General features: G+C 43.7%; 1 long non-coding RNA gene across 1 annotated transcript; it reads right to left on the bottom strand.

The window, feature by feature from the left end:
• Positions 1-249,830: 249,830 nt before the first annotated feature.
• Positions 249,831-259,004, bottom strand: LOC141144768 (uncharacterized). Its single transcript, XR_012244462.1, has 3 exons — positions 258,898-259,004; positions 250,619-250,727; positions 249,831-250,469 (listed from the first exon to the last, which is right to left on the bottom strand). It is a non-coding gene; the product is annotated as an uncharacterized lncRNA (long non-coding RNA).
• Positions 259,005-288,358: the final 29,354 nt, after the last annotated feature.

Genomic DNA, 288,358 nt, shown 5'->3' with positions numbered 1-288,358 from the left:
AGCTGCCTGCGGTAGTGATAGGATCAGGAAAACACCACCATATTTCTACAGGTAGCTTTAGCTGAACACTGCAGAGGTCGCACTAGGGTAACGTGTAAATAATGTAGCTGCCTGCGGTAGTGATAGGATCAGGAAAACACCACCAACCTTCTACAGGTATCTTTAGCTGAACACTGTGCAGAGGTCGCACAACACTAACTTGTAGCTTTAGCTGAACACTGTTCAGGTGATGCACTACACTAAAATGTAGCTTTAGCTGAACACTGTGAGGAGGACGCACTACACTAACTTTTAGCTTTAGCTGAACACTGTGCACTACACTAACTTATAGCTTTAGCTGAACACTGTTCAGAGGACGCACTACTCTAACTTGTAGCTTTAGCTGAACACTGTTCAGCGGATGCACTACACTAACTTGTAGCTTTAGCTGAACACTGTTCAGAGGACGCACTACACTAACTTGTAGCTTTAGCTTAACACTGTGAGGAGGATGCACTACACAAACTTGTAGCTTTAGCTGAACACTGTGCACTACACTAACTTGTAGCTTTAGCTGAACACTGTTCAGAGGACGCACTACTCTAACTTGTAGATTTAGCTGAACACTGTTCAGAGGCTATACTACACTAACTTGTAGCTTTAGCTGAACACTGTGAGGAGGACACAGTACACTAACTTTTAGCTTTAGCTGAACACTGTGCACTACTCTAACTTGTAGCTTTAGCTGAACATTGTTCAGAGGACGCACTACACTAAGTTGTAGCTTTAGCTGAACACTGTTCAGAGGATGCACTACAATAACTTGTAGCTTTAGCTGAACACTGTGCAGAGGTCGCACTACACTAACCTGTAAATAATGTAGCTGCCTGCTGTAGTGATAGGATCAGGAAAACACCACCAACCTTCTACAGGTAGCTTTAGCTGAACACTGTGCAGAGGTCGCATTAGACTAACGTTAAAATAATGTAGCTGCCGGCGGTAGTGATAGGATCAGAAAACACCACCAACCTTTTACTGGTAGCTTTAGCTGAACACTGTGCAGAGGTCACACTAGACTAACGTGTAAAATAATGTAGCTGCCTGCGGTAGTGATAGGATCAGGAAAACACCACCAACCTTCTATAGATAGCTTTAGCTGAACACTGTGAAGAGGACACATTACACTAACGTTAAAATAATGTAGATGCCTGCGGTAGTGATAGGATCAGGAAAACACCACCAACATTCTACAGGTAGCTTTAACTGAACACTGTGCAGAGGTTGCACTAGACTAACGTGTTAATAATGTAGCTGCCTGCGGTAGTGATAGGATCAGGAAAACACCACCAACCTTCTACAGATAGCTTTAGCTGAACACTTAGAAGAGGACGCACTACACTAACGTTAAAAAAATGTAGCTGCCTGCAGTAGTGATAGGATAAGGAAAACACCACCAACCTTCTACAGGTAGCTTTATCTGAACACTGTGCAGAGGTCGCACTACACTAACGTGTAAATAATGCAGCTGCCTGCGGTAGTGATAGGATCAGGAAAACACCACCATATTTCTACAGGTAGCTTTAGCTGAACACTGCAGAGGTCGCACTAGGGTAACGTGTAAATAATGTAGCTGCCTGCGGTAGTGATAGGATCAGGAAAACACCACCAACCTTCTACAGGTATCTTTAGCTGAACACTGTGCAGAGGTCGCACAACACTAACTTGTAGCTTTAGCTGAACACTGTTCAGGTGATGCACTACACTAAAATGTAGCTTTAGCTGAACACTGTGAGGAGGACGCACTACACTAACTTTTAGCTTTAGCTGAACACTGTGCACTACACTAACTTATAGCTTTAGCTCAACACTGTTCAGAGGACGCACTACTCTAACTTGTAGCTTTAGCTGAACACTGTTCAGCGGATGCACTACACTAACTTGTAGCTTTAGCTGAACACTGTTCAGAGGATGCACTACACTAACTTGTAGCTTTAGCTTAACACTGTGAGGAGGACGCACTACACAAACTTGTAGCTTTAGCTGAACACTGTGCACTACACTAACTTGTAGCTTTAGCTGAACACTGTTCAGAGGACGCACTACTCTAACTTGTAGCTTTAGCTGAACACTGTTCAGAGGCTGTACTACACTAACTTGTAGCTTTAGCTGAACACTGTGAGGAGGACGCAGTACACTAACTTTTAGCTTTAGCTGAACACTGTGCACTACTCTAACTTGTAGCTTTAGCTGAACACTGTTCAGAGGACGCACTACACTAAGTTGTAGCTTTAGCTGAACACTGTTCAGAGGATGCACTACAATAACTTGTAGTTTTAGCTGAACACTGTGCAGAGGTCGCACTACACTAACCTGTAAATAATGTAGCTGCCTGCTGTAGTGATAGGATCAGGAAAACACCACCAACCTTCTACAGGTAGCTTTAGCTGAACACTGTGCAGAGGTCGCATTAGACTAACGTTAAAATAATGTAGCTGCCGGCGGTAGTGATAGGATCAGAAAACACCACCAACCTTTTACTGGTAGCTTTAGCTGAACACTGTGCAGAGGTCACACTAGACTAACGTGTAAAATAATGTAGCTGCCTGCGGTAGTGATAGGATCAGGAAAACACCACCAACCTTCTATAGATAGCTTTAGCTGAACACTGTGAAGAGGACACATTACACTAACGTTAAAATAATGTAGATGCCTGCGGTAGTGATAGGATCAGGAAAACACCACCAACATTCTACAGGTAGCTTTAACTGAACACTGTGCAGAGGTTGCACTAGACTAACGTGTTAATAATGTAGCTGCCTGCGGTACTGATAGGATCAGGAAAACACCACCAACCTTCTACAGATAGCTTTAGCTGACACTGTGAAGAGGACGCACTACACTAACGTTAAAAAAATGTAGCTGCCTGCAGTAGTGATAGGATAAGGAAAACACCACCAACCTTCTACAGGTAGCTTTATCTGAACACTGTGCAGAGGTCGCACTACACTAACGTGTAAATAATGCAGCTGCCTGCGGTAGTGATAGGATCAGGAAAACACCACCATATTTCTACAGGTAGCTTTAGCTGAACACTGCAGAGGTCGCACTAGGGTAACGTGTAAATAATGTAGCTGCCTGCGGTAGTGATAGGATCAGGAAAACACCACCAACCTTCTACAGGTATCTTTAGCTGAACACTGTGCAGAGGTCGCACAACACTAACTTGTAGCTTTAGCTGAACACTGTTCAGGTGATGCACTACACTAAAATGTAGCTTTAGCTGAACACTGTGAGGAGGACGCACTACACTAACTTTTAGCTTTAGCTGAACACTGTGCACTACACTAACTTATAGCTTTAGCTGAACACTGTTCAGAGGACGCACTACTCTAACTTGTAGCTTTAGCTGAACACTGTTCAGCGGATGCACTACACTAACTTGTAGCTTTAGCTGAACACTGTTCAGAGGACGCACTACACTAACTTGTAGCTTTAGCTTAACACTGTGAGGAGGATGCACTACACAAACTTGTAGCTTTAGCTGAACACTGTGCACTACACTAACTTGTAGCTTTAGCTGAACACTGTTCAGAGGACGCACTACTCTAACTTGTAGATTTAGCTGAATACTGTTCAGAGGCTATACTACACTAACTTGTAGCTTTAGCTGAACACTGTGAGGAGGACACAGTACACTAACTTTTAGCTTTAGCTGAACACTGTGCACTACTCTAACTTGTAGCTTTAGCTGAACACTGTTCAGAGGAAGCACTACACTAAGTTGTAGCTTTAGCTGAACACTGTTCAGAGGATGCACTACAATAACTTGTAGCTTTAGCTGAACACTGTGCAGAGGTCGCACTACACTAACCTGTAAATAATGTAGCTGCCTGCTGTAGTGATAGGATCAGGAAAACACCACCAACCTTCTACAGGTAGCTTTAGCTGAACACTGTGCAGAGGTCGCATTAGACTAACGTTAAAATAATGTAGCTGCCGGCGGTAGTGATAGGATCAGAAAACACCACCAACCTTTTACTGGTAGCTTTAGCTGAACACTGTGCAGAGGTCACACTAGACTAACGTGTAAAATAATGTAGCTGCCTGCGGTAGTGATAGGATCAGGAAAACACCACCAACCTTCTATAGATAGCTTTAGCTGAACACTGTGAAGAGGACACATTACACTAACGTTAAAATAATGTAGATGCCTGCGGAAGTGATAGGATCAGGAAAACACCACCAACATTCTACAGGTAGCTTTAACTGAACACTGTGCAGAGGTTGCACTAGACTAACGTGTTAATAATGTAGCTGCCTGCGGTAGTGATAGGATCAGGAAAACACCACCAACCTTCTACAGATAGCTTTAGCTGAACACTGTGAAGAGGACGCACTACACTAACGTTAAAAAAATGTAGCTGCCTGCAGTAGTGATAGGATAAGGAAAACACCACCAACCTTCTACAGGTAGCTTTATCTGAACACTGTGCAGAGGTCGCACTACACTAACGTGTAAATAATGCAGCTGCCTGCGGTAGTGATAGGATCAGGAAAACACCACCATATTTCTACAGGTAGCTTTAGCTGAACACTGCAGAGGTCGCACTAGGGTAACGTGTAAATAATGTAGCTGCCTACGGTAGTGATAGGATCAGGAAAACACCACCAACCTTCTACAGGTATCTTTAGCTGAACACTGTGCAGAGGTCGCACAACACTAACTTGTAGCTTTAGCTGAACACTGTTCAGGTGATGCACTACACTAAAATGTAGCTTTAGCTGAACACTGTGAGGAGGACGCACTACACTAACTTTTAGCTTTAGCTGAACACTGTGCACTACACTAACTTATAGCTTTAGCTGAACACTGTTCAGAGGACGCACTACTCTAACTTGTAGCTTTAGCTGAACACTGTTCAGCGGATGCACTACACTAACTTGTAGCTTTAGCTGAACACTGTTCAGAGGACGCACTACACTAACTTGTAGCTTTAGCTTAACACTGTGAGGAGGATGCACTACACAAACTTGTAGCTTTAGCTGAACACTGTGCACCACACTAACTTGTAGCTTTAGCTGAACACTGTTTAGAGGACGCACTACTCTAACTTGTAGATTTAGCTGAACACTGTTCAGAGGCTGTACTACACTAACTTGTAGCTTTAGCTGAGCACTGTGAGGAGGACACAGTACACTAACTTTTAGCTTTAGCTGAACACTGTGCACTACTCTAACTTGTAGCTTTAGCTGAACACTGTTGAGAGGACGCACTACACTAAGTTGTAGCTTTAGCTGAACACTGTTCAGAGGATGCACTACAATAACTTGTAGCTTTAGCTGAACACTGTGCAGAGGTCGCACTACACTAACCTGTAAATAATGTAGCTGCCTGCTGTAGTGATAGGATCAGGAAAACACCACCAACCTTCTACAGGTAGCTTTAGCTGAACACTGTGCAGAGGTCGCATTAGACTAACGTTAAAATAATGTAGCTGCCGGCGGTAGTGATAGGATCAGAAAACACCACCAACCTTTTACTGGTAGCTTTAGCTGAACACTGTGCAGAGGTCACACTAGACTAACGTGTAAAATAATGTAGCTGCCTGCGGTAGTGATAGGATCAGGAAAACACCACCAACCTTCTATAGATAGCTTTAGCTGAACACTGTGAAGAGGACACATTACACTAACGTTAAAATAATGTAGATGCCTGCGGTAGTGATAGGATCAGGAAAACACCACCAACATTCTACAGGTAGCTTTAACTGAACACTGTGCAGAGGTTGCACTAGACTAACGTGTTAAAAATGTAGCTGCCTGCGGTAGTGATAGGATCAGGAAAACACCACCAACCTTCTACAGATAGCTTTAGCTTAACACTGTGAAGAGGACGCACTACACTAACGTTAAAAAAATGTACCTGCCTGCAGTAGTGATAGGATAAGGAAAACACCACCAACCTTCTACAGGTAGCTTTATCTGAACACTGTGCAGAGGTCGCACTACACTAACGTGTAAATAATGCAGCTGCCTGCGGTAGTGATAAGATCAGGAAAACACCACCATATTTCTACAGGTAGCTTTAGCTGAACACTGCAGAGGTCGCACTAGGCTAACGTGTAAATAATGTAGCTGCCTGCGGTAGTGATAGGATCAGGAAAACATCACCAACCTTCTACAGGTAGCTTTATCTGAACACTGTGCAGAGGTCGCACTACACTAACTTGTAGCTTTAGCTGAACACTGTTCAGAGGATGTACTACACTAACTTGTAGCTTTAGCTGAACACTGTGAGGAGGATGCACTACACTAACTTTTAGCGTTAGCTGAACACTGTGCACTACACTAACTTGTAGCTTTAGCTGAACACAGTTCAGAGGACGCACTACACTAACTTGTAGCTTTAGCTGAACACTGTTCAGAGGATGCACTACAATAACTTGTAGCTTTAGCTGAACACTATGCAGAGGTCACACTACACTAACCTTTAAATAATGTAGCTGCCTGCGGTAGTGATAGGATCAGGAAAACACCATAAACCTTCTACAGGTAGCTTTAGCTGGTCACTATGCAGAGGTCGCACTAGACTAACGTGTAAATAATGTAGCTGCTTGCGGTAGTGATAGGATCAGGAAAACACCACCAACCTTCTACAGGTAGCTTTAGATGAAAACTGTGTAGAGGTCGCACTAGACTAACATGTAAATAATGTAGCTGCCTGCAATAGTGATAGGATCAGAAATACACCACCAACCTTTTACAGGTAGATTTAGCTGAACACTGTGCAGAGGTCGCACTAGACTAACGTTAAAATAATGTAGCTGCCTGCGGTAGTGATAAGATCAGGAAAACACCATCAACCTTCTACAGGTAGCTTTAGCTGAACACTGTGCTGAGGTCGCACTACACTAACTTGTAGCTTTAGCTGAACACTGTTCAGAGGATGTACTACACTAACTTGTAGCTTTAGCTGAACACTGTGAGGAGGACGCACTACACTAACTTTTAGCTTTAGCTGAACACTGTTCAGAGGATGCACTACAATAACTTGTAGCTTTAGCTGAACACTGTGCAGAGGTCGCACTACACTAACCTGTAAATAATGTAGCTGCCTGCTGTAGTGATAGTATCAGGAAAACACTATAAACCTTCTACAGGTAGCTTTAGCTGAACACTGTGCAGAGGTCGCACTAGACTAACGTGTAAATAATGTAGCTGCCTGCGGTAGTGATAGGATCAGGAAAACACCATCAACCTTCTACAGGTAGCTTTAGCTGAACAATGTGCCGAGGTCGCACTACACTAACTTGTAGCTTTAGCTGAACACTGTTCAGAGGACGTACTACACTAACTTGTAGCTTTAGCTGAACACTGTGCAGAGGTCGCACTACATTAACGTGTAAATAATGTAGCTGCCTGCGGTAGTGATAGGATCAGGAAAACACCACCAACCTTCTACAGGTAGCTTTAGCTGAACACTGTGCAGAGGTCTCACTACACTAACTTGTAGCTTTAGCTGAACACTGTTCAGAGGACGTACTACACTAACTTGTAGCTTTAGCTGAACACTGTGCAGAGGTCGCACTACATTAACGTGTAAATAATGTAGCTGCCTGCGGTAGTGATAGGATCAGGAAAACACCACCAACCTTCTACAGGTAGCTTTAGCTGAACACTGTGCAGAGGTCTCACTACACTAACTTGTAGCTTTAGCTGAACACTGTTCAGAGGATGTACTACACTAACTTGCAGCTTTAGCTGAACACTGTTCAGAGGACGCACTACACTAACCTTTAGCTTTAGCTGAACACTGTGCACTACACTAACTTGTAGCTTTAGCTGAACACTGTTCAGAGGATGCACTACACTAACTTGTAGCTTTAGCTGAATACTGTTCAGAGGACGCACTACACTAACTTGTAGCTTTAGCTGAACACTGTGAGGAGAACGCACTACACTAACTTGTAGCTTTAGCTGAACACTGTGCACTAAACTAACTTGTAGCTTTAGCTGAACACTGTTCAGAGGACGTACTACACTAACTTGTAGCTTTAGCTGAACACTGTGAGGAGGACGCACTACACTAACTTGTAGCTTTAACTGAACACTGTGCACTACACTAAATTGTTGCTTTCGCTGAACACTGTGCAGAGGTCGCACTACACTAACGTGTAAATAATGTAGCTGCCTGCGGTAGTGATAGGATCAGGAAAACACCACCAACCTTCTACAGGTATCTTTAGCTGAACACTATGCAGAGGTCGCACTACACTAACTTGTAGCTTTAGCTGAACACTGTTCAGGGGATGCACTACACTAACTTGTAGCTTTAGCTGAACACTGTGAGGAGGACGCACTACATTAACTTTTAGCTTTAGCTGAACACTGTGCACTACACTAACTTGTAGCTTTAGCTGAACACTGTTAGGAGGACGCACTACTCTAACTTGTAGCTTTAGCTGAACACTGTTCAGCGGATGCACTACACTAACTTGTAGCTTTAGCTGAACACTGTTCAGAGGATGCACTACACTAACTTGTAGCTTTAGCTGAATACTGTTCAGAGGACACACTACAATAACTTGTAGCTTTAGCTGAACACTCTGCAGAGGTCGCACTTCACTAACGTGTAAATAATGTAGCTGCCTGCGGTAGTGATAGGATCAGGAAAACATCATAAACCTTCTACAGGTAGCTTTAGCTGAACACTGTGTAGCGGTCGCACTACACTAACTTGTAGCTTTAGCTGAACACTATTCAGCGGATGCACTACACTAACTTGTAGCTTTAGCTTAACACTGTTCAGAGGACGCACTACACTAACTTGTAGCTTTAGCTGAACACTGTGAGGAGAACGCACTACACTAACTTGTAGCTTTAGCTGAACACTGTGCACTAAACTAACTTGTAGCTTTAGCTGATCACTGTTCAGAGGACGCACTACACTAACTTGTTGCTTTAGCTGACCACTGTTCAGAGGACGTACTACACTAACTTGTAGCTTTAGCTGAACACTGTGAGGAGGACGCACTACACTAACTTGTAGCTTTAACTGAACACTGTGCACTACACTAAATTGTTGCTTTAGCTGAACACTGTGCAGAGGTCGCACTACACTAACGTGTAAATAATGTAGCTGCCTGCGGTAGTGATAGGATCAGGAAAACACCACCAACCTTCTACAGGTATCTTTAGCTGAACACTGTGCAGAGGTCGCACTACACTAACTTGTAGCTTTAGCTAGACACTGTTCAGGTGATGCACTACACTAACTTGTAGCTTTAGCTGAACACTGAGAGGAGGACGCACTACACTAACTTTTAGCTTTAGCTGAACACTGTGCACTACACTAACTTGTAGCTTTAGTTGAACACTGTTCAGAGGACGCACTACTCTAACTTGTAGCTTTAGCTGAACACTGTTCAGCGGATGCACTACACTAACTTGTAGCTTTAGCTGAACATTGTTCAGAGGACGCACTACACTAACTTGTAGCTTTAGCTGAACACTGTGAGGAGAACGCACTACACTAACTTGTAGCTTTAGCTGAACACTGTGCACTACACTAACTTGTAGCTTTAGCTGAACACTGTTCAGAGGACGCACTACTCTAACTTGTAGCTTTAGCTGAACACTGTTCAGCGGATGCACTACACTAACTTGTAGCTTTAGCTGAACATTGTTCAGAGGACGCACTACACTAACTTGTAGCTTTAGCTGAACACTGTGAGGAGGACGCACTACACTAACTTGTAGCTTTAGCTGAACACTGTGCACTACACTAACTTGTAGCTTTAGCTGAACACTGTTCAGAGGATGCACTACTCTAACTTGTAGCTTTAGCTGAACACTGTACAGCGGATGCACTACACTAACTTGTAGCTTTAGCTGAACACTGTTCAGAGGATGCACTACACTAACTTGTAGCTTTAGCTGAATACTGTTCAGAGGACACACTACAATAACTTGTAGCTTTAGCTGAACACTCTGCAGAGGTCGCACTTCACTAACGTGTAAATAATGTAGCTGCCTGCGGTAGTGATAGGATCAGGAAAACACCATAAACCTTCTACAGTTAGCTTTAGCTGAACATTGTGTAGCGGTCGCACTACACTAACTTGTAGCTTTAGCTGAACATTATTCAGCGGATGCACTACACTAACTTGTAGCTTTAGCTTAACACTGTTCAGAGGATGCACTACACTAACTTGTAGCTTTAGCTGAACACTGTGAGGAGAACGCACTACACTAACTTGTAGCTTTAGCTGAACACTGTGCACTAAACTAACTTGTAGCTTTAGCTGATCACTGTTCAGAGGACGCACTACACTAACTTGTTGCTTTAGCTGACCACTGTTCAGAGGACGTACTACACTAACTTGTAGCTTTAGCTGAACACTGTGAGGAGGATGCACTACACTAACTTGTAGCTTTAACTGAACACTGTGCACTACACTAAATTGTTGCTTTAGCTGAACACTGTGCAGAGGTCGCACTACACTAACGTGTAAATAATGTAGCTGCCTGCGGTAGTAAGAGGATCAGGAAAACACCACCAACCTTCTACAGGTATCTTTAGCTGAACACTGTGCACAGGTCGCACTACACTAACTTGTAGCTTTAGCTGAACACTGTTCAGGTGATGCACTACACTAACTTGTAGCTTTAGCTGAACACTGTGAGGAGGACGCACTACACTAACTTTTAGCTTTACCTGAACACTGTGCACTACACTAACTTGTAGCTTTAGCTGAACACTGTTCAGAGGACGCACTACTCTAACTTGTAGCTTTAGCTGAACACTGTTTAGCGGATGCACTACACTAACTTGTAGCTTTAGCTGAACACTGTTCAGAGGACGCACTACACTAACTTGTAGCTTTAGCTGAACACTGTGAGGAGAACGCACTACACTAACTTGTAGCTTTAGCTGAACACTGTGCACCAAACTAACTTGTAGCTTTAGCTGATCACTGTTTAGAGGACGCACTACACTAACTTGTAGCTTTAGCTGACCACTGTTCAGAGGACGTACTACACTCACTTGTAGCTTTAGCTGAACAGTGTGAGGAGGACGCACTACACTAACTTGTAGCTTTAACTGAACACTGTGCACTACACTAAATTGTTGCTTTAGCTGAACACTGTGCAGAGGTCGCACTACACTAACGTGTAAATAATGTAGCTGCCTGCGGTAGTGATAGGATCAGGAAAACACCACCAACCTTCTACAGGTATCTTTAGCTGAACACTATGCAGAGGTCGCACTACACTATCTTGTAGCTTTAGCTGAACACTGTTCAGGGGATGCACTACACTAACTTGTAGCTTTAGCTGAACACTGTGAGGAGGAGGCACTACATTAACTTTTAGCTTTAGCTGAACACTGTGCACTACACTAACTTGTAGCTTTAGCTGAACACTGTTCAGAGGACGCACTACTCTAACTTGTAGCTTTAGCTGAACACTGTACAGCGGATGCACTACACTAACTTGTAGCTTTAGCTGAACACTGTTCAGAGAATGCACTACATTAACTTGTAGCTTTAGCTGAATACTGTTCAGAGGACACACTACAATAACTTGTAGCTTTAGCTGAACACTCTGCAGAGGTCGCACTTCACTAACGTGTAAATAATGTAGCTGCCTGCGGTAGTGATAGGATTAGGAAAACACCATAAACCTTCTACAGGTAGCTTTAGCTGAACACTGTGTAGAGGTCGCACTACACTAACTTGTAGCTTTAGCTGAACACTATTCAGCGGATGCACTACACTAACTTGTAGCTTTAGCTTAACACTGTTCAGAGGACGCACTACACTAACTTGTAGCTTTAGCTGAACACTGTGCACTACACTAACTTGTAGCTTTAGCTGAACACTGTTCAGAGGACGCACTACTCTAACTTGTAGCTTTAGCTGAACACTGTTCAGTGGATGCACTACACTAACTTGTAGCTTTAGCTGAACACTGTTCAGAGGATGTACTACACTAACTTGTAGCTTTAGCTGAACACTGTGAGGAGGACGCACTACACTAACTTTTAGCTTTAGCTGAACACTGTGCACTACTCTAACTTGTAGCTTTAGCTGAACACTGTTCAGAGGACGCACTACACTAACTTGTAGCTTTAGCTGAACACTGTTCAGAGGATTCACTACAATAACTTGTAGCTTTAGCTGAACATTGTGCAGCGGTCGCACTACACTAACCTGTAAATAATGTAGCTGCCTGCTGTAGTGATAGGATCAGGAAAACACTATAAACCTTCTACAGGTAGCTTTAGCTGAACACTGTGCAGAGGTCGCACTAGACTAACGTGTAAATAATGTAGCTGCTTGCGGTAGTGATAGGATCAGGAAAACACCACCAACCTTCTACAGGTAGCTTTAGCTGAACACTGTGCAGTGGTCGCACTAGATTAACGTGTTAATAATGTAGCTGACTGCAATAGTGATAGGATCAGAAATACACCACCAACCTTTTACAGGTAGCTTTAGCTGAACACTGTGCAGAGGTCGCACTAGACTAACGTGTTAATAATGTAGCTGCCTGCAGTAGTGATAGGATCAGGAAAACACCATCAACCTTCTACAGGTAGCTTTAGCTGAACACTGTGCAGAGGTCGCACTACACTAATTTGTAGCTTTAGCTGAACACTGTTCAGATAACGTACTACACTAACTTGTAGCTTTAGCTGAACACTGTGCAGAGGTCGCACTACATTAACGTGTAAATAATGTAGCTGCCTGCGATAGTGATAGGATCAGGAAAACACCACCAACCTTCTACAGGTAGCTTTAGCTGAACACTGTGCAGAGTTCGCACTACACTATCTTGTAGCTTTAGCTGAACACTGTTCAGAGGATGTACTACACTAACTTGTAGCTTTAGCTGAACACTGTTCAGAGGACGCACTACACTAACTTTTAGCTTTAGCTGAACACTGTGAACTACACTAACTTGTAGCTTTAGCTGAACACTGTTCAGAGGATGCACTACACTAACTTGTAGCTTTAGCTGAATACTGTTCAGAGGACGCACTACAATAACTTGTAGCTTTAGCTGAACACTCTGCAGAGGTCGCACTTCACTAACGTGTAAATAATGTAGCTGCCTGCGGTAGTGATAGGATCAGGAAAACACCATAAACCTTCTACAGGTAGCTTTAGCTGAACACTGTGTAGAGGTCGCACTACACTAACTTGTAGCTTTAGCTGAACACTATTCAGCGGATGCACTACACTAACTTGTAGCTTTAGCTGATCACTGTTCAGAGGACGCACTACACTAACTTGTAGCTTTAGCTGAACACTGTGAGGAGAACGCACTACACTAACTTGTAGCTTTAGCTGAACACTGTGCACTAAACTAACTTGTAGCTTTAGCTGATCACTGTTCATAGGACCACTACACTAACTTGTAGCTTTAGCTGACCACTGTTCAGAGGACGTACTACACTAACTTGTAGCTTTAGCTGAACACTGTGAGGAGGATGCACTACACTAACTTGTAGCTTTAACTGAACACTGTGCACTACACTAAATTGTTGCTTTAGCTGAACACTGTGCAGAGGTCGCACTACACTAACGTGTAAATAATGTAACTGCCTGCGGTAGTGATAGGATCAGGAAAACACCACCAACCTTCTACAGGTATCTTTAGCTGAACACTGTGCAGAGGTCGCACTACACTAACTTGTAGCTTTAGCTGAACACTGTTCAGGGGATGCACTACACTAACTTGTAGCTTTAGCTGAACACTGTGAGGAGGACGCACTACACTAACTTTTAGCTTTAGCTGAACACTGTGCACTACACTAACTTGTAGCTTTAGCTGAACACTGTTCAGAGGACGCACTACTCTAACTTGTAGCTTTAGCTGAACACTGTTCAGCGGATGCACTACACTAACTTGTAGCTTTAGCTGAACACTGTTCAGAGGACGCACTACACTAACTTGTAGCTTTAGCTGAACACTGTGAGGAGGACGCACTACACTAACTTGTAGCTTTAGCTGAACACTGTGCACTACACTAACTTGTAGCTTTAGCTGATCACTGTTCAGAGGACACACTACACTAACTTGTAGATTTAGCTGAACATTGTGCAGAGGTCGCACTACACTAACTTGTAGCTTTAGCTGAACACTGTGAGGAGGACACACTACACTAACTTGTAGTTTTAGCTGAACACTGTGAGGAGGATGCACTACACTAACTTGTAGCTTTAGCTGAACACTGTTCAGCGGATGCACTACACTAACTTGTAGCTTTAGCTGAACACTGTTCAGAGGACACAATACACTAACTTGTAGCTTTAGCTGAACACTGTGAGGAGGACGCACTACACTAACTTGAAGCTTTAGCTGAACACTGTGCACTACACTAACTTGTAGCTTTAGCTGATCACTGTTCAGAGGACGCACTACACTAACTTGTAGCTTTAGCTGAACACTGTGCAGAGGTCGCACTACACTAACTTGTAGCTTTAGCTGAACACTGTGAGGAGGACACACTACACTAACTTGTAGTTTTAGCTAAACACTGTGAGGAGGATGCACTACACTAACTTGTAGCTTTAGCTGAACTCTGTGCACTACACTAACTTGTAGCTTCAGCTGAACACTGTTCAGAGGACGCACTACACTAACTTGTAGCTTTAGCTGAACACTGTGCAGAGGTCACACTACACTAGCTTGTAGCTTTAGCTGAACACTGTGAGGAGGACGCACTACACTAACTTATAGCTTTAGCTGAACACTGTGAGGAGGAAGCACTACACTAACTTGTAGCTTTAGCTGAACAGTGTGCAGAGGTCACACTCCACTAACTTGTAGCTTTAGCTGAACACTGTACAGAGGTCACACTAAACGAACTTGTAGCTTTAGCTGAACACCGTGAGGAGGACGCACTACACTAACTGTAAATAGTCTAGCTGCCTGACTGTGGTACTAATAGGATCAGAAGAACACCAGCAATTTTTTACAGGTAGCTGTAAATACTGTAACAACACAAGCCTGTCTGTCAATAGGAAGATAATAACAGGAACGGATCTAGCGAAACTGAATACAGTGTATATATATATATATATATATATATATATATATACACAACACCTGGGATGCATATATATACACAATACACTGTAAGTGCAGCTAACTGACTGACTGTCCTGCCTAATCTATCTAACATAAATCAAATGACACTGTCTCTCAACGCCGGAACACACTACACAGGGCCGCCGTGCAGGTGGTCTTATATAGTGTGGGGCATGTACTAAACCCCCTGAGCCATAATTGGCCAAAGCCACCTTGGCTTTGGCCAATTACAGCTCTCTCTACAGACTGCGCTGTGATTGGCCAAGCATGCGGGTCATAGTGCATGCTTTGCCAATCATCAGCCAGCAATGCACTGCGATGCCGCAGTGAATTATGGGCCGTGATGCGCCACACAAATTTGGTGCGAGCGGCCCATATCTTTCGCAATTCGGCGAACGGGCGAACAGACGATGTTCGAGTTGAACATGGGTTCGACACGAACACGAAGCTCATCCCTAGTCAGAAGGTTTGTGGCAGCTCTCTTAGTGCAACTATGGCTTAAATGTTTTTTCAGGGGTGGGCTCTCAGCCCTTCCTTCCCTGTGCTCAGGTTGCTCAGTTATTTAAACTGCCTGATTCATTTGTTTAATGCCTTCACCTTGGTCAACATATCTAGAGATTCTCTGCTGTGTTCCTGTTGAAGACTTATCTAGCTGACGTCCCTTCTGGTTCCTGATCCAGTCAGCTGCCTCTGACTATGCTGATCTCTGGCTTCCTGATTTCCTGGCTTGTTCTGACTACCTGATTTGGCTACTGAACCCTGGCTATGTTTTGACCACATTTACCAGTTGTACCATTTTTACCATTTTATTAAAAGGTGTGATTTTTACAGCATTTTCTGTCTTCGTCTGTTTCATGGTTCCTGACAGTAGGCGAAGGTCATGAATTCAGAAAATTCAGGCAATCTACCTAGTGGTAATATTTTTTCCAGGTTGAATGAGCAGGATCACTGCATGGATCAGTTTGCCATAGCATTATTGATTCGCACTGCTCACCTGGATCCTCCCACTGTGGCTGTTCTGGTACAACCTATGTTGCAGGCCTTCCCTGCTGCTGCTCCAGTCTCTGTGCAGGCACCCGCCTCGAATATTACCACTGTAAAAAGTATGTCTGGTTCCACTCCCCTTTCCCAGTGATTTGTGGGGGATCCAGTTCAATGCAGAAGGTTTCTCAACCAGGTTGGGATATATTTTGAGATACTGCACCAGGCGTTCCACAAAGGCAGAAGCAAAGTAGGCTTCATTATTTCTTTGCTTTCTGATAAACACTCTATGGGAGACCCAAAAACCCATTGTCCTGAGTTACCCAGAGTTTGTGGCTTCCTTTAAATGTGTATTTGACGTTCCTGCATGCTCCACTTCTGCTGCCAAGAGTCTCATATCCATCAGAGTACGAGAACTGTTGCCGATTACGCTATTGAATTCCATACTCTGGCAGCAGAGGTTCCTTGGAACAATGAGGTCCTCATGGCTGCTTTTTATCATGGTTTCTCAGATAACATCAAAGATGAGATAGCAGCCGGAGACATACCTACAGATCTGGAGAAGTTGATCATGTTTGCCATTCTCATTGACTCCAGACTCTGAGAGAGACCTTTCTTTAAGGAGCGCTTGCAGAAGCCTCCTGTACAATTGGCTCTGAGCTTTGCAGTCCCACCCTTGACTCCCTCACCTCCCATGCCTCCTGGTACTGAGTCTGCCAGTGAAGTAGAACACATGTATTTGGGCTTCACACGTCTCTATGCGGATGAGAGGGCCTTTAGGTGGAGGAAGAGATTATGCCTTTATTGTGTTCAGGCAGGTCACTTCTTGAAGTCTTGCCCTACCCATCCGGGAAACGCTTGTACCTGAGGTCCTGTAGGGGACAGACCTTAGGTGGCATTGTTATGTCCCCAGTTATCTTGAAGGATAAGCCTCTAGTTTTGGTTACCCTTTTGTGGTCTGAGTCGTCCATCGATACACAGGCTCTAATCGAATCTGTGGCTGCAGACCAGTTCATAGACAGTGCCTTTGTGTCTAAGCACTCGATCTGCTGCAGCTTTGTGCCACTCCACTTGCCAGTGAGGCTATTGCCTGCCCATGTAACTTATGAGACTGCTCTGTTGACCATGACCGTAGGGGTTCTTCACCATGAGATAATCCAATTTCAAGTAATTTGCGTGGTGCTGCACTAATCCAGCAACAAAATATTAAAATCAAAAATGAAAATAAAGTGACGGTGCTAATGGTATATGCGCTAATCAAGCAATAAAAAATAATTAGAGTAAACAATGAAAATAAAGTGACAGTGCTAATGATATACACACTACATAGTAAATAACAGCTAATGTCTATAGCAAAAGGGTAAGTAGAAACACATGTGACCAAAACATGTGAAAAACAATTAAAGGTGTATAAAAGTGCAACGTACAAGCACAATAAGTGAAAATAGCACCAATGGAAAAGCTTAATCTGGAAATATACCTGTTAAATGCAAACAGTGCAAATTGCTAAAAGAAATAACTTAGATAAAGTGCAAATGTACAATGTGGATAATATAATACTGTGCGTGACATGCACACAGCAAACATACACTAAACAAAGTGACTTGTGCAAAAAATAATCGTCGTGACTGCTAGTTCATAATATCCAAATAAAATAATCAATGAACATGTGAAAAGTCACCCTCCTTTAACAGCTGGAACAAATCTACAGTGGTGTTTCCTCTTCGTGCAACAAACCACACACTTATAAGTAATGGTCCCTTACCTTCAGGTAATGGGGTAACAGCATAAGACCAGTATTGGAAGTAACAGCCCTTTATCCTATTGCAGGAACTTAATCCTTCCAGGTAACGGGGTAACAGCGTAAGACTAGTATTGGGAGTAGCAACGTTTTATCCTGTGTTCGACATCCTAATGCAGGAGCTCAGTCCCTCCACGGGTATAGGGGGGTAAAGATGGAAAAAAGGAAGGTCCCAAATAGTGTAGTATTGTAGGCTAAAAGCTTGTTTTTTTTTTAACACAATAAAAGTACTCACATAACATCAATGAGAAAGGTGCCTTATCTCTGACGAGCGGCGAGCTCGTAATCTCCAGTCAGCATAGAGTGCCTGTCCCGTCCCTACGCGTGACGTCACACACCACGTGACTTCATCAGGGGATACAGGGAGGCACAGTAAATGTCTTTAAATAGCTAACCCATAGACAATAATGGGCAGCCATTTTCTTGTAGTCTATAGGGGATAGCATAGCGGCCATTTTCCCGGAGGTTGACGGGCGCTGTCATTTTGTTGGTTATCAACTCTATGGCCAAGCAGTCGTCAATGGGGCTATGGGTGGTATTTCGTCTAGTCAACTGAATGTTAAACAGCCTATGGGTAAGCTCAGCAATTGTGATGACACCGACTGTCAGCAGAAGAGAAGGAAAATGATAAAAACCGTAATACTAGCAGCATACTCTGCTGAATAAAAAATATTGTTCAAGGAAAGTATTCCCAGAGTAGGTTCTTTATTTATTAAAAACGTCTCCAAAAATAAAAAATTACCGAAGTTAGAAAATATATATAAAAAAAAATTAAAAAAAATTATGAATTAAAAACTCTAGACCTGATCGGAAGAGATAGGTATCGGTGCTGACAGGAACAGATAATAACCATACAGCGGTGGGAGGACCTCCATTTACACATGGCCATCCTACAATAGTGGCACTAAGCAGGAGGCCATCCCACAGCTCAACTATAGGAATGGAATAAAATAAAAATAATGGTCTCATAGGGGAAAGGGAACATACAGACAGTAGACAAATGGCAATAAAATCAATGGGCAATACAAGCAAAGCAACACTACAGATAGACATAGGAGCCATGACAGATAGATTGTAATATGCAAGAGTTCCTGTGAGCTTAAACTCAATTGAGGTAGGATTGCGGGTAAATCCAGATGCTGGGAGAAAGTTACCATACTAGACCAGAATAATAATAAAAATATAAATATATAAAATATCTATAACCATGCAAAATTATTAGAAGTCACTAAGAAAACAATTGAGGTCGAATTCAATGTTCAGGCCCCTCGGCGAGAATGTGTCTAAAGTAAAAATCCATTTGGATTCCAGCTGACTGAGGGTCCTAACCTTGTGTCCCCCCCGCCAGTGTCTAACGTATGGTTCAATACCCCAAAACTTAAGGTGAGAGGGGTCCCTATTGTGACATAGCAAAAAGTGTTTGGATACACTATGTTTATTGTATTCATTTATAATATTTTGAACGTGCTCTTTAATTCGCACTTTGAGGGGTCTTTTTGTGCGGTCAATATATTGGAGGCTGCAGCTGCACTCCAGGGCATACACTGCCCCCTCAGTGTTGCAGCAGATGAAATTTTGGACCTCATGGATGTCTCCCATACTTGTAGATGAAAACTGAAAAACCTTCTCATTTGGACTAAGCTAAGCAGGGCAATAACTTCTCCGCAGGATGTGGAAACCTTGCAAAAAGACCTGAACAAATTAATGGGATGGGCGACTACATGGCAAATGAGGTTCAATGTAGAAAAATGTAAAATAATGCATTTGGGTGGCAAAAATATGAATGCAATCTATACACTGGGGGGAGAACCTCTGGGGAAATCTAGGATGGAAAAGGACCTGGGGGTCCTAGTAGATGATAGGCTCAGCAATGGCATGCAATGCCAAGCTGCTGCTAACAAAGCAAACAGAATATTGGCATGCATTAAAAGGGGATCAACTCCAGAGATAAAACGATAATTCTCCCACTCTACAAGGCTCTGGTCCGGCCGCACCTGGAGTATGCTGTCCAGTTCTGGGCACCAGTCCTCAGGAAGGATGTACTGGAAATGGAGCGAGTACAAAGAAGGGAAACAAAGCTAATAAAGGGTCTGGAGGATCTTAATTAGGAGGAAAGGTTGCAAGCGCTGAACTTATTCTCTCTGGAGAAGAGACGCTTGAGAGGGGATATGATTTCAATTTACAAATACCGTACTGGTGACCCCACAATAGGGATAAAACTTTTTCGCAGAAGAGAGTTTAACAAGACTCGTGGCCACTCTTTAAAATTAGAAGAAAAGAGGTTTAACCTTAAACTACGTAGAGGGTTCTTTACTGTAAGAGCGGCAAGGATGTGGAATTCCCTTCCACAGGCGGTGGTCTCAGCGGGGAGTATTGATAGCTTCAAGAAACTATTAGATAAGCACCTGAATGACCTCAACATACAGGGATATACAATGTAATACTGACACATAATCACACACATAGGTTGGACTTGATGGACTGTGTCTTTTTTCAACCTCACCTACTATGTATGTGACGTTTAATTCTTAAACATGCGAACCATCTCTTACATGGGAAAAAACCTTTTCCAGTAAAAAAGGTATAGGTCTTCTTCGGTGGGTCTATAACATTTTTCACCACTTTATCCCGGATCGTTGGTACCCTTTTGTATATAAACTTAGGGTTTTCAGATAGAATATCCTGTAGCTGTATATCCGCCAGCAAGATGTACCAGTGACGTCTGATAATCCTTTCTATTCTTTTGTCTTGTACACTATAGTCAAGGATTAGCGGTACTCCTTCCATTGAACGTTTCTGTATGAATTTATCTTCAATTAGTACTTTCCGATTAATCTCTGACACTTCTACTATCTTGTTATCGATAAATCGACGGTCGTAGCCTTTTGAGGTAAACCTGACTCCAATTTTCTCTGCCTGTTCCAGAAAAACATTTAGGCTGGTGCAGTTTCTTCTAAGTCGCATAAGCTGACCCTTTGGGACATTGAAGAGCCAACTTTTGTGGTGACAACTCTCCATTGGAAGATAACTATTCCTGTCAACGTTTTTAAAGTGCGTTTGGGTGCTAAATATAGAATTTTCTTGTATAATTTCTAGGTCCAGAAAAGTTACTTTGTTCTCACTAATGTCCCACGACCCTCTTTTGATTAGCTTCATGCTGAGGTTTTTTCTTGGTCGCCACTAGGGATGGGCCGAACACCCCCCGGTTCGGTTCGCAGCAGAACATGCGAACAGGCGAAAAATTTGTTCGAACATGCGAACACCGTTAAAGTCTATGGGACACGAACATGAATAATCAAAAGTGCTAATTTTAAGAGTTAATATGTAAGTTATTGTCATAAAAAGTGTTTGGGGACCCGGGTCCTGCCCCAGGGGACATGTATCAATGAAAAAAAAAGTTTTAAAAATGGCTGTTTTTTTAGGAGCAGTGATTTTAATAATGCTTAAAGTGAAACAATAAAAGTGAAATATTCCTTTAAATTTCGTACCTGGGGGGGGGGGGGTCTATAGTATTCCTGTAAAGTGGCACATATTTCCTGTGTTTACAACAGTCCGAGAGCAAAATTAAATTTCTAAAGGAAAAAAAAGTCATTTAAAAGTACTAGCGGTAGCGCCGGCTGCTATAATGAATTGTCGGGTCTCTGCAATACTCACAAAAAGGCCTGGGATTCCCCCGCAGTGCATTACCAGGTCCTTTGGTAAATGCATGGGGGTCTCCCCAAATTGCATACCAGGCCCTTCAGGTCTGGTATGGATATTAAGGGGAACCCCGCGCCAAAATTGAAAAAAAAAATGGCGTGGGGGTCCCCCTCTAAATCCATACCAGACCCTTATCTGAGCACGCAACCTGGCAGGCCGCAGGAGAAGAGGGGGGACAAGAGAGCGGTCCCCCCTCCTGAACCATACCAGGCCACATGCCCTCAACATGGTGAGGATGTCCCCATGTTGATGAAGACAAGTGCCTCATCCCCACAACCGATGCCCAGTGGTTGTGGGGGTATGTGGGCAGGGGGCTTATCAGAATCTGGAATGTTCCGAATGTTATCGGAATCCGGAATCTATGTTGGTGCCCCTTGTTAATTTTACATTGTATTTTTTATATGTACACTCCCAAATTGTTGTTTTAAGTAAAACACATAGCCAAGTATTTTTCATTTTTTTTTTTTTTTAATTTAATAGGGATCACAAGAAGGTCCTATAAAAATCAAGAGGAAGGCAGCTATGGAGAAACTGTTGGAATTGGTGAAGCCTTTGTACCCCAGGGCAGACCTCAGTTCTGTGGAAAAAAAAGGAAAGAAGGACGGCGCCCTCTAAGTGCAGCATGTATGTTAAAAATATTTATTACAATAAATAAAAACACTCACATTTGAGTTGCTAAAAACCAGCATGTAAAGTAGTTTCATCCGCGTGCTCTCGGGGGATGAGGGTGTCACAGGCCAGTGGGGGGGTTCCTGGGATGTGAGTCCTGTGACCTGGGTCCTGGTAGCTGTTCCGGTGGTGCCGAGGGTCCTCAGAGCATCCGGGTGGCCAGGATGTCGGTCATGGACCCTCTGTGGAGTGCCGTGCTGACTTGCGTCTTCACTTCCGGGAGCGGGGTGAGGCGGGCAGTGCTTCGCGTTCGGAGCATGCGTGCTCCTTCATCAGGCTATGCTGGTGGCCATATTCAGTGTGTGAATTTATACCATAGACACTGGGAGGGGCGGAGAGGTGATTGAGAGGAGAAATGGAAATATTTGCCAGCACACCATGGTGTGCTGGCAAATATTTCCATTTTGACTTGAACCAGTATCCAGCTGGTTGTTGCTGCAGCACCCATATTTCATGAGCTTATCCAGGAAAGTGTGCGATGGGAATATGAAGTACTACTAGTGATTGAGAGGAGGGCGGGACTATGTATAATGATTGGGCGCGTAGGTAACCATGGAGATGGGGTGTACACAATGAGGAAGGGGAGTGAAGGGAGACGGGGAGTGGGCGGGGCGGGGAGTGAGGAGGGGGGAGGGGATATGCAAATGAGTATGTTGTGGTAAGAACATATATGTGTGTATATGGATCATGGGGTAAGGAGAAGGCGGTCTATATGAAGAGGAATGTTGTATTGATCCTAGTGGAAAATATATATATATATATATATATATATATATATATATATATATATATATATATATGATGGGTGGTATATATGAGAAGAAATGACGCAATGATGGAAAAGGAATAAAACATGTACAATGTATATACATGTGTAATTGTAATTGTACATGTTTTATTCCTTTTCCATCATTGCGTCATTTCTTCTTATATATATATATTTTGTTCCCGTCCATTAGGATCAATACAACATTCCTCTTCATATAGACCGACTTCTCCTTACCTTCTCCTATTTTTAACATACATGCTGCACCTAGAGGGCGCCGCCCTTCTTTCTTCTTTTTTATTGTTCCAGAGCTTCTTCTAGCTTTTATAGACTGGCTGCCTTCCATTTATTCAGCATCATTTTATCCGTACATGGACTAATACCTGAACTTGTTGTGAAACAGTAACTACCACCACCAAGTTCCCCCTCTCAGGAAAATTTATTTTTTTAACTGTTATCTGTATTTTTAAGGCCAGCAGCATGTAGATATTCACATATTTGTATGAGGGTAAAAATGAAGTTAGTAGTTGTGAATAGATGTAAATATCAGTATGTCAAAGACTGAGTAATAAATGGGTAGTGGTAAATATGTTGTATTGTGGGATTGGAATGGAAAGAATAACATGATAAAATGGAACAAGAATAAGGCTGCGTACACACGGGCGGACTTTTCGCCAGGACTGGTCCGACAGACTTTCCAGCGGACTTTTGACGGACTTTTGACGGACTTCCGACAGACTTTTTAATGAATGGACTTGCCTACACATGATCACACCAAAGTCTGACGGATTCGTACATGATGATGTACACCGGACTAAAATAAGGAAGTCGATAGCCAGTAGCCAATAGTTGCCCTAGCATTGGTTTTTGTCCATCGGACTAGCATACAGACGAGCGAATTTCTGGGTCCGGCGGAGTTACGGTGTAAAGATTTGAAGCATGTTTCAAATCTAAAGTCCATCAGATTTGCAACTGGAAAAGTCCGCTGAAGGTCCAGTAAAGCCACACACGATCGGATTGTTTGCCGGATTTGGTCCGTCGGTGTCCGTCGGACAAGTCCGGTCGAAAAGTCCAACCGTGTGTACGCTGCATGAGTATAGAATCAGAAATAAAGAAATGGGGGGAATAGAATGGGAAAGGAAAGCAGGGACCCGACACGTGTGTGGGGGACGGAAAGGAGGGGGAGGAGGAAAAAGGGATGGGTGGAGGGAGGGAAGGAAGAATGGGGAAGAACCCCAAAGAAGGATGTTGAAAAACTGAGGGAATGATGAAAGGTGAAAAAACAGTGATGTGTGAAAGGGTGCAAGTGAGGGAATGGAAGTGTAAGTGAGAAGGGAGCCCAAGAATAGGGAAAGGTGTGAAAAGTGTGTGAATACAGTGAGCAGGGCCAAAACAAAGCCAAAAAATGCAACAAAAAACGGGAAAAACAAACAAAAACGTGAGAAAGTGAATGAATGGAAAAAGGTGTGAGAGGCATCAGTGATGGTGTGCTAGCTCCAACAAGCATGAAAAGTGAGTGGTAAATTTGTGTATAGTAGGCCAGCAAAAAGAAAGAAATCCCAATGTTGGAGTTCCACAGTAATAGGATAGATGTTGAGAGCAGATGGAATCAAATCTGAAACATCCAAAATAATATGATTACCAAGGATGTGTAATAAAATGACATGGAGGGGACCTACGGTGCAGGATGTGCCGCGTTGGGTCCGACTCATCAAGGTATAAGGGTACTTGTAATTACCTGTCTCCAGACTGTTAGTCAGTTTAGCCATCCTGATGGAACAGTAGGGATCAACCAAGGAACCCCCAATGTTTCATCATTCAATGTGGAAGGCTGGCCGCTGGTTGATTACCTAATCGAGCTGCAGTTACATGCGAGCCGCCCCCACCTCCCCTCCTCCAGCAGGGACTGTGCTGCAATGGCAACACTCCACGTGTGGCTCCCCCGGCGTTCAGGAAGACAACTGTCCTGGCACGGCCGTCACTTCCGCCGCAATAGCGTAACACCGTGACGTCACATGCACGGCGCCATGTGCGGGTAGTGTCACAGCGTTTGGATGTGATCCGGAACGCCGCTGGCAGGAAGTAATACTTCCCAGGTGGACCCGCCACCTGGTGGGTGTGTTTGGGAAGCATATGGCCCTATGCTTCCCCCCCCTGCCAGGAAGAGACGCAATGACAGAGCCTCCACTCCCCAATGGACCAGTGGGCCGGGGAGTCCGCGCCCGGGCCCAGCAGGGGGAGGAGGAGGAGAAAAGGCACAAAGAAAACAGTGTGTCAAAAACATATGAGATAATATACTTCGGGCTCAATTCAAATGGTGCCCCATGCCCGTAGTTATCAACAAATTACAATAACTTATAAATCACATTATATATACAAAAAAATTTGAAAGCTGCGGGCTGTTGAGGTGCAATTAAGGTATCCACAAACTACCTCCACTAGATTTCATGCATGTAAATAGTCCAGATCATCTGAGTTGTCTATTTAACAGAATGAGAGTAATCGCCAATATACATTGTCAAACGTTTAAATGCGCCAAAAAGTGGGCAGGTTTCTTATCCAGTACTATAGTGAGTATTGTGGAACAGGGAGGAAACAGATAATTCTATTTAAACCCCCTAATCAGAAGTAATGTCATATTAGTGCATTGGGATAACCCAATCATCACCTATAAACTGGCTCATCAGGTAAACAATGTAACAAAATAATTATACAATAAAAACAATGAGGACAATGTATGGACTACAAAATTCAACCAAAAGCACCCCACAGACTAGACTCAAGTGTCAAAATGGGGGAAGGGGTGTTTAACCATCCAATATATAGTGTAGAACGGGAAAGACACATAATGAGAGAAGATCTGGATGCTGCACACCCTGAGTAATATAAAAAAAAGGGAAATGTCCCCCATGTGGGGTTTTCTAGGCAGCAGAAGAGTAAAAAGATGATAACATGTGGTTTAAAAATTGATGGACTTTATTAATAGCATAATCTCAAAGAGTGACAATGGTAGTATAAATATGAACTGTGGCACAGGAGATAACACAAGTGAAACTAGGCACAATAATATACAATGTTCAAGCGCTAAAATAGGATGTTAATACTGATGCGTTTCGAGCCCACAGGTTCTTCTTCAGAGGATTCGGGAGCTGTAGAGAAATTTGCATTTATTGAGATTCATGGATATGACCATAAAAAAATAAAATATAATAGGTATACATTTATCAGTATAGTTAGCATTTTTCATTCTTGTCCCAATCATTTTTGGCTACTACTGTCTATTGATATGGAAACCACTTTGTTAAGGCAGAAATTTTTGAACAATAACGTCTAGTTATCATCATTCTATTTTTGGATACAAATATGTTCAACAATGTTATACCTGGGTCAAGCTGGGCTCCTCCACATCTTCATCCTGTGTCGAAGGACCAGGGTGGACCTCAGGAGCTGTGGCCTCATCCGATGTGGAAAGGAGTGTTGAGAGTGATGGCCTGGGTTGAGTTTGGTCTGACAAAAAACGCAGGCTGTGGTAGTACCACAGCCTGGGGACATATATGTCATCTGCTGATGCTCCCGATCTCTGTGATTCCTGGACCATCTTGTGCTCCCTATTAAACGTACTCCTCAGGTTACCAATTTTTCTCTTCACAAAACTGATGTCTGCCCTGCGGTACAGAGGCTTCACCAATACCAGAAGTTTCCCATTGCTGCCTTCCTGTCAGGAAAAGCCCTCTTGCAGTTATCCCAGCAGATTGAGGTTTAAACGAATGTCTGTGCATAGAAGCGCCATTCGGCACTCGCGTGCGCAATAGCGCCAATAGCGCTAACGGGCGTACGCGCATGCGTAATAGCGCCACTTGGCGCCAAAGATAGGCTATTTAAAGAAGACTGTTCCAATGCTGCCTTGGTGTCCGGTCTACAGCGTTTCCTGAGACCCCTGCTACCTTGTTACCAGTTTTCCTGTATCCAGTACTTACTTGGCTTGTTCCTGACTTACCTGCTTGCTGCCCACCCCGATCTTGGCTTGGACTCTGACTATTCTCTTGGTTTGCCCTTCTGTACCTGATCTGCCCGCCAGTACCTTGATCTGGCTTGTCTGCACCTCCCTGCTGTCTGCAACCTGCTACAGGACTACAGTGCACCTCCCTGCTATCTGTATCCTGCTACAGTACTACAGTGCACCTCCCTGCTGTCTGCAACCTGCTACAGGACTACAGTGCACCTCCCTGCTATCTGCATCCTGCTACAGCACTACAGTGCACCTCCCTGCTGTCTGCAACCTGCTACAGGACTACAGTGCACCTCCCTGCTGTCTGCAACCTGCTACAGGACTACGGTGCACCTCCCTGCTGACTACAGGATCCTGCCTTCTACTTCAGTGTTCCAGTCAGGCACTTGTGCCCCTCTGTACTTTCGAGTCCCTGTTCACACCTTCAGGGGTTCTTAAGTCGGAGGCATACGAGAGGCCGTTCTCTGCATTCCGGGCTCCACCTACCAGGTACGTGACTCTTCCTCTTGATTTTATTAGAGTAATCCCTACTTTTCACCTTCCACAGACAGAGCAGCTCCCAGTATTGGTCGATAAATTGAGACAAAAAGTCGGACGCAGTGAATTTATCCACCATGATCAATTATTTATCTGATGCCTGCAAGACAGAACACAAGACAAGCCATAATATCAGGCTTAACTCATAATCTGGTCCCAATATAAGCCTCAATCTAAGCAGTATAGGCCACTAATGACCGATGCCCCAATTTACAATTGTACCTTCATTTTATGGCTCCTTTAGCGTGTTGGCGATGGCGATCATTCGTCCTCCACTCCCAGCTCATTCCTACGGCATTTATTGTGCTTTATGGCTTTATATACATGTGCATGCGTGAAACTCTGCCCCAGTCCTTCTTTCTAGTGTATTCTCGCCTCTTCTCTTTCGAGGCAGTGGGAGAGCAAATGGCGGTGAGACAGCAGGTGTGTGGTGAGAGCAGCAATGATGAAAACCTGGAGAAAGCGACTTCCAGATCCAGGAGGAGCTATAAGGCCACAAATATGTCATTTGAAGAAATGGTGAAGATGGTGGACATCTTAGTGAGGACAGACTATGATGGGAAGCATAGACCTTACAGAATCCCAAATGCCAGAAAGGCCAAGATCATGGCTAAAGATGTGAGAAGTCTGCACAGGAATTTTGGGGTACGACGAAACATGGATCAGTTGAGAAAACGCTGGCAAGAGGAAGATCAGTATAGAAAGATCGGAAAAGTGCTGCTAAAAAGTAAATATTTGTCCTGTGTTCCTATTATTACTTTCATGCTGGTCCACGTTCTTTTCTTTACTGTTCTACGGTTTAAAATGCCAAGTTTTAGTTTCCTGGACACAGGAATCTTTTGCAGCACATGAAACATCATTTTGATCGACCACTAATACTTTGTTATTTGGAGATGCACGTTAAATGCATTTGTTATGGCCTATTTTGATGTAACATAAGTTCATTAGATTGTTGTCTAGATGTGTTTGTAACTAATGAAATGTCAACTTTATTCAGTGTCAGTAGAGGACACTCAGCAGCTGTTATGCAGCAGCTGTTATGCAGCTGGATGCAAGTGTCCCACGCGGGTGCTCCAGTGGATACTAGGGGTATCTTCATGTGTGAAACTTGCACAAAACAGATACGTCTTCCTGCTTTGGAAAGGGAAAAAAAATCACGTATTCAGCTTGGATCTCTGTCAAAACAGATAATTGAAAGACACTTCCAAACAATGTTTCATATTACTATTTCTAGCCTAACATATCTGTCTGCTAAGTATACCTTTTTTGGATTCACATAGGGGAGAAAAGAAGAGGAACATCTGAGCTGTGTGTGGACACCAGTAACCCAGCACCTCCTGAAGATCCAGAAAGTCAACTCACCATACACCCTGAAGAAGATGATGCTGATGTGCAGGAAGTACTGTGTGAAGTTCTTGAAACTGCATCGACCACAGGTCAGTGTCTGAGACCACAGCTTCAAGTAATAGATGGATGCCTGCATATTTCTAATACATGGTGTGTTTTATATTTTTTAGGTGATGTGGATGTTGTGGAAGACAAAACTCACTTCAGCAGTGCAAGTGCACAAATACTTAGCAGTGAGTTCTTGGTTTGCAATAGGGAATTGGAGAAAATGAAAGAAAACATGCATGAACAGAGTTATCAACATCATCAATATTTTAGCTAAAATTTAAAAAGCAAACAAGTTTTTTTGTTTTTTTTGTTCTGTTGTACATGCGTTTGTATAGTTTGAAACTGACTAACCTTTTCACATTTTTGTAATAGTTGCAACTGTTATATTTGAATGTACAATTTCACTTTAGCAAAAGATTGACACATGAACCTGCAACTCCATGACTTTATTATCTTCTTTGTTGCCTACATCATGTTAAACAGCATCAAACGGATGCTTTCAGCACTTACAGCCTTCCTCAGATGAGTAATTATGCTTTAGATGAAACACATCAGATTTTTGGTGAGAAAAAGAGGAATCATCGTGTTGCCAGCTCCTATTTTAACTTTGCCCATTTCTCAGGGTGGATAGCTCCCCCAGCTACAGTACCAAATTGGACACAGCACATTGTTGAATATGGTGGAGTAGCTAAGCTCGTTCAAAAGTATTGTCATGTACAAAAAGCTTGAAGGTGTGCTTTCACACATTGTACAAATATCCGTGTTTTGTATATGACTATTTTACCCAAAAACTTGAATGCCTTCACCATTTCTTTTAGTTACGCGTTTACCTGTAATTTTTGTAGTTTTATAAGAAACTTGTATAAGAAATGTGACTGTTAGCCAATTTACATAAAGAAGGAACCAACTTTGTGTCTGTCCTTCTTTCTTTAGGAATGTTGTATTTTGTTTGCAGGAAAGTACAAATACGTACTTTGTTAATTTAGGATGCAAATCAGTTTGGGCAACAAAGCCTTGTGTGGCGAGTGCAAAAAATCAAGTAAGCCCTGGTTCACATTGATGCTACTTTGAAATCGCGCTACTTCACTTGAAGTTGCACGATTTCTAAGTAGCAAGATCAGCGCAATTTCAAGTGCTACTTTATAGACATTTGTGTGGCTTCATCCCCAGATGTCTATTGAAGTCACACCTGAAATTGGCAAAAGTAGTGCAGGAACTACTTTTGCAAATTGGTGCAGTGCCGCTAATTCTGTGTCGCACTGATTGGAACAGTGCCATTGCCTCCAATAGGCTGCGACTTGTCATGCAATTTTATCTCTTAAATCGCATGACAAATCACTCCAATGTGAACCCAGGCTTTATTTTTCGAGGTCAGTGTTTCTCCACTCCACTACTCTAGGTGCACCACCAGGTCCTGTTTTCTGTATTTTCCTCAGTATAAAACGACTGTGTGAATTACTAACCTTGACAATCACATCATCACCTGTGACAAAAGCAAAAAATATAGAAAACATGACCTGGGAATGCATCTAGAGAAGGGGAGTTGGGAAACATTGCTCTAAGTAATGTTAATTGTAATCTTTATGTGTATTTAAGAATTGCAAAGCCAAAATTTGGAGATGCCCACAAATGGTGCCAAAAGATTCCTATTTCCCTCATGATCTCATGCCTAAAATGTGTGTCTTTCCCTACATCTAGTTTGCTAAAGTCACAAAACACACAGTTGGTCAACATGTGCTAGCTCCCTAGCTAGCTAGTTATGAGGAAGGAGTTGCACCCCCAAAACACGTCCATTGATACCCTGTGATAGGGGAGATAGCACATGTTGACACACTGTGTGTTTTGGGGCTTTAGAAACTAACCTGTTTGTACCTACACACATTTTAGGGAGGGGATCATAAGGGATATTTAACAGTTATGCCTCTATGTGGACGTGGCTTAAAATTTTGGCTTTTAGAGGGTGAGATCACCCCATCTGAGGAAGGCAACATCAACACAGTCTTGGAATACTAATGTCTCATATGGCCTTGAACTTTGTAAGTTCCTGAGTTGGGGATGTGTATCTTATGTTTTCAAACATGCCTGTTTAGCCCCAAAAAGGCAAAATAATGGCAAACATACATGTTTATACACCAAGATGTTGCTTTGTTATAAAACCTTAAAACGCACATCTGAATGTGCTTTGAGTAAAATGTTTTTTTCCTAAACAATGTGTGGCTCATTATTTCAGTGATCAATACCAGTGTATGTGTTAAGTTGGTGTAGTTACAGTGACAATGTGCTCTAAAATGTGCCCAACTCAGGCAATTTTATGGCCTCAAAGAAATTAAAGGAGTTGAAAAAGCATAATGTTTTTGAACTTAATGCATTAGATACATTAAGAACAAAAACATTGTGTGTGTGTAGCAGACCCACAGCACAACATAATAGTTAGCTGAAGAAGAGATTGTCACCTCATGTAGCAAATAAGGTACATTTGTACTGTTGTATGAAATGAACAAGAAAAATGCCATTTGACAACAACCTATTATACAGATAAGAAACACAGACAACAGTAGTTCAAATGAAATAGTCGTTTAGGATAAAATAAAATTATGATTCTGGATCAGCTACAGTTTGCTGCCAAGCCACTGCCCCTCTACCCACAAAGTATTCCATGTATTTTTGCCGGATATCTTGGGCATTTTGGGAGGGCAACTCAGCACGGCCAGGTTTGAGAGCCATCATCATGGACACCAAGGGACAAGCTGCAGCCTCTTCAGCTGGGCCTGATACTGTGGGGTCCACATCAGTTGGCACTGAGGAAAGGTGCAGTTAGGTCCATAGATATTTGGACACAGGCACAATTTTTGTTTTTTTATAGGTATTTACCAAAACATATTCAAGCTTTAATTATATAATGGATAGGGATTGAAAGTGCACACTCTCAGGTTTAATTTGAGGGTATGCACATACAAATCGGCAGAAGGGTTTAGGAATTATAGTTCTTAAGAAAAGCCACCCCCCCTTTTTCAAGTGACCAAAAGTTATTGGACAATTGAATCAAAAGCTGTTTCATGGCCAGGTGTGGGCTACTCCTTTGTTATTTCTTCATCAATTAAGCAGGTAAAAGGTCTGGATTTGATTCTAAGTGTGGTATTTGCACTTAGAATCTATGCTGTGAACCTACATCATGCATTCAAAGGAGCTGTCCATGCAAGTGAAACAGGCCATTGTAAGGTTTCAAAAATGAAACAAACCCATCAGAGAGATAGCAGCAACATTAGGAGTGGCCAAATCAACAGTTTGGTACATTCTGAGGATAGAAGTACGCACTGGTGAGCTCAGCAACATAAAAAGGCCTGGACTTTAGTGGTGGATGGTCGTAGGGTCCTCTCTATGGTAAAGAAAAACCCATTCACAACATCCAGACAAGTTAAGGACACTCTCCAAGATGTGGGCGTATCATTGTCAAAGTCTACAATCAAGAGAAGACTTCATGACAGCAAATACAGAGAGTTCACCACAAGGTGCAAAGCATTCATAAGCCTGAATAATAGAAAAGCCAGTTTAGACTTTGCCAAAAAACATCTAAAAAAGCCAGACCAGTTCTGGAAAAGCATTCTTTGGATGGATGAAACTAAGATTAATCTGTACCAGAATGATGGGAAGAAAAAGGTGTGGCGAAGGCTTAGAACAGCTCATGATCCAAAGCACACAACCTCATCTGCAAACATTGTGGAGGCAGTGTAATGGCATGGGCATGCATGGCTTCCAGTGGCACTAGGTCATTGGTGTTTATTGACCATGTGACAAAAGACAAAAGCAGCTGGATGAATTCTGCAGTGTTTAGAGATTTACTGTCAGCCCAGATTCAGCCAAATGCAGCATTGGATGGTGTTTCACAGTACAAATGGACAATGATCCAAAACACACTGCAAAAGCAACCCAGGAAATTTTAAAGGAAAAGTGGAATATTCTGCAATGGCTGAGTCAATCACCTGATCTCAACCCAATTGAGCATGCATTTCACTTGCTAAAGGCAAATCTAAAGGCAGAAAGACCCACAAACAAAGAATAACTAAAGACCGCTGCAGTTAGGGCCTGGCAAAGCATCAGAAAGGAGGAAACACAGTCTTTTGTAATGTCCATGGGTTCCAGGTTTCAGGCAGTCATTGCCAGTAAAGGATTCTCAACAAATTATTAAAAATTAACATTTTATTTATGATTATATTAATTTGTCCAATTACATTTGAGCCCCTGAAAATTGGGGGACTGTGTATAAAAATGGTTGCAATTCCTAAAATGTGTACTTGATATATGTTCAACCCCTTGAATTAAAGCTGAAGGTCTGCACTTCAAATTTATTTGGATTGTTTTAATTTTATTCTGGTGGCATACAGAGCCAAAAGTATGAAAATTGTGCCTGTGTCCAAATATATATGGACCTGATTGTAGCTGCTAGCATTCCTCCATAAAAAATTGTGGAGGATGCAACAGAACAAAACAACATGGTTTATTTTATACCGTGAAAAAGAACTAATCGCTGTACCCTGTGGTGGCAATCAAACACCCCGAGTATACACGTGCCACATCCTAATAAATTGAGAAAATTGAATGATAGGAAAAATGGACTTTAACTGCACGTATAGAAAAATATAGCAAATTTTAATAGTTCACTACAGTATACATTTAATAAAACACATAATTTACACATAGAAAAGAACCCATTGATTAGCCCAAATTTAAAAAATTAAAAAATAAATTTTAGACTGTGCCAGGTTGATAGGTGTTAAAAACAGCCTGAAACGACTGGAGAGGATGCCAAAGGCATTTTCAACCACCCTTCTGGCACGAGAGAGACTATAATTAAAAATTCTCTGCTCTGGGGTGAGGTTTCTCATAGTAAAGGGCTTCATAAGATGTTCCCCCAGAGCAAAGGCCTCATCTACCACAAAACCAAAATTGAGGCCCTCAACATTGTCCTGAGCAGGTAGCAAATTTAAGGTGCCATTCTGGAGCCGATGGTAGAACTGAGTTTGCATTATGACACCTCCATCCGAGTTGCGCCTGCTCTTCCCAACATCCAAAAAAAGGAACTAATATGTTGCAGACACTACAGCTAGAAGGACTGTGCTTTAAAAGCCCTTGTAATTAAAGTAATATGAGCCCGAGTTGGGTGGTGGGACAATCCTGACATGTTTTCCATCAATAGCAGCAGCACAGTTGGGAAAACCCCACTGATGCTGGAACTGGCCTGCAACATCCTGTCATTGCTGTGGGTTGGAAGGAAACTGTGGTGTCAAAAAAAGAAAGTAGAAATTACTACTTCTGCACATAACATTGCAAGCAGATTTGACAGAAACATTCTTGGCCAACATAAGTAGAACATTTAAATGAGTATTTAAAGACATAACTGTAAGGTCAACTTATCAGATTCCTCACCCCCTCTGGTTGCCCATTATAAAATGTTATGGTGGGGGGGAGGTAATGGGTAGATGTTTTGGACAGGTAACCCTCTCCACTTACATGAGAGCTGAATGCATACATAATGTGTGATACTTTGGCCAGCCCCTCCTTACTTACACTATTGGCAGAACCAGTGGACAGGTAAGAAGCGTCCTAATCTAAAAATATGGATACACACTGTCCAAATTGAAGCACATTTTGCCATTCATAAATTACCTATCAAGATAATAGAATACAAAAACTTTCTAAGTTACAATTTGAAGGTAATTAGGCAGGCTGTTGCAATATATGCTTTGGTTAATTCATCCAGAAATATGACCACCAAAGAGGTATAGTGTGTATGAGTTTTGCAAACTCAGCAGTTAGAGTATTTGTATTGGTTGACTTAGCATTTTGGGGGGTTTCCAAATGAGTTTGTGCCCCAAAAAATGGCCTCTTGCACTCTGCCTGAATTTGAAGACAACATTAACATTTGGAGACATTTTAGGGGGTGTTTAGGGCAAGCACAAAAATGTAGCTGATAACATACATTGTTAAGTTACTAGGCTAGGTGTGTATGGGCCCAGGATAGCATTCTGGGAAGTTTAGTGAAGGAAAATATGCATGAAGGACAAAAAAAGAGCATAAAAAGCTTGCCTGAGGACAAAGAGGACATTCACAGCATATTACAATAATGGTATGAAGGAATTAATACAATTCATTAGCAAATATTAAATACATAGAATGTGATGTTAAAGGCTAAAACATACCTTCTGCAGGACTTGCATAATGGAAGAACAGGGCTCTGGAATAATGATTCCCAGAGCCTGGGGGGAGATCCCAGTCATAAACTTGAGGTCCTGCAGACTTCTACCCATTGCAAGGTAATGCAAGGGGACTATAAGCCTTTGCACGGGAGTAATGGCAAGCCGCATGCATGTGTCCTGCTTCTTAATATAGGGGGTCAACAATGCCAAGAGACGGTAAAAGCAGGGGTCCGTCATCCAGAAATAATTCCTAAAATCATCAGGATTACTCTCCTGGAGCTCCCGCAGCAAAGGCATAAGACAGAATTGGTCACGATTAAGCAACCAATTCTTGGTCCAAGAACTCCTCCTCTTCCTGTTCCTGGACTGGACTTGGGTCAAAGCAATAACTCCAAGCCAAATGATAGCATGATCTCTCCTCCGATAATGCAACATGGCTGGTTGACCAACGGCCATTCAGAAACGAACTGACAAGCACGAACTGAAAAGCGTGAATTGACACTCACCAAACTTCTACTAACACAAAATTAGCAGAAGGAGTCCAAAGGGTGGTGCATGACAATTGAACTTCCTCTTTATCGGCTCGTAGTACATCTAGTACGTCACTACATTTGGGTTTGTTGGCCGACAACTGTGTACCGTTTGTATGCAAGACAAGCTTGGGGCCAACGCCTTTCGGACAAAAGTCGGTGGTTTTGACGGCGGAAAATCCGATCGTGTGTACAAGGCTTTACATTTACCGACTGCTGGAGTCGGCCTAACTCCACTAGGCTAGGTTTCTTTTTCTGCTTTACTTTCTTCTTTATCATTGTTGAATTTAAAATGGATACTTTATGATTAGTAGTGCCTTGTACTTGTACTTATGCACATTTTTTCTGTATACTGTTTGAACTCCCAATAAAATTATTTTGAATAAAAAAAAAGAAGCTGCTAATGTAGAGAGATGAAAGGGGACATAGGCAGGATATTTAGGAAGAGTTGTGATGCTGTGATGGAGTTGTTTCTGAGAACAGTGCATAGATTTTATTGTTGTCCTTCAGGAAAATTTACTTTCTATTTGTATTGGTGACCACTTTCTCCGGGACTGAAGGTGAGGGAAAATCTAAAACTGTGTCAACAAATGAAAAATAGATTTGAAATCTTTCTTACATTTCTTATGTTGTAGAGATTTTCTCTAACTTCCTGGTATGTTTACAGGGCAGGAAGAGAAGGGAAATCTCCCCAACAGTATAAATTATCAAGAAAAAAACTGGCAAGGGTTTCAACCAAAACCAAATGCCCAAAAATCTAAAAAAAAAAAAAAAACTGGAGAGTTACACAGATTACCCTATCACTGCTTCTGGAGTTCCCATACTTGAAATTCCAAGAATGGAAAGCAACAGCCGTACCACAGGTGCCAAAGATTTTCATTAGACTCTAAAGTTGTTATTTATTACAATTGTTCAAATTTTTGCTATCTAGCATAGCATTGCAAAGTTTAAAAACAATCAACCAATTTTTGTTTCATGTTTCTTATTACAAAAGGCAAGCAATGCCTGTTGTGTCTGTCACTCTAATCAAGTAAATGTCAACTAGAAAAAAAGAACACATTTTGATAAATATATATTCATTTATTTTTATTTTTGTAATCAATAAAAAAATTTTGTCATATAACTGAATTATTCAATAATATTTTGCAATTAACTATCCCATTAGAGCAAAAAATAAAATGCTACATGTGAAGAAATAAATGATGTCTGAAAAAGCTATATCTATTTTCTCTCTCTGAGTTGCATAGTCTGCTATGTGCTGAAGAAAATGGGAATAAGCATCTTTTGACCACAAACAGATCTGCTTGATAAAGAAAATGTCAGCAAAAATACTAAACCTATGTGTCACAGCAGCTTTCTGACAGATAGATGGAAAAGGTAAAATATGTTCTATCATGTCCGACAAGGTGTTCTTTTTGAGATTTAAAGATCACTGTGCAACTTTAAACATGTTTGTCACTTTGCCTCTGACTGGAACTATCTGGAGCTTCACAAGAACTTTATCAGCTAAGTGTAAAGGGAAAAAAGAAGCCCATTCCTATTTATCTCAGCCAGGTTCCCTTCAAAGCCAACAAATAAATTACAGTGTACATTTGATACAAATTGATTTCTTAACTCAAATAACAATGTTGTCCTCCCAGTCAGACCATGTGTCACTCATTGGCTGGTCTGAGTGAAAGGCTCAATCTGCCTGTGTGACAGAAATAGGCCAGATGCATCTCACCAAGGAATGCTAATAAGCCAGGGCTGGCCTAGGCCTTTGTGGACAGGCCGTGATAAGAAAAATCAGTCCACCCTGTCAAACACTATGAAGCCCTGATCAGTGTTTGTTGCAACAAGCTATATGGGTCTTGGAGTTGCCATGCTATTTTTCTCAGCAAATGAGAGGAAAATAAGATCCAACCACTGCAGTTAAGATGCCAGCAACTATGATGAACCTGAAGTGAAACCCATTGAATATCTTGAAATGATCTTATCAGCTAGTGAAGAAATGAGATATTGGCAGGGGTTGTTCTGTTTCTCACAGCTGAGCAGGTTAATAGGGTTGGGAGACAGGCCACAGACTAATTTGATTTACTTTGTCTTGATAAACACTGACAGTCATCTTACCAAATAAATACACATATACAGTGCGGCTTTTATTTCTTCTAGCCAGCAAGGAAAATATATGGCCCTCAAATTAGAAAGTATGCTCCCAGTTTCCTGCCAAAACACTAAAAAAATAAATACATCAAAAATAAATAAAAAAACTGTTGTTAGAATTGTTTTTTCAAAGTTTAGATAGTGAAAATGCCTATGCTCCATCAAAACCTCATATGTTAAAGCATGACATTTTAGTAACACCCACTTTACATTTACAATACTTTTTTTGTTAGCTCTTTAATTATATGTAATTCCTAACTGAATGACATTTATTTTGCTAAATGAAACACATGCCACCTTTTTGGTAAAATATTTTTTTTTCACATTTCTTTCTCCTTTTCTTTATGCATTTCAATGCTGCTGCTCTCCTGTCAGCTCTTTGCATCCATTTCATGACACTGTAGCAATAGCTGCATGGCCTGCATAATGTTTGTTGAAATGGTTACCCATGGTCTCCACTGGAAGCGCATCATGTTACGGGTGACAATGCAGGAGTATAAGAGGGAGACAAGTGCAGAGCATTGTTAAATAAATAAGTTCCTTAACCTATATACAAAGTAAAAAAAAGTTTTGGATAGAGTAAAAAGTGTTAAAACCCCTGTTAAAACATTATCTAAATGTATCCTAATGACCAATATCTTCCTTCTTTGGCAAATACAAAATGTAGAAATGTTAAATGAATAGGAAGTATGGGAAAATCATCCATTGCAGACATCTATTCCACTGACAAGTATAGTATCTAAATGGAGATTTCCTCCTGTTTGGAGAGATTTCCTCCTACTAGTAAAATGAGAAAAATAAGCTAATGAGCACCCAAATCACAAAATATGTGCATAAAGGGTTAATTACATAAATAAGGGTGCTGAAACCATAGATTGATTTTCCTCTAGAAAGACACAGGAATAATAATACACTCTAAATAAACAATAGGCAGCACTCCAGAAAGTTACCTTTTCAAGTTTAACATTTCTATGAAGGGAAGCATCATATAAAGACATACAGTAACAACAAATTGTAGTACATGCACAGAATCTCCCCACAGTTCCTCTAACTAGACAAAGGAAACCTCTCAGCTACAAGCATCATACTGTATACATTATCATTAGAACAGGAAGAGTTTAACTGGATTTCACTTGAGAAAAGGGTTTTTACTCCAAAACGTTGTGATTTCCTGTACCTGAGTGTCTGCATGATACCTGAAGGTTTTTCTGGTATCTATTCAGGGCATTGATGCTTGTTTATTGCTGTACGTTTAGCTTGGATCTCCTTCCTATTCTGCTGAAAATATATTTGATGCTTGTAGCTGAGAGTTTGCCCTTGTCCAGACAGAGAAACTGTTGGGAAATCGTGTGCATGTAATACATTTTACTGTTATGGTTTTTTATGAAAAGTTAGCTGTCTAGAGTGCCTACCTGACAGTACCCCCTGAAAATATCAAAACAATATTTTCACTAAAAATACACAAAAATTATTATTAGCGGACACCAACATAACTTACAAAATTCCTGCTAAATCTGAAAGCTAAAAACGTACTGAGTTAAAACATACAGTTATGTGTGTATATGAGGTCTTGGGGTTCATTGACATAGGTGCTGTGATCTGTACAGTGTGAAACTGTTTTTTTGTTTTTTTTTATGTGGCTATTGCTATCTACAGGAAGGCTATGTTATGCAATGGGGACACAGCAGCTGTATGAACACAGCCGCAGGTCCTAATTTGACAGGCATTTGGATGCAGGTGTAGGGCCCAAACACAGACAGTGTTTATTTGGGGCCACTCACCCACACCTGCACAATTATCAGATTAGGAACTGGGGCTGTGTTTATACAACCACTGCATTCTCATAGAGTAATAGACTCCTCCAAACCACACAAACTGTCAATTCACACTGTATAGGTCAGAGAAACCATGTGAATGAGACCTTCGTTTTTTATTTTTTTTACAATTTTTTTTAAAGAATTTTTTATAATTTGTTTTTATGATTTTTTTTTATAATGAGATACTGGTAGGGGTTGTTCGGTTTCTTACAGCTTAGCAGGTTAGTAGGGTTGGGAAACAGGCCACAGACCAATTTGATTTACTTTGTCTTGATAAACACTGACAGTAATCTTACCAAATAAATACACATATACAGTGCAGCTTTTATTTCTTCTAGCCAGCAAGAAAAATGTATGGCCCTCAAATTAGAAAGTATGCTCCCAGTTTCCTGCTGAAACACTAAAAAAAATAAATACATCAAAATTAAAAAAAACTGTTGTTAGACTTGTTCTTTCAAAGTTTAGATATTAACCCTGCATGCAGGCAGTGAAGGTCTGGGGAAGGTCCGGCGTATCGTGCTGGACCTTGCGGGAACTGAGGACTTCCGCATGCGCAGGAGTGACGTTGTCGCAGCTCTGGCCACTCACAGTGCCAGAGCCGTGAACCCAGAAGAAACGCAGAGGGGAAAATGTTAGCTCCCTCAGCGTTGACCAGGATGCGATGTGGGGACCTCATTCTAAAGTATTTCATAATGAGCTAGTATGCAGTGCATACTAGCTCATTATGCCTTTGCCTTACAGGTTTTTTTTTGGGGTTTGTGGATATACAACCACTTTAATAAGGATATTGAAGTATTACATATACAAAAAACCCCTCTCAAAAGTCATACTTAATATAATGTTGAGGATAAAAAATGAAAAGAACATCTTGAAAAATATAAGAAATATTGGTGGGATAAAATGGCTTTCAGTGGAGGAAGAGCATATAAATGATCTGGTGCTCAGAAATTTAGACAACAAAAGTGAACTATTATCAACAATGTTGAGAATAATTATATGTTTGACTCATCTATTTCTTCTTCGTCTATTTCCTCTAAAGCAGATAAACCATTCGGAAAATGGAAGGTTCCCCCGCACAGCAATTATCAAATGGAGAAAACTATTGAACAAACAAATAAAAAATGCACGATTGATCACCCAAATATGGAGGTCTCACACAATGTAAAAGGTGGTGGGTATGATAATCACAACCCTACAGGTGGTGCTATGATGCGTTTGTTACAATATGATTTTTTTTTTATTAATCAGACTTACGATACATGGAACATAACATTACGCAATAGTGGTTGGTCATAGAGATATTGATAGTTTTTGGCTTGAGTAGATTTCTCAAACAAATGCTGTTTTATACAATGGGGGTAGATATCATTGTTGTATTCAATTGACAGTTCAATTAACAGGCTATTGTCTCTATAGCTAGAGTAAACAAGTAAGACATTACTTGTTTGAGATTCTTTCAGCTTTCAAACTGAAAGAATTACTGTTAGATTACCGTCGGGTGTTGGCTTGATTAGACAATGGTACGTAGATATCATTTTTGTATTCAATTAACAGTTTGCAACAGTCCATTGTTTCTACAGCTACAGTAAACAGGTATGTTTTCTGTTGTTTGGTAACTATGGTAAACAGCCTGACACATAAAAGGGGGTGAGTAGGGACACACACACACACCATCATGCTTTGAAGATCAGAAGCTGCCACTCATGATACAAGAATACTGTCTGGTGTCCAAGAAGCATCGTTGCCAATGGAGATCAAGAACATAAAGTAACAGAAGATAAGTAACTTTTAAGTGTATTTGTACTGATATAGACCATAGGCTGTTCATTTGATAGGCATTTTGCTTGTTATAGATATCTGTCAGTCTTGTATTGTATTCCTAATATTGTAATAGTTTTTGTATGTACAGCATCTTTGTATAGTAAAGCACATTTACACACTGCAGAAATCTCAGCTTCCTTGCTTATACCACAGAGGAACCTTGCTAGATAGACAAAAGCAAAACATTTGGGGGCTCGTGCCGTGATCTGTGCTATAATTCAACTGAAGCAGACCTGTTTTTCTGTAGTGTGTTGTGTGGCTTGTGCTAGGTAAAATGCTGCGTAAGCTGTTTAGGAAAAGCAAGGCTGCAGAGGGTTCTGGTGGCCAGAAGGAAGTGTGCAGCTTACCTTTCTGGGCCAGAGACAATGAGTGGGAGCCTCTTGCTAAAGAATTTGTGAAGTATGCTTCTCCCTTGAAGCTGACTTGGGGTGATAAAGTCTCAGATCATTTTGTAGATTTTAGCCTTAAGGGGTTGGATTTAAGTAAAAAAGAGAAGAGGACAGTGTCCACAGTGGGCTGGTATTTCCTTAATGCTATTTACACTGAATCACAGAGAAGGGAGAAGGCAGAGGCAGAAGTTAAGGTATTAAAAGACCAGCTAGCAGTTGTTTCAGAGTGTGTGCGTTCAACTGCTAGTCGGGCTGGTGATTTGCAAGGCCTCATGACCAAATCAATTAATGCCTTAAGGAAAAGGAAGGGCCGTAAACCTGTTAGTAAAGCCAGGGTATGTGCCATTGTCACATCCCAAAATTGGGATTGTGAGGATGTGCTCTCCTCAAATGATAGTGAGGATGAGGAGAAAGAGTTTGATAGTGTGAGCTAGTGTGAAAGAAAAAGTATGCCAGACCTCTCATTACTAAGCATAGGAAATGGCAACATGATAGAGAGGATATGGCAGATGGGGAGGTGCATTATCGCAACCCCAGAGATGTTGAATTTGAAGAAGTACGGGAGTTTACACAAACTAAACTCCATGAGCTGGCAAAACAATACAAACAAAGGTCTGGGGAGCCCCTATTGACCTGGCTCCTACGCTTATGGGATGAAGGGGCGGACAGTGTTGTTTTGTCAGGTAAGGAAGCAGTGACTATGGGAGTGTTAACCCATGATCCACAATTGCGTCAGGCAATGCAAAAAGCCCGAGAGTTTAGCGTGAATTTTTCACTGTTAGACCTCGTGAGAGATGGTATAGTCCGAGTATACGCTAGTCCTACTGACCTGGAAAATACCTACTCATGGAGAGCAATAGGAGAGGGTATTTCTAGGTTACGTGAGATGGGTTGTATAACCGGATTAAAAACGTTTCCAAAATGGATGGGTCCAGATATGGAACCCTTTACGTCTGCTCTGCGCTCTAAGCTGATGAAGTCTGCACCATTTAATCTCAGGGCTTCATTATTGTCCTTGTTGGGAGGCCTGGGATTAAGCAGCAAGATTCATGAAGCCGCAACCCTTTTAAGCCAGTTGGGGGAGCTAGAGGAGACTAAAACAAAACCTGTCAGGGCAGTGGATAAGGTCAAGGCCAGACAGGAAGTATACAAGCAGAAAAGAACAGAGAAGAAAGGGAATGGGGTAAAGAAGACAGGAGGTGAAGAGAAAACCAGGCTAGTTATTTCTAGGAAAGAAATGTGGGTGGACCTATTAAAGGCAGGAGTACCTAAAGATGAGATAGATGGGGTTTCTACTGCAGAAATGCTGAAGAGGTGGAAATATTTAGTAGGGAAAACTGTCAGGGTTAGAAACACTACTCCTAGTGAAGATAACACCAGCCTGGACTTAGAGAAAACAGAACAGACCCCTCCTGTTAGCCCCAAACCAATTCCCAAAACTGAACATGAACCCAAATCCCTTTATCCTGGAGAGGAGTTAGAGAGAATCAGGAAAGGGGATTGGGAGGTTCCTTATCCTTTATGAAGGGAAGGTGAGTCTCCTGTAATAGCCGTGAGGGCAGTGACAGCAGGAGACCGATGCCCATATGCACCTGTCACTGTATGGTGGGGGAAGTCATCTTCTCCTACACATGTAATGGCTTTAGTTGATAGTGGAGCTGAAGTTACACTTATGCAAGGTAATCCTTCCCATCACAAAGGAGAATTGATTTATGTAGAAGGTTTGGGAGGGCAAACCACACCAGCAGTTAGGATATGGGTGAAATTGGCTATTGGCAAGGGATCAGGATTTATGACAAATGTTTTGGTATCAGAGTTACCCAAAAATATTCTTGGGATGGATATACTTCAAGGTCAGTCAATTTAGACTGAAAGAGGTACATTCACATTCGGGTATCCTGATAAAGTGTATCTGGTTAGGGCAGTGAAGGCTGTGGTCAGAGGTCATGAGAAATGGACCCCTGTTTACATTCCTCCACCAGAGAAGTCAGTCTGTCTCAAGCAGTACAGACTTCCTGGAGGCCACAAAGAAATTGGGGAGACCATTCAAGAATATTTGAGAGTAGGGATCCTTAGACCTGCTGTAAGTCCTTTCTCCTCTCCGGTGTTTCCAGTAAAGAAATCTGATGGGACATGTAGAATGACTGTGGATTACAAAGGTCTAAACAAAGTGGCACCTCCATTGAAGTCAGCTGTACTAGATATGAACTCAATTGTTGAGAAAATTGCTAAAGATGCAGGAGAATATCATGCTGTGATAGACTTGGCTAATGCTTTCTTTTCAATTTTGATAGACCCAGAATGTCAAGACCAGTTTGCTATGGTGGGGGACGGCCGCCAGTACACTTTCACCGTGCTTCCTGAAGACTATGTTCATTCTCCGACGATTTGTCATGGACTGATTGCCCGAGATTTAAGTACCCTGAATTTGAAAGTCGCTGTGTTTCACTACATTGATGACGTCATGATCTCTGGGACAAAAGAAGATGTAACTGAAGCACTGCACCTGCTGATAGAGCACTTGGAGAACAGAGGGTGGTCTATCAACAGAGACAAAGTCCAAGTATCTGCCACAGAAGTGAAATTCCTGGGAATGATGTGGACTGGGCCACAGAGGAAAATTCCAGAGACAGTTGTGCAAACTATCCAGGCGCTGTCGTCCCCTACCACCAAAGAGGAGATACAGAAGTTCATTGGAGTTGTGGGGTTCTGGAGATCATTCATCCCACATCTTGGACTGATTCTGAGGCCTATATATAATGTCACCATAAAAAAGACAGAGTTCTCATGGGGTTCAGAGCAGCGGACTGCATTCCTGGCTGCTAAAGTAGCTATTTTGCAGCATCAGGGATTAGGACCCGTGAGACAAGGAGTACCATTTCAGCTGGATGTAGTGGAGCAGAATGGTACCATATCTTGGAGTCTGTGGCAGCCAAATGAAAAGAAAGGACTGAGAGCAATACCCATTGGATTTTGGTCCAAACAACTGACAGGGGCACAGAAGAAATACACACCCCTAGAGAAGTACCTGTTTGGGGCCTACACAGCACTTCAACATGTAGAGACCATTACAGGAAAGGACACAGTCACCATCCATACTGCATTGGGAACAGCAGGATGGGTGAGAGATAATGGACTGACCACTAGGGCAGCTGTAGCCCAGAACCAGACACTGATGAAATGGAAGTGGTACCTTCAAGAAAGAGGGGGTATTGTAGCTGGGGATGTTAGAGACATTTCAAAACAGTTGGCTGGGCTGTCACTTTTACCAGCACCCGGCCAGAAGAAGAAATTCCTGTGCTGCAGTCATCCCCCTTTCAAGAGGCTCCACCCTTTAAGTCTCTGTCAGAAGACATGAAGGAGTCAGCGTGGTTCACTGATGGTTCAGCCATAGTCACCTCGTCTGGACGTAAATGGACAGCAGCAGCCTACAACCCAAGTACAGACACAGTCCTGCAGGAGACGGGAGTTGAAAGCTGTTGTGATGACTCGTCAGGAGGATCCTTCTTCCCATGTCACTATCTACACTGACAGCTGTTGATGCACATGTGCCCCTAGTCCCAGACTTTGAGAACTATAACAGAGTTGCAGATGAAATCGCCAAAGTGAAGGCAGTTGTGCCAATTGATCCTGTCTTGATGAACTTGGCCAAATGGGCCCACAAGCAATCTGGACATTTGGGGCAGAAAGCAACATATGAATGGGCACAGCAGAGAGGATTGCCTATATCCATGGACATGATAAAAACTGTAATAGGAAACTGTACAGAGTGTGGAGAAGTGCGACAATAGCCATTGCAAAAGTACTCTACCGGGTTGATTAAGAGGAGTGAGAGGCCTGCAGAGATCTGGCAGATCGATTTCATTGGTCCTCTGCCCCAGGGAAATAATGGACTGAGATATTGTTGCACTGCAGTGGACACCTATTCAGGACTTATGCTTGTTCATCCCTGCAAACGTGCAGATCAAGCCGCAACGCTTCAACTGCTCCAGAAACTTGTTTTTGCTTATGGTTGTCCCAAACAAGTCCAAAGTAATAATGGCTCACACTTCACTGGATCAACAGTACAGCAGTGGGCCAAAGATTCTGGAGTGTACTGGTTGTGCCACATCCCATACCATCTAAAGGCAGCTGGTTTGATTGAAAGATACAACGGGCTATTGAAGGACCAGATACGCAAACTTACACTCACACATACACTAAGGGGGTGGGATCGGGTCCTCACACAGGCAGTCATGTTGATAAATTCTAGGCCAATAGCCAAAAGCTCAACCATATGAGAGGATGGTAGGGGCTGGGGCACAGATTCCACAGCTGGAGTGCAGAGTTCAGTATTTATGTAAGGTTCCTGAAAGAACAGGGCTTAACAGATACCATGTTACTGCTTCCCATGACATAGAAACCAAGAGTGACGTATCTGAAGCTGAAGCCTATCTAGGAATGAGAGGGAATCTGGCAGGAAGGTTTGAAGTTACATTTGTATTGACAGATGAGCTTCAAAACAGTGGCTGGGACTCTGACTGGTTAGTGGATACTTCTCAGCAAGAGTGGAAAGTGAGGCTCCATAACAGCAAACCTTCCAAAATAAACAGCAGTGATCTTCTGGGAAATATCAGTATATTTCCTCTCCTTCCTATTGATGTTCTTTGGGAGGGTCAGAAGTGGGTACAGGCAGGGGGCAAAGTGTTAGTCAGATATCCAGGCAAGAAGCCATTTAGAGGAGAGATTTTAGCTGAAGGGCCTGGATCTACTGTTTATGTATTATAAGAAGGAACAGATAATCCACTTTGTTTTCCACTCCACAGGCTGTCTCCGATTTGATCCATAGGAAGACCAGAGAAAAGTGGTTACATGATAGAAAGAATGACGGAAGATTGCAAGAGCTGTGGAGAGCAAGGCCTTTGATGTATTACAAACCTGGACTTGTTTCTAAAGAACTTTAGAATGGACTTTCTAATGAACTTTTTAGTTAAAGACTGAAGCAGCTTCTCAGTGACAGAGATGGGAGGTGTTGCATTCAATTAAAATTAATGTTTAGAATGAGTTTAGTAATGAAGAGATTTTGTGTGTAGTCTGAGAAAAAAAAAATCTAGGGCAGAATGTGTCGCGTTTTGATGATTTTTTTTATTAATCAGACTTACGATACATGGGAAATAACATTACACAATAGTGGTTGGTCATAGAGATATTGTCAGTTTTTGGCTTGAGTAGATTTCTCAAACAAATGCTGTTTTATACAATGGGTGTAGATATCATTGTTGTATTCAATTGACAGTTCAATTAACAGGCTATTGTCTCTATAGCTAGAGTAAACAAGTAAGACATTACTTGTTTGAGATTCTTTCAGCTTTAAAACTGAAAGAATGACTGTTAGATTACTGTCAGGTGTTGGCTTGATTAGACAATGGTACGTAGATATCATTTTTGTATTCAATTGACAATTTGCAACAGTCCATTGTTTCTACAGCTACAGTAAACAGGTATGTTTTCTGTTGTTTGGTGACTATGGTAAACAGCCTGACACATAAAAGGGGGTGAGTAGGGACACACACACACACACACCATCATGCTTTGAAGATCAGAAGCTGCCACTCATGATACAAGAACACTGCCTGGTGTCCAAGAAGCATCGTTGCCAATGGAGATCACGAACATACAGTAACAGAAGATAAGTAACTTTTAAGTGTATTTGTACGGATATAGACCATAGGCTGTTCATTTGATAGGCATTTTGCTTGTTATAGATATCTGTCAGTCTTGTATTGTATTCCTAATATTGTAATAGTTTTTGTATGTACAACATCTTTGTATAGTAAAGCACATTTACACACTGCAGAAATCTCAGCTTCCTTGCTTATACCACAGGGAAACCTTGCTAGATAGATGAAAGCAAAACAGGTGCACAAGGTGATAATAAATAATCCGGGAGAATTAGCAACAAATCTCACAATACAACAGACAGAATGGACTTAGGAGCAATCCCAAAAACACAGAAAGATTTTTTTTCACAGATACATGTCCCCCAGAGCAGTATCCGAACCCCCATAACCATTGTATGCCCAAATAAGAAATGTTGACACGCACCTACACTCACTCAGGTTGAACTGGATGGACTAGTGTCTTTATTCAACCTTACTAACTATGTAATTACTTGCATATAAGCCTTCAAAATGGGCACTTTTGATTTTTCACATTCGGGTCCCGTAGACTTTAATGGGGTTCGTTATTCGGTTCCGAACTTGAATGTTCGAAAGTTCTGGTGCGAACTGAACAGGGGGTCATTTGGCCCATCCATATTAGTGAGTAACAAGACTCTGGGCTATGTCACAGAATGGGTGCAAAAAATCTTGTTAACCATGGCTAGTTTGCCATTGAGGTGAGAGTCTCCCAGGGGGAAAAGGGGGTCTATCAGAGATATCCTCATCAACATTTAGTAGGAGGCCCCAATCCCATGAAACTTGTGAACCGTATATCTTGCATTCAAGGGTACTTAGGGAACTCAGTAATTGCCAGACCATTGTTCCTAATTTTTACTGACAGTCTACTGACTGGAATGGTACCAGCTGATTGGAGAAAAGCCAATGTAGCACCGATGTTTAAAAAGGGCCCAAAATATATACCTGGGAATTACAGACCAGTTAGCCTAACATCAATAGTATGCAAGCTCTTGGAGGGGATGATAAGGGATTATATACAAGATTTTAGTAATGAGAATGGTATCATTAGCAGTAATCAGCATGGATTCATGAAGAATCATTCTTGCCAAACCAATCTATTATCCTTCTGAGGAGGTGAAATTCCATCTAGATAAAGGAAGCCCCGTAGACGTGGTGTATCTGGATTTTGCAAAAGCATTTGACACATAAACCTTTACTGTAATAAATAAGGTCTGTTGGCATGGACCATAGGGTGAGTACATGGATTGAAAACTGGCTACAAGGGCGAGTTCAGAGTGTGGTGATAAATGGGGAGTACTCGGAATGGTCAAGGGTGGGTAGTGGGGTCCCCAGGGTTCTGTGCCGGGACCAAGCCTATTTATTTTGTTCATAAACAACCTGGAGGATGGGGTAAACAGTTCAATCTCTGTTACTATGTAATGCAGTGCTATATGGACAAAAATTATAATTACACACATAGGTTAGACTTGATGGACTTGTGTCTTTTTTCAACCTCTCCTACTATCTAACTATGTAACATTGGTGATGACGTGAGATTATCTTTGTTTCCTATCAAAGATAATGTTTGTAGGAAATCCCAACTTGAAGAGAATCTTGTGGTTTTGATAGAGGAATTCAATTTTTTTCAGGCCAGAATTGTTGCCTGAGAGAGGTCAGCAAATAATGTAACTCTGGAATAGGGTTCAGGCAAAGAGGGACGTTGATGTACAAAGTGCATCAGTTGATCTTTCACAGCAATTTCATTTTTCTTGGTTAGAATGTCCCTGGGTATCCAGGATATGTGCTGGTTTCTGCAATCTTTGAGCTCTATCGATCACAATTTCTTATGTGCATTTTTAGGTTCTGATCATCCCAAAAAGGACACATAAGAAGCGAATAGAAAGATGAACAGCACAGGGGTATAAAAGAGGAAAGAAAAAGTAAAAAAAAGGAGTGGGGAAGGGGTAGGTAGTCCACTTACCCACCCCTCCTCCCCATCACAGGAGAGTGAGCCCATCTCAAGCTTTTCTGGGACAGGGTGCCAGCACACAGAGATAGCCATCCCCATACAATGAATAGATATGAGGCTGATAATTACTGTAAGCTGGGGTTGTTTTTAAAATAGATCCAGCAGTACAATGTGGTTGTAAATTTACTAGGTCTATCTTGGGAAATGTGACTAAGTGCTTCAATCTCCTCTATGCGATTAGGTCTATCAAACCATTCATTTAGTTTCGGAATCTGTTTTGAGTGCCAGTGGCACGGTATACACTGTATGGCAGCATTCACCATGAACATAGTGAGCGATTTCGAGTAGACTTTCTTTGGCAAAGATGTATGATGGAGGAGATATTGTGCCAGAGAATAGTCCAAGGCATCAGTTGTGACAGCTGCAATAACCTCATGAACTTTCTGCCAGAAGGGTTGGATTTTGGGGCACATCCACCAAACATGCAGCATATTGCCAACCTCCGCATTACACCTCCAACACAGATTAGAAAGTGAGGGGTAAAACTTGTGTGTCCTATACCACCGTGTCAGAATTTTATATCCATTCTCCTGGGTAACTGTACTAAGAGTACCTTTATGAATATAAGTGCAGATAGATTCCTATTCCTCAGTTGAGAATTGTACTTCTAGGTCTCTCTCCCACACCAAGCAATAGGAGCCAGTAAATGTGGATTTTTCTGCGAATCATGACAGAACATGTGACGCTGTGGGTTTTTCCTATTGCAAAGCAAATCTAGCAGTGAGGGGTTTTACTTCTTGGCAAATTTGCAGATAAGTCCAGAACGCAAATTTGTGCAGGGCAGTAAGGGCTCAAAAAAATCCCCCATCGTATACTCTATATGGTTAACTCTGTCTCCAATGGCATCTATCTCAAGCTTAGTTTGGTGCATAAAGGATACCAGATCATGCTGTAGAGCTCCCCTCAGGTACACAAGCATCTCTTTAGGGTGTTGTCTAGGGATGAGCCGAACACCCCCCCTGTTCGGTTCACACCAGAACATGCAAACAGGCAAAAAATTTCTTTGAACACACGAACACCGTTAAAGTCTATAGGACACGAACATGAATAATCAAAAGTACTAATTTTAAAGGCTTATATGCAAGTTATTGTCATAAAAAGTGTTTGGGGACCTGGGTCCTGCCCCAGGGGACATGGATCAATGCAAAAAAAAGTTTTTAAAAGGCCATTATTTCAGGAGCAATGATTTTAATAATGCTTAAAGTGAAACAATAAAAGTGTAATATTCCTTTAAATTTCGTACCTGGGGGGTGTCTATAGTATGCCTGTAAAGGGGCGCATGTTTCCTGTGTTTAGAACAGTCTGACAGCAAAATAATATTTCAAAGGAAAAAAGTCATTTAAAACTACTCGCGGCTATTAATGAATTGCCGATCTGACAATACACATAAATGTTCATTGATAAAAACAGCATGGGAATTTCCCACAGGGGAACCCCAAACCAAAATTTTAAAAAAATGACGTGGGGGTCCCCCTAATTTCCATACCAGGCCCTTCAGGTCTGGTATGGTTATTAAGAGGAATCCCGGCCAAATTTTTTTTTTAAAAACGGCATGGGTCCCCCTCAAAATCTATACCAGACCCTTCAGGTCTGGTATGGATTTTAAGGGGAACACCACGCCAAAATTTTTAAAAAAATGGCGTGGGGTCTCCCCAAAAATCCATACCAGATCCTTATCTGAGCACGCAACCTGGCAGGCTGCAGGAAAAGAGAGGGGGACGAGAGAGCGCCCCCCCTCCTGAACCGTACCAGGCCACATGCCCTCAACATTGGGAGGGTGCTTTGGGGTTGCCCCCCAAAACACCTTGTCCCCATGTTGATGGGGACAAGGGCCTCATCCCCACAACCCTTGCCCGGTAGTTGTGGGGGTCTGCGGGTGGGGGCTTATCGGAATCTGGAAGCCCCCTTTAACAAGGGGACCCCCAAATCCCGGCCCTCCCCCCTGTGTGAAATGGTAAGGGGTACAAAAGTATCCCTACCATTTCACAAAAAAGTGTCAAAAATGTTAAAAATGACAAGAGACAGTTTTTGACAATTCCTTTATTTAAATGTTTTTTCTTTCTTCTATCTTCTATCTTCCTTCAGTTTCTTCCTCCATCTTCTTCTTCTTCTGGTTCTTCTGGTTCTTCCTCCGGTGTTCTCTTCTGGCATCTTCCTCCACGGCGCCGGCGTCTTCTTCCCTTCATCTTCTCGGGCTGCTCCGCATCCAGCATGATGGGAGGCTACCGCTGTGTGACGCTTCTCGTCTTCTGATGGTTCTTAAATAACGGTGGGTGGGGCCACCCGGTGACCCCGCCCCCCTCTGACGCACGGTGACTTCCCTGTCCGCCCCCTCTGACGTCACGGGGAATGCCGCAGGGAAATCCCCGTCAAGTCCCCGTGGGTCAGAGGGGGGCGGGGTCACCGGGTGGCCCCGCCCTCCATTATTTAAGAACCTTCAGAAGACGAGAAGCGTCACACAGTGGGAGCCTCCCATCATGCTGGATGCGGAGTGGCCCAAGAAGACGAAGGGAAGAAGATGCCGGCCCTTCAGAAGAAGATGCCGGACGAGAACACTGGAGGAAGAACCAGAAGAACCAGAAGAAAAAAATGGAGGAAGAAACCGAAGGAAGATAGAAGATAGAAGAAAGAAGAAGCATTTAAATAAAGGAATTGTCAAAAACTGTCTCTTGTCATTTTTAAAAATTTTTGACACTTTTTTTGTGAAATGGTAGGGGTACTTTTGTACCCCCTTACTATTTCACACAGGGGGGAGGGCCGGGATCTGGGGGCCCCCTTGTTAAAAGTGGCTTCCAGATTCCGATAAGCCCCCGCCCGCAGACCCCCACAATCACAAGGCAAGGGTTGTGGGGATGAGGCCCTTGTCCCCATCAACATGGGGACGAGGTGTTTTGAAGGGCTACCCCAAAGCACTCTCCCAATGTTGAGGGCATGTGACCTGGTACGGTTCAGGAGGGGGGGCGCTCTCTCATCCCCCCTCTTTTCCTGCGGCCTGCCAGGTTGCGTGCTCGGATAAGGGTCTGGTATGGATTTTTGGGGAGACCCCACGCCATTTTTTTTTCATTTTGGCGCGGGGTTCCCCTTAAAATCCATACCAGACCTGAAGGGTCTGGTATAGATTTTGAGGGGGACCCCACGCTATTTTTAAAAAAAAATTTGGCTGGGGTTTCCCTTAATATCCATACCAGACCTGAAGGGCCTGGTATGGAATTTAGGGGGACCCCCACGTCATTTTTTTTGTTAATTTTGGTTCGGGGTTCCCCTGTGGGGAATTCCCATGCCGTTTTTATCAATGAACTTTTATGTGTATTGTCGGCAATTCTTTAATAGCCGCAAGTAGTTTTAAATGACTTTTTATTCCTTTGAAATGTCATTTTGCTGTCAGACTCTTCTAAATACGGGAAACATGCGCCCCTTTACAGGCATACTATAGACACCCCCCAGGTATGAAATTTAAAGGAATATTACACTTTTATTGTTTCACTTTAAGCATTATTAAAATCACTGCTCCCGAAAAAACAGCCGTTTTTGACATTTTTTTTTGCATTGATCCATGTCCCCTGGGGCAGGACCCAGGTCCCCAAACACTTTTTATGACAATAACTTGCATATAAGCCTTTAAAATTAGCACTTTTGATTTCTCCCATAGACTTTTAAAGGGTGTTCCGCAGCTTTCAAATTTGCCGCAAACACCCCAAATTGTTCGCTATTCAGCGAACTGGCGAACAGCCGATGTTCGAGTCGAACATGAGTTCAACTCGAACTAGAAGCTCATCCCTAGTGTTGTCTATAACTAGTTGCCCTGAGGTTGGGAAAGCATCTAGTTGCTCAACCTAGCCATTAGAATGAATATGTATTCTGTACTTTCTGCAATTATATTGTATATATTTTACAAGGAGTTAAATAAATAAAAATAAACTATTTCACTTAGTGTTTAGTACGAAAATCCTCATGTATGTTACATTTATCTAAGTGAGATAACTGGGACTCCATTACCATTCACAGATTGCTTTTCCAAATTTGCTATCACACTGTTTTCTATGGAGCCAAAAGTAAAACAAAAAAAATTCACAAAATTTCAGGAAATGATGTAAATTTTGAAGATATTTGTGTGGAACATTCCAGTACTTTTGCATCATTTCCGTTCTTAACCATGTACTTTCTATTGTCACCAAAAAGGAGAGAATATATAGCAAAAATATTTTACACTACAGAGCTGACTGGGCCATACAAACAAAAATAAGTATATCCAGTAGTTTTTTTTTTGTGTCAAACAAATAAATAAAATTGCGCTAGGAAAAATAATTGTGGAAAAAAACATAAAATGTACATATACATAAATAATTAAATGTACTATGTAAACTGTGAAGCATAACGTGAAAAGCAATTGCAAAGTGCGGTGAATAAAACATATAATAATGTCCACAATGTATAACGTGAAGGGATAAGTACACACAACTGATGTGTAATAAGTTCCAAAGTGGGAAATAATACGGTGAGTTATTAAGAAACTCCCAGGGGCTTGTATGGTGGACGAATAAATCACAATAGCAGAGTGGCAATCTGTATGTGCAGACCCTTACCAGAAAAGGTGGACCCCCTCCAGCGCAGGGTCATATGAGCAGACAGATTACCCTCTGTAAGGAGCTGTAGATATGCTGATATCTGGTGTCTCGGATGTCCGGTTCTCTCGGGTTGATAGAGATGTCAGATGGGGGCTGAGAAAAACCCGATAAGGCAGCTTCTCTGGCTCTAAAAAGAGACCCACTCGAGTTCTGAGCCCCGAGCGGATAAGCAAGAGAATAGGGGATGCTAATCGTGTAGTAGAAAGCGTGTTTATTAAATAGACATGCGGATGCCCGGAAATAACAGTACAAAACAAACAGTAAAAAGCCGGCTAGACAAACTAAAAACAAAAAATCCACGTGCCGGGGTCACATGTGGCCTAATGGCGTCAGCACAATGCACCGCCCTACATGTTTCGCAATACCTTGCGTCTTCCTGGGGCACGGGCGATGTGCTGAGCCATCACTTAAATAACATACAGTCGCAGCCACGCCTCGTTTTGATTAAGGCGCCATATTGGACATAGAGAGTAGGTGGAATGCAGAGGAGAGCCTGACCTCGACCAAGCCTCGTTCTGACTTGGGTGCCATATTGGACATAAAAAGTAGGTAAATGGAACGCAGTGTAGTATACCTCCTGACCTGCCCATGCGGTCTTCACTATGTGGGCCGTACGGTACGTCCCTTGCAGGTCAGGTTAAATGAGCATCTGGGTAATATTAGGAGAGGGTTTAAGGGTCACCCACTCTCCAAACACTACCTAGAGGTCCACCAACAAAACCCTCAGGGTACATCTATGGTTGGCATAGATAGATTAAAATTATCTTGGAGAGGGAGTTCCAAAAGAAGGGCCATTTCTAAACTAGACATGAATTGGATTTATAAAATCAAATGTCTTAGACCCTCAGGATTAAACGTCGATATAGAAATCAACACTTTTATTGATAATTCTTGATCCTGCCCAGACTCCGGTTATATATGTGATGTTTAATTTGAATTCTATGCTGTATGTTTTTTGCATATAGAGGGGATCTTTACCTCCATTTTATCCTGGTTTCAAATAATTTTTAATTTTTTTCAAATTTATTTGGTCCTTTTTATTGCATATATTTTCTCATTTTCTCAATTTTTTATATGTATTTTTATATTTAATTTTACAATAAATTAAGCACTCCATATAATCCATGAAGTTGGATATATATATATTTTCCAATCGTAAGTTTATAGATTCTTATGGGGGAAATATTTCAGACTGACCTCTATTTCCCCCTTTGTATTTTATTTAGATCACTTTTTAATTTTTCTATTTCAAATTAATTCCTTCCGGGATGGCGTCCGTGGCAACATAGATGCACCCTATGAGAAGAGTGTCAGCATTAGATTGAGGTCTGGTTCTCTTCTGCGTTCCATTTACCTACTTTTTATGTCCAATATGGCACCCAAGTCAGAACGAGGCTTGGTCAAGGTCAGGCTCTCCTCTGCGTTCCACCTACTCTCTATGTCCGATATGGCGCCTGAGTCAAAACGAGGCATGGTTGCGACTGTATGTTATTTAAGTGATGGCTCAGCACATCGCCCATGCCCTAGGAAGACGCAAGGTATTGCGAAACATGTAGGGTGGTGTGTTGTGCTGACGCCATTAGGCCACATGTGACCCCGGCACACGGGTTTTTTGTTTTTAGTTTGTCTAGCCGGCTTTTTACTGTTTGTTTTGTACTGTTATTTGTGGGCATCCGCACATCTATTTAATAAACACGATTTCTACTACACGATTAGCGTCCCCTATTCTCTTGCTTATTGACTCGGGGCTCGGAGCCCGAGTGGGTCTCTTTTCAGAGCCAGAGAAGCTGCCTTATCAGGTTTTTCTCCGCCCCCCGTCTGACATCTCTATCAACCTGAGAGGACCGGACATCCGAGACACCAGATATCAACATATCTACAGCTCTTTACAGAGGGTAATCTGTCTGCTCATATGACTTTTCTGGTAAGGGTCTGCACATACAGATTGCCACTCTGCTATTGTGATTTATTCGTCCACCATACAAGCCCCTGGGAGTTTCTTAATATCGCACCGTATTATTTCCCACTTTGGAACTTATTACACATCAGTTGTGTGTACTTATCCCTTCACGTTATACATTGTGGACATTATTATATGTTTTATTCACCGCACTTTGCAATTGCTTTTCACGTTATGCTTCACAGTTTACGTAGTACATTCAATTATTTATGTATATATACATTTTATGTTTTTTTCCACAATTATTTTTCCTAGCGCAACTTTATTTATTTGTTTGACTTTTTACCATGGAGATATTATATGGTTTTTAGTTGCTGCTCCAAACACATTATCTAGCGTGGTATTTTTTCTTTGAGTTTTTTTTGTGTTCAATGGGGTTTTATTGGTTTAACTAGAAAGAACAGTACAAACATTGCATAAGTTCCAGTACAGTACAGAATCATCGAATACAGTATATCACAAAAATGCTAATGTATTAATCATTGTTTAGCCATGTATTAAACCGTTACAGAATTCCCTTTCCAAACATTCCATGACTTGGGGAAGATGGCATATTTTAAAGTATTAATTGCCAATAGGCGCTCAAATGTGCATTTTTGATCAAGCATTCTCACCACGTCAGAGAGATTAGGAGCCAATTTTGATTTCCAGTTTTGTAGCACCACTAAACAAGCTGTGAGTAGTATATGGGTAACAGGTTGGTACACAGATGGGTACAAATCTATCCCAATGTTCAGCAAGGCCAGGGCAGGGTTGGCGTTTGCAAAAATCCCAGTGCATTTGGCTAGCAGCTGAAATATTTGTCTCCAGAAGCTGGTGAGATTAGGGCATCCCTAGAGAACATGTATTAAATTCCCTATGTGTCCGCAGTCACGCCAGCACAAGGGGGATAGAGAGGAGAAGAAGCCTGTCAGTCTCTTTGGGGTATAGTACCATCTATTGGTGATTTTCAATGTTAATTCAATGTGGTTAGTACAATGGGTTGCTTTAAGAATCGATCTCAGAGCAGTTTGCCATTGAGAAGGTGAGAGAGGGGTATGGAGATCATTCTCCCATAATGACATGGTCCTAGATTTACTGAAGATAAGTTTTTTTGGGAGAATAGAATAAAAGAGGGAAATACCTCTTATATTGGGCTTGGGCTCGTTATAGAAGCTTTGGAATGGACATTAAGCTTAGAAGTGGGGTATTTAGATAATGGGTGGAGCATTCTAAAACATGTGAACCTTTGCTGCTCAGGTATATAGGAGTATTTTTGTTCTAATTTCACAAGTGTATAGGGGGATTCTCCATGAAGGAGATCTGATACTTTGGAAATACCATAGCGATGCAAGGAGGTAGTGGAGAGTGTGGGGATCAAAGTCTCAAAGATAATCATTGGGAGTGATGGTTATATAGGTTCACTGTGTTCTGGTTTTGGGGAGTTGAGGTACCTCCAAGCTAGCATCTATGCTTGTATTTGTTGGAGATACAACAGATTTCAGCTTAGCCTATTAACTGCAGTTCTCAAACAGGACACTAGATGTCGCTAATGCTCAGTGGTATGCTGTGCTGTGCAGTTTTCTATGATATGTTGTATTTCCTGTGTATAGTGTTGTACTTGTTGGTTTCTTTTTCCTGTCTGTGTTCTTCTTACCATGTGAGGTGATATCTGTGTACTTCTTGCCAGTTATGTTCCAATAAAGAAGTCAGTTCCTGTTACTCCACAATGTCTGATCTGAATTGACTACGCTGCACCTAACAATCGCACTCTGCAACAGGTTATGGGCCCAGTGTCTGGATAAAGTCATACAACCAGGTGCGGCCCAGGCAGAACAAAGCCTTGAACAGAAGACAGTGTGGCTGATGCAGAGATCGATATAAGGAAGGTTTCCAGTGACATCTCCTACAGACAAGTAAGACTGTTTGTATATAAAGGAGGGAAAAAATGGCCGGAATCTCAGAGCTTAAACTCTCAGTGGCCAAGCTGAACAATGACAATTATCAGTTATGGAAGTTCAAAGTGGAAATGCTATTATCCAGAGATGACTTGTGGGAGGTTACCACCACAGAGAGGCCACAGGATAATAATCAGGACTGGGACAAGAAAAACAGACAGGCACGGGCCACCATAAGTTTACTAGTGGAGGATGATCAGCTCATTCATATACGTCATGAGGACACAGCGAAAGGCATGTGGGACTTACTGAAAAGACTGCATGAAAGATCCAGTTTAAACAGCAAGCTGTTTTTGCTGCAGAAACTTTACAAAATGAGACTTGGCAGAGAACAGGACATGCAGGAGCATATAAATGCAATGCTGGAAGTGATTGCACGACTCAGATCAATCGGGGAGAATATAACAGACAGTCACACTGCAGCCATGTTGTTATGCAGTTTGCCTGATACATATACTGCACTAATCAATGCACTGAAGACACGACCTGAGACAGATCTGATGCTAGCATTTGTAAAAACCAGGCTCATAGATGAGTATCAGAGAAGAAAGGAATTAGTGCATGACTCCACAGAAACCAACACCAGAACCGCTCTTAAAGTTACAGATGCAAAGTTACACAGGAAAGAGACCAGAGAGAGTGTTTCAGATGCCACAAACAGGGACACATAAAGAAAGACTGTACTATATGGAAAGCAGAGCAAATGAGACAGCGTCCCTCTTATGCTAAACAAAATGTCAAAACCATAACCAATGATCCATGGGAAGGAAACTGGAATGCCACATTTAAAATGACAGGCAACAACAAATGCCAAGGCTGGTGCATCGATTCCGGGGCAACCAGTCACATGACGAGTGATAAAAGTTTCTTCACAGAACTTGATCTGAACAACAAAGAAACTATTTATCTCGCAGATGGAAGCAAAATACATGCAGAAGGACATGGGCATGGAACCCTTGTATGTCCGGATGATGCGGGACACAATTTAGCCATACCAGTGAAAGATGTGCTTTATGTTCCTAATCTAGAAGGAGGACACTTATCTGTGAAGCGTCTAACAGCCACAGGACTCACTGTAAAATTCCAAGGTGACAAGTGTTCTATTCTAAACGGCAAACAGACAATAGCAAGTGCCAAGCTGGATGATCATCTAGATCACCTCGACTCAGTGCAGGAAAAGGTGAGACTATGTACACACAAGCACAATGACTGTATACATATATGGCACAGACGTCTAGGTCACAGACACCCAGAATGCATACAGGAACTACAAAGGAGGAATCTGACAAGGGATCTAACAGTATCCCCTTGTCCAGTTACTGTTAAGTGTGAATGTTGCATTAAATCCAAAGCAACAAGAGCAACACTTCCCAAAGTCAGTCAGAAGATAGCTTCAAGACCACTTGACTTAGTTCACAGTGACGTGTGTGGTCCTCTAAACCCACCCACACCTGGAGGCAACAGGTACATAGTGACTTTCATAGACGACTATTCAAGATACACAGTCACCTACCTAATACAACACAAGAGTGAAGTTTTCGACAAATTAAAAGACTATATAACAAAGACCAGTAACAAGTTTCAGAGGAAGCCTCTCATACTTCGGAGCGATAATGGAGGTGAATTCACAGGAAGTAAGATACAAGAGTACTTAAAACAGAATGGAATAGAACATCAAAAGACAGTCCCGTATACACCAGAACAAAATGGAGTAGCTGAAAGAAAGAATAGAACTCTGACTGAAATGATCAGATGTATGCTGACAGACTCTGGACTACCACAAAAATACTGGGGTGAGGCAGCCATGACAGCTACATATTTGCAGAACAGACTTCTTTCCAGAACAGTGGAGAAAACCTCATATGAACTATGGCACAATGAGAAGCCAAGTGTAAAACACCTAAGAGTTTTTGGATGCAAAGCATTCATCTACATACCTGAAGAAAAACGCACCAAACTTCAGAACAGAGCGTTTGAAGGTATCTTCGTTGGATACAGTGACAATGTTAAGGGTTACAGAATCCTAAATCCCAAAAACAACAAGGTTACCATTAGCAACAGCATAACTTTTGTTGAAGATTTAAGAGACAATGTAATGACAACAGTAGAAACGAGAATAGAAGAGCAAACTGACATTGACCAACCCATCTCTGTAACTTCCGAACAAACAGTTGAAGTAAGTGCAGACTCAGCCAGCACTGAAGAGCAGAAACAAGAAGACTCCGACACAAAAACGAGACGTTCAACAAGAGAAAAAAAGGGTAAACCACCTATACGTCTCTCATACAAAGCAAGTACTGCCAGTATCAACAAACCTGCGAGCTGGGAAGACATATCTCAACTTCCAGAACAAGAAGCAAGTAAATGGATAAAGGCTGCTGAGGAAGAGATAAAATCCATGCATGACAGCAAAACATGGACACTTACAGAACTACCACCCGGAAGGAAAGCCATAGGCTGTAAATGGACTTTTAAAGTGAAATACAATGCAGATGGCACAATTGAACGGTACAAAGTAAGACTAGTAGCCAAAGGCTATTCTCAAAAATACGGAGAGGACTATGATGAGACGTTTGCATCAGTAGTCAAGCACACTACAATACGGACTTTACTGACAATATCCACCATAAGGAAAATGCAAGTGAAACATTTTGATGTGAAAACCTCGTTTCTACATGGCGATTTAACAGAAGAAATTTACATGGAACAGCCGCCAGGATTCAAAGACGAACAAAGGTCAGACCTAGTATGCAAACTTCGCAGGAGTATATATGGTCTAAAGCAAGCAGCCAGGGCTTGGAATATAAAAATAAATGAAGTGCTTACACATCAAAACTTTCTAAGGAGTAAAGCAGACTCCTGCTTATACACAAAGAAATTGGTAAATCGATGGGTCTATATGCTCATTTATGTGGCTGATATCCTGATTTGTTTTGAGCAAGAAAGGGATGAAGCAGAAATACTGAAAAAACTAAATCAGCACTTTGACACCAAAGATCTTGGCAACATAAAGAATTACCTCGGTATCCAAATCGAGAGAGAGGAAGATGGCAGCTTACTTCTGAACCAAAGACACAAAATACAAGAAATAATTGAAATATTTGGAATGGAAGACGCCAAACCGGTAAAGTCTCCCATGGAAACCAACTACCTAAAAGGAGATGAAATGTCAAGATAACCCATTACCTACTAATACTCAATACAGAAAAGCAATAGGGAAATTGCTGTACCTTACTACTGCTACAAGGCCGGACATTGCAGCAACTGTTGGAATCCTATGCAGAAAGGTTTCGATACCAAGTAAAAAGGACTGGAATGCTGTAAAGCGAATCATTCGCTATCTGAAAGTGACTTCGCACTACAAGTTAAAGTTACCTTCAAGTGATGAACTCACCCTAACAGGATATGTGGATGCTGACTGGGCAGGAGACACCAGTGACAGAAAATCTACCAGTGGCTACTTATTCTTTCTGTCAGGTGGTGCCATCAGTTGGACTAGTAGAAAGCAACTCTCTGTTACACTGTCGTCTACTGAAGCAGAATATGTCGCTGCAGCGCAGGCAAGCCAAGAAGTTATATGGCTAAGACAGTTATTAACAGACTTGGGTCAACCAGAGTTGGGACCAACAGAAATCTATGAGGACAATCAAGGATGCCTTGTACTTGTGCATATGGAAGGAGTTAATTCAAGAACCAAGCACATTGATGTGAAGTTTCACTTTCTTAGGGATCTTCAAGAGCAAGGTCTTCTTGAGTTACTTTATTGCCCAACCGAGGATATGACAGCAGATATCCTTATAAAGCCACTGACTGCTGAAAGACATTCAAGGCTTACAAAGAAGATAGGTTTAACAGACTAAGCCTTAACTGTTGAGAAAGGGTGTTGGAGATACAACAGATTTCAGCTTAGCCTATTAACTGCAGTTCTCAAACAGGACACTAGATGTCACTAATGCTCAGTGGTATGCTGTGCTGTGCAGTTTTCTATGATATGTTGTATTTCCTGTGTATAGTGTTGTACTTGTTGGTTTCTTTTTCCTGTCTGTGTTCTTCTTACCATGTGAGGTGATATCTGTGTACTTCTTGCCAGTTATGTTCCAATAAAGAAGTCAGTTCCTGTTACTCCACAATGTCTGATCTGAATTGACTCCGCTGCACCTAGCAATCGCACTCTGCAACAGTATTGGCAAGGATAAGGCTGTAAGATCTTGTTCCCACCAGCTGTCGCTCAAAAGGAGCTAGTAAAGGGGGCGCGGCCAGCAGCCGAGGAGAATGGCCGCAGTGTGAGAGAGCTCCGTCATCCACGGACATACCGGAGCACATAGAGCGACTCCTGAGCCTCAGAGAGCGGCGATTCTTACCCACATCAGGTCGGGCACATCCTAGGAACATGTCCAGGAAAAGAAAGGAGACCGGGAAGCTCAGCAGAATGACGGACTTCTACACACTTCCCCGCAGCACACAGGCCCAAGATGGCGCCGGTAAGCATAACGGCGAGAGCTTGGCAGGCTCTCTGGTCACAGCAGCAACACACAGCGCTCCATGTCTCACCCACACAAGGGTCACAAAGGAAACTATACGCATTCCCAGTCATCTTCCTCCTCATCCAGCCCTGTCAAGGTGAAACAACAACACATACAAGGAGGAATTATTACAGAGGAGGAAACAGACACTTCTCTTAATGACACCAGGGAGCTCCAGGACTCCATCTTGGAATTCCCTACTAAAAATCAACCAGTAATTGACACAACATTGAAGGACATGTTGGTGTCCCTCCGTAGCACTTTACACGCGGATATATTAACCCTTACAAGTCACTTCAAAAAAGAAATTAAAGCTGTCAATAACAGGGTTACCCATATAGAACATAAGATGGGAGAATTTGCGGGTGCCATCAATGAAGTGATTGACGCACATAATGAAAAGGAAGATGAACTACATCAATTTAAGACCAAAATGGCCGATCTCGAAGATCGTTCGAGAAGAAATAACATTAAAATCCGGGGGATACCTGAGTCGGTGAAACCACCAGAATTAAACGCTTACTTCCAAAAAATCCTTCAAGAAATACTTCCTGAAGCTTCGTTGATAGACCAATCTATTGATAGGATTCATAGATTGCCAAAACCTAAACATTTACCTGAACATTTGCCAAGAGATACGATTGCACAGATTCATTTCTACCAAACTAAAGAGAAATTTCTTCAGTGCATGAGAAATCCTGACAATGCATTGCCCTGCATCCAAGGCCTTTCCTTCTATCCTGTCTGTCGGCATACACAATGCAAAGAAGGAAGAATATGGCCACCATCACCAAGCCACTGAGGAACCACCACATTGCCTACAGATGGGCCTATCCAGCAAAACTGCTAATAACAAAGGATGGTAAAACGTTCCCTATCCAGTCAGTGGAAGATGGTATATGGCTACTGAAAGAATGGGACATTCTAGACAAAACAGAGGATCCACCCTCCATTGCTTCCTCACCCCATCCACATTCTCCCACCTGGCCACAAGACACAACTGATTGAGGTTCAGGCTGTATAGAGCTACTAATACACAACGTTGTGCTCCGATGCACCCGTGGAACTTTATTCAGTTCTCTTTTCGTCCCCTGGGAAGTTACGGGATTATATTCCCACAGATTCAGTTGAATCGTTTTTTTTTTATTATTAGTTTTCTTTTTTCTTTGCTTTCCATTGGAGATTTCTAATTTTTTTTGTATTAATCTCTGATAAAATATTTTGACTGCTTCACAACATCTGGACTCTGGCTCACTATTAGAATAATATCTCTACACAACGTCTTACTTCAGTATATATACCAACAAGGACTAAAAGTCCAAGGATCACTGTAATACTCACCCTTTGCAAAAGTCAACATGGGGTTTAAAATCTCTTCATTCAATGTTCGCAGACTGAACAGCCCACAGAAAAGATCAATGCTATGGAAAGAAACTCGTCTCCTACAAAGTGACATCCTTTGTCTACAAGAGACTCATTTTTCTGCATCAAAACCTCCAAAATTTTCTCATCAAAACTTTCCAACAATTATTTGCTCCAATGCCCCAAAAAAGAAGAGGGGGGTGGCTATTCTCATCAAAGACACTATTTCCTTTCAACATATCTACACGGAAGCAGATGAACTGGGTAGATATATTATACTGGTTGGTGAGGTAAACAACACAGTATATACTATAGTGAATGTCTATTTACCTAATGTAAAACGAATTTCTTTCCTAAACAAAGTTTGGAAACGAGTATGTGCAGTACGAAAGGGGTACACCATAATTTGTGGAGATTTCAATGCTATACCAAACAAATCTTTAGATGTCTCGGCCGAGACCCCGAGATGTCGGGAAAGAGTGACCCTTTCGCGCTTCATGGCCTCAGAAAGTTTACACGACGTGTGGCGCTGTCAACACTCGACCGATCGGGATTATTCCTACTTCTCGAGTGTGCATTGCACATACTCAAGAATTGATTTCTTTTTGGTTGATAAATTTCTGTTACAGAATATTAGTTCATCCACTGTACACAACATTATGTGGTCTGACCACGCCCCGGTCTCCATAGTGGTGGAGGGATCCCGCACTGATACGAGGGCAAACAGATGGAAAAACGATACCTTACTTTTCACACATCCAGATTATAAACATAAAATTACTAAAGAACTCCGCGAGTTCTTCACTACTAACGCCCTGTCTGTGTCAGATCCCTTCACGGTCTGGAACTGTCACAAAGCTTACATAAGAGGAATTCTCATGAAAATGAGCAGTGTGGCCAAGAAGCGACGAAACAAGTGGTTAAACGATCTACTCCTTCAAATAGAAAAGTTAGAATCGGTAAATAAGAAATCTCCTGATCCTACCATTAGTTCCCAACTAGATAAATTCAGACATAATCTTAGACTGCTACTTATTTCCCAACACAATAAATTATAAAGAAAGTCTGAGGACTGACCCCTAACATAAAGCACCTCCATCCCTAATATCAGAGAAAAAACAAATGAACGTCGCCCACGGGACTTTAAATGAGGTGTAAATGGTGATCAAAGGGTAAACAAGTATAAAAGTACAAATATTTTATTGAAAGTAACAGCATAGTACATAATAGAGCATGAGCATGGGTGAACAGGTTCGTAGAACAGCGACATTGCCATGTAATCTTAAACCATAGCCATCATATAATAGTGAAACATATAATACAGGTATGCATAGTACATCTCTAACCCGACGCGTTTCGCGAGCTTTCCTCGCTTCATCAGGGGCTGATGCGCATAACTGCTGTCTGTAAATACAGATAAAGTAATTAGAGTATTGATTATGATAGGGTAAAAGCAAGAAACCAGACCTGGTCATCCCGTACTTACTTGTAGGACCAAAGCTACAGACACATAACCCAGGCACGGGCAGGCGGAGGGCATCTCCCCCGGGAGCTGAAGGGGCCGAGGACCCAACCAGAGGACCGAGGCCAGGCGTGGGGGGCAGCATGGCAGAATGAGAGAGAGAGAAGGGAGCGTGAACCCAAGTTGATCCCAAAATGCAATGCAGGGCGACTCACTGTATAAGGATATAAGTAAGATAGAAGAGTTTGGAAGTATGAGATATATATCGTGGCATAAATGCAAGGTATGTAGGTAAACAAGGTCTAAATTAATGTAAATAATATTGTCGTAGAAATACAAAGTAAGTACTACTTGCATGATATGCACAAAGTGTCCCGCGGAGCAGAGAGAAAAAGGAGGGTACAAGGTGGAAAGGTGAACGAGAAAGGAGGGAGAGGGGAGGGAAGGAGGGGAAAACAAGGGAAAGTGAAGTGAATAGTATCAGAAAAAGAACAATTAAAGAAAAAGGAAATGAAAACAAGGGGGGGGGGGAGGGGAAAATAGGGCCAGGGGGAAGGAAAGAAAAATTGAGTGAAGTGAAGGGAGGAGAGGCATGGTGAAATAAGGGGCAAAATAATTATTGGTGTGATGAACTAGAAAGGTATTTATATATGAAAGAACAGAATGTGATTAAAGGAGTCAGTCAGAGAACAGCAAGTGGGGATAGGTACGCTTTGAGGTGATTAGAGAAGTCAGTCAGAGAACAGCAAGTGGGGATAGGTGCACTTTGAGGTGATTAAAGGAGTCAGTCAGAGAACAGCAAGTGGGGATAGGTACGCTTTGAGGTGCAGGTATTTGTATTAGTTTACATAGATAGAGTGCCTACCAGTATAATGCAGCGTCCTGACTGGGTGTTGGAGAGGTAGTGGAGGAAGAATTGCCATACTGTCACCCCCCGCCTTATACCCGGACATCCGCCGAGTTCTCCGCCCCTAACGTCATGCGTCAGGCGGAGCTAAAGGAGATCGCAACGCACCCGCCGTATAGGGCAGGCACTCGCGATCCACAGCCGCCGCCTGGATGACACATCCCGCCCATCAGGAGGGGGATACCGCTGTATTGCAGGCCTCCCCCGGTGGGCGTGGAAAAGCATGACGCCGATGCCCTGGTGGCCCCGCCCCTCCAGAGAGGCTAGAGAAGCGGGGACAGCTGGGGAAATAAATCCCCATTTGTGCATCGCAGCTCCCAGAGGGTGAACAGACCGCTCAGCCCAAACATGGGCGCAGTGAGAGAGCTAGGTCTGCAAGTAGAAGGGAAATTAAAACATGATCATGTTAGACTATATGCTAATAAAGTCATTAAGGTTCAGTAGTAGCCGAACCAATATGGCCCCTAAGATCTAGGGTCAGCCTCAGACCAGGGCATAATGGTGTTTTCCACCTGGGTACAAATAAATTATAAAGAAAGTCTGAGGACTGACCCCTAACATAAAGCACCTCCATCCCTAATATCAGAGAAAAAACAAATGAACGTCGCCCACGGGACTTTAAATGAGGTGTAAATGGTGATCAAAGGGTAAACAAGTATAAAAGTACAAATATTTTATTGAAAGTAACAGCATAGTACATAATAGAGCATGAGCATGGGTGAACAGGTTCGTAGAACAGCGGGGCGGGGCGGGGCCACCAGGGCATCGGCGTCATGCTTTTCCACGCCCACCGGGGGAGGCCTGCAATACAGCGGTATCCCCCTCCCGATGGGCGGGATGTGTCATCCAGGCGGCGGCTGTGGATCGCGAGTGCCTGCCCTATACGGCGGGTGCGTTGCGATCTCCTTTAGCTCCGCCTGACGCATGACGTTAGGGGCGGAGAACTCGGCGGATGTCCGGGTATAAGGCGGGGGGTGACAGTATGGCAATTCTTCCTCCACTACCTCTCCAACACCCAGTCAGGACGCTGCATTATACTGGTAGGCACTCTATCTATGTACTCTAATACAAATACCTGCACCTCAAAGCGTACCTATCCCCACTTGCTGTTCTCTGACTGACTCCTTTAATCACCTCAAAGTGCACCTATCCCCACTTGCTGTTCTCTGACTGACTTCTCTAATCACCTCAAAGCGTACCTATCCCCACTTGCTGTTCTCTGACTGACTCCTTTAATCACATTCTGTTCTTTCATATATAAATACCTTTCTAGTTCATCACACCAATAATTATTTTGCCCCTTATTTCACCATGCCTCTCCTCCCTTCACTTCACTCAATTTTTCTTTCCTTCCCCCTGGCCCTATTTTCCCCTCCCCCCCCCCCTTGTTTTCATTTCCTTTTTCTTTAATTGTTCTTTTTCTGATACTATTCACTTCACTTTCCCTTGTTTTCCCCTCCTTCCCTCCCCTCTCCCTCCTTTCTCGTTCACCTTTCCACCTTGTACCCTCCTTTTTCTCTCTGCTCCGCGGGACACTTTGTGCATATCATGCAAGTAGTACTTACTTTGTATTTCTACGACAATATTATTTACATTAATTTAGACCTTGTTTACCTACATACCTTGCATTTATGCCACGATATATATCTCATACTTCCAAACTCTTCTATCTTACTTATATCCTTATACAGTGAGTCGCCCTGCATTGCATTTTGGGATCAACTTGGGTTCACGCTCCCTTCTCTCTCTCTCATTCTGCCATGCTGCCCCCCACGCCTGGCCTCGGTCCTCTGGTTGGGTCCTCGGCCCCTCCAGCTCCCGGGGGAGATGCCCTCCGCCTGCCCGTGCCTGGGTTATGTGTCTGTAGCTTTGGTCCTACAAGTAAGTACGGGATGACCAGGTCTGGTTTCTTGCTTTTACCCTATCATAATCAATACTCTAATTACTTTATCTGTATTTACAGACAGCAGTTATGCGCATCAGCCCCTGATGAAGCGAGGAAAGCTCGCGAAACGCGTCGGGTTAGAGATGTACTATGCATACCTGTATTATATGTTTCACTATTATATGATGGCTATGGTTTAAGATTACATGGCAATGTCGCTGTTCTACGAACCTGTTCACCCATGCTCATGCTCTATTATGTACTATGCTGTTACTTTCAATAAAATATTTGTACTTTTATACTTGTTTACCCTTTGATCACCATTTACACCTCATTTAAAGTCCCGTGGGCGACGTTCATTTGTTTTTTCTCTGATATTAGGGATGGAGGTGCTTTATGTTAGGGGTCAGTCCTCAGACTTTCTTTATAATTTATTTGTACCCAGGTGGAAAACACCATTATGCCCTGGTCTGAGGCTGACCCTAGATCTTAGGGGCCATATTGGTTCGGCTACTACTGAACCTTAATGACTTTATTAGCATATAGTCTAACATGATCATGTTTTAATTTCCCTTCTACTTGCAGACCTAGCTCTCTCACTGCGCCCATGTTTGGGCTGAGCAGTCTGTTCACCCTCTGGGAGCTGCGATGCACAAATGGGGATTTATTTCCCCAGCTGTCCCCGCTTCTCTAGCCTCTCTGGAGGGGCGGGGCCACCAGGGCATCGGCGTCATGCTTTTCCACGCCCACCGGGGGAGGCCTGCAATACAGCGGTATCCCCCTCCCGATGGGCGGGATGTGTCATCCAGGCGGCGGCTGTGGATCGCGAGTGCCTGCCCTATACGGCGGGTGCGTTGCGATCTCCTTTAGCTCCGCCTGACGCATGACGTTAGGGGCGGAGAACTCGGCGGATGTCCGGGTATAAGGCGGGGGGTGACAGTATGGCAATTCTTCCTCCACTACCTCTCCAACACCCAGTCAGGACGCTGCATTATACTGGTAGGCACTCTATCTATGTACTCTAATACAAATACCTGCACCTCAAAGCGTACCTATCCCCACTTGCTGTTCTCTGACTGACTCCTTTAATCACCTCAAAGTGCACCTATCCCCACTTGCTGTTCTCTGACTGACTTCTCTAATCACCTCAAAGCGTACCTATCCCCACTTGCTGTTCTCTGACTGACTCCTTTAATCACATTCTGTTCTTTCATATATAAATACCTTTCTAGTTCATCACACCAATAATTATTTTGCCCCTTATTTCACCATGCCTCTCCTCCCTTCACTTCACTCAATTTTTCTTTCCTTCCCCCTGGCCCTATTTTCCCCTCCCCCCCCCCTTGTTTTCATTTCCTTTTTCTTTAATTGTTCTTTTTCTGATACTATTCACTTCACTTTCCCTTGTTTTCCCCTCCTTCCCTCCCCTCTCCCTCCTTTCTCGTTCACCTTTCCACCTTGTACCCTCCTTTTTCTCTCTGCTCCGCGGGACACTTTGTGCATATCATGCAAGTAGTACTTACTTTGTATTTCTACGACAATATTATTTACATTAATTTAGACCTTGTTTACCTACATACCTTGCATTTATGCCACGATATATATCTCATACTTCCAAACTCTTCTATCTTACTTATATCCTTATACAGTGAGTCGCCCTGCATTGCATTTTGGGATCAACTTGGGTTCACGCTCCCTTCTCTCTCTCTCATTCTGCCATGCTGCCCCCCACGCCTGGCCTCGGTCCTCTGGTTGGGTCCTCGGCCCCTTCAGCTCCCGGGGGAGATGCCCTCCGCCTGCCCGTGCCTGGGTTATGTGTCTGTAGCTTTGGTCCTACAAGTAAGTACGGGATGACCAGGTCTGGTTTCTTGCTTTTACCCTATCATAATCAATACTCTAATTACTTTATCTGTATTTACAGACAGCAGTTATGCGCATCAGCCCCTGATGAAGCGAGGAAAGCTCGCGAAACGCGTCGGGTTAGAGATGTACTATGCATACCTGTATTATATGTTTCACTATTATATGATGGCTATGGTTTAAGATTACATGGCAATGTCGCTGTTCTACGAACCTGTTCACCCATGCTCATGCTCTATTATGTACTATGCTGTTACTTTCAATAAAATATTTGTACTTTTATACTTGTTTACCCTTTGATCACCATTTACACCTCATTTAAAGTCCCGTGGGCGACGTTCATTTGTTTTTTCTCTGATATTAGGGATGGAGGTGCTTTATGTTAGGGGTCAGTCCTCAGACTTTCTTTATAATTTATTTGTACCCAGGTGGAAAACACCATTATGCCCTGGTCTGAGGCTGACCCTAGATCTTAGGGGCCATATTGGTTCGGCTACTACTGAACCTTAATGACTTTATTAGCATATAGTCTAACATGATCATGTTTTAATTTCCCTTCTACTTGCAGACCTAGCTCTCTCACTGCGCCCATGTTTGGGCTGAGCGGTCTGTTCACCCTCTGGGAGCTGCGATGCACAAATGGGGATTTATTTCCCCAGCTGTCCCCGCTTCTCTAGCCTCTCTGGAGGGGCGGGGCCACCAGGGCATCGGCGTCATGCTTTTCCATGCCCACCGGGGGAGGCCTGCAATACAGCGGTATCCCCCTCCCGATGGGCGGGATGTGTCATCCAGGCGGCGGCTGTGGATCGCGAGTGCCTGCCCTATACGGCGGGTGCGTTGCGATCTCCTTTAGCTCCGCCTGACGCATGACGTTAGGGGCGGAGAACTCGGCGGATGTCCGGGTATAAGGCGGGGGGTGACAGTATGGCAATTCTTCCTCCACTACCTCTCCAACACCCAGTCAGGATGCTGCATTATACTGGTAGGCACTCTATCTATGTACTCTAATACAAATACCTGCACCTCAAAGCGTACCTATCCCCACTTGCTGTTCTCTGACTGACTCCTTTAATCACCTCAAAGTGCACCTATCCCCACTTGCTGTTCTCTGACTGACTTCTCTAATCACCTCAAAGCGTACCTATCCCCACTTGCTGTTCTCTGACTGACTCCTTTAATCACATTCTGTTCTTTCATATATAAATACCTTTCTAGTTCATCACACCAATAATTATTTTGCCCCTTATTTCACCATGCCTCTCCTCCCTTCACTTCACTCAATTTTTCTTTCCTTCCCCCTGGCCCTATTTCCCCCCCCCCTTGTTTTCATTTCCTTTTTCTTTAATTGTTCTTTTTCTGATACTATTCACTTCACTTTCCCTTGTTTTCCCCTCCTTCCCTCCCCTCTCCCTCCTTTCTCGTTCACCTTTCCACCTTGTACCCTCCTTTTTCTCTCTGCTCCGCGGGACACTTTGTGCATATCATGCAAGTAGTACTTACTTTGTATTTCTACGACAATATTATTTACATTAATTTAGACCTTGTTTACCTACATACCTTGCATTTATGCCACGATATATATCTCATACTTCCAAACTCTTCTATCTTACTTATATCCTTATACAGTGAGTCGCCCTGCATTGCATTTTGGGATCAACTTGGGTTCACGCTCCCTTCTCTCTCTCTCATTCTGCCATGCTGCCCCCCACGCCTGGCCTCGGTCCTCTGGTTGGGTCCTCGGCCCCTTCAGCTCCCGGGGGAGATGCCCTCCGCCTGCCCGTGCCTGGGTTATGTGTCTGTAGCTTTGGTCCTACAAGTAAGTACGGGATGACCAGGTCTGGTTTCTTGCTTTTACCCTATCATAATCAATACTCTAATTACTTTATCTGTATTTACAGACAGCAGTTATGCGCATCAGCCCCTGATGAAGCGAGGAAAGCTCGCGAAACGCGTCGGGTTAGAGATGTACTATGCATACCTGTATTATATGTTTCACTATTATATGATGGCTATGGTTTAAGATTACATGGCAATGTCGCTGTTCTACGAACCTGTTCACCCATGCTCATGCTCTATTATGTACTATGCTGTTACTTTCAATAAAATATTTGTACTTTTATACTTGTTTACCCTTTGATCACCATTTACACCTCATTTAAAGTCCCGTGGGCGATGTTATTTCCCAACACAATTACACGGTTCAAAAATGGAAGGCACATTACTATAGTCAAGGTAACAAAGGAGGTAAATTACTAGCGAATCAAGTAAAGGAAAAAACCATCAAACAAAAAATACCATATATCTTACACCCAATTACAGGCACCAGACTATCCAATCCAAAAGATATTGCTAACGCATTTAGGGATTACTATAACAATCTCTATAATCTAAAAGAAGACACATCTACCCATCAACCATCCCCTGAGATGATCCAGACCTTTCTGGATTCAATTTCTATGCCCAAGTTAAATCCGGACCAACTACAAATTTTAAATGAACCAATTTCTATGGCTGAACTTCACAAAACAATATTATCTTTCCCCAATAACAAATCCCCAGGCCCAGACGGATTTTCATCCGAATATTACCGTACATTTTACTCCATATTGGGCCCACATTTGCTAAAAGTATATGCAACGGCTTCATCCACATCCTCATTCCCCTCAGAAATGTTAACAGCCACAATTGTGACACTACCCAAACCTGGAAAATCACTTGATACTCCACAAAACTTCAGGCCTATATCTTTGTTAAATGTAGACCTGAAGATTTATGCTAAGATCTTAGCCAATAGACTGGCCCAATTCCTTCCCACTTTAGTAAAACATGACCAAGTTGGGTTTATCCCAGGTCTACAGGCGCCAGATGCAACACGCAGAATTATTAATCTACTTCACGCTGCAGAGTCTTCAGGGATTCCTTCTCTGCTTCTATCATTAGATGCAGAGAAGGCCTTTGATAGGATCCATTGGGGATATTTGAAACTCGTATTAGATAAATTTGGTATTTCAGGAACAATTAATTCAGCCATCTTAGCACTATATACTAACCCCTCTGCAATGGTGTACACAGAGGGAATGTTCTCTGACAGCTTCAATATCACCAACAGGAGGAGGCAGAGATGCCCCCTGTCTCCTCTAATTTTTGCTCTTTTAATGGAACCCTTGGCCGAAAGAATTAGATCTCATCCAGACATTTCAGGTATCTCAATTTCCAAACAGGCACATACTATCTCCCTTTTCGTAGATGATGTGATTCTATCCCTTTCCGATCCCAATACCTCCCTGCAAGCAGTACACAACACATTAAACCACTTTAACCAAATCTCATACTACAAAGTGAAAGCAACCAAATCTAATTTACTTGCCATAAATATAGATGATAAACTCCGCAAATCCCTATCTTCACGATTTCCATACCCATGGGCTGATAAGGCTATTCAATACCTGGGTATTCAGCTGACAACTCCAAGCCGTAATCTATTCAAAGTGAATCTCGTTCCCTTCATCTCTTCTATCCAACCAGAATTGACCAGGTTAAAATACTTTTGTTTGTCTGGCGGCATACAAAATGCTTATTTTACCAAAAATACTTTATTACTTCAGAGCTCTCCCAATTTTCATACCAGCAAAATTTTTTAAAACAGCTCAATCTCAGCTACACAAGTTTGTATGGGCAGATAAAAAACCAAGATGCTCTCAGTCTTCCCTATCAAAACATAGAAAGGCTGGTGGGATAGGACTCCCAATTTTAAGCGACTACTTCGCTGCTAGTATACTAGATCAAACAAAATATTGGTTCCAAAATCATTCTTTTAAACACTGGGCTACTATAGAGCAAACCTGGTTAAACCCTAATTCCTTGAGATCCACATTACTAGCAAATTCATTCTCAAATACTCACCTCAAATCCAATTATCCCATTATACAACTAGTACTAGACACATGGAAAAAATTTTGCTCCGAAACAAGACAAAATACAGAACTTACAGAAATACCTACCCCTCTGACTTCGATTTGCACACACATTAGCGATCTAAAAACAACACACTGGGAAAACAAAGGAATTACCCTAATCTCAGACCTGTTTGATTGAGGAAAAATCATTCCCTTCAATATACTAGCCCAAAAGTATTCTCTCCCCACTTCTGATTATTACATGTACATAAGAATTACGACATTCTTAAAAATACACCCCCACTTCCGGTTCCGGCGCCGCATGGAGTAGCTGTCTCTCCTCACAGCTCCCGCAAACAGGACAAAAACCAGCATAAAAAACCGGCCCAGAAGCCCGCATCCACCCTCCAGCACCCCGGGCTCCAGCACCCAATACATGGACCGCTTTGTAGAAGTCCGCAGTCCTTGCACCAACACGGCCCAGACGGCGCCGCCGGCCCAGCCGCAAATCGAGGCTTCGGCCTACACGGACCTGCACACAAGCGCCCAGCCAGCAGACATGGAAGTAAGTGGCAGTGCAGCCCCACACACATCTCCCCAGGCCTCCCAAGCTCAACCACAGCCACAATCCACCTCTCCTCAGGCCCCTCTCCCTCAGGCCTTTCAACTACCAGCCCTCCCCCCACAGCTCGCAGGGGACCATGCTACAGAGCGCATAGCACAGGCAGTGGCAGCTCTCCTGTCCCCCATGATTTCAACATCTGTGGAAAACGCTGTAAATGCGGGGATGAAGCAAATTAAGGCCCAGCTAGGAGAACATAACACCAGGCTCCATGAACTAGAACATCGCCTTTCAAGTATGGAAGAAGAGATGTACCAAGCCCAAGCCACAGAACAAGCGCAGGACAAAACAAATCAATACATAATACAAAAACTTGATGATCTGGAAAATAGATCCAGAAGGAGCAACCTGCGATTCGTGGGGATACCCGAATCGCTACAATCATCTGCTTTATCAGACTTTTGCTCCCGACGTATCCCTGAGGCGCTAGGCATAACGGGCCCCTGCACGGTAGAACGCGCCCACAGAATGGGACCATACAATGAAGAGTGCAAAAATCCTCGCCCCATCATTGCTAAATATCTAAACTACTCCGACAAAGCTCTCATACTCCAAAAATTTAGACAAACTCGCACACTCCAAATTGATGGCGTGAGGGTTCTGATCTTCGCTGACTACTCCATCGAGGTCTCCAAAAAACGCAAAGCCTTCCAACAGATATGCACAGAACTCTTCAAGCAACAATTAAAATTCACCCTAGCATTCCCAGCCACCCTACGCCTCAGGACACCCAGTGGTGAACAGCTATCCTTCCAGGACCCAACAGAAGCGGAAGCATACATGCGATTACTACTCTCCAACTCTCAACAGCAAACCCCCTCCAAGGGCACCTCACTCAACCGCTCCCTGGATCAACGGAGTCCACGCAAAGACTCCCCCAAACGCTTCAGATCCTCACACCCGGACCAGCATCGCTTCACTCCTCGCTGAATTGAAAATTGCAACCGTCATCGCGGGCTACCCAATCTAATCTAATCTACGGACAGTATCCCAATCTGTCCCATCCCAGGTCTTCTACCCTCCCCTTTACGGCATCACGTAATGTATGATGTTATTTGTTTTGACGGTTCTCAGTTCTCAAAATTGAAACAACACTTGTTTGAACACAGTTTTTTTTTTTTTCTTTTTCTCTATACGGTTATGTTCCCCTGGTTACACTGTGTATGGCAACATTCACCCCCCCCCCTAACTTCCAGGTATAAGCGCATTCTACAAATGCCTGTCACCCCTCCACGGGCCAATTGGACCCCAAATCATAACTGTCCTGTTATGGGAGTTGACCTACACAGTGATTCCATGCGGAAAAAAGAGAAGTTCTCAGATTTGTTATTTATGTTACTCTCTATGTTGTCTCCCCTTTATGACATACCCCCCCCCTTCTTTTTCCCCCCTTTACAGGGCCCAATACATCTCCCCCACACATCAATTATCCCCCTCGATCACTACAAAAATGGCAAACATCTTACCATAGCTGGTACTACAATTCACCATCCACAAAACGATAAATTGTTATCATCTGCCCATACCCCTCACAAGCCTCCCCCAACATGAAAATAATCTCATGGAACGTGAAGGGCCTCAGATCCCCTCAAAAAAGAATGAAAATCCTTAGGCACCTTAAACGGCTCAAAACCGATATAGCCCTACTCCAGGAGACACACCTTTCAGCTCCAGACTTTCATCGCATGAAGAAACTCTGGGTAGGCACTGTTCTAGGCTCTGAGGCAGCAGGACGCAAGGCTGGCGTCCTCCTACTCATACATAAAAATCTCCCTTGCTCAATCATGTCGACAAAAACCGACAATCAGGGCCGTCTGCTCACCACACATGTCAAAATAGGCTCTAAAGAACTCATAATCACGAACGTATATGCCCCCAACAACCCAAGCAAGCAATTTTATTCAGAGCTCTCCGGTTGGCTCCTAGAAAACACTCACCTCCCACACCTAATCGGAGGGGACTTTAATGACACCCTCCATCAGATAGATGACAGATCCTCACCAAAAAATTCAAATCTACGCGTTAACCCTCCCGCCCCCTCCCTCTTCGCAAACACCATGGACTCTATTCACCTACAGGACCTTTGGCGCCTTTCCCACCCAACAGACAGGGAATTCACATTCTTCTCCAGCCCACACAAACTATTCACTAGAATAGATTACTTCTTTGGCTCTGACAACCTAATCCCTTTTCTCCAGAACACCGCAATACACGACATAATCATCTCCGACCACGCACCCATAGAGGTAACTCTCGATAATCTAAACTTACCCCCACATCCCAACATCTGGCGATTCCCTTCCTTCCTCCACGATAACACTGACTTCCAACAATATATGTCAGATGCATGGACGGAATACTCTCTGAACAATGCCCCCCACATTCAAGACCCCAACCTATTCTGGGACGCCGGCAAAGCTTTCCTAAGAGGCCGTATTATCTCCTATACAACCTCTTTTAAACGCAACACCCTGTCTAAATACAAAGCAGCCAGCTCGCGCCTACACCAGGCACAACGAGCATTATACACCGCTGACTCTCCAGCCAATCGATTGGAATGGCAGGCAGCAAAAAGGGACTTCGATACATGGGTAAACACCCTTGAACACACCAAACAGGCTCACTTAGAAGCCACCTTTCACAAATTTGGAAACAAAGCGGGTAAACTCCTATCCCGACTATGCAAAGGCCCGTTCCGCCCTACCCACATTACATCACTTCGCGATAGTACAGGCACCCTTCACTCCACCCCACAAACGATCAACAAAGTCATGCAACAATTTTACTCTACACTCTACGCCCCAGACCCCATAAACACACAAAAAGCATGCGCTTTCCTAGAAAAAATAAACTTGCCCAAGATTTCCACACTACAACTGGAAACCCTTAACGCTCCTATAACACCTACTGAAATATCAACAACCATTCGCCACCTGACCCTATCCAAGGCCCCAGGCCCAGACGGCTTCACTAGTGAATTTTACAAGACCCTACAACCCCTTCTGGAACCTACCCTCCTCCAAGTATACCGGAATATCTGGTCAGGGGGAACTTACATACAGTCGGGGAACCAGGCTCTTGTAAAATTACTATCCAAAAAGGGCAAAGACCCCCAAGAACCAGGCTCATACAGGCCCATATCACTTCTCAACCTAGATGTGAAAATCCTCTCAAAAATCATTGCCACCAGGCTGGCAGATATTATCCCTTCTTTAATTCACCCCGCTCAATCAGGCTTCGTAAAAGGCAGAACCGCCACCCTCAATATTAGAAAAGTCATGATGGCCCTAGAACATGCACTTCATCACCCAAACACCGACCACGCCATTATCACATTAGACGCAGAAAAGGCCTTCGACAACGTTAGTTTCGAATGGCTATCTATGACAATGTCAGAGATGGGATTTACTGGCCCCTTCCACCACCTCATCTCTGCTATGTACAAAGCCCCAACAGCAAAATTAGTGGTAGCAGGCCTCATGTCAGAAGAATTTCGTCTTCATAAAGGCACTCGCCAAGGATGTCCCCTATCCCCACTCCTTTTTAATATCGCCCTAGAACCCCTATCCAGATATCTAACATTAGCAGCCCCTTTACATGGCATAAAATTAGGCACACATGACATGCGCACATCCCTATTCGCTGACGATGTTCTCATATTTTCGGCTAACCCCCTCTCAGATATGCTAACTATTAAAAGGGTCTTTGATGAATTCTGCTTGTGCTCTGGCCTTCGCATCAATTACAGCAAAAGCGAAATTCTTCCCATTGGCACTCACTCTGTACCACAATGGACACAACAATCTATCTTCCCGATCGCGAAATCCCATATCACCTATCTAGGGATAAAAATAGGCAAGCTTCCTTCATCACTGTACCACCTAAACTACCCTCCTTTACTGTCAAAAATTGCTCAAGAATTAAATGCCTGGATGGACCTGCCCCTTTCGCTCTTGGGAAGATGCCACCTAGTAAAAATGGTCAGTTTCGCAAGACTACTATACCCAATGCAAACTATTCCGCTACTGCTACTTCATAAAGACGTATCTTCGCTCAACACCTCTTTAGCAAAATTCCTTTGGCGAAACAAAAGACCACGTATTGCTCTAAAAAAACTACATCTTCCCAGGCGCGAAGGGGGCATCAGTTTACCTCACATCAGACTGTATAATGTAGCTTGCCTGCTAAGAACCAGCATAGACTGGATAACGCAATCCTCCCGCTATTCAAACTTCTCCCTGGAATCCGAAATGGCTCACCCTTACTCACTAGTAGGCCTCCTTCACTGCAGATGGAAGTCAGTTCCCCCCTCCCACCAACACAATCTATTATTAAGAGACACAGTGGTGGCTTGGAGAGAAGCAAGAAAAATACTTAAAATATCTCCTTTCATGTCATCCCATCTCCCAATCCAAGGTAATCCGGCCTTCCCTCAAGGACTAGACTACGAACCTTTCAAAATTTGGGAACGAAAAGGCCTAACAAAATTCTCTTCCCTTTGCAACACCCAAACGGGTCGACCACTACCATTTACCAACATTGCGGATACCTTCGCTCTTCCTACTACTCATACCTTCTATTATGGGCAATGCATCAGCTTCCTAAAAGACACATGCAAACAAGCAGATAAAAGATTTCCAACAAACATCATAGACCAAATGATATCGAACAACTCATACAAAATCTCGGACATATACAAACCCCTCCTACTTAAATCATCCTCACCTCTTTCAGCATCATCGATAAAAAACTGGAATAAAGATTTCCCGGACTCCAACTTAGTGGAAAAAATCCTGCAAGGCCTCAACTCCGTACAAAAGCTAACACCCAATGAAATATGGAGAGAAACACAATTGAAAATAGCTCACAGAGCTTATATGCCCTTCTTATCGTCAAAATCAGACATAAGCAAAGCCATCTGCCCATTGTGCCACTCCCGGAAACCTTCCCTGGCCCACCGCTTCTGGGACTGCTCCTACATTTCAACCTTTTGGGACCAAGTCCTGGCCTACATATTCGAGGTGACTCTATTAAAATTACCCAAGGACCCGCTCCTCCTAATCTTCGGCTATTGGGACCCAATACTTCTACCCTGGTCAAAATACACCGCCAGCGCCACAACCCCCTCAGGAAATTTAAAAACAAACGCCTCACACAAAGGGTGGTTCCTAACATGTCTTCTAATCGCAAGAAGAATCATCCTGAAAAACTGGATCTCGCCATCGCACCCCAACATCACCCAAGTCAAACGAGAGCTCTTACACCTACTTACCAAAGACCGCATCAACACGGACTTCAAAAAGAAATCCTCCTCAGACCGCTTTCACTCTAAATGGCACACCTTCATGCTCTCAAATCTCTCCCAAGAGGAAATAGCAAATGTGAGCCAATCTACCTTCTCATACCACGATTCCTACCAGCCGATGCAAAACAAGAAAACATCCCCACAAGAGGCTTCCTCCTAAACTATCCTACAATCATACCGGACTCGGCATACGCCTCTGAACTCACCAATCCAAGATTGCCAACAGTTTCTACATATATTCACATACTGCCAATTTTTCCTATTCCCAAATCTTTACTTACATTGGTAAAATGTCTTCGATTGATCAGTTACCATTTCCCCACCAACCGTCCCTCCCTCATACTCTATATGGCCCTCTTCCCCCTTTTATTTTTTTTTCCCCACCAGTTTGAGTTCTCCCCTCACCCACAGGTCCTCCTATTGTTCTAAACCAATCTAGTATTCACAGAGAATGTATAATCGGATCCATCCAGGCATTTACCATATTAGCCAACTATCTACTCTGCTAGGATCTGTCAAATCTTTTCTTTCCTATCCAATCAACCTTCCCTTATAGACATATACTCCTGAAAATTTATGTTCTCCTTTCTTTAGACTTGAGATATCACCGAAATGTTTATCTTACACGTGAATGTACAAACTATCAAAATATCTGTATACATCACTATATGTTATACCGTTTACTGTATGCTTGAAAAACGAAATAAAAACTTTTTGAAAAAAAAAAAAAAAAAAAAATACACCCCCTACAACCTACTAAAATTCCACATAAAGCATGGACCTACTGGAACAACACATCTACCAAAAAAAAGGAATTTCCTTATTCTACACTCTAATACAACAAAAAAACCCATTCAATAAATTACCAGCACACCAAAAATGGGAATCAGAACTCTCTACAACCTTTTCAGAAAAGCAATGGCTAGACGCCATTAAATCTAACAACTGTTTCACAAGATCCACAGCACACTGGCAGACAGCTCAAAAACTTTTACTCAGATGGTATTATACCCACTTTATAACTGCAAAATTTTCTAAAAACAGCTCCAATGAGTGTTGGCGAGGTTGTGGAAAGGTAGGCACACTTCTTCACATGCTATGGGAGTGCCCCAGCCTCTGGAGTTTTTGGAAAGCCGTATTCAGATTAATAGCAAAAATCACAGGCTTTATTAGGAAAGGTGAAGCAGAATTGGCCATATTAAGTATACATATAGACCAATACCCACCTTCTCTTAGACCAACGGTGTTATAAATTTTGATGGCAGCCAGATTAACAATCACTAGCAAATGGAAGTCTACCGGCTCACCAAATATTAATGATGTCGTTAGAAAAGCAGATGAAGCTTATAAATATGAACAGATTATGGCAAATATGCATGGAAATACACCCCGTTTGTATAAACAATGGGATCCTTAGATTAGATATAGACAAATTACATACAAAATTTTTTGTGTACTTTCCCTTTTTTTCTGTTTTTTGTGATAGGAAGCCAGAGTCCCTACTCTTTCTATTAATAATGTTTTCTTTTCTTGTTGATATTTTATTAGTCTTAGATACATATTCTCCAGTTCAAAATATTGCTTGGCAACATATCTATATGTTGAATATAATCAATCAACGCATGTCTAAGCATAAGATGTTGTTATCGCTTTAAGATCTTATGAAGATATGTTAACTGATCTTGCTCAATTGTTATACCATTTCTGCAATACCTTGTGTGGTATAAATTGTGAATTGTTTTTTGAAAAAATCTTTAATAAAAAATATTTGAAAAAACAAAACAAAAAAGGAGCTAGTAAAGATCTCTATTGGGGTAAGGGTCGATTCTATCTCTACCCACAATGGGCCGTCTTTTGACGGGAACCAGTTTATTCTGTTTATTCTTTATTGTTTATTCTGGTCCAAGATAACCACCCAGTAGTAATCCTTAAAGCGGGGTTCCACCCAAATTTTGAACAATATCTGTATGTATTCTCTTCCTTGCCTAGATGCTGACATGCCATTTAAAAAAATTAAAATCGTCGTAATTACCTTTTATTTTTCTATTCTTCTTTGCACTTCCTGGTTCTCCTCCCGTGGGAGTAGGCGTGTTTCTAGTCTCTCCCAGACTCCTGGGAGCTAGTCTCAGGCTTCCCAGGATGCCACTGAGCATGTGCAGGAATGAGCGGTGAATGCTGGGAGCACAGCATTCACCACATCCAGGAAATAAATGCTTGTGGGCTTCAAATGCCCACAATGAAGATGGAAACCGCCTGCAGTGAATAATATAAGTTATTCTTTCCGACGAAATCTGACACAGGTGGACATATTACACACAATATGTGAGTATGTAATGCTGAGAAGAAAAGTTTGTGAATGAACTAAAAAAAAAAAAAACGATAGATAGGTGGACCCCCGCTTTAAGGTCTGGAAGACCTGCTCCACCTAAGGATTTATGTTTAATCAGACATGAGTTAGGACATCTGGCCCTTTTTTCTTTCCACAGAAACACCCTGATGATACCCGACAGGTATGTAAAGTATTTATTTGCAATAGGTATGGGTAAAGACCTAAAGATTTATAAGATTTGGGGGAGGATGTTCATCTTTGGAGCCTCCAACCTGCTGTACAAGGACAGTTCAAATTGTGCCATCCGTTTGGGCTCTTTCTCTGTCCTAGAAATTAGGGGTTTGTAATTAGAGGGGGCCAAGGATTTTGATGTGGCTGTGAGGGTGATGCCCAGATACTGGATTCCCTCAGAGCTCCATGTAAATGGATACTGAGATTGTAGGCTAGTTCTTGTGGCTTCTTTGACACCCAAATCCAGGATCAGAGATTTTGTGGCATTCACCTTGTAGTATGATATGTGACTGAACACTGTTAAGATTTGAAACGCTTGATAAAGGAAGCAGTCAGGGTTAGTCAAGTGGAGAATAATATCATCCTCAAAGAGATTAATTTTGTGAGTGGAGTCTTGAAATTTGAAACCTGTAATAAGTGGGTTTGAGCATATGGCTTTGGCTAGTGGCTCAATCATTGGATTGAAGATCATCGGGGACAGTGGACATCCCTGTAGGGTAAAATTGGTTATACCAAAGGGTTTGGACAATAAACCAGAGGCATTAACTTGTGCAGAGGGATTGGAATATAATGCCAGAATAGCAGACAATATTGGCCCTCTAAAACCAAATCTTTGCAGGACCATAGACATGTATAACCAGTGCACCCTATTGAACGCCTTCTCTGTGTCAATTGATAGAAGCAGAGAGGGCATTTGTGTTTTTTCAGCGTGATATATAACATTCAAGATTCTCCTGGTTGAATCTGATGTCTGTCTTCCTGCGACAAAACCCATTTGGTCCTTCTTGATCAGGGAGGGTAAGACAAGCAACAGATGTTTGGCCAAAAATTTTGCATAAACCATAACATTCATGTTCAACAAAGATATCTGACGAAAATTGGCAGGGGTGGTGGGCTCCTTCCCAGGCTTGGGTAAAGGTACCACCTGAGCCTTCAGCATCTTTGGGAGAAATGAGGAGGTTTGAAGTGCTTTAGTGAATACTGCATTTAAGTATGGAGAGAGGACGGAGCTAAATATTTTGTAGTACTCATTTGGCAGACCATCAGGTCCAGGGGATTTGCCACTAGGTGTAGAGGATATGGTATTTGCAATCTCTGAATCAGAAATCGAGGCATTAAGCACCTGGAGTTGCTTACCTGACAGCGTTGGGAGATATAAGTTGGTTAAGAAGTCTTGTATGTCAGGTGAAGAAGGCTGGGGGGTATTAGGCTACTTTCACACTAAGACACTTTACAGGCGCTATAACGCAAAAAATAGTGCCTGCAAAGCGCCTTGAAAGAGCCTCTCCTCTCACTCCAATGTGAAAGCCAGAGGGCTTTAACACTGGAGCGGTGGGCTGGCAGGACGGTAAAAAAAAGTCCTGCAAGGGGGCATGGCCTGGAGGGGACCTGAGATGGCCACTTGAAGAGACAGCTCCCGCACAGTGAGGACGAAAGAAGCTGACATTGGGGTTCTAGAGGCACGAGCCCACGATGGGAAAGTCCAACAGGACCACCTCCACACCCCGCACACAAAAAGAGCCCGCATCGCAGCTCAGCGGCAGCATTCCGGACATATTCCGGACCCTCCAGTCTGCACTACTAGAGGCATCGCAGGCCACACACGCCACACAGGCCTTATCCCCGGACTTGATTAGGAACATTACGGATCCGCTAATGGACAGCGTCGGTCCCAGCGCTCCGCACCCGAGCCTGCTTGATCTCCAAAGGGACCTCCAAAAGGTTGCCCTGGACATCAAGCACACCATGATGTCCGCGATATCAGACCTAAAGGAGGACATTCATGCAATGACCCATCGGATCAATGATGTGGAGGAGAATGCCAGAATACAAGCATCAGCCATCAGGCAAGTACAAAAAAACGTATGATCTCCACTTGCCACATATGTTTGAGCTACACAGACAAGTGGAGGACTTAGACAACCGAGGCCGCAGACATAATATACGGGTGAGGGGGGTCCCGGAGGGGATTGACCAGGCCGCACTTCCCCACACAGTATGCACCATCTTTAATGACCTGCTTGATCGCCCGGCAGACTCCTCCATAGAGATGGAGCGCTTACACCGAGCTCTGAGGCCTCCTCCCCGAGACTCTGAACCACCCAGAGACATTATTTGTTGCATCGTTAATTTTCCCCTCAAAGAGGAAATCCTCAGAAAGGCGAGAGGCAAATGTTGCATAATGTTTAATGGGACTGAGGTGAAATTGTTCCAAGACTTGTCACAAATCACACTGCAGAATAGACGCACTCTACACCCCCTACTGGAAGCGCTTCGTACTCACAATATCCAATATCGATGGAAATTTCCTTTCTGTTTCTCTGCATCTACCAGAGGTCGTACAGCACTGCTTAGGATCCCGGAGGACCTGCCTAATTTCTGTGAGCAACTAGACATACCCCTGGTGGATCTCCATGAATGGTATTCCTTCTATTTTCCAGTCTACAATAACTCCTCCCCCAAAGCCCAAAGGCAATGCTCGAGACGCCATAGGCTGGATCCCACACCTCCTGGAGATCGCCGGCCACGCCGAGACATGCCTGCACATAGCCCGGGGCCACCTGACACCCCGCATCGGAACCTTCCGATGGCGTAACATATTCCTGGAGCAGTCCATCCTGCATGTAAACGGTTAATACTAACTTTGACTTTCCTTCCAGCTACAGCTCACCCTTCTTTGTTTTGTCCAGCTCTTCTTGAAATAACAGACTCATTCGGATCCTGCATTCTTCAGAACATTTCCCAGATAACTCACATCTCAGACTCTGACCCAGGAACTCTGAGACTCCTGAGACTTTTCACTCCTTGCCTGCTACAGGAAGAGAGAGAGATGTTTCCATGGACTCATGTATGCGTAGCCTAATCATCCTCTAATCAGGTATTGCTTGCTTTCAATTACCCACATGCGGACGGAGATTAATCTCTCGCAATTCGGTTTGGGCACCCTCTCAGAGTATCAATCTCTATGTTTATAGAAGGCTTGGGTAGTCTCTGAGGTTTACCAAGTAAGCTACTTGAGCTCAGATTACTCCTGTCCTACACAAAGGACAGCGAGATCTACCCACACTTAGACATCTATAGAGGACCACCTCATTTCACTCTCAAAATCCGGATGGTCCAGCCTTCAGGGCACACTTTGTACTATACTACTAGCATAACAAATAGATTACGGTATCGTATAGTTTACATTGATTTATGATAATAGTTTTTCACTAGATATACTATTTTTACTAACCTCACCAATTCGCAGTCATAACTGATTCTTGGTTAAAACTTATCGGTACCGTTACCTACTACCCTCTCGTTTACACACTGCCTTACTGTATTGGAAGGATATACCGTGTTGTACTGGTTTGTCTTGTTTTGTTTTATTTTGTTCAGTTGTTATCTGAAATCATAGTAACAAGGTTCTCAGCAAGTCTTTTAGGCTCAATGAACCGGCCACTATATATTGTCTTAAGAGTCTGATCATACTCAAGACCCTTCACATAATGCTCTTACAACTTGCAGAACATATGCTACTGTAGTTCTCTTACACCCTATGCCGCAGATAATCTCTTTACGTCCTCTTCAGTGCTACAGCACTCACTCCCGTTCAGGTTTACTCACCCCGCACAGCTGTCCATATGGACTAGAGCTACCAACCCGGAACCCCCACTAGGTGGATAGGCACGCCTATGACCACCTCTGGTAACAGTGTATTTTGACTACCCAGTTTATTAACTGGTGTATTCTTTCCCCACGTACAAAACTATCCCCACCCAAGTTTTCACCTCCCTCCTTTTTCCTTTTTCCCTACTTCCCCTCTCATATCCTTTCTGCTCTTACCCCCCTTACACAGGGAGGTGCTGCTCCTCTCTCCCACTCCCCATACTCACTTTCAGTGAACCCCTCAACCAGATAAGAAATATTAGAGTGCACTAACAGCACACGTACAAATTCATTCTAAAATCTTACTACTTACATACCATGCAGAAAGAAGCTACTAGCAAACGCCAACTCTCACTTAAATGCCGGTCACTCAATGTGAGAGGCCTAAATCTCCCTGAAAAGATATCTCAAGTTCTCTCAGGGCTAACGAAACATAGAGCCCATTTTCTATTATTGCAGGAAACGCACTTTCGAACCAAAGCCATTCCCAAATTGACAAATCATATTTATAAGCAAGCCCTACATTCTACGAACCCATCTTCTAAAACAAAAGGAGTCTCCATACTCATACATATGTGTCTAAACCCATCACAATAGCAAATATCTACTGCCCAAATGATCACCATGTAACCTTTTTCTGGAAAATCTGTGACCTACTATCCTCCTTCTAAGCGGGCATACTGATACTAGGAGGAGACTTCAATGTCCCACTAAACCCTACCCTTGACTCCTCAACAGGCACTTCCACACTCCCATACCGGGCATTAAGACAGATCAAACTCCAACTTCAAGACCTGACCTTACGCGACACCTGGCGCACCATGTACCCGACGGGCAGAGATTACACGTACTTCTCCCCTCCACACCAGAAATATTCAAGAATTGACTACATATTTTTATCCCAGACAGATCTCTCATCTCTCTCACAAGCCACAATAGAGCCCATGTTCTTGTCCGACCACCGCCCTAACACGATAACTCTTACATTCTCAGATTCACAAAAAACCACCAAAGCATGGAGGTTGAACCCATCCCTCCTAAAAGATCCTGAAACGATCCGACAAATAAACGCCCGAATCCAACTATATTTCCAGGAGAATTCAAACCCGGGTATCACTCCTATCACCCTCTGGGAGGCACACAAGTGCGTTATACAGGTAAAACGTATAGCCTTAGCCACGACGGAAAAAAAGAGACACCAGGAACAGATTATGGCTCTGATCACAACGATCCACAGACTTGAAACATCCCATAAACAATCTATTTCCCAATCTACATTACAGGCCCTCACACACGCAAGATCCTCTTTATTGGACGTATTAGGGAAACGCACTAGGCGAAGATATATTCTTAGACAGAAAGTGTTATATGAACACGGTAACAAAAGTGGGAGACTGCTTGCTCGTACAATTCAGGCAGCTAAAGCATCGTCTACAATCCACCATCTCCGCACTGCACAAGGCACACTTCTTTCTAAAAATAAAGACATAGCCAAGCACTTTGAGGAGTTTTACTCTAAGCTTTATAACTTACCACAAAACACAATAGAGTCGCCCTCTGCGCATGACCGGTCCTCACAAATTTGCGATTTCCTGACCCAATATTTCCCCAAACCAATCACATCAAAACAAGCCGAAGCCTTAGAACACCCACTGACTACTGAAGAACTCAATCTTGCTATTAAGCAAATGAAAGTGGGTAAGAGCCCAGGTCCAGATGGACTACCTTTAATATATTACAAAACCTTTTTAGAGACGCTATCGTCCAGAATGTTGTCAGCATTCAATTCCCTTTCAAACCCACTCGCTCCAACCGGCCACATGTTAGAAGCCCATATAGCAGTTATACCAAAAACAGATAAAGACACAGCGCTTGTATCCAACTACAGACCCATATCACTGCACAATGTGGACATCAAATTATATGCAAAAATCATTGCAAATAGATTACTTCCCCTGTATTTCGGACCTGGTCTTGCCCGAGCAAGTAGGCTTTGTCCCGGGTAGGGAGGCCAGGGACAATACCATACGCACCCTGAATCTTCACCACTGGCTCACTGCATCTGATACTAAGGGCTTTCTGTTATCCCTTGACGCTGAGAAGGCGTTCGACAGGGTGGCCTGGGATTACATGCAAGAAGTATTCAAAAGCATTGGCCTTCTACCACGCATGTTTGCACACATTAATGCTCTATATACCAACCCAACAGCGAGGGTTAGAGCAAATGGTCTCCTGTCGAACGCCTTCCCCATCAGTAACGGAACTCGCCAAAGGTGCCCTTTATCTCCCCTGATATTTGTCTTGACCCTTGAACCCCTTCTCAATAGATTACGGGCCAATCCCGATATCCAGGGTATCTCCATTAATCGTAAGGAATTTAAGGTAGCCGCATTCGCGGATGATATCCTACTATCATTACAAACTCCCCGCACATCTCTTCCTAACCTTTTGAAAGACATTAAACATTTTGGACTATTGTCAAACTTCAAAATCAACTACTCTAAATCCCATGCCCTAAATATCTCTCTTCTTTCACAAGATGTCATTCATTGCCAGTCCTCATTTCCATTTCAGTGGAAAGACGACGCTATTACCTATCTTGGCATATGAATTCCCAGCCATCTAACAGATCTTTATGACCATAACTTCCTTCATACCTTGACTAAAATCCAGACAGATCTTAAAAATTGGGCCACTCTCAATGTTTCCTGGTTTGGGCGATCAGCATTGATAAAGATGATAGTCCTACCCCGTCTTCTGTATCTTATGCAAACTATTCCAATTCAATTGCCCCCATCTTTCTTTATGTCCTACAAAAAAGCCTGTTCAAAATTTATCTGGAAAAATAATTCCCCACGCATTAAATACACGCGGTTGACATGTACTAAAACGAAAGGGGGGATAGCTTTACCAGACCTTCATAAATATTATCGAGCATGCCACCTTACTAGAGTGGTAAATTGGAAAACCCACAAAAAAGGTAAGACCTGGACCGTACTGGAAAACTCCTTCAATAACAGACCTTTACACACCCTGACTTGGCTTCCAGCGAAACACTACCCCCACACCGTTAAGACTTATCCACTCATCTACCCTTCACTGCTAGCTTTTACCACAGCTAAGAACTTATACCAATTATCTTCAATACCAGGACCACTGACCCCTCTTAGAGCAAACCCAGATTTTCCCCCAGGGGAATTGAACACTTTCTTAATGCAAGAGTGGCCACATGATGATGTCCAAACTTGGCACTTCTTCATTGAAGGTCGGATATGTTCATATGAAAATCTGAGGTCCATTTCCCACACAAAAGACTTTCCCTTTTGGTCTTATAGGCAGCTAAGACACTTTTTTACAATGACAAATGGAAATGACATCTGGACAAGACCACTCACTCCATTCGAAACAATGTACTCTCAGACCACTCCATGATTTACTCTCTCCTACAGGACAACCCCCAACCTCCACAGACAGAAACCCCATGAATTTCCTGGGGGAAAGAGTTACAAATTACTTTTACCGATGATGAATGGGAATCCATCCTCACATATGCCCACAAGGGATCATTGAATGTAGCAATACAAGAAATTGGCTACAAAATAATAACAAAATGGTACAGAACCCCGTCACGCTTACACAAATTTTCGCCCTCCATTCCAAACATTTGTTGGAGATGCAATAAGGAGGTAGGAAACATGGTTCATATATGGTGGGAATGCCCAATACTCCAACCATTCTGGAAAGAGATACATTCCATTATTACGCAAGTAACAACCTACTCCCTAGACTTTAACCCGGCCCAGTATCTCCTCCATCATTCAACCCTGACCAAAAAATCCTATCATAAATCGTTAGCTATGCACATGGTCAATGCAGCCAGACTGTGTATTCCCGCACACTGGCGCTCAACCATCCCCCCTACCATTAAGGAATGGCTAACTAGGATTGAAAAGATCGAGGAGATGGAAGAACTGATTTATATCTCTCAAGATCGCATACAAAAATTCACCGTTACATGGGCTTGCTGGACACATTTTAAAACTACTGAGTACTATAGATCCTTCTTCCCGTTTTGACATCCCTTCTCTCCCTAGTTTAAAGCTAACCCTTCTAACTGTTCTCTAATTGCCGCCATGGGATCCGAGATGAGGAGCGGCCCCCCCTCCCCTCTCTCACTTTCCATTCTCTCCCCCCCCAATATTTCCCTCTACTTGGCTCTACTTCTCCCCTTTACCCACCTAACTCCCCCTTATCCCTTAACCCCCCTTACCTGACTACCCACATCATCCGAATCTTGGGTACTACTCTATCAATCAACTGATCTATTATGCTTGAACCTCTCACCAGAGACACTCGAGCCTTACTTTCCATATCCACAAAGGCCAACGTATAAGGCGGTTAACCACTCTCTCCATTACTGATGGTAACTAATCATTCTCACCACAGTATAAGCATAAATTGTGCATTTCCTGATCCCATGGTTACCTCCCTCTTGATTTACCTGTTCATCAAACTTTGTATTTGTATTCTGACAATCCCAGATTGTAACAACACTTTTTGTCCTTTCCTGCTATACAATGAGTGTCATGTTTGCTTTCTTTTGATACCTTTTCAATGCTTTGTACCTGCTACTTTATTCTTTAATAATAAAAAATCTCTTTGTGGGAAAAAAAAAAAAGTCCTGCAAGCTGCACATTTGCAGCTGTGTAGAAGCGGTGTATACACTGCTCCTAAAGCACCCCTGCCCATTGAAATCAATGGGCAGCGCCGCCGAACCACCAGCAAAGCTCCACTGCAGCGGTGCTTTGTGGGCTGTTTTAACCCTTTTCGGCAGCAGAGGTGGAGTGGGAGGGTGCGGATTTATTGCTAATTTCCAGGTTGTGGATTTCTGAAAGGAGTTAGGTTAGAGTGAGGTTGTATTGTTTCTTAGCCCTGGAGTTTTGCTGGATACATATGCCTCATACAAAGGCTTTATGTGCGGACCATAGGACATAAGGACATAAGGGTCTGAAACGGAGTGTTCATTAAAGGAGAAAAACTCCCAGGGATGCTGAAAGATAACCTTAGAGAAGTCGTTATCCTGTAAAAGTTTAACATTACAGAATGTAGAAGACCTGTGGGGGGTTTTCTGCTCTTCTATTGTCACCGTAATTGCAGTCCGACCACGTAATTTCATAGATAGAAGAGGAGGAAATTCTCTGAAGAAGCCATCTATCAGACACAAACAAATCAATGCATGAATAAGTGTGACGTCTGGAGGAGAAAAACACACAAACAATATCTGCTTTGGTCTTCGATGCCTCCTTCCAGAGGGGAAACCTCTTAGTAGGGTGATTGAGACCCTTTACATTAAGGGAAAGGCACGTCAAAGGCATAATAAAAACAGGTGTGATGTGATTTCTTCCGATGACTCGGGTCACAGCTGGAGTAAAGGAAGACAGTGGCAGTAAGCTGTTCATCGTACACAGAACCAATTCGATGAGTAGGAAAACTGGACTTGTACTGGAGAAACAGAAACAAGAGTAGGTTTTGTTATTTTTTAAAGTAAAAAATATACTTGAGTGTTACTTTATTACAAAAAAAATGTTTGTGATCTCACTATTAGCATACCCAGCCCCACCCTCCCCAACCTCCCCAACCTAATGTTCTAAAGTTTCTGTCTCCTGCTAATGCTTCCCCGGATAAATTCTATATTATTGGATCAAATCAGCCAGACTTCTCAGTGACATTATATGAAAATGAGAGATACCACTCTGCTTGCAATGTATCCTTTTAAAGTATGTTGGATTTCAGGGTATTCAATTTAAAATAATAGCAAACATCACGTGTCACACTCCTTTCATATGTTTTACCTCTTTGTATACTTGCTGCAGTCACCTGAAAAGAAAACATGCCATTAAGACCCCTTTCACACTGGAGGCGTTTTCCAGGCGCTAAAAGGCTAAAAATAGCACCTATAAAGCACCTCCCCTGCAGCCCCAGTGTGAGAGCCCGAGTGCTTTCACACTGGATCGGTGTGCTTGCAGAACATTAGAAAAAGTCCTGCAAGCAGTATCTTTTGAGAGGTTTAGGAGCGGTGAATACACCGCTCCTCCATCGCCCCTGCCCATTGAAATGAATGGGCACCACTGTCGAAGCACCTACAAAGCTTTTCTGCGCATTTAACCCATTCTTCGGCTGCTAATGGGGGTTAAATGCACCGCTAAAATGACGGTAAAGTGCTGCTAAAACTAGCGGCGCTTTACAGCTAGCGCGGAACAGTGCCAGTGTGAAAGGGGTCTAATTGAAGATTCAGCTGCACTATGCAATGTATCCTTTTGGAAAGTTCCAATTTTAATTTAGTGTTTTGTGGCTGGTGCAAGAAGCTGGACCTCCATTTCACACATCCAGAGAAGGAATATTAACTGTCAATCCTCCCATGGTAGGCAGAGTAAACTGCAGAGACTTATGAATGTGACTGTATTCACATAGTAACATTATAAGATTTATGAACTCATATTATTATTATTATTATTATTATTATTCACGATTTATATAGCGCCAACAGTTTACGCAGCGCTTTACAATGTATAGGGGGGACAACACAATTACAGTACAGTTCAATACAAAAGGTACAGGAGGGCCCTGCTCGTAGAGCTTACATTCTAAGGGAGGGGACTTAATGTGTGTTTTACTACATTTTAGATTATAAAATACACATTTTTCACACTAAAATGTTTGTGTTTTGCCTTCTGTACTACACTCCAATATGCATACTGACTTGAATGTTATATACCATTGGCTCCCGCTGTTGTCAATCAATCCCAGTGACATGAGAGCGGGGGATGGGGCTGTGTCCTGCTGTCTGTATCAATGGACGCAGCAGCGGGACTCAGGAGCGTGCTCGCACGAGTGCCCCCATGGAAAGTGTCTCTCTGTGGGGGCACCTGATGAAGAGGAGGAGCCAGGCGCCAATGGGGCACCCTAGATCGGGAGGATCAGGGACACTCTGTGCAAGGGTTTTTGCAGGTAAGTATAACATGTTTGTTATTTTTATTTAAAAAAAAATGCAAATCATTACAACCACTTTAAGAGCGGGAAACAACAAAAGTATAGCGTCCCATCACAACTACAAGGTTGGCAGGTTGATAGCCACATCAACAGATATGTGTCAGGGCTGGGCTCAGCCCTTCCTTCTTTGAGCTGGCCGCTTAGCTTTCGGTTAATTGCCAACTCCTATCTCTCCACAGTGACTCACCTGTTGATGATATCCTGCCCGTCAGTCCTGCTTACTTAAGCCGTCCGGCACAGATCTTCTCTGCCTTCGCCTGGTCAACATCACAGAGACTCTCTCCTGCGTACCTGTTTGCCAAGACTTGCTTGGCTGACATCCCTTCTGGTTCCAGATCCTGCTTGCTGTTCCACTATACTGAATCCCTGGTTTCCTAATATCCTGGACTGTTCTGTAGTATGCTGACTCCTTGCTTCCTGACTTCCTGGCTTGTCTGACTATTAGTTCCGGTTACCAAACTTTGGCTATGTTTTGTCTATGTTTGTTCTATTTACTTTAGTTATTATTAAACAAGTGTGATTTAACTGTACTTCTGTCTTGGTCTGATTCATGGTTTCTGACAAAAGGTGAAGGCCATGAATTCAGAACATGCAGTTAATCCACTTGTTGGTAATATTTTTTCCAGACTGGATGATCAGGATGACTGCTTTTTCTCATGGTCTCTCAGATAACATCAAAGATGAGTAAGATAGGAGCTCGAGACATAACCACTGAGCTGGAGAAGTTGATCTCATTTTCCACTCTTATTGACTCCAGACTCCGAGAGAGACCTTCCTTTAAGAAGTGCTTGTGGAAGCCTCCTGTACCTTTGGCTCCAAGCTTTGCAGTCCCACCCTTGCCTCCCTCACCTCCCATGCCTCCTGGTACTGAGTCGGTCAGTGAAGGTGAACCCATGCACTTGGGCTTCACATGTCTCTCTGCAGATGAGAGCCCTTAGGAGAGATTGTGCCTTTATTTTGGCCAGGTAAGTCACTTTTTGAAGTCTTGTCCTACCCGTCCAGGGAATGCCCGAACCTTGAGGTCCTGTCACAGACAGACCTTAGATGGCGTTGTTTCATCCCCGGTTATCCAGAAGGATAAGCCCCTGGTTCCGGTTACCCTTTCTTGGGCTGAGTCGTCCGTCGAGATATGGGCCCTAATTGACTCTGAGGCTGCAGGCCTGTTCATTGATGCTGACTTTATATCGAAGCACTCGATTCCACTGCAGCTGCATGCCACTCCACTTGCCATTGAGGTTCTTGACGGGAGACCTCTACAGCCTGCCCATGTGACTCATGAGCCTGCTCCATTGTCCATGGCCGTAGGGGCTCTTCACCATGAGATAATCCAATTCCAAGTTATTTCCTCACCTAAATTTCTACTGGTTATTGGTTATCCTTGGTTACAGAGGCACAACCCCTCTTTCAATTGGTTTCGTGCTGAGGTTCTCTCCCAGTCGCCACAATGCAGTAAGAAATGCTTTCAGAAGGAGGCTAAGGTCCTGTGCACCTCTTCACTCTCCTCCCTGCTGGAGGAGTACCACAAATTTAGTGATGTCTTTGACAAAGGTCAAGCTGGTAGTTTGCCTCCACACTGGTCGTATGATTGCGCAATTGACCTTCAACCTGGTACCATACCCCCTTGTGGCCAAGTTTACCTTTTGTTGGTCTCGGAGGATAAGGCCATGGAGGACTATGTTGCAGACGCACTTTCTCAAGGTTTCATCCACAAATCCTCGTCTCTTGCTGGTGCTGGTTTCTTCTTTGTGAAGAAGAGGAGTGGTAAACTGAGACCTATATTATTATAGGTATATACATTATAGGAGTCTCAATCGTTTCACAATTAAGAATGCTTATCCAATTCCATTGATTACGGAGTTATTTGACCGCCTCAAGGGGGCAACGGTTTTCACGAAGCTTGATTTGAGAGGGGCATACAATCTCATGAGGATTAAGAAGGGAGATGAATGGAAAACTGCGTTTAATACCAGAATAGGCCATTATGAGTACCTCGTACTGCCATTTGGCCTTTGTAATGTTCTGGCAGTTTTCCAGGAATTTTTTAACGATGTCCTCCAAGATTTGTTGCAGTTATGTGTGGTGGTTTATCTCAACGATATCCTCATATTTTCCAAGTCCCTAGAGAGCCACTACACAGATGTCTGTCGTGTGCTTCAGAAACTAAGAGAGAACAATCTCTATTGTAAATTGGAGAAGTGCGAGTTCCATCGTGACCAGGTTAAATTCCTGGGTTATGTCATTTCCACTGCTGGTTTTTCCATGAGCCCAGAGAAACCTTCTGCAGTCCTACAGTGGCCCCGACCCATGGGGTTACGTCCTCTGCAACGTTTCCTTGGCTTTGCCAACTATTATCAGAAGTTTATTAATAACTTTTCGTCTTTGGTCAAGCCCCTGACTGATATGACCAGAAAGGATGGTAACTCACAGAAGTGGTCCCCGGAGTCTATTAAGGCCTTTGAGAGTCTCAAGGCTGTCTTTGTCACCTGTGGAATGCAATTATAAGATTGGGGACAGAGAGCTGTTAGTGATCATTTTATCTCTGAAAGAATGGAGACATCTCCTCTAAGGTACCACTGTGCCGGTTCTTATTCTTATTGACCATAAGAATCTCACATTCTTGTCTGTGACTAAATGCCTCTCTTCCAGAAGGGCGCAATGGGCTCTTTTCTTGTCAAGTTTCAATTACATTGTTTCATTCTTACCCGGTACTAAGAATGTAGGGGGTGACGCTTTGTCGCAACAATTTTCCTCTACTTCCAAGATGGAGTCGGTTCTGGTTCCTGTGATTCCTCCTGATTGTATTGTGGCTACACACCAGTCTCACTTCTCCTTTGGGTGACAAAAATTCTTGCCGCTCAGGTCCATGCTCTTCCTGAGAAACCTTGTGACCAATGCTTTGTCTCTGACAGTCTCCGTACTGCCGTGCTCCAGACTTACCACTCTCCCAAGGCTGCTGGTCACCCTGAGAAGAATCAAGTCTTTTGGGCCATTTTTTAACAATTCTGGTAGCCTAGTCTACGTGCAGATGTAGCCACCTTCATAGCTGCTTGTTCCGTGTGTGCTCAGAGTAAGACCCCACAACACCTTCCAGTGGGTCTCCTACAACCCATACCCAATGGAGAGGCCTTGGACTCACCTGTCTATGGATTTCATTGTAGAGTTACCCAACTCCCAGGGCAACACAGTTATTTTTATGGTGGTTGACCGGTTCTCGAAAATGTCTCATTGTATTCCTGATTGTCTCAGTTGTCTCAGTTTATGGAGAACTATAGTTTCCAACATTCCATGTTGCCTGACTCATTTGTTCCGCAGAGCATTCCTGCGTTAGAGGAGCATCTCTGTGGTCTTTGTCCACTTGGTCACAAGTCCAGGAGCCTTTGCGACATGCCAATGATATGGTACAAACTCCTTGCTGACCGAAGACGCCTGCCTGTGCCTTCCTACCAGGTTGGGGACAGGGTCTGGCTTTCATCTTGCAATCTCAGACTTCGTGTTCCATCTCTGAAGTTCGCACCTCAGTTTATTGGGCCTTTCCGTATTCTTCGCAGGATTAACCCAGTGGCTTATGCTTTAGACCTTCCTTTTTTTTTGCGTATCTCAAATGTATTCCATGTCTCCTTATTAAAACCTTTGGTCTGCAACCGCTTTACCACCTCGTGCCACGTCCTCACCCTGTACAGGTTGAGAACCATGAGGAGTATGAAGCACAGTCCATTGTTGACTCCCGTAGGTTTCATGGACGCATACAGTACCTGGTGCATTGGAAAGGGTATGGTCGGGAGGAACGCTCTTGGGTCTCATCCTCGGATGTACATGCCCTAGTCCTCCTCCGTGAGGAGGACAGGGGCATGTACTAATACACTAATATGTACTAATACACACAGCATAGATTTTTAAGACTAAAGATATGCAGACATACCAGCAGGTGATTAGTGTAACTTTATATATGATCAGCGGTGGCCCGTCCATTAGGGGCGCCCAGGCTCCACCCCCTCTCTCCATGCCACCCCTATATGAATAATGGATAGATGCATGCATAGCCTGGGTCTATCCACGGCCACTGCTGCCACCCCCTATTCAGGCATCTGGCCCCTTTCAGGACAACCGGGTGCCTGAATTACAGCAGCGAGGGTGTTTTTTTGAAGCACCTGATTAGAGTCATAGGCTCTAATAGGCTTCAAAATATGTGGGATTGTGGCGCAGAGCATTGCGCCATGAGACCACCCAGGTGTGACAAAAGCGAATGGATATTCACTGTTGTACCACTGATCCTTAATCTGGCCAATCAGAAGTGGGTGTGAGACCCATTTTCTGATTGTCCGGAAAGAACAGACTCCCGATTGGCCGCCGAGAAGGAGGGAGGAAATGGAAGCCAGATCCGTCGCCCGTGGAGAGCAGGAGAACGTAAGAGCCACTGAGAGCCTGGGAGTCTCGCCCACTGACAGACCAACTGATGGACCAACGGGGGGGTGGTACTGTTTGCCACCCCCCCAAAGAAAATTACCACCGGCAGCCACTATATATGATAAAGTGATGGTATTGCATACAACCAAAGCAATAACAGGAAGAAAGTACATATGTCTGACAAGAACACTGTATATATGTATCTACTGTATATATCCGAATATATAAATAAAGGCCTTTAACATCAATACCTCCAATTAGGCACTGTGGCACAGTTCGATTGTAGGGGCCCCGATGAGTTGACTTGCAAGGCGTAACACAATCCGATGAACGCTGACGCATCTGTGGAGTGGTGGCTTCCTGGGAACACTTGTACAGATGAACAACCCGATGGCAATGAAGTCTGGAACGCGCCACCTGCAAGGCAAATTAGGCATATCTCTTGGCCCCTATAACCTGACTATAGGCTATCAATGCTACTGAGCCTCTACCTATCTAAATGGCCATTAGAAGCCTATCCTGTCTCTACCATGAGCTGTTTACCATTCCCTAGGCTAATACTAGTACCAAATGAGCTTTCTCTCATATACTTGAGAATTGCAGTATGCAATTAGAAAGTTTCAGTGAATCAGAGAAGCCTCTAACAGATATCTCTGATTCTCACAAAAGAGTGCGCACACAGTAGTGACAGTAATATAACAAACAGTGAGCTACACAGTGCAGTAACACTTGCCTATTGTCCCTTTTCAGCACAAAATCAGCCTGCAGCACCTCTGGCTTGCTCAGCATGCGGCTGGCCACTCTCTCCCTTCACTTCCTGTAAGACATCCACATATATATATAGATATATATATATATATCTATATATATATATCTATATATATAGCCTTGATGTGTTTCCTGTCCCTTAAGCAAGGACAGGAAGCAACCTCTAAACAGGAAGAATCGAAGAATCTGTTTGTAACAAAAACTCTATGGTAGTTACCAGGCATGAATGTAAACAACCTCACAGACAGTGTACAAAAGAACACTTCTCTACACACTCCCCCTGGTGAAACCTTTACGTCCCGTCAAAGACAACATAACATATATATGCAACATCCCAACAAAGAAACAATGTCGATCCTCTCTCCATTACTATGGTTTGCTGAGAGAGAAGGCAAGTTAGTAAATCATTCCAGGTGAAGCAAAAACTGGTAACATATTGACCAAATTAGAAACTGCTCTCACCCAGGCATGATACAAGTGAGGCTGAGTAATGAGTCTGGGATCCCCCAAACTATCATAAGTCAAGATGGGATGGGGATGCCTAGCTCATTCTCCTCTTCGTACTTGTCTCTAAAGCTGTGTTCCCAAGCCCTGAACTAGGACTTTGAGTCATGGGAAGGGATGGTACTGGTTGTGAGTCAGAACTAGGCCCTGACTGAATGTATGCACTGACTGGGGCACAAATTCTGGAGAACCAGGTTCTAGCATCACCCAGGAAGTAGGAGTGTTGGTGCTGGCAACCAGTGCAATCTTAAGAGCAATACAGTGCACTGGGGCCCTGTCTACACAATCACACAATCACGCACAAGAATAAAAAAGCAAATTATCAATAAGGCTATATTTATTGGTACTTCCAACAAAACCAGTGTTTAATCAAGGAGCTGGCAAAGGAAATACAATAAAAGGACCTGTGAAATATAACAAAAAAAGAAAAAACAGTGCCCCAGGACCAGAATAACCATACAAATTATAATCTGAGCACAATCTACTTTAGACCTACTATCAACTATGGATCTATATAGGGCATGTTTGATACAGATTGATTGGTTTGTTTACGTAAGCCCTCATAATTACATAGTTTGTATCAATCTAAAACTGTATAAAAACAGTACAGTTGGATTGCAAAACTGTATGGATCATCCTATCAAAGTAATAAACCAATAGTGGGGATTGGGATGGAGAAGGAGGCTGCTGTGACCAGGAAGTTGTTTGCAAGAGAAAAGCGCACTAATATTCAGGGATCCTGGAGGCTGGATTACTGGACAGATGAACAGAAATGTCAAGTATCAGGGGTTTTTTTTGTAACTTACCCACTTTTGCCACTGCCACACTATTTGCCCAGTAAACAAACTCCTTTATTTCTTGATTCACCTACCTGTGGCAGAGGCAGGCAAAATATCCAACCGAGGGACGGCGGCGATGGGAGTTGTAGCAAGCGGTAGGCTGGCTGTGCTGCTCTCCTAAGCGTGACTGACCCCACCCCCTGGGAGCAGGGAGCTTGAGCACGCAGCCACCGCCATCAACTACAACTCCCATAAACAACAGCGGCAGCCATCTCACACAACGTCACCTGACAAACTGACTGTCAGTCAATAGTGAGTCATGATTCAGTGGGCGGAAACTCGGACAGCCACGGTGCCAGCTGATGGCCATTGTTTTGGTTATACAAACAGACAGTACAGTACTTAACTTGGGGGGCACATGGGGGGCACACAGTAAAATTGGGGGGACATGGCCCCCTCAGGCCCCACCCTGGTGACGCCATTGAGCACTGGCAAAATGTGACAGTGAACTTTGTGACATCTGAATGATCAGGGCTCAAAATTTCAAGTCCTGAGCTACTAGCCAGGCCTCAAGGGTTACTCACCACCAATCCTGGGACGGGTGATCTGTCTATTGAAGTTCCCCAGACAAGGGGGAGGGGCTATACATGACGGTGCATGGCGGAGAACACACAGCTATTGAAATTAAAGCTGTTATGTTCCCCGCGCTCTCATAAACCAGGCAGCGGCGGCTCTCCTCTCCTCTCCCTTTCCCTACGATCACTCAGGATGCAGGCAGTGCTCGCCCCCCCCGCCCCCAGGCAGCCCACACTCTTTTTTGAAGGCTGTGAATGATGCTTGGCTGGGGTCGTTGGGCAGGTGGGGCCCCCCAGGCAAGTGGGGCCCCCGGGCAACTGCCCAGCGTGCCCATGCGAAAAGATGGCCCTGCAGGCAACATCAGGGGTTAAATTCCACTCACTCTCACTGACATCAGGAAGATCAGATGAGGCAGTCACCTGAAAAGGAGGCAGATTATTCACTGGAGTGTCACCTGTGATTTCCTCATCACTGACTTGAGGAATGGGCAGTAAATGATTGTGATGCCAAGCTTTGATTTTGTCCTTCTGGACCCTTTATCTTGTATACAGGGATACCAGGTAACTTATCCACCACTGTGAAGATTTATTTCCCCCATCTGTCAGCTAATTTATGCTTTCCTGTTGCACCAAGGTTTTGTAGTGGTACTCTATATTAGGTCATATAGTACGCCTATATTCAAGTCTCTGTATCTTACCTGAAGATCAAACCTTCTTTTGTTTCCTTCATTCATTTTGGCCACATTTTCTTTGGTTAAGCAGTAAGCAGACTTAAAAGAGAAGTTTTATCTAGGTGGGTGCAGCATCAGACTGATGCTGCAGCTGTCCCCCACTGTCTCTGCATTGAGAACCAAGCCACCAAACATTGCGATGGCTCGGTTTTCACAGATCCCTGAGAGGAGAGCTGCCGACTGTCAGTCAGCAGCTCTCCTCTCTGCTCCTCCACGTTCACTGGAGTGCTGAGCCGTGGAGGGGTGGAGATAGGCCATTAATCAAGGCAGCTGGCGAATCCAGACTTGGGAAGTTGGGATGATGCGTTGCCTCGATTGATGGCAGTGACGTCAGACTGCTCTCCGCTATAAACGGGTCACAGGAGTGCAAAACGAATTGCACTCCTGTGACTCAGAGGAGAAGCCCAGCCTAAAAAGCTCAGGCTGGACTTCTCCTTTAAGGGTATCTTTCATTCTAGCCACACATTGGTAGTGGCTTTTGTGACTGATCCCATCAGTCCATAGGTCAATTGGTATTCTTGGCTCTCTTTCAAACATTAAAAAGTAAGGGGAAAAGCCGGTGCTCTCATGCCTTGTACTGTTATATGCATGAACCATGGCTTCAACCCTACGACTCCAGGTACATTTGTCATAAACCTGTAGGGTTCCTAGTATATCAAGCAAGGTCCTGCTAAATCTTTCAAGAAGAGCATCACCTTCAGGGTGGTAAAGTGTAGTCCGACTCTTGCGAACATTTAGCAGCTGAAGCAATTCCTCGATCAACTTTCTCTCAAAATCCTGACCCTGATCTGAGTGTATTCGGTGGGGGAGGCCATAGTGGATAAAATATTTCTCCCAAAGCACTCAAGCAACCGTTATTGCCATTTGATCTTTAGTAGGGAAAGCTTGGGCATACCTAGTAAAGTGATCATCACCACTAATACATCTGTGATCCCTTGGGAATCTTGGTCAATAAATAGAAAGTCGATACAGACCAGATCAATGGGACCGGAAGTTTGTAAGTGCTTAATGGGGTCAGCACGGACTGGCAAAGCTTTCCTCTGAAGACATTGAAGCCAACGTCTGTAAAGATCAACCACGGCCAATAAAATAGGTCTTGGATGAGGCCATAAGTCTATTCCAGCCCCAGATGGCCATGATGGTCAAGCAGACTCCTGAACACCATCTTGCGGAAGCATTCTGGGAGCACTAATTGACGCCTCCCAGGGTAGTCATGATATAATACCACACGATAGAGTAGTCCTTTGTCTATCTCAAATCTCTAATAATCCCTCAGGATAGGACCACGCTCAGTGAGCAGGGACTTCTTCAACATCTGTAGATCTTTAGCACTCACTGCTCTGTACAAAGGTCCAATAACAGGGTCTGACTTTTGACTTTTAATCATTCACTGGGGGCTATGGAGCATCTTTCAAATGATCCCAGTTCAGCAGGGTAAGCAAACATATCAGGGACAGCTTCTGGACCACTACCCATGCAGTCCACGAGCTGTGTCTCAGAAAAAGCCACTTTATCTTCAACAACTGCAGCTGTAGCACACAGGACCCTGACACCAGGGCCAGGGACCTCTTCCTAGACATTTTCTTTAGATATAGGGGCCAACCCGGGGCGTCTTGATAGAACATCTGCTCCAATGTTTTTTGGGCCCGGTTTGTACTTCAATGTAAACTGGTAATTTGAAAGAGCCACTAACCATTGGTGCCCGGTGGCATCCAGCTTGGTTGTAGTTAGAACATACGTCAAAGGATTGTTATCAGTTCTTACTTCAAATGAAGCTCCATATAGATAATCGTGTAACTTGTCAACAATGGCCCATATGAGTGCCAAGAACTCCAACTTATGAACTGGGTAATTATGCTCACTAGGAGAAAGACTTCGGCTGATGAAGGCTATAGGCCGTAATCCTGGGGGATACTCTTGATGCAATACTCCACCAAGGCCCTCAAAAATCACATCCACATGAAGTACATAGGGTTTCTCAACTCATTTGCAGTGAATTTAGGGGTGAATTTTGGGATGATCCTTGCAAATTCAAGAGTACCTTTATCTGTGGGGCATGCAATTATTGTAAATACATGCTCAACCAGAAGAACACAATTCTCTCCAATGGAAACATTTTTCGATCTAAGTACTTCGCCAACTGCAAAACCCTCGGGGTAATTTACCTCCTGTCTTGCGAATGCGGGTGCTTTTATGTGGGAAAAACCAAGCTACAATTTTAGAAATGTGCATATATAGACACGTTAGAAGTATGCAAGTCGCTAATCCAGACTCAGTCAGCATACAAAGTTAGTACATGGAGGCAAATTTCCAAAAATTCAATTTTTGATTTTGGATCGTATCCATCCTGATCCAAGAGGGGGGGGGGGCTGGAAAAAAGCCCTTCTCCAACTGGAATTAAGATGGATATACAATTTAAAAGCCACGTGCTTAAATGAAGCAATATGCTTCAAACCTTTAATTAATGTCATTGCCTCTCCATTCAGGCATTAGCAATTACTTTATTCTTGTTTTGTTATTTATCAATACATAGCTTACTCTGTTATCCAATATGAAGTTTATATCTTTGCTTTTTTGAGGTCTTGGTCAACTAATTTCTGCTATATTGTATATTGCTATATGTTATTCTGCTATATTGTATTTTGTTTTGCAGTTTCTTAATGTGCCCGCTAAGGGGAAATCAGTTAGTTTGGTTCTTCTAACACTCTGATACTAAAGTGAAAGTATTTGCTTCTATTCTACATATTCTATCACCCCATATTATTTTAGCTGTTGATTTTCCTCCTTTCCCCGCTGCTTCTTGGTTTGCCGTTTGGGGCGGACCCACAGTCACTCGGCACGCAAAGCTGCTTGGGTATATTACCCATAGCGGCTATGTGGAGCACATTGACCTCGGATCAATCGCCCTCCATCTTGCTACTCCGGCGGACATGCGCAGTCCGCTGGTGAATCCTTGTGTGTCGATGGGCGGACACTCAGCTCTCCTCCCCGCTGCACCGACATTGCACATGCTCAGCTGGGGTGTGGAGGTCACTCAGGTGGCCAGACTTGCTGATCAACACGACTGACATTGCTAATTGCTGAATCAACACAGCTGAACAATCAGATATAAGGCACACAGCAATCCCACAATGGCACCCACTCCATTGCAGATGGATGTAAGGATCCTGTGTGCTTTATACTTTTGTTTAAAGGTAAACAATTTATTTATTGTTAAAAACCTTTTATGTCACACTGATAAATTTTTTCAATATCTTGTATACTTTAAATACTTTATTCATCTAGGCAGGGTTAAATCTAATTGATGGTTTTTATAATATAGATACTGAACTTGTGTATGACCCCGATGATGATGTGGCTTAACACTTCAAATATTTCCTTGTCAAAAGAAGTTTATTGAGTATACAATGTTATAAAGATACATAAAGTAAGTTTACAAGGATCTATAAAGTAAGCTCATTGTTTTACAGTAGGGTTTATATAGGTAAATATCATGAAATTTCAAATATTAAACATTGGGTTCACGTAAACCTAAATTAAAGATATATATCATTTCCTTAGTTACTTTTGTAGGTATTTAAATGATTTATACCTACTATACATATTGTTTACAAGTAGAGTGTATATAGGTCAAATAAATTCTGATAATGAGCTTTAATCGTAAGGTGGAGAAAAGGAAAGAGAAAGAAGAAAAAGGGTTGAAAAATAGGAGGTATGGTCCACAAGGTTGTCCCGCTCGTCAGTTTATTATTCTTTTTAGTTCTCTTTGAAGCCTTAGAATGGGTGTCTCTGTAAGTCATTTAATCTGTTACCATGGCAACAGGACAGAGTCATTGAAGTTTGACAGGAACTGTTGTTTTATCCAAGGATGCCAAAGTTTTTCAAATTTTGGAATTTGATTTTGATCGATGGCTACCATCTTAGCATGGGACATTGTATTATTCATTCTGTGAATTGTTTCTGCTAGTACCAATGTAGGAGATTTCCATGCCTTGGCCACTGTTTGTTTTGCAGCCGTTATTAGTTGGATCATAAGTTTGAATTGAGAGAGTGTTAACCATTCCGGTTTTAGATTAAGTAAAGTTAAATATGGATCTGGTTGTATTATTTTTTTAAATATTTTAGATGCAATCACGAAGACTTCCTTCCAGAAGGTTTGGATTACTGGGCACGTCCACCATATGTGTAAATATGTGCCTATTTCTGGGCATCCTCGAAAACAAAGAGCTGAGGTATTAGGTGAATATTTTGCCACTCTAGCGGGTACAAGGTACCAGCGAGTTAGGACTTTATAATTTGTCTCCAGTGCTAAGATGTTGGGTGAAGATGACTTAGATGTGAGCCATATGTTAGACCAGTCCGTGTCTTCTAAAGTTTGTCCCAGGTCCTCCTCCCACCTCTGAACGTAAGAGGGTCTATTAAGATTTGCTACTCCATATAATTGATTATAAAGTGATGAAATTGTACCTTTAGCAAATGGATCTTTTGTACAGATTGATTCAAAAATGGATAATTGGGATAATGGTGTATCCCCCTTTAGGAATGGTGTATAGAAATTTTTGATTTGGAGATATCTAAATATCTCAGAGTTTGGTAGATCATATTTTTCTCTAAGCGATGGGAATGAAAGGAATGATTTAGATGCTATGAAGTCATTTAGTGTCTGAATGCCTGATGTTGTCCAAGCTTTAAAAGAATTTGGGTAGATCCATGCTGGATAAAAGGCCGGATTTCTGATAAAAGAAAGGAGAGGATTGTGTGGAGATTGTAACTGATATTTGGTTTTTAGTTTATCCCTGAGAGATAAGAAGTGTTTAGTTATGGGATTATGAATTTTAAAGCGGTCTTTAGGATCAAGCCATAATAAATTTGATATTAATAGAGGGTCATTTTCTGAAGCCTCTATAAATACCCATAATGGGATTTCCTGTTTTGCATGGTATTTGGACAGACTGGCCAAATGTGCTGCTCTGTAGTAGTTAGTAAAATTAGGGTATCCCAGGCCTCCTTTATTTTTGGGAAGATGTAGTGTGTGTATAAGTATACGTGGTTTAGAATATAAACAAAGTTGCTCTTTTTTGTACTATTCTCAAAAAATAGGAAGGAATTGGAATAGGGAGGACTCTGAATAGATAAAGCAATTTGGGTAGAATAGTCATTTTGATTGCATTAATCTTCCCTATCCAGGATAAAGGAAGTTGTGACCATTGTTTTATTAGATTTTTGATCTGTCTTAATACAGGAGGATAATTGGTTGAGAATAAGTCAGAATGAGATGCTGTTAAATGAATTCCAAGATATGGGATTGATTTTTCTGCCCATGTGAATGGGAGTGCAGCCCTAGCCGGGATCAATTCCATGTTTGTGAGTGAAATATTAAGCACTAGGCATTTCTTAGGATTAATCATAAGGCCGGATAGGGCTGCAAATCCATCAAGAGCTGGTATTAAGTTAGGACCAGAGACCTGTGGTGATGATAGAAAAAGTAATATATCGTCTGCAAATATATATAATTTGTGTGTAATACCTCCTACTTCAATGCCAGTTATAGTTTGGTTTGTTCTGATGTATTGGGCCATGGGTTCGAGTATAAGGGCAAATAATAAGGGAGATAATGGGCAACCCTGTCGGGTACCTCTTTCGATATTAAAGGCTTTTTAGATTTGTATCCAGCATATTTTATATAGGCTTTGGGTTTATTATATAATGCTTTGATCCATGTTAAAAAGTGGGGTCCAAAACCCCATTTTTGTAATGAATATTGCATATATTGCCAGGATACTGTGTCAAATGCCCTCTTAATATCGAGAAATAGAAAACATAAAGGGATTTTCTGTTTTTTAGCAATATGTGCCAATAACACTGCCCTGCGTATATTATCGCCTGCCTGTCTATTTGGCATGAAGCCTACTTGATCTCTATGTATTAATTTTCCTATAATGCTATTGAGGCGTTTTGCTATTATTTTTGCTAATAATTTAATATCGAGGTTTAACAGAGAGATAAGCCGATAATTCACACAGGAAGTATCATCAGAAAGGGGTTTTGGGATCATACAAACAATTGCCATTAGTGTTTCTTGCCGAAAAGAATGTCCATCTAGAAGTTTGTTAAAAGTTTCAGTGAGAATGGGAGAGAGTATTTCTGAGAATGTTTTATAGTATAAAGCCGAGTAGCCGTCTGGGCCTGGTCTTTTGTTAAGTTTTAGGTCTTTTATGGCGTTAGCAAATTCATCTATAGTTATAGGCTCATCCAAACTGCTTTTTTGATTCTGAGATAACTCAGGTAAGGTTATTTTTGAGAAGAAGGATTCAGCCTCTGTAGGATTAAATTCATTGTTTGTCTTGTATAAAGTTGCGAGATGTGAGTGAAATTTATGGACTATTTTAACTGGATTACAAGTGTAAACATTTTTTGATAATTTCAAACGTATTGGTTTGAAAGATTTGTTAGTTTAATTTAATGCCCGAGCCAAATATGTACCTGGTTTGTTTGTATTCATGTAGAAATTGTGTTTGGAGCGTTTGAGGGATTTATCAACTGACTCAGTGAGAAATAGATCGTATTCCAATCTAGATTTCTCCAGATGAGATTTTGTACTCTGAGATGGATTGTCTTGAAATGATATGTAGGCTGCATTAAAATTTAGTTCTAGTTTTTTTGCTAGATTTTTGCGTTCCCGTTTAAATAATGCCATTTGTCTTTGTATTGTACCACGCAAGACAGGCTTATGAGCTTCCCACAGTGTTATTGGGGAGATGTCTGTTGTATTATTAATTGATATGTATTCCTTTAAAGCTTGTTCAATGGCCATCTGATGTAGTGGGTGTTTGAGCATTATGTCCGGTAAGTACCACGTTGGGTCATGCGCTTTTGGTATGGCTGAGGCTATAGTAGTGTATACTGCATTATGGTCAGACCACGGAATCGGAATTATATCTGATGCAATAATTTCTGGTATCATTCCTATTGTTAGAAAAATATGATCTATTCTGGTGAAGGTTTGATGAGGGTGCGAGAAATAAGTGAATTTCTTTTTCATTGGGTTACTTTCTCTCCACGAATCTACCAGATTGTATTTGGAAAGAAGTTGAGAAAAAGGTAATCTAGAGGTTATTTTGGATGGTGTAAAAGGTGATTTATCTAGAAATGGGAGGAGGACCTGGTTCGAATCCCCACACATTATCACTGTTCCTATTTTGTGTGTATTAATCACTTGTAATATATGTGAGAGGAATGGTGTAGGTTGTTTGTTAGGAGCGTAGTAGGAAATCACCGTGATTGCTGTATCCATTATATAACCCATGAGTATCAGGTATCTACCTTCTGGGTCTTTAATTTCTGATGATAAGGTGAATGGTGTGGATCGGTGAAATGCAATTAGAGTTCCCCTTTGCTTGGTACAGGCAGAAGCCATGTAAATTTGTTGATAAAAAGGAGAAATATATTTTGGAGTAGAATCTTTGGTGAAGTGTGTTTCTTGGAGGCATACTATGTGAGCCTTCTTGTTATGGAAAGTACGGAAGGCTTTGGTCCTTTTTTGAGGGACATTTATTCCCTGAACATTCAGGGAAAGTATATTCAGTGGTGCCATGGCAATAGATCAAATAGTTTTGACTTACTTTTTGTTATGCAGAGCTGACTGCGCAGATCAACCTGTGTGGACTGAAGAGATGAATAGATAGAAAAGAAACCAGTGAATTCTGGAGTAAAGAGTAAACAAAAAACATATGAGATTAGATGATACATTGTATAAATTATTTTTTGCAAGTAATCACAATTTACCCGTGAAAGAGAATAAATATCTCTCTCAGGGGAATAAGTGCCTTCGTCACACTCCCACATAATATGGTTGGGAGAATGAGGAGGGCTAATAGGGGTACACGGATCTTCCGCTTACAGTAGAGAAGTGCTATGTCAAAAGACATCAAAATGATGTTTCATTAATTGGAGTGCAGAATATAGTTTTTGTTGAAATTATTTATTCCGGGGTGGTTGTATATGGTTAGTCTTGCCCTAGGCTAAATAATTCAGTTAGAAAGGTACTGTTAATAACTTTGGTATTGATGAAGATAGTTTAATTATTTGGGGATTTTAACCCTTTTAGAGTAAACAATTACATATTTTATTCATATGTAACTGTTTAGATATGTTAACTCATAAAATTGAGGTTGTATTGCTTCAGATTAGAATAAACAAAAACATAATTCTAGGAACTAGTTAGGTAATAATATATTTGTTTTAAGAAAATAAAGAAAAAGCTTCCATTACTTCTGGATTATTCAACATATTTGTCCTAAAAAGTAATAAATCTATTGTTATTACCTGATAATATATAACTGAACAAGAATTTCCTTATTTCACTTATATATTCTAAGGCTATATGAATCAGAAGTAATAAGAAATATAACTGGAATGTAACATGATCCCACACAGTGTGTGGCTATCAGAATGCAGTTACATTCAGTTATAAATATAGGTTTTTTATAGAGAACCATCTCTTAGTATAATAAATGAAGAGATATCAGGAATTAGGATGTCAGTCCATTGAATCTTCTTGGTCCATGGATGATGTGGCATAACGGCCTCTTTTGTGAGAATGATGATTCCCATTTTGTTCTGAAATTTTCTGGGTGCTGCCTGAAGGTGAAGATGATGCCATTCTTCTGCGTGTGGGAGTGTTGCTGCTTGTGGGTTCTGTCAGATTTAATTTTAAAAGGGTTTGTTGTAGTTCATCTGCTGATCTGCTTCTGTAAATTGTACCTTGGTAGTTAAATCTGACTGAAAAGGGAAGCCCCATTGATACATAATGTTGTGGCGTTGCAGTTCCATTAGTTGGGGTTTCATGGATCGTCTTTTAGTAATAGTAAGTTGGGATAGGTCAGCAAAAATTTGATAATTGTGTCCTTGAAAATTAAGTTCCTTTTTTTCTCTTGCAGCAATTAGTATTTGTTCTTTCGTTCTGTAATAATGAAATTTTGTGATTATATCACGTGGGGGTCCATCTTTCTTTTTGGCTGTGAGGGCTCTGTGTACTCTGTCCAGTTCTAAACGTTCAATAGGGACATCTGGCTTTAGTTCTTGTAATAGAGCAGTAATAGTAGATTGCAGGTCTGTCACAGTTTCAGGTATTCCCCTTATGCGCAAGTTTGAACGTCTGGCTCTATTTTCGTAATCTTCGAGCTTAGTTTGAAGTATTAAATTCTCTTTTTTTAATTGTTCCAATTCTGTTATATTTTCTTGGGTTGTAATTTCAATTTCATCCATTTTTATTTCTAAGGCTGCGGTGCGGTTTCCCAGCTCTCTTATTTCTTTGGTTAGGCTTTTTGTTATTTGGTCTGAGGTTTGTTTTAAAGCCTTATGAAGCATCTTTTCAAATTGTAATAATATTACTGGGGATGCTGAGGAGGCTTGTGGAGAAGTTTGTGAGAGGATTTGTTCTGTATCTGACTCAAATGGAGAGTCTTGCTGTGACATTTTCTGTCTGTGAGAGCGCCCTGATGCTGTATCTTGTGAGATGACTGGAGCTGCTTCAGCTGCAGTGAGTGCCTGTGAGCTCTTTGTGAGGTGATTTTTATTTCTGCCACGGTTTCCTCCCAGTACCATATTTCCTGCCCAAACTTTCACAGTTTGTTCCCTGGGGCAAAAAAGTTCAAATGGATACCTTTTGAGCCTGCAGGCTCCGCTTTGTCCTTCTCTTCTCTCCTCAGCGGTGTGGAGCTCTAACAATGCATGTCTGCTCCGCTAGGCTCCGCCTCCTGCCCCCCCACTTCAAATATTTCAGTCAGGTACTTTGATGACATTTGTTTGCTACACAAAAAACATATATATGTCCCAATAAGGGGTTTTAAAAAATGTAAATAACATATTATTATATAAATACTATCTCTTGCTATCCCTTTGTATTTAGGCTGGACCTCCATTTCTTTGGCCTCAGTACTCCTGCCCATCTTATCCTGGCCGACTCTCAATGTATGTGGGGGAGGAGTGATCTGCCTACTTTGACTGCCTGTCACAGGTTCCTTCTAGAGGTATTTACCTCAATGGGGTGATTAGAATCGATGTATAGAAGCATAATCCTTCCTCTTGTTTTTACTTAGGAATGTTCTTTCTGTGACACCATTTCAGCCTATGTAAGTTTATTACATGAAGAAATCTGTATATTTATGGTCTCAAAAGCATTCCATGTATTTATACTGTATATATATATTTTTTTTTTTGAAATACTACATATTCACAACTGTGAGTCCTTGAAGAACACCCCTGAGGAAAGCATGTAACTGAAATGTGTCGGGTGAAAAACTACATATAACTGTGTGCTGTTACTCTGGTGTCTCCATCACAGATTTGTATACATTCCTATTCTTCTTGGTCCTTAGGGTCCATAACTTTTAATGCCGTAATTTGTATAATAAAACATTCATTTTTCAATATTTTGTGTACATTTTTCAATTTTGTTGTATAGATATTTACGCCTCTAAAGTCCACTTAGGGGTTATCATTTATTCTTGTAAATAGGGCTTCTGAGCATCAGGGTAAGCCAAGACCGGTGTTCCTGTCAATTACTTCTTCAATTGATCAAAGGCTCCTTCACATGCCGAAGTCCAGTTGTCCCCAAAGGGGCTTTTGGGAGACTTCTTTTGCTTCTCAGAGCTGTTCATATCTTCAACAAGTCAATAAGGGGTTTAGCCCCTTTTGAACACCCCTCTACAAATCTGCAGTAATATCTGAAGAAGCCAAGGAAGGACTGTAGCACTGTAATATTCTGAGGCTGTGGCCAGTTCACCAAAGCCTCGACTTTTGCAGGGTCAATGGCCACACCTTTAGCAGAAACTATGTGACCCACATATGTGACTGATGATTAGGGATGAGCCGAACACCCCCCGGTCCGGTTCGCATCAGAACCTGTGAACGGACCGAAAATTTGCGTGAACTTTAGAACCCCATTGAAGTCTATGGGACTTGAACGTTCAAAATCAAAAGAACTAATTTTAAAAGCTAATATTCATGGTATTGTCCTAAAAAGGGTTTGGCGACCCAGGTCCTGCCCCACCCAAATTAAAAAAGGAAAGGCGTGGGGTCCCCAGGCCCTATATACTCTGTACAGCAGTATAGAAGCAGTGCAAACAAGACAGGAACTGTAGGTTTGTTGTTAAGTAGAATCTGTTTGTAATTTTAAACTGGTACATATTTAAAGTGTAGCTCCAGCCAAAAAATCTATTTTTAATCTTTTTGGAAAACATAGGGAAGGGTTATCCCCCCTGTAACATTTGTTTTGCTGTCTGTGCACCTCTTCAGAAGATTTCACCTCACTTTCTGTCCCAATGACAAATGTTTTTTGAAAATTTGGGGTTTTTAATGAAACAAGGATTGTTGATAAAGCATCAGTGGAGAGGAGACACATTTTTTCCCATATTAACTCTTACAGAGAGAATTTCCCTTCCTAGGGGTAGATTTAATCTCACTTCCTGTTGTCTCCTTCCGTTTGCAAGTAGGAGTCATTTGTAAGTTGGATGTTTGAAAGTAGGGTCCTGCCCTATATACTCTGCAGAAATTTGGGCCTTAGGTGTTGGTGTTGCCACAACACTGTAAGCCCTCACAAGGCCCTGCTGTGAAATATTAGATCAAGAATTGTAATTACATGCCCCTGTTGAACAGGGGCAGAAAAATTGGGCCTTTGGTGATGGTGGTGGTGCTGGTGCCACAACACTGTAAGTCCTCACAGTTACTCTTGGTGGGTGCAGAAACGGGCCCTGCTGTGAAATATTAGATCAAGAATTGTAATTACATGTCCCTGTTGAACAGGGGCAGAAAAATTTGGCCTTAGGCACTGGTGCTGGTGCCACAACACTGCAGCCCCTCATGGATACTATAGTTGGAGCGCAGGAAAGAGCCCTGCTGCAAAGTATTGCATTAAAAATTGTAATTAAACGCCCCTGTTAAACAGGGGCTGAAAAATTGGGCCTTAGACACTGGTGCCACAACACTGCAGCCCCTCATGGATACTCTAGTTGGAGCGCAGGAATAAACCCTCCTGCAAAATATAGCATCAAAAATTGTAATTACATGCCTCAGTTAAACAGGGGCTGAAAAATTGGGCCTTAGCCACTGGTGGCAGCGCCCAGAACCAAAAATGTTCTTACAAGCTATCAGCATGATCATTGAGGAGGAAGAGGATAGTCACTCAGCATAACAGGATAGTCACTCAGCATCAGAATAGGCAGTCTTGAAGGGATCTGACATTTCAAAAAAAATTATTTGGTTACATCAGCATCAGGTGCTTGGTAGCTGGTGGTGATCCAAGACTTCATTCATTTTTATGAAGGTCAGTCGATCGACCAAGTCAGTGGACAGGCGCACCCTGTGATCGGTTACAAAGCCTCCAGCAGCACTGAATGTACGTTCCGAAAGAACGCTGGATGCAGGACAGGCCAGTAGCTCAATTGCATACTGTGCAAGCTCTGGCCAGTGATTCATCCTCAAGACCCAGTAACCCAGAGGATTTTTGGTGGGGAAGGTGTCCAAGTCAGATCTTGCCCCTAAGTATTCCTGCACCATGTAAAACAGGTGCTGGCGATGGTTGCTGGAACCGCTCATACCTTGGGGCTGCAGACTAAAAAATTGTCTGAACACATTGGTCAGACGGCCACCTTCTCCACCGTTCCTTCTTTGACTGACCGAAGCCTCAGCAACACGTTGTCCAGGAACAGGAGTTTGTAACCTACCAGTCTCTGGAAACGTGTTGCACAGACCTTTCTGCAAGGCCTCCCGAAGATGTTTCATCCTCTGCTCCCTCTGCAATGGCAAGACACATTAGAGCCACTGCTGAAAATCAAGTAGGAGCTGTGTCTAATGGACAACCTCTGTGGTCATTGATCATTTTTTTATACTGACCTCATAGATCAGTATCTCCACGGAGTTAGTTAGCTGCCCCAGATTGAAGCCACATCTTAGTTATCAGCTTTTGGGCTGCAAACAATACCTCATGCAAAAAGGTGTGTATATAGGTTTACTCACTTCAGCTCCAGAAGGTCCGCAACCTTACCCTTGTAACGTGGATCAAGGAGGGTTGCCAGCCAGTATTGATCCCTCTCCTTGATACCATGAATACGAGGATCCTTCCGCAGGCTTTGCAGGAAAAGGGAGGCCATTCAGCGTAGGTTTGCTGAGGCATTTGGTCTGGAGTCCTCTGGGTCACTAAGGATGACATGATCTGCAGCCACCTCCTCCCAGCCACGTACAAGATCGCTTAAAGACTGCTGCTGATGCTGAGTGCCAAGCTCCACCTCCATGCTGAAACAATCCTCCTCTTCCTCCTCCTCCTCCTTCTCGTCCTCTTCCTGTGTGATCGGCGGGCATGCAGGAACACTGTCTGGATAAAGGGGGCATTGAGAGCTAAGGAAGTCCTCCTCTTCCTGCCTCTGTTCTGCCTCAATTGCCCTGTCCATTATTCCACGCAGCGTATGCTCCAACAGGTGGACAAGGGGGACAGTGTCACTGATGCATGCACTGTCACTGCTCACCATCCTCGTGGCCTCCTCAAATGGTGACAGGACAGTGCATGCATCCCTGATCATGGCCCACTGGCTTGGGGAAAAAAAACAAGCTCCCCTGACCCTGTCCTGGTGCCATAGTCGCACAGGTACTCATTGATGGCCCTCTGCTGCGTGTGCAGCTGCTGCAGCATGGCCAACATTGAGTTCCACCTGGTGGGCATGTCACAGATTAGGCGGTTCTTGGGCAGGTTAAATTCCTTTTGGAGGTCTGCCAGCCGAGCACTGGCATTATATGACCTGCAGAAATGCACACAGACTTTCCTGGCCTGCCTCAGGACATCCTGTAAGCCCAGGTACCTGCCCAAGAACCACTGCACCACCAAGTTAAGAACGTGAGCCAAACAGGGCACATGGGTCATTTGTCCCTGTCGGAGGGCGGAGAGGAGGTTGGTGTCATTGTTGCAAACCACCATTCCTGCCTTAAGTTGGCGTCAACCACCTCTGAACCTGCCCTTGCAGAGCTGATGGAACCTCTGCCCCAGTGTGGCTCCTGTCCCCCAAGCACACCAGCTCAAGCACCGCATGGCATCTTTTGGCCTGCGTAGTTGTGTAGCCCCTTGAACGCCTACGGAGCACCGCTGGTTCTGAGGACAAAGCACAGGAAGAAGCCATGGAGGAAGAAGAAGAGGAGGGGGGTGGAGGAGAGAGGTGTGTCAGAATCACCAGTAGTAGCATTTTGCAGGTGTGGTGGCGGAACAACCTCCAACACTACTGCACTTTGTCCTGCATCCTTCCCAGCTGCCAGCAGAGTCACCCAATGCGCCGTGAAACTTAGGTAACGTCCCTGTCCATGCCTGCTGGACCATGAGTCAGCGGTAATATACACCTTACCGCTGACCGCGCTGTCCAGTGAGGCATGGACATTGCCTTCCACATGCCAGTAGAGAGCCGGAATCGTCTTCCATGAGAAAAAGTGGCATTTGGGTACCTGCCACTGAGGAACCGCACATTCCACAAACTCACAGAAGGGGACAGAGTCTACCAACTGAAAAGGCAGAAGTTGAAGTGCTAGCAATTTTGCCAAGCTAGGATTCAACCGCTGGGCATGTGGATGTCTGGGAGCGAACTTCTTTCGGCAGTGCAGCAGCTGGGGCAGGGAAATTTGCCTGGTACAATCTGACGTCGTTGTACCGATAGCAGTTTGCCCACAAGTACTTGTGTTAGGTACCTGGTAGTTGAGCCCGTCTGGTGGAAGGAGACCTCTCTTAAGCGCTGGTTCAGGAGCCACTGGAGTGGGAACAGTGGTCTCTTGAGCCCAGTGGGTAGGAGTGCCTGATGCGGGTTCTTGCTGTGGTCAACACAGGAGCTGGAGAAGAAGTCCCTCCGGGATGGCTGGGCTGTGGATGCTGACAGGCAGAAGTGGATCCGTAAGCAGACAGGTGGATGATATGGCAGCAGCAGAACCAGGAGCTGGAAGAGCAGGCTGGAAGAAGCGTCACAGGACACAGGCAAAGCAGAGTCAAACAGTCCATATTGGCAGGAGATCAGGCAGGTATATGGCAGAAGGAATGATCACAGAATAGTCAGGCAGGCAGGCAGGTGTTCGGCAACAGGTCACAAGATATAAGCAAGGTCAGGCAGGCCAGATTGGGTTGGAGACAGAAGAATGGTCAGACGTAGCCGGGTCAATAGCAGATAATAACAACAGGCAGGATACAGGAACTCAGGTGCAGAGCTGCAGACGAACAGCACCTGATGGAAGGATCTGACAACCTTTTAAAGGGTCTTTGGCGCCAAACAGCGCTAGCGCGAATGGGCACGCGTGCGCACGCGCAAACGGGTGCGTGCGGGAGTGCGCCGGCGCCTCCCAGTGGGGAATTCAGCTGAACTGCCCTGGAAAAGCCCCTCGTGCACCTGCGCACATGCATGTTAGCCCGACGACCACCGACATGTCCCTGACATTGCCCCCTCCCAACGGGCAGCCTCCAGATGCCCAGATAAGTCTTCTATTCAGGATGAGCAGAGAAATAGGCATGGATCAAACGTTTAGCATGAATATTGCTGTCAGGTTCCCATGAATTATTCTCTGGGCCCTACCCTTTCCATTTAATCAAAAACTGTACCTACCCCAATCTCTTCCTGCAATCGAGGATGGCCTCCACTTCGTATTCCTCGTTTCCGTCCACCAAAACAGGTTCAGGGATCCTGGTGCCCCTATCAGGAAAGGGGTCGGCTAGAGCAGGCTTCAATAGCGACACATGGAATACAGGATGGATTTTAAGTGAGTCAGGTAAACACAGTTCATAAGATACCTCAATAATCTTCCTTTTCACCGGAAAGGGCCCAATAAACTTAGGAGCGAACTTTTTGGAAGGACAAGTCAACTTAATGTTATTGGTAGACAGCCATACCTTATCACCAAGCTGCAGGTTCAGATCTCCTCTTCTTTTTTGATCGAAGATCCTTTTACTGTCTGCTTGTGCCTTGGATACCGCTTCCTGTAACATCTGATTATTGTGACTGAGGAACTGTACTGTGTCCTGGACCGCTGGAACTAAGGAATCTGGAAGAAAATCTGGTAAGAAAGATACATGAAAATCATAATTGGCAAAGAAAGGAGACTGACCGGTGGCAGAGTGGCTAGCATTATTATAAGCAAATTCCGCTAGGGGCAGCAGGGACACCCAATCATCTTGTACAAAAGATGTAAAACACCTAATGTATTGCTCCAGCGTCTGATTTGTCCTGTTTGCCCGTTAGTTTGGGGATGGTATGCTGAGGACAGGGCTAGTTCAATTTTCAAGATCTCACACAGGGCTTTCCAGAAGCATGAAGTAAACTGCATCCCCCTATCAGACACTATATTTGCGGGGACTCCGTGCAGCCTAACGATCTCTTTGATGAACACACAGACGTTTCTACGGCAGAAGGCGTCCCGTTTAAGGGCACAAAATGGGCCATCTTGGACAGACGATCGACGACCACAAAGATCACCGAACATCCTTCAGAACATGGTAGCTCAACTATAAAGTCCATTGCTATCATCCTCCACGGCCTATCTGGTATGGGCAATGGCCTCAACAGTCCCCAGGCTCGGTTCCTGGAAGTCTTATTTTGGATGCAAACAGAACAAGAGTTGACGTACTTCCTGCAAAATTCTTTCAGGTTGGGCCACCAGAACGTGTGTTGCACGAGCTCAAGGGTCTTACGAACCCCAAAATGTCCTGCAAGTGGATGATCATGTAATAAAGTTAGCACCTTGACTCGGACGTTCTCCGGTACAAATATTTGACTTCCTCTCCACAATAACCCATCTCGAGATGTTAAGGAGAATCCCTGGAGACTTGAAGGTTCTGGCAATGCTTCTCTGATCAAGGACAGGAGATCCGTCTGAAGGAGCAAGAAGCTATTAGCCGGCAGAATGGTGTCTGGTACAGAAAGGTCTTTAGGATTGTCAAACATGCGCGATAGCGAGTCTGGTTTTATGTTTTTAGTTCCTGGCCGGTAAGTGATGTGGAAGCAGAAACGAGTAAAGAATAGGACCCACTGGGCTTGTTGGGGTTTCAGTCTCTTAGCAGATCTTAAGTATTCGAGATTCTTGTGATCAGTATATATTAGAACCGGATGAACTGCGCCCTCTAACAGATACCTCCACTCTTCTAATGCTGTCTTGATGGCAAGTAGTTCCCGATCACCCATGTCGTAATTCCGCTCAGCCGGCGAGAGTTTCCTGGAGAAGAATCCCACGGGGTGCATCAGATCCTTGTTGCCCTGCCGTTGAGAGATGATTGCACCCACGGCCACTACGGAAGCATCAACCTCCAGGATAAAGGGTAAAGATGGATCAGGATGACTGAGGATTGGAGCTGAAGTGAAACGCCTTTTTAATTCTTCAAAGGCCTCCTGAGCCTCCGAGCTCCAGTGAAAACAACAGTTCTGCTTGGTTAGCTGCGTGATGGGTGAAATGATGGCAGAAAATCCCTTAATGAATTTCCGATAGAAATTTGCGAATCCAATGAAGCGCTGCACGCCCTTCTTGTCCAGAGGAGCTGGCCAATCTAACACAGCGGACACCTTCTGAGGGTCCATTTTGATGCCGGTTGGGGAGATCACTAGTCCCAAAAACTGAATGTTCTTTTGTTCGAATTCGCACTTCTCCGCTTTAGCGTACAGTCCATGCAAACGAAGACGGCCCAAGACTCTGTGAACATGTTCCCGATGCTGATTAAGAGAACTGGAGAAAATTAAAATGTCGTCCAAGTAGACAATTACAAAGATGTCCAGGAAGTCTCTGAATACATCGTTGACCAGATGCTAGAATGTGGCAGGGGCATTGCAAAGGCTGAAAGGCATGAATAGATATTCATAGTGCCCGAAATGGGTCCGGAAAGCCATCTTCCATTCATCCCCGGCCCGAATGCGGACCAGGTTGTAGGCCCCTCTTAGATCCAACTTGGTGAAGATGATGGCAGACCTCAATTTCTGAAATAATTCAGGTATCAGGGGCAACGGGTAGCGGTTTTTAACCGTGACTTTGTTTAACTCCCGATAGTCCACACATGGACGAAGAGTCTGATCTTTTTTAGAGACAAAAAATATTATGGCCCAGCTGGGGAGGTAGAAGGTCGAATAAAGCCCTTTTCGAGGTTTTAATTAATGTATAGCTTAAGTGCCTCTTGTTCTTTTTCAGATAGTGGAAAGATACGCCAGAAAGGAATCTCGGCCCCAGAGAGCAGCTCAATTGGGCAATCATAAGGATGATGGGGTGGCAGGGAGTCCGCTCCCTTCTTGCTGAATACATCTGCAAATTCCCGGTACACCTCTGGTATAATTTGAAGCAGATCTTGGTCCACATCCATGCAAAGTAAGGTGGCAGCAGGTTTGGAAGGTTCAGGTAAACAATGTCTTTGACAATAGGGTGATAGGAACTTTACTTCACCAGTTGCCCAATTAACGTGGGGGTTATGGGCCTGAAGCCAGGGCATGCCCAAAATGATCGGAAATAGTGGAGAGGAGATGACGTCCAGAGTTAGGATCTCTTTATGCTGAGATAAACAGGTGGCAGACAGAGGAAGGGTTTCTTGAGAGACTTGTCCCGATCTTATATGGGACCCATTGGCCAGAAAAACTGAGAGTTTGTGAGTCTTGTCTTTCAGGGGAAGGCCTTGTTGGGTAGCAAAGGCAGAGTCAATAAAGCAGCTACATGCTCCAGAATCAATAATGGCGTTGACTTGGATTGTTCTTCCCTGGAGCTGTAACGAGAGAGGGAGAGCAAGTTGAGTTGCATTGGCGGTTAAAGCGGATAAACTGGCCAGTGTAGAAGAAACACACTTACGGGTCTTGACCGGAAAGTTGTTCACATAGTGGCCTGCCCCACCACAGTAGAGGCAGAGGTTTAGCTGGCGTCTACGCGCCCGTTCTTCTGGAGGCAGAGTAGAAAACATTAGTCCCAGCTGCATTGGTTCAGGAACATCGGGTGTTGGGGTAGCCGGGTTTGAGCAGGCGGAAGGTAGGTATCGGAAGGCAGGAGCTGGAACTCTTACAGTCATCCACATAGGGCGCGTTTGCTGGGAGGAATGTTCAGACCGGCGTTCACGAAGACATCGGTCAATCTGGATTGTTAAGGCAATAAGTTCTTCAAGGGTATCGGGCATTCCTACCCGGGCAAGCTCATCTTTTAGACTTTCAGATAACCTCATGCGGAATTGATGGCGTAAAGCTGCATTGTTCCATTGTGTGTCCGCGCTCCAGCGTCGGAAGTCCGTGACATAGTCCTCGGCCGGCCTGCGACCTTGCTGGAGCGCGAATAAAGCTGACTCAGCTGTGGCAGTCCGCTGAGGATCCTCGTATAACTGAGCCATGGCTTCGAAGAAAACGGGCAAGGACTGGATCTGTGCAGAGTTAATTTCAAGCAGGCGGTGGGCCCAGGTCTGAGGTTCCCCTTGTAGGAGGGATATAACAAATCCCACTTTGGTAGCCTCTAAAGAAAAAGTCCGTGGCTGTAGGGCGAAATAAAGTTGAAAGGCGCTGCGGAAGGCCAGGAACTTGGTTCGGTCACCAGAAAACCTTTCAGGGATCCTTGGTTCGGGTGGAAGCAAAACCACAGAAGGAGGTGCAGCAGCCTGTACTGGAGCAGCTGCTGAGGCAGGAGACACACCTCCTGGGCCACTGAGGTTCAGGACTTGACCTTCCAGTCTGGTGTAGCTGTCTTGCAAAGTCTTTACGGCCTGGGTGAGTGCCGCTAGATGCGTACAGATCTCCTTAATGGGAGAGGTCTCTCTTGCGGGCTCAGTCATGGCTGTTCGTACTGTTAAGTACCTGGTAGTTGAGCCCGACTGGTGGAAGGAGACCTCTCTTAAGCGCTGGTTCAGGAGCCACTGGAGTGGGAACAGTGGTCTCTTGAGCACAGTGGGTAGGAGTGCCTGATGTGGGTTCTTGCTGTGGTCAACACAGGAGCTGGAGAAAACGTCCCTCCGGGATGGCTGGGCTGCGGATGCTGACAGGCAGAAGCGGATCCGTAAGCAGACAGGTGGATGATATGGCAGCAGCAGAACCAGGAGCTGGAAGAGCAGGCTGGAAGCAGCGTCAAAGGACACAGGCAAAGCAGAGTCAAACAGTCCGTATTGGCAGGAGATCAGGCAGGTATATGGCAGAAGGAATGATCACAGAATAGTCAGGCAGGAAGGTGTTCGGCAACAGGTCACAAGATATAAGCAAGGTCTGGCAGGCCGGGTCGGGTTGGAGACAGAAGAATGGTCAGACGTAGCCAGGTCAATAGCAGATAATAACAACAGTCAGGATACAGGAACTCAGGTGCAGAGCTGCAGACGAACAGCACCTGATGGAAGGATCTGACAACCTTTTAAAGGGTCTTTGGCGCCAAACAGTTTTAGCGCGAACGGGCGCGCACACGGGTGCACGAGCGAACGCGTGAACGGGCACGTGCGGGAGCGCGCCGGCACCCCCCAGTGGGGAATTCAGCTGAACTGCCCTGGAAAAGCCCCTCGTGCACCTGCGCACATGCATGTTAGCCCGACGGCCACCGACATGTCCCTGACAACTTGGCTGTGACACACCTAATTCTACACCTTCATTCCTCTCAGTGCACGTCTCAGAGAGAACTGAAGGTATAATGGGGTTGGAGATCTCAGCTGATGAGGAGCAAGGAGAGGTCCTCTTTGTTCTTTGGTGTGGGTCTTTTAGGTACGCTTGCCAACGAACTGCATGGCAGGTCAACATATGTCTGGTCAAGTATGTGGTGCCCAAACGGGAGATGTTTTGGCCACGCGAGATACGTTTGAGACATATGTTGCAAATAGCAGCGGTGCGATCTGATGCACTCGTCTCAAAAAAGGCCCACACCAAAGAACTTTAAGAATAACGCGCAGAGACAGCAGCGCCCTGCACATGCGGAACTTTGTGGTGTGATACAGTCAGTGTGCTGCCCCTAAGCTGGCCCCTGGAGGGCATCCTGCCTCATTGAAGATGTGCCTCCTCCTCTCTCCTATCAGGCACCCACGTGGAGTCAGTGACCTCATCATCCCCTCCCTCCTCATCACTGGAGCAAACCTGGCAGTATGCTGCAGCAGGGGCAACATGACTGCCAGATTGCTGTCCTTCTTGGGCACCCCCTCTGTCTGGGCTCACGTTACTGCCTTCCTCTAGCTGAGTACCATCATCGGAGCCTTCAAAATGCTGGGCATCCTCCTGGAGCATGTACCCAACACTGTGGTCAAACAATTCGGGGGACTCCTCAGGAGGACATAGTGGGGCTAGGGAAGGAGTGACTGATTCCATTGAGCCGATGGAAGAGGCTGGGTTGGCAACTGCTTTGCCAGACAAAGTACCCTGAGCATGGGTGAGAGAGGATGAGGAGGATGAGGACGGCTTGGTCATCCACTCGACCAAGTCTTCCGCATGTTGCGGCTCAACGCGGCCAGCTGCTGAAAAAAGGCCAAGCATGTCCCATGGCCACGTGCTGATGAGGATGCACCATGTCTACGACCAGCACTGTTGCCTCTAGACACAGAGCCTGCTTTCCCTCTTTTTTTGGCTTGTGACTGTCTGCCTCTCCTGTTTGGCCTTCAAGACAAACTGATGGCCAGCAGTGAGATGTAGCTGCACTAAGCTGATACACTGATACTGCAGCTAGCAAAATCAACTGCCTTCCTGTAGTATTATTAGTATGAGAACACCACCAGTCTTCTAAAGGTAGTTTTAGCTGAACACTGTGCACTACACTAACTTGTAGCTTTAGATGAGAACTGTGCAGAGGTCGCACTACACTTACTTGTAGCTTTAGCTGAGCACTGTGCAGAGGTCGCACTACACTAACTTGTAGCTTTAGCTGAACACTGTGCAGAGGTCGCACTACACTAACGTGTAAATAATGTAGCTGCCTGCGGTAGTGATAGGATCAGAAAAACACCACCAATCTTCTACAGGTAGCTTTAGCTGAAAACTGTGCAGAGGTTGCAAAAAACTAACTCGTAGCTTTAGCTGAACACTGTGCAGAGGTCGCACTACACTAACTTGTAGCTTTAGCTGAACACTGGGCAGAGGTCGCACTACACTAACTTGCAGCTTTAGCTGAGCACTGTGCAGAGGTCGCACTACACTAACTTGTAAATAATGTATCTGCCTGCGGTAGTGATAGGATCAGAAAAACACCACTAATCTTCTACAGGTAGCTTTAGCTGAGCACTGTGCAGAGGTTGCAATAAACTAACTTGTAGCTTTAGCTGAACACTGTGTAGAGGACGCACTACACTAACTTGTAGCTTTAGCTGAACACTGTGCAGAGGTCGCACTACACTAACTTGTAGCTTTAGCTGAACACTGTGCAGAGGTTGCACTACACTAACTTGTAGCTTTAGCTGAACATTGTGCAGAGGACGCACTACACTAACTGTAAATACTGTAGCTGCCTGACTGTTGTACTAATAGGATCAGAAGAACACCAGCAATTTTCTTCAGGTAGCTGTAAATACTGTAACAACACCTGCCTGCCTGTCAGTATATATATATACACACACAACACCTGGGATGCATAACTATACACAATACACTATGAGTGCAGCTGACTGACTGTCCTGCCTAATCTATCTAACTTAAATCAAATGACACTGTCTGTCTCTCTCTCTCTATCTCTCTATCTGAACGCTGGAACACACTACACAGGGCCGCTGTGCAGGCGGCCTTATATAGTGTGGGGCGTGTACTTAACGCCGAGCCATAATCGGCCAAAGCCACCCTGGCTTTGGGCAATTACAGCTCTCTGTACAGACGACGCTTTGATTGGCCAAGCATGCGGGTCATAGTGCATGCTTGGCCAATCATCAGCCAGCAATGCACTGCGATGCCGCAGTGAATTATGGGCCGTGACGCGCCACTCGAATTTGGCGCAAACGGCCCATATCATTCGCAATTCGGCGAACGACCGAACAGACGATGTTTGAGTCGAACATGGGTTCGACTCGAACACGAAGCTCAACCCTACTGATGATCTGCATAACTTGCACTTGTCTGCTGAGAACTTCAGTCCCTCATCTCTCAGACACTGTAACACCCGCATGAGCCTCTCTTCATGTTCTTTTAATGTTGCCCCGAACACACTAATGTCATTGAGATATACAAGACATTCCCTGGGGACTAAGTTACCTAGGACTTTTTCCATCAGTCTCTGGAAAGTTGCAGACGCATCTTTTATGCCCTGTGGCATGCGTGTGAACTGGTAGAAACCCAAGGGACATATGAATGCAGTTTTCTCCTGGTGATTCCACCGGGTCTTGATAGACCCCAGACCACAGGTTTAGTACAGTGAACCACCGATTTCCATTGAGAACTTCCAAAGCTTCCTCTATCCTGGGTAGTGTGTACTGATCGGTATGGTCCTCCGATTAAGGATTTGGTAATCTACACACAGCCAGATGGACACACACTTTTTCCTCACTACTACAATCAGAGAGGCATAAGGGCTTTTACTGTCCACGATAATCCCTTGGCCCTTCATCTGATTTAGGGTATGTCTTAGCTCATCAACATCTTTGGGTGCTATTCTTCGAGGTCTCTCTCGGAAAGGAGTAGCATTGATTAGTCAAAAAGTGTGCTGGGTACTTCTAGCACAGCCCACATCCATGTCACCCATGGAGAACATGTCTGGTAAATCCGACAATTGCTTTGTCAGCTTCTGGCTCCAAGCCTCAGGTAGGGTTGGATCACTCAAATCAAATTTGAGGTTAGGAGCTGCATTCCTGACCTGAACTCTTCACACTTCAGTATAGGGATTTACACCAAGCACTGGGTAACAGTGGGCAACCTCTTGATGAGGATCAATTACAATGGAAAGAGGAGAACAGATTCTCACAGTTACAATCATAGACAGTGCCACTCTAGTTCTCCAATCCTTTCTCTCAGGGATCAGCAGCCACCCTCCTTGATCAATCATTTCTTCGGGAGTTTCCATCAGGACATAACTCCCATCTCCAAGCAGTTCTGGGGCAATACTAGAGGCTACCCTTAGCATTCTCTCTCCCCCTGATGGAATTTCCACTGGGTGTTCGACAGTGTGATATACCACTCCATGTCGGTGGCCAATGGAAAGGGCCTCACAGAACTTTTATATCAGATGGTAGGTTATAGCCCAATTTCCTTCAAGAAATTTCTGGAATTTTCTGGAGATGTACTGCTCTGCAATTAGTGCCTAGTATTATTGGGGCTGCGTGGGCATCACCTGTTTTAGGGCAGACCAGAGCTGTGATCACCATAGGGGGAATACCCTTGTCCTCTAACTCAGGTATAGTCACAATCACTTGTAAACTTCCATCAACAGAATAAGAATCAGAGTTTAGCCCCCATAACTCCATCTGTCCAGTAGATTGAAGAGGTATACTGCTTACATACTTCTGGTAGAATGAACAATAGATAAGAGTAACTTGGGACCCGGTGTCAAAGCTTGAGTGGCATGTCCATTGCCAGTAACTTTAACAAGGGAATATGTCTTCTTGCTTTTGTACAGGGAACGCCACACTTTGCACTGTTCACCCAATGCCCTCCTGACATATTCTAGCTGAATGACCCGTCTGACCACACCTAAAACACTTTTGGGGGTCCTTCTCCCTTGGTGATACAGCTGGTCGTTTACTTGAAAGCTGGGCCTGGTAAGGCTCAGGTTTCTCTCTTTGGGTCCGATCAGAGGAGTAATCCACTTTTGAGACAACTTTTATTATCTTAGGAGTACTAAATTGAATGTCAGCTTTTTGTTTCTTTACTATTTCCATTAACTCATGGATGAGAAGTACTTTGTCAGATAATATCATTTTAAGGAGCTGTGCGAGAGGGTGGTGAGATAACAAACCTCTAACTAATTGACTGGTCCCCATAGAATCTACTTCAAAAGTGAATATAGTGCGGTGATATACTAAACGGGACAAGAGCAACTGTAATTGGCTAATAAAAGTTAAAACACTTTCCCCTTTCTTCTGCCGAGCCATGTGGTAATCAGCAACCATCTGCTCAAGATCAAGGTATGGCTCAAAGTGATCAGACAGTACCTGTATGCAGTCTGTTGCACTTGCTCCTTCGTGTGTGTCTCGGTACAGGCAAATTATTTCAGCAGCTGGGGAGCGTGGGCTTTTGGTGAGACGCTGCTTCTTAGCTTCCTCTAAACAAAAGACCACTCCCCCAGACATTGCAGGGTGTGCTCAATCCATGCCTCAAATCCCTCTTCTCCTTGTGGTACAGGAACATTACCAGCGAATGATTTTAACTTTTTATAGTGTGTGGACTGTAACCCCTGTACCAGCATTTATTTCAGCTTAGTTAAATTATACATTGCATCGTCACTAGAGGTTCACTATCACTAATCAAACTGGGAGGATAACTAGTGGACATTGGTTCTTTCTTTACCTGACCCTGCAAGGGGGTAGCAGGTAAATATCTCCATTTAGGAGCAACTGCAGGGTACCCCTCTGAATTTGGTTTCTCCTCCATATTGTTAGTACCACTTCAATCTCAGCAGTGCCTTCAAAAGTAGCCCTGTTATAGCGGGGGTCATATAAAGTTGCCCTCTCCACACAGGCTATGGCGCTAACCTGCAGGTAACCAAATGAGCCAGAGCCATCCGCTAAAGGAAGAGTTGACTATGAATATATAATTGCCAGTGCCAGGCACATGGGTGGCACGAAGCAGGAAGGAAGTAGCTGCTAAGAGCTCCGTGAGTGACGGAGAATAACGATGCTTTCCTGGGGCTATTTAGGCACCTTTCTTCCCCGATTTTTCTTCACACCCCTGGCGGAACAATCAGCGTATGCCAGGACCTAAAAATCGCCACAATAAACTGGCTCAAAGGTCCCTAACAACCTACCTGCTTTGGGTGAGGGAGCATAGCAAGATGACGCCCGGCCGGAAAAGACACAGACACGCTACCTGGCTTCAGACTCTTCACCAGCACACTCCATGGGAGAATGTGAGTACTCACTGCATCTCACTAAAGCTGATCTCGATGAGAGCCTCACCACAATGTATGAGAAGATTGCTCAGAAATTTCAGTCAGAGCTGCACAAATCCAACAGCACTCTGTCCTTGGAGATTGCAACTCTGGGTAACAGGACTGATTTATTAGTAAACCAAACACTATTAGCTTAACCTGGCTTATTCAGATCTTAGGAAGGATCATGAATCTCTCTCTGAGACTGTGTTGCAACTCCAAGCCCACTTGTAGGACCTGGACAACAGGAGCAGATGCAGTAATCTCAGGGTGCGAGGGATCCCAGAGACTGTAATTGATCTACTTCCAGCTGTACAAAAACTGTTCCAGGCTCTCCTCCATGACTCCCCTCTCTCTGCCTTCACCTGCAATAGGATCCATAGAGATCTATGACCTAAACTTCCTCCTGAAAAACCCCTGAGGGATATTGTACTCTGTCTCAAAGATTTCTTGATCAAGGAGGAAACTCTCAGGGCCTTACAAAATACCCCTAATCATTTGGAGAGCATCTCTATCCAAATACACCCAGATATCTCTCCCACCACCCTGGATAAATGCAGAAAGATGAAGGAAGTCACCTCTGTTCTCCAATCTGCTAATATCCGCTATCGCTGGGGGTTCCCTTTCAAGCTGCAGGTCCTCCAGATAGCTGAACACTCTCGACATTAACACATGGATTCTCTCCGTACTGAGCAGAAGTACTGTCACGTCCATTTGACTGTCCCCCTACTCTAATTTGGTTTGTACCTGTTGGTCTTACATCTGTTCACGAGTTCCTGGTTCGGTGGGCCCCCTCAGGTACTTGGACTACTCTGTTCATTGTTCACTTAACTGACAATTCCACAGTATTAGAGTAATGGACCCCATGGTCCGAGTCAAAAATGTTCTTTTGGTCAGGGTGAGTACTATTCCTCTGACCCCTCCTGACTGTTTTTTGCCATTTTTTTGGCCTGTTTTTCTTGTTCACTGACTTTTCGTTTTTTCTTTTTTTTTTTTTTTCAATCATTTTGGTTTTGCATCACAAATGTATTGCTTATCTAGCTATTATACCAACAGCGTTTACTAGATGGCGCTGTTCTTCTTTTCAAGTCTCTTGCTCCCAATATGATTGTTTTCATTGGTACTGTATTATAAGATGTTCTGTAAGCACACCCCTCGACTTGGATTCTTTCCTGACCCCCTGCTGCCCTATCCAATTCACAATGGACCTCAATCTAATTTCCCATAATCTGAAAGGATTTAACTCTCCTCATAAGCAGAAAAAGGCCTTTAGGTCATACAAATCTTTAGATGCAGATATTCTCCTACTACAGAAGACACATTTCTCCACCCACAACCACCTATCATTTTTGGACAAATTCTTTAAACAGTGTTATTTCACCACCTTAGAATCCAAGTCAAAAACTCTATCATGTTTGATACTCATCGGATCTACAACGATCCAGACGGTCGATTTATCATAGTAAAGGCTCTATTCAAGGTAAAATAATAACCCTGGCCTCAGTATATGCCCCCCATGGGTCCCCAGCCTCCTTTTTCAAAAATTTTTTAAAACCATATTTTGACCGGTAAACCATTCCCGGAGGACACGCTGCTGGCAAATATTTCCCTGATTTCATCATAGTCAAAGGCTCTATTCAAGGTAAAATGATAACCCTGGCCTCAGTTTATGCCCCCAATGGGTCCCAAGCCTCCTTTTTCAAAAAATGTTTCCAAAAGCTAGAGAAACTTCACTCTCCCCACCTCATAATAGGAGGCAACTTCGACTTAGTGGCCCATTCTAGAATGGGCAGAAGCCACATAGGAACCCCCAATAATGCCTTCCCAAAGTCCCTTCAATACTCACTCAGGTCTCACCAATTAATAGATATCTGGAGGACGCACAACATGGGCTCTCGAGGATATACTTTCTACTCCCACCCGAATGACAGTTATTCTCACCTTGATTACATTTTCTGCTCCCCTATTTTAGTTGCAAATTCCACCTCAGTGAACATACACATATGTCCTTGGTCTGACTATCATATAGTATGCTGTAACCTCTCCTATATAGGTCTTCCCAATGCCACTAGGGCCTGGTGCCTTAATGACTCCTTACTCGCTGACCTCGCCATAGTAAGCCAATTACCTGAATGCCTGACTGAATACTTTAGTCATAATGACACTGAAGGGATTTCCCCTACATCTCTATGGGGAGCCCATAAAGCTGTGATGAGAGGGCATCTTATAGAAATTGCCACCAATAGAAAACACCAAAAATTTAAAGAAATGCGCACACTCACTTTAGATCTTGAAAGAATATACCACATACATACCCAAATCCCATCCCAGGATTTACTGCTCCAAATTAACAATAAGAGAAGCGCCCTAGACACCCCGCTCTCAGAACAAACTGAAAAATCCCTCCGCTGGTCTAAGGCCCATTTTCTCCTGCATAGCAATTCGGCCTCAGCTATGTTTGCAAGAAAGTTGAAATACGCTACCCAGCCAACACACTCATATAAATTACGAGATGGTAATGGTAACTTCACTACTCACCCTAAAGAAGTTGTAAAGATATTCTCCTCCTACTACCAAAAACCCCTTTCAAGTCCTTCATCCCCGCCTTGTCCCTCCTCTCAGGCCTGGCTAGATGCCCTCTCACTACCAAAGCTCACGACGAGCAGTTGCAGACTCTTAACACTCCTTGTACAGAAGAGGAAATTGCCTCTATTATCTCCTTCCTAAAATCATTCAAAACCCCCAGCCTGGACAGGTTCACCGCATCTTATTATAAAAAATTTGCCAGAACCTTAATCCCCAAAATGACTAAACTTTAAAACCATATTTTGACCGGTGAACCATTCCCGGAGGACATGCTGCTGGCAAATATTTCCCTGATTCCAAAACCGGTTAAAGATCACACCCTTCCCCAGAACTTTCGTCCCATTTTAGTCATTAATAACGACTTAAAGATTTTTGGTCGTATATTGGCGGACCGTTTAGCATCGGTTATCACAACATTGATCTCCCCTGATCAGACGGGCTTCATACCATCTAGACATCACCGATAATATACGATTAGCAGCCAATGTAATTCAGGATGCGGAAATCTACTCCCGTAATGTACTACTCTTAAGCCTAGGCATTAATAAAGTCTTTGACAGTGTCCTCTGGCCCTATTTGGACACCATTTTGTCCAAGTTTGGCTTCAGTGCTGAATTTATTAAAGGCATTAAGGCCCTTTATCATCGCCCCTAGACCCACATTAAAATCCCAGGGTGCAACTCTGAGTACTTTGCTCTGGGCCGGGGAGCTAGGCAGGTTTGCCCCCTTTCCCCTTTTGTTTGCTTTGGCAATCGAACCACTAGCCCGCTCCATTTCCTCCAACCCTAATATTAAAGAATATGTTAAAAGTAACCAAGAATTCAAACCAAGCTTATACGCGGATGATGTCCTTCTGTTTATATCTGCCCCCCTAATCTCCCTCCCCAACCTTCTTCCTTCCTTACCTTTTATCATTTTACTGGCCTAGGAGTGAATCCATTTAAATGCATAGCCTTACCCATTAATATCCCTCAACACTTACTAATTACCCTTAAAGATAAGTTTAAATTTTCCTGGAGCTCTGATATGCTACAATACTTAGGGATACAACTTGCCCCCTTACTTAAATTGATGTACACACAAAATTATCCACAAGCCTTTTCCTCCATTAGACGCCTACTTACCGAATGGTCCTCATATTATATATCATTTTTAGGCTGAATCCAAGTCAAGTGATAAAAATGTCAATCCTTCCTAAGCTATTATTTTACTTCAGATCGATACTAGACATGTGCATTAGTTTTCGTCTGAATGCATTTTCGTCCGAATTTAAAGAATTTCAGGTATTTTCGTTATCGTTTTAACAAACGATAACAAAAGCGCAGATTCCGAAAAATGAAAGATCCGACATAAACAAATGCTTTGTTTTCGTTTTCATTGCGACAACGGTTCGATATAGATAGGAGATTCGACATGACGCTAACAATAACAATTTGTGTCTATCGAACCTGTGGTCAAATGTGCCTAACCTTAACTTTATAGTCTATCCACCATAGTAGTCCAAGATTATTCGAAAAGATTTGACATCGAGAGAAAAGATTCGACATAGAGAGAGAAGATTCGACATAGAGAGAAAAGATTCGACGTAGAGAGAAAAATTAAGCAAAATAAAAATAATGATGATGATGGTTTTCGGCCAATTGTAACCAAAGAGGAGGGGCAGTAAAATAGCTAGAACCGCATGTACAGCCAACTTAGTTTCACTTACAATTTGCTAGCAGAGAGAGACAGACAAGCTGATTCATTTCAGAAGAGTCAATCTTAGCTGGTCCATTTGAATTCATTGTCACTTTGTCAGAGAACCTGAACTATTTCATTTGAGCATAAGCTAAGCACAGCAGCAGAACAGTAGTGAAGCAAGCTACATCTGTGTTGTGAACTTGATAGATAGACTAGTAATACTAGTGTTGCTGCTAGTGTTGTGATAGCCTCAGAGGCTGCCCGTGTTGTGGTGGGGGGTGATTTATAGATTGAGATTCTATATACCCTATCTCCACTCCAGTCCATTTTCTGACTTGCAGTTGCTGTAAAGTTCAGAAATGTACCGTTCTAATGTAAAAGTGAAGGCTGGTAGAGGTAGTGGTCGTGGTTGCGGTCACGGTGGACGCCTTGCTAAAAAAAGTGGCAAGGTCTCTGCTACTAGTGCCTCTGATACTTCTGCCGCCACCAACATGCCGTCCACAGCAGTGGGTGTCACCGCCAGTGCCACCAGCAAAGCTAGTTCCACCACCCCCAGTTCTTCTAATATTACTTTTCCTGCCAGACTACCAACATCTGCTGCCACTTCTACTGCCAGTGCAGTGCCTCGTTCCACTTCTACAGGTGTCATGGCTGCATATTTTTATGGAATAGGCAAGAAACCTAGTAAAGTGGAGTTGCCTTTACAGTCACCACCAATCACACTACCAGTGCCACTGCCCAGCTCCCCAAAGGAGCAATTGAGGGAGACAGCAGCAGAGACAGAGTATGAGACTTTTTCTTCATTGGCCCAAGAAGATGATTTAGAATGTGATGCTCCTCTTTCCCCAGACACTGCGGATGTTTTATACAATCTTAGCCCATAGGACTTACAGCTTGACCTGGAGAAAGTGCAAGAGGGATATTCTCTGAGGGGTAGGACAGGTAGCAGTCCACTTTTTTCATCTGCTGCTAACTCCCCTTCTCCCTCTGTTATTATGGAAGAATCCTGTGATGATATCACTGACCTCCCAGTCCCCAGCACCTCTGCCATTAGCAGCACTAGTTCTATTTCACCAAGTGTAACTGTAGTGGCAACAGCTTCCACCACTGGCGTGCTACCTGCTGCAGCTATATCAGCCGAAATAGATATCAACAGGGTCAAGGGGCTGCATCCCGCCGCAGCAACGTTTGGAAATACTTTCAAGCATTGGAAGGCAGGTTCTTTGCCAAGTGTAAATTGTGTGGGAAGCAAGTAAGTAGGGGTAAAAAGTTAGGTCATTTAACCAATGCTGGTATGAACCTACACCTTAAAAATTACCACCACTCTACTTTACTGTGGGCAGAGGCAGAAAAAGAAGATGGTAGCGCAGGAAGCAGCATAACAGACTCTGACTGTACTGGTGGTACCTCCTCAAGCACACCACTTACTCAGAGCACAGGAGGCAATAGAGAGGGTTCAATTAATACAACCCGTCCATGTGCAGTAGTTCCACTGCAGAGTCAGACCCAATCAGGCTCCTCATCCTTCCAAGGACATCATCAGCCTACCCTCGATAGTTTTGTTGGCTTTAGTTCCAAGGGCATGTCAAAACAGCAGGCCAACAAGATCACCCGCCTCATTGGCCAATTCATTGCTGTTGGAGGAGCCTCTTTTGAAGGGGAGCCATTTAAACAGCTCATGCATGCCCTTGCTCCACGATACATTGTTCCTGCATGAACAACTTTCAGCAGAAAGATTATTCCAGCACTATACCACTCGTGCGTTGGATTATTGAAGGAAAAAATGGCCAAAGCCGAGGGTCAGACAATTCATTTGACAACTGATTTGTGGACAGCTCCCAGCGGTCAACACGCTTTCCTGTCTTTGACTGCACACTGGTGGCAGGCCACTGTGCATGTTGGTGGTGGCACTGGTGTAAGAATTCAAACTCCATCAGGAAGCAGGTCTGCAGCGCAAGACCAGCAGGGTTTTCAAGCTTTCCTGCTCCACACAGAAGTCCGTGATGACCAACACAGCTCTGCCAACATATTGCGGGCAATTAGATCAATGTTGGCCAATTGGTTTGGAGAGCGGGCAGTCATCAATGTCTCTGTTGGGTTCATTGTGACAGACGGAGGTTCAAACATAGTTAAAGCTCTCCAAGATGGATCTTTTGTCGGTGTGCGCCGTTCTGCACACATACTGCATTTAGTGGTCAAGGGTGCAATCCCAGTGGAGAAAAAAAACAAGATTGCTCAAATCTTGGATCTTTGCAGAAAGATTGCAGGGCATTTCCACCTCAGTGTAGGGGCTAGTCAACTCTTGAGGGAGGAGCAAGAAGAATCAGGGCTCCCCATACATTGCCTGAAACAAGATGTCAGCACCCGGTGGAACTATACCCTGGAAATGCTGGAACGCATTTTGGAGCAAAAGACAGCCATCCACAATCTATCATCCCGCCACAGCATCGGGATTGATTCCACACTGGGACGCGATGACTCGTGTATAATTGGGCAGCTCGTTTATGTCTTAAAACCCTTTCGGAATGTGAAGAGCAATGCCAGCCTAGGACAGGTCATACCCTTGTTTACCTATCTCATAGATAAGATGGGATAGTTCCTAGAAAACAGTGAGCCTGTTTGTGGCAGCCCACTTCATGCCGATGTAGCGTCTTTCATCAGAAAGCTACAAGCTAACTTAAAAGATCGGCTAAATGACCGTGTCCGCAAAAGCCCTGAACTCATGCTGGCTTCCCTGTGTGATCCCAGGATCAAAGGTAAACTGGCACTCAGAGGTAACAGCCTCTCCTACTGGAAAGAAAAATTGATTGAAAGGGTCCGGAATTTGCAGCAACAGAGATGTACGATGGATGAGGCCGGTTTGGAAGATTCACCTGCCATGTCTGCTATTCCAAGGCCTGGCACCATCACTCAAAAACAACACAGTGGAGCATGTGCATGTTGGGTAGAGGCACTTGACAATCTGGTGGATGCAGGTCAAGCAGCAGGTAATCGAGAGGAGAGCAGTGCCTCTGAAATGGTCAGGGCCTACCTATATGAAGCACCTTTGCTTCCTACAGAGGACCCTTTGACCTATTGGGATGGTAAGAAAAGTTTGTGGCCTGGTCTTTGCCTGGTTGCCCAGCAACTTCTATCCTGTCCTCCAACCACTGTGCAAAGTGAGAGAGTTTTCTCTATTACTGGGAATATCCTTAATCCACACCGTTCACAACTAACACCCCATTTGATGGAACAAATAACTTTCCTCAAATTTAACCTCCCCAAGCTGGGTTACCCTACCCCTAACTTGTGAGACCTGAATCATTGTTACCATGTGAAGATAGATGGGAATAGAGTGACTTGAGTGTGCGTGATTGCATGAATGAATGTTATGTGAATGGACAGTGAAGATAGATGGGACTCAGAGGAACCATCCAAATGTTGAGGAAAATCATTGTTTTTATTTTCTTCTTACCACTTGACACCAAAGCAGTTGTCTACTTGACTTTGGTATGACCCCAAGATTTAAATAGAATTATATTGTTTTAAGCAATCCAAATTTTTCCCTTTATTCCTTCCATCACCCTTTTTTGTAATGAACGTTGTGTAGAGTGACTAGAGTGTGCGTGATTGCATGAATGAATGTTGTGTGAATGGACAGTAGCAAGGGTTGAACCCTTGACGTGGTGCTACTGCTTACATGTTGCTGTCTTTGTAAATACAAATAGCAACATGTGCTAATTTATCCATTTTTGTTTGATGGTCTGGAAATAAGAGACAATGATTAAAGATGACCTCAACAGCATGACAGTTCCTCTTGATGGAGAGACTGTCAACTCAAGGATTAGGGATGAGCTTCGAGTTCGAGTCGAACTCATGTTCGACTCGAACATTGGCTGTTCGCAAGTTCGCCGAACAGCGAACAATTTGGGGTGTTCGTGGCAAATTCGAATGCCGCGGAACACCCTTTAAAAGTCTATGGGAGAAATCAAAAGTGCTTCCTTCAGCTCTGGTCTAGTCTGGTATGGATTTTAAGGGGAACCCCGCGCCAAAAAAAAAAAAAAAAAACGGCGTGGGGTCCCCCCAAAAATCCATACCAGACCCTTATTCGAGCACGCAACTTGGCAGGCTGCAGGAAAAGAGGGGGGGACGAGAGTGCGGCCCCCCCCTCCTGAACCATACCAGGCCACATGCCCTCAACATTGGGAGGGTGCTTTGGGGTAGCCCCCCAAAACACCTTGTCCCCATGTTGATGAGGACAAGGGCCTCATCCCCACAACCCTGGCCGGTGGTTGTGGGGGTCTGCGGGCGGGGGGCTTATCGGAATCTGGAAGCACCCTTTAACAAGGGGACCCCCAGATCCCGCCCCCCCCTGTGTGAAATGGTAAGGGGGTACTTACCCCTACCATTTCACTAAAAAACTGTCAAAAATTTTAAAAATGACAAGAGACAGTTTTTGACAATTCCTTTATTTAAATGCTTCTTCTTTCTTCTATCTTCCTTCATCTTCTGGTTCTTCCGGTTCTTCTGGTTCTTCTGGTTCTTCCTCCGGCGTTCTCGTCCAGCATCTCCTCCGCGGCGTCTTCTATCTTCTTCTCCTCGGGCCGCTCCGCACCCATGGCATTGGGGGGAGGCTCCCGCTCTTCTCTTCTTCTTTTCTTCTCTTCTTCTCTTCTTCATTTTCTTCTCCGGGCCGCTCCGCACCCATGCTGGCATGGAGGGAGTCTCCCGCTGTGTGAGGGCGCTCCTCGTCTGACAGTTCTTAAATAACGGGGGGCGGGGCCACCCGGTGACCCCACCCCCCTCTGACGCACGGGACATGACAGGACTTTCCTGTGGCATTCCCCGTGATGTCACAGGGAAGTTCCGTCAAGTCACCGTGCGTCAGAGGGGGCGGGGTCACCGGGTGGCCCTGCCCCCGTTATTTAAGAACTGTCAGACGAGGAGCACCGTCACACAGCGGGAGCCTCCCTCCATGCCAGCATGGGTGCGGAGCGACCCGGAGAAGAAAATGAAGAAGAGAAGAAGAGAAGAAGAGAAGAAAAGAAGAAGAGAAGAGCGGGAGCCTCCCCCCAATGCCATGGGTGCGGAGCGGCCCGAGGAGAAGAAGATAGAAGACACCGTGGAGGAGATGCTGGACGAGAACGCCGGAGGAAGAACCAGAAGAGCCAGAAGAACCAGAAGAACCAGAAGATGAAGGAAGATAGAAGAAAGAAAAAGCATTTAAATAAAGGAATTGTCAAAAACTGTCTCTTGTCATTTTTTAAATTTTTGACAGTTTTTTAGTGAAATGGTAGGGGTAAGTACCCCCTTACCATTTCACACAGGGGGGGGCGGGATCTGGGGGTCCCCTTGTTAAAGGGTGCTTCCAGATTCCGATAAGCCCCCCGCCCGCAGACCCCCACAACCTCCGGCCAGGGTTGTGGGGATGAGGCCCTTGTCCTCATCAACATGGGGACAAGGTGTTTTGGGGGGCTACCCCAAAGCACCCTCCCAATGTTGAGGGCATGTGGCCTGGTACGGTTCAGGAGGGGGGGCGCACTCTCGTCCCCCCCTCTTTTCCTGCGGCCTGCCAGGTTGCGTGCTCGGATAAGGGTCTGGTATGGATTTTTGGGGGGACCCCACGCCGTTTTTTTTTTTTTTTTTTGGCGCGGGGTTCCCCTTAAAATCCATACCAGACCTGAAGGGTCTGGTATGGAATTTAGGGGGAACCCCACGTCATTTTTTTTTTTTTAATTTGGCCGGGGTTCCCCTTAATATCCATACCAGACCTGAAGGGCCTGGTATGGAATTTAGGGGGACTCCCACGTCATTTTTTTTTTAAATTTTGGTTCGGGGTTCCCCTTTGGGGAATTCCCATGCCGTTTTTATCAATGAACTTCTATGTGTATTGTCGGCAATGCAATAGCCGCGGGTAGTTTTAAATGAGTTTTTTCCTTCAAAATGTAATTTTGCTGTCAGACTGTTCTAAACACAGGAAACATGCGCCCCTTTACAGGCATACTATAGACACCCCCCAGGTATGAAATTTAAAGGGATATTACACTTTTATTGTTTGACTTTAAGCATTATTAAAATCACTGCTCCTGAAAAAACGGCCGTTTTTAAAACTTTTTTTTGCATTGATCCATGTCCCCTGGGGCAGGACCCGGGTCCCCAAACACTTTTTATGACAATAACTTGCATATTAGCCTTTAAAATTAGCACTTTTGATTATTCATGTTCGTGTCCCATAGACTTTAACGGTGTTCGCGTGTTCGAACAAACTTTTTTCCTGTTCGCATGTTCTGGTGCGAACCGAACAGGGGGGTGTTCGGCTCATCCCTATCAAGGATCAGAATATGCTACCAACACAACATAGTACAAAGAAACATACAGTTGGAAACGTGATTCTATGCAAGATAGATTAGTTGGTCACTGTTGAGCTGCATCCAGATGCCCAAGACCCCTCCCATTTACCATCTCTGATCCTGGGGACACCAGGGCCCTCTCTGATCCTCCGCCTGTTTCATGACCATCTGCAATTGTCCAAAGTCACCAGTGTGAGTGAGTAATCTACCCTGCTGCCATGTTACTCAAGCCCTGGAAATGATGACTGCCTGTCAGGTCACCTTGAGGCTAGGTGACAGATGCACTCTGTAGGAATCGGAAGTGCACCGCTAGGTAGTGGACCCTAGGACTGACTGCTGTGGGTTGAACCCTGGGAGGTTCAGGAAGCAGGTCTACTGGATCACTAACACAGATCCCACTGGGAGCTAGAGCATAGATTCCCCAGGGTGCGGAGTCTAAGAGCCAGCAGGTGTTCACCAGAGCCTCTAGTGGTGAGGATGGACTGCGCTGCAGTCTGGCTCCAGGTCGTGGCCCCCAGGGTCTCACAGCTCATGCTCACGGTGGACTACAGGAGAAGAGGAAAGAGGCAGCAGGCTGGAACAACAAGCAAGGGATAAGCCAAGGTCAGGGCCACAAGCAGACAAGGACAACAGAGTACACGCCAAGGTTCAGGGTCACAGGCAAACAGGGATGGTCAGGGACACGCCAAAGGTCAGGGTCACGAGCAGACAGGAATAGTAGAGAATAGGCCAAAGTCGGTTAACTGGAATCAGACGTAGGAAACACAGCCAGTACACACGAAAGCTAACACACAATGGTTGATCAGCACTGCTGGCTTGCAGTGCACAGGTTAATATAGGGTTCCCTGATAGGAGCTGGGGTGGAGCCATGCTAGAGGAGAGCTTACAAAAGCAGTCAGGTGAGGGTCAGCTGGTCTCTAGAGATGAACACATGGAGACAGGTATGCTGACAGACAAACTCTATTGCATAACCATGACACTGCCCTTTGAACTGTTACCCCTTGTGAGTGCGTTAGCCTGTGAACCTCTGTCCGGTTAACTGTTGCCCTCATGATTGCAAGCCTGCAACCTATGTCCTGTGAACTGTTGAGGACTGTATAGTAACCCCTGCTGTAACTATCTGCTGTGTATTCTGGTGGAGGGAAAGCTGAACGGCGTGACTGGACACAATACATGGGATTACCCTTTGCACATTGAAATAGTGTAGAGAGAAATCTCATTAATTTTCTAAGTTCAGCCTGATGGTTAAATGTAGAAAAACTACAATTATAAGGCCTCTAGAAGTGCATTCTCCCCCAACCTGGTGACCAGTCGCTATAGGGACATATTAATCCCAGCCAACTGGTCACCAAGGTACTGCGTGGCCTCCAGGTGTCTCCTGAGGCTACGCTGGTACCTCTCCAGAGCCACATAGTGACGGAGCTGCCGGCGATTGTGGAGGGCCAAGGATCGACACAGCCTCCGGGTTACTGCAAATTGTCTCTCTTGGACCTCCACAATGCGCCGTAGATAATCCGTCACATGTGGCTCTGGAGGATGTGTGCTTGTTCTGGAGAGGGTGAAGGATGCACTGGGGAGGAGGCAGCAACAACAATGGGTGTGTCACTGTCCAAGTGGGGGGATGTTGAAGGATAGAGGACTGTAGAAACCACTGGGGACTCGGAAGGACAGTCAGTCCAACCAGATGCGGGCGGGTCCAGGCCTTCGTCCACAAGGTGCAGTTGCAGGATGAAGACTTCACCTGTGAAGAAAAGAAAATACATTAGATAGATAGATAATACAATACACATGGCTTCTTCACCCTAACATTATATAAAGGCAAAGATCTCCCAGCCCTTGTAGACAATCCTGTAACATCTTGAGATGTTTTCACTTCCATACCAGTTTTCCATTTTTGATATTATTTAGTGAGATGCACCTAATCAATTTGTGTGTAGGAGATAGTGGTGTCTGTGTCAATTCGCTGTGTCATACCAAGTTTGCAGAGCTGTGTAGGAAGGTGTAGTACTACTTTACTGTACTCTGAACGGGGCGGAGCTGAGTGTCCTCCCCGGCCAGAGTACAAAGGGATTCCCCTCTACACATCGAGCAGTGTAAAGGGGAATCTCCCAAAGATTTTATCCGCTTGGTCGCACGGGCGGCTGGAGAAAATCTTAAGGTGTAATGGACGCCTAAGTGCTACTGCTAACTAATCTACCTCATCCAGACTGACTGACTTTGGCAAATATGGAAGATCACTTGCACTTGCAGAAAAACATATCAGCTATACCAGCTTTTAACATTACACTCACCAAAGAGAAGCCATTCAAGCCATTGCATTTGGGATGACCTAATAAAAAGTTGTTTAATAAAATATAGCAGGCTACTTTTTAACGTTCATAATTTTGTAAGGCCACTGATTGTTGAATAAGCCCCACTTCTGTTCTAGGCTAGGTAGGTTACTCACTCCTGGTCTAGGCTAGGAGGTATAACAGGTATAACATCATGAGAAAAATGTTAATGCATGCATTAGGGGCATGCCAGAGATTGAACATGTCCAGGGACTGCCAGCCAATAGCTGGAGATTCTTTTCTGACACACCCCCTCCAGCCTGCTGTGTTATTCATAATGATTAACAGTGATTGGCTCAGACTGGGAATCTGAACTGCATTAAGAAGGTGGCGTGAGCAGGGACATTGAGGAAATATTAACAAGCACAGGTCACGCTAACAGGAAGAGTGGAATCAGCTGCAGAGGGGAACTAATATAATTAATAATTCCAGCTATACCGAAGCCTTGCAGAATAAATCACAAGCTATTCTAGACAAGGTATGCCATCAGTATTTCATATTTAACCATTTCAGATCCGGGCCATTGCCAAATGACGGCAACAGCACGGATCTACATTGCCGGGACTACGTCTATTGATGTCGTCCCGTGCACGAGCGGCCTGCGAGCCCCCTGCAGGGTGCGCGCGGCGCGCTCATTGATCAGCGAGTCTATGAGACTCGCCTGATCACAGATCAGAGTAAGGGGTCGGTCCCGACCCCTTACCACATGATCAGCTGTCAGCCAATGACAGCTGATCATGTGACATCAACAGAGCTGGTAATCGGCTATTTTTCCTCCTCGCACTGACAGCTGATACCAGCAAGATTATACTAACTTAATGTGGGCGTTGCTGCCTCAGCCTCCTCCTCAGTCTCCCTCTTTGACTGGATGACACCTATTTATAAAAGAGAAATGATGAACGTTAATAAACGTAAATAAATATACTGTAGTGTAAATAGATAAAATTAATTATCCATTAGTATGGCAATACAGGGCAGGTCACTAACGTTTATCTACAAGGCAGGGATATGCATTCACCATTTAGAAAAAAAATCATAAAAAAAAAAAAACAAATACGAGGCACTTACCTGTCCTGGTTCCAGCAGCGCTAGCGAGTGCTAGGTGCACCGCCACTGATCAGGCGCCTCAGTTCAGAGCGGCAACGTTCTGTGAGATTACGTAATTTACGCAATCGCTTGCGATACCTGACAGAGCATCGCAGAGGCTCTACCTGTCACTGCATGAGCGAGAAGCAATGACACTGGAATCAACAATGGAAGGCTGGACAAATGGAAAAGGAACCACTGTATTAGTGTCACTACTACAGTACTTACTGGACGTTGATGGCATGGAGGACTGCTCCTCCGCCCTCTGCCTTCGGCAGCGCTGGGCCTGGAGACGATCTTTAAATAAAATCAAACACATCATGGTAAATGACTATGTCGCGTCGCATGCTTGACAAAAAAAATGTCCTGCACACAATGCAATGCTGACACCAACCTTGATGAGCCAGCAGCTTTCTTATCTCATCCTCCCCCACAGCTGCTAAGAGCTCCTTCTCATGGGGGAGGAGAGGTACCTGCTTTCCTCTGCGCCCCGACTGCCTGCGCTTACGCGCTATGGAACTGCAAAACAAAAAGAGAAGAGAAACGGGTTCCACAATTAAACTACAATTGTAATCTGAAAATGACATCAACACATGAAACACATGTAGAATGAACCTGTAGAATGAAACAATGCAAATGGAATTTTTGGATTAGGCACATTTTTTCATGTAGCACAAGGTTTGCACATTTATTTATTAACCAAATTTATTGTAAGAAAAACGTATGCTTTTTTGGTGCACAATAAATAATAAAAGACAGGATTGGGATTGTGCCGAGTAAATGTCCATTGTGTCCACTCCAGTCCACCTTTCTATTACACGCTTGTGTGAACTGTGTATAGTGTAAAATTTATTTCTTGTTTCTCTAGCAAAGCATTAACCCACTTGCGGATGTGGACCCCCCATAGTAACTAAACATATGGCGGGTCCACAAGCTGGTTAAGTCCAGCCACCGTAACACTTATATATATATATATATATATATATATAATTTATTTATTTAACTTTTTTATTTTTCAATAACAAAAAATGTAAAACCCAGCGGTGATCTAATGCCGCCAATAAAAGCTCTATATGTGGCGGGAGAAGAGCATAAATTTCATTTGGGTAGTACATCGCTGGAGCGTGCAGTTTAAAGCTGCAACGCGCTAAATAGCAGAATATGGCCTGGTCAGAAAGGGGGCGTAACCTACAGGTGGTCAGGTCAAGTGGAACTTAAAAGCACTTACTGCTCAGTTTAGTGATAACTAACTAGGAACAAATAACGGGCATGGAAATATTCCTCTTAAAATATTCGTGGCGATAATATATAACATGTGCAACTGCAAACTATGTGTAGGCTAGGCACACCTATGCGCAAATTCGGTTTTTCACAGGAGGGAGGATAAATTGAAAATTATTTATTCCTTTTTAAAAAAAAATTTCACTTAACTTTACTGACATCACATGTGATAGCAATAATATATGTTTATGTGTGTGTGTAAAATCAGTGCATTTTTGGAGCTTTTATCATTGTATAAATGACAATGGTCCCGAAATGGCATCAAAAGTGTCCGATGTGTCCGCCATAATGTCGCAGTCACAATAAAAATCGCTGATCGCCGACATTACTAGTAAAAAAAAATTGTTAATAAAAATGCCATAAAACTAGCCCTATTTTGTAGACGCTATAACTTTTGCACAAACCAATCAATAAACGCTTATTGCAATTTTTGTTACCAAAAATATGTAGAAGAATACATATCGGCCTAAACTGAGGAAAAAATTTGTTTTTTATAGATTTGTTGGGGATACTTATATAGCAAAAAGTAAATAAAAACCGCAGAGGTGATCAAATACCACCAAAAGAAAGCTCTATATGTGGGAAAAAAAGGACGTCAATTTTGTTTGGGAGCAACGTCACACCACCGCACAATTGTCAGTTAAAGCGTTGCAGTGCCGAATCGCACAAAGTGGCACGGTCATTTGGCAGCCATACCTCCGAGGCTGAAGTGGTTAAAATGTAAAAAAAATAAATAATCAGACACGTTACTTATTGTTTTATGTCGCTGAATTTTTTTGCGACAGGCAGTCGGGTCACGCCGATGGCGATAGGTCTCCTCGACCTTCCTGGAGATCTCCTCCCACTTCTCCCGCTTCCACTCCGCAGTGGTTTCCCTAGAGCGGGAGCCACACAGCTGCATCCAGCAAGGAAGCGTTTCCCTTACAAGGACCTGGGACTCAATGTGAGTCCACATAAGCTTACGCTTCCTGCTGGTTGCAGCTTGTGTCCCCCTCCTGTGCCCATTTTTGAATGCTGCCTTAGAAGGCCCAGGAACGTCCTCCTCCTCCGTGTTTTCATGGGTTGCTAGTGCTGCCATTGCCATTATCTCTAAGCCAGACACAGCGTCAGATTTTGTGGCCGCACTTCTGCACTTCCAATTGAGAAACGAATGTGAAAGTTTGGTTGGCTGACTGCTGGGGCAGAGTAGACCAATGAGCATGAACGATGAAGATCCGACACAGAAACGAAAACATGCAAACGTAAATCTTTGGCTTATGGTGTCTGTCGAAAGTTAGAAGATTCGACGGAGCAGCTAAACAAACTGTATGATGCTTCTATTGTACATTTCCGGTCAAATGCATCCCGGAAAATTTGACTGGAATGTACGATTGCGACGTCGTACAGTTTAGCTGCTCCGTCGAATCTACTTTGAACATTCGACAGACACCATAAGCCTTTAATGACAGATTCGACCTTAATTCATTTCGATTTTCGGACAAATGCAAGTTTTTAACAAAAAACGAAATAAAGAAAAACGAATTTCGGGAGTAACTAAATAAATTTATTTTTCAGACGAAAACGAAATTCCAAAACGAAATATTTCAGTGTGCACATGTCTAATCGATACCTCTCTGTTCCCCGTCCCACGATAATGACGATACAGACAGAGCTTCTCAAATTTATTTGGCAGAACAAGAAGCCTTGAATTGGCCGCTTGTTGATGTATAAGGCCCAATCTAGAAGTGGCCTGGGATGCCTGGATCTATGGAAATACTACTTGGCATCCCGCCTGGTACAGCTGGCGCAACGGCACACCTCCCCAACTTCTATACTGTGGTTACAATTTGAGAGGATTTCAGTTATTCCATACTGCCTCCCAGGGGTCCTCTGGTCATTTCCCCTAAAGACATTGCTCCTCTTAATGGTATCATGGGTCAGTCCCTTTATCTCTGGTCTCTCTACAAGGTGAAGTTGAAATAACTCTCTAGGCCACTGCACTTGGCTTCTTTTCTAGGTGAACCTCAGTTCCCCCCAGCCTTTAATACAGGCCTAGAATTTTTCTGCTAGACCTCACAGGGACTAGTAACCCCGGACTCTCTATCATAGGGCTCTTTGTTTTGCTCATTTGAGCACCTACAACAGAATTTTGCCTTCCACAGATCTGAATTCTACAAATACTTGCAAATACGGCACTTTTTTTCAAACACCTTAAGCCAAGCTGTGGAATTGGCAAAATCACCATTTGAGAACCTATGCGGAGAGGCCTCTAGAGATAGGGGGACTATCTCAATCTTATACCAGTACCTTAATGACCACAATACTATGACCAAATCAACAGCTATGTTGGGATGAGAGACAGAGATGGCCCAGGAGATCTCTGCAGAAGACTGGCAGGATATTGTCTCCAATATGCATGAATGCACAGGCTCTATCTCTATTAAAGAGACTGTAGAAAAATTACATACCCGCTGGTACTATACCCCTGGCAGTCTGCACAGAATTTACCCACTAGTTCCCGACACACATGCTTCAGAGGATGTCGTGACAAGGGTACTCTCTTTCACACCTTCTGGAGCTGCACTGTCTTGAAATCCCTGTGGCAAAAAACCTCCTCGCTGGTTCTCCAAATAACAGGGGTACCTGTGACCCTGACTTACCGGACTTGCATTTTATTAGCAGAACTCCCAGAGGTCTCCCCCCACAACAAAAGTTAGCACATACGCTTTTTAGTTCTATCCAATGGTCTATCGCCCTAAACTGGTGATGTCCCTCGGTACCATGGTCTCAGGTGCTCCTCCGCATGGAGTCTATTAGAATGATGGAAAGGGTGCATCACACTCTCATGGACTCCATGAACATCTTTGACCGTAAATGGGAAAATTGGTCAACTTACCAAACATAAACCATGTGAGGGGAATTCCTTATCACCATTTCTAATAAATTGATAGATTTGTGATCTTTCATGATAATGCATCCATTACCGTTTGTAATATTGTTTGGATATCCTTGACCTAATCATACCTCACAATTACTCACTTATCTTACCTCACAGATGCAAGCTTATGTATTCAAGTTATATCTCTTACAATTCTTTTTTTTCCAGTCCTTTTTTTCCTTTTTTTTTTCTGATATTGTTTTTTCCTCTATTTTGTTACAGTCATTATGAGAGATGTATACTGCATTATTTCATCTGGTTTCTTGAATGTACTTACCAATCTCTCTCTCTATTCATTTTGTACATGCCTGAAATACTTTAATAAAATGCTTGTAAACAAAATAATTGCCAGTGCCTCCACCTAGAACAGGGCTCCAGCGTATGTAGAGTAGGGATGAGCTGAACACCCCCTGGTTCATTTCGCACCAGAACATGCGAACAAAAAACTTGTGCGAACATGCAAACACCATTAAAGTCTATGGGACACGAACGTGAAAAACCAAATGTTAATTTTAAAGGCTTATATGCAAGTCATTGCCATAAAAAGTGTTTGGGGACCCGGGTACTGCCCCAGGGCACATGTATCAATGCAAAAAAAGTTTCAAAAATGGCAGTTTTTTCAGGAGCAGTGATCTTAATAATGCTTAAAGTGAAACAATAAAAATGAAATATTCCTTTAAATATCATGCCTGGGAGGTCCCCTTAGTCTGCTGGTAAAGTAGCGCATCTTTCCCATGTTTACAACAGTACCGCAGCAAAATGACATTTCTAAAAGAAAAAATGTCATTTAAAATTGCTCACGGCTGTAATGTATTGATGGATCCTGGCAACATGCATAAAAAATAGAAAAATGTAAAAAAAAAATATGCAAAAAAAATGGCATGAGGGTCCCCCCCAAAATCCATACCGGGCCCTTCAGGTCTAGTATGGATTTTAAGGGGAACCCTGTGCCAAAAAAATGACGTGGGGTTCCCCCCAAAATCCCTACCAGATCCTTATCTAAGCATGCAACCTGGCAGGCCACAGGAAAAGGGGGGGGACGAGAGAGCGCCCCCCTAAACCATACCAGTCCACATGCCCTCAACATGGGAAGGGTGCTTTAGGGTCCCCCCAAAGCACTTTGTCCCCATGTTGATGGGGACAAGGGCCTCACCCCTGCAGCCCTTGCCCGGTGGTTGTGGGGGTCTGCGGGCGGGGGGCTTATCAGAATCTGGAAGTCCTCATTAAAATTAAGTTTGGCTTAAAAAAAATAAATAAAAGTCAACAGCTACAAATACTGCAGCTGCTGACTTTTAATAATCAGACACTTACCTGTCCCAGGGTCAGTCCAGCAATGTGGGGGAACGAAGCCCCACTTGTCTCCCCCTCCTCTCTGCAGCGCCAGCATTGTCAATATGGGTGCCAGGCTGTGGCTTTACAGCTGGGCACGCGGAAACAAAACCTCCACCTCTATTGGAGGCATCCCACCAACTGCTGTCTCTTGGCTGTGACAGCTCTTATATAGGCAAGGGCAGGGCCATCCGGTGACGTAACCGAGTGACCCTACCCCTTCTGACGTCATGTGCGGGGTCATCAGCTGTTCTATTGGCAAGGGTGGGGTCATCTGCTGTTATATATGCAAGGGAGGGGTCATCCGGTTATGTCAGCAGGTGGCCCCACCCTTGCCTATGTAAGAGCTGTCACAGCAAAAGGACAGTCAGCGGAACACCTCCCATGGAGGGGGAGTATTTTAGTTTTTTAATATATTCTTTGCGTCCATCGGCGCCGTGATTAAAAATGGATGGACATCGCTGGACACTTTTTTTTTTAAATAAAGGAATTGTCAAAAACTGTCTCCTGTCCTTTTGACTTTTTTTGACACTTTTTTTGGTGAATGGATAGGGGTACAATGTACCCTATACCCATTCACATAGGGGGGGAGGGCGGGATCTGGGGGCCTCCTTGTTAAAGTGGAGTTCCACTCAAAAATGGAACTTCGCTTTAAGGGAAGGTGACCCCCTGACATGCCACATTTGGCATGTCATTTTTTTGGGGGGGGGGATACCCTCTTTTTTGAGGGTTCCAACTCCCACTTCCTCCCAGGGCACCGTGGCACCAGAAGGGAGATCACCTCTCCCCCCTCCCTCTCGGCACTTCGCGGGACACTTTTTTTTTTAAAAAAAGGACTTGTCAAAAACTGTGTATTGTGGTTTTTACTTTTTGACACTTTTTTGGTGAATGGGTAGTGGTACAATGTACCCGATACCCATTCACTAAGGGAGTGGGATCTGGGGACCCCCTTGTTATAGGGGGCTTCCAGATTCCGATAAGCCCCCCGCCCACAGACCCCCACAACCACCGGGCAACCATCAACAGGGGGCCACGCTGAGGGCATGTAGCCTGGTACAGTTCAGGAGGAGGGGCGCTCTCTCATCCCCTCTTTTCCTACGGCCTGCCAAGTTGCATACTCGGATAAGGTAAGGTATTTCAGGTACTTATATAGCGCCGTCAATTTACGCAGCACTTTACATATATATTATACATTCACATCAGTCCCTATACCCTCAAGGAGCTTACAATCTAAGGTATGATATGGATTTTGGGGGGGACTCCACGCCAATTTTTTTAAATTTTGGCATGGAGTATTTTTTGACACTTTTTTGATGAATGGGTAGTGGTACAATCTACCCGATACCCATTCACTAAGGGGGGTGGGATCTGGGGGTCCCCTTGTTATAGAGGGCTTCCAGATTCTGATAAGCCCCCCACCCGCAGACCCCCACAACCACCGGGCAAGGGTTGTGGGGATGAGGCCCTTGTTACCATCAACAGGGGGCCATGTTGAGGGCATGTAGCCTGGTATGGTTCAGGAGGGGCGCTCTCGTCCTACCCCTTTTCCTATGGCCTGCCAGGTTGCATGCTCCGATAAGGGTCTGGTATGGATTTGGGGGGACCCCATGCCAATTTTTTTTTATTTTGGCATGGAGTTCCCCTTAAAATCTATGCCAGATCCAACTGGGGGGGGCTGGGGGGTACCCATGCTGTTTTTTTTTCTCTTAATTCTGTCATAGGGTTCCCCTTATCCACTTCAATATACTATATAATATATTGTACATTGCGCTATATACCCTGCACTGTATTATATATACTACACTGACTGAACTATATACTCTGAACTGCAGTATATATACTATATGGACTGAACTATATACTCTGCAGAAAAATTGGGCCTTGGGTGTTGGTGGTGCCACAACACTGTAACCCCTCATATTTACTCTTGTTGGGTGCAGGAACGGGCCCTGCTGTTAAATATTATTTAAAAAATTGTAATTACATGACAGAAAAAATGGGCCTTGGGTGTTGGTGGTGACCTAAACCACAAATATTGTTGGAAGCTAACATCATCAAGATTCAGGAGGAATAGGATAGGCAGCATAGGCAGTCTTTAAGGGATCCCAGATCCATAGCAAATTCAGTTAGTTACATCAACATCAGGTGCTTGATAGCTGCTGATCCAGGACTGATTACTTTTTATAAATGTGAGCCTTTCAACAGAGTCTGTGGACAGGCGCACTCTTTGATCCATTACAAACCCTCCAGCAGCACTGAATGTGCATTCAGAAAGCACACTGGATTCAGGACAGGCCAGTAGCCCGATTGCATATTGAGCAAGTTCTGGTCAGTGGTCTATTCCTCAAGACTAAGTAACCCAGTGGATGCTCTGTTGGAAAGGTCTCCAAATCTGCTCTTGCCCCTAGATATTCCTGCACCATATAATGCAGACACTGGCGATGGTTGCTTGAACCTATCAGACCTTGGCGCTGAGGACTGAATTATTTTTAACCACTTGCTGACCACCTAATGCAGATATACTGCGGCAGAATGGCACGGGCAGGCAAAATCACGTACCTGGTATGTGATCTGCCTCCCGCAGGCGGGGGGCGCTTTGCGCCCCCCTGGTGCCCGAGGCGGTTGGCATTGTTAGGGGAGCAATCCAGGCTGAGGGGGAGACCACTCATTCGTGGCAACCCCCTCGCGATCGCTCCCAATGAATGAGAATCTTCCTCTGCTGCTGTATAGTAAACAGCGGCAGAGGAAGTGATGTCATCTCTCCTCGGCTCGGTATTTTCCATTCTGGCGCCGAGGAGAGAAGACATCAAGTAAGTGCACCAACACACTAGGCACACTTTACACCACCCATCACCCCCCGATCACCCCCTAATCACCCCCCGTCACAGTGACACCAATCAGTTTTTTTTTCTGATTACTTCATTGGTGTCAGTTTGTGACAGTTAGAAGAGGTAGGGCAGTTAGTGTTAGCCCCCTTTAGGTCTAGGGTACCCCCCTAACCCCCCTAATAAAGTTTTAACCACTTGATCACCCCCCGTCGCCAGTGTCACTAAGCAATCATTTTTCTGATCGCTTTATTAGTGTCAGGGACCCTCATATACTACCTAATAAAGGTTTAAACCCCGTGATTGCCCCCTAGTTAACCCTTTCACCAGTGATCACCGTATCACTGTTATGGTTGACGCTGGTTAGTTAGTTTATTTTTTATAGTGTCAGGGCACCCGCCGTTTATTACCTAATAAAGGTTTAGCCCCCTTATCGCCCAGCAGTGATATAAGTTGGGTTTTAGGGTCAGATAGGGTCTGCATCGCCCCAGGCAGCGTCAGGTTAGTGCCAGTAGTGCTAACACCCACGCACGCACCATACACCTCCCTTAGTGGTATATTATCTGAACGGATCAATATCTGATCCGATCAGATCTATACTAGCGTCCCTAGCAGTTTAGGGTTCCCAAAAATGCAGTGTTAGCAGTATCAGCCCAGATATCTGCTAGCACCTGCGTTTTGCCCCTCCGCCCAGCCCAGCCCAGCCCACCCAAGTAAAGTGCGCTAATTATATGAAAATACACACATAGATGTGAATACATGTGGGTGGTAGTAAAAACCACAATCTACTGAGAGCAAGTAAATGACTCCATGAGTGGTAGAAATATATAAGTGCAAAACATAAAAACTCAAAGAAGAAACAAAAAATGTGTACATGTGAAGTACAATGATATTAATAGCGTGAAAATCTGAAAATCAAACAAACTCAGTCCATGGGTTCAAACATAAAAAGTTCATCAGTGAAAAAAAGGCTTCCATCCACTATACAGCTCAGCAGCAACTAATCCCCCTATGAGTGGATTGACAAAGGAGAGAGATGTGCAGGATGGTGCAAATCCACTGACGGTGACTCCAATAAGTGAGAAAGTGATAAAGGTAGACTCTTACCCTTCGTGTTGGACCCCCTCCTTGGCAGGGTCTATCAGGCATGCAGATTTTTGCCCTCTGCAGGGACCGTCTCATTACACAGTCCCTGCAGAGGGCAAAAATCTGCATGCCTGATAGACCCTGCCAAGGAGGGAGTCCAACACGGAGGGTAAGAGTCCACCTTACCCACCTTATGTTTATTTTTATCTCCGATTCTGTCCAAGGTTTTACTTCTTAAAAAGAAATCAGATTTGTTTGACAACTTCTGTCTTTCATGAACCCATGCTGTCTGTTGCTTAATTTTTTTTTTTCCAGTAAGAACTCATCTATGTGGTCTTTTATTAAACTCTCCAGTATCTTCCCAACTATAGAAGTTAAACTAATAGGTGTATAGTTACTTGGTAAAGACGTTGTTCCTTTTTTAAATATAGGCACCACATTAGCCCTACGCCAATCCAGTGGTACTATTCCCGTCATTAACGAGTCCCTAAAAATTAGAAACAATGGCTTTGAAATGACAGAGCTCAATTCTTTTAGTAACCATGGGTCTTGTCCAGGTGCTTTATCCACCTTTATTCTGTCTAAATATTTCTGGACCATATCACTTTTGAGCCATTGTGGATCATTTGGGGCTTTGCCAATACCACCCCTCTTATGGACTTGAGCTCCCCCATGCTTCTTTTGTATACACAGAGCTGAGGAAAGTTTTTAATAAATTTGCCCTCTCTTTGTCTCTAGTCACCAACTCTAGATTATTTTGTAAAGGGCCTACGTGCTCAGACCTGACCTTTTTACTATAAATATATTTGAATAATTTTTTTGGAATCTGTCGTTCGTTTTGAATTTTTGCATCCTTGATTTCCTTTTTACATATTCTGTTATATTTTTTGTAACATTTAAACGATGATAGTGTTCCTTCATTTTTATATTTTTAAAAAGCTCTTTTCCTATTATTTATAGCTTTTTTAACTTTGGCCGTGAGCCACATAGGTTTTATTTTTAGCCTAAACATATTGCCCATGGGAATATACTTTGAAGTGAGTTCACATACAGTCTTTTTTAAGAATTCTCATTTCTGTTCTGTGTTCATCAATGCCAATATTCCCTCCCAGTCTTGGAGAGCAGCCCTCATCCTTGGAAAATGTGTTCTCTTAAAGTTAAAGTGTTACTAAACCCACAACAGTAAAATCTGTCTGTATATGCAGCATAGCATGCTTATTATACTCACTGTGGAACTTAAGGGGTTAATCCTCTGCATTGTTTAAAAAGTCAGTTTTATCCTGTATGTACAGATCCTTCCCTCCTGCACTGTTTATCTGGGAAAAGCCAGCTAACATAGGCAGGGTAGCCAAACTGCACATGCTCAGTTGTGTCTTTTATGCTGGAGAGAACATTCACTTGTTCTCAGAGATAGCCAGGTAACATGATATTGGCATCACACATGTGGGCACACATGTGGGCGTGTATACAGGCTGCAGCAGAAATCCCCTCCTACCTGAACTCTCAGCACTGGAGAAACTGTGCAGTTTATCACTGACAGTGGTATACATATCAGCCAAAAAGGTATATAGTGGCAATATTTTAATGTAAAAATAAGATTTATTAGCTGTGGGCACTGTGTGTGTGTGTGTGTGTGTGTGTGTGTGTGTGTGTGTGTGTGTGTGGGGGGGGTGGATATACTATTTTCATGTTTATTTTTATCTTTCCCGTATGTGTTTTTTGCTTACAGCTAACATCAAATGAAATCATGTTATGGTCACTGCTACCCAGATGTTCCTTTATATGAACAATAATAATAAGCTCTGCATGGTTTGAGATTACCAGGTCCAACAGAGGATCATTCCTAGTTGGGGCCTCGATAAACTGGACCATAAAATTGTCCTGTAATAGGTTTATACATTTTTAACTGTTCCAGCAGTGCCATTACTCCAGTCAATTTCTGAGTAGTTAAAATCCCCATAATTATTACTGTCCCAGTCCTTGCAGCCCTTTTCCACCTGTGCAAGGAGCTGAGTCTTCAACTCCTCATTAACATTGGGTGGTCTATAACAAACTCCAATGATTAACTTACACTGGGGGAGAACCTCTGGGGGAATATAGGATGGAAAAGGACCTGGGAGTCCTAGCAGATGATAGGCTCAGCAATGGCATGCAATGCCAAGCTGCTGCTAACAAAGCAAACAGAATATTGGCATGCAATAAAAAGGGGATTCATTCCAGAGATAAAATAATAATTCTCCCGATCTATAAGACTGTGGTCCGGCTGCACCTAGAGTATGCTGTCCAGTCCTGGGCACCAGTCCTCAGGAAGGATGCACTGGAAATGGAGCGAGTACAAAGAAGGGCAACAAAGCTAATAAAGGGTCTGGAGGATATTAGTTATGAGGAAAGGTTGCGAGCACTGAACTTATTCTCTCTGGAGAAGAGATGCTTGAGAGGGGATATGATTTCAATTTACAAATACCATACTGGTGACTAGGGATGAGCTTTCTGTTCGACTCAAACATAAGTTAGACTTATGTTGAACATCGGCTGTTCAATTGTTACAACATTATGGGGCGTTCGCTCCAAATTTGAGCGGTGTGTCATGCCCCATAATGCACTGCATCATTGCAGTGCATTGCTGGCTGATGATTGGCCAATCATGCACTATGACCCGCATGCTTTGGCCAATCACAGAGCCGTCAGCAAAGAGAGCCATAACTGGCCAAAGGCAGGGTGCCTTTGGCCAATTATGGCTGAGGGGGTTAAGTCCACGCCCCACAGTATATAAGGTCACCTGCATGTTGGCCTTGTGTAGTGCATTCTTGGTGGAGAGAGAGATAGATAGAGAGAAAGTGTCATTTCATTTACTTTGAGCAGGCGGTTTATTCAGTTAGCTGCAGTGTATTTTGTATATATATATATATATATATATATATATACACATCCCGGCTTTGTATATATATATATATATTTCCTGGACCTCCCCATGTCAGCCTACTATGGGTCAGCTCCGCCCCCTCTGACCCCTCCAGGACCACCTCTTTTCTAGCCCATAAAGGGTGGCTGGCTGCCCACACCAGTGTTTTTTTTTTCGTCCTCGCTCTGGACGCCTTTTAAAGTTTATTTTTATTTTTTTATTTTTCTCCATCCATCCATTCAGGTTCAGCCCCCCCCAATTCAGAAGACCCCCCACATATAGGCTGTAAATCTCCTGAGGAGGTGGGTTCCCATGGTGCTGGGATTGTATGGTACAGTATAAATGACTGTGTATTACTGGCAAAGGTCACTGGCAGTATAAATTACTGTAAATACCTTCGTTAGGCAGGTGCTGGCACTCTCCTTCCATGTTTTTGTGTATTCACGGTTTGGCTCGCTGGGTCTTGTAGTTCACCTCCTCCACATGTACTCCTTTCAGGAAGCTTAGAGTTGTGCAGGTGAGGTCAGAGGTAGCTTCCTCTTTGGGTTGTCTAGCAAACACCAGAATGCTCACTGCTGATTGCTGATTCTGTCCTCTAGGCTAATCTCAGTTTCCAGCTGGTCAATCTGCTTCTCTGTTCTGCTCTGGTAAGCTTCCTTCCAGGTACTTTCTGCTGTATTACTTGTCTGTCAGAGTATTTTTATTATCTTGTACCTTCTAGGACTGGGGAATTATGCCTGCCTGCCTAGCTGCCTTAAGCACCGAAGATTTGGATGGAGAAGTTTATTTTAATTTTATTTATTTTTATTTATTTATTTATTTTTTTAAAAGAGAGCACATTCTCTGTGTTTTACAGAGAGAAGGGCCCAATGCAAGATAAACTCCCGCAAAGAGGTTCCAAATCAGCATTCCAGCCTAAAAAGAGTAAAGAAGGGACTAGACATGACAAATCTCAGAGTCGCATGCAGCTGGATAGATGCCTGTTGTCACAGCATTCCAGATCTCCCTCGCTCTTACCTCAATATAGTCGCTCGGACCTGAGCCAAGAGAGGTCAAGACATCAGACGGCTCAGGACAATGATGCGAAAGCACGCCAGGTTAAATCCTACATTAAGCACGCAGTCAAGGAAGGGTTAACGAGTGTTTTAAGGAATCCTTCTCATCCTGCTGTATCTTCACCATCTGCAGATTCAGATCATGTGTTTTCAGTGCGTTTTAACTCTGAAGTCGATAGCAATTCGGATCCATCTGAGGTTGAGATGGTCTCAGAATTGCATACGTTTTGATTTTTGCACTGGTTCACCCCTTGGTGGAGGCTGTTAAGAAAAGAATTTTCGCTTCCAAATAAACAGCAAATATACTACCCATGTTTAAAGAGATCATTACCCTCCTTCCCATTTAATTTCTGAAATTAAAAAAGTAATTGACGATGAGTGGGGGGGGGGGGCTGAGAAGAAGCTCAATGTGCATAATGGTGCATTGAAGCTGTACCCCTTGGAACACTACGCCTAAGGTGGTTGCTTCATTACGTATATTCGCCAGCCACATTACGCTTCCGCTGGATTATTTGGTCTATTTTAGGAATCCTATGGATCGCAAAGTAAACGCAGACCTAAAAGGTCGTATAGTTTGGACAGCAGCCTGCAGACCAGCAGTAGCACTCACTCCTGTGGCAGCAGCACTTGGGCTGGGTTCGCACCTGTGCGTTTTTTGGTGTTTTTTGCGGATTTGCAGATTTGCACTACTGTCTGTTTATCATGGTCTCCTATGGAACACGTTCTGTGGTGCGGTTCTGCGGAATGCACTGGGAGTGCATTGGTGTGAATCCAGCCTTAGAGTGTGGGTAGCAGAGCTGGTGGATGGATGTTTAGATGAAAGTCTGGGAAGTGGCAGTTCTTCTCCTTGCAGACTGCTGTAGAGTTGTTGCTGTTGACCAGGTCAAGATGACAGCAAAGATAATGGCTCTTTAAGGCACAGCAGCCCTTTCGGTTTAACAAGAGATCCAAAGAAGGATTCAGAGAGGCCAGGGCTTCAGACAGTTTTTCAGACAGTGGAGAGGAGCTGGTTCAACCTACCAAGCTCAGGGCCAACAAAGCTCCTGGGGCTGTTTCCACTGCTGCATCCCCAGAGTCGCGCGATTTACACTGTGACTTTGCTGTGTGATTTGTGATGCAATATCATTCGACCTGTGAAAACCATGTTAGTACAAATCACACAGATGTGGGAACAAAGTAGTGCAAAAAACCTTTTTTGGAGTCGATGCAACTTAGGTCGCACCAATTAGAATGGGGAACATTGAAATACATGGGTTTTGACTTGTCATGCGACTTTGCTTGTGTCAGGTCATACAACAAATCACAGTAGTGGGGACAGAGCCTAAGGCTTCAAATAAGTCCTTCTGAAGCTGTCTCCGCTTAACCCTCTCAAGTAGGAGCAAGACTAGCTCAATTCAGGGGGGGTTTGGGCGGACAAGTGACATGATGCCTGGATTGTAGCCGTCATTCGATCACGTTATCGTCTCAAGTTCAGAACAAGGCCCCCTCAGACCTTGTTCATAGAAACTGGACTTCCTACGGATTTGAAAAGGAGGCACTGTTTGCAAGGATATATAGGGGAGCTGTTGGCAGCAAGGGCCATCCTTCCGGTTCCAAGGCACAAATTGGGTCAAGGAGTATGTTCCCCCTCTGTTTTTGGTCCCAGAGGCTTCAGGGGGTTTCGGACCAGTTTTTGACCTCAAAGTCCTGAATTCTTACATGAAGGTTCCATCAAAATGGATGGTTTCCATTGATCTGGCGGATGCATATCTTCAAATATCTATAGACGCATCTCACCATCGCTTTCTCAGGCCTTCCGTGGAAGGCTTTCATTTTCATTTTTAATCTCTCCCATTCGGTTTCTGCACGACTCCGAGAACGTTTTTTTTAAAGCTACTCTCTGCTGTCATTGCGACTCTCAGGGTCAAGGGAGTGCAAATATTTCATTATGTAGATGACATGCTACTTCTGGGTCTGTCAAATGAGCTCCTTCTAGTTCATATGAATTCACCTGCAAAACATTAACTCGTTTCGGTTGATTGATCAACTTTCGGAAGAGCCAGATGCATCTGACCCAAATGTTGGAGTATTTGGGAGTACAATTCAACACGGATCGGGGTCGTGTTTCTCTTCCTCAGAGGAAGGTCCAGGGGATCCAGGCTCAGACAAAGCAGTGATGGCCAGGCCTTCTATGATGCTGAAGGAATCCATGCAGTATCTGGGGGTTTTATCAGCCACAGGTCCAGTAGTCCCATGGGTCAGGTGGCGCAGAAGGAGGTTTCAATGCAACTTTCTTCTTCAGTGGGATCACCTGCCAATTCCGATAATCTGGTCCCTGGTTGGTGGTCAGTAGTTCGCAATCTTTCCAGCGGAGTTCCGTTGAAGGCCTCAGAACCAATAGTGGTGTCGACCAATGCCAGTCTGGCAGGCTGCAGGGCACACTGCCTGGGACAGCAGGTTCAAGGCCAATGGTACCTTTGTGGGGCAAAAAAGTTCAAATTTCCTGGGATTGGATGCTGTCAGACGCGCTCTTAGTGTTCCAACCTATGTTGTGAGGTCAAGATTCTTTTGGACAACAAAGCGATGGTGGCTTATGTGTCTCATCAAGGGGGCACAAGAAGTCACCCTCTCCTTAAGGTGGCATGTCAATCTTCCTCTGCACAGAAGAATCTCGGCTCTCTTACAGCATCTTAACTCCCAGGGCCTGGCAATGTCTTAGCAGATAGCTTGAGTCGAGGCTTTGGGGATCAAAACAAATGGTGCCTCAACCCCAAGTACCTACACAAGATCTCAGGATCTGAGGGACGCCTTCGATAGATCTTATTGCATTGGAGAATTGTCAACTGCTTTGCTTCTTCACCCGGACCTAGCATCCACAGGCATTGGGTTAGGGTGCTCTGTCCAGGTCTTGGAACTTCCCCTTGGTGTATGTGTTCCCGCTGCTTCCATTGCCTCTCAAAATCCTGCTGAAGATTCAGGGAGAAAGGGTCACAGCAATAGTAGTCCTACCTTACTGGCTCAGGGAGCGATGATTCCCTCTGGCTTGGAGGATAAAGTTGGGCTCACCAATCCCTCTGCCTCCTTGTCAAAATCTCCTTCTGCAGAGTGGGGCCTGACACCCGAACTGCAGGAGGATAAAGTTGATGACATTATTACAGGATCGGAAGAACGAATGTAACCTATCACCGAATCTGGAATACTATGGAAAGGGGTTGGGACCTTTGGATCTCCTTCAGTATCTAACATTTTGGAGTTTCTACAGAGTAGTCTCCAAGGGTTAGCTTATAATTCCCTGAAGGGTCAAATCCCTGCCCTGTCGGCTATGTCGTGTACAAGATATGCTCTACATCCGTTGGTGATCTGATTTTTTTTTTTTTTTGGTGCAGCCATAGAAATCAGACCTCCATTGAAATCGTTTTTTCCAAAAGAGGACTTAACACTAGTCTTCGGAACATTGCTGGTTCCTCCGTTTGATCAAGCTTTCTTTTGTTCATTATTTCTTTTAACAGTTTTTTGTTTTTTTACTAGCCGTGGCCTTGGCCAGAAGAGACTCCGAGTTGTGCGCCTTCTCATCTAAAGAACCATATTGTTTGGTGCTCCCAGACAAAGGAAGTCCTTAGGCCAATACCGAGCTTTCTACCTAAGGTGGCCACATAATTTCGTATGAACTGGGAGGTCTTTCAGGATACAGCTGATGAGTGGAGTAGGTTAGACCTGGTCTCTGCGGTTTCAACCTACCTGAAATGAACTAAAAGCTTTGGCAAACAAGATCAGCTGTAGGTTTTCCCAATGGGGCCTAAAAAGGGTATGCTAGCAACATCCAGAGTTGGGTCTTCCTGGTTTGTCAAGACCATGCATATTGCATACAAAACGCTGGGCCTTCCTTCTCCTTCAGAGATCAAAGCACATTCGACGAGGGGTATGGCAGCATCCTGGGCATACGCGAAGGTCGCCCCTGAGGTAGTTTGCGGAGCAGCAAGCTGGAGCGTGCCCAACACCTTTTTTTTATTATGCATTACAAGGTTAATATGGCTTGTCCGCCTGAAACATTTGGCTCTACAGTATTACGGCGGCTGTTGCCCATTAAAAATTTTGAGTAGCATTGCATTGAGTGTATGTATGTGTAATATGAATATGTGTGTGTAAAATATATATATAATAGTATAGTATATCCACTGTATCCAGTTTAGCTATATTTCACTGCAGTCCATTCCTGGTGTACTCCTTCAAATATACTTCAAGCAAGCAGGTGACTCAGTTAGCTGCAGTGTATTTAGAATATGTGTGTGTGTGTGTGTGTGTGTGTATGTGTGTATGTATATGTATATATATATATATATATATATTGACCTCCCTATGTCAGCCTACTATGGGTCAGCTCCGCCCCCTCTGACCCCTTCAGGACCACCTCTTTCTTAGCCCATAAAGGGCGGCTGTCTGCCCACACCAATCTTCTTTTTTCGTCCTCGCTCTGGTATATTTTACACTGTATCCTGTATCCTGTGTAGCTAGATCTGACTGCAGGCCATTCCTGTTGTACGTATTCAAATACACTTTCAGGCAGGCAGGTGATTCGGTGATCTGCAGTGCAATAACTGTTATTGTCTTCCTACTGACAGGCAGGCGTTTTTACAGTATTTACAGCTACCTGAAGAAAATTGCTGGTGTTCTTCTGATCCTAATAGTCCTATTAGCTGCAGTGTTTACAGTTAGTGTAGTGCGTCCTCTGCACGGTGTGCACCTAAAGCTACCTGAAGAAAATTGGTGGTGTTCTTCTGAACCTATTAGTACCACAGGCAGCTGTAGTATTTACAAGTTAGTGTAGTGCATCCTCTGCACAGTGTGCACCTAAAGCTACCTGAAGACAATTGCTGGTGTTCTTATACTAATAATACTACAGGTAGGCAGTTGATTCTGCTAGCTGCAGATTCAGTGTGTGTGTGTGTGTGTGTGTGTGTGTGTGTGTGTGTGTATAATATAAATATAAATATATATCCCAGCTTTGTGCAGCTACATCTCACTGCAGGCCATTAGTATGTCTGGAAGGCCAACAAGGAGAGGCAGACAGTCACAAGGTAATAAACGAGGGCAAGCAGGCTCTGTGTGCTGGTCGTGGAGACGGTGCATCCTCATCAGCACGTGGCCATGGGACACGCTTGTCCTTTTTTTCGGCAGCTGGCCGTGTTGAGCCGCAACATGCGGAAGACTTGGTAGAGTGGATGACCAAGCCGTCCTCATCCTCTCACCCAGGCTCCGGGTACTTTGTCTGGCAAAGCAGCTGCCAATGCAGCCTCTTCCCTCAGCTCAATGGCATCAGGCACTCCTTCCCTATCCCCACCATGTCCTTGTGAGGAGTCCCCCGAACTGTTTGACCACAGTGTTGTGTACATGCTCCAGGAGGATGCCTAGCGTTTTGAAGGCTCCGATGATGGTACCCAGCTAGAAGAAGGCAGTAACATGAGCCCAGAGAGAGGGGGTGCCCAAGAAGGACAGTAATCTGGCAGTCATGTTCCCCCAGCTGCAGCATACTGCCAGTGATGAGGAGGGAGGTGATGATGTCACCGACTCCACGTGGGTGCCTGATAGGAGAGAGGAGGAGGAGGCACATCACCAACAAGGCAGGATGCCCTCCAGGGGCCAGCTTAAGGGCTGCACACCGACTGCATCACACCGCAGAGCTCCGCATGTGCAGGGCGCTGCTGTCTCTGTGTGTTATTCCAAAAGTTCTTTGGTGTGGGCTTTTTTGAGATGAATGCATCAGATCCCACCACTGCTATTTGCAACATATTTCTCAAGTGTATCTCGCGTGGCCAAAACATCACCCGCTCGGGCACCACTTGCTTGACCAGACATATGTCGACCTGCCATGCAGTTCATTGACAAGCGTACCTAAAAGACCCACACCAAAGAACAAAGAGGACCTCTCCTTGCTCCTCATCAGCTGAGATCTCCAACCCCACTATACCATCAGTCCTCTCTGAGACCTGCACTGAGAGGAATGAAGGTGTAGAATTAGGTGTGTCACAGCCAAGTACTTGTAGGCAATCTGCTATCGGTACACCGACGTCAGATTATACCAGGCAAATTTCCCTGCCCCAGCTGCTGCACCGCCGAAAGAAATTTGCTCCCAGCCATCCACATGCCCAGCGGTTGAATGATAGCTTGGCTAAATTGCTAGCACTTCAACTGCTGCTTTTTCAGTTGGTAGACTCAGCCCCCTTCCGTGAGTTTGTGGAATGTGCGGTTCCTCAGTGGCAGGTTCCCAAACGCCACTTTTTCTCACAGAAGGCGATTCCGGCTCTCTACCGGCATGTGGAAGGCAATGTCTTGGCCTCACTGGACAGGGCGGTCAGCGGTAAGGTACATATTACCGCTGACTCATGGTCCAGCAGGCATGGACAGGGACATTACCTATCTCTCACCACGCACTGGGTGATTCTTCCGGCAGCTGGGACGGATGCAGGACAGGGTGCAGTAGTGTTGGAGGTTATTCCGCCACCACGCCTCAAAAATTCTACTAGTGGTGATTCTGCCAAACCTCTCTCCTCCACCCCCTCCTCTTCTTCTTTCTCCATGGCCTCTTCCTGTGCTGATTTGTCCTCGGAACCAGAGGTGCTCCATAGGCGTTCAAGGGGCTACGCAAGCACGCAGGCAAAAAGATGCCATGCGGTGCTTGAGCTGGTGTGCTTGGGGGACAGGAGCCATACTGGGGCAGAGATTCTGTCAGCTCTGCAGGAGCAGTTTCAGAAGTGGTTGATGCCACGCCAGCTTAAGGCAGGTATGGTGGTTTGCGACAATGGCACCAACCTCCCCTCTGCCCTCCGACAGGGACAACTGACCCATGTGCCCTGTTTGGCTTACATCTTCTTTTTCTCAAGTCATCTTCCAGGACGGCACACCTGAGAGATGAGAGGCTCCTCCCCACAGGAAACACAATCAATCAACAGCTGTTTTAAGTCCACACACTTCCCCTTGATCCTCGGTTTTTGATTGTGTTTCTCCCTACACGGCAAAACTGTTTGTTTTTTTCCAAATGACCGAAGCCTGGGGCTGGTGGTCTCCCCCTGGGAGCCGGACCAAATGCCTGGGAAGCCTCTGGGTCTGGCAGGGTATATTTATCCTTCCCGGGGGGTTCCCCTATCCTTTTTCAGTGGGGTGCAGCAGAAACTGGGAAAGCCCCCCTGAGAGCTGAAGGCCCCTGGGTACAGTGGTGTACCCAGAACTTCAGGGGCCTTTATCCTGTCTCCCCCCTTACCTATCCGGACGTCCGTTCAGACGGGGGTGCTGGCCATCAGTTCTTTCCAGGGGGATCGTATCCCCTGGGTCCCTGGTAGCTCGCGTGGGTTGCTGGGGATGGCACCGCCTGAACGACCCGCGTTCTTACCCAGAAGGGAAGGCTGAGAGTCAGCAGGAGCAGGCGCCCACATCCTCCTTTTGAGGAGGCACCAATTCACTATGGTGAATGTCTGCCTAAACCACCTCAGATGGGAATGAGGAACGTACGGCATTGCCCCCCCCCCCATGTGTATCTACTGACTGGACAGTGCAGGACACAGCCTAACCTTGCAGCTCCCTAAGGGGACAGCAGTTGTGGGGGGGCACTTTGGCAGCTATCCTCCTTGCGTATGGACCATAAGGATGGAAAAGCAAGCCCGGTGGCTGTGGCAAAAGGGGAAGACGACAACGGTGAGTCAAAAATCCCCAATCCCAGCCAGATGGTTTCTGGGCATTTGAGATAATCTCCCCTGGGGTCTGGATTCAAATAGCCCAGGAGCTTTTGCTAAAGACACCAGCCACAGTTCCCTCTTACATCAGAGATGCTGTATGGTAGACAAGTGGTGCAGAGGAGCGAGTGTGCCTAAACCACCTCAGATGGGAAAGAGGTAGGTAAGGCATTTTTTCCCCTTCCACCTGTGTTTACTGAGTGGTGCAGTGCAGGACCTGGGGTCTCCATAACAAAATAGCCCAGAAGCTACTGCTAAAAACCACCAGCCACAGCTTCCTCTTATAGCAGAGACACTGTGGTTATCACAACAGTAGGTTGCCAGCCTCTCCCTACATACCCGGTTGTGGTACATTAGTAGGGGTGAATACAGCAAAGAGGGTGACCTGGTAGAACAAAGAGTTCCTTACTGGCCAGGTATACCACTGAACAAGTTATTAATGGTGCAATGGTTGAAGGATTCAGGAGTAAGCTCCCTTGCTCAGCAGGTGCACTAGGTTATCTGGCCCTATTAGCCCAGCTGCTAGGAATCTGCTTAAAGTTGCTCCAAGATGCTTAAAAGCTGACCTAACTTTCAACAATGTGGCAGGGACCAAGCTTCTGTGTGGCACAGTAGGGGTTCCCTTGTGACAGATCCTCCTTTTGGGGGTTGCTTGCTATGGGTAACTTTTCAAAAGCTCCAACCTCCCACTCCACTCTTACATTGTGGTTATATTTTAATGCAGGGGGTAAGAAAAACCTTTTTGTTGGTTTGGGCTACAGTCCACTCAGTGACAGATCTAAAAGCGATTTACCATAAATCGTTTTCCTATATCCTTTGATTAAGGATTTTCTGTGCAAACATATGCAAGAGCTAGATGGCTATATGATTGCTTCTTTAAAGGGCTGCAGGTGGCTATTTACCTCCAGGCTAAATTGGTAACCACCCTTTTTAGAGGTCTTATATTGGTCTCTAGGGCTGGGCTCATTGAGACTTTAGTTACTGATCAGCCCTGCCCGTGTATGTGCTGGCTAGCGTTTGCTCAATCTACGGAGGTAAGGTAGGACAACAGCTACTATAGTAAGGTGTCCAACCATTTTAGGATTGGTTCCTTCACTGGTGGTGAAGGATTAGTATCTACAGCCCAGGCTATGCCTATGAAATAAATTGCCCCTGTTTGGTTATTTCATAAAGGGATACACCATGACTCCTTCTTGGCTGCTCACCAGTAGACCTCAGTAGTGAAGGTTTGTCCTTGCTGGGGTGTTTGGTGGCACAACTAAAGTACACATTGAAATTTGTGACATCTCTGCTGAAGCTTGTTGGGTATCCTTTATATCCTAAAGGTACTGCTTTGTTTGGCTACAGATCAGAAAATACAACAGGGAAGGTGGTCTGTACTTTCTGGTTTTGTGCCGCACGCCAGAAACGCACATCATTGAGTCTGGTGATGACATTTCTGCTCATAATTGTTATATTGCTGCACATCAGACCTACACAAGATTGAGGTCTGTCTGTGGGATTTTTGTGTCCTGTATTACTGCCTTATTGGTTGCTTATCAGAAAGGCAGCAGGAAAGATTGATGGTCCTGATTTGTCGGGCTCCATAACAGAAGTACAAACTGAACCTGTGCCAGGGGTAGTACATATACTGCCTTTGGTAATCGGTACAGCACCATAAGGTGGCGTTGTGCTGATTCAGACAGTGCTATTAACGGCAATAGCTGCTGATTTTAGACATGCGATTTGACATGTGAGTCGCATGCCAAATCGCTTTAATATGGATGCGCTATTTCTATTCAGAATTGTTAGATTGTTGCACATCAGAGATATACGCGATTGAGGTTTGTCTGTGGGTCCTGTATTACTGCCTTATTGGTTGCTTATCAGAAAGGTAGCAGTGAAGATGGATGGTCCTGATTTTGTTGGAAACTACAAAATTGAACCTGTGCCAGGGGTAGTACACATACTGCCATTGGTAATCAGTACAGCACCACAAAGTGGCCTGTGCTGATTCAGACAGTGCTATTAACGGCAATGGCTGCCGATTTTAAGCATGCGATTTGACATGTTGAGTCACATGCCAAATCACTTGAATATGGATGTGCTATCTCTCTTTAAGATTGTTGTTGCACATCAGACACATACAAGACTGAAGGTTGTCTGTCCTTTTATGTCTTTCATTTACTGCCTTATTGGCTGCATATCAGAAAGGACACAACAGTGAAGGTTGTTTGTCTTTTTCTGATTTTGTTTTTGCTGCTCAGCAGGGAGACACATTGAGGGTGATGACATCTCTGCTCAGTATTGGTATATGCTACACATCAGACATACACAAAGATTGAACATTGTTTGTGTCCTGTATGTCCTTTATTTACTGCCTTATCGTCCGTATATCAGAAAGGCACAGCAGTAAGTGGTGTTTCTCATTGATCTTCCTTGCTGTTTCTTAGGTATACACAGTAGGGGGTTGTTGGCTGCACTCCTCCAGGGAGCCACAGCATGGGGACCCCTTGTATGTTCGACCTGAAAACTGCTTTTCCTGCGACCTGTGGTTCCGTAAGCAGGGACTGCTGGAGACGTTGCGACCTGGAGTCGCACAGTCACGAATTGTACCCTTTGGAAGCCATAGTATATGACTTCTCATGCGTCTTGCAGTCCCAAGTGGCAGGTTGGGTCACACGGGTGTGGGAACCCTAAGCTTATCTGTCCCTTCTGGTTCAGGTTTTGCAACGCAGCAGGAATACTCATTGTGGAGTTATTGCCTTATTTTGCAGTAGACCAGAAAGATCGCAGCTGTAAAGGCTGTCTGTTGTTTCTTTGTTTTTATGTTGCTGCACAGCAGAAGTAGTCAACATTGAAGCTTGTTGGTGCTTTCGGTTTCATATTGCCTTACCTTAGGGCACTTCAGAAAAACACAATGCTGTAGGTTGCTTGTGTTTTTTCTCTGTTGGTTCTATGTAACTGCACTACAAAACTGCATAACAGGAAGGATTGTCTTATAACTGTACTTGGTGGTTCGTCATAAATATGCAACATAGAAGTTTGGGTCTTTCTGTCTTCTCTTTATAACCTTGTTTTGCTGTACATCAGTAAAACACCACTGTAGAAGGGGGTTCCCGTCCTTTCTGTATTTACCAGTTATGACCTAGCTAGCTGCACTTCAGAAATGCGCAGCATTTAAGGTGTGTTTGTGTCTTAATGCTTACATATTGGCCGCACATCAGAAAACCAGACTGTGAGGTTCAGATTTGGGTCTCTTCCCATATTTGATATTTTGGTTTAGCTAGTCACACTCAGATACACAACATTGTCTATGCTTGTGTCCTTTCTGTCTAAATCTATTGTGCTATGTCCACAATCTATGATTTTTTTTTTTTTTTTTTTTTTTTTTATTTGTGATATTAATAATACATGTATCACCTTTTTGTATTTCAGCCTTCTCTTCCGTGGAAGGGCCAGGAGTTCTGGCTGCAGATGTCACATGTCAGAAAGCCTCGACCCCTTACATTTAGGGATGCCAGAGCCATTTCCTAGGGTTGAAGCCCAGTAGAGTTATGGGTCACTGGAGGAAGGCGATAATGAATCGCCCTGTTTAATAAGAACTTAGGAAGTTCGGTTCACAGGAGTTTTATGGCCTGAAGATAAAGTATAAAGATGTATACCCGACCAAATAGTTTACAGCTCGGTACATGGCCTTCATTTTGCCCTTCTAGCAAAACTAGATGTAGCAATATGAGTGTTCTTCTCCTGCTATAGATGTTAATCTCCTGAGTAGGCACTCAGGCGTAAGTAAAACTATAGATTGGGCATGCCTTTAACCCAGAGATTAAGTTTTTGTTAATCTATTTCCCTTAAGTAGGTTTCCCTTCAGTCTTTGCTGACGTAAAGATAAAAATGAACAAAAAGGGGTTGTCTGTCAGGGGCCCCTCTTTTTTGGCAGTTTTATTTCCCTGGACAGGGTTGTGTTAAGACAGGCCCCCTTATGGATCAATGTAGTGTCCTTGTCTTACAACACAGGTCTCCGATTAATCTTTTTAGTGGTTCTAAACAGCACCTATAGGCAGAATAGGCCATTGTTGTTAGATGTGTGACAGGCAACATTGATAACCTACAAGTTTAACATGTTTTCTGATTCCATCTTTAAGAGCCCACTCCACCTAGATCCTGCATCCGAAACAGAGAAGGCATGGACACCGGAGGAGTAGACCGGCAGATCAGCCGCATGATCCAGCTAAGATACCTTCATCAAGCATATGGAGTAAAGGTAAAGCTTACTGCAGAACCGAGGTTTGCCAAGAGGGTCTTGCAGTGGTCCTGAGGTACTTGATTATCCTCTCATGTGTGCCGTCCTGGAAGATGACTTGAGAAAAGTACTAGTTACTTACCGGTAACTGTCTTTCTGGGAAATCTTCCAGGATGGCAGGCCTACTTCCCACCCGTTGGAGGAGGGAAAATTTTAGAACACTAGAAGGTGAGTGCCTATGAGGAATGATTTCCCTTGTGAAACAGGTTCAGGAGTTACTTCTCTACAAACTGAGGATCAAGGGGAAGGGTGTGGACTTAAAACAGCTGTTGATTGATTGTGTTTCCTGTAGGGAGGAGCCTCTCATCTCTCAGGTGTGCCGTCCTGGAAGATTTCCCAGAAAGACAGTTACCGGTAAGTAACTAGTACTTATTTATTTATTTATTTATTTTTTTTAACCACGTCAGAGAATAGTGTCTGGAAACTTATTCAGCTTGGCGTTCATTTACAGACCTCTTAAATTCACATCATAGTGGCAAAATTTTATTATCCCCATCCCCCCCCCCCCTCCCCTCAACATGTTTCCTGAGCCTTGAGCTGAAATTACACAGGAACATAAATTAGAAATTAATTCACTGCCAATTGGTATGGACCTATAGAGTCTCGATGCGGGTACCATGTAGCCAGTCCAAAGCCAATAATAACAGGGACTAAGGCGCTTCCCGCGTCCGCTCCTCTATATATACTTAGTTCCATCACTCTTTCCCCTTACCCTCTCACCCCCCCCCCCCACATCCCACTCCCCTCTACAGAGTATTCAGGGTTAGACTTACAACACCTTTAGTTAACAAACACAGCTTCTATTAACTATTATTTGTCAGATATAGACGAGCACCCAACAGATTATATGCTGATAGACCCAATCCCTGGCTGCCTAGGGCTTCAATTGTTAAAGCGGAGCGCCGCCGAAAATTTTTTTTTTTTAAAAAGTCAGCAGCTACAAATACTGCAGCTGCTGACTTTTAAAACATGGACACTTACCTGTCCAGGGCGCCCGCGATGTCGGCACCCGAGGCCGAACCGTCTCTCCGTCCTCGGGTGCTGCCGCCTCCATCTTCGGTAAGGGAATCAGGAAGTGAAGCCGTGCGGCTTCACTTCCCGGTTCCCTACTGCGCATGCGCAAGTCGCGCAGCACAATACCGATGGTCCCTGCTGCCTCTGGGACCCTTGTGTTTCCCAGCAGGCAGCGGGGAGGGAGCAGGAAGTGGCGTAAATAACCGCAGATTCTGCGGCTATCTATGCCGGAAGTGGGTACAGATACCTGTAATATACAGGTATCTGTACCCCCCTCCCCCCTGAAAGGTGCCAACTGTGTCACCGGAGGGGGGGAGGAATCTGATGAGTGGAAGTTCCACTTTTAGGTGGAACTCCACTTTAAATTCCACACTGTTATATCCTTCACTTCCTATTAAGAGCCTCCTACCTTCTCCAGCCATAGTCTCCACATTTTATTAAATTCCTTAAGATTGACTCTCAATATACTCTGTTCTTTCCCTACAAAGGGTTTCCTTTAATATGACCATCCAATCTCTCACTGTGGGGGGGTTCCTTTGATTGCCATCTTAATGCGATAGTTTTCCTTGCTTGGAATAGACCTCTCTCTCTTTCTCCAGTACGATCCCAAATATATCTCTCAAACTATCAATCACCCCCTCCCAATAGCGAAACAACTTGGGACATCTCCACATCATGTGAATGAGGTCTCCCGTCCCCCGACATCTAGGACATCTATCATCAGATCTTCTTCCAAACTTAAAGAGACGTTTAGGTGTATAATAAGCTCTGTTTAACAACATCAAGTGTGATATCTTCTGTGGGGGGGAGACTGATATCAACGATCCCATCTCTAAGATTCTCTTCCACTGAGCCTGTGTTATAACCCCCACATCCTCTTCCCACCTGGCTTTTACATCATTGAATAAGTCTTCACTGTTTGCTTCTTCACTCAGTTGATTGTATATCTTGGATATTAACCCCTTAGTCGGGGCTACCTGCAATACACTATGGAGTAGGGGCGTTTCATTCCATACTAAACTATAGTTCCTAAATTGAGTTTTAAGAGCGTGTACTAGCCGAAGGTACCTATAGAAGGAGCCTGGGGATAGGTTGAATTCACTTTCCAGCTCTGAGAGTTTCTTCAGCGTATTACCATTATACAGTTGTCTCAACTTTTTAATACCTTGGTCTTCCCACTCTCTTACTTTTCCTATCTTATGGATTTCCTGCAAATTTCGGTTGTTCCAAATGGGAGTATATTCATTACACCCATTATATCTCATCTGGTTCTTGACTGTTTTCCATACTTTAGTTAACATTATAATTGTTGGATAGGTGTCGTGGAACGAGTTTGCTTCTAGAGCTTCTATTAATGTATTATGTGAGGCTCCCATTAATACGATTCTACCATTTGGTGTACCCCCTTCCGGGGCTCCGCACCCCATTAACTGCTGCAGTTGGGAAGATAAAAAGTATCGCTGAGGATGAGGGAGAGCAAAGTACCCATAGACGTATTCTAGCTTGTTTTCCTCTCCATATCAGTTCCCTGAACAGACTCTCGATTTTGTTGAACCACTTCTTGCAAATCCACACTGGAGAATTATGCAAGACATACAGCAATTGTGGCAGCCAAATCATTTTTATCAAACTGCATCTTCCTGCCACTGATAAAGGAAACCATTTCCATATCCCTATCTTTTGTTTGAATTTTGACAAGAGTGGGAGAAGGTTTTTACTAATGTATTGGTTAGGATCCCTAGTCATGACGATTCCCAGATATTTCAATGTGTCCACTACTACCAGCTGGCGCATTTCTTGCACTGTTATCAAATCAATGGGGTCTATGGGTAATAACTCAGACTTTTCCCAATTTATCTCGAGTCCTGAAAAGCTGCCGAACAACTCCATCATTCTCATTGCCTTTAACAGTGATTTGCTCGTATCCCCCAGAAAAAGCAAGATATCGTCCGCGTACATTGCGATTTTATCCTTACCAGTCCCTCTCTGGAAGCCAACTATCTCAGAACTCGCTCTTATAGAAATAGCCAGGGGTTCCATCACCAAGGCAAAGAGCAGGGGGGATAATGGGCACCCCTGTCTGGTTCCCCTCTCTAGTTCAAACCAGTCTGATAGGTCGTTATTAACTTTTAGTCTTGCCTTGGGTCTATCATAAAGCATTTTAATCCATGCAATAAAAACAGGGCCAAAACCAAATTTCTCCAACACTCGCCAGATGTAACCCCATTCCACACTGTCCAATGCTTTAGTCACATCTAACGTCAATATCGCTCTTGAGCCTTCATTATCCGTTGGGGACTGTAAGTTTAAGAAGGTCCTTCTAATATTCAAGCTTGTGGATCTGCTGGCAATAAAACCCGCTTGATCTATATGGACCAGCTTAGAGATAACTTTATTTAGTCTAGATGCCAAAACCTTAGCTAAGATCTTGGCATCAGAACACAAAAGAGAAATTGGCCTATAGGCGGTGCACAGGACGCCGTGGCTGGGTCCTGGAAGGACGCTATGTTTGCCCTCTGTTTGGACTGTGGTCCCTTTTAAGGGAACAAAAAGGTTAACTCGCCTGTCAGAGGAAATGGGTTTAAAACAAGACAGGAAGTTAGAGAGGGTGTGGAGGAGTGTAGAGGAGAATGTGGATGGTGGATGGTGTTTTTGGTGTGCAGCAACAGTGAAAAGCCTGTGTCCTGCGATCTAGCTGGTTCCCCAAACTTTACAAGTGGTGCTCGAATGCGGGCAGGACAGAGTAACAGGCATTTTTCTTGCTGGTTTGTTTTTTTTTTTTTTGTGTGTGTGTATTGGACTTAAAACTGACATTTAAAGGGACAGTACAGTGGATTTATGTCCTGGGTTAAAGCCGCACAAACCCTGAAAGCTGAATCAATGGAGGAGCTAATTAAACAGCTGTCCTTGGCTAATATACAAGCGCAGACTCGCCATGAGGAAGCTAATCAGCGCTTAACAACCCAGCTAGAGGTACAGCAAGAAAACACTCACCTGTTGGTGGCGCAGTTGGCAGCCCAGCAAGCGACCCAGCAAGAGATTATGCAGGCTCAAGTGACTGCCTTAAAAGAAGTAGTGCAGCAGCTTTCTCAGGGCCGTGAGCAAGCGGCTGTTGCCCCTGGCAACAAGGTGACCATGAGGGCAAGCCATTTTTTGCTACATTTGAGAGGACGGCAGAGAGAGAAGGGTGGCCCCAGGACCAGTGGGCCAGCCTAATTGCTCCTTTCCTAACCGGAGATCCTCAAAAAGCCTACTTCAACCTGCCGCCAGATCACGCTAAAGACTTTCAAACATTAAAGGCAGAAATACTGGCTCGTTTGGGGGTAACTACAGCTGTTCGGGCCCAACGAGTGCACCAATGGAAGTATCGTCCAGATCGTCCACCACGGTCTCAAATGCATGACCTGGTGCAACTGGTAAAAAAATGGCTGCAGCCCGAAATGTTGTCTGGCCTACAAATCGTGGAGCAGGTCATGCTGGACCGATACCTAAGGTCACTGCCAGACAACCTTCAACGATGGGTCAGCCATGGAGACCCCAAAACAGTGAACCTCCTTGTTGAGATGGTGGAACGATACACAGTGGTGGAGGATCTGCTTGGCCCTACCAAGCGCCAAGGACCCAATCTGCCACGGCATATTCGTTCGACTGCAGCCCTTCGAAAGGACATTCCCCGTAGCCCTGGAACCAACACCCCGGAAGGTCAAGAGTCACTCCCGATACCTTCTCAGCGATCTGTTCCGGTTCGGAGAGGAGGGGATGTACAATGTTGGCGATGTCATTCCTGGGGCCATACCCGGGCCCACTGCAAGAGGAGCCCATGGAATGCGGGGGTTCTTCGAAGGGGGTCTTTTTATGCCCATAAAGCATGTACAACACATATCGATCTTGGAGAAGAGAAATTTGAGTGTGAAGTCCAAGTGAACCACCTCCCTGCCCGGGCTTTGCTGGACTCCGGAAGCATGGTAACCCTGGTCCATCCTAGAGTAATTGGGAAGATCGGTCCGGTAAGAAAAACTTTACGGGTGGTGTGCATTCATAGGGACACTAGAGAGTACCCTCTCATCTCGGTGACCATCTCCACAGCATGTGGCGCTGGTACTCAAGAGGTGGGGGTGGTAAAGAACTTGGTACATGATGTTATCATAGGACGAGACTGTCCATTATTTGCGAAACTGTGGGGACAAGGAGAACTACCTGAACGGTCCAGAGACTGGGGAGAAACTAGTCCCTCTGTTCCTGTGGTTGAGAGAAATAACCCTGAAATGCCGAATGTTCTTGAAAATGCTAATGATTTGGTTAATGGTGATGAAAGTAGTGAAGTGTCAAAATGTGTGGTTCACAGACCTACCTGAACACTGAAGAGGGGGGGAACCTTCCCCACTTCAGGTAATGCTGGGGGAAGAGGATGAGGAAGTGGCCGTTACCCCTGCCCTGCCGGATTTGGGTGTTCTGCAGGGGGCATTTGGTACTGCCCAGATGCAGGACCCCACTTTGGCCCATGCACGGGAACAGGTGGTAGTAATAAATGGGGTTCCCCAAGAGCCAGGTGCGAATGAGCGGTGGCCACACTTTGCAATATGTAATGAATTGCTTTATCGGGTTACCAAAGTGAGAGAAAATGTGGTAGAGCAATTATTGGTACCCCAACAGTATAGACGCAAGGTCCTGGACCTGGCCCATGATGATGTTTTAGGGGGACACCTGGGAGTTGAAAAGACGGAGGCACGGATCACCGACCGGTTTTACTGGCCAGGTCTGAAAGCAGAGGTAAGGAGATACTGTACCTCTTGTCCCACCTGTCAGTTGACCGCTCCGGTGACCCACTTCCGGAATCCTTTGGTCCCTCTGCCCATAATTGAGGTCCCATTTGAAAGGATAGCCATGGATATAGTGGGTCCCTTGGTGAAGTCGGCTCGAGGTCACTCCTACATACTGGTTATTCTCGACTATGCCATCCAATATCCTGAGGCACTACCCCTGCGGAATACCTCCTCTAAGGCTATTGCCCGGGAATTATTCTAGTTGTTTACACGGACTGGTTTTCCCAAGGAAATACTAACGGACCAGGGCACCCCGTTTATGTCGAGGGTTATGGCTGACGTGTGCAAACTCTTCCGGATTAAACAGCTGCGCACATCGGTCTACCATCCCCAAACGGATGGGTTAGTAGAACGCTTTAATAAGACCCTTAAATCTATGCTTAAGAGAGTTGTACAAAGGGATGGGAAAGACTGGGACTGTCTGTTACCAGCTCTCCTGTTTGCTATCCGGGAAGTGCCCCAGGCCTCCACTGGGTTTTCGCCCTTTTAGTTTGTATATGGGCGGAGACCTCGTGGACTACTGGATTTTGTTAAAGAGGAATGGGAAAGTGAACCTAGTCAGCATAAGAGTGTTCTTGAATATGTTTCCCAAATGCAGGAGAGGATCCGAACTGTGTTGCCACTAGTCAAGGAACATTTACAAAAAGCCCAGGAGGCTCAACGACGAGTCTATAATCGGGCTGCTAAAATAAGGAATTTCCAAGTGGGGGATCGAGTAGCGGTGTTGATTCCCACTGTGGAAAGTAAATTCTTAGCCAGGTGGCAAGGCCCCTTTGAAGTTGTAGAAAAAGTGGGAGAGGTGAATTATAAAGTCCACCAACCGGGTAAGAGGAAACCCTATCAAATATATCATGTAAACTTGTTAAAGCCCTGGACAGAGAGGGAACCAGTGACCTCCCTGGCTAGTGCAAGATTGGAGCCTCGGGTTGGGGTGGAGAGTGTCCAAGTAGCAAATACCCTGTCTAAAACCCAAAGTCAGCAGGCAAAGGAGTTCTTGCAGAGAAATAAAGAAAGAAAAATTTTCAGACTTGCCAGGGCTCACGAGTACCATAGAGCATGATATCATCACCGAACCAGGAGTCAAAGTTTTTGTCCGGCCCTACCACATCCCAGAGGCCCAAAGGAAGGCTGTTTCAGAGGAAGTGAAGAAGATGTTAGACCTGGAGATTATTGAAGAATTGCAGAGTGAGTGGTCGAGCCTGATTGTGTTGGTACCGAAGCCCAACGGGACTCTGCGGTTCTGCAATGATTTCCGGAAACTTAATGAAGTTTCATGCTTTGATGCCTACCCCATGCCCCGGGTAGATGAGCTTATTGAGAGACTAGGTCCAGCCAGGTTTATCACTACGTTAGACCTTACCAAGGGATATTGGCAAATCTCGTTGTCTAAGGCTGCTAGGGAGAAAACTGCTTTTTCTACCCCAGAGGGGAGTTTTCAGTACAAAAGGATGCCTTTTGGATTGCAAACTGCTCCAGCCACATTCCAGCGAGCAATGGATAGGATTTTACGACCTCACCGGAAGTATGCCTCAGTGTACTTGAACGACATAGTCATTTTTAGCAGAGACTGGGAATCACACTTGCCCAAAGTCCAGGCAGTGCTGGACTCTCTTTGGAAGGAGGGGTTTACAATAAACCCTGAAAAATGTGCTTTAGGAATTGAGGAGGTGAAATACCTGGGCTATATCATGGGTAGACGGGCGGTGAAACCTCGGGTCAGCAAGGTAGAGGCTATACAAAGTGGGCCCCGTCCCCTCACAAAAAAGCAGGTACGTGCATTCTTGGGCATGGTGGGATACTATAGGAGGTTTGTACCCAACTTTGCCACGTTGGCGGCTCCATTGACCGATCTGACTAAGAGTCGGAAATCGGTCATGGTGGAGTGGAATGCAGACGCTGAGAAGGCCTTTTTGGAGCTCAAGTCGGCACTGTGCCAACATCCTGTCCTGGTAGCACCCAATTTTTCAAAAGAGTTTGTTGTCCAAACTGATGCTTCCGATGTAGGATTGGGAGCGGTGTTGTCTCAGGTTGTTCATGGAGAGGAGCACCCGGTAGTCTTCCTCAGTAGGAAGTTAACACCAGCGGAGAAAAACTACGCTATAATTGAACGAGAGTGTCTGGCCATTAAGTGGGCTCTGGAGTCCCTCAGATATTACCTTTTGGGGAGGAAGTTTAGGCTGATTTCTGACCATGCCCCTTTTTAACATGGTTGAGACAGGGTAAAGGGAATAATGCCAGGGTTACTCGGTGGTTCCTGGCACTCCAGGAATTTAAATTTGTAGTGGAGCATAGGCCCGGGAGACTGCATCAAAATGCAGATGCCCTCTCCCGAGTCCATTGTTTGAGCTCCACTGTTGCCTCCACCTCCATGGCGTTGGGGCACAGGGGGGGGGGGATATGCACAGGACGCCGTGGCTGGGTCCTGGAAGGACGCTATGTTTCCCCTCTGTTTGGACTGTGGTCCCTTTAAGGGAACAAAAAAGGGTTAACTCACCTGTCAGAGGAAATGGGTTTAAAACAAGATAGGAAGTTAGAGAGGGTGTGGAGGAGTGAAGAGGAGAATGTGGATGGTGGATGGTGTTTTTGGTGTGCAGCAACAGTGAATAGCAGTGTTCTGCCTGGAAGGCCTCCTGCTAGGGGAATCTACCTGCAACAGAAACTAAGGACTGTTTAACTGCAATAGCAGTTCTGGACTTTGCAAGTCGGTGAGACTGAAACCTTTTTCTTTTGTTTTGCTGCTGTAAAGCTATTTAAGTTCAATAAATCTCCTTTTGAGTGAAAAGCCTGTGTCCTGCGATCTAGCTGGTTCCCCAAACTTTACAGCGGACACATCTAGGGGATCCTTCCCCTCTTTCTGAATTACTATGATAGTTGCCTCCAACATTGACGCTGGCAAGTGGGCCCCCCCTAATAGCCCCTCCCCAGGGCTTTTAATAGCTCTGGGATTAATACTTTGCCATACTCTTTATAGGCCTCAATTGGGAGCCCATCAGGGCCAGGGGATTTTTGGTTTGCCATACTGGCTATTGCTTGCTGGAGTTCTACAAGTGTAATTGGCATTTCCAATAAGTCCCTTTCTGCTTGCGAGATGGTCGGTATTACCAGGCCCTCCAAAAAGTTCTCCATCACCCCGTCCATACCTTTTTTCTGAGTGGAATAAAGATTTCTATAATAATCCCTGAATACTTGCAATATCTTTGAAGTCTTTGCTAATATATCTCCACCTAAGGACCTGACAGCAAGAACCGTCGACGGGGCAGAATTGGACTTTACCAACTGTGCCAGCAGCTTTCCCACTCTTTCTCCCTCTACCCAGAAGACCTGTCGTAGGAGGCACCTGGTCTCTGCTTTCTGCATAACAACTACCTTGTACCTTTGCTGTTTGTCTAGCCATGTTTTTTCCCTCTCAGAAGTTGGATCCATTATATACTTGCTTTCTGAATTTTTTCTTCCTCGTTCATAGCCTCTTTATTAAATTTGGCCACCTGCTGAATTAGTACCCCCCTAAGGAAGGCCTTCAGGGCATCCCACAGCACTATAGGTGACACTGTTCCTTCATTGATTTCTATAAAATCTCTCAATTAGGGAGAACCCCGTTCGTTTCTTTGATTAATTCAAACCAGTACGGGTTCGTTTTCCACTCCTTCCGGAGTTTGTTCCCTCCTAATTTCAGTGTCACCACAACCGGAGAGTGATATGATATACCTCTTGGGAGATATGAAATTCTATCAGTAATCTGTAGTTCTCTATTATTTCCCAGAACCAGGTCTATTCTGGATAGCACGGAGTGCGAGGCAGAATAGCATGAATATTGCAAGGCTTCCGGGTTCCTCACCCTCCACAGGTCTACTAGCCCCACTTCATCCAGGAATTGCCGCAGGCAGCTCTTCACATTAAGCTCAATAGGAGACTGAACGGACAATCTATCCAACCTTCTATCCAGTATCTCGTTGAAATCACCCACTACTATAATCGGCACCCCTTCTTTATCTAGCAGGAATTTGTTCAATCTAAACATTACATCCAAATTAAAGGGGGAGGAATATATATATTTGCCACTACGTACATATTACTATCAATTGAACAATGAAGGAAAATATAACGGCCCAGTTCATCAATACAGAGCTGCCTGCAGGAAAAGTTCACCCCCGTTTTCACCATAATGCTTACCCCCCTGCTATAGGAGGAGTGAACCACATGGAACTGACAATGATATTTCTTTGACTTGGTGAAGTGAGTTTTTAGTTAAATGAGTTTCCTGAAGGCAGATCAGTTCCACGCCACAGCTCTCCATTGTGATCAGAACTGCCATCTTTTTGCGCGGAGTGCCTAATCCCCTGACATACCAGGATCCTATTTTTAACATTTTAGCTTGCATCTAAATACCGGAGGAGAACAAGTACTAATCCAAAAAGTATATCCATCAAAAAAAAAAAAAAGACCAAATTCATTAAAAATATAATACCTTAACACCCCTCTACTATGCAATATACTGACCCGTGTATTCCAATCACTTCTCCTACTAAAAATCATAGTGACTTTAAATAATGTGGGCAACTTGATACCCCTCTTCTATATAATATTTTAAATCGGGCATTCCCTGGCCCCTCCATTCCAAAATCAAAAATAATTTTAAAAAGTGTATCCAACATAACCAGTGTGGGTTTCAAATATTTTCCTATGATCCTTAGATTGTGTATACTTCTAGATCCAAAACAAATGATCCTCTTCAGTGTTCTAATATTCCTACTTGTAAGTGCTTTTAAACCAACCTTCCCTATTATCGGTGTCTCAGCAGTGCGTATAGTGTCTCCCTCCTCCCCTCCCCCAACCCAATACCCCTCTCCTAACTGAAAAAACCCTCCCACCCTCTCCCCTCCCCTCCTCCCCTTCCCCTCCTCCCCTCCCCCCGCCTAACCAGGTAAACCCCTGGAGTTTTTAAGGTGACCAGCTCCCATCCTACCTGTTCCACACATTTGCACACATAATTCATTCCCACTCAACCCACCTAATACAACGACTGTGCTTTACTACCCCCTTCCACCTCCCCCCCTCTCAACCTAAATATTTAAAATGTTTCCTTGTTTTCCTCTAGCCACTTCTCCACCCCTGCTGGGGAATCAAAAATCTGAGTCCCCCCCCCAGAGCTGTTACACGTAGCCTTGTAGGGTAGAGGAGGGCATATGTCAACTTATATTTTTGTAGAGTGCGTTTGGACTGTATAAACTCCGCTCTACGTCTCTGCAGCTCTGGTGAAAAGTCAGAATAAAACGATATTTTAACACTGTTGAAAAAGACATTTCCCGCTTCTCTTGTTTTTTGCAGCAACCTCACTTTGTCCTTATAATTAAGAAACTTCATTATTAATGGTCAAGGATATCCTCCTGCTGGCGGGGCTCTAAAAGGGACTCTGTGTGCTCTTACAATTGAAAACATTAACGAAAAAGATTCTCTTCCAAAAAGTTCAACTAGCCACTTTTCCAAGAACTCTGTGGGGCTAAGACCCTCACTTTTTTTCAGGCAAGCCCACCAGGGCAAGTCCTGTCTAACCAATATCAAAGCCTCCTTTACTCCCTTCATCTGTTCACAGAGCTCTTTAAGTGAATTGCTGCACACGTTCACTGCTAGAAATACGTCCGTTATGGTTGGCTCTTTCACTGGGGGCAATATCGGCACAGTTGGATCAGTTATTACGTCTACCGCCACATTTTGATCATTAGGCCCCTGCCCCTTATTACTATGTATTTTAGGTGGCACAGCTGGCTGTGTTGCAGTAGATAGCTGGGCCAGGGCCTGAGTCTGGCCCTGACTTCTTCTGTCCAATGCGCCCCCTTGTTGTGATTTAGTCTGCGACCCTTTCTTTGGTGGGGTCGAGGTGGGGCATGCGCAAATTGCTCCAATTTTGCTGCTGCCGCAAACGTTTGTTGTGTACCTTTGTCCTTGGCTGAACGTAAGTTCTGCATCCTATGTACTTTAACAAGAACCTTTACGATTACAACTTTATAATAGTATTTAAGAGAAATTAATTGAGGGGGTTAAAGTATCTCCCCAGTTGTCCCCTGATGCGGTTCAAAGGCAGCCTTTAAATATTTATACCGATGCAGCTTATACCTTTATGCCCTTAAAAAAAATCACAGCAGCATAGGCAGGATTAAATAAATGGGCAGCTTGAGCAGCTTGAACAATAAGCCTTCAACCTAAGAGCATGTGTTTAAAAAACCCAGTAATAACAGTCTGCAAAAAAAAAAAAAAAAAAAGAGGATCTACTCAGCAGCAGTATGTATCTCTCAGCAGTCCCAGCAATATAAGTCCCAAACTACAAAGCAACCCAATACTTATCCTTCCTGGATAGTCCTGGATTGACTGCAGCTCTCTGCCCAGTAGGAAGTAGATGAGTGGAGGACTCAGTCGGCAGCCTGTACTTGTCTCTCTCCTGTCGCTTCCCAGGTGTCTCTCAGCAGCGTGTGTTGTGTGTCGTCACTCCCAGCTGCCCCTCCGCCCCCCCACGGCTCTCTTCGCTCTCTCAGCTGACCAGGAAGGAGAGAGGGTGTGTGAGGATGCACCGAGCAGAATGGATAGATCCAGAGAAAGAAAAAAAAAAAAAACAGGGAGAGCAAACTCCGTCCGCCGGCTCAACACTCCTCACTCCACCCCCCGCACAAAACAGCACAGTTCAGCTCAATCTCCTCCGCAGCAGGCAGGCTTATATCACCCTTTAGGAATCTCTAGGCATCAGGCTCATGAAGGGAGCAATTGGTAGGTGAGGGAGAGGTGCGCACAGCGTTCGCCTTCTCACATCATACCGCTACTCAGCACACACACCTGGCTTACATCTTTAACTCGGTGGTGCAGCAGTTCCTGGGCAGGTACCCAGGCTTACAGGATGTCCTGAGGCAGGCCAGGGAAGTCTGTGTGCATTTCTGCGGGTCATATAATGCCAGTGCTCGGCTGGCTGACCTCCAAAAGGAATTTAACCTGCCCAAGAACCGTCTAATCTGTGACATGCCCACCAGGTGGAACTCAACGTTGGCCATGCTTCAGCGGCTGCACACACAGCAGAGGGCCATCAATGAGTACCTATGCGACTATGGCACCAGGACAGGGTTAGGAGACCTTGTTTTTTTTTTCCCCATGCCAGTGGCCTATGATCGGGGATGCATGCACTCTGTCACCATTTGAGGAGGCCATGAGGATGGTAAGCAGTGACAGTACATGCATCAGTGACACAGTACCTCTTGTCCACCTGTTGGAGCACACGCTGCGTAGAATAATGGACAGGGCACTTGAGGCAGAACAGAGGGAGAAGGAGGACTTCCTTACCTCTCAAGGCCCCTTTATCCAGACAGTGTACCTGCATGCCTGCCAATCACACAGGAAGAGGACGAGGAGGAGGATTGTGTCAGCATGGAGGTAGAGCCTGGCACTCAGCATCAGCAGCAGTCTTCAAGGGATCATTTACAGTCCCAAGAAACCCATGGACTTGTACGTGGCTGGGAGGAGGTGGCTGTGGGTCATGTCGTCCTTAGTGACCCAGAGGACTCTGGACCGAATGCCTCAGCAAACCTATGCTGCATGGCCTCCCTGATCCTGCAAAGCCTGCGGAAGGATCCTCGTATTCGTGGTATCAAGAAGAGGGATCTATGCTGGCAACCCTCCTTGATCCACATTACAAGGGTAAGGTTGAGGACTTATCTTGCCATCGCAGAGAGAGCATAGGTTGAAACATCTTCGGGAGGCCTTGCAGAAAGGTCTGTGCAATGCTTTCCCAGAGACTGGGAGGTTACAAACTCCTGTTCCTGGACAACGTGTTGCTGAGGCTTCGGTCAGTCAAAGAAGGAGCGGTGGAGAAGGTGGCTGTCTGACCGATGCGTTCAGACAAATTTTTAGTCCGCAGCCCCAAGGTATGATCAGTTCCAGCAACCATCGCCAGCGTCTGTTTTACATGGTGCAGGAATACCTAGGGGCAAGATCTGACTTGGACACCTATCCCACCGAAAATCCTCTGGGTTACTGGGTCTTGAGGATGGATCACTGGCCAGAGCTTGCACAGTATGCAACTGAGCTACTGGCCTGTCCTGTATCCAGCATTGTTTCAGAACGCACGTTCAGTGCTGCTGGAGGCTTTGTAACCGATCACCGGGTGCGCCTGTCCACCGACTCAGTCGATCGACTGACCTTCATAAAAAAATCAGTCTTGGATCACCACCAGCTACCAGGCACCTGATGCTGATGTAACCGAATAATTTTTTTTGGAAATGTCAGATCCCTTCAAGGCTGCCTATGCTGATGCTGAGTGATTATCCTCCTTCCTCCTCAATGATCATGCTGATGGCTTGTAAGAACATTTTTGGTTCTGGGCGCCGCCACCAGTGGCTAAGGCCCAATTTTTCAGCCCCTGTTTAACAGACATGTAATTACAATTCTAGATCTAATATTTCACAGCAGGGCCCATTCCCGTGCCCACCAAGAGTAACTGTGAGGGCTTACAGTGTTGTGGCAACACCACCACCACAGGCCCAATTTTTCTGCCCTTGTTCAACAAGTACATGTAATTACAATTCTTGATCTAATATTTCACAGCAGGGCTCGTTCCAGCACCCACCAAGAGTAACTGTGAGGACTTAGTGTTGTGGCACCAGCACCACCACCAAAGGCCCAATTTTTCTGCCCTTGTTCAACAGGTACATGTAATTACAATTCTTGATCTAATATTTCACAGCAGGGTCTGTTCCTGCGCCCACCAAGAGTAACTGTGAGTGCTTACAGTGTTGTGGCAACACCAACACCTAAGGCCCCAATTTCTGCAGAGTATATAAGGCAGGCCCCTACTTTCAAACATCCAACTTACAAACAACTCCTACTTGCAAACGGAAGGAGATAACAGGAAGTGAGATGAAATCTACCCCTAGGAAGGGAAATTCTCTCCTGTAAGAGTTAATATGGGAAAAACGTGTCTCCTCTCCACTGATGCTTTATCACCAATCCTTGTTTCACTAAAAACCCCAAATTTTCAAAAAACATTTGTCATTGGGACATAAAGTGAGGTGAAATCTTCTGAAGAGGTGCACAGACAGAAAAACAAATGTTACAGGGGTAATAACCCTACCCTATGTTTTCCAAAAAGCTTAAAAATTGATTTTTTGGCTGGAGCTACACTTTAAAAACGTACCAGTTCGAAATTACAAATAGCTTCTACTTAACAACAAACCTACAGTCCCTGTCTTGTTTGCGCCACCTGTATACTGCTGTTCAGAGTATAAAGGGCCCGGGGGGCCCCACACCTTTCCTTTTTTTTAATTTGGGTGCGGGGTTCTCCTTAATATCCATACAAGACCCAAAGGGCCTGGTAATGGACTGGGGGGGTACCCATGCCATTTGTCGAACTGATTTTCATCCATATTGCCAGGACTGTTCTAAACATGGGGAAACACGCGCCACGTTACAGGCATACTATAGACACCCCCCAGGTACGATATTTAAAGGAATATTTCACTTTTATTTTTTCACTTTAAGCATCATTAAAATCATTGCTCCCGAAAAAAACGTCTGTTTTTAAAATTTTCTTTTGCGTGGATATATGTCCCCTGGGGCAGGACCCGGGTCCCCAAACCCTTTTTAGGACAATAACTTGCATATTAGCCTTTAAAATTAGGACTTTTGATTTCTCATGTTCGAGTCCCATAGACAGTGTTTGAAATGTACGCGCAAATCTTCAGGTCTGTTCGCATGTTCTGGATGCGAACCGAACCGGGGGGTGTACGGCTCATCCCTACTGGTGACCCCACAATAGGGATAAAACTTTTTTGCGGAAGGGAGTTTAACAAGACTTGTGGCCACTCATTAAAATTAGAAGAAAAAAGGTTTAACCTTAAACTACGTAGAGGGTTCTTTATTGTAAGAGCGGCAAGGATGTGGAATTCGCTTCCACAGGCGGTGGTCTCAGCGGGGAGCATCGGTAGTTTCAAGAAACTATTAGATAAGCACCTGAATGACCACAACATACAGGGATATACAAGGTAAGACTGACATATAATCACACACATAGGTTGGACTTGTGTCTTTTTTCAGCCTCACCTACTATGTACAGTGACTATGTAACTTTGAATCATCTTTAGAAGAGGCTTCCTTCTAGGATGACAGCCATGTAGATCAATTTTATGCAGTGTGCGGCGTATGGTCTAAGCACTGACAGGCTGACCCCCCCCCCCCTTCAACCTCTGCAGCAATGCTAGCAGCATTCATACATCTATTTCCCAAAGACAACCTCTGGATATGACGCTGAGCAGGAGCACTCAACCTCTTTAGTTGACCATGGCGAAGCCTGTTCTGAGTGAAACCTGTGCGGTTAAACTGCTGTATGGTCTTGGCCACCGTGCTACAGCTCGGTTTCAGGGTCTTGCTAATCTTCTTATAGGCTAGGCCATCTTTATGTAGAGCAACAATTCATTTTTTCAGATCCTCAGAGAGTTCTTTGACATGAGGTGCCATGTTGAACTTCCAGTGGCCAGTGTGAGAGAGTGAGAGCGATAACACCAAATTTAACACACCTGCTCCCCATTCACACCTGAGACCTTGTAACACTAGTGAGTCACATGACAGCGGCGATGGAAAATGGCTAATTGGGCCCAATTTGGACATTTTCACTTAGGTTTGTACCCACTTTTGTTGCCAGCGGTTTAGACATTAATGGCTGTGTGTTGAGTTAATTTCAGGAAACAGCAAATTTACAAGCTGTACACTCACTACTTTACATTGTAGCAAAGTATAATTTCTCCAGTGCTGTAACATGAAAAAATATAAAAAAATATTTACAAAAATGTGAGGGGTGTACTCACTTTTGAGAGATACTGTGTGTGTGTGTATATGTATGGTGTATGTGTGTGTGTGTGTGTGTGTGTGTGTGTGTGTGTGTATATATATGTGTGTGTATGTGTATATATAATATTAAATCAAAGTGATATTTTTTGTTTGGGGGGGGGGATTTTTTCATTATGTATTGTGATCATGATAATAGATGATGTCATAAAAAAAATATGTTTCCACTGGGTGAGCTAGATCCTCAATTTCAAACTTGGCTACCTCACTCAACCACCCTATTTCATCATTTTAGCTCTCAGCGAGGGGTAGTACCCTAATGCTCTCTACTCAAGTCCTCCTGTACCTCATTTGTGGACCATTGGAGATACACTCAACTGACTCAGTTTATTAAATCCCTCCCTAACCCTCTGCATACCCTTGCCCCTCTTACACCAATGGAAAGTATATTGGCGGTCACACAGCCTCCATGGAAAACCATTTCTCTATTTTTATAGAGCTCCAATGGCATTGGAGTCCACTTCCTTCCCTAAGTTTCTACCGATTTGGGAACAAGACCTAAAATACCCTCTGTCAGACGATCAATGTTCTACTGTTCTCCAACTGACATACCTCCTTCATCTCTTCAAGGATTGCAGAGGTTAATTACAAAATACTAACTTTGAGGCATCATACACCTGCACAACTTCATAAAATATTCCCGTATACATCTGAACTTTGTTGGAGAGGCTGTGGGGCTGTTGCTACTCATGCCCACCTCTTTGTGGCACTGCCCGCTTGTTTGCCCTTTCTGGTCCTCTATCCTACACTGGATTGAGGTAATACAAGGGTCTCCCATTCCTAATGACCCCTGGGATGATTTTTTTCATTGTACATTGTTTCATTGTACAGGTGAAGCAGTTGGCTGATATCAGTGCTATATTACCCTCCATCTCTTGAATGCTGCAATGTAAAGTAGTGAGTGTACAGCTTGTACAACAGTGTAAATTTGCTGTCCCCTCAAAATAACTCAACACACAGCCATTAATGTCTAAACCACTGGCAACAAAAGTGAGTACACCCCTAAGTGAAAATGGCCAAATTGGGCCCAAAGTGTCAATATTTTGTGTGGCCACCATCATTTTCCAGCACTGCCTTAACCCTCTTGGATATGGAGTTCACCAGAGCTTCACAGGATGCCACTGGTGTCCTTTTCCACTCCTCTATGGGGACATCATGGAGCTGGTGGATGTTAGAGACCTTGCACTCCTCCACCTTCCATTTGAAGATGACCCACAGATGCTCAATAGGGTTTAGGTCTGGAGACATGCTTGGCCACTCCATCACCTTTATTTGCAGCTTCTTTAGCAAGGCAGTGGTCATCATCATGTTGGAATACTGTCCTGCGGTCCAGTCTCCAAAGAGAGGGGATCATGCTCTGCTTCAGTATGTCACAGTACATGTTGGCATTAATGACTTCTTCCTTAATGAACTGTAGCTCCCCAGTGCCGACAGCACTTATGCAGCCCCAAACCATCACACTCCCACCATCATGCTTGACTGTAGGCAAGACACACTTATCTTTGTACTCCTCACCTGGTTGCCGCCACACACGCTTGATACTATCTGAACCAAATAAGTTTATCTTTATCTCATCAGACCACAGGACATGGTTCCAGTAATCCATGTCCTTAGTCTGCTTGTCTTCAGCAAACAGCTTTCTTGTGCATCATCTTTAGAAGAGTCTTCCTTCTGGGATGACAGCCATGCAGACCAATTCGATGCAGTGTGTGGCGTATGGTCTGAGCACTGACAGGCTGACCCGCCCACCCCTTCAACCTCTGAAGCAATGCTGGCAGCACTCATACTTCTATTTCCCAAAGACAACCTCTGGATATGACGCTGAGCATGTGCACTCAACTTCTTTGGTCGACATTGGCGAGGCCTGTTCTTAGTGGAACCTGTCCTCTTAAACCACTGTATGGTCTTGGCCGCCATGCTGCAGCTCAGTTTCAGGGTCTTGGCAATCTTCTTATAGCCTATGCCATCTTTATGTAGAGCAACAATTCTTTTTTTCAGATCCTCAGAATTCTTTGCCATGAGGTACCATGTTGAACTTCCAGTGACCAGTATGAGAGAGTGAGAGCGCTAGCACCAATTTTAACACACCGACTCCCCATTCACACCTTAGACCTTGTAACACTAAGGAGTCACATGACAATGGCTAATTGGGCCCAATTTGAACATTTTCACTCAGGGGTGTACTCACTTTTGTTGCCAGCGGTTTAGACATTAATGGCTGTGTGTCAAGTTATTTTGAGGGGACAGCAGATTTACACTGTTATACAAGCTGCTTTACACTACTTTACATTGTAGCAAAGTGTCATTTCTTCAGTGTTGTCACATGAAAAGATATAATAAAATATTTACAAAAATGTGAGGGGTGTACTCGCTTTTGTGAGATACTGTATATCATATGGAAGATCTTGGATGTGAACTCCGAGATTTAGCATCTGCATTGCATACAATATGGGCCTGCTGGTTTGCCTTTATCTTTTCTACTAAATATGCTGATCTTCTGACTAAAACTGTATACTCTCACCACACTATATACTTATTGTCCTTAAATGAAGGAGCAGGAGCTTTCTACATCCCCCCCCCCCCCCCACCTACCCTATACTGCTCCCCCTTCCTCCCCCTCTGGCACTTTCTTCTCCTTTTTCTCTCATCTTCTTTTGCCTCGCTTATCCTTTTATTTTCTTCTTTTCCCCCATCTTGACTCTTTTACTACAAATAACTTACTCTATGTATACAGGCTGGATTTTGGTTTGCACTGTTTTGACACCCGAAGTCACTTTATACACTATATATCTTGGAAATATGTATGATATATTTGAAAACTTCTTTTATAAAATATATATATATATATATATATAATTTTTTTTTTTCTCTTTTCAATAAACACTTATTGAACAAAAAAATAAATAAAATAGGTAAAAATTATATCTAAATATTGTTGGCATTTTCCCTGTGTTATTTCACTTATGTATGTTTTTTATTTTGTTGTTATTTGTGGTATTTTAGACAAAAAATAAAAAAAGAGAGAATTAAAACGGCTTCTCAAACAATTTAGTGTATAACTGCACTTTTAGTACAGTTAATGTTAAAATTTAGCTTTTTGTTCCTGTTCTCAAAAAAATCCTTAAATAATAACAAAATATGCCACAAAAGTAAACATAGTGAAGAACATTTTTGGAACAATAGCCACTTAATCACAATTTCTTCATGCATATGTCACATGCCTTTTATTTAGAAAATGAAGGTTATGTAAATCCATTGTTCACATATTAAAAAAAAAAAAATTAACTTTCAATCTGCAAGCATGTGAAAAGGAGGTCAAGCAAGGACATGCTCATCATGTGGCTAGTGTTTACATTTTAAAGGGACTGTAATTCCACATTCTCCATTTGCCAATATTGCAAATTTGTGGAGAAGGAAAAGTTGTACTATTTGCTCATTGTTACATATGAAGGAGACTCATCTAGCCACTTGTACTTTTCTACCCTGATGAGCACAGGACATCTTTACTATAGGTGCTAGAGAACCTTGTCCTGGCACTGACTACTGTTGAAACTGTTAAGAAAAAAAAATTTACTAGTATATCTTTTTTTTTATGTATTTTCTGCTTGACATTTTTAGAGCAATATCCAGATTCTAGACTTGACACACATCCACACAGCAACATTCATCTTTAGATGACATCTGTTCAGAATTTTTCAATACCTTAATAGTTATAAAGCATGTGAGGAGGAGGATAATAGAGGGATTATGACATAAAAATGCTAAAGTCCTTGAGGAAAATCTGCTGCACATAAAGTTATGATTTTGTAATTCATACTAATGCAGTTTGTAGTTCTCCAGAGACAGGGCAATAACAGTGCACAATATGCTCTTAAACACTGATGCATAACTCATTGTGCGAAAGCTAAAATATGTTGCAAAATATTATTGTATTGCATAGAGAAGTAGCACTTTTTAGAAGTGATTCACACAGATTATCCTTCACAGACCACTTCACATGGTTTTTACTATTATTCGTTAATACTTCCTTTTTTTTTTTTTTTTTTCAGATTTTTACATTTATTGGCCTATGCCAGTAACTTTTCTGAATTCATTTTATTTAAAATACAAAATTATTCAATTTTTTTTGTTGCATTGGAATTCGCTCAACTGGAGCATGGTAATTTACTTGCTTAAATTGTATTGTATAGTTGAAATATTGAAAAGGAGCTTTTTGGAAATAGCTGAATAGACAGTCATATGAGCTAGTGACATAGAAAATATCCACAGCATACTTAAAGGCTTCTGTTTGATGTTTCTGAAATGCAGTTGATTTAAATAAATGTTGAATGTCATATTACAGGATGATTACAGGAATTCCAGAAATATCTTCTGTAAATTATTTCTGATTACTTTAAACATTTTCTATAATGAACAAAACCATTTATTTTCAGTGATTAATTATGGTTTAATGTTTTATATTTAAGGAAAGGAAACTGACTGAAAGGATTCTGTATTATTCAAATAATGTAGTAAAGATGATGTGTGACATTTATATATATTTATGTGCATCTCATGAAAATATAATATCAAAAAAGTTAATTTTATTTCATAAATTAATTCAAAAAGTGAAACTCATATATTTTATATACATATGTCTGAGGGCTTCCTTCCACAGTAAATTGTGTTTTAAATAAAGAATTTAAGCCCATAACATTCAGGGAAGTGATATTAATGGCCAATTGGCCATAGCGATTAGAAGAATCACTAAACAGATTTAGCTTGACGCTCATCTGGGACTTTCACATTGCTAACAGGAAAGTATTCAGTTAGATTGTAACAGTGGTAGCTGCATGCATTAACGTGAGAAAGCACAATTGGAGTTACCTTGGCCACGAGTTTGTGAATGACGCAGGTCAGGGTTAGGTGGAGGTGAAAAGATAAAACCCAAGTCAACAGCCTTTTGATGTAAAGATATTTGTTGATTTTGGAAGGTCACCACCAGCTTAGTGGGGAAACCCCACTTGTATGTAATATTTTTATCTCAGAGCACTGCAGTGACTTGGGCAAACTACCTTGGTTTCTGCATGGTAGCAGCAGGTATATCTGTGTGAAGAGCAACAAAAGAGTAGGGATAAGGCAAATCTAGGTGTTGGAGTGGGCTACTTTCTATAATTTTTTCTTTCACTTGGAAAAAATGGATGTGCGACAGGACATCTCACGGGACAGAGGCTGGAAGGGTGGTTAGGTTTAACAATTCTGTGGGCAAGATCTATGGCAATATCAACTTGAGAGAGTTAGGGGAGAAGCTTGTGTAACAGTTGTTGTAGATCGTGAATCAGATGTGGAGGTTTTCACGGTTTCTGGGATACCCCTGAATTTTATATTGTTTGTTCTGGAATGATCCTCAAGATCTGCCACTTTGGCTTGTAGGAAGCTAATTTCCTCAGAGTGTTGATAGGCCTCAGTGACCTCATGATAGATAGTGGCATGATCTGTGGCCTGCCTTTCAAGGATATCAGTGTGTTCCTCCCCTTGATCTATCTTGAAATATAGAGGGGAAATAGAGGAGCAGAGCTTATTGTGGAGGTCTCTCTGCAAGGTAAGAGCATATGTTTCAGTGTTTGTTCTGAAGCAGGATGATCACTGGCTGGGTGTGCAGACAGTCATTCATGGTCACTTTCCTGGTACTGTGCTTATCCAGGAGCATCCCAGTGTTTGTTGTAAAGGGGAGCTTTTGTGGAAGAAAGCACTGGAGACTGTGCTGCCCACATACCTCTGTCTGTGGGAGAGCCATTGTGAGGAGCTGGAGTGGGCTCTGCACTGTCCATATCTTCTGGGCTGGTTGTGGAGTCTTACCTGTTCTCCTGCATATGCATGGAGGGAGGAGGCACCACTCTGGCGCCACCTTGACTGCTCTGCATGCATGCAAGTCTGTGAGACAGCGCCGCGTGTGGGCAGAGTTATTTTTCTTTCTAGACATACTGTCCAGGTGCCGCATGAACCAGCTCTTCCCCAGTGTGAACCAGCTTTCCCCCGGAGGGGGTGAGAGCTGTTGTGAAGAGCGAATTGTTGCAGAGTGTCCCGAGGCTGAGCAAAGCTGGTGGGTTAAATGGCCATCTTGCTCTGCGGCCGGCCATGCCCCTACGTTATTGCAGTTTGCACTATAATGAATTGCCTTTGTGCACTTTTATGGCAGTATTTTGAAGTGCATTGGTGATATACTGCAGTATATTGAATTGCGTCAGTGCAGTTTTATTGCAGTATATTGAAGTGTGTCAGCAGAGTGTGTCTGTGTAGTGACTACTCAAGTTAAAATGCACCAAACACCACTTTCCATTGTTTAAATTGCATCCACGTATACATTTCCCCTTCTCTACTACATTTTGGTAATAAGCCCCCCCCATCATGTCTGGGAGGCCAACAAGAAGAGGCAGATATTCCCATGGCACTGTGAGGGGGCCAGCAGCACCACAAGCAAAGGTGGACATGGTCTGTCCTCAGGCAGGGTACCATTTCCTCTGTTTAGTGATGTTGCCCACAGAGGAGGTGGTGGACTGGCTTACTAAATTATCCTCATCCTCATCCTCCTCATCCTCTGTCACCCAAGCAGAGACTAGTGCACAGTCCACTGCATCTGCCAGAGCATCTTATTCTGCCTCCTTGTCCACAGCTACTCCTGCCATAGCCCCAGCATCATGCATGGAGGAGTCAGCTGAATTATTTGAACACAGCATCAGCCACTTGTGCCTTGACGATGAACAGGCATTACTTGATTCTGATGTTGGTTCTGAGGTTGAGGAAGGTAGGAACATGAGCCTACACAGAGGGGAGAACACCAGTAAACAACAAATTGGCAGTCATGTTCCCCCAGCCACAGCGTATTGCCAAGTTGGCTCCAGTGATGATGATGATGATGATGATGATGATGATGATGATGAGGTCACTGATGCGACTTGGGTTCCGGATAGAGCAGAGAAGGAAAGTGAGGGTGAGGCACAACCCCAACAAGGCAGCCATCATTAAAAAGTAGAGAGCATTCACCCTATTCTATCACATTGTGGAGCTGTTATCTCTCGGCCAACTTCCCACAGCTCAGCTGTCTGGGCCTTTTTTTGAGCACGCGCAGCCAATCGCACATTTGCGATTTGCAAACTTTGCCTCAAGCAGATCAAGCGTGGCAAAAACACCAGCCATTTGGGTACCACGTACTTGACAAGGCATTGAACATCCCACCACTCAGCCGTTGGCAAGAGCACCTGAAAATCACACAAAAGGGACGCAATTCTGCTCCTTCTCACTCCACACCTTTCAGGTCTACATCCACTATTTCTCATGGCCTCTCAGTAGCCTCCACTGACAGGGATGTGTCAGAAACCATTAATCAGAACGAGACAGAAGTAGGAGTCAAATCACACTTGCTTAATAATATTAAAAAAAGCTAAACAGAGTAAACGTGGTCAAAGCATAGCCAGAGTTCTGGAACGGATAGTCAGACAAGCCAAAAGGTCAAGGAGCCAGAGAACAGCATAGTAGAACAGCAAGCAGGATCTGGGGCCAGAGGAATGTCAGCAAAGCAAGTCTTTAACAGGAACACAGGAGAGCGTTTCTAGAGATGTGACCAAGGCAAAGGCAGAGATCATCTGAAGTGGACGGCTTAAGTAGGCAGGACTGACTAGCAGGATATCATCAACCGGTGAGTCACTGTTGAGAGATAGGAGCTGGTAATTGGCCCAACAGTTGAGTGGCCAGCTCAGAGAAGGAAGGGCTGAGCCCAACCCTGACAGCACCCCCTCCTTAATGACCCCTTCCCCTCAGAGGACCACCAGGCTTGAGGGGAAAACGTCCATGGAAATCACGGAGGACAGGGGAGGAGACCCAAGAGCATTCCTCCGGACTTTACCCTTTCCGATGCCCCAGGTACTGTATGCACCCATGGAAACCTACAGGAGTCAACAGTGGACTGTACTTCATACTCCTCACGGTTCTCAACCTGTACAAGGTGAGGACGAGGCACTGAGGTGGTAAATCGGTTGCAGAGCAAAGGTTTTAATAAGGAGACATGAAATACATTTGAGATACGCATATTCGAAGGAAGGTCTAATGCGTAAGCCACTAAGTTAATCCTGCGAAGAATATGCAAAGGCCCAATAAACCGAGGTGCGAACTCCAGAGATGGAACACAAAGTCGGAGGTTGCAAGATGACAGCCAGACCCTGTCCCCAACCCGGTAGGAAGGTACAGGCAGGTGTCTGCGGTCAGCATGAAGTCTGTACCTCGACAGATGACTCAACCCAAGAAAGGGTTACTGAAACCAGGGGCTTATCCTTCAGGAGAACTGGGGATGACAGGACCTCAAGGTTTGGGCGTTCCCTGGACAGGTAGCACAAGACTTCAAAAATTGACCTGCCTGGCCACAATAAAGGTACAATCTCTGCCTCCCCTTAAGGGTTCTCTCATCTGCAGAGAGACGCATGAAGCCCAAGTGCATGGGTTCATCTTCACTGACCGACTCAGTACCAGGAGGCAAACACTAATTTAAAAGAGTCTTTCTCTGAGTCTGGAGTCAATGAGGATGGCAAACGTGATCAACTTCTCCAGCTCAGTGGGTATATCTCGGGCTGCTATCTTATTCTTGATATTATGGGAGAGACCATGAGAAAAAGCACCACAAGGGCCTCATTATTCCACGCAACCTCTGCTGCCAGAGTATGGAATTCAATGCCGTAGTTGGCAACAGTTTTGATACTGTTTGATGGACATGAGGCACTTGGCAGAGGACCTCTCAGCAGCCTCCACTGACAGGGATGTGTCAGAAACCATGAATAAGACTGAGACAGAATTACAGTCAAATCACACTAATAATAATAAAAAAGGTAAACAGAGTAAACTTGGTCAAAACATAGCCAGAGTTCAGGAACCGGAACGGATAGTCAGACAAGCCAAAAGGTCAGGGAGCCGTAGAACAGCAAGCAGGATCTGGAGCCAGAAGGAATGTCAGTCAAGCAAGTCTTTAACAGGAACACAGGAGAGCGTCTCTAGAGATGTGACCAAGGTGAAGGCAGAGATCATCTGAACTGGATGGCTTAAGTAGGCAGGACTGACGAGTGGGATCTCATCAACAGGTGAGTCACTGTGGATAGATACGAGCTGGCAATTAGCCGACAGCTGAGTGGCCAGCTCAGAGAAGGAAGGGTTGAGCCCAGCCCTGACAGGATGATGGTATAGTGAAGGGTGTCACAGGTCCTTGTAGCACATCTGCCAGCAGCAAACCACAAGCTGTAGACTATAGCAGGCAAATTGCTCTGCCCCAGCTGTTGCAGCAAAAAAAATAATCACTGCCATCCACGTGCCCAGCGTCTAATTTCAAGCTTATCAAAGCTGCTGGCTTTACAACTCCTGCCTTTTACATCTGGTGGATTTTTCCCCCTTCTGTGATTTTGAAGAATGTGCTGTACCACAATGGCAGGTTCCCAGTCGCTATTTTTTTGCACATAAGGCCATTCCAGCTCTGTACCATCACATGAAAGGCAATTATGTGGCATTGTTGGGCAAGGCAGTCAGCAGAAAAGTCCACCTTACTGACGCGTGGTCGAGCAAGCATGGTCAGGGATAATATGTTTCGTTCACAGCACACTGGGTAACTGCTTGCAACTCGGAAGGATGCAGGACAGGGCTCAGTGCTGCAGCTTGTTTTGTCGCCATGCCTCCATACAGCCGGTGGTGATGATGCAAAATTTGCCAGCTCCACCCCCTCCTCCTCCATGCCCTCATCTGCTGAATTGCCCTATGAACAACCAGTACTCTCTAAGCATTCAAGGGGCTATTAGGCTAAAATATGCCATGCAGTGCTTCAGCTGGTCTGTCTAGGGGACAGGAGCCCCATCAGAACAAAGCTTCTTTCAGCTCTGCAGGGCAGACCCAGAGGTGGTTCACGTCATGCCAGCTGGAGCCAGGAATGGTGGTGTGCGATAATGGCACTAATCCCCTGTCCATCCTTAGACAGAGAAATGCCTAGCACATGTCCTCAGTTTGGTGGTGTAGCACTTCTTAAGCAGGTACCCAGGGTTGGAAGATCTGCTAAAGCAGGCCAGAAGAGCCTGTAGCGATTTCAGGTGGTCATACACAGCCAGTGCTCAGTTGGCTGAAATTCAGTAGGAAACCTGTCCATAAACCGCCTGATTTGTGGCATGCCTACCAGGTGGAACTCAACTTTGGCAACGCTACGATGGCTGCACATGCAGCAGAGGGCCATCAGAGAGCAGTCATTGAGTACTTGTGTGAGTATGGCACAGCGACAGGCTCAGACCAGCTTTTTTCCCCATGCCAATGGCTGCTGATAAAGGATGAATGCAGTGTACTGTCACCATTTGAGGAGGCAACAAGGATAGTGAGCCGTGACAATGCATGCATCAGTGACACAATCCCTGTTGTGTTCCTGATGGAGCAGAATCTGAATGGCATTATGGACAGGACACTCGCGGCAGAGCATCGGGAGGAAGATAAGGACTTCCTTTCCTCTCAAGGCCTTCTTTTATGCACCATTCTTGAGACACCACAGAACACACAAGAGGAGGATTATAGCAGTTTTAGAGGCATTGAAGCAGAGTAAGACATATGTCAATCCTTAAGAGATGGTTTTCTGTCCCCAGAACCCTTGGGAGTAGTACGTGGCTGGGAGGAGGCAGTTCCAGATACTGTAATCCTCAGTGACCCCGAGGATTCTGCAATCTTGCGGTGTATGGGCTCCCTCATTCTTCAAAGCCTGCGAAAGGATCTGAGAGTTTGTGGCATCAAGGAGAAGGATCACAATTGGTTGGCAATCCTCCTTGACCACTACTACAGGGGGAAAGTCTCAGAACTTATTCCATCCTCACAGAGGGAGCAGAGGAGGAAATAATTTGAGGACACCTTTTAAAGAGGAGTTTACGTAATGCCTTTACAGACTCTTCTAGGTTACAGTCTCATTTAGGAGCTAGTTTTAAGACTTCTGTTGGTCAAAAGAGGAGCGGTGGAGAAGAGGGCCGCCTTACTGATGCATTTCAAATTTTTTGTTCAGTCTTCTGCACCCAGGCCTGTCAGCTTCCACATCCTATCAGCAGCGTCTGCATCATATGATGGGAGATTATCTAGGGGTGGAAACAGACAGACATGGAGAGCTTTCCAGTTGATGATCAACTGGATCATGAAAATAGACCACTGGCCAAAACTTTCCCAGTATGCAATTGAGCTGCTGGGCTGCCCTGTATCCAGTGTGCTTTCCGAGCTGACATTTAGTGCTGCCAGTGGTTTTGTGACAGATAAAAAAGCGCATCTGTCCAGAGACTCCATTGACCGGCTGACATTTATCAAAATGACTCATTCCTTGATTAGCAGCAGCTATCAAGCCCCTGATGCCGATGTTGCTGATTAAGTGTCATTAAAAGAAAAAAAGGGGGTCAACAAGGACACCCTGGGCGGACTTTAGAGGCACAACAAACCTGAGAAAGTATAGTCAGAATAACAATATAATCAATTTTAATAAATATAAATACATACAGTACAAAGACATTGAAAAAAGTAATAAAAATCATCTATATAGAAATATACATGATACAAGCCCAGATGTGACAAATCTGGGCTTGTATCATGTATATTTCTATATAGATGATTTTTATTACTTTTTGTCAATGTCTTTGTACTGTATGTATTTATATTTAATAAAACTGATTATATTGTTATTCTAACTATACTTTCTCAGGTTTGCTGTGCCTCTAAAGTCCACCCAGGGTGTCCTTGTTGACCCCCCCTTTTTTCTTTTTACGACATACAATTTATTCGGATGTAGCTATAGGAGTGTCCCCTTTTTTTTTTGATGTGGAATCTTTGCAAGACTGTCTAGGCTGCCTAGCTTTGTGGGTGTTTGATTTTATTGTGAAGAAACATTATGGTATAGGTTTCATGGGCACAATTAACACCATAGGACCAATTTTTCCGCACCTGTTTGACAGGTGCATATCATTTGAATTTTGTCAATAAGCCAATTCTTGCTTTCATCAAGAGTACCTCTATAGGGTTACGGTGTGGAAGGACCACCAACACCCAAAGCCCAATTTTTTTCATACCTGTTATGTCTATCCAAATTCTGCGAAACAAACACCAGAATCAAGCCAGAAAAATCTCTAATCTTGTTCCGAGTGCCCTAAATTGTGGCCTTATCATACAGACTGGCTCCCCAAGCCATTGTATATAAAATAAAGAAAGCTGGCAGGTAAAATGTCATTTTTTTTGGCCTTTTATATTTCATTTTTGCTGCAGCAGATTCTATACACGGTACAGATGCACCACTTTGCAGGCAGACTAAGAGGACCCCCCAGGCACTATATTTTTAAAGGAATTTTTAATTTTTATTATTTCACTTTAAGCATCAGTAAATCACTGCTCATTTAAAAATTGTTTTTTTGTATTTTTTAAATTATTTTTATTAAGATATTTTTCACGTATACAAAAAACATTCCATATCATTTCAAATTCTTATATATAAACATCCTTTAAAATACATACATACAAAAATAAGACACATAAAAGACCACAAACAGTATAAAACATGGAACGATCTCAAAATACTTTCCAAAAGAATTTAGGGCATTCTGCCGCCTTCCCCCTCTCCCAACCCCCCCTTGATAGAGAAGGAAAAGGAAGAGAAAGAAACATTTTTTTCCAAATTATGTAATGTATTTCATTACCCTTATTTACTTTATTTTAATTATATTTTAAATAACCCCCCCCCCCCTAATTATTCCCAATCATAGTTTTCTTAATCCCCTACTGTGTTTTGTGAATTTCATTATAATGTGACTTTCACCTTATTTATTTTTTATTTTTTTCCCAATAATTTTCTTTTATTGAAAAGTGAAAAGCATTTACAGAAATCTAAAACATTGGTTAAATAATGAAGAGTTATAAAGCTATGTAATACCATTGCATATAAACAGTCACTCCAACATTGGATTATTCGTGGTGGGGGATTAGGACCTGACCTGTATTTCCAAATGGGTTAAGGCATGACAGAGAACAATAACTCAGAGGAGAGTCCAGCATGTGATTGGTTGTAGTTTGGGTTTGTAGGTATTGTGATGTAAAGGAGGGACATGACAGATAAAGGTTGTAGTTAGTATGTTACTCCAACTGAGTTTGGGTATGATCTGTGGATGAAGGAGATAGCTATGTTTTTGTGCCTGGGCTCTGGTGCGGGTGATTTGTGTCTATGCGAAGTGAGAAGGTTATGCGAGTAAGTGGGTATCAAAATGGTATACTTAAAGGGGGGGTTGGAGTTGGAGGGGGAGGATTGAGGGAAGAGGGGGCTGGGCAGGGTTTTCGTGAAGGTCAGCGTAGGGCTCGTAGCCATGCAGGAGCAGGTAATATGAGCCCAAACAGAGTCTACAAAGCAGCAGAGTCCAGAACAGGCTGGGGGCCTAACACCAAGAGAAAGTCCGTGAGCAGGCTGGCAGCCAAGGTACTGTAGACTGGAGGCAAGTTCAAGAACTGGATGAGGGTCTAGGCACAGGAGACTGAAGATAATACGGGTCACAAGCAGAGGGTCAAGGCACAGGAGACTGATGGTAATCTGGGTCACAGGCAGAGGATCAGGGCACAGGAGACTGAGCGTAATCCAGGTCACAGGCTGAGGGTCAAACACCAGAGGAACAAGCAGAGTCCGTAAAACAAGCCAGAGGTCAGGTCCAGGAGAATATCAAGGCAGGTCAGGGTCAATCCGGGTCACAACAGGCAATGAGCAAACAGGAATAAGTACACAGGAAGCTGAAGACAAACCAGTGATTTGTCTGAGAGAGGAGGCAGTTTTTATAGGCAGCAAGGAAGTCACGTTATGCGTGTGCTAGTGCGCATGCGCAGTTCCGTGGGGCCGTGAATGTGTGTGCACCGTTCTGCCGCTAACACGTGTGCGCCAGAGCGCCGTTCCGCCACACATGCGCACAGGGGAACGGCAAGGTTGATTCAGATTTCTTCTCTGACACGGAGTGTCTCGTGTGATGTAAATTAGTTTTTCCATTTCAGCGACTTTGTGAATTCTGGTGAACCATTCTTTTGAGTGTGGGTGTCTGCATTGAGTTCCATTGTAAGGGGATACATTGTTTTTCTTCATTGATCATGTGCATTGTTAGAGATTCATGGTAAGAATTATGTGGTAATGGCAAATGATGAAGAAGGAATTGGGCTGGAGAGAAATCTAGATTGTATGAGGTAACTTGGGCAGTAATGCGTCTGACTAAAGAGATTGCAGGGGGGTGCATGACCACCAAATGTGGAGTAGGGTACCCCTATCCTGGTGGCACCTCCAACAGGTCTTTGGAATATCGGGATTAAATTTATGCAGGAGTACCGGGGTGCGGTACCATCTGGCTTGAATTTTGTATCCATTTTCCTGGGTGGTAACATTGGTTGACCCTTTGTGTATGTTTAGAAATATTTGTTCCCAGTTCTCTTCTGAGCGTGAGATGGAGAGGTCTGTCTCTCATTTTTTTGCAGGCTAAATTTTTATTGGCCTTGAGGTCGGCAAAGATGAGGTTGTGTATATTGGAGATAAAGCGGGAGTGAGGTGTCTTCTGAGTGCATAGTGTTTTGAGGGGGGTGAATTGTCTTGAACGTTGCCTGTCTTTTGTCCAGAGTTTTAAGGTAGTGGGCAATCAATAGGTATGCCCAGGGGGGGATAGGTGCCTTCTCTAGCCGAGTGGAGATTTGAGCTGCGGATAGTAGTTTACCCTGATGGAAGAATTGATGGGCCCTGATTTGGTCTTGTGGCCAGTTGTCGGTGAGGTAGAGGTGGTGCATTCCTGGTGAGAAGTCAGGATTTAATTTTATTTTTGACAGTGGGCCAGGAGTGGAGAAAACAGAGGTATGGTTACACGTCTGGTGGACGTGGACCTATTAATGGATGTAGACAGATTTCTGGAGGGATGTGGCGTGGGAAATCCATGGGAGTGAATTCAGGGGCAGGTTTGTGAAGGAGGCTTCCAGGGAAACCCAATCTTTGTGGGGGGCATGGACATTCCAGTCCACTATCCTGGTGAGGTGGGTAGCGGTATGGTAATTTAGGAGGCTCGGGAGGCCGATACCACCAAGGTAAGTTGATTGTAGCTGATTTTGTGTTTGCGCTCACCCCAGAGGAATCTGGATTTGTATGGGGATCGTCTGCAGTATGTATAGAAGTCTCGATAGGGCATTCATCTTCAGAATGGCCGCTCTGCCGAACCAGGAGAATATTGGTTTGTTCCAATTTTTGAGGTCAGAGGTTAATTTGTTTTGGAAGTGGGAGGTGGTTCTTTACAGCTAGATCTGATAGTTTGGAAGGGATTTGGATCCCTAAGTATGTGATTGAGTCGTGCTTCCACTGAAAAGGAAAATTCTCTTTGCACTGGTCTACTAGGTTTTGGGGTAGCGATATATTAAGGGCAAAGGATTTAGTGAGATTATTTTTGAGGTTGGAAAGGAGTTGGAAGTGTTTAAATTCTGACAGTACTATTGGTAGTGTAGTCAATGGATTTGTTAGGAATAACAGTATGTCATCTGCAAATGCGGCATACTTATACACCTTTTTGGGTGATAGGATTCCTTGTATGTCTGGGTTAAATCTCAGTTTGCGGAGGAATGGTTCTAGGGTAAGTACAAGGAGAATAGGGGACAATGGACAGCCCTGTCTTGTTCCGTTGCGGATGGGGAAGGCATTTGACAGAGCGTTGTTGACCCTAACCTTAGCTGATGGGCTTGCGTATAACGAAAGGATCAGGCTAGACATATGTGAGCCTATGCCTATGGCTTGCAGTACCGCTGACATGTAGTCCCAAGACACTGTCAAATGCCTAGTCAAATTCCTATCTAGTGATAGGAAAAAGCCTTTTTGGTTTGTTTGGGTTAACAGATGAAGAAGATTGATAGCTTTAATGGTGTTGTCCTTGAGTGGCAGGAGTCTGTTTGCTAGTATCTTGGAAAATAACTTAATGTCCAAGTTTAACAGTGAGATTGGCCTGTAATTTCCTGTCTGTGTAGGACCCTTGTCATCTTTGGGAATGACCACTATATGGGCTTCTAACATCTCCGGAGTGAGAGGGTTGGAGGGGGGGGGAGAGTTGAAGGCTTTTAAAAAGGGTGCTTGGTAGCTGATCTACGATCCCTCACTAAGATGCTAGACCATCTATATAACCGTTACAATCATTCCCCCACCCCCGACCTCCTTGAACAAATTAACTCTAAGAAATGCACATTAGATGCCCTGCTATCAGAAGATACGGAAAGAGCCCTGAGGTGGTCCAAGTTAGTTAAATTAGTATCTCACCCCACTGACATTCTCTACATATTTGTCAACTATTACCAGAAACTATTCTCCAAACCACAATCAGCAGCTGACCCTGCCTCACAATCCTGGTTTGCGGATTTACCGCTACCCACTCTTTCTGCTCAGCAACTTGAATCCTTGAATGCCCCATGTACCAGTTTGGAAGTCGCTGACATTACATTTTTTTAAGTCCCTTAAATCATCTATGGCCCCTGGCCCAGATGGATACACTACCACTTACTACAAGAAATTCTCCTCCATGCTGACCCCTAAGCTAGTCACCCTATATAACCACATCTTGAAGGGTAACCAGTTCCCATCAAAGATGCTTTTGGCAAATATGTCACTTATCCCGAAACCACACAAGGATCACTCCACCCCCCAGAACTTTCGACCCATCTCAGGTATTAATAATGACTTGAAAATATTTGGAAGGTTGCAGGCAGACTGGCTTCGGTGATTACTAGGCTTATCTCCCCTAACCAAACTGGCTTCATACCAGGTAGGCAAATAACTGATAACATCAGGCTAGTTACAAACATTATCCAAGACGCCAATTTAAATTCTTCTCAGGTATTACTATTCAGCCTTGACATACACAAGGCATTTGACAGCATTAGCTAGACTTACCTAGAACACCTACTGCTTAGATTTGGTATTACAGGAGCTTTCATGGAGGGTTTCCATGCCCTATATCATGATCCCCAAACATTGATAAAAATTTCCAGGCAATAACTCCCAATACTTCCCGCTCCATAGAGGAACGAAACAGGGCTGCCCCCTGACCCCTCTTCTATTCGCCCTGGTGAAAGAACCTTTGTCTAGAACCATCACGAATAATGTTGACATTAGGGGCTACTGTAAAGGCCCTGAGGAATTTAAACTCAGCCTTTATGCGGACGATGTCCTCCTGTTCCTGACAAACTCCCTAATCGCTCTGCCCAATCTAATGTCCCTTCTAGCCTCGTTCCAACTGTTCTCCAGTCTTGGGGTTATTCTGTCCAAATGCACTGCTATGCCAATTACCATTCCCGGCGATTTAGCTAATTCCCTACAACAGCACTTTGACTTCTCCTGGTGCACACAGGCATTCCGCTATTTGGGAATTCAACTAACCCCTACCTTCTGAGATCTTTTTCATTTTAACTATAGCCGATAGTTACCCATATAAAGAACCCTCTTAAAGACCTGGTCCTCGTACCGCATATCCTTTTTAGGTAGAATCAGGGGCATTAAAATGGCAATTTTGCCCAAGTTACTGTTTTTTTAGAACGCTTCCCATCTATGTCTCTAAATCCTATATAGATTAAATTAAAAGAGATATAAATACATTTGTATGGCATGCCAAACACCCAAGATTTAATAAATCTTTATTATATAGGGCCCAGCCCCTTGGAGGTTTAGGCCTCCCTCACTTGTGACATTATTATCTGGCCGCCAGACTTACCCAGACAGCCCAATGGCACGCCCCAGTGGCAGATATCCCTTGGCTATGCTTTGAAATGCACACAGTATTCCCATACTACCTCCCCGGACTGCTATGGTCCAGCTCCATTAGAGTGTGTAATATAACTCCTCTTAATAATATCACAGGTCAGGCCCCGTATCTTTGGTCCCTCTACCGTGCTAAATTCAAATTAGCCTCCCCTCTGGCACCTCTTTACTCCTTTATAGGAGACCCCGACTTTCCCCAGCCTTCCGACATAGGGACCGCGTGGCCACGTGGAGTTCCAAAGGCCTAACATTTTTTGCAGCCTTCAAAGATGGTACACACTTTAAATCATTTGCCCAACTCCACACCAAATATGATATAGCGCCATCTGAGCACTACCGTTATCTTCAAATACGGCACTTCTACCTGAGTAGAGGTTCATTATCATCCCATGTTCAGCATACCCAGTTTGAACTTATTTGTGAGCACACATCTAGGGAGAAAGGAGTTATCTCACGCATATACAGATATCTGAATGAAGCATTATTAGTACATAAGACTAACCCAATGACTAGATGGGAACTAGACACTAATCTCACGTTCTCCCCGCCTGAGTTGGAGGAGATGTTAAAAAATATGTTTAAGAACTCCAAGCTCTATGTCTACCTGTGAAACTGCTATTAAATTGCATACCAAATGGTACATGACGCCCGCTAAGCTTCACACCATCTAACCGACTGTATCTCCCCTGTGCTTTCATGGCTGCCCTGAACCCGTTTCCTTCCTCCACATCTTTTGGAGTTGCAGACACCTCAAGCTACTTTGGCAACAGGTGGCCACGAGAGCCTCCAAGATAGCGGGTCACCCACTCACTATGACAGTACAGATGTGCATTTTTCTTTACGACAATCCCGGATGTTCCAGTTCCCTGTCAGAGACTAATACACACAATGTCTGTAGCCATCCACTGGACGGCCCTGAACTGGCATTCCTCCTTGGTATCCTGGCCTCAGGTTCTGTCCAGAATGGAAACAATCAAGCTCTCTTAACACATCCACCACACCCTGTGTAACATTATTCACCTCTTTGATGGGAAATGGAAGTGCTGGGATGTCCCCTTCTGATCTCATATTTTGTGTCTATCACACTGTATGCAATATCCACAGAGCTCGGTGTTGAAGTTGATGTTTCTGTATTGAAGATACAATTGCGTTTACCTGTAACATTTACATGCATTGCTTTTTATATGTGTACCGTTCTATAGATGTCAGTGAATCTTCCAATAAAACTTTGTAAACATAAAAAGGGTGCTTGGAGGGTTTTTGAGTGTCTTTAGAGTATACTGCGGAAAGACCACGTGAGCCTGGGCTCTTTCCGGGCTTTAGTTGTTTAATTGCCTGTTCCCATTCTGTAGAGGTGATCGGGGAGTCAAGGGTATCTGCTGTGTCTTTGGAAATTTTTTCTGGAGCAAATTGGTCTATAAACTAGTTATTTTCACTGGTTCATTTGGAGGGTGGGGTCGGATGTGTTGAGGTCGTATAGGGAGGAGTAGTAATTTTCAAATTTCTTTGCTATGTCGTTGTTCATGAGAGTTTCACCTGTAGGAGAGTATAGTCTGTGTATCGTGTAACTGACTTTTTTTTCTTACGCAGTGCTTGTGCAAGGAGATGGCTGCACTTGTTTCCACGCTCGTAAAAGAGTTTCTGGAGCAAAATGTATTTTTTTCTGAGGTTGTGGTTTTGTTCTTCTTGTATGAGTGTACAAGTCTCGATCAGTTCGAGAGTGCATTTGTTGAGATAGGTTACACTTATGTATTGATTCTAATTTTTTACGTTTGGTGAATAAGGTAGCAAGTTTAGCTTTCTTTTCCTTCTTAAGCTGCTAAAGAGATCAGTTTTCCTTGTACAACACATTTGTGTGCCTCCCATTGTGTCAGTTCTGATGTGTCTGGGGTGTCACTTTCAGCGAAGTAGTTAGACCGTTACAAATCTCTTTTAATTTGTCAGTCAGGATACACGGGTCTAGTTCCATATGTACTTATGGTTGAGTTTGTCAGGGAAGGTGAGTGTCATTGAAATAGGGTGGTGGTCAGAGAGCATCATTGGTTCTATGGTTGCCGCTGTCAGGGCTGGGAGGTCCTGTTGCGTGAGAAAGAGGTAGTCAAGTATTTGATGTGGGGGCAGAAAAGAAGGTGAAGTCTTTGTCTTTCGGATGGAGGGTTTGCCAGGTGTCATGGAGTAACAGGTCTTGAAAACAGTGTCTGTTTTGCTTTAGTGCCCTATATAGTAGATGGGACGTAACGGAGGAGGTATCTAGGAGAGGGTCTAATGGGCCATTAAAATCCCCCCCCCCAGGATTAAGATACCTTCCTGGAAGGTGGATAACTGTCTTGTTACTGCTCGAAAAAGGGGATTTGGGATGCATTGGGGCTATATATGTTTGCTAGTGTAATTGGCCTGTTCCTCAAAGTGCCCTTAAGGAAGATAAATCTCCCCTGGTTATCAAGGAGGGTATCTGTAATTTGTAAGGGTACATTTTTGGATAGGAGTATGAACACTCCTTTAGATTTCGAGATAGGGGAAGTGGCATGGTAGCTGTGGGGGAAGAAGTGGTTTTTCAGTTTTGGCACATTTTTAGTACAGAAGTGGGTTTCCTGGAGGAAAACCACATGTGCTTTCGAGCTGCACATGCTGGCTAGTAGTTGTGAGCATTTTTCTGGGGTATTCAGACCCTTGGTATTGAGGGAGAGTATTTTCAAGGAAAGGTTTGTAGTTTGTGTGGTGCCATGTTGGACGTATGACAGGGCTTGCATTCGATTGCATTACTTTAAAGTAGGGAAGTCAGAGATGGCGGAGGATGAAGGGTGATCAGTGACAAGGTGAGAAGAGGATGGAGGAGAGGGAGTGGGACTAGGAAGGGTTTGGGAAGGTGGGGGGTAAGGGTCAAAGGTGTGTGGGAAGTCCTAGTGGGGTGGTCTGGGGGTTATACCGGTTGTGGGGGTTGTCCTGCAATCCCACCTAAAGAGCCGGGGGGAACCAGTTCAGGTCAGTGTTATCTACCAGAGTCCACTGTGTGTGGGGGTAGTAGGTGATGATCAACCAGAGGAGGGAGTTCTGTGTCCCTGTGAGGTCAATCAGGTTGCGTGAGGTACTGAGAGTTCGTTCTGTCAGAGCCCAGGTGGGAAAAATGGTTTTCCTACTGGTCCCTTTTGACAATAGGAAGGAGATATGTTACCATGGTGAGAGAAAAGGTGTTTAGAGTGGTAGAGGTAGTAAAATGTGGGGGGGGGTCTTCGGCTCAGTGTATGAAAGTCTGCAGTCAGTGAGATCATACTATATCTCATATATGGAAGTTTTAGCCAGACTTGGGTCATAAATGTGAATAGAGTTGGTAAAAAGACATTGTGTAGGTCAGAGATGTATAAGGCATTAAACCAATAACAAAAAACTTGAGATCTGAAAATTTTTAACATGAAAGTTTTTTAACTTGAGGATTAAGGTCTACATGACACAAAGTAGGAAAATGAACGATAATCAGAACATTGACTGCAAGAATAACCGGATTATTAATAGTTGTACTTATACCTGTGAGAATTGTGGGTAATCAATTTTGGGTAATCATTTTCATTTTCGGGTCCGAGGGGGATATGTTCAGCCCAGGTCCGAGGGGTCATACTTTGTGTATAGGTCCCTTTAGTTCAAATAGGGAGGTGAGTATAGTGTTCTAGTTAGGAGAATGTCTTTGCTCCTGTAGGTGGTATGTGTCTAAGAGCAGTTAGGGATGTTGTGGACTTCTTACCTTAGCATATCTCCCTTGGACTCCAGACAGCATTTTCATATCTGAGATTCTAGGAATCTAGGTACCAAGTTTATCTGAGGCAGGAAAAAGAGGTAAGTTAAATGCAGATTGATTGTACATGCTGACACAAAATTACTACTTTTGGAAGGAACAGGAGGAAAATGAAGAAGAGAGTTGAATAAGGAAGGAAAGGGGTAGGGATTGACGTGCCAGTGTAGAGAGGGGGTAGATGGGGGTGGGAAAAGAAAAGGAGGGGTAATTAATTGAGAGGAGTCCTTGAAATCCAGAATCACTTCAAGAACGACCTGAGATATGTCCTTCTTCTTTGGGGCTCCCATACAGGGCGACAAACAAAGGCAGTTCCATAAGAATTTGTTAGATTCTACCATGGGGTGTCCTATGGGCCAAATGGAATTTCTACTTGTTTCTGTGGTTGAGATTTTGTGTGGGAGACCATAGAGTCTATCGGAAGTGTGAATCGTCATTCTGCTTGCGTGGTAAAAGTACAAGTTGCCCTGCCTCTTGTTGTAAGTGGTAGAGGTTGGTTGGCTTGAAATGCATGTCTCAGGCCCTAGTAAAGTTAGGCAAGGTGCATTCTTTCAAGTGTAAAGTGCACGGATTTGTAGAGAAGAGGAAGGTAGCAGATAGGTTTAGTGGTGGGGTTTGTTGCTTTACGCGTTGCGGGGTAAGCAGACTTGGGATGGATTGTCTATATCCCTGGCTGACTAGTTAGCAGAAGTAGAAGGAAAAGGATAGATGGATTTCAGCCTGGTGTTTCCAGCAAGTATGAGAGGGTCAGCGTGGTCACCGAGAGTTTGGGGCATTTCAGACAGGTATCAGAATTAAAAGTCATGCAGTACTAACACGGGTGGTGGGGATCAAAACATGGAGTTTAAGACTCTGTGTCATGTATGAAAAGGAAAGGTATTGCGTTTATCTGTCTAGGTGATGCGGGCCCTGCGGTGAGCTGGAGAGGCTGTAGGGCTATCGTTCCGTGGTACTCCCGGGTCTCTTAGTGGGGAGTGAGAAGGTAGAGGATGAGGGCGGCAGCGACCAATACTGAAGTTGTCCACCTCAGCAATGCCTTCCATGGATGTGGCTCTTTTGAGTGAGGATAGACGGAAGTGGCAGATTGACTAGTGGAATATCCAAGGTGGTACAGAAATGCTCCAGGTCTTCAGGTACCCTAAGGTTTGCTGTACGGCCTTGATGTGAAGCTGAAAGGCCAAAGGGGAATTTCCATCGGTATATTATGGACCTGGCTCCCAGGATATCCAGTAAGGGCCGCAATTCCCATCTGCGTTGCAAAGTAATGTTTGACAGATCTTGGTATATCTTTATCACTGCTCCCTGGAAAGACAGTTGGTTGCGATTTCTTGCTTTGCGGAGGATTTCTTCCTTTACAGGAAAATCCATGAGACAACATACCGTGTCTCTGGGAGGGTCTGTGTCTCTCCCCCTCGGGCACATCGCTCTGTGGATATGCTCAAAGGTGATCAGTGTGTCTGGGGATCTTTCTAGTAGGTCATTAAAGATAGTAGTGACCATTTGGGAGAGCTGGCTGGGGTCGATCGATTCTGGTACTCCTCTTACCCGGAGATTGCATCATCTTCCATGGATGTCTAGATCCTCCCTGTGGCTGTTGATTTCTCTAAGATGGACGGCGTGGGACTCTGTCAACTGCTGTACTTGACATAAAGCTGAGTCATGGCACACTTGCGTTATTCCTACCTCTTCCACTCTATGGGACATGGCTTGTATGTCAGACCTCATGTCAGAAATGGCTGCCATGAGTGTGTTCCTGATGTCTGTAGCAATGCTACGGAGGTCATCTAGATTCACAGCAGGGGGATGTCTCTGTCCTGCCTCCACTCCGATCGAGCTCCGAGCTCTGGAGTGGTGGGGGCTGACACTAGGGGAGTGGGACTCACGTGAGGAGGCTGTTTGCGATGCCTGCATTCTGTCCCTGGGCCGCAACCTAAAGATCTCGGGATGTGCCTGCTGAGCTGTGTATCCTGACCCCGTGGAGATCGGGACCTGGTTGCCAAGGCACTGCGGGATGTTCTCCCCATAGTTGTGAGTTCAGTAAGGCAGAATAGCTGAAGTAGCTGGACCTTGTGGACGGGCGCTCCAGACTTACACATCCATCTTGGAACTTCACCAGACTATGCCCCCCCTTCACCTTATTTATGTGATGCAATAACTACCCCATCCCCCCCCCCCCCCAAAAAAAGGAAAGGGTTCATTATTTATGAGGAGGAGGGGGTCGCAACTCTCTACCATCTTTGTATTTCTCCTTAGTGATGTGCAAAATGAAAAAGGAAAAAAATTAAAACCCATTGCTTTGTTTCTGTGTGATATACAACCCCTTTATCTATTTTATTTAAATTCCTAAGTGAATCCTTGTTGTACACGTGAAAGAAAAAAAAAAAAAATAAATTAAAAAAATTAATAAAAGGGTGAGGGAGAGGGAAAGGAGAACAGCGGAGCCCCTGGTTACTCCCCACACAATTTACGCAAGCCTGAGTTTGTCTAAATTCCAGCTAACTCTTCCAAGTATTGGCATATTTTATTTCAGAGTTATTTTGCATGTGTATTACTTCTTCCATACACCTAATTTTATCTATTTCCCTAAACCACTCCTTTATTGTAGAAAAACAAAAAAGAAAGGTCAGGAAAGCCTCCTATTGCATATAAGTGTCTGATAGGCTAATAATATCTGTGCAACCTACACAATTAGGACAATGATTATAAGCCTATAGACAGACACTGAGCCTAATACCTAGATGCTAAATAATGTTGAAGCAAGCTAGGTAGGTTACTCTGAATCATAAAGGAGCATATATAAAAAAGGACCAGAGGGTCTAGGAAAAGGATTCTTCAGAGAGGAACACATAGGCTTTAGAGGATTGCAAAAATGGAAAAATGTATTAATAAAAACATGTAAATATCCACCCACAATGGCAAAAAAACACTATATACCTCCACCAGTGGATAAAGTAATGATGAAATAACAGACACACCACATGAACCCTCCTCATTCATTCAAATCACACACACAGCGTATGGGTAGTATAAATGACAAACTGACAGTAGCAAATTCTAATGTTTAGGACAATGTAAAAATGATGGAGGAACAACAAAGTACAAAAAATAATAATGATATGCCCTAGAAGCATTGAATAAGTGCACCACTTGTATAGTAGTCTATTTGAATAAGTAGATGTCGTTGATCCTGCCATTAACTGCGGATGGAAATAAAAAAAAAAAACACTGTTTGTGCTGACAAGTTATTCAGAGTGGACCTTTTTTTATTTCCATCTGCAGTTAATGGCAGGATCAACGACATCTACTTATTCAAATATAGACTACTATACAAGTGGTGCACTTATTCAATGTTTCTAGGGCATATTATTATTATTTGTACTTTGTTGTTCCACCATCATTTTTACATTGCCCTAAACATTAGAATTTGCTACTGTCAGTTTGTCATTTATACTACCCATACTCTGTGTGGGGGGGTGGGAATTTAAGTGAATGAGGAGGGTTCATGTGGTGTGTCTATTATTTCATCATTACTTTATCCACTGGTGGAGGTATATAGTGGTTATTTGCCATTGTGGGTGGATATTTACATGTTTTTATTAATACATTTTTCAATTTTTGCAATCTTCTAAAGCCTGTGTGTTCCTCTCTGAAGAATCCTTTCCCTAGACCCTCTGGTCCTTTTTTATATAACCACTCCTTTATCGTCGGGATATTTTTTGACTTCCAGTGTTTCGAAATTAACACCTTTGCTGCATTCAGCAGGAATGGTGTAATAGCTTCTCTATATTTTTTCCTTGGTATCCCCGTTACATGAAACAGGCATTGCCAAGAGTTCAGTTATGCCCTGTACACACGGTCGGATTTTCCGACGGAAAATGTGCGATCGGATCTTGTTGTCGGAAATTCCGATCGTGTGTGGGCTCCATCGGACTTTTTCCGTCGGAATTTCCGACACACAAAGTTTGAGAGCAGGCTATAAAATTTTCCGACAACAAAATCCGATCGGTTAAATTCTGATCGTGTGTACACAAATCCAATGCACAAAGTGCCACACATGCTCAGAATAAATTAAGAGACGAAAGCTATTGGCTACTGCCCCATTTATAGTCCCGACGTACGTGTTTTACGTCACCGCGTTCAGAACGATCGGATTTTCCGACAACTTTGTGCGCCCGTGTGTATGCAAGACAAGTTTGAGCCAACATCCGTCAGAAAAAATCCATGGATTTTGTTGTCGGAATGTCCGATCAATGTCCGACCGTGTGTACAGGGCATTACAAACCCACTAATCTTCTTTATCCAATCTACTACTTCCCTCCAATATGGTTGAATTAGGGGACATTGCCACCATATATGTGCATGAATTCCTACCTCCCCACATTCCCTCCAACAGAGAGACGATAGGTTGGGATTGATTTTATGCAATTTTATTGGGACATAATACCACTTCATTAATAGTTTGTAATTCATTTCTTTCATCCTTGTGTCCATTGAGGATGAGTGAACATAGTCAAAAACTTTACTTCTCATTATTTCAGGCAGTAAATGATTTAGTTCCAGTTCCCAACTCTCCAAAAGACACATGGAGTCCACTTCTGGGGTAGTTATCAGTAGGCTATATACATTAGAAATCCCCTGTCTATTTTTTCCACCTTAAAAAAGGAAAAGAAAGGCGCCTCTAAGTGCCGTATGCAAAATTGAATAAAGTGCACAAAGGGTTAAAAGCACTTACAAGATTGTTGAGTATTAAAAGACATGATAAAATCAGGAGTCCTCATCTGTGGCATGTGTCCATCCTTAGCATGGTGGTAGAGAGCAGTGTAGAGCTGTCCAGCAGCTGTAAAGTGTTCTCATACGTGTTGGAAAGAGGAGGCAGCAGGGAAGCCTGTATTCACTGCGGGACACACAAGGCTGATGGTGTCAGTGTGGAGAAGGGGGCGGTAATGCATTTCGGAGCATGTGCGGCTCCTTCGTCAGACCTACGCCCATATTCCACAAGCTGGCTTATGAATGGTGAGGGGGAGGAGTGTGGGCAGATGTTGAATACACAATGATAAGGGAAGTGACAGATGTATTACGAGGATGACCAAGACGACCGTGCACCCGCAAATTGGATCATTAACGTCAATGCTATATACAATGAAGTCCTGAAGGAATTTGACACAGGGGTACAGGGTACAGATGGCAGTGGTTAAATTATCAATAATAAATAAATATACAAACGTAAGGTTGACATTGAATCAATATACAGGTGTGTTACATGGTCGGCCGGGTGTCTATATGCATATGTTACAAAGGCGGCTGGGCGTTTGCACACATGCAAATAGGGTCGTAAGTCTAAAGTTGAGTTGGTAATGAATAAATATACAGCCGTGTTACAAGGGCGGCCAGGCATTTATACACATGTTTTACAGGGGCGGCCAGGCATCAATGTGCACGTGTTACAAAGGCAGTTGGGCGTTTGTACACATGCAAACAAGGTCGTAAGTCTAATGTTGAATTTACAATGAATAAATATGTAGCTGTGTTACAAGGGCGGCCGGGGAGCTATACACCTGTGTTACAGGGGTGGCCAGGCGTCTGTACACATGCAAATGAAGTAATAAATCTGCTGAAAGGGGATTTAAAAAAAAAAAAGGAATAAGCGATAGTATATAGTGGATGTTGTGTGAATTGTACTGATTACGTCTGTAACAATGATAAAACAATGCTGAATATTACTATGAATAAGTGTATAGGTGTGTTACAAGGGCGGCCGGGCGTCTATACACTAAAGACAGGTAGAGGAAAATAGTGGATGCTTATACAAGTTGTACGAATTGTGCAGATTATGCCTGTAGCAATAATCTCACGGTGAGAGGTATTACTCAACTGTGTACTGGTATATAGAAGTGTTACAGAGGCAGCTGGGCGTCTATAAACTACAGAAGGGTAATAGGAGTTGGTGCATGCTTATGCAAATAGTACAGATTATGCCTGTAGCAATACTCTGACAATAATAGATGATAATAATAGACTGTAAATAAGTATGCGAGTGTGTTTCAGGGACGGCCGGGCATTTACACACCCGCAAATAAGGTCACAAATCTACTATAAGGTATTAACTTAGGAATAGGTAATAAGATGTAATGGATGCTCTATAAATAGTACAGATTGTGCCTATAGTTTTTGATAATAGATCATATTCGATTGTGACAGATGGCAGATATGTACATGTATAACAGGCAAACACCATGACGTATGGATATGATAATATGGAGGAATGAATGATAAATGAACAACTAAATGTAGTAGATCATATGACTTACTGTAGTAGATCATATAACGTACACAAGATAAAGTTAGGAGGTTAAAGGTGGATAGTATACTAGTAGTGGATAACAAATAGACACCATAATATCACAGTCTGTATGTTAAATTTAGTATCATCTAGAGTAAGGTGCTAATTTCCAATTCTTCATTAATACCTCTAGGCGAAAGTACGTCAAGAGCATATATCCAATAAGTCTCCCGTTGGCAGAGACGTTTAAATCTCTCTGCCGCGGGGAGAGTGGCTGGTATGGATTCGATGATCTATACTTTTAGGCCTATGGTGGATTTAGGATGATGTTCGGTGAAATGTCGTGGGACGCTATGGTGGTCTTTACCGGCCTTGATGAATCGGCGGTGCTCTCCGAAACGCTAGCATAGGGGGCGTATAGTTCGACCTACATAGTAGAGGCCGCAGGGGCAGGTCAGGCAGTATACTACTTGGTCTGTAGAACAGGTGTAAAATTCCGAAATTTTGTATGTTTTATTTTTAATCGTGAATGTTTTTTGACCATGTTGTATAAAACTGCATGTAAGGCAAAGGGGTTTGCTGAATTGATACATCCCAATCATAAACAAGAGTTGGAGTGAAGATGACGTATTTGTTTTGTTTTTGAGTTTGCTTGGGGCAATCTTTCCCTTAATGTTAGGTGCTTTCCTATATGAAAATTAGTATTTATTTGGTATACTGTCTTTGAGATGGGGATCCTGTAGTAGTATTGGCCGATGTTTATGAACTATGTGTTCCATATTTTTGTATTTGTTATGAAATTGAGTCGTGAACTGAATGTCCCTTGATTAATTCATTTTATAGGTATGAGTATCAGAATTGGCATATGTGGTGTAGGCTTGTTCGATGAGTGATGGAGGGTAGCCTTTTTCAATAAATTTTGTTTGAGGTTTATGCTTTGTGTCAGTCTGACTGCATGGTGCAATTATGTCTGAGATGGCAGAATTTACTTTTTGGGATGTTTTTTTAACCAACGAGGGTGATGGCAACTATTGGGGTGCAGATAGGAGTTCCCAGCATTGGGTTTTCAATAATTTTTTGCATGAATGCGACCAGTATCATGAAATAGATCAAGGTCTAAGAATGCTAGATGTGTTTTATTGTGAACAGATGTAAAGGATATGCCCATGTTATTACAATGGGAAACGAAAGAGTCAATATCATCAGTATTACCATCCCAGGTTAATAATGACGTCATTAATATAACGACCATAAAATATAATTTAAGTCTCTTTCCTCTCTACATCTGGGCAACATCTAAGAGGTTAACAGTGAGGAGACCACTTACATCGCAGACAAAGAGGCACTTGGAGAACACAGGACAGGAAATTTCCTCCCACTCCACAGGCTGCACAGTGGCTCATACTGTGAAGGTGAAATACCTCCTTGTGGAGTGAATAATAGCGGTGAGTGCGTTTTCTTATGGGGCACTGTTTTCCAAGAAGCACAGAAGAAATTGAAGGAGCACATTGTCACTTTATTGGACTTTTTTATACACCAGGGTTTAAGGACGATATATGCATATTTCTGAACCCAGTTTCACAGCAACAATATACACCAGTCATATATGTTGGATTTTTCTGCACAGAAATGTCACTTTGAATTGCAGGTTTTGCACAGGATTGTGTTTTCGTTTGAACATAATAATATGCATTATATATAAGCGGTTAGGTAGTTTACACAGTAGGATTTTTTTGTGGATTTTTGTGAATATACAAATTTATTTTCTGCACTTTTATTTTCACTTTTTGCACTAAATGCACCCGTGTCACATACCCCTCAAGTATTTAGAGGTTGTAGGTCACCTCTTAACAAGAGCAGCGCCATACCTATCCCCTCTTTTTCACATTTCTTCTAAATTCACCTTAGGGTGAATTTATTGATAGAGGCTGCAGCTCCTCATTTTTCATTTTCACCATAAGCGCGGGGGTCTAATAATTTTTTCACTATTTTTTGACAGCAAAATGACATTTCAAAGGAAAAAAAGTCATTTAAAACTACTCGCGGCTATTAATGAATTGTCGGTCCGACAATACACAAAAAAATTCAATGATAAAAACAGCATGGGATTTCCCCACAGGGGAACCCTGAACCCAAATTTTTTTTTAAATGGAGTGGGGGTCCCCCTACATTCCATACCAGGCCCTTCGGGTCTGGTATAGATATTAAGGGGAACCACGCACCAAAATTTAAAAAAAAATGGCGTGGGGGTCCCCCTCAAAATCCATACCAGACCCTTCAGGTCTGGTATGGATTTTAAGGGGAACCCCACGCCAAAATAAAAAAAATGGCTTGGGGTCCCCCCAAAAATCCATACCAGACCCTTATCCAACCTGCAACCCGGCAGGCCGCAGGAAAAGAGGGGGGATGAGTGTCCCCCCCCCTCCTGAAACATGCCAGGCCACATGACCTCAACATTGGGAGGGTGTTTTGGGGTAGCGGCCCCCCAAAGCACCTTGTCCCCATGTTGATGAGGACAAGGGCCTCATCCCCACAACCCTTGGCCGGTGGTTGTGGGGGTCTGCGGGCAGGTGGCTTATCAGAATCTGGAAGTCCCCTTTAACAAGGGGACCCCATGATCCCGCACCCCTGTGTGAAATGGTAATGGGGTACAAAAGTACCTCTACCATTTCACAAAAAAAGTGTCAAGAATGTTAAAAATGACAAGAGACAGTTTTCGACAATTCCTTTTATTTAAAGTCTTCTTCTTTCCATCTTCTTCGGGTCTTCTTCCTTCTATCTTCCTTCGGTTTCTTCCTTCATCTTCTTCTTCCTCTGGTTCTTGCTCCAGTGTTCTCGTCCGACATCTTCCTTCGCGGCATCTTCTTCCCTGCTTCGTTCTTGGGCTGCTCCGCATCCATTGAAGACTCCCACTGTGTGACGCTTCTCTTCTTCTGACACTTCTTAAATAACGCAGGGCGGGGCCACCCGGAGACCCCGCCCCCCTCTGACGCACGGGGACTTCCCTATGGGTTTCCCCATGATGTCAGAGGGGTGGGGTCACCCGGTTATGTTACACTTTTGATTATTCATGTTTGTGTCCCATAGACTTTAACGGTATTCGCGTGTTCGAACAAATTTTTTGCCTATTGGCATGTTCTGGTGTTCGGTTCATCCCTACTCCTTATTATCATATCCATACGTCATGGTGTTTGCCTGTTTTACATGTACATATCTGCCATCTGTCACAATCAAATATATTCTATTATCAAAAACTTTAGGCACAATCTGTACTATATGTAGAGCATCCATTACATCTTATTACCTATTCCTATAAGTTAATTCCTTTATAGTAGATTTGTGACCTTATTTGCAGGTGTGTAAATGCCCGGCCGCCCCTGTAACACACTCACGTACTTATTTACAGTCTATTATTATCTATTATCGTCAGAGTATTGCTACAGGCATAAGCTGTACTATTAGCATAAGCATGCACCAACTCCTATTACCCTTCTGTAGTTTATATACACCCAGCTGCCCCTGTAACGCTTCTATATACTAGTACACAGTTGAGTAATACCTCTCACCATGAGGTTATTGCTACAGGCATAATCTGCACAATTCGTACAACTTGTATAAGCATCCACTATTTTCCTCTACCTGTCTTTAGTGTATAGACGCCCGGCCGCCCTTGTAACACACCTATACACTTATTCATAGTAATATTCAGCATTGTTTTATCATTGTTACAGACATAATCAGTACAATTCACACAACATCCACTATATACTATCGCTTTTTCCTTTTTTTTTTTTTTTTTTTTAAATCCCCTTTCAACAGATTTATTACTTCATTTGCATGTGTACAGATGCCTGGCCACCCCTGTAACACAGGTGTATAGCTCCCCGGCCGCCCTTGTAACACGGCTACATATTTATTCATTGTAAATTTAACATTAGACTTACGACCTTGTTTGCATGTGTACAAACGCCCGACTGCCTTTGTAACACATGCACATAGACGCCTGGCCGCCCCTGTAACACATGTGTATAAATACCAACTCAACTTTAGACTTACGACCCTATTTGCATGTGTGCAAACGCCCAGCCGCCTTTGTAACATATGCATATAGACACCCAGCCGACCATGTAATACACCTGTATATCGATTCAATGTCAACCTTACGTTTGTATATTTATTTATTATTGATAATTTAACCACTGCCATCTGTACCCTGTACCCCTGTGTCAAATTCCTTCAGGACTTCATTGTATATAGCAATGACGTTAATGATCCAATTTGCGGGTGCACAGTCGTCTTGGCCATCCTCGTAATACATCTGTCACTTCCCTTATCATTGTGTATTCAACATCTGCCCACACTCCTCCCCCCTCACCATTCATAAGCCAGCTTGCGGAGTATGGGCGTAGGTCTGACGAAGGAGCCGCACATGCTCCGAAATGCATTACCGCCCCCTTCTCTACACTGACACCATCTGCCTTGTGTGTCCCGCAGTGAATACAGGCTTCCATGCTGCCTCCTCTTTCCAACACTTATGAGAACGCTTTACAGCTGCTGGACAGCTCTACACTGCTCTCTACCACCATGCTGAGGATGGACACAATGCCACAGATGAGGACTCCTGATTTTATCATGTCTTTTAACACTCAACAATCTTGTAAGTCACTATCATCCCTCTGACCAGTTACCCACCTCCACCAGAGCACCCTTATCTCCTCTCTATTTTTTCCACCTTGGTCAACTAGTCTATCCCATGGATCCAACCGCCTATCTGAATGAAGAGGACATTCCCTTTCAGGACGTCTTTTAGCCTCAAATGGTCAAAAGATATCCATGTTAAGTACAGTTTGTTATCCTTACCTGGGGGGAATAATTATTACCTGTGAGGTGCATCAGAGGCAGGGCCGGATTTGCCACAAGGCCACCGAGGCCAGGCCTCGGGCGGCAATGGTGCAGGGGCGGTGCCGCTCCTGCATTGACTTCGCGGCCGCCCCCCCTTTCAGGCTGCCCGTTAAAGTCGATTAAGGGCACCGGTGCCCTTAGAAAAGATGGCCGCGAGCCGCCCACTACTGCGCATGCGCCGTTCCAAAGCCGGCTGGGCTCAGGAAAGCTCGTACGTGCTCGGCTGGGTGGCGCATGCGCAGTAGCGTGATTGCGCTGCTGGGCACCATTTTTGGTGGCAGCCAGGCAGCGTGGCAAGTGACATCAACATCTGGTGGCAGCCAGGCAGCGTGGCAAGTGACATCTCCATCTGGTGGCAGCGTGGCAAGTGACATCTCCATCTGGTGGCAGCGTGGCAAGTGACATCTCCATCTGGTGGCAGCGTGGCAAGTGACATCTCCATCTGGTGGCAGCGTGGCAAGTGACATCTCCATCTGGTGGCAGCGTGGCAAGTGACATCTCCATCTGGTGGCAGTGTGGCAAGTGACATCTCCATCTGGTGGCAGTGTGGCAAGTGACATCTCCATCTGGTGGCAGTGTGGCAAGTGACATCTCCATCTGGTGGCAGACATAGTGGCAAGTGACATCTCCATCTGGTGGCAGGCATAGTGGCAAGTGACATGCTCAGGGCTCCCAATGATTCTGCATTATGGTGAGTTGAACTATTTCATTTTACATTAATGTAATGTAATGATAGAAGTAATTTGTTTCAATCATCCTGACATCATAACAACCATGGTGCCGGGGATGATTGAAGCACTAACACCAGCCATTGCCCTGAAAAATTGCCCGCAAAAAATCCTTACCCCTTGCGCGCTTACCCTGAAGTATTTTTAGTCTGTACAATTAAAGCCAGTTATTTTCAGTGTTCTCGTGTGTGGAGATATGTTTTTAATTGATCTATTGTAGCAGTCATCGATAAAGGACAAGAATGGTGGTGTGTGTGTGTGTGTGTGTGTGTGTGTGTGTGTGTGTGTGTGGGGGGGGGCGGCATTGAAGGACCCGGCCTTGGTCGGCAAAGGGAGTAAATCCGGGCCTGATCAGAGGACTATTATATTGCCAAGATCTATTTTTTGAGTGTGTCCCACATTCTATGTGTCTCTGCGGTAATTGGGACTATATCTCTGGGGAGACCTCTGTGTTGGTTTGGTATCCAGATAATCTAGTTCAGAGCTGAATTACTCAACTCTGACTTAAGTGATACACATTTTTTTATATGGAGAGCCGTGAACCCATTCCATAAATCTCTGCAATACCACTGTCTCATGGTATTTTTCAAAATCTGGAAGAAATACTCCCCCCCTCTGCTTTGATCTGCTCAAAACTCCATATGAAATATGATTCCCTCTATTGTTCCATATAAATTTTTGTAGTATTAGTCTAATGCTGCATACACACGATCGGAATTTCGAATTTCGGCCCGCAAAAGACAGATGACTTTTTCATCGGGAATTCCAGCCAGCAAAAGATTGAGAGCATGTTCTCAATTTTTAGGTTGAGAAAAGTTCCTATCCGAAAATGCGATTGTCTGTGGCAATTCCGACGCGCAAAATTCCTACGCATGCTGCGAAACAATTTGACGCATACTCTTAAGCATTGAACTTCATTTTATCACCTTGTCATAGTGTTGTACGTCACTGCCTTCTTGACGGTCGTAATTTCACCGAAATTTTGTGTGACCGTGTGTATGCAAGGCAAATTTGAGCAAAATCCCGTTGGAAAAGCCATCATATCATATCTTTTTCAGACGAGAAGTCCGATCGTGTGTACGTGGCATAAGAGTTTTAAAATAAGTAGCAGGAATATTTATCGGGAGACACTGGAAGATGTACAAGGCTTTCCAAAGGGTCATCATTTTAATCACGCTTATTCTGCCAAACCATGACATTCTATGGACCAGGTAAATTTTTAAATCTTGTTTGATTCTGTTCAATAGGGGCAGGTAATTATCCTGATATAAATCCATTGTTAATGTTGACAAATGATGTTTTTTACAAACTTTTTTTTCATTTAATACATGTCCCCACAGCAGTACCTGGACCCCCATACCCTTTGTATGCCCAATAATTCGCATCTAAGCCCTCAAAATGGGCACTTTTGATTTTTCCAGTTCAGGTCCCATAGACTTCATTGGGGTTTATTATTCAGCTCCGAATTTTTGCAATGTTCAAGAGTTCTGGCGCAAATCGAACAGGGGGTTGTTCGGCCCATTTCTACTAATTTAGAGCTTTTTAGATTTTCCAGAATTTTGTATGCATTGTTTGCATCTAATTTGTGGAGAATCTCATAGTTTAGTAGTAGAAGAAGTAGTAGAAACTCATCAATTGTTTGTGTATTTGCACACTTAACAAATCTGCATACATATTTTTAAGAGAATCTAAAAATGTATCTTATTGGTCTGCTGATTCCCTTGGTTTCCAAAGCTGATGTGATAATCACTTATAAAGATGTCACTGGAGAGGTGTTGTCAAATAGAAACAAAATATAAACCAATCAACTATACAGCTGTATAATAGTTGTGAAAGCCAGTCAAAGAGGGAAATTAATGCTTGCATCAGTCAGTTCCTTGCAGGAAACAAAAATAAGCTTTGGCAGTGGTTATGTAGGGATCATCAAAAATGTACAAAATACATTGTTGCTACCCAATTCCTGTAAAAGATGCATTTATGAGAGTATAACAATTCTGAAGCACAAGCAGAAATTGGGAAGTTACAACAGTTAATATAAAAGACCCTATGTTCTGTTATCTTTCATTTGGGTTTTCTATACTTTTTTATGATCTGTAGATATGACCTTTTTATTTGATTGATTGTGACTCTAATTTACCTTGCCAGTTTTAATTTCCTGTATTAGAACCAATGTTATTAAATATTTTAGTAATACATGAGTGCTTTATTTAACCACAAATTAAAATTGTTATTTAAATTAAATATAGTATAGGCAGTAGTACATTATTTACCCAAACAGACTGGTGCTCTTGGATAATAGACAATAATTGGCTAGTTAAATGTAGGTTTTATTTTAAAAATTACTACAGGGTCAGCACATATTAAGTCCTTTTTATTGCACCTATCTAATGTACCACACTTATTTTTGCACAGTAAAACCACATTGGTTTGCTTTGAATAGGGTATAGTTGATTCTATTGTGCATTTTATTCAGCTAAGTAGTATGAAACAAGCACGTAATAAATTGTAAAAATGTTTGGCTGGTTTTATATATGCACTTTACTGCACAAAATTTTAATGTGAATATAACAAATGAACTATAGGTTTTTGTTGTTGTATTAAACTAGAACTTGTTTTATTTTATTAGGAATTTCATAGTGACACACTCTCTTTGGCATCAAACTGCACAATGTCTGGCACCTAATCATTTGTACATTTGGCCAATTACACTTTAACTGGTGGCAAGTAAAACATGCAGCATACTGTTAGGTAATGTTAAGCTGTTCTCATAAATGAATCCAGTTTGATTTGAAACAAATGTATTATATATATGTGTATAATGTGATTTCTTACACAGTGGTATGCACTGTGTTAAGAACTGCTTGTAAAGATCAGAAGCTGGATTTAATATATAAACAATAGTGTAAAAATAATATATACAGCAATATATACAAACAAAAATCAAAAACCAAAATTGCTATGTATTGTTTCATCATGTAGCTTAAAAAATTCTAATGTTTTACCAAATAAATTATTTTTTTGGAGCTCATGCACACCTTATCATATGTAAATGATATAAGCTTATTTTAATGGTTTGGGTTCTTTTATTCACCCAGTTTACATGATTATTAATATGAAAATTGCAAAACCACTTGTCCTGAACTAGAGACAGCATTTTAAAATGAGTCTGTCATGGAGGAAGCTACTTGTCTGAGGAGCAGTTCCAATTCTCAGACAACAGTCAAAATCTCCCTGCCTGGCAGGATACTATGTTAATTACCATTTAACTACAATTAATCAGTGTATTGTAGGCGGTAGAAGCAATAATTGGTATGTGGTTTGCATGTCAGAGGTATACCACTAATTTGCATGGAAGGGATCTTCTTCTTAAACAGGTAGCTTAAATCACAACAGGTCATGTTAAAAGTGGTTCTAAACTCTAAAAAAAAAAATCCCCAAAAAAAACCCTGCAAGACAAAGGCATAATGAGCTAGTATGCATAGCATACTAGCTCATTATGAATCACTTACCTGAGATTGAAGCCCCTGCAGTGAACCTTGTTCACCGCTCCGGTGGCCATCATTGCTCCCAGGGGTTAATTCTGGGTATTGCGGCTCTAGCACAGTGATTGGCCGGAGCCGAGATGACATCACTTCCGCGTGTGTGCGCGGGAGCCGTACGTGCCGTTGCTTCAGTTTGCTTAAGTGCGCATGTGCCGATGACGTCGGCACATGCAAATACAGGGATATCTCCTAAACTGTGCAGGTTTTGGAGATATCCAGTGTAGCTACAGGTAAGCCTAATTATAGGCTTGCCTGCAGTAAAAAGTGGTTGTAAAGGGTTTACAACCACTTTAATCTAAACCCCAAACCAAAAATGTGATACGTTGCTGATTAGATTTTAGGCCAACTCCAAAAACACCTGTTGAAATATCATTATCTATCTTTTTTATTTACAAACAATTTTGTCAAATATTTTTCATGCAATGCGATATGGAAACCTGGAAGCATTCTGTACACAGATGGTGTACAGAACGCCCCCCAGGTATGTACAGTGCCTTAAAGTATTCATACCCCTTGAAGTTTTCCACATTTTGCCATGTTAGAACCAAAAGCATAAATGTATTTTAACCAGTTGCTGACCTCTGCACGCCAGTGTACGTTGGCACAATGGCACGTGCAGGCATAAGGTGTCAGAGAGCTCACCTTGCTGGTCATGGGATTGGCCACCAGAGGGCGTGCCTGTGAGCAAGCCAGCCTATTTAAGTTTGTCAGGCACTCTGTTCAGTGCTGCCTGATCATCAGCTTCCTGTGCCATAGTTCCTGTTTCCTGTCTTGTCTTCCTGTTTACCTGATCTCCTGACGACCCGGATTGCCCTTGGATTCTCCTGTTTGCTGCCTGTACCTGACCTTGGCCTGTTTGACTCCGCTTCTGCCTGCTCCTATTGTACCTTGCTGCCAGTCTGTTGCCGAACCCTGCTTGTGTCCCGATCTGCCTGTCTTGCTCCTGCTCAGCACCTGTTACCAGTGTTACGGACAACTGACCTGTTGTCTGAAGATCATCTCTCATCCTGTACCTGGATCTCTTCAGCAGGCTCTCATACCATTCCGCACTCTCGTGCCTCCTGTCTGCTCTACCAGGGGCCGTGAGCCGGATAAGTAAGGGAGTCTACCCTCTGCCCAAGCGGACTCATCAGTCTGGTAAGTAAAAGTCTGACATAAGGGCTTACCTGTACGTCCCTGCCTGCCCGCGGGTGGGCTGTTATTGTCCCTCCTGTCCTGACAATCCTGGTCTTTGCATTGGTGAATGTTTTGAGCGCTACTATACACTCGTTGAGTTTTAGGGTACAGCATTGCACAGACTAGGCACACTTTCACAGGGTCTCCCAAGATGCCATCGCATTATGAGAGACCCAAACCTGGAACCGAAACGTTATGCCCCGTACACACGATCGGACGTTGATCGGACATTCCAACAACAAAATCCATTTTTTCCGCCGGATGTTGGCTCAAACTTGTTTGCGTACACACGGTCGCACAAAGTTTTCTAAATTTCTGCTCGCAAAGAACGCGGTGACGTACACCACATATGACGAGACTAGAAAAGGCCATTTCAGAACCAAAAGTGGCACCCTTTGGACTCCTTTTTGCTAATCTCGTGTTAGTAAAAGTTTGGTGAGGGACGATTCGCGCTTTTTCAGACTCGTGGTTTTCAGATCGTTTTCTGCTGTTCAGTTTGTGCTTGTGGGTTTGTATCTGCTCTTCAGTGCGTGCAGCAAGCTATGCGTGACTCAGTCATTGTGTTCTTGTTCATTCGTTACTGTTTTTCAGGTCACTCTTCACAGGCCTTGCTGTTCTTCAGTGCGTTCAGTTACTGCGTTCTGAGCAGCCGACCGTTTTCTAGCCATGTTGCGTATACGTACTCCTCGTAGAGTTCGTGCTGTGCGGGGGCTTGGTGTTGGGGTCCTTACCTTGACACAAGTCCAATCCATGAACAGGGTGGGGAGGAGTTCATGGACCAAGAATTGGTTGCTTCAGCATGACCAGTTCTGTCATATGCCTTTGCTCCATGAGATCCGTGAGAATAATCCTGATGATTTCAGGAACTTTCTCCGGATGACGGACCCCGTATTTCACCGTTTGTTGGCTTTGCTGACCCCTTATATTAGCAGGCAGGATACCTGCATGAGGCAAGCCATCACTCCGGAGCAGAGGTTAGTCGCCACCCTGCGGTACTTGGCGATGGGGAGAAGCCTGCAGGACTTGAAGTTCTCGACAGGCATCTCCACCCAGGCTCTGGGGATCATTATGCCAGAGACCTGTTCTGCCATCATCCAGGTCCTGCAGAAGGAGTATATTAAGGTAAGATTTTTCTCATTTAATATCACATTTTATTGTATATAATGTTTGCTAATATTTTGTATTTCTTTCCTCATTCCCTAATTACCATGATTGTAATATGCTGTGAATATCCCCTTTGTCCTCTTTCATGCTGGATTTTTATGTCATTATTTTTTTGTCCTTCATACATATTTGCCTTCACTTACCTCCCCAGCATGGTCTCCTGGCCCTATATTCACCTCATGTAGTCACTTAACAATGTATTTTATCAGCTCCATAGTAGTGCTTTACCCCAAACACCCCCTAAAATGTTTTTAAATGTGATTTGTGCTTTAAATTCAGGCAGAGTGCCAGAGGCTTTTTTTTGGGGGTTCCCCAAATCATTTGGAACCCTCCCTCCCCCCAACTGCTAAGTCAGCTGATACCAATTCTCTATCTATCCTCAATCATCTATCTGCTGACTTTGCCAAGCCCATACACACTATACCCATCTCTTTTGTGGTCATATTTATGGATGAATTCCCCAAAGCATGTAGTGCAAGGGCCTGCCTGTATACTTTCAAATGGTACTGTTTAAAGTTTTTGCATCCTATTATTATCTTGATAGGTAATAGCAGAATTTCCAAATGTGCTCAAATGTGTACAGTGTGCATTTATATCTTTGTCTTATGACACTTCTTACCTGTCCAGTGGGCTGTCAATAGTGTAACTAAGGAGGGGCTGGCCAAAGTAATACCCATTATTTAGGCATTCATCTCTCAATGAACTGGAGAGGGTTACCTGTCCAAGAGCTCCCCCCCATAATGTTAGAAATGGCCCATGAGGGGGGTTGAATATGATAGGTGTACCTTATACTTTGGTCTTTAAAAACTCCTTCAAATAAATGTTATCTTGATGTTGGCCAAGAATGTTTGTGTCTAATCTGCTTTCCCTGTTTATGTGCAAAATGACTAATGTTGTTGTTTTTTTGTTTTGACTCCACAGTTTCCTTCCACGCCACAGGAATGTCAGACTGTGGCCTCCCACTTTGCCCAGCGGTGGGACTTTCCTAACTGCAGAGGGGCAATTGATGGGAAACACGTCCACACTAGGGATGAGCTTCGAGTTCGAGTCGAACTCATGTTCGACTCGAACATCGGCTGTTCGCAAGTTCGCCGAACAGCGAACAATTTGGGGTGTTCGCGGCAAATTCGAATGCCGCAGAACACCCTTTAAAAGTCTATGGGAGAAATTAAAAGTGCTAATTCCCATGCCGTTTTTATCAATGAAATTTTATGTGTATTGTCGGACTGGCAATGCAATAGCCGTGAGTAGTTTTAAATTACTTTTTTTCTTTGAAATGTCATTTTGCTGTCAGACTGTTCTAAACATGGGAAACATGCGCCCCTTTACAGGCATACTATAAACACCCACAGCTACAAAATTTAAAGGGATATTTCACTTCTATTGTTTGACTTTAAGCATTATTAAAATCAATGCTCCTGAAAAAACGTCCGTTTTTGAAATTTTTTTTGCATTGATCCATGTCCCCTGGGGCAGGACCCAGGTCCCCAAACACTTTTTATGACAATAACTTGCATATAAGCCTTTAAAATTAACACTTTTGATTATTCATGTTCGTGTCCCATAGACTTTAATGGTGTTCGCGTGTTCGAACAAACTTTTTTCCTGTTCACATGTTCTGGTGTGAACCGAACAGGGGGGTGTTCGGCTCATCCCTAGTCCACATCGTCCCACCACCCAACTCGGGGTCGTACTATTATAATTATAAGGGGTTCAATAGTATTGTGATGTTGGCGGTGGTGTCGGCTACTTATGAGTTCCTGTATGTGGACGTGGGGAAGAATGGCTGGATGTCCGATGGTGGAGTCATCACCCAGACGGAGTTCTACAGGCGTCTCCAGAATGGCAGCTTGGACTTGCCACCTCCAGAAGACAATGTTGAAGGACTCCAATTCGTCTTCGTTGCGGATGAAGCATTTGCGCTGGGGGACCATCTTATGCGGCCATTCCTGATGAGGACCCTCACCCCGGACCAGAGGGTTTTTAATTACCGGCTGGCCAGAGCCAGAAGAGTGGTGGAGAACACGTTTGGAATCATGGCCAGCCGGTTCCGCCTATTTCTTACACCCATACATATGGCAGAGTATAAACTGAATCATATAATCCTGGCGGGCTGTGTTCTACACAACTTTTTGTGCTGGCTCAGTTGGGCCTGAGGCTGCAATTCCAAATGAACCAACCCTGATGGCGCTTGAAGCTGGCCGTCCTGGCTTGCCCCCCCTGAGTGCCCATGATTTCCGGCTAAGATACCTTGAATTCTTTGCGGGTAGGGGGGCTATCAATATGCCAGACAATGTCTAAAACCTTTTTCAAATAAAAAAAAATACTCAAATCTTTGGTGACATTTACTGCTTGTGTTTGTTTTAGCTGACCCTGACAGAAATGTGGGGAGTCCTGAAAATGGAGTGATTGTGTAACCTTACAAAGCACTGGTGGGTGTTATTTACTAAAGGCAAAGACACTTTGCACTACAAGTGCACTTGAAACTGCACTGAAACTGCACTTGTAGTGTAAAGTGGATTTGCCCTCAGGAAATAACGCCCATTGTCACAGAAAACAGCAATTAGAGCACCACAAAAGTGTTGTAGCGTTGAGACAATAATCCACACATTCTTGGTTACCATTCTTTTTATTTTTTTTTTTTTTTTAAATTCAATGCTTTTTATTCATGTTCATACAAAATACATCACATCATACAATATACATATATCATCATGACAAAAGAAAAACAGAAAAGAAAGAAGGAAAAAAAAAACCACCTTCCTTCTTATCCAATGTATGTGTCACTTCTATAAGAGGTATTTTCTCAATTTTTCTCCCATTTTACTCCCTCAGGTCCTAGTCTATAGTCAAGTATCCAGCCCACTCTCACTCATAATTACCCTACTTACATATTACTGCCATTATATAAAAACTACATCTTCCCTTTCCTCTCTAAATCTTCAATACTTAGGGTAGTTCATCTTCATAAGCCAGGGGTTCCACATTTTCTCAAATTCTTTGATGTTCCCTCCCCTTACATAGACTATCCTTTCTTTCCTTATTGTTTCACACACCGTTTTGGACCAGTTCTCTATTGTGGGGGGTTTCTCTGCTTGCCATCTCCTCGCTATTTCCTTTCTTGCCTGGTAGAGGCATCTCCGTACTGCATTTCTTTCCGCCCTTCTGTTACCTAGATCTTCTCCCACCCCCAATATACACATTTTCGGGTTTGCGCTAAGATCTAGGTTAAAGGCCTTATTTATGGACTCCACTACTTCCATCCAGTAGCGAACTAACTTGGGGCATTTCCATAGCATGTGCATCAGATCTCCTGTATAATGACACCTAGGACATTTGTCATCAACCCTTCTCCCATACTTAAACAATTTTTCTGGAGTATAATATGCCCTATGTAAAAGCAATAAATGCGAGAATTTCTGAGCGGGAGAGACCGAGACCTGGTGACTCCCCTCCAATATCTCTTTCCATTGCACATCCGATATTGACCCCAGGTCCGACTCCCACTCTCTTCTGCATTTAAGTTTAATTGGTTCCTCCCTGCTATACCGGCATATATGTTTGTAAAATTCTGCGATTAATCCCTTTGAATCCTCCACACTCTCTAATTTTTGGAAGATGGGAGATTGACTCCATTTCGGGCCTTGCTCCCCAAATTGGGCCTGCAGAGCATGCCTAATCTGTATGTAGTTAAAGTATGAGTGACTCGGGATACCAAATTCCTCCCTTAAGGCGGCAAAGGTCTTTAACATATTGCCATCATATAGTTGTTCCAATTTAACTATCCCCTTTGATTCCCAGGTCATAATTTTACCTATTTGTGACAGTTCTTGATAGTTCTTATTATCCCAAAGAGGACTACACCTCCCTTCTCCCTCCATGTCCTTCATTCCTTTAATAAGATTCCATACTTTTAACATTAATTTGACTGTGGGGGTTCTAAATACAAACGAGTTTGCCTCCAAGACCTCCAAAACCCGCCTATGGGGCGCTCCCTCAATCATTATTGCAGTGTTGTTATTACCCATAGGACCGTGACCCGTTCTCAGATGTTGCAACTGAGCTGCCAAAAAGTAACTACGAGGGTGTGGAATCGCCATACCTCCCTCCGTCACTGCCAGCTGTAATGTTTGTAAACTAATCCTGGAATGCCCTCCCTTCCATATCAACCCCCTAAACAGCATGTCCATTTTTTTAAACCATTTACCATTAATCCATACTGGAGAGTTATACAAAATGTACAATAGCTGGGGCAGCCATAGCATTTTGATTAGGTTACATCTTCCAGCTACCGACAATGGGAGTCTCTTCCATATATCAATCTTTTTCCTAAATTTCACCAATAAGGGGGCTAAGTTATTATGTAAGAAATCCTCCACATCTTTAGTTATATGGATACCAAGATATTTTGTTTTCTCCACTATTTTTAGCGGGGTTTCTTCCAGAATGGGGCCTTGCTTAACTGGGTCTATTGGTAACAAGATCGACTTCTCCCAGTTTATGGAGAGACCCGAGATCTCCCCAAAATCTGAGAATATACCCATCACCTGTCTGAGCGATCCCTCCGTATCCCCCAGAAAGATAAGTACATCGTCCGCGTATAACGCGATCCTCTCTTCCCTCATCCTTCTCCTGAAACCTTCCATATTTCTATTTTGTCTTACCGCAGCGGCCACTGGTTCCATTGCCAAAGCAAAGATCAGAGGTGACAAGGGACACCCTTGTCTTGTACCTCTTTCCAGACAAAACTTACTCGAGAGTACATTATTGGTTCTGATCTTTGCTTGGGGTCCATTGTATAGAATTTTTACCCATTTACTGAAAGTGGGACCAAAGCCATATGCCCTCAATATATACCAAATAAAACCCCATTCAAGACTATCAAATGCCTTTATAACATCCAACGCTACTATAGCTCTGGAACCCAAGTTTTCAGTTGGAATTTGTAAATTTAAAAAAAACCGCCTAATATTTTCGCTTGTTGATCTCTGTGGGATAAACCCAGTTTGATCCGGATGAACTAATTTATGGATTATTTTTTGTAACCTAGAGGCGAGAATCTTAGCCAAGATTTTTGCATCTGAACACAGCAATGAGATAGGTCTATATGATGCGGGTTCCAGGGGGTCTTTCCCTTCTTTAGGTATCATTATTATTGTGGCCTCCGTCATTGATTCAGTTAGTTTCCCCTCCTGGTATGCCCACTCAAACACCCTGAGAAGCACTGGTAATAATATCTCTCCATAGTTCTTATAAATCTCCGCAGGGAGACCATCAGGACCGGGAGATTTTTTATTGGCCAGTTCCTTCACGGCCATTTTAATATCTTCTAATGTTATCGGAGCTTCCAGTGCCTCAGCGTCCAGCCTCGACAAGGAGGGTAATTCTATTTTCCTGAAAAATTCGTCCAGTGCCAGCCCCCCCGCTGTCCCCCGGGACTTATATAATTCCTCATAATATATTTTAAAAGTTTCATTAATTTTATCTGGTTGGGAGGTAATCTCACCAATCTTAGTTCTAATAGCGGGAATCGTCGGGGGGGGAGAGTCTGATTTAACAATGTGGGCCAATATTTTTCCTACTTTCTCTCCTTCTCCAAATATTATTTGTTTTTGAAATAACCTTTTATTTTCAGAGTTCCTAGTCAATACCTCTTTATATACTGACTGTGTATTTTCCCATTTTTGTTGGTTTTCTGGGGAAGGGTTTCTCACGAGTTCCCTCTCTGCTACTTGTAGCTCCTCCCTAATCCTCTCTTCCCCCAACCTTGAAGCTTTTTTTATTCTTGAAACCTGCTGGATCAATAGACCCCTCAGAAACGCCTTCAGGGCGTCCCACATCACCCCTCTTGCTGTAGACTCCTCATTTAGACTAATGAACTCCCGTAACCTAGTTATAATCACAGTTGGGTCCTCAATTAACTCAAGCCAAATTGGATTTAATTTCCAGGGGCTACGTTGTTTATTTTCCCCAGTTGCCATCCTGGCTGTCACCAATGAGTGGTCTGAAATACCCCTAGGTTGGTAAATTATATCACTGACAATATGTGCGGCCATAACATTACCTAGGACAAGGTCTATTCTTGAGAAGGAGGAATGTGCACCTGAGTAGCATGAGTATTGTTGCACCCCCGGATTACCCATCCTCCAAAGGTCACACAACCCGGCCTCCTCAAGAAACTGGCCCATACGGCTCCCATTCGATCCCTGCCACTCCTTACCTGGGGGAAATCTATCTATTTCTTTATTTATTGCAACATTAAAATCCCCGTTGAGTTCCGGGGGGGCGTGGCCGGAAGCGGACGGAGATGTGTGTGGTGGAGTGAGCGCTTGTGTCCACCCTGCTCCAGGTGCCTGAAAACCTTGTGAACAGCCCGGTCTCCCTGTGATAGAATGCTGATGCCTATCCTGTTCTCCCCCTGCCGTGCCGCTTAGCCACACTGCCGTGTACTGCCGTGTACTGCTTCCCTGGAGCTTGGAGCGGTGTCGGAGCGTAGTGGAGGAGGTAGTGGAGGGAGACAGACGAGCGGGGCTCGGCAGCCGGCGGAAGTGTGTGGTGAGGAGGACGCTGTGTTGGAGAAGCCCTCAGTGGCAGGAACACCGCCCGGTGCAGGTTGTACTGGGGAAAGGTGAAGTGCCGGTGCGAAGATTGGAAACTGGCGGTGGTGATGATAGGAGGAGAAAAGTGGTGGCTGCTAATCAGTGCTGTGGAGACCTGTTTCAAATAACCGCGGTGGCTGTAGAAGTGAACTTCTGGGTCTGCCTACTTTAATAGAGGAGATACTCCTGCTGCAGCGTGGTATCGTATGAATTATACTTGACTTTGCTTGCTGTTCGTTATACCCTGTCTCTGATTTTACTGCATAGTCTGCTGTCCATCATACTGAGAACCCCCTGGTAGGATTGTATATTCAGAGGACTGTTTGGAACCCCATGGGCGCAGATCAATTAAAGGTGTAACCTGCTTGGTAACACAAGTATAGCCCCGGGGGTGAAGTGGAGTGTATCACTTAGATATCAGCAGTCATACCAGGAGGTGGCGGGGGTGGCACTGGGCTAATAACCCTTTCCTTTCTCCCTGATAAGGACTGTGTATGCAGTATAAGGCTCAATTTCATAAAGAATAAAACTATCATGTCAGGAAGAAGGAAGGGAGAAGAGCATCCCAATCATGACACTATGGGAACCCAGTCCCTGCGGTCAGCAAAAGAAAAGGAGAAGGAAAAAGGTCTCTACCCTACAGTGGCAGGGGCAACTGCAGCGGCGGTGGCAGCGTCCGCTAAGTTAGAAAAAATGGTCCTGGCTGCGGAGCATACCCCGAATAAAGGGGGACAGCAAACCCTGAATAAGTCAGCAATGGACAGGAAAAGTCAAGGACAGTCGGGTCTCCACACAGGAACAAAAACCTCCTCTGTAAAAGGGCCAGGCACCACTGGTAAAGAAATGGAGGCCTCAGCTACTCCAATGGGTATGACAGAAGAGGAACCCTCTTTAAAAGATATTTTATTGGCAATAAACGCATGCAAGCAGTCCTTAGGGGTTCTAGGAGATCAAATGAAGGATATTAAAGAGGACCTGACCCTAGTACGAAATGATCTTAAGAAAACAGCAGAAAGGGTGGTGGAAGCGGAAAACAGAATTAGTGTGATTGAAGATGAGCTGTTACCACTGAAGCAAGAAGTGAAGATCTGGAGAGGAAAAATTGAGACCCTGGCGGGGAAGTTTGATGAGATGGAAAACAGACTTCGCAGGGACAATGTGAGGGTGGTAGGGGTCCCCGAGGGGAGTGAAGGTCCAGATCCGGTAGTATTCCTGGAAAAATGGTTGGTGGGGGTGTTTGGGAGGGAGACATTTACTCAACAATTTTCAATAGAGAGAGCGCACAGAATCCCCTTCAGACCTCCCCCCCCCGGTAGCCCCCCGAGACCAATTTTAGTAAAGTTCTTAAATTATAGGGACAAAGTAACCCTCTTGCGTAAAGCCCGAGAGATGGGAAAGGTCTTGTATAAGGATGTAAGGATATCAATATTCCCAGATTTCTCCCCAGATCTACAAAAACGCAGAGCTGGGTTCCTGGGGGTTAAACGTAGCCTCCAGAAATTCAATGTCTCGTATGCTCTCCTCTACCCTGCTAAACTATGGATAAATGCACTGGGGGGAAGTCAGATTTTTGAGTCCCCGGACAGTGCACTGGCATGGTTGGAGGAAAAGAAGGATCAATTGCCTAGGAAATAATGGAGGAAAGGTGTTGAATTTACTATATAGAGACAGGGCACAAGGTTTTTTATTATTCTGTCATATTTATTTCACATAAGGAGCAGGGTGGTAATGAAAGAAGGGTAATGGGTGTAACCTTGAGAGGGGATGTTGGTATATTAGGCTTTGTTTTTTGTTTTTGCTTTGAATGTTGGGGGGGTGGGGAGGGTGGGGAGGGTGGGGGGTGGAGGGGGGTGGAGGGGTTGGGGGGGAGGGTGTGGTATGGAAGGGTAGGTGGATATGGGCTGGCCATTAAAAATGCCCCTAGGGGGTACCTAGAATGGTATGGGGGGGATTGGGGGTCGGGGGGGGGTCGGGGAGGGTGGGGGTGGGGGGTCAAGGGGATGAGCTTTGGGAATATTAGAATGCAATACAGGGTATTAAGTCATACACTCACGAAAAAAAGTTGCAATGATACAGTTAATTACACAAATTCACAAAGGATACAGATAAACACGGGGATAAAATTTAAAGGATGTAATGAGACAGTGGATTTAAGGTCTAACACACTGGGATTTGTATGATTTGTATAGAATTTCATTTGTTATTTGGGTTAGCACAGAGATATCATTTTTTGTAGATGGTAAATATTTCGACGCCTGGGTAGATGTGGTAAAGCGAGAACTGAGGGTGAAGAGGCCGGGAATACCAAAACAACAGGAAGCCAATAAATTAGTAGGAACAGGGAAGATTTCCTTCCTTAAAAATATAAGGGGGTACCCTAGACTGGGCTTGGGTGGTTTTTCTTTTTTCCTCTTTCCCTCCCAGTATAGTACCTGGATCTTTGATTAATCAATGGGATCAAGGATAGGGTCATGGAATGTTAGGGGGATGGGCACTCCCTCTAAGAGAGCATTAGTATTTGACATGCTAGACTCTGTTAGAGTAGATATTGTTTGTCTGCAGGAGACGCATTTGACAAAGGACTCTAAAATCCCTCTCAGACAACAGGCCAAAAACATCAGAAAAAATGCCGTGTGTGTACCAGAGGAGGAGTTAGAAGAGACAACACTTATTGTCCCCAATGTCCTTCCCAACCAGGCCTCTGCATAGTTGACTGTTTTCGCCATTACCATACTTCACTAAATTATTAGTGAAGTATGGTAAACATAACCCTTACCTTCACACCCCTTATGCCTCTACTTGCTCTGTAACTGACCCTGGCTTGTTATTCAACCACGCTTCTGCCTACCGATTCCTTACATACCTCTGCCTGATCTGGAACTGACCCTGGACTGTTTGACCATGCTTTTTGCCTGCCTCTTGGACTGATCTTGTACCCTGCCACTGGACTAGTGGGATTCATAGCACAAGGGTCTCACATATGTTAGGGGCTCCAGAATTGTTTTTCTGGATTAATAAAACAATATTTTTTGTTTTCTCATTACTAGATTAGGGTCTGGAGACTCAGAGGCTTCAAAGAGATTTGGGTGGGAGAAGCCTTCCCATTCTGTCCTGAACGAGACCCTACTTCTACCTGTTGCCTGTAGGACCTATGCCATCATGCCTCTGCCTGTCGCATGAACTGACCACACCACATGGACCATGTTCCTGCCTACTACCAGGACCAATATTTTGGCACTGATGACAATCTCTGCCTGCACTGACCCTGGACTGTATATGGACAGTATCCCTGCCTGCTGCCTGTACTGACTATGGACAGTATTCCTACCTGTTGCCTGGACAATTGAGTTCGCTTTTGCTGACAAAGTCCCTGCCTGCTGCCTGGACCAGTGCTATCCTCCTGTGGACAACTGTGCTACTAAAACCACAGGTAATCTTTTGTTTACCCTTTGCTCAGTAGAATGTATTTTGGGGTGTAATTCTTGGTATGTGCATGCAATGTGTCCCTAGAACACCTGCCAGTGTTCCTTGCATGTTGGGCCTCTGTATGTGGCCAGGCTGTGTAAAAGTCTCACACATGTGGTATCGTCATACTCAGGAGGAGTAGAAGAATGTATTTTGGGATGTACGTTTTACTATATATATGCTTTGTGTTGAAAATATGTTATAAATGGACAACTTTGTGTAAAAAAAAATGCGTTTTCATAATTTTTCCATTTTTTTCCAAAAACTTCGGGAAAAAAATGAACCATTCAAAAGACCCATTCTTTTTAATACCAGCACAATCACATGTGCATTTAGAAAAGGTTTTTAAAACAAACCAACATGTTTGTTGTATAACAATTTTTGGGGTCACATTAGAAAAAGTATAAATGTCCATTTAAGATAAAACAGGCATGTTTTAAAACCAACAAGAAAGACACAAATCTTGAACTTAAAGTTCACATTTTGGTAGAACTTGAAGGCAATATCAGACATGAGTATTTACAAACTGTGTTTGATATTGCATTCAGATGGGGTGAAGTCACCCCTAGAAAAGGCAAATTTTGAAGATGCACACAAATTTACGAATGTCAACATAAGCTACCTGCCATCACAGGGGATCAAGGGACGTGTTTTGGAGGTGCAACCCTTTCCTAACAGCTACTTTATTATTGAGGAAGGGGTTGCACCCCCAAAAAGCATCCAATGATCTCCCGTGATGGCAGATAGCACATGTTGACACACTGTGTGCCTCTTCAAAATTTGGCTTTTCTCCAATTTGTCAAAAAATGTCAAAAATTTGTAGCACACAAAAAACAAAGGGTATTTGGAGGGGTTTTAAACTCTCCCTAAAACATTAATGATGTTCTTCATTTTTTGAAGAACATCATTGATGTTTTTCTTGATGTTTTCCAAGTTCCTATTACACCCCATGATCTCCCCGATCAGGATCTGTGCACTTTCCGAGGTGACAGAATCTGGATCCACAACATCACGATCACCTAAAAAAGATAGAAACCAAAAAACACCATGTATTATAAATATGCCGGCATCCATCTCTTACCTGAGCCTGTGGTCGCAGACACTCACCTGTTGTGCCAATTTCCACCACGTCTTCCTCCTCCTGCTCTGTGTTGCTTGGGTGGATTTCCCCTTCTTCCAGAGGTGGGGGTCTGTGGTCTCCTCGGATGAGGGGTGTCCTCCGAGTCTTTACTCCCTTATGTAAAAAAAAATTGATATACTTAGCACACAGATATTTCATGGCAGAACTATAAATATGAAACCTTGTTTGGAAGTGGGGTACAATTTTATATTTTGGCAGAGTTCCAAGATGTAGAATTTTTAGTGTCCTTTTGTCAAGCTCCAATGCCTTACCTGTTTTGTACAAGCTTCACAGATGGAGACACCCCTATAGTATACACTGGAGTGCCTGTGTGGGCCCCCTAATAAAAAGGGTGTTCTTGTGTCCCATACTAGTGCTCCAGCGTCCAGATGTGTAACCAGCTGCTGAGTGTCCTCTCCTTACACAGAATCTAGTTTGCATTTCATTCTAGTAACAAACCCATCTACACAACCAAATTAGTTTCAGACAAGTAGGTACTAAAAAATATGGCAAATGCATATGGGCAAAACAATGGTGTTTTCTAGGCCGAACGAACAATGTTTTATACGAACGAATAATGTGCCCATGAACATGAAAGTTGCCTTTTGAAACTGGATAACAGTTAAGAAAAGCACATGGAGCAGCACAAACGTAATAAACCTAAAAAGAATAGGAACACAGGACAACTATTTACTTTTTTGCAGCACTCTTACTTCTCTTTACTTCTTTCTGTACTGCTCATGCTCTCTTAATTTCAGGTTCGACCACCGCTTCCTGAGCTGATCTTTTGATCGTCGTACCCCGAAATTCCGGTGCAGACTCTTGACCACTTTTGCCATGAACTTGGCCTTTCTGACATTGGGGTTGGGGTAAGGTCCATACTTCTCGTCATAGTCAGCCTTCTTCAGGATGTCGACCATCTCCAACATCTCCCCAAATGACATATTCGATGCCTTAAATCTTCTCCTTTCTGGAGCCAGACGTTTCAGGCTTCGGGCTTTCCTCCCCTCCTCCTCGTTGCTGTAATTAGCACGCACCTACTGTGTCGCCGCCATGTGCTTTTCCCCCACTGAACGAAAGGGGGCAGGGAATAGACTAGAAAGAACGTCAGGGGCGGGTGGAGTTATAAGCATGCGCAGTGTGTATAAAGCGTAACACGCGTGCGTAGTACTACGATCTGTGAGCGGGGGAAGGAGTATCGGAGGTGCCGATCCTGATAATGAAGGTAAGATCTAAACTTGGGCCTATACTGCTTCTAGATTAAGGCCTATATTGTACCAAGATTAGGAGAGTTTTGCCTGACATTAGGGTTTGTCTCGTGTTGTGCCTTGCAGATAAAATGAATGGCTTCAATGACCACAACTTCCTCCCCCTGTTCATAGACAAATACAGGGAGCTGCCCTGTCTGTGGCAGGTGAAACATCCACATTATAATCATAAACCAAAGAGGCAGGCAGCGCTGGAGAAACTGCTGGAGTTGGTGAAGCCGATGGTCCCCACAGCAAACCTCCCCTATTTAAAAGCCAAAATTGGTGGCCTGAGGAGCACTTATCTAAAGGAGTGCAAGAAGGTCATGGATTCCCAGAGATCCGGAGCTGCAGCAGATGACATTTATGTCCCCAGGCTGTGGTACTATGAGAGACTGCGATTTCTGTCAGACCAGACTGGAATCAGGGAATCCCTCTCCACTCTTCCTTCCACCCCAGCTGTGGCTTCCGATGTCCAACCTGGGACTTCCAGCCAGGAAGAAGTGGAGGAGCCCAGATGGAGTCAGGTATAGCATTCTTCTACAGATTTCTGGTCAATAAATAAATGATGTTTACTAGATGTTATTATTGATCACTAATTACTGATTTAATAAAGTGTTTTACATATCAATAGACAGTAGTTTTAAAAAAATAATTGGGACAAGAATAAAAAATGCTGGGCTCAGAATGATAGTATTTTATATTTGTTAAGATTCAATTTGCAACAGTGATGAGGTGAAAATTGTGTGTGATTGATGAATAAAAAAATAAAACTCTGTCCCTTTTTTCATACACAGGAAGACCTCAGCCAGGAGGAGGCTGTGGAATGTGGTAGCCAGGAGGAGGCGGGGGTTAGTGGCAGCCAGGAGGAGGCGGGGCTAAGTGGCAGCCAGTAGGAGCCTGAACGAATCGCAGGTTCCTCCTCTCCACCTTCCAAACAAAAGACCCAGGAAGGGGAGTCATGTTCAGGATTCTGCGCTCAGGCTCATTCATGAGGCTTCTGCATCCCTCAGAGCCTTACCCACTCCTGAAGAGGCCTTTTCCTGCATGGCTGCCACCAAACTGAAGGGCATGCAGGAGGGTCAACGCCTCATGTGTGAGAAACTTCTTTATAAAGCCCTAACTAAGGGGGTGAGTGGTGAAATCACACCCAATACTGACGTGATTGAGTTGGACCATCCTCCTCCTCCTCCTGCCACAACTCCACCACCAGAGCCACAGCGTGGAAGGAAGCGTGGAAGGAAGACCAGAGAGTGATGGCCCTGGGTTCAGACTGGTCTGGCCAAAGATGCAGTCTCTTGTATGAAAATGTATGTGAAACACCGCGCTATCAAATACGGCTAAGAGGAGCTGCTGCATACAGTCTGACAAAAACAATGAATACATATATGGAAAAAATGCAGCGCATAATGAATGTGTAAGGAATCAAAACTCAAACAATTCTGAATTGGTGCTTAAAAAAATATTGCTTAAAAAACAGAAGCCGAAAGGCATATAATAAAAATAAAGTCAATAAGTGGATGTGAATCTGAGAGATAGAATGTCCCACTGCACAGGAGGGTGAGTATACTTCAAGGGGTGGTGGTATTCTGATGGTTCTCATAAGTCAAACATCACCATAAACCGACATTTCAATGGGATGGAACAATCATGGCAGAAATAATGTGTAAAAAACTCTTACCAGATCCCGTGGATTCCCATGTCAGCGACAGGGAATCGCATGAGCAGTGTGCCACCAAAGGCGTGGAAAGGGAAGTCTTGACACTCTAATCCTCTAGGCTGTAGTCTGCATGGATCTCTGGGAGCAACCAGGTAGGTCCTCACAGTAGACGGCCGAGGTGTGGATCAGGAGGGCAAGAACATCACTTGTGGAGCTGTTATAGGCACTTAACCTCATTCAGAAGGTATGGAGAGAGAAAAAATATGCCTCCACATGGTGCAGGTAAAAAGGGGTGTTTTTATTTCTAAAACAACCATACACAATAAAAACGTGATCACGGTAGATAAAAAGAAATGGGCAACATGGAGGATGGTGAATGAGCCCGACGCGTTTTGACCTAGGGGTCTTTAATAGGGGCATAGACCATCCACTCCAGGCTGCTATATATATCTATATCTATATATATATCTATATCTATAGATATATAGATATATATCTATATATCTATAGATATAGATATATATATATATATACATATATATATATATATATATATATCTATATATATATAATCTCTAAAAAGGACCAATCACAATGTGTGGAGATCAAGCCATTTTCACTGGGTAGGTGTGATCACATGATCGCACTTAGAAGCAAAACATAATTATCTGCTCATTGTACCTATGCAATCACTTGATATCACCTTTGTATAGTAATGACTCATAAGGACAAATCGCTAATCAACCAAGATTGGCCAGAAAATCACTCAATTGATAATATGTTTTGCTATGAAGTTCATTTACTATCAGGGGGACCCCACTGCTGACACTACTGAACACCTTCCAATCATGTCAGTAAGAGGAACAAATCCTGGTAAGCGTAACAAGAACCAGTGAATAAAGTGGACAATCAGGCGGCTGGCTGATAATCCGCCCATACTATGGCCGATCCACGTATCCAACATAGGGGAGGGAATGACGTCACGTCCGGAGGCGTGCGCAGCATCCCTATCACACGTGGATCAAGCTGCCAATCGGAGAGCGGGTGGAGAGCCCCGCTCTGCCGATCGTGATGCACGTGTAAAACAAAAGGAAGTGACATGGCGCTTGGAGGCGCGCCAAGCATCCAAACTTTGTCACATGACCACCTATGGAAGCTTCATGTGGCCAAAGGCAGACAAAAACCACGTCAACCGCGGAACTCATCTTTATTGATTAGGCTATAACCAAAGACCCGGATATGAAGGCCAGGGTCACTAGACAGGAAACTATCTAATTGGGGACACCATAATTCAGAAAATAAATGGTGATGCAGAAAAAATTATCAAACTAAGTATATGAAAATTTAGTAAATAATGAAAGGAGAAACCAGAAACGTCTTCCTTAATGGATACTCTCTACAAAATAGGTCTATAAAAAATATAATAAATATTAATCCAAAAAACCTGGATCATGGAATGATGCCTGGACTTTGGATAAGTGTTGATGAGGCAAAATTAAATAAACAGAGATAAACAAGTGTAAAGATGGAAGGATCAGGATTGATTGATAAAGGAGTTGAGGTCCCACTCCACGTTCAAACCGAACGGGAAGTAGGACCTCAAATCATATATCCAATAAGTCTCGAGGCGTGAAACACCTCGAAGACGGGACTCTCCCCTCCAATCGGGGACAAACTTATCAATCACTTGAAATAGAGTCCCCGTGGGGTCTTTATTATGACACTCTAAATAGTGACGTAGTACTATATATTTGCTTTTGCCCTTCCTGATACCGGACACCTGTTCATTGACTCGGATAGAAAAAGTCCTAATAGTGCGGCCAACATACTGTTTAAGGCAGGGGCAAGTCACTAAATAAACAATGTATTGTAAAGAGCAAGTAGTGAAATGCTTCATATGGTATATCTGGGAAGTAACCATAGATTTAAAAGTGGTGCTTTTATGTCTCCCTCCAATGTTATGGAGGCAAACTTTACATCTGCGGCAAGGGTAATAACCCTTGCATTCCTGAAAAAAGGAAACTTTTTTGGGGGGGATCTATTATATTCGGAGCAATCTGTCCTTGAATGGACCGTGCCCCCCTAAAAACGATAAAGATGTCTCTTGTATGACCACAGCCTAGGGACACAGATGTCATCTGCTGCTTTCAGGATCTCTGGGACTTCTGGACCTGACTGCACTCCCTTAGATATGGACTCCTCAGGCCACCAATTTTGATGTTAAATAATTGATGTGTGCCCTGGGGGCCAAAGGCTTCACCAATTTCTGCTGTTCTCCAGCGTTGCCTCCCTCTTTGTTTGGTTGTGAGCCCTTAATAAAGGAATTTTTTGTTACAATTATACTTGCCTATGTGTGTTTTCCTTCAAAAAAGACAGTTTGTTGGTGAGTAGGCAGGTACATTTCAAATATACAATGTGAAATTAACAAGGGACACCAACACCAAGCAATCTCCTGGAGATCAAATAATACAAGGTACCATTGGTGTTGTGGTAACTTGACACACAAAACGCACACAAAAATATTCTGTAGTAAAACCCCAAAAAAAAACACAAAATAAAAACAGCCTTGAAAAAAATACAAAACAAAAATAAAACAACAAAAAATAAATTTGGTAAGTTGTGCCAAATCAAAATATATTGAGGGAATCCTGCTAAATAATAAAGAAATAAGTTTGTGAGAAGTCTGTGTGAATGAGCAGCAAAACTACTTCATTCTTCTCACATTGTAAAAAAGAGAGTGCGCTGTATTAAACAATTTTTGACATTGCAGCGTGGCGAAAGTGCTGTATCCATTCCGAACGCTAATTTTACCAGACCGAGCTGTTCCATCTCAGAATTTCTTCTGAGCATGCGTGGCACTTTGTGCGTCGGAATTGTCCACACACGGTCGGAATTGACGCGATCGCATTTTGTTGTCGGAAAATTTTATAGCCTGCTCTCAAACTTTGTGTGTCAGAAAATCCGATGGAAAAAGTCAGATGGAGCCCATACACGGTCGGAATTTCCGACAACACACTCCGATCACACATTTTCTGTCAGAAAATCCGACTGTGTGTACGGGGCATAACAGTTACAGTTACAAACTAAAGTGTAAAAAAAAAAAAAAAAAGTAAAAAATACCCCAAAAAAAACATAAAAAAAAACAAAGTTGTTGTTTTATTGTTCTCTCTCGCTCTATTCTCTCTCTATTGTTTTGCTCTTTTTTACTGTATTATATTCTGCAATGTTTTATTGTTATGTCTTAGGTTTGCTTTTCAGGTATGTAATTTTTTTATACTTTACTCGTTACTGTGTTTTATTGTTTTGTTTTCAGGTACGCCATTCAGCTGCAGCGCAGATTTTTTTTTTTTTCTTGACAGCAACAGTGTTTGCTCCCACAATACATAAAGCCGTGACTCCAGCGCTGTCGGAGGTGATTTCACCACCACAGTTAAAAAAAGCGCATATATGCCGAAGCATGGGGGCAGCAGGGGCGGAGGAGTGATTTGCTCCTACCTTTTGCGGGTGGATGCCCCCATGCTTCGGCATATATATATTTTAGGCACAGGTTGCGTTAAAAAAAGTTTTATTTTTTACTATGTTTTTTTTTTTTTTTGTATTTGCTTTGCAGGTATGATATGTCTTACTGTAATGTTACTTAGTTTTATTGTTAACGATAATTTGCTTAGCAGGTACGCCATTCAGTTGCAGCGAGCATATATGCCGAAGCATGGGGGCAGCAGGGGCAGAGGAGCGATTTGCTCCTAACATTTGGGGCGGATGCCCCCATGCTTTGGCATATATAAATGGTGCATGTATGCCCATCATTAGAAGTGGGTGGATGAAGGGAGGTATTCTAATGGTGGACATACGCACCGATCAATCTCTTTTTTTCGTTCAGCCCACAGGCTGCATGAAAAAAAAATTACAATATATGCCCAACAAGGACCAGCGACGTACTGGTATGTTTCTGGAATTTGAGTGGTTAAACCAGAATGATGCCTGAAGGTTTAGGTATCATCTTGGTATCATTCTTTTCAGTCAGCGGTCGGCTTTCATGTAAAAGCAATCCTAACAGCTAATTAGCGTCTAGACTGCTTTTACAAGCAGTGGGAGGGAATGTCCCCCCCCCCCCACCGTCTTGCATGTTTTGCTCTGGCTCTCCTGTCCCAACAGGGAACCCAAGAATGCAGCCAGTGATTCAGCCAGCTGACCATAGAGCTGATCAGAGACCAGAATGGCTCCAATAATCTCTATGGCCTAGGAAACTGGAAGCTATGAGCATTTCATGACTTAGATTTTGCCAGATGTAAACAGCACCATTGGGAAATTGGGAAAGCATTTTATCACACCGATCTTGGTGTGGTAAGATGCTTTGAGGGCAGAGCAGAGATCTAGGGTCTAATAGACCCCAATTTTTTAAAAAAGAGTACCTGTCACTACCTATTGCTATCATAGGGGATATTTACATACCCTGAAATAGGAATAAAAATGATTAAAAAAATGGAAGGAACAGTTTAAAAATAAGATAAAAAAGCAAAAAAATAATAATAAAAAAAAAGCACCCCTGTCCCCCCTGCTTTCGCGCAAAGGCGAACACAAGCGTCGGTCTGGCGTCAAATGTAATCAGCAATTGCACCATGCATGTGAGGTATCACTGCGAAGGTCACATCGAGGGCAGTAATTTTAGCAGTAGACATCATCTATAAATCTAAAGTGGTAACCTATAAAGGCTTTTAAAAATGTATGTAGTTTGTCGCCACTGCACGTTTGTGTGCAATTTTAAAGCATGTCCTGTTTGGTATCCATGTACCCGACCTAAGATCATCTTTTTTATTCCATCAAACATTTGGGCAATATAGTGTGTTTTAGTGCTTTAAAATTTAAAAAAGTGTGTTTTTTCCCAGAAAAATGTGTTTGAAAAATCGCTGCGCAAATACTGTGTGAAAAAAAAAAAATGAAACACCCACAATTTTAATCTGCAGGGTCTTTGCTTTAAAAAAATATATAATGTTTGGGGGATCAAAGTAATTTTCTTGCAAAAAAAAAATATTTTTTCATGTAAACAAAAAATGTCAGAAAGGGCTTTGTCTTCAAGTGGTTACAAGAGTGGGTGATGTGTGACATAAGCTTCTAAATGTTGTGCATAAAATGCCAGGACAGTTTAAACCCCCCCCCCCCCCCCAAATGACCCCATTTTGGAAAGTAGACGCCCCAAGCTATTTGATGAGAGGCATGTCGAGTCCATGGAATATTTTATATTTTGACACAAGTTGCGGGAAAAAGACAATTTTTTTTTTTTGCACAAAGTTGCATGGGCATATGTGGAATTACACCCAAAAATACATTCTGCTACTTCTCTTGAGTATGGGGATACCACATGTGTGGGACTTTTTGGGAGCCTAGCCGCGTATGGGGCCCCGAAAACCAAGCACCGCCTTCAGGATTTCTAAGGGCGTAAATTTTTGATTTCACTCCTCACTACCTATCACAGTTTTGAAGGCCATAAAATGCAAAGATGGCACAAACCCCCGACCCCCCCCCCCCCCGGAATGACCCCATTTTGGAAAGTAGACACCCCAAGCTATTTGCTGAGAGGCATGTTGAGTCCATGGAATATTTTATATTTTGCCACAAGTTGCGGGAATATTAAACATTTTTTTTGCACAAAGTTGTCACTAAATGATATATTGCTCAAACATGCCAAGGGCATATGTGGAATGTTTGAGCAATATATCATTTAGTAACAACTTTGTGCAAAAAAAAAAAAAAAAAGTTTGCCATTTTTCCCACAACTTATGGCAAAGTATTAAATATTCCATGGACTCAACATGCCTCTCAGCAAATATTATTATTATTATACAGGATTTATATAGTGCCAACAGTTTACTCAGCACTTTACAATATAAAAGGGAGACAATACAGTTATAATACAATAAAATACAGGAGGATTAAGAGGGCCCTGCCTGGAAGAGCTTACAATCTAATAGGGTGGGGCAGGTGGTACAAAAGGTTGTAACTGTGGGGAATGAGTTGATGGAAGTGGTAAAATATTAGTTAGAGACGTGATAGGCTTTCCTGAAGAGATGAGTTTTCAGGGATCGCCTGAAGGTAGCAAGAGTAGGGGATAGCTGGACAAGTGGAGGTAGCGAGTTCCAGAGGATGGGAGAGGCTCTGGAGAAATCCTGGAGACGAGCATGAGAAGAGGAAATGAGAGAGCTTGAGAGTAGGAGGTCTTGAGAAGAGCGGAGAGGACAATTTGGTTGATATTTGGAGACAAGATTGGTGATTTCGCTCGGGGCAGAGTTGTGAATGGCTTTGTATGTTGTGGTTAGTATTTTGAATTTAACTCGCTGGGTGATTGGGAGCCAGTGTAGGGATTGGAGAAGAGGGTTGGCAGACACTGAGCGGTTGGTAAGGTGGATAAGTCTGGCAGCAGCATTCATGATACACTGAAGAGGGGATAGCCTATGGAGAGGCAGGCCAATAAGAAGGGAGTTGCAATAGTCAAGGCGAGAGATGATTGACAAGGCGTTTGTATTCAGCCCCCTTTACTTTGATACTCCCAACTAAAATCTAGTGTAATCAATTGCTTTCAGAAGTCACCTAATTAGTAAATAGAGTCCACCTGTGTGTAATTTAATCTCAGTATAAATAAAGCTGTTCTGTGAAGCCCTCAGAACCTTAGTGAACAAACAGCATCTTGAAGGCCAAGGAACACACCAGACAGGTCAGGGATAAAGTTGTGGAAAAGTTTAAAGCAGGGTTTAACTTTGCACATCTCAGAAAGCACTGTTCAATCCATCATCCAAAAATGGAAAGAGTATGGCACAACTGCAAACCTACCAAGACATGGCCGTCCACCTAAACTGACAGGCGGGCAAGGAAAGCATTAGTCAGAGATGCAGCCAAGAGGCCCATGGTAACTCTGGAGGAGCTGCGGAGATCCACACCTCAGGTGGATGAATCTGTCCACAGGACAACTATTAGTTGTGCACTCCACACATATGGCCTTTATGGAAGAGTGGCAAGAAGAAAGCCATTGTTGAAAGAAAGCCCATTTGCAGTTTTTGAGAAGCCATGTGGGGGACACAGCAAACATGTGTAAGAAGATGCTCTGGTCAAACTTGACCAAAATTGAACTGTTTGGCCTAAAAGCAAAATGCTGTGTGGCAGAAAACTAACACTGAACATCACCCTCAACACACCATCCCCACCGTGAAACATGGTGGTGGCAGCATCATGTTGTGTGGATGCTTTTTTTCAGCAGGGACGCTGTTCAGAGTTGATGGGAAGATGGATGGAGCTAAATACAGGGCAATCTTAGAAGAAAACCTGTTAGAGTCTGCAAAAGGCTTGAGACTGGGGTGAACCCTTCAGATAGAGCCTGACGAGCAGAGGAAGGCCTTTCGTACAGCCCTGTTTCAAGGACCACTGAGTTTGCAACAGTGGCCGTGAAAGCACGGTGAGGTAGGAGTGCCTGCAGTGTTCTCCGTTAGTAGGTAGATAGGAGAAGCAGGTAACGGCAGTAGCAGCAGATGCTGGTTGGCTGCGGAAGCAGGCACCTGGTGGATGCAGGTGTACTGCGGATGCAGAGATGATGCAGGTGCCAGCTGCTGCAGATGCAGGTGTACTGTAGATGCAGAGATGATGCAGGTGCTGGATGCTGCGGATGCAGTAGTATTGTGGATGCAGAGATTATGCGGCTGGTGGGATTGAGAAGACAAGCCAGGTCATACACGGGAAGGCAGATACATCAAAGATATCAGGCAAAGAATAGTTAAAGTTCAGGCAGAGGTTTGGAAGCAGAAGATCAAGCAGATGTAGAAGAATCAGAGTCAGGACAAGCCAGGGTCAGATTTGGAAATAATTAGGATGGTCAGGAAAGCCAGGTCAACAAGATCAAGGAAAGGCACAGGATATAGGGGAAGACTGCAGATCAGACAACAAGGCCCTAGTGCAATTGTCATCCTTATATATGCCATTTGGCGCCAATGTTAAATAGGAGCACGCACACGCGCATAGGCGTTTACATCACATAAATCGTAGTGCGCATGTGCTGGCCAGCATTTCCCTGACACAGCCAGAGCTACAATGGAATAGTTTAGATCAAAGCATATTCATGTGTTAGAATGGCCCAGTGAAAGTCCAGACCTAAATCCAATTGAGAATCTGTGGAGAGACTTGGAAATTGCTTTTCACAGATGCTCTTCATCCAATCTGACAGAGCTTGAGCTATTTTGCAATGAAGAATGGGCACAAATTTTCCTCTTTAGATGTGCCAAGATGGTAGAGACTAGGGATGAGCCGAACACCCCCCTGTTCGGTTCGCACCAGAACATGCGAACAGGAAAAAAGTTTGTTCGAACGCGCGAACACCGTTAAAGTCTATGGGACACGAACATGAATAATCAAAAGTGCTAATTTTAAAGGCTAATATGCAAGTTATTGTCATAAAGTGTTTGGGGACCTGGGTCCTGCCCCAGGGGACATGGATCAATGCAAAAAAAAGTTTTAAAAACGGCCGTTTTTTCAGGAGCAGTGATTTTAATAATGCTTAAAGTCAAACAATAAAAGTGTAATATCCCTTTAAATTTTGTAGCTGGGGGGTGTCTACAGTATGCCTGTAAAGGGGCGCATGTTTCCTGTGTTTAGAACAGTCTGACAGCAAAATGACATTTCGAAGGAAAAAACCCATTTAAAACTACTCGCGGCTATTGCATTGCCGACAATACACATAGAAGTTTATTGATAAAAACGGCATGGGAATTCCCCACAGGGGAACCCCGAATCAAAATTAAAAAAAAAAAAAAAAAAAAAAAAAGACGTGGGAGTCCCCCTAAATTCCATACCAGGCCCTTCAGGTCTGGTATGGATATTAAGGGGAACCCCGGCCAAAATTACAAAAAAAAAAAACAGCGTGGGGTCCCCTCAAAAATCCATACCAGACCCTTATCCGAGCACGCAACCTGGCAGGCCGCAGGAAAAGAGGGGGGGACAAGAGTGCGCCCCCCCTCCTGAACCGTACCAGGCCACATGCCCTCAACATTGGGAGGGTGCTTTGGGGTAGCCCCCCAAAACACCTTGTCCCCATGTTGATGAGGACAAGGGCCTCATCCCCACAACCCTGGCCGGTGGTTGTGGGGGTCTGCGGGCGGGGGGCTTATCGGAATCTGGAAGCCCCCTTTAACAAGGGGACCCCCAGATCCCGGTGTCTTGCCGAGAAAGTTCCCTCGGCGGATAAGTTCCCCACCGTACTGCGCATGCGCAGCGCTTGCGCAGTACCAAGCCTCCACCAAGCCGAAAATATCCAAATGATACACCCGCGCCTGCGCACTTAAAACACCTCTTTACAATACACGCTCCCGATGCTACGTCGCACGGTCCCGATACTCCTGATGCTCGTGCTACTCTACAAAGGGGCGTGTTTAAGGGCGGAATTTGCAAATTTTACGTGTGATTTCATTACAATACAATGATTCACCACTCAATGCATTAACTCCTTCACCACTCAATGCATTAACTCCTTCACCACTCAATGCATTAACTCCTTCACCACTCAATGCATTAACTCCTTCACCACTCAGTGCATGAACTCCTTCACCACTCAATGCATTAACCCCTTCACCACTCAATGCATTAACTCCTGCACCACTGAATGGCAACAGGGATACATATATTGGCGGGATGGATGCATGTGTACAGCACTCATATATTGGTGGGATGGATGTATATAGCGGTCATATATATTGGCGGGATGGATGGATGTATACAGAGGTCATATATCGGTGGGATGGATGGATGGATGTATACAGCGGTCATATATTGGTGGGATAGATGGATGTATACATCGGTCATATATATTGGCGGGATGGATGGATGTATACAGCGGTCATATATATTGGCGAGATGGATGGATGTATACAGCGGTCATATATATTGGCGGGATGGATGGATGTATACAGCGGTCATATATATTGGCGGGATGGATGGATGTATACAGCGGTCATATATATTGGTGGGATGGATGGATGTATACAGCGGTAATATATATTGGTGGGATGGATGGATCTATACAGCGGTCATATATATTGGTGGGATGGATGGATCTATACAGCGGTCATATATTGGTGAGATGGATGGATCTATACAGCGGTCATATATTGGTGGGATGGATGGATGTATACAGCGGTCATATATTGGTGGGATGGATGGATGTATACAGCGGTCATATATTGGTGGGATGGATGGATGTATACAGCGGTCATGTATTGGTGGGATGGATGGATGTATATAGCGGTCATGTATTGGCGGGATGGATGGATGTATACAGCGGTCATGTATTGGCGGGATGGATGGATGTATACAGCGGTCATGTATTGGCGGGATGGATACAGCGGCAGTAACATATAAGTGTCACATATCTGAGATCACACATGTGTACACATATGTGATCTTATTACGAGGATATGCTGGTCTGTGCGCATAAATAAGACATGTACTGGACATCTATTGACCCTTGAAAGGCGCAGTAGTAAGAATCGCTCAGAGCTCTGTGTAACTCTATAGGGCAGGGTTAAAAATTTCAAGTACTGCGCTACTAGCCAGGCCTCAAGGCTTATTTGCCACCAGTGCCCCACCCCTAAACACGCCCTCACAAATCTCAGTTAAAAAATTGTAAATGTCTTATGAAGAATTATGTTACAATAAATATTAACAACAACTTCATCAGTGCCCCTATGTGAGACTGCAGTGGGCACAGTGAGGCTGATTGCAGCCTCACTGTGCCCATTGCAGCCTCGGCTGGGAAGAGTAAGAGTTGAGACGCAGGATAGCATGCTGTTACAGCTATAATTGTCTATGCTCTACACAGCCCCGCATCCCCCTGACCCCGCTATCCTTTGGCCCCCTTCTGCCAATTTCGTGTTAGGTCAGCATTGTTCCAGAGCATGCGTGTTTGTACTTTCGACCTGTGTGATGGATTTGTGAGATTACTAACATTTACTAGCCTATCGTCCAACATTTTTAGTCCAAAAATTTGACAATTGTCAAAACTTACGTACCAACGTTAATATTTTAGGACACATTTTGTTTGTCGGCAGGGGATTGTCTGTTGACAGACAGTCTGTCAACAGACAATCCCCTGCCAACAATCGAACTGTGTGTACGAGGCTTTCTATCATCCACTGTGTCATTTCACCTGTCACACAGAGAGACAAAGCTTTGTCAATAAAACATGGAAATTTATTGCCTTCCATGTAGAGCTACACCGCAATCAAACACCCCCTTTTGCATTTCTAATCAGGTTTTCAGAATTTGTTATTTTACAAACATTGTTATGAATACGTTTTTGTTTTCTAGTCAAGTAATCCAATACCCCAGCTGGGTATCTCCTACAGAAACCGCTATTATATGATATACTAAATATTGAAAGTCATTACAGCCAAAACCCCCCTAATAACCATACTCAATCAGTAATTAGAAATACATTTCTCTTTTATTATACAAACTAGTTAAAGGGAAAACAATAATTATTATAAAAGCACAAAGAATTTCCAACGCATCCAGGAAAGGGCACAATAAACCCCCCGTATTGTAAATGGGAGGAAAAAATTCCCTTTCGACCCCTGTATCTTCTAGGCGATCAGACTTTGGTTTTGTTGTCCCTGGAAGGCTGCCACATTATTTTTGAGAAGGGTTAACTATGTCTTTGGCAGTTTGTGGAAAGAAAGTCCCATTGGTCATAAGGAAACACTCAGATGAAAGTCCACTACAATTCGGGCACAATCCGGAAAACAGCCACATCTTCTTCTGGCTCTCTTCTGGTCTTCCTCCTCGCATCTTCCATGGTCATCTGCTCTTCCACCTCGCGATGCTCAGTACCTGAAAAGAGTAAAAGACAAAGCAGATTATATGTTCCTTACAATTGAGCCAAAAAAATAGCTCACATTTCTCTATCTGCTCATTGGTTAATGCTAAACTATTGTAGGGTGCCCACTGTTGTCTTGAAACACTTTCAACAAAAAGGCATAGACTTCCAACGCAACTAATAAACTTGCATGTCTCTCCTAACACAGGCCTGCTCAATAGCAGGCTTGTGTAGAGACATGCAAGTGTTCTCAGTATGGTACATTTTAGCAAAGTGCACCATTTTAGGACAGCATAAAAATTTTATGTGAGTGAATCTACCATTCCCAACCACTTGCTTCCGCTTAAGCAATGCTGGTATAGGAATGCCATCCATTTCCTCTCTAGTGAGCCCCACCTTAACTAAATAAATACACGCATCTCCTGGAGATCATAGGGAGAGGGCATTCCTTGTATCGGACTCAACTCGGCCATTTGAGTTGATAAAATCCTCAGATTCCTGATTGTGGGAATTAACAGTGGCACATAGAATAAGGAAAGAAGAAGCACTCAGGTCACCACATCCGTAAACATGAGAAAAAAGGGGTTACTAAATAGTGAACCAAAAAAAAAAAAAAAAATTTGACTTGTTGGCATGGAAAAAATGGAGAAGGTAAAACAACTATTGTTGAATCCAAAAATATTTAAAAAAATAAATAAATTCATGAAACGTGTTCAAAAAATATAAAAACATGAATCAAATGTGTCATGCGTCTAAAGCATGACACATAAGGGCTCAATGTACAAATTGTATCATTTGATTCACGTTTTTATCTTTTTTGAACACTTTTCATGAATTATTGTATGTTTTTTTTTCAATAAATATTTTTGGATTCAATAGTTGTTTTACCTTCTCCTTTGTTTCCATGCCTACAAAGTCCGATTTATTTTTTGGGTTACTATTTAGTATCCCCTTTTTTCTAACAGTGGCACATGTTCTACTTATGCTTACTGGCTTTGGCCCTTTGCCTTTTGTTAGGGCATATTTATACTTATTCATGAGCGTGTCACACCGCTCATTCAAATCTTCAGCTCAGCCTACAGGGGTTTGACCAGACTTCTAAGCCACTGACAACCCAACTCATAGGATTCCTCAAATATGCCTACAAATATCATCACCAAGCTACTCCTTTGGTAAATATCTAAATCTGCCCTTTCCCTCTCTTCAGATTCAATATGTAGAGCATGCAGGAAGTGCAAGCCAAACACAGCAACTTCCTACATCTCTCCCTTACTGAACACAAAAAAGGTGACTAATATCCAAGTAAAGATCAGAGACTGCATCTCAAACTCTGTTCAAAGTAGAAGCATATCCAGCCAGCTCCTTTACAACAGACATCCACTAACTAGTTCTGGCCAAGATAGGAAGGGTGCAATGCCTTCTAGTCCTCCTAGACACCAGACCTTGCACCTTTGCAGCCTTATCCAGTGTACACACTGTGGGACTTTGACCGGACAGGTCCAACGGACCAAATCCGGCGGACAATCCGATCGTGTGTGGGCTTCACCGGGCCTTCAGCGGACTTTTCCAGTCGCAAATCTGCCGGACTTTTGATTTGGAACATGCTTCAAATCTTTACGTCGTAACTCCGCCGGACCCAGAAATCCGCTCGTCTGTATGCTAGTCCGACAGACAAAAACAAACGCTAGGGCAGCTATTGGCTACTGGCTATCAACTTCCTTATTTTAGTCCGTTGTACGTCATCACGTATGAATCCATCGCACTTTGCTGTCATTGTTTGTAGGCAAGTCTGTTCGTTAAAAAGTCAGTCGCAAGTCCGTCAAAAGTCCGCTGGAAAGTCTGTCGGACCAGTCCGGTCTAAAAGTCCGCCCGTGTGTACGCGGCAATACTGTTCCTAAACAGTGTACGCAGCATCTTCCCCCAGCACAAGGAACAAAACACCACACAAAACCTGTGTGCTTCAGTTGAGATTTTGACTTGTACCAATACTTTACAAAACAGGAAAAACTGCACATACAACCCAACTCATAGCTTCCAAAAATATGCCTACAAATATCATGTACAATATGTATTCATTAATTATACTAAACAGTTACTCAACTTAGGATTTCACATTTCATGTTTCCTTGGTTCCTTGCTCAAAGTTATCCCACTCCTATTCCCGCTCAGTCATGATGATCTAAAATAAATGTGTAAATTTTGTAAACAGGTTTCAGAATATGTTAAAATGTCAAGCAAACATTATTTCTAAATAAATACATTTTACACGATGTGATTGAATCTTTGTTGATTTTGCAAAGTTTTCATGGACTTAGTGATATGACTGACCTTTATACTCCAGTAGGGTGCATGCTATTTGAAGTCGTGCATCCAATATTGCTTCTGGCGAGGTCTTCACATTGCTTATAGTTCTACTTTGTAGATACTCCTTTGCAAACTACAAAACATTAAAAGTTTATAAAAACGTTTTTTTGTATAACACATATTATACAGAAAAAAAAAAAAAATTATATATATATATATATATATATATATATATATATATATTTTGAAAAATTGATAATTCTAAAAAGTATTAAAAAGTAAATTTATGCTGTCTTCAGGTTGGTCACATTACTCACGGCTACTTTTTATCTCCGATTGAAGTCTTATGGTGGAGGAGCCGTGATCTCGAGACCTCTGCCGTCAGACGGGGAGCTCACGTGTCCGCTCAGCTCCTCCACAGAATCGTCTCGGAGATGTAAAGCGGCCGGAAGTCATGTGACTAGCCTGAACACAGCTCAGATTTGGTATCTAGAATGATACCTTAAATCCACTTACTTAGTGTGCTATGACAGCCTCTAATAGAGCAGCCCTTACTTTGTGTTCAGAGCAGAGATGGCATACATCAAAAAGGTCCCTGACAGAATCAGGGACCTTTTTAAAGTTTTGAGGGGAGCAGATAAAAGCACGCGCACTGTGCAGTGTAATCTGCTTTGGAGGATCGAGATATGTATTATTTTTTGGGGTTCACACTTTAACCACTTGAGCCCCGGACCATTATGCTGCCTAAGGACCAGAGGTCTTTTTCCAATTTGGCACTGCGTCGCTTTAACTGCTAATTGCGCGGTCATGCAATGCTGTACCCAAACGAAATTTGCGTCCTTTTCTTCCCACAAATAGAGCTTTCTTTTGATGGTATTTGATCACCTCTGCCGTTTTTATTTTTTGCGCTATAAACGGAAAAAGACCGAAAATTTTGAAAAAAAATGATATTTTCTACTTTTTGTTATAAAAAAAATCCAATAAACTCAATTTTAGTCATACATTTAGGCCAAAATTTATTCGGCCACATGTCTTTGGTAAAAAAAAAGTTAATAAGCGTATATTTATTGGTTTGCGCAAAAGTTATAGCGTCTACAAACTAGGGTACATTTTCTGGAATTTACACAGCTTTTAGTTTATGACTGCCTATGTCATTTCATGAGGTGCTAAAATGGCAGGGCAGTACAAAACCCCCCCAAATGACCCCATTTTGGAAAGTAGACACCCCAAGGAAATTGCTGAGAGGCATGTAGAACCCATTGAATATTTATTTTTTTTGTCCCAAGTGATTGAATAATGACAAAAAAAAAAAATATTTACAAAAAGTTGTCACTAAATGATATATTTCTCACACAGGCCATGGGCATATGTGGAATTGCACCCCAAAATACATTTAGCTGCTTCTCCTGAGTATGGGGATACCACATGTGTGGGACTTTTTGGGAGCCTAGCCGCATACGGGGCCCCGAAAACCAAGCACCGCCTTCAGGATTTCTAAGGGCATAATGTTGTGATTTGACTCCTCACTACCTATCACAGTTTTGAAGGCCATAAAATGCCAAGATGGCACAAAACCCCCCCAAATGACCCCATTTTGGAAAGTAGACACCCCAAACTATTTGCTGAGAGGCATGTTGAGTCCATGGAATATTTTATTTTTTGACACAAGTTGCGGGAAAGTGACAATTTTTTTTTTTTTGCACAAAGTTGTCACTAAATGATATATTGCTCAAACATGCCATGGGCATATGTGGAATTACACCCCAAAATATATTCTGCTGCTTCTCCTGAGTATGGGGATACCACATGTGTGGGACTTTTTGGGAGCCTAGCCGCATACGGGGCCCCGAAAACCAAGCACCGGCTTCAGGATTTCTAAGGGCGTTAAGTTGTGATTCCACTCCTCACTACCTATCACAGTTTTGAAGGCCATAAAATGCCAAGATGGCAAAACCCCCCCCCCAATGACCCCATTTTGGAAAGTAGACACCCCAAGCTATTTGCTGAGAGGCATGGTGAGTATTTTGCAGCTCTCATTTGTTTTTGAAAATGAAGAAAGACAAGAAAAATGTATTTTTTTTTTCTTTTTTCAATTTTCGAAAGTTTGTGACAAAAAGTGAGGTCTGCAAAATACTCACTATACCTCTCAGCAAATAGCTTGGGGTGTCTATTTTCCAAAATGGGGTCATTTGGGGGGGGGTTGTGCCATCTGGGCATTCCATGGCCTCCGAAACTGTGCTAGGCAGTGAAGAGTGAAATCAAAAATTTACGCCCTTAGAAAGCCTGAAGGCGGGGCTTGGTTTTCGGGGTCCCGTGCGCGGCTAGGCTCCCAAAAAGTCCCACACATGTGGTATCCCCATACTCAGGAGAAGCAACAGAATGTATTTTGGGGTATAATTTCACATATTCCCATGGCATGTTTGAGCAATATATCATTTAGTGACATCTTTGTGCAAAAAAAAAAAAAAAAGATTTGTCTCTTTCCCGCAACTTGTGTCACAATATAAAATATTCCATGGACTTGACATGCCTCTCAGCAAATAGCTTGGGGTGTCTACTTTTCAAAATGGGGTCATTTGGGGGGGGTTTGAACTGTCCTGGCATTTTATGCACAACATTTAGAAGCTTATGTCACACATCACCCACTCTTCTAACCACTTGAAGACAAAGCCTTTTCTGACACTTTTTGATTACATGAAAAAAATATTTTTTTTTTGCAAGAAAATTACTTTGAACCCCCAAACATTATATTTTTTTTTTAAAGCAAATGCCCTACAGATTAAAATGGTGGGTGTTTCATATTTTTTTTTTCACACAGTATTTGCGCAGCGATTTTTCAAACGCATTTTTTGGGGAAAAAACACACTTTTTAAAATTTTAATGCACTAAAACACACTATATTGCCCAAATGTTTGATGAAATAAAAAAGATGATCTTAGGCCGAGTACATGGATACCAAACATGACATGCTTTAAAATTGCGCACAAACGCGCAGTGGCGACAAAATAAATACATTTTTAAAAGCCTTTAAAAGCCTTTACAGGTTACCACTTTAGATTTACAGAGGAGGTCTACTGCTAAAATTACTGCCCTCGTTCTGTCCTTCGCGGTGATACCTCACATGCATGGTGCAATTGCTGTTTACATTTGACGCCAGACCGACGCTTGCGTTCGCCTTTGCGCGAGAGCAGGGGGGGACAGGGGTGCTTTTTTTTTTCTTTATTATTTTTTTGCTTTTTTATCTTATTTTTAAACTGTTCCTTTCATTTTTATTTTTTTTTAATTAATTTTATTGTTATCTCAGGGAATGTAAATATCCCCTATGATAGCAACAGGTAGTGACAGGTACTCTTTTTTTTAAAAAATTGGGCTCTATTAGACCCTAGATCTCTCCTCTGCCCTCAAAGCATCTGACCACACCAAGATCGGTGTGATAAAATGCTTTCCCAATTTCCCAATGGCGCTGTTTACATTCGGCGAAATCTAAGTCGTGAAATGCTCGTAGCTTCCGGTTTCTTAGGCCATAGAGATGTTTGGAGCCATTCTGGTCTCTGATCAGCTCTATGGTCAGCTGGCTGAATCACCGGCTGCATTTTCAGGTTCCCTGTTGGGACAGGAAAGCCAGAGAAAAACATGGAAGACGGTGGGGGAGGGGGGGCATTCCCTCCCACTGCTTGCAAAAGCAGTCTAGAGGCTAATTAGCCGCTAGGATTGCTTTTACATGAAAGCCGACCGCTGGCTGAAAAGAATGATACCAAGATGATACCTAAACCTGCAGGCATCATTCTGGTATAACCACTCAAAGTCCAGCAACATACCAGTACGTTGCTGGTCCTTGTTAGGCATATATTGTAAACTTTTTTTTCATGCAGCCTGTGGGCTGAACGAAAAAAAGATATTGATCGGTGGGTATGCCCACCATTAGAATACCTCCCTTCATCCACCCACTTCTAATGATGGGCATACATGCACCATTTATATATGCCGAAGCATGGGGGCATCCTCCCGCAAAAGGCAGGAGCAAATTGCTCCTCCACCCACTGCTGCCCCCACGCTTCGGCATATATGCTGAAGTATGTAACTGTGGTGGTGAAATCACCTCCGACAGCGTTGGAGTCACGGCTTTATATATCGTGGGAGCAAACGCTGTTGCTGTCAAGATAAATAAATCCGCGCTGCAACTGAATGGCGTACCTGCTAAGCAAATGATGGTTAACAATAAAACAAAGCAACATTACAGTATAACAGTAAGACTTACCATACCTGCAAAGCAAATACAAAAAAAAAAATAGTAAAAAATAAAACATTTAACGCAACCTGTGCCTAAAATATATATATGCCGAAGCATGGGGGCATCCTCCTGCAAAAGGCAGGAGCAAATCGCTCCTCCACCCACTTCTGCCCCCACGCTTCGGCATATATGCTGAAGTATGTAACTGTGGTTGTGAAATCACCTCCGACAGCGTTGGAGTCACGGCTTTATATATCGTGGGAGCAAACGCTGTTGCTGTCAAGATAAATAAATCCGCGCTGCAACTGAATGGCGTACCTGAAAACAATAAAATGGTTACCAACAAAACACAGTAAACGGTAAAGTATGAAAAATCTGAAAAGGAAACATGGTAAAACATAATAACAATAAAACATTGCAGAATAGAATAGAGTAAAAAAGAGAAGAACAATAGAGAGAGAATAGAGAGAGAGAGAACAATAAAACAACAACTATTTTTGTTTTTTTTATTTTATATTTTTTTTGTGTTTTTATTTTTTTTAATTTTTTTTTATTTTATTTTTTTACACTTTTTTTTAGTAACTTTTAACTTTTGTAACTTTTGTTCCAGGTTTGGGTCTCTCAAAATGCAATGGCATCTTGGGAGACCCTGTGTTAGTGTGCCTAGTCTGTGCAGTGCTGAACCCTACGCTAATACTCAACTAATGTATGGTAGCGTTCAAAGCATTCACCCATGCAAAGACCAGGATTGCCAGGACAGGAGGGACAATAAGTCCGGGTGTCACGCCTAAATCCGCGCTTGCTGCAGACACGACATCTTTTTTGGGGGGCTCGTTGGGTAGGGGTACTCGGGATGGCATAAATAAAATGCCGCTCATGCAGCCGGCTTACTGCATTTGGTTGGGGAAGGTGAGGTAGAGCACCGTCTGGAAACAGAAGGGCTCTGACGATCTCTTCCTGGAATTTTTAAGGAAGGATCCAGTCTGTCCTGAAGCTCTGTATAGCACATGAGCATTCAGCAAAGCCAATTGAAATAAGTATACAGACACTTTTTTGTACCAGCGTCTGGCCTTACGGGCAACTAAGTACGGCGCCAACAACTGGTCGTTGAGGTCCACCCCTCCCATATTAAGGTTGTATTCGTGGACACAGAGGGGTTTCTCCACAACACCAGTCGCCGTAGAAATTTGGGTCGTCGTGTCTGCATGAAGGGAGGTGAGAACGAAAACATTCTTCTTATCCCTCCACTTCATAGCGAGCAAATTATTATACTTCAAGCAGGCTCTCTCCCCCAGCCTAAGACGGGAATCTACAAGCCGCTGGGGAAAGCCCCGGCGATTAGGTCGCACGGTGCCACATGCTCCAATCTGCTGATCAAACAAGTGACTAAAAAGTGGCACGCTCGTATAATAATTGTCCACGTACAAGTGGTACCCCTTTCCGAATAAGGGTGACACCAAGTCCCACACTATCTTGCCAGCGCTTCCTATGTAGTCAGGGCAGTTTGTCGGCTCTACGTGACTATCTCTTCCCTCGTAAACCATAAATCTACATGTATAGCCTGTGGCCCTGTCACAGAGCTTATACATCTTGACCCCGTATCTGGCACGCTTGCTGGGAAGGTACTGTTTGAATGACAAGCGGCCAGAAAACTTAATCAGGGACTCATCAACGCAGACAACTTGATGGGGGGTAAACAAGTCTGCAAAACGTTGGTTGAAGTGGTTTACGAGGGGCCGAATTTTGTAGAGCCGATCGTATGCAGGGTCTCCACGAGGACGACAGAGTTCATTGTCGTTGAAGTGCATGAACCGCAAAATCTGCTCGTATCGTGCCCTGGTCATGGAAGCAGAGAACAAGGGTGAATGGTAAATTGGGTCAGTGGACCAATATGACCGCAACTTACTCTTTTTATTCAACCCCATGAGGAGGGAAAGGCCCAGAAAGGTCTTAAATTCGGAGACCGTAATTGGTCTCCAATCTCTGGCAAGGGAGGACTGGGGATTAGCGGCGATGTGTTGACCAGCGTACAAATTGCTTTGGTCCACAATAGATCTATAGAGATCTTCGGTGAAAAACAGTGAATAAAAATCCAGTGGCATAAAGTCAACTGTTTCCACCTGAATTCCGGGTTGGCCAGTGAAAGGGGGAAGTACGGGTGCTGCAGAAGTGGAAGGTTCCCAATTCGGATTGGCCAATGCAGCAGGAAGGGCACTATGGGCACGACGGGCCTGTCTTTTTGTCTTCTTGGTGGCAGCGGGACACTACTACTGCTTGCCACCTCGCCAGCTTGAACTGCACTTATGGGACTCGCCACGTCACCACGTGATACTGCAGTGCTGGATGTACGACCAGGGTGTACTAGGCCGCTGGTGCTTGCCAGTTCACCAGAAGGAATAGCGGCGCTAGTACTGCTCTGCTCCATACGAGAGCCCTGCGGTTCTTGCACTTCAAGGACAGCATAAGTTCGGGGTCTGGTACTTCTGACCCTAGCAGGGACCACAACTCTCTCGTCAGAGCTATCTGTCATGGAGCCGCTGTCCTCTACAGGTTCGTATTCTGAGCCTGAACTTGACAGATGAGTGACTTCCTCTTCACTATCTGTCATGCTCAGAATCCTGTAGGCCTCTTCACTAGTGTACCTTGGATTTGCCATTTTGGCCTCTAAATTTAGGGGTACACTAGTGAGACTCACAGGCAAAAAAGCTCCTGACTGTTGGCGACTGTATCAAAACGCTACCAAAAAACTGTTAGCGATCGCAGGGATCAGGCCTGACTCTGCGACCGCTGCAGTTATGTGTGCTTAGTGTTTTGTAAGTGTCAGTAATCGATCGATACTGCACTTGGGTGGGCTGGGCAGGGCTGGGCCGAGGAGCAAAATGCAGGTGCTAGCAGGTATCTGGGCTGATCCCGCTAACACTGCGTTTCAGGGAACCCTAAACTGCTGGGGAGTATAGATCTGATTGGATCAGATATCGATCCGTTCAGATACTATAGCACTAAGGGAGGTGTATGCTGCGTGCGTGGGTTTTAGCTGTACTGGCGCTAACCTGACGCTGCCTGGGGCGACGCAGACCTTATCTGATCCTAAAAACTTAACTTCTATCACCGCCGGGCAATTAGGGGGTTAAACCTTTATAGGGTAATAAACGGCGGGTGCCCTAAAACTATAATAAACTGTAATAAACTGTAATAAACTACAAAAAACAAACTAGCTAACCAGCGTCACCCGTAACACTTATACGGTGATCGCTGGTGAAAGGGTTAACTAGGGGGCAATCAGGGGGTTAAAACCTTTAGCAGGTAGTATATGGGGGTCCCTGTCGCTATAAAACACTGACAGCGAACCTATATACTTACCTCCCTAACTAGCGTCACCTGTGTCACTAATACAGCGATCAGAAAAACGATCGCTTAGCGACACTGGTGACGGGGGGTAATCAAGGGGTTAACTTTTATTAGGGGGGGTTAGGGGGGTACCCTGGACCTAAGGGGGGTACCCTAGACCTAAAGGGGGCTAACCTAACTGCCCTAAAACTTTTAACTGACACAAACTGACACCAATGCAAAAAAAAAAAAAAAATGCTATTGGTGTCAGAGTGACAGGGGGTACAGGGGGGTGATCAGGGGGTGATCGGGGGGTGATGGGGGGTGACAAGTGTGCCTGGCGTGTTCTACTGAATGTGTAGTGTTGTGCAGACTTACTTGGATGTCTTCTCTCCTCGGCGCGGCGACGAAAAGACCGCTCGAGGAGAGATGACATCACTTCCTTTCCCTCTGTTTACATTACAGAGGGAAAGGAAGCATTTTCATTCGCCGGGAGCGATCGGGAGGGGGTGGCCAACAATGGATGGCCTCCCCCTCACCTCTCATCACCCGGGAAGAAATGGCGACCGCCTCGGGCACCGGGGGGGGACCGATCGGACCCCCCACCCGCGGAAGGCAAATCACGTACCCTGTACGTGATTTTGCCTGTCCGTGCCACCTTGCCGACGTACATCGGCGTGAGGCAGTCGTCAAGTGGTTAACATTTAATTCATGACTAAAATAAATAATGCGTGCAAACAATTACCATCAAAATAATAACTCCACAACTACTGGTGTCCTGTTGTTTGTTGTGGTTTAGAACATATATTTTCCATTGGACACCCTGATCTTTGCGTGTGACCATACGCAGGAACAAACTAGAATAATAAAAAAAAATAAATAAATAAAATTGTGCACATAATTTTTTTGAATTGTTTAATTAAACTACTTTTTCACAAGGCACACTTACCCCCAGTTATTGTGCAATTTGGAAGCATAAGTAATTTCAGCTCCCATAGGGTCCATAATAAACATGACCTGCTCTTTAATGCATAAAATCTAAAAAAAAAAGTAACATTTTTTGGTAAACACAATTCACATTCACAATTTGGCCTCTATAGAACAGATAAACTCAGCAAGGTTATTGTGTTAAAGATCAATATCTATATACACATTTGGTTGAAACCTGCCACGGATTGACCAAGACATTTTTTGGTTTAGAATTGTGTCCATTGTTATGATGAAGAGGTTACACAAGTTAGGTATTAATTAAGATTTATACATTTTATGACTGTAGCATAGTTATTCTGATTTTGCTTTAAAGATAAGGTGGCAAATCGATATACATGACAGAAGTCCAATAACATGAGTAAAGAAAGATAAACTTAGAATAAATACCACTAAAATCCAGTGTTGCCCAACATTTACGGGACACACCCAAATGTTCTCGGGATGAATATTCTGCACAAAATGGTTAAAATGAAGTTAGTAATCGATGTGATACATTTCTTACATTTAGCTTTAACCACCATAAAGAACCCACCTTTCCAAGTTTTTCTATTTTCCCATCTAACAACGCACTGGCAACAACTGCACAAATTTGACGGACAGATTCCTGTGTAATATGAAATTAAAAATGAACATGCTGAAGAATAAAGAAACCACAATCACACATAGTTCACAGAACTCACACTTGCCTGCTGGTTTTTAATTAGGTGATGTAGGTATGCGTCAATTACCTGTATTTTAAAAAAAATAAAAATAAAAAAACCCTATAAGAACACATTTCACTTGAATACCTTTTCACCAGTAGTGAAGTAGTCTCTTACCTCATCTCCCAGCCACTGTGTTGCACGCAGTGTTTTAAATGAGTAGACATACAGCGGGTAAGGCCCTACAACAACTTCCTGTGAGTTGTCGTCTTCTCTCTGCCATAAGACTTTAACTGGGGAGGCAATGGAAAAAAAAAAATGGAGCATGATTATAAAACCTGTAAGGACTGGATAAAAAGTAATGCCAAAGATTGGCCAATTTTTAGAAAAAGCCGGAAAGGCCAAATGATAGGAAAGGCAATACCAACAGGTCAAAGCCTAAATTGACCAACGTGGTTCAAGTAGCAAAGGAATGCAGTAAAAGTATGCCAAACAGTGGAAACTTTAACCACAAACTATAAAGGCCACACCAACAAGGCATGGCCAAACATATGACCAACGGGGTCAAACTAGCAAGAGTGCAGTAAAACAATGCCAAACAGTGGCAACTTTAACCACAAACTATAAAGGCCACACCAACAGGGCATGGCCTAACATATGACCAACGGGGTCAAACTATGTAAAACTACCTCTGTCTTCTATGGTGCGCACGACATTCCGTGAAGTGTCTATTGAGGGCTTAAAATTCAAGATTGACGTTCAATATATATATACACACACACACACACACACACACACACACACACACACACACACACACACACACACACGCACACACACACGCACACACCATAAAAAAGTCATATACTGCATGGAGGTTAAACAGAGTGACAAAATGTTGGGGAGAGAAAACCATGAAATTATATATTTATTTATATGTTATGCAGATACTGTGTTTGCTTGTACCTCAATAGTGACCATCACTTTCTGTACTTCTGCAGCATAACTCTGTGGAGCGTTCTTAGTAATGCTGTGTCCTTTAGGCGTCTCCATAGAATGATCATCACCTTCCTTGTCCTCATTTTTTGGCCTCAGGAAAGGCTTTAGGTGGTCAACATTGTATTTGGTCTTTAGAGAAACTCCATCAGAATTCAACAATGTGACCAGCTTCCCAGATATTGCCTCTATTGTGAAAGGGCCATTGAAGTCTGGTTCTATCCTTCCACCTTTCCTGCCTTGTTTCCTCTTGTTGAACAGCATTACCTCTTGCCCAATGGTATAAATTAAGGTTTTATACTTTTTCTGTATTTTTTTATCATGGGCTTCCTTTTGTCTAGTCTGAGACTTGGAGATATTTTCCATCGTGGCTGCTTTCACCATCTCCATTGCAGCTTTCTTCTCCTCCATGAAGGAAACATAACTAGTCTCATGTGGCAGAATGATCTGTGAAAGCTAACAAAAAAGACAATAAAAAGACAATATATATATATATATTAATCAAGCCATAAAAAAACAAAATTGCAAATACATATAATACCCTAAAAGTGTTAAAAAAAAACCGTAATGAAAATACAGAAATGCAGGTGCACAAGGGCACATACAGCCGTATTGACTTCCTAACTCTAGGAAGAGAACAGCCTCTAAATTTATCGAAAATACCTGCAGCCTTAAATCATGTCCACTCCATTGAAAGTCATATGTTTGAGTATGTGAGCACAGATTTGCAGCATAGTTGTACATAAACTAACCGGCATTTCAACAGGAACTTCGGCGGGGAAAACTGCCTCCCTTCCATACATCAATTGAAACGGTGAAAATTTTGTGGTGGTTTGCATTTTGGAACGCAAAGAAAATAACGTAGGTTCCAAATACAGATCCCAATCATCCTGCTTATCATTGACCACTTTCATTAGAGCTCTAGAGTGACAAAAAAAAAAAAAAATATATATATATATATATATATATATATATATATATATATATATATATATATATATATATATTAATAAAAAACAACAAGTTTACTTAACACCACATTTACAGATCTCTAGAAAACAGTCATGCTACGAGCCCCATACTCAGGAGAAGTATGTCCTAAGCTTAACCACTTGCATGTTCCAGATATTAGTCCACCCAGTCAGTCACTTGTCAAGACATTGGTGTAGTGTAATAAATCACAGTTTATTTAAACACAGGTACAAAGATATACAGTGAAGGGACGATCAGAAATACAAATTAAACTTGCCGCTTTATGTTGTCGTTAGTTTTCTCATCAAGCCCATTCGTTTGTGGATGATACGCAGCTGTCACACTCCTTTCTATTCCCAGAAGTGTACAAAGCCCAATGTTGAGCTGTAAAAAGAAGAATGTTTCAAAAAATAATGAAGGTAGCAACATAACTCTTAAAGCATTTCTACTACAATGATATTTTTTAAAGTACACCTACTTGATTCACAAACTCTTTGCCTTGGTCAGACAGGATTCTTTTGGGACATCCATGTCTATATATCATCGAGCAAAGGTGTTGTCCCACTTCAGCAGCAGTTTTAGTTTTTAGTGGGAACGCCTCCACCCACTTAGAAAAATAATCTGTTGCCGTGAGGATATATATATTTCCATTCACAGTTTTTGGCAGAGGTCCCGTTAGGTCAATGCCAATGAGTTCCCACACATTCGACACCTAATAGGATTGAATACATTTTAAATGTATGAATGATATATTTTGACGATTATCATATCTATTCTGTAAAAAAAAACAAAAAAACACAGCTTTAACAACATTTACCTTAATAAACTGCAGTGGCTGGCTACCTTTCAATGGTTTTCCCACCTTCTGACACTGCTCACATTCGAGTACCTTGAAGGAAAAAAATGTTAAAAGGTGTTCAGCTTTTGTGTATATGTAAATACACAAAATTTTCTAGATTGCATACCCAGTTGTCAATGTGTACTGTCATTGCATTCCAGTAAAATCTGGAGCACACCGCAGATCGTGTTTTTCGCATGCCAGTATGTCCGCCAATAGGGGAAGTGTGAAATTGATTAAATATGCTCTTTGCCTCATCTTTGTTTTGAATGGCTCTTCTATTGCCATAGAAGAGATTTCCTTCTATAAAAAAAATAGAGATTAAAAGACGCATTCATGAAAGAGCTATCCTACAATTTGTTGTCGTGCATTCTCCTTTCTAACACTCACCATTTATCGAAAAATTGGAGGCGTACTTCCGAAGGGCGCGTTGGTCATTTTTAGAAGACCCTGATGGGTACGCACCCTGAGCCAGGTAGTTATATACCTCTTGCCACTTGTTCTCCATGCCTAAAAATATAGCAGAGCAATATTACATAATGGTAAGCATTAAAACGTGTACGCACATGTTGGTAAAATCATAATAAAAAAACAACTGCAAAGTATGTTTTTCAGCAAATATACTGAACATTTAAGAAGGAAGAAAACCCTGATGGGTTTACTTCCTCTTTGTTTGCCTGCAAAGGTTAAGCATAACGAGCTACTATGCATCGCATAGTAGCCCATTATGTGTCACTTACCTACACAGGAGCCTGCGATGTCACCGCTGTCCCCTCTGCTAAGTAGTGTCCATCTTCCTTCCGGGTATTGTGGCTCCGGCGCTGTGATTGGCCAGAGCAGCAATGACGTCAGTCCCGCACATGCGCACGGGAGCTGCCACTAAACGGCATATCGCCGTTAGCAGCGGCGCGCTCAGTGCGTACGGTGCCTGTCTTTTTGCAAATATCTCCTAAACCGTTTAGGTTTAGGAGATATTTCTTGCACCTACAGGTAAGCCTTTATCTAGGCTTACCTGTAGGTCAAATTGGTCTGTAAGGGTTTACAACCACTTTAACAGCTGGTAAATAAACTGAGCCTATAATAAATAAGCATTAATAAAAATGGTCTTTATACAGGAAAAAAAATATGATACACGCCTCGGCAATTAAAATCATTCTTATATTACTCACTAGTCGGTGGAGTCTGATATATCGGGACTGCAATGCAACTGATCGAAACCAAATGCAAAGCCTGTGAATAAAACAAAAAAAGGGAAGATGCATAGAAAAAAAGGTTTATTAAATGCTATATGGACCATCAACATTTCACATAGCATGACAGGAATCAAATATTACTCACTAGTCGGGGAGTCTGAGAGATCGGGACTGCAATGCAACTGATCGAAACCAAATGCAAAGCCTGTGAAGGAAATAAAAGAAAAATAAGACGATACATAGATAAAAAGGTATATTAGATGCTAAATGGACCATCAACGTTTCAAACAGCATTACTGTATTAAATAGTACTTACTAGTCGGGAAGTCTGAGAGATTGGGTCTGCAATGCAAGTGACCGAAACCAAATGCAAAGCCTATAAAAAAAAAATAAATCAAAAATTTGAAGTTTGAAGATTAATAACACACCACACTGATTAAAACAGAACCGTTAACATAGAAGATATACAGAACATTTTTTTCTGTTTTTACATTTCAATGGGTATAAATAGATTATATCTCTGATTATTATTGTAACGAGCCCCTTGCTTGCTCGGTTCCACTCTCCCGACACTCCTCTGCAGCTATTGAATCAGATTGCAAAGTCTGATGGTTCAGTCATCCAATGCTCCGGGACTAGAACTACAGCTCTGTGCCGTTCTAGCTAGTCCAGTTGTGATAGCTCAGAACAAACACCAGGCAGGCTGTATGTAAGTTCAACCAGGAATCTATATTTATTGACAAGATACAGGCTTTTATACACTCAAAGTGGAAGTGCAGACCTCCTGCTCATATTACTCTAACAATGCAGCTGTAACCTAATTAACCTAATTAACATGAGCTAATTAACTAATCCCTTTAGACAGCCTAGATGACTCAGACATGACCGTTAGGCCAGACTGGCCATCTTGTAGTTCAGAAAATGCAATCAACATTATCACAATCAACATAGACTCTTCTTAACACAATAGCAGAGTTAATTAACACAAACAACAATGGGGATCTAATGACTCTTAGATCCCATAGTAGACTTATTTACAATACACATTTTAGCAGACAATAGACAGACAGGTGTTGGAATTTACATCAGCATCTCCTAACAGTATCTGTCCCAGCATTATGAATCAGCCACTATTCCAATATGGCAAATCCAGGGTCCCCAGGCATACAGCTCACAAAAAGCACCGTTCCCCCAAATGCAAGGGCCCACGATCGATCGGCAAGAGGCTAGCATACAGTCCCCTCCAAAAGTCTCTCTCCCGGCTAGGTCTGTCACAATTATATTATATTATATTATATATTATCTTTAGTTATATACAAAGATCATAGTAATGAGAGCACATATCAGTGTATATTAGGGTTGTCCCGATACCACTTTTTTAGGACCAAGTACAAGTACCGATACTTTTTTTCAAGTACTCGCCGATACCGATTACCGATACTTTTTTTTTAATGTCACGTGACAGTTTTTTTTTTTAACAGTGCTTTTTTTCGAGGGGGGGGGGAGGGGGTGAACGGTGTATGTGTGTGTGTTTTTTTTTTATTTATTGATTTACAATTTTTATTTTTTACAATAATTTTTTTTATTCTTTATTGCAATATGTGATTTTTTTTTTTTAATCAGCCCTGTAAGGGGGCTTTGGTGAGATATCAGGGGTCTTAACAGACCTGTGATATCTCCCCCTTGAGACAGAGAAAGAGACCGAGGATAGAGATTCCCCAGTCCCTTTCTCTGCAGCCTCAGCTGCACGAAAAATGAATGGAGAGAAGACAGCGGCTCCTCTCCATTCATAAACTGACACATCGTAATCAGAGATTACAATGTTTGAGTTATGTGAATAGACAGGGTCAGCTGACTCTGTCCATTCACAAAGGAAGGAGGAGGAGGACAGCAGAACAGAGGGGGACAGAGAAGGAGAGGGGGACGGAGGGGGGCAGCGGAGAGGCACAGAGAAGGAAAGAGGAACGGAGGGGACAGCGGAGGGGGACAGAAAAGGAGAGAGGAACGGAGGGGGACAGCGGAGGGGGACAGAAAAGGAGAGAGGAACGGAGGGAGACAGCGGAGGGGGACAGGGGAACGGAGGGGGCATGGAGGAGGATGCAGTGACAGTCAGCGGTGACCGATCACCGCTGTATGTCACTAAACCCGCTGAAAGCCGCTGGGGGAGAATCTTGTAACTCCCCCATGCGCCGATCACAGCTGTCTTCCAGGTATCGGGGGAAGCATTGGGAGCATTTGCCCGAGTACAAGTACTTGGGCAAATGCTTGGTATTGTTGCCGATACCGTTACTAGTATCGGTATCGGGACAACCCTAGTGTATATATATATGGCCCCCCTATAGGTGTGGGGGCCCAATTTGCAACATCGTCTCTATTCGTCCCTGACATCTCAGCCATTGTATTCATCCCTCATCCCCCAAAAACATATCCGTCATTGTAAGTTGTATCCATCAACATGTCAGCTGTATCCATGAATATTACACGTGGGCTGTATATCATGTATATTACACAAATGTTTGGGGGTGGGGGACACAATGGCCAATATGTGTGATGGTCATCATGTATATTGCCCAAAGTGCCAGCCATGAGGGAGGGGGGAGGGGAGGAGACAATGGCCATGATGTCTGATGCAATATACATGGTGAACATCAGACATCATGCCAATATATGACCGCTGTATACATCCATCCATGCCGCCAATATATGGCCGCACTTTGGGCAATATACACGGTGAACATCAGACATCATGTCCATTGTCTACCCCCTCCCCCCTCCCTCATGGCTGGCACTTTGGATAATATACATGGTGAGCATCATTGATCACACATCATGTCCATTGTCTACCCCCTCCCCCCTCCCACATGGCTGGCACTTTGGACAATATACACGGTGAACATCAGACATCATGTCCATTGTCTACCCCCTCCCCCCTCCCTCCCTCATGGCTGGCAGTTTGGGCAATATACATGGTGAACATCACACATCATGCCAATATATGACCGCTGTATACATCCATCCATGCCGCTAATATATGACCACTGTATACATCCATCCATGCCGCCAATATATGACCGCTGTATACATCCATCCATCCCACCGATATATGACCGCTGTATACATCCATCCATCCCACCAATATATGACCGCTGTATACATGCATCCATGCCGCTAATATATGACCGCTGTATACATGCATCCATGCCGCTAATATATGACCGCTGTATACATCCATCCATGCCGCCAATACATGACCGCTGTATACATCCATCCATGCCGCTAATATATGACCGCTGTATGCATCCATCCATGCCGCCAATATATGATCGCTGTATACATCCATCCATCCCGCCAATATATGACCGCTGTATACATCCATCCCGCCAATATATGACCGCTGTATACATTCATCCATCCCACCGATATATGACCACACTTTGGGCAATATACACAGTGAACATCAGACATCATGTCCATTGTCTACCCCCTCCCCCCTCCCTCCCTCATGGCTGGCAGTTTGGGCAATATACATGGTGAACATCACACATCATGCCAATATATGACCGCTGTATACATCCATCCATGCCGCCAATACATGACCGCTGTATACATCCATCCATCCCACCGATATATGACCGCTGTATACATCCATCCATCCCACCGATATATGACCGCTGTATACATCCATCCATCCCACCAATATATGACCGCTGTATACATGCATCCATGCCGCTAATATATGACCGCTGTATACATGCATCCATGCCGCTAATATATGACCGCTGTATACATCCATCCATGCCGCCAATACATGACCGCTGTATACATCCATCCATCCCACCAATATATGACCGCTGTATACATCCATCCATCCCACCAATATATGACCGCTGTATACATCCATCCATGTCGCCAATATATATGACCGCTGTATACATCCATCCATCCCACCGATATATATGACCGCTGTATACATGCATCCATGCCGCTAATATATGACCGCTGTATACATCCATCCATCCCACCAATACATGACCGCTGTATACATCCATCCATGCCGTCAATACATGACCGCTGTATACATCCATCCATGCCGCCAATATATGACCGCTGTATACATTCATCCATCCCACCGATATATGACCGCACTTTGGGCAATATACACGGTGAACATCAGACATCATGTCCATTGTCTACCCCCTCCCCCCTCCCTCCTTCATGGCTGGCAGTTTGGGCAATATACACGGTGAACATCACACATCATGCCAATATATGACCGCTGTATACATCCATCCATGCCGCCAATACATGACCGCTGTATACATCCATCCATCCCACCGATATATGACCGCTGTATACATCCATCCATCCCACCGATATATGACCGCTGTATACATCCATCCCACCAATATATGACCGCTGTATACATGCATCCATGCCGCTAATATATGACCGCTGTATACATGCATCCATGCCGCTAATATATGACCGCTGTATACATCCATCCATGCCGCCAATACATGACCGCTGTATACATCCATCCATCCCACCGATATATGACCACTGTATACATCCATCCCATCAATATATGACCGCTGTATACATCCATCCATCCCACCGATATATGACCGCTGTATACATCCATCCATCCCATCAATATATGACCGCTGTATACATCCATCCATCCCACCAATATATGACCGCTGTATACATGCATCCATGCCGCTAATATATGACCGCTGTATACATCCATCCATGCCGCTAATATATGACCGCTGTATACATGCATCCATGCCGCTAATATATGACCGCTGTATACATCCATCCATGCCGCCAATACATGACCGCTGTATACATCCATCCATGCCGCCAATACTTGACCGCTGTATACATGCATCCATGCCGCTAATATATGACCGCTGTATACATCCATCCATCCCACCAATATATGACCGCTGTATACATCCATCCATGCCGCCAATACATGACCGCTGTATACATCCATCCATCCCACCAATACATGACCGCTGTATACATCCATCCATTCCACCGATATATGACCGCTGTATACAGCCATCCATCCCACCAATATATGACCGCTGTATACATCCATCCATGCCGCCAATATATATGACCGCTGTATACATCCATCCATCCCACCGATATATATGACCGCTGTATACATACATCCATGCCGCTAATATATGACCGCTGTATACATCCATCCATGCCGCCAATACATGACCGCTGTATACATCCATCCATGCCGCCAATATATGACCGCTGTATACATCCATCCATCCCACCGATATATGACCACTGTATACATCCATCCATCCCACCGATATATGACCGCTGTATACATCCATCCATCCCACCGATATATGACCACTGTATACATGCATCCATGCCGCTAATATATGACCGCTGTATACATCCATCCATCTCACCAATACATGACCGCTGTATACATCCATCCATGCCGCTAATATATGACCGCTGTATACATCCATCCATCCCACCAATATATGACCGCTGTATACATCCATCCATGCCGCCAATATATATGACCGCTGTATACATCCATCCATCCCACCGATATATATGACCGCTGTATACATGCATCCATGCCGCTAATATATGACCGCTGTAAAGATCCATCCATGCCGCCAATACATGACCGCTGTATACATCCATCCATGCCGCCAATATATGACCGCTGTATACATCCATCCATCCCACCGATATGTGACCGCTGTATACATCCATTTATGCCGCCAATACTTGACCGCTGTATACATGCATCCATGCCGCTAATATATGACCGCTGTATACATCCATCCATCCCACCAATACATGACCGCTGTATACATCCATCCATGCCGCTAATATATGACCGCTGTATACATCCATCCATCCCATCAATATATGACCGCTGTATACATCCATCCATGCCGCCAATATATAGGACCGCTGTATACATCCATCCATCCCACCAATAGTGTACTTACCAAATAGTGCAAATAAGAGGGTCCTGCAATGAATCTGAATCTGCAACAAATCATCAAAATTCGCACTGAAACTGTGGTAAATGCATTGTGTTCTTTTATTAAATAGGTCGTGCAAACCCGCTCATCAACATTGTAAAACCCGCCCTTCATTTTATTAAACACACCCCAAACAGCTCAGCCCATTAAGTAAATTTTCTGCCTCTTCTGTAGCATCCGCCCACGATATCAGCTAATTGACCCGCCCCTTGCAGAGTAGCACGAGCATCAGGAGCGTGTGGCAGCGTCGGGCACAAACGCCGTGAACCCCTTACTGAACCTGTTCAGCTTTGGGGATTATCGGCGGATCCCTTGTTTTTCCTTCTGCGCATGCGCTGCGCCTGCGCAGTCCCAGGGGGTCCTTATCCGCCGAGCGGAACTTTCTCGGCAGAACACCGCCCCCCCCTGTGTGAAATGGTAAGGGGGTACTTGCCCCTACCATTTCACTAAAAAACTGTCAAAAATGTTAAAAATGACAAGAGACCTTTTTGACAATTCCTTTATTTAAATGCTTCTTCTTTCTTCTATCTTCCTTCTTCTACTTCTTCTGGTTCTTCTGGCTCTTCTGGTTCTTCCCCTGGCATTCTCGTCCAGCATCTCCTTCGCGGCGTCTTCTATCTTCTTCTCCTCGGGCCGCTCCGCACCTATGGCATGGGGGGAGGCTCCCGCTCTTCTCTTCTTCTTTTCTTCTCTTCTTCTCCTCTTCTTCATTTTCTTCTCCGGGCCGCTCCGCACCCATGCTGGCATGGAGGGAGGCTCCCGCTGTGTGACGGCGTCTCCTCGTCTGACGGTTCTTAAATAACGGGGGCGGGGCCACCCGGTGACCCCGCCCCCCTCTGACGCACGGTGACTTGACGGGACTTCCCTGTGACGTCACGGGGAATGCCACAGGGAAGTCCCGTCATGTCCCGTGCGTCAGAGGGGGCGGGGTCACCGGGTGGCCCCGCCCCCGTTATTTAAGAACCGTCAGACGAGGAGACGCCGTCACACAGCGGGAGCCTCCCTCCATGCCAGCATGGATGCAGAGCGGCCCGGAGAAGAAAATGAAGAAGAGAAGAAGAGAAGAAGGAAGAAGAGAAGAAAATGAAGAGAAGAGCAGGAGCCTCCCCCCATGCCATGGGTGCGGAGCGGGCCGAGGAGAAGAAGATAGAAGACACCGTGGAGGAGATGCTGGACGAGAACGCCAGAGGTACAACCAGAAGAACCAGAAGAAGAAGATGAAGGTAGATAGAAGAAGAAGCATTTAAATAAAGGAGTTGTCAAAAACTGTCTCTTGTCATTTTTAACATTTTTGACAGTTTTTTAGTGAAATGGTAGGGGTAAGTACCCCCTTACCATTTCACACGGGGGGGGGCGGGATCTGGGGGTCCCCTTGTTAAAGGGGGCTTCCAGATTCCGATAAGCCCCTCGCCCACAGACCCCCACAACCACCGGCCAGGGTTGTGGGGATGAGGCCCTTGTCCTCATCAACATGGGCATGTGGCCTGGTACGGTTCAGGAGGGGGGGGCCGCACTCTCGTCCCCCCCTCTTTTCCTGCGGCCTGCCAGGTTGCGTGCTTGGATAAGGGACTGTATGGATTTTTGGGGGGACCCCACGCCTTTTTTCTTTTTTTTTTTTTTTTTGCGCGGGGTTCCCCTTAAAATCCATACCAGACCTGAAGGGTCTGGTATGGAATTTAGGGGGAACCCCACGTCATTTTTTTTTTAAATTTTGGCCGGGGTTCCCCTTAATATCCATACCAGACCTGAAGGGCCTGGTATGGAATTTAGGGGGACTCCCACGTCATTTTTTTTTTTTTTTTAATTTTGGCTCGGGGTTCCCCTGTGGGGAATTCCCATGCCGTTTTTATCAATGAACTTCTATGTGTATTGTCGGCACTCGGCAATGCAATAGCCGCGAGTAGGTTTAAATGCGTTTTTTCCTTCGAAATGTCATTTTGCTGTCAGACTGTTCTAAACACGGGAAACATGCGCCCCTTTACAGGCATACTATAGACACCCCCCAGCTACGAAATTTAGAGATATTACACTTTTATTGTTTGACTTTAAGCATTATTAAAATCACTGCTCCTGAAAAAAAGGCTGTTTTTAAAACTTTTTTTTGCATTGATCCATGTCCCCTGGGGCAGGACCCAGGTCCCCAAACACTTTTTATGACAATAACTTGCATATAAGCCTTTAAAATTAGCACTTTTGATTTCTCCCATAGACTTTTAAAGGGTGTTCCGTGGCATTCGAATTTGCCACAAATACCCCAAATTGTTCGCTGTTCGGCGAACTTGCGAACAGCCAATGTTCGAGACGAACATGAGTTCGACGCGAACTCGAAGTTCATCCCTAGTAGAGACATACCCAAAGAGACTTAGAGCTGTAATTGCAGCAAAAGGTGGTTCTACAAAGTATTGACACAGGGGGGCTTAATACAAATGTACGCCACACTTTTCAGATATTTATTTGTAAAAAAATGTGAAAACCATTTATCATTTTCCTTCCACTTCACAATTATGTGCCACTTTCTGTTAGTGTAGCACACAAAATCCCAATAAAATACGTTTTTGTTTGTAACATGACAAATTGTGGAAAATGTCAAGGGGTATGAATACTTTTTCAAGGCACTGTAATTTCCTGCCTGTGTGATTGGCTTACTGATTTTCCCAGAAGTCTGCACTAAGATACAAATTCAATTCTGAACATCCCCTGCATCAAAAATGTCACTTTTGGTGAGACTCCCAAAGGAGAATCACATCTAAAAGGGATGCAGACCCTGCAATCCCCCCTCATTAGAGCCCTGCAGCTCCAGCAGCTGATTGATAATTACAAAACCATTTACATACAGATTCACTTCTCACATGGACATAGACAAACAAACAGCTATTCCTCTGAAATAACAAAAATCCTTGCAATGTACATAGGTCACCCAGAGGGGAAAAACACATTTCTCAACAAAAGTGGAGTTATTTTTTAACAGAATAGAATACATGCACAGATCAAGTACATAAAATACACTGAGACATGGATTAGCCTTACCTTTCTTGTGTAAACTAGCCCCATCAATCCATCATGTAATGGAGATGAACACTGGAAAATATGTTTCATGTTCAACATGTGTGACAATCTTGGTTCCATCTATAGATACAGTGTTGAAATGAGTGTAGCTACAAAGGGATAGAACATTTGTTATGCACAGGATTATTAGATGAAAAGAAAAAGAGACTGAAAAAAAGAAAAAAAAGAATACAGCCACCACATCTCAGGACAGGTAAGCTGCAATATATAAAATGTTTCATTTGGGTTAAGTGGCACTCAAAGTGCTCACATGCCCCGTTTTTTTTTTTTACAAATATATATTGGCAAAAAAAGCTGCAGTAATTTTGGCAGTGGCTGTCTAGCTCTTGTGGCACTATGAGGTACACTCGTTTATATCAACCATTTAACTGCTATACTAACATAACAAACAGTGGCAAAATGAAACTTGCATTTGAACTACCCATAGACTTAATGTAACAGCTTTTGAAATATGAAAATCTCATATCATTGGTACCTCCCTGATGCTGCTAGCCAAAAGGAAGGAATAACTATTTATTGGGCAGAAAAACATGTTCAAGCCACTCTCCATTCCTTATTCATGAAACAAAACTTATTTTTTTTATTCCAAACAAGATTCATTGATAAAATAATTTTTTAGAACATACAGTACAGAAATATGTCAAGCATATTGTTATACATTCAATGTGTTGAAACAATCAGTTGGATAAATGTAACAGGTACAATAGTTTGCCTGCCTAGGGGCCTATCCGTGCTCAAAGACAAGGAAGGCTGTAAGTATCAAGCAATTGATAATGAACTTCAAACAACTGGGTTAAGCCCAACCCACTAGGTAATGAGGAGGGTATTTGAAGGCCAAAAAAAAGGGGGGGGGGGAAAGGGCTTTATGAAATAAGCACAAAATGTATTTGGCTGGGTTAGGAGGGTTGGTCGGGGGAAAAAAAATTGCAAATATGAGGTGCTATAAAATGGCCAATGAAACCCTCCTAACTAGGGTTAAACCCGTAAAGGGGGGTGGGGACGTTTTATGTCAGGCATCACTAAATGGCGGACCGTGGGCCGAGTCCGGACCGAGTCGGTGTTCCATTTAGGATCTGCCTTTTTCCCTCAGCCATCACTAGCTCGGTTGTCTTTACAGATCTGACATCGGACAAACAGCACAGCGATGGATGGAGGGCGGAGGCTGGCCCAGTTAACTAATTGGTTTCTAGAACCTCCCTGCATTCTAGTAACCAATCAGTTAACCGGGGCAGGTCCCACCCTCCGTCCATCGCTTTGCTGGACTTCCAATGTCAGCTGCTTCCAATGTCAGCTGCTGTGCCTCCTACCCCCTGACCTGTGTAAGGTAGGACAGGGAAGAGGGTACTGTTATTGTGTAAAGGACAGAGGAAGCCAGGGGTAATGTAAAGAGGGTGAGGACAGGAATGTGAAGGGAGTGATATGAAGGGGGGATGAGGTTCTATAAAGGGGGTGAGGACAAGATTGTGAAGGGGGGCTGGGGGCTGCAGTATGAAGAGGGGTTCTAAAAAAGGGGGCGAGCACAGGAATGTCAAGGGGGAGCTATAAAGGCAGTGAGGACAGGAATGTGAAGGGAGGACTGGGGACTGCAATGTGAAGGGGGTTGCTATAAAGGGGGAGAAGACAGTTATGTGAAGTGGGGTGCTATAAAGGGGGTGAGGACAGTTATGTGATGGGGTTCTATGAAGGGGGTGAGGACAGTTATGCGATGGGGGTTCTATAAAGAGGGTGAGGACAGTCATGTGAAGGAGGGTCAGGACAGTTATGTGAAGGGGTTCTATAAAGGGGGGGTTACATTTATGTAAGGGGGGGCACTATAAAGGGGGTGAGGACAGTTATGTGAAGGGGGTGCTATAAAGGGAGTGAGGATAGTTAGGTGAAATGGGGGTGCACTAAAGGGGGTGAGGATATGAATGTGAAGGGGGTGCTATAAAGGTGGTGAGGACAAGAATGTGAAGGGGGCTGGGGACTTCAATGTGGAGGAGGGGTACTATAAAGGTGGTGAGGACAGGAGTGTGAAGGAGAGGTACTATAAAGAGGGCTGGGAAGTGAAATTTGAAATATGGGGAGATATAAAGGGGGCTGCAGACAAGAATGTGAAGGGGGGCTGAGGACTGTAATATGAAGGGAGGAATGATGTGCAGGGGGACTGAGAACACTGATGTAATAAAAGTATTGTGATGTGAAGAATCTGAAGCTAGGTTCACATTATTGTGTACTGCCTTGTGCATGTAGGCTGCCCATTTATTTCAGTGGGCTGCCTTATAAGCAGAAACGCAGAAAAATAAATCCCGGATCCCTTTTTTTTAATTTGCTCCATACCGAGCTGCATGGTACTGTGACACCATGCGGTATGGTACACGCAAAAACACACCACATTTGCCATTGTGCAGAAATGCCATTGAGAGTCAAACATATGATTCAGACTTTGGCTGGAAGAAAATTTTACTGAGTGGACCTTCATGAATTTTGATTCAATACCCCTGCCTTAGGTTAATAAATATTAATATAAAAAAGGGGGAAAAGATGAGGGATAAAAGATATGCTGAAGGAAGGGAGAGAAGATGGATAGTCCATCTCGTGATCTCTCCGGTGGGGGGGGCTGTTCAGATCTTCCTTCCTTATTAGATGGGTGTTGCGTATGAGGCAAACATGCCGCTCGCCCATTTGAAGATTAAATCTGGAGGTTAACCAGGCTTTTGTATTGATCAGTAGTGCGATAATGGAACCAGATGGCCCAAGTGGCTGTGAATTTGGAAGGCGAATTGTTTGCCAGGATTAATGAGTTCTTCCATATCCGCAATTTTTTGGAGATGTGTGAACCATTCTGAAAGTGAGTGTGGAATCAGTATACACAATTTTGCTGCATTCACCCTGTGTATGGGAGCGATTTGTGATAGATTCTGTGGGGAAGAGACGTGTGGTGAAGGAGAAACTGCGCAGGTGAGTAGTCCAAGATGTATGTCATCACTTGAGATTACAGAATGTATTCAAACCCAGAAGGGTTGAATTTGGGGACATGTCCACAAGATATGCAACAGCATGCCATCATCTTGATGGCACCTCCAGCATTGTTTAGGTAGGCCTGGATTAATTTTGTGTAGGAGAGAAAGAGACCGGTACGATCTCAATATGAGTTTATAACCATTTTCTTGTGTAGTTATGTTAACAGAACCTTTGTGCATATGCGTGAAAATGTGATTCCAGTTTTCAAGAGAGAGGGAGGTGTCAATATCCTGTTCCCAGGCCTGGGAATGGGATATCCTCATTGGAGGGTCTAGTCAGAAAGAAGAGGGCATGCATAGAAGAAATGACATGTTGTTGGGGTGTGTTCTTGGAACACAGGGTTTTGTATGGGGTAAGGGGACAAGTAATAGCATTTGTACAGTTCAAGGAGCAAAGAAAGTGACGCATCCGGAGGTAGGACCATTGCTGTAAGCATGGGTGTAGAGTGAAGGGGTGCAGGAGTCACCATAGCGACCCTGCATTCAGCTCCAGGGGACCCGCAGCTCCCTGCTATAAGCTGTCATTTTACAATCACAAAATCCTGGAAACAGAATCCAGGCCCGATCTGCCTTGTCTCACCCAGAGCCCCAGCTGAGCTCTGCAATCCAGTCCAGAGCTTCTAGTTTGCCTTCTCCCCAGAGCCCCAGACCACACACCTCCCCACTCTTATTGGCTGGAGGAGAGAAGTCTGAGTTCCTGGTTCAGAGGATCCTGAATTAGCAACCAAAGTAAGGAATGTGTGATCAATACTTGCTGCTAGAAGTGTACTCACACTGCTGATAATGGCAGAGGGACAGTGAGCTGCCACACAGACACAGAGCGAGGACATGAGGAGAGAGCCGGGACAGGACTTCAGTAACTCAGATAAGAGACATGCTGCTGTGCGGGGAGTGTTCTCTGGTGTGGGGACAGGTACAGCACACACATTGCCCTCCCACAGCACCTGTCCTGCCTGCCAACACTCACAGACACTTAGAAAAGTTGAGGGAGGGTAGCATGTCATGCTAGGATGGTGGGAGGAGGAGAGGCATGTCATGTGTAATTATCAGGATGAGGACACTTATTGCCTGGACAGGGGGCATCTTCCATTTCTCAGAGGGGGACCAAACAGGTGTGACAGTGTTTGTTTTACAAAAAAACACTCCTCACAGCATCTCCTTGGATGTCATGCACAGGATAGGGGAGGTCTCACAGCACTTGATATCCAGTGATTCCTTCCAATAGATCTTTAGATATCCTCCTGTCAATAAGTTTTTTTAACCACTTCCGGACCGCCCCACGACGATGTACGTCCTTACTTTGAAGGGGGATATCATTGTTATGGCAGCAGCTAGCTGCCATAACCCCGGTATCCACTTCTTCAGCCGGCAGTCTGGTTTCCGATAAGAGTGGTCTCTGCAGCGGATTCAACGCAAGATCACTTTTATTGGTGGCAGGAGAGGGCCCCCCCTCAAGCCGTGATCCGATGCCCTCCGCCGCTTACCAGCGCCTTTGGCAGCAGCAGAGGCAATTGGATCTTCAACCTTGCCGGGCACAGTGATGAGTGAGGGAAAGATAGCCCCCCCACCCGTCTCCATGACATTGCAGAGCGGAAGCGACGTCAAAATGTCACTTCCGCCCATAGCTCTTAAATGCAAAAAAAAAAAAAAAAAAAGCCCTTTAACCGGTTCCCGACCGGCGCAATTCCATCCCATTTGAATTCCCCGCCATGTCATTGCGTGCCCTCCGTGAGTCGGGTTGTGGGTCCTGCGGACTTGATCGCCGCGGGGATACCTGCGATCGCCTCACAAAGAGGACGAACGGGGAGATGCTGACGTAAACAGCATCTCCCCGTTCTGCCTAGTAACAAGTGTCACTGATCTCCCTGTCATCAGGAGCTGTGATCAGAGTAGTGACACACACAGCCCATCCCCCTAAAGTTAGTAATCACTCCCCTAGGACACACTTAACCCCTCCCTGCCCCCTAGTGGTTAACCCCTTCACTGCCAGTGTCATTTACACAGTAATCAGTGCCTTTGATCGCTGTATAAATGACAATGGTCCCAAAAATGTGTAAAAAATGTCCGACATGTCCGCCATAACGTCGCAGTCACAATAAAAATCGCTGATTGCCGCCATTACTAGTAAAAAAAAATTATTAATAAAAATGCCATAAAACTATCCCCTATTTAGTAAACGCTATAACTTTTGCGCAAACCAATCAAACGCTTATTGCGATTTTTTTTTTTTAACCAAATATATGTAGAAGAATATGATCGGCCTAAACTGAGGAAAAAAAAAATCTTTTTATATATTTTTGGGGGATATTTATTATAGCAAAATGTAAAAAATAATGCGTTTTTTTTTAAATTGTCGCTCTTATTTTGTTTATAGCGCAAAAAATTAAAATCGCAGAGGGGATCAAATACCACCAAAAGAAAGCTCTATTTGTGGGAAAAAAAGGACATCAATTTTGTTTGGGAGCCACATCGCACGAATGCGCAATTGTCAGTTAAAGCGACGCAGTGCCGAATCGCAAAAAACGCTCTGGTCAGGAAGGGGGTAAAATCTTCCGGGGCTGAAGCGGTTAAGTGTAAATATGAGATCTGAAGTCTTTTTGACCCCAAATCTCATATTTAAAAGGTCCTGTCGTGCTTTTTTTCTATTAGAAGGGATGTTTACATTCCTTGTAATGGGAATAAAAGTGACACAATTTAAAAAAAAAAAAAAAAAAAGGAAAAGAAATTTTTTAAACGCGCCCTGTCCCGCTGAGCTCGTGCAGGAGCGAAAGCATATGTGAGTAGCGCCCGCATTTGAAAACGGTGTTCAAACCACACATGTGAGGTATCACCACGATCAGTAGAGCGAGAGCAATAATTCTAACACTAGACCTCCTCTGTAACTCAAAAACATGCAACCTGTAGAATTTTTTAAACGTCACCTATGGAGATTTTTAAGGGTAAAAGTTTGTCGCCATTCCACGAGCAGACACAATTTTGAAGCATGACATGTTGGTTATCAATTTACTTGGTGTAACATTATCTTTCACAATATAAAAAAAAATTGGGCTAACTTTAATGTTGTCTTATTTTTTAATTCAAAAAAGTGTATTATTTCCAAAAAAAGTGCGCTTGTAAGACTGCTGCACAAATACTGGTGTTAGGAAAAAAAAATGTATGATGTTTGGGGGTTCTAAGTAATTTTCTAGCAAAAAAAAAAAAAAAACAGTTTTTAACTTGTAAACAACACATCTCAAAAAGAGGCTCAGTCCTTCAGTGGTTAATATAGGCGCTGTCAGACCTGTTTGGTCTTCTATTAAAGCTGAGTCCCTACTTGATTATACAATGGCGAGATCACCCAAAAGTCTGGCCCCCACCTCCTTCCCCCCACCGCCAGGCCATTCAAAGCTCAGCACGCTTCGCACATGCGCAGTAGGGAACCGGCTGTGAAGCCACGCTGCTTCACTGTCAGTTTCCTTAGAAGCAAAGGCTACGGCAGCAACCGAGAGCCGATGGAAAAATCAGCTGGGGTGCTTCTATTGCAGGCTCCCTGGACAGTTAAATGTCCATATATTAAAAGTTGGCAGCTACAGTATTTTTTACTATAATAAATATCCCCCAAAAATATATAAAAAAGCCTATTTTTTTACTTAGTTTAGGCCGATAAGTATTCTTCTACATATTTTTGGTAAAAAAAAAAAAAAATCGCAATAAGCCTATATTGATTGGTTTGCACAAAAGTTATAATGTCTACAAAATAGGGGATAGTTCTATGGCATTTTTATTAATAATTTTTTTTTTTTACCAGTAACGGCGGCGATCTGCGATTTTTATCGGGGCTGCGACATTATGGCGGACACATCGGACACATTTTTGGGACCATTGGCATTAATGATTACAAATGCTTTTATTGTAAAGTCATAAAAATACAGTCAATGTGTCAGACAAAATTAAATATCTTAGATAAGGTTTGGTAGATACAGACATAAGGAGATATTGAAGTCTGGTAAAAAGGGTTCACATATAAAGAAGTATAATAGTTTACAATACATTTTATTTTATGAGTAGTGTGAACATCATATGGAAATATCACTGAGGAAAATGACAATGTCATAAAAATGCAGTATTCCAATGTTTCCATTTATTATCATGAATACGCATAGTATCATACAAGGCGTGGTGAATGCGTTTGGATAGTTTAATTGCTTCCATTCTGGCTAGCACTTGTGACCAGGAGAGTGTTGAGGTGCGCCAATTTAATACTGTGACCCAATGTATGGCTACGAAAAGTGTGTGAATCAGTTTTTCTCAAGGTGCAGGGATATCAGGTATAGGAGTGAAGCATAGGCACATTTGTACAGTAAGAGTAATTAAGCGAACCTGCAATGGTGGATGTCTTTGAGGTTGCTTTCTGCTAGATAGGCTTGAGGTGAGTACAGCTCCAAAAAAAGTGTGTTAGTGAGCCTAACTCGGCACAGCCACGGAAACACAGTGGAGATACTGCATGGTAGATAGAGTGAAGTTTTACGGGTGTCATGTACCATCTTGTGTGTAGTTTGACAACTGTTTCATGGATTGAGTGTGACCTCGTGTTTTTAAACATGTTATCTAGCATCTCCTCCCAGTCAGGTGGCTCAAAAATTTGGCCTATTTCCCTGTCCCAACTAAGCATAGGTTTAGTTTTTGCCTCTAGGGCAAACTCGTTAAGCAAGCAATAAAGTTTGGAAATAATACCTTTGTCTCCGGAGGAGTGTGAACAAATTTGTTCGTATTGAGTGCTATGTGTTCGGGATTCTAGGTTGCCCTAGTGTGGTAGAAATGCTTAATTTGAGTGTATCTGTACAGCTCAGAGGGAGGCAATTCGTGCTCTAATTGTAACTGATGGAAGGTTTTAAAGTGATGACCCTCTTTGAGGGATTGTAACGTCGTTATTCCAGCCGTGCACCATAGGAGGAACCGGGTTCTATTGTGAAAGGGTGGGGGGAAATCAGGGTCTCCTAAAAAGGAGTATAGGGGGGAGAGGCCAAGTGGAATTTCTTTCCATATAGTGACCAAAGATAAAGAGATTGGTATACAATCATGTTTAATGAAGTGAGTTGACTAGCTTTTATAGATCTGGACCACAATAACCCTGAGAGGAGAAATGGAGAGATGGCTTGCGCTTCAAAAGTTAACCAAGGTATGTTGGCCGAGGGGGCATGCCATTGGGCTGTTTGTGCTAATCTGGCCAACAGATAATATCACCATTAGGGATGAGCCAAACACCCCCCGGTTCAGTCTGCATCCAGAACATGCGAACAGGCAAAAAATTTGTGCGAACACCGTTAAAGTCTATGGGACACAAACATGAATAATCAAAAGTGCTCATTTTAAAGGTTTATATGCAAGTTATTGTCATAAAAAGTGTTTGGGGACCTGGGTCCTGCCCCAGGGGACATGTATCAATGCAAAAAGAAGTTTTAAAAACTGATGTTTTTTCGGGAGCAGTGATTTTAATAATGCTTAAAGTGAAACAATAAAAGTATAATATTCCTTTAAATTTCATACCTGGGGGTGTCTATAGTATGCCTGTAAAGAGGCGCATGTTTCCCATGTTTAGAACAGTCTGACAGCAAAATGACATTTCAAAAGGGAAAAAAAGTCATGTAAAACTACTATCGCTAGTGCCAGCTATAATTAATTGTCGGTCCAGCAATACACATAAAAGTTCATTGATAAAAACGGCATGGAATTTCCCCACAGGGGAACCCCGACCCAAAGTTTAAAAAAAAAATGCATGGGGGTCCCCCTAAATTCCTTCAGGTCTGGTATGGATATTAAGGGAAACCCCGCACCAAAATGTAAAAAAGAATGGCATGGGGGTCCCCCTCAAAAATCCATACTAGACCCTTCAGGTCTGGTATGGATTTTAAGGGGAACCCCGTGCCAAAATTTTAAAAAATGGCGTGGGGCCCCCCAAAAATCCATACCAGACCCTTATCCGAGCATGCAACCTGGCAGGCCGCAGGAAAAGAGGGGGGACGAGAGAGCACCTCCCTCCTGAACCATACCAGGCCACATGCCATCAACATTGGGAGGGTGCTTTTGGGATAGCCCCCCAAAGCACCTCGTCCCCATGTTGATGGGGAGAAGGGCCTCATCCCTACAACCCTTGCCCGGTGGTTGTGGGGGTCTGCAGACAGGGGGCTTATCGGAATCTGGAAGCCCCCTTTAACAAGGGGACCCCCATATCCCAGCCCCCCATGTGAATTGGTAATGTACCCCTACCATTTCACAAAAAATGTGTCAAAAAGGTTAAAAAACACAAGAGACATTTTTTGACAAGTCCTTTATTAATTTCTTCTTCTTCTTTCTGCTTCTTCTTCCATCTTCTTTCTTCTGGTCTTCCTTCAGTGTTCTTCTTCTTCCTCCATCTTCTTCTTCCCCATTTTCTTCTTCCGCTCTTCTCGTCCCGCATCTTCCTCTGGCTTCTTCTCCGCTCCGTCCGCACGATCTGCCTCAGTGGGAGTCTTCTGCCATGTGACGCTTCAGTTCCTCTGACACTTCTTATATAACGGAGGGCTGGGCCACCTGGTGACCCCACCCTCCTCTGACGTACAGTGACTTCACGGGGACTTCCCTATGGCTTTCCCTGTGTTGTCAGAGGGGGGCGGGGTCACCCTGTTACGTAAAGGGTGACCCCGCCCCCTCTGACAACACGGGGAAAGCCATAGGGAAGTCCCCATGAAGTCCCCGTGCATCAAAGAGGGCGGGGTCACTGGGTGGCCCCGCCCTCAGTTATATAAGAAGTGTCAGAAGAACCAAAGCTTCACATGGTGGAAGACTTCCACTAAGGTGGATCATGCGAACGGTACGTAGAAGAAGCCGGAGGAAGATGCGGGACGAGAAGATGAAGAAGAAGAAGATGGAGGAAGAAGAAGAACACCGAAGAAAGACCAGAAGAAAGAAGATGGAAGAAGGAGCGGAAAGAAGAAGAAATTAATAAAGGACTTGTCAAAAAACGTCTCTTGTGTTTTTTAACCTTTTTGACACTTTTTTTGTGAAATGGTAGGGGTACATTTGTACCCCATTACCAATTCACACAGGGGGGGCTGGGACCTGGGGTTCCCCTTGTTAAAGGGGGCTTCTAGATTCCGATAAGCCCCCCGCCCACAGACCTCCACAACCACCGGGCAAGGGTTGTGGGGATGAGGCCCTTCTCCCCATTAACATGGGAACAAGGTGCTTTGGGGGGCTACCCCAAAGCACCCTCCCAATGTTGAGGGTATGTGACCTGGTACGGTTCAGGAGGGGGGGGCGCTCTCTCGTCCCCCCTCTTTTCCTGCGGCCTTCCAGGTTGCGTGCTTGGATAAGGGTCTGGTATGGATTTTTGGGGGGACCCCACACCATTTTTTTTTTAATTTTGGCGCGGAGTTCCCCTTAAAATCCATACCAGACCTGAAGGACCTGGTATGGAATTTAGGGGGACCCCCACGCATTTTTTTTTTTTAATTTTGGTTCGGGGTTCCCCTCTGGGGAAATTCCTTGCCGTTTTTATCAATGAACTATTATGTGTATTGCCGGACCGACAATTCATTATAGCCGGCACTAGTGATAATAGTTTTACGTGACTTTTTTTCCTTTAGAAATGTCATTTTGCTGTCAGACTGTTCTAAACACGGGAAACATGCGCCCCTTTACAGGCATACTATAGACACCCCCCCAGGTACGACATTTAAAGGAATATTACACTTTTATTGTTTCACTTTAAACATTATTAAAATCACTGCCCCCGAAAAAACTGCAGTTTTTAAAACTTTTTTTGCATTGATACATGTCCCCTGGGGCAGGAACCAGGTCGCCAAACACTTTTTATGACAATACCATGCATATAAGCCTTTAAAATTAGCACTTTTGATTTCTCCCATAGACTTTTAAAGGATGTTCCATGGCTTTCGAATTTGCCGCAAACACTCCAAATTGTTCGCTGTTCGGCAAACGGACGAACAGCCAATGTTCGAGTCAAACTCATCTTTCACCCAAACATAAAGCCCACCCCTAATCGCCAGAGGTCTGGGAGGCCTAGCCCTCCAAGGTGTTGGGGTCTGTACAGTAGAGTTTTGTGGAATCTTGGTCTTTTATGATGCCATATGAACTTATTCACATCTCTCTAGATTGATTCAATGTAAGTCTTGGAGACATAGATGGGGAGAGTTCTGAAAAAAATAGCAACTTGGGTAAAACAGCCATTTTAATGGCTGTGACCCTGACTAGAAATGAGACATGGTACTTGTCCCAAACCTTTAGCAGGGATCTGATATGGGAGACTATGGGGTGATAATTTGATTGAAAAAGTGTTTGAAAGAGAGGAGTGAGCTGTACCCCCAAGTAGCGAAATGTTTGAATGCTCCAAGCAAATGGGAAGTGATGCCGCAATGAGGCTGCAAGGTCATTCGGTATATTAATTGGCATGGCAGAACATTTAGCTAAATTGACACCTAGTCCTGATATCTCTCGGAACGAGTCCAGTAGAGAGGTTAGGTTGGGCAGTGCTATAAGTGGGTTAGTTAGGAATAGGAAGACATTGTCAGCATAGAGGCTAAGTTTAAATTCTTTGGGACCTTTGTGATAACCCTTTATATTTACATTTTCTGAGATGGCGCTGGATAAGGGCTCTATTGCCAGGGCAAATAAAAGGGGGGACAAATGGCACCCCTGTCTGGTGCCTTTCTGAAGTGGGAAGAATTGAGTTATTGCCTGGTAATTTGATATGAGTTTTGGGGTCCCTATATAAGGCATGAAAACCTTGCAGGAATTCACCCGTGATGCCAAATCTGGGTAATAAATGGTCCAAGTACGGTTGAACACCTTATGTATGTCAAGGCTGAATAGTAGTGCTTGTTTAGAGTGTAAGTTGGCATCTTGTATGATGTTAGTGACTAGTCGGATATTATCTGTTATTTGTCTTCCGGGGATAAAACCTGTTGATCCGGAGAGATCAGGGTCGTAATGACTGAGGCCAGTCTGTCTGCCAGCAATCTGCCAAAGATCTTCAAGTCATTATTAATGACCGAGATTGGGGAAGGGAGTGATCCTTGTGGGGTTTAGGGATAAGGGACACGTTGGCTAATAAAATTTCTGCTGGAAAATCATTGCCCTTTAAAATGTGGTTATAGAGAATAGCTAGTTTAGGGGATAAAATGTGTGAGAATTTTTTGTAATATGAAGTAGAATAACCATCTGGTCCCGGTGCTGTTGAGGCTTTAAGTGATTTAATTATAGTAGTAATTTCCGCTACAATGCAAGGAGCGTTCAGGGACTCTAAATGCCGGCTAGACAGAGTGGGCAATACCAGGTTTGAAAACCAAGATTGAGTTGTTGGGCCTAGTTGGTTGAGATACTGCAAATAAATTCTTGTAGTAGTCTACGAATATGTCCATTACATCATTTGGGTGTGAAACTAAAACCCCTGCCTGGTTGTGTAGTTTGTAGGTGTGATATGGTTGCATGGCCTGGTTGAGTTTCCTCGCAAACATTGTAGATGCAGAGTTACTGTATATAGAGCTGCACAATTAATCGTTAAAAAATCGTGATCTCGATTCACCCCCTCTGACGATCTGTCCTGCTGAGTTTGCCGATTCTTTCATATAAACAAGTGGAGAGATTATCTGCTCACTCAGCTGTCAAAAGAAAGCATCTGGGCAGTCTGCCAAGTTTAGAACTTGAAACATTGTAACTAACTTTCTTCTTAGATCAAAGGGATAAACTTCTCTGTGTAAACAAATAACCTGGGCAATCTGCCAAGTTTTAAACAACCTGTAAATGCAGGAAGTTTAACCACTTAAATTCTAAATCTTTTTCTGACACTTCTTTAAGTTAAAATCAATATTTTTTGCTAAAAAAAAAATTACTTGGAACCCCCAAACATACATATATATATATATATATATATATATATATATATATATATATATATATATATAATATTAGCAGAGACCCTAGGGAATAAAATGGCAATTGCTGCAATATTTTATGTCACACTGTATTTGCCCAGCGGTCTTTCAAATGCAATTTTTTGGGAAAAAATACACTTCAATAAATAAAAAAAAAAAAACGGTAAAGTAAGCACAATTGTTTTGTTTTAATGTGAAAGATGATGTTACGCCGCGAGAATCGTGAGAGAATCGTGATCTATCCTCTAAGCAAAAAAATTGTGATTCTCATTTTAGCCAGAATCGTGCATCTCTAATGCCCCGTACACACGGTCGGATTTTCCGATAGACAATGTCCGATCGGAGCGTGTTGTCGGAAATTCCGACCGTGTGTGGGCGCCATCGGACATTTTCCATCGGATTTTCCGACACACAAAGTTGGACAGCAGGAGATAAAATTTTCCGACAACAAAATCCGATCGCGTCAATTCCGACCGTGTGTGGCCTGTTCCGACGCACAAAGTGCCACGCATGCTCAGAAGAAATTCCAACACGGGACAGCTCGTTCTGGTAAACTTAGCGTTCGCAATGGATACAGCACTTTTGTCATGCTGCAATGTTAAAAATGGTTTAATACAGCGCACTCTCTTCTTCTTTATAATGTGACAAGAATTAAGTCGTTTTGCTGCTCGTATTCACACACACTTCTCACAAAGTTTTATTTGTGTTTTTTTTAGTGGGATACCCTGAATATATTGTTATTAGTTGTCACATCTGACAGTTTTATATTTTTTATTTTTTTTTTATTTTGGATTTTAAGCCTTTTTTTTATTTAATGTTTGGATTTTTTCCAAGGCTGATCTTTGTTCAATGTTATTTTTATTTTTACTCCAGAATATTTTTGGGTGTGTTTTGTGTGTCAAGTTACCCCAACACCATTGATATCTTTTATTATTTAATCTCAAGGAGATTGTTTGTTGTTGGTGTCCCTTGTTCATTTCACATTGTATATTTGAAATGTACCTGAATCCTCACAAACAAACTGTCATTTTTGAAGTAAAACACATAGGAGAGTATAATTCCAAACAAAAATCCTTTATTAAGGGATCAGAACCAAACAAAGAGGAAGGCAACACTGGATCAACATGAGAAATTAGCGAAGCCTGGGACCACCACGGCAGACATCAATTCTTAAACATCAAAATTGGTGGCCTGAGGAGTCCATATGTAAGGGAGGGCAGTCTGGTCCGGGATTCACAGAGACTTGGATAGCAGCAGATGACATCTGTGTCCGCAGGCTGTGGTACCACAAGAGGCTGCATTTTTTTGCCCAACAGACTGGATCCAGGATCCTCACTGTCTGGTCTTCCTTTCACGCTTCATTCCCGGCTGTGGCTGTGCAGTTGGAGATGTGGCAGGAGGAGGAGTAGGACCTGGAGGAGGAGTAGGACCTGCAGGAGGAGGAGGAGGACCATCCCAAAGCTGTGTGTGAGGTGTAATTTGGCCCCTCATACCTTTCGCCAGAGCCTCCGATATGAGGGCCTCACACATGGCTTTTTGGCCCTCCTCCATCCTCTGCATTTTATAGGCTATGAATGCAGCAATGTTCTCCTGCCTGGTGTGTGGTGCTCCCAGGACCTCTGTAGCCCTCCAAAAGAATCTGATAGCCGCCTCCTCTAGGCCACTCATCCTACTGCCACTTTCTGTTTTCAGGGGGGGTGGAGGGACCTTGATATCAGCCAACCGGCTCAGCCCGGCCACCTCCTGGCTGAGACTTCCCTGTGTATGAAAAAGGGACATAGTTGTAATGTTTTGCATCATCAATCACAATCCTTAATTAGTACTCCCAACTAACATATAGTTCACATCATTGATTGGACAAGCAGAAATATTTAGAGGAATGCTATACCTGGCTCAATCTGGGCTCCTCCACATGTGGCCTGGAAGGCCCAGGTTGGGCGTCAGAAGCCTCAGCCGGGGGGGAAGGAAGCGTGGAAGGAAGACTGGAGAGGGATGGCCTGGGTTCAGTCTGGCCTGCCAGAAAGTGCAGCCTGTCGTAGTACAACATCCTGGGGACATAGATATCACCTGCTGCTCCGGATCTCTGCGAATCCAGGACTTTATTGCGCTCCCTCAGATATGTGCTCCTCAGGCCACCAATGAAAATCTTTAAATAAGTGATGTCTGCCGTGGGGATCACGTGCTTCACAATTTCACACAATTGCTCCAGTGCTGCCTTCCTCTTTGCTTGGTTCTTGTAATGGGGGTGGGTAATCTCCCACAGACAGGGCAGCTCCCTTAGCATCTCTATGAAGACTGAAATGAAGTCCTTATCTTTCAGTACCATATCCATGTTCACTGCAAGACACAACACAAGACAAAGCCTAATGTCACACAAAACTCTCCTAATCTTGTTACAATATAGGCCTCAATCTAGAAGCAGTATAGGCACAAGTTTGTCTCTTACCTTCGTTCTTACGATCGCCGCGTCCAATGCTCCTTCCTCCGCTCACAGATCAAACGTAATACGCACGCGTGTTACGCTTTATATACACTGCGCATGCGTGTAACTCC

The sequence above is a fragment of the Aquarana catesbeiana genome, linkage group LG05, assembly GCF_042186555.1.
Source record: "Aquarana catesbeiana isolate 2022-GZ linkage group LG05, ASM4218655v1, whole genome shotgun sequence".
Classification (NCBI taxonomy): domain Eukaryota; kingdom Metazoa; phylum Chordata; class Amphibia; order Anura; family Ranidae; genus Aquarana; species Aquarana catesbeiana.
Note: the sequence above shows the minus strand (reverse complement) of the source record. Positions and strands in the feature narration are given on the sequence as shown.